This window comes from Bufo gargarizans, chromosome 1, assembly GCF_014858855.1.
Source record: "Bufo gargarizans isolate SCDJY-AF-19 chromosome 1, ASM1485885v1, whole genome shotgun sequence".
Lineage (NCBI taxonomy): Eukaryota > Metazoa > Chordata > Amphibia > Anura > Bufonidae > Bufo > Bufo gargarizans.
In genome coordinates, this window is record NC_058080.1 from 70,896,916 (window position 1) to 71,185,273 (window position 288,358).

A 288,358-nucleotide genomic window follows, 5' to 3' on the forward strand; every position below is an offset into this window, starting at 1 on the left:
ACTCAGCCAGAGCAATACGATCCGGATCATCATATATCTGACCCAGGGCTAAAAAGAATTCATCCACTGAACGGAGAGGCCGTGCCCCCACCGGCAGCGAAAAGGCCCAGGACTGAGCGTTATCCCTGAGCAGCGATATAATGATCCCCACCCTCTGTTCCTCATCACCAGAGGAATGGGGAAGAAGGCGAAAATGGAGTTTGCAAGCCTCTCTAAAACGCACAAAATTCTCACTACCCCCGGAGAACGTATCCGGGAGCGAGATCTTAGGCTCAGAACAAACTCCATGAACGCAAGCTGAACCGGTCACTTGAAGCTGAGAAAAAGTTTTACGGAGATCAGCTACCTCCAATGAAAGACCCTGGAAGCGTTCAGCCAAAAGTGAAACCGGATCCATGCTTGAGACGGTTTTGGCGGCTTATAATGTCACGGACGGTGTACAGGAAACAAGACAAAGCAACATGCATATATGACTCACTGGATCCAAAGCTAAGGAACCAAAAGGGAGACCCCTGCACAAGACCTGAGACTTTCCCTGGCTGCTCAGCCTATGCAAAGATCCCAGAGGTGGATGGTTGCATATCCACGTACCTCGACTATATAACCCCTGAACACCCTACAATAGTGAGGGGACATGACCACCGGCTCCCTACACCAGACACGGAGGGAGTCAGGGTCACCTGGGATCCAGCAAACAGAAAATAACAGATAAATGTTCAGCACTTAACTTTGTAGCAGACTGGAAAACAAGATCAGCATGCACACACACTCCAGGAAGTAGTATAAGCCGCCCAGTAATGCATTATGGGGAGGAATTTAAAGGGAAGCAATCAGTCCAACTACATGACAGCTGAGAGAGGCTAACGAGATGAGGAACTGAACATCACAACAAAGAAAACTCAAGGAGGAGGTTCTGAAAGGCTTCTGTCAGAGCTTCTCAGCTGTCTGGTTGTGACACCAAAAGTTTCAGTAACCAGAGCCCTCCCCCTAAAGGGTTAATCTCCTGCAGCACAAAGGGGTCCTCTTACCACATGTTGCTTTCATTTATACACTGAGCAGATGGCAGATCTCCCTTCCCTGCTCTGCGCTGCTTCAACCCTGCATTGTCCCAGTCAGCTGAGTGAGGGAGCGTCTGCCAAGCGCAGGGACAGGGAGAAGTGCACACAGCCCAGGCACTGTTATCAGCTGCTGGGAAGGACCTGGCTTTAATCATTTACTTACAGTCCCTGGCTGGCAGTAATGTGACTTTGCACACAGCCTGCTTCTGCGTCCTCCGTCCTTCAACACATAGATGGACCATGCCTAGCAACCTGATTTTAAGCACAGGTAAAAGTAGGCAGTACAGGAAACAAAACTGTGGAATTAAGGGGTAATTGAATACACAGTGAAAAGTTGAAATAGGGCCACCAAGGTGATATTAATCACCACAATCCAATACTGCAAAAAAAATATATACTACAGTTATACTTTAACTTTTACTGACTCATTAATAAAACAAATCTAATAAAGCCAACTCTTAAAGCGAACCTTTCACCTGCATTTCACTTAATAAACTATCAAAAGTATCTTATAGATCATCCTCATTGTGTTATCATACAGTCTTGTCCGCTTTTCTGCCATGTATATGCATGAAAAAATCGCCTTATAAAGTACTCTTCTCCAGCTCCACAAGTCACGATAGAAGTCAAGGGGGTAGCCCTTCCCTCACTCCAGGCTGTAACTCCCCTGCCCTAACCCCACCTCTATGCAGTCTAATTGACACCCGGCTCAGTCCCCGGGACCGCGCTTGTACAGGTGGCGCATGCGCCGTCAGCCTCAGTAGCAGCGCGATCCTGTCTATCGCTAATTCCGTTACAGGATCGCGCTTGAGTCCGCGCGATAGACGGGATCGTGCTGCTACTGAGGCCGACGGCGCATGCGCCACCTGTACAAGCGCGGTCCCGGGGACTGAGCCGGGTGTCAATTAGACTGCATAGAGGCGGGGTTAGGGCAGGGGAGTTACAGCCTGGAGTGAGGGAAGGGCTACCCCCTTGACTTCTATCTTGACTTGTGGAGCTGGAAAAGAGTACTTTATAAGGCGATTTTTTCATGCATATACATGGCAGAAAAGCGGGACAAGACTGTATGATAACACAATGAGGATGATCTATAAGGTACTTTTAATAGTTTATTAAGTGAAATGCAGGTGAAAGGTTCGCTTTAAATGTGAATTACTAAGTGAGCAAAACACATGTGGTTAAAACTAGCTGGTAACCAGAGGTGCTATAACAGCAACGGGGAGTGCACTTTCCCAATGCTGTCTCACTTTCTATAACAGAGTTGCTGTACACTATCACTCTGAGAGTCTGAAATCGCGCACACATACAATGGTGACCAGAACTTAAAACCTAACTCATGCCCCCCCAACATGTTTTGCCAGTTAATCTGGTTCCTTTAGGGGTAACGGGCAGAGATGAGTAAAGACGCCAGAACCAGTCTTATAAAGGCTGCTGCCTCATCATTGACAGCTGAATCAGCCTATGGGCACAAAGAGGACCAGTCAGTAAGTATGTGTCACTACAAGGTGGCCTGTAAACACATAGCATGTCCAAATCGACCCTGCTCATGTCTGACCTGATAGGTGATCCTGGATGACGCGCTGCGCGCTGTCTAGCAGCGCGAACACTTACACTGATCCAGTGCCACTTATGCCTATTACGGCTGGAACTGTCATGCCCCACTCTGACGATGTGCGGAGGTCAGCCAGGATAGCAGCACGAGTTTAGTGATTGCTTTGGAGCCGTGCTGGATCCGCCTCTCATCAGGTGCACTGGGTGGGGTCTTTAGTTTAAATAGCACACTGCCCAGTGTCCTGAGCGGATTATACTGTTCATTCTGGTTTAGGAAGCTTGGAGAGAAGGTTGGCTGTCAGTTCCTGCTCTCAGAGATAAGTGTCATTGCTAGTTCGGTTGTTTGTGTCTTCTTGTCCATCCAGGTTCTGTGCGAGCAGACTGCTCCTATCTCCCCACTTCACCATCTTAGGGAGTTCAAGGTTTTTGTTAGCCCAGGCTGGAGGACACTAGCACACCTACCTTCAAGGTCTGCTGTGGGCTGAGCAGTGCAGGGAAAGAGGTCAGGGATAAGCTAGGAGGTGACCCTTCCCCTGTCTCTCGTCCAGAGCCTGGTTGGTGTGTCATCTTTGGTACAAAGTGTACGTCCGTCGTGACAGGAACTTAGTGCATAGCACGACTGGCGGACTCACTTCACATGCGTCCAAACTTAGTCTTAAGCGCTCCGCTTCTCTCTAACTGCGGTTGCGCATGGACTTAGTGAAGCACACAGCTTCAACATCGCTGTGCGCCTGTGCAGGCACTTAGGAATAAATCACTCTGCTATAGTGAAACTGCTCCTGTGTGAACACGTTATCATATTCTTACTAAGACCAAGTGATTGAGATTACACTAGACCTTTATCTAGGAGGAGATTATAGTGTCTCACAGCGCCTGCACTGGCCCCCAAGGATGCTGCTACAAGGGAAATATATTATCAAAACCCAAACATCGCTATTAAAGAAAAGGAACAAATCAGAAAAGCTGGCTAGTATTATCATGGCCAACTCCTAGAGATCAAAAAAGCAACATTATACATGCAAGGCAAATTAAGGGCACTTTCACACTAGCATTTTTCTTTTCCGGCACAGAGTTCCGTCCTAGGGGCTCTATACCGGAAAAGAACTGATCAGTTTTATCCTAATGCATTCTGAATGGAGAGCATTCCGTTCAGGATGCATCAGGATGTCTTCAGTTCAGGGCTCTTTCACACCTGCGTTCTTTTCTTCCGGCATAGAGTTCCGTCGTCGGGGCTCTATGCCGGAAGAATCCTGATCAGTTTTATCCTAATGCATTCTGAATGGAGAGAAATCCGTTCAGGATGCATCAGGATGTCTTCAGTTCCGGAACGGAACGTTTTTTGGCCAGAGAAAATACTGCAGCATGCTGCGCTTTTTGCTCCGGCCAAAAATCCTGAAGACTTGCCGCAAGGCCGGATCCGGAATTAATGCCCATTGAAAGGCATTGATTCGGATCCGGCCTTCAGCTAAACGTTGTTTCGGCGCATTGCCGGATCCGACGTTTATCGTTTTCTGAATGGTTACCATGGCTGCCAAGACGCTAAAGTCCTGTCAGCCATGGTAAAGTGTAGTGGGGAGTGGGGGAGCAGCATACTTACCGTCCGTGCGGCTCCCGGGGCGCTCCAGAGTGACGTCAGGGCGCCCCACGCGCATGGATGACGTGATCGTATGGCATGTCATCCATGCGCATGGGGCGCTCTGACGTCACTCTGGAGCGCCCCGGGAGCTGCGCGGACTGTAAGTATACCGCTCCCCCGCTCCCCGCTCCTACTATGGCAACCAGGACTTTAATAGCGTCCTGGCTGCCATAGTAACACTGAAAGCATTTTGAAGACGGATCCGTCTTCAAATGCTTTCAGTACACTTGCGTTTTTCCGGATCTGGCGTGTAATTCGGACAACGCAAGTGTAAAAGAGGCCTAAGTCTTCTTGACTGATCAGGCAAAAGATAAAACAGCAGCATGCTACGGTTTTATCTCCGGCCAAAAAAACTGAAGACTTGCCTGAATGCCGGATCCGGCATTTTTTTTCCATAGGAATGTATTAGTGCTGGATCCGGCATGGATGCGCAGACTGGTAAAAATGTGAAAAAAAATTGAAATGGACAGACGAATCCGTTCCTACAATGCATTTTTTTAATTTATTATTATTTATTTTCGTTTTCAAAAAACAAAATCACACCTGCAATGCATTTTTTAAGACGGATCAGTATCCTGATGAGTCTTAAAATGCAATCAGTTTGCATGCGTTTTGCCGGATGCGGCAGGCAGTTCCGGCGACGGAACTGCCTGCCGGATTCCTCTGCCACAAGTGTGAAAGTAGCCTAATAAACAAACACACAGTGCAACAATGTAGCCTCTCTGAGAAGAAAAGGGACAGTGAGTGTACAAAAGTACACATAGGTGAATACATGAAGGTCACAAAAGATCACGTGATTGTTGCACTGTATTAACATACCAACTAGCAAAAGTTCAAAGTGACACCACCTAGCTTACATATAGCTCTGGTCTTACTAGTGCCTAAAATAATTTATGACAATAAATGTGAATCTGGAGTGAGACGTACGCATATAAGGCTACTGTTACAAAAGCGTCTTAAAGGCTCACAAAAGGTCAAAAAGAATCTTAATGTAGATACAGATTATCAGGGTGATATCTACAGGGTTTGTAAGTGGTAATAAAAAAAAAAGATGAAAAAGCAAAACCTTAATTGAGGCCTTTGGGGCTGAGGCTGTCAAGGCGGTAAATCCACATAGTTTCTTCTTGTCCAAATCCCTCCTACGTGCTCCAAGAGACTTTTTTGTTACGCCCCAAAATTGGAGACACCTTGGGTCTCCATTATGAAAGGACCCAACATGGCGTGAAATTGTCGTATCAGATTTGGTGTTTATACTGCTGATATGCTGGCAGATCCGCCTGCAAAATTCTTGGGATGTCTTTCCAACATATAGTTTGGAACAAGGGCATTGGGCAACATAAATAATGCCCATAGTTTGGCAGTTGATAAACTGCCTGATGTCGTACTTTTTTCCATCTACCGGATTGATAAAATCTTAGATTTTTTTATGATATAAGGGCAAAAACTGCACCTACCACATGGAAAACTGCCCACCACATTAGATCTAAGCCATGTACTCTTAGGGGGAGTGACTATAAAAACTGTGAACCAACGAGTCCTTTAGATTTTTACCTCTGCGGTAGGTAATGCTGGGTTTAGAGGTCAACACCTCCCTAAGATCATTGTCAGCTTGTAAAACGTGCCAATGTTTCTGTAAAATTAGAAAAATCCTGAGATTCTGTATGTCAAAAGTACCAATGCATCTGATTGTTGAGGGAGTTGTGATATTTTCTTTTTGTTTGTTTTGGAGAAGGTCACAGCGATTAGTTGTTTTGGCCCTATATAAAGTCCTTTTTGAGTACCCTCTTTGATGAAAACGATGGTATAGTGTGTTACATTCCTGGAGGAACACAGAATCATCAGAGCAGTTTCTACAGGCCCGTATATACTGTCCTATTGGTATTCCACTCCTAAGCGGCAGAGGAATTAGTGTTGATCACGAATATTCGAATTTTTATTGCAAATATAGGTACTTCGAAAATTTGCTAATATTTTGAATATAGTGATATATATTCGTAATTTCTAATATTCAAGATTTTTTTTTAATCGGTACACATGATCCCCTCCCTGCTTCTAGCTTGTGGGCTTATGAGAAGGCTGCAGTATCTTAGACTTTAGGACTAGTGTTGATTGCGAATTTTCGTACTGCAAATTTTCTTCGCAAACTTTTCAATTGCCGAGTAAAAACATAATTCCTCCCTGCTTCTTGCTTGTGGGCCAATGACTCATAATGCGGTAATTAAATGCTTTAGATGCCATGATCAAGTGACATCACGGCACCTAAATGCGCAAAAAAGTGTGTCCAATCAGGGCATAGGTAGTTGCGCTGAATACTGTAAGCCTTACTGAGTAGGCTAACAGTATTCAAACTGAAATTCTTATTTTGGCCACCAGAAAGCAGTCCAGGATAAGAAATGAGCAAAAGGGAGCAAAATAATACATTTAATAATAAATTCCTGATAAACAAAATTTTTTTAAAAAAAAGGCAATAAGTTCATATATGAGGCACATAATGATCACAATTTTTTTTTTAAATGTAAAAAAAAAAAATAGCAAAAAGTTTAAATCACCCCCCTTTCCATATAATTTTAAAATAAATACCTAAATAACAATAAATATAAACATCATGGGTATCAACACGACCAAAAATGGCCATACAATTAAAATAGAAAAAAAAATCCAATACAGCGAATGGCGTAACGGAAAAAAGGTTAAAAATGGCCAATTTGCCATTTTTCATTGCTTCTTTTACACAAAAAATGTAATAAAATGTGATAAAAAAAGTCACGCATACTCCAAAATGGTATTAATTAAAAGTACAGATTGTTCCGCAAAAAATTAGCCCCTAAACAGCTCAGTAGACATAAGTATAAAAAAGTTATGGGGGTCAGAATATGGTGATATAAAAAAATTAAAATAAACTCAAAGTTTAAATTTATTTCTACACTATTAAAGGGCTTCTGTCACCCCCAAAACACACTTTTTCGTCTCCTCAGCACTCCCTCAGTGCCCCTGCGCCGATGACGTCTTCTCTTTCGGTGATGTAATCGGCGCAGGCGCACTGATGGAGTGCTGAGGAGGCGAGCCTCCTTCTCTCAGAGAGCCTGCGCCGAATGAAGACAGGCGCGGGATTTGAAATGCTGACAGGGCCAGCCGGAGGAGGAGAGCATTCGCTGGCCCTGTCAATCAACAGGAGGAGGGGGCGGTTTTTTGCGGCGGCTACCAGCAAGTAGACGCCCTACATGCTGGTAGTGAAGTGATTTGCATTTTTTAAAAGATCAATTTTTAAGGAAACGAAGCCACAGACAAAGGTAAGAGCCCTATATAGGGAATAGTCGTTAAAGGATTTTAACAAGCCCCCCAAAAAATTGTGTTTTGGGGGTGACAGAAGCCCTTTAAGACATAAAGAACCTATACATATGGGGTATCGTTGTAATCGTACTGACCCAGAGAATGAAGAGCATGTGTCAGTTTTGCCGTAAACAAAAGGCCATGAGAACAAAACCCGTAAAACGGTGGAGGGATTGCGGTTTTTTTTTTCAATTCCACCCATAACATTTTATGCCATAATTAATGGTGGAATTAGAAAGAACAACTTGTCCCGCAAAAAATAAGCCCTCATACAGCTATGTGACCAGAAAAATAAAAAAGTTACGGCTCACGGAAAATAGGGAAGAAAAATGAAAACCTCCGGTAGCCAAAGGGTTAAGATGTTTTATTTAGCAAAGTCCAATCTAGCCTTCTTATTCATGAGGCTTATGAGTGGCTTGCACCGTGCAGTGAACCCTCTGTATTTACTTTCATGCAGTCTTCTCTTTATGGCAGATTTGGATATTGATACGCCTATATCCTGGAGAGTGTTGTTCACTTGGTTGGCTGTTGTGAAGGGGTTTCTCTTCACCTTGGTAATTATTCTGCGATCATCCATCACTGTTGTCTTCTGTGGGCGTCCAGGTCTTTTTGCATTGTTGAGGTCACCAGTGCTTTCTTTCTTTCTCGGGATGTACCAAACTGTAGATTTCGCCACTCCTAATAGTGTAGAAATTTCTCGGATGTGTTTTTTCTGTTTTCACAGATGAAGGATGGCTTGTTTCACCTGCACGGAGAGCTCCTTTGACCGCATGTTTACTTCTCAGCAAAATCTTCAAAATGCTAGCACCACACCTTAAATCAACTCCAGGCCTTTTATGTGCTTAATTGAGAATAAAATAATGAAGGAATTCCCCACACCTGTCCATGAAACAGCCTTTAAGTCAATTGTCCAATTACTTTTGGTCCCTTTAAAAACAGGGTGCCACATGTAAAGGAGCTGAAACTCCTAAAACCTTCATCGAATTTTTATGTGGATACCCTCAAATGAAATCTAAAAGTCTGGACTTTATGTTCATGTCCATTATATAACTATAACTTGAATATGTTTTAGTAAACAGGCAAAAAAAAACTAAATTTGTGTCAGTGTCCAAATATATATGGACCTAACTGTATGTGTATGGCGGTGTGCCAACTGTCCTCCAAAATGATACTATATTATTATATAGTAATTATATTATATATGTCGAATCGGGTCGAATTTCAACATTCACTATCCTTTGTTCTCAAGGGAGATAAGCAACCTAGAGAGGTGTCTGGTAGCAGTGTATTGACCTCTTCCTGTTGAGAACACATCCTTTAATGTCAGTAGGTAGGGACGGACATGGACAGTGAGCCCTAAATGGAACCCCGCTAGCTTTCCCTACTTACTTGGAAGCTCTAAGTAGCAATGGAAGCTCTAAGTAGCAAGTCCGCAACTGGTTGACATTCCTCACTCTGCAAGACAAAAAACACCAAGGGACGAAGACAAGACACAAAAACAGAGTCGTACAGAAATAAGTCAGAATCAGGAGGGCAACAAAGTACCAAATCCAGACATAGAGTAGTCAAAAAGCCAAGCAGAGATCCGAACCAGACGAGAAGCTCAGTACCAACACGCGAGACAGAGAGTGGTCAAAAAGGCAAGTCAAGGTCAGAACACAAATAATCCAAAAGACATGAATTAGGAACGCAGCTAGTGAGTCTGAGACGATCACTGGCAAAGGTGTATTGCCAGGAGGGGATTTAAATAGAGCACCGAGTCCCTGGATCAGAACCATGGACTCAGCTTTCAATAGGACAGTTTACAATCTTCACAGTAACTGCGCAGCTGGGCTGTGGGGTGGCCACGCCAAAGCCAGAGACAGCAGTGTTGGAGCCTGGGTGGGTAAGTTCATGACACATCCTCACTTGGACCGATTTCCAGTACATGGACCTCTTACTTTACTCTCCTGTTTTTGGTTTTTCAAAGAGTAATTTTTTTTTGGTGTTAGTCAGGGGATGCATATAAATTGCAGTGTAATTTATTAGATTATTTTGTAATTTTATTTTTTTATTACATTATTCCAAAAAATCCATTACTATTTTAGAACTTTATTTAAAATGTTAAATGTATTTGCATACTCCTACAACAGAGCAACTGTAGGACAAATTGACCATCAGAACTTGATCACGCAGAAATGGAAGAAGATAATCACAACGATGGAGCAGCAAGCTGGAGTGATCATCAAGGGGACATAGAGTACAAGCATCAATAAGGCTACCTTCACATCTGCGTTTTTACTGGATCCGTCATGGATCAGCAAAAATGCTTCCGTCAGGATAATACAACCGTCTGCATCCGTTCTTAACCTTATTAAGTGGCGTTAAAGAAAAGGAGTTTAAGACAAGGAGCAGTAAACTAAGGTTGGATATAATTTCCTTGTGTGTTGTTGGCTTAATTCTAGGTAGTCCTTCAACTACAGCAGACAGGGTCTAATTCTAAATCATATTTACTGTTTTACTTTTTTACTCTTGTAATCCCCATTTAGTATGTGTTGCACAATTGACAACGCAGTCCAGTGCACATCGTGCATGATGTATGCAGTCCTGGAACAGCCGTTCCAGGGTGTATATCTTTGTTCAAGATGTGAGCAAATTACCCGTCTGGAATCGCAAATCGAGTCTCTAAACGGGCAGGTTGCAACATTGAGAGGCATTGACAATTTGTAAAAGAGTTTACTTCTCACCGAGCAAGCACTCTTTGGGGTAGATGAGGGGGAGGGTGACAGAGAGGAGGCTGAGGAAAGTGAGGTAGCTAGCTGGGTAACAGATAGAAAGGGGGGTAGAGGGCCAGGGAGGCTAGCCCTGATCTGATACACCCCAACAAGCAGGAAAGGGCTGGCAAATCCAGTCAAGTGGCCCATTTTAGCCCCGCCCATTATTAAAAGCCCCTCCTACATATATTAGGCCACTCCCAACAAACACTGTACAGCTGACATTCTATAGTTGCGGCCTGTCTCTACACATCATACGGAGAGGGGAGGTCTGTCCTGGCTGCACTGCCTGCTTCACATTATACAATAGACAGCAGGCTACAGCCAGGAAGCTCCTCCGCTCTCCTCCCTCCCCAGATCCTGCTCAAGGCCCTTGGTTCCCCCTACCATCTGTCACCCGCCCATGGCCTGCTGCCCCCCTTTCGCCTACCTCACCCAGCTCTGAATCCTCCTTCTGCAAATGGCAGGAGGAGGAGCCGGAGCATCTCCTCTCCTACATAGCGCCCCATACCTCTTACATCCAGTGATGTCACCTTTGTTGTAGACGTTCTCTTTCTTTATCTTCTCCATTCAGCCCAGACCGCCATGATGATTTTTCTGCCATCTCCCGTCTCTGCAGAGATTGACAAACAGACATTAGTTTCCCACATTTCCATCATCTTCACATCTTCTGAACACCCTTTCCTGCCACCCCCAATACTGTGCCCGCTGTGCCCCCAATACTATACTGCAGAAACAGTCCCCCTGGAAATACTACTACCACACAGATAGTGCCCCCAATACTGTGCCCACTGTGCCTCCAATACTATACTGCAGAAACAGTACCCCTGGGAATACTACTACCACACAGATAGTGCCCCCTTAAACAATTATTGGCACACAGTGCTCTAAAAAATAACTGCGCCCAGACACTAATAGTATAAAGATAATGTCCCCCCAAAAAAATTGTGCTAAGATGATACTATGCCAGGGTGCCCCCAAAGTAACAGTGCTCCCCAAAATCCCACCCATAGAAATAATTCTCTGCCAGAGCACACTTAGTAGTAATAATGCCCCTATAGTTCCCTAGTAATCATGTTCCTCATCGCCCCCCAGTAGTAGTAAAGCTCCCCATAATACCCCCTAGTAGTACTAATTCTCCCTATAATATGACAGTACATGAAATACCCCTGCTTAGTGCCCGCAGTTGAGCTAATGTCCCCAATATGTATGCCAGTATAAAATACCCCTATATAGTGCCCCAGTAAATGCCCTCATAGTGCTCCTCTCCCCCTTCCCCATAGTGTCCCCCATAATATGCCAGTAAAAAAATGCCCCTTCTTAGTGCCCCCAGCAGATGCCCCTATAGTGCTCCCCTCCCCCACAATGTGCCAGTAAAAAATGCCCCTTCTTAGTGCCACCATATGCCCCAATAGTGCTCCACTCCCCCATAGTGCCCCCAAATAATGCCCCATAGTGCTGCTCTCCCCTATAGTGCCTCCCATAATGTGCCAGTAAAAAATGCCCCCTTAGTGCCACCAAATGCCATAGTGCCCCCCATAATGTGCCAATACAAAAGGCCCCTTTAGAGCCCCCACTTCCCCATAGTGCCCCCAAATAATGCCCCTATAGTAACACTAGATGCCCCATAGTGCCGCTCTCCCCTATAGTGCCCCCCATAATGTGCCAGGCGGCGCGTTGATAATGACGTCATTGCGCTGCCTGAGCCAGCCTCTGATAGGCTGCAGGCATTAGTGTCTACGGCCTACCAGAAGAACAGGGGAGGGACACGCCTCTCCCTCCCCTGACCCACAGCACATCTATCTGTATCGCTGTATCGCTGTCCTGAGGACGGCGATACAGATGAATATGGAGATGAGCGCTTCCACAATGGAAGCGCTCATCTCCTATTGCCTGCCGCCACTGCTGCCCGCCGCAATTACATCCAGGGCCGTGCCGCCTGTGGTGATCGGCGGTGCGGCCCTTTTTTTAGGGCAGCCTGGGGGGCAATTGCCTCCCTGCCCCCCGGCCCAGCCCGCCCCTGCCAACAAGTTGGCACGTTTGGCAGATGAGGGGGATGTCAGTCCAGGGACGGCACTGCTGCAGCTGGACACTTCCTCTGCCAGTCAGGGGAATGTCAGCTCCAGTCAGGCAGGGAACCAGGAGAGCAGGGCAGGCCAGACAGGTGCTGGTAGTGGGAGACTCCATTATTAGGGGAACAGATAGGGCAATCTGTCACAAAGACCGTGGTCGCCGAACAGTGTGCTGTCTTCCTGGCGCTAGAGTTCGACACATCGCGGATCGATGATTTCAGGGATTTAGGTCAAAAGCTTAAGGTAAGGACCTCAAAGGTAGTATTTTCCGAAATACTGCCTGTACCACGGGCCACACAAGAAAGGCAGCGGGAGATTAGGGAGATTAACAAGTGGCTCAAGAACTGGTGTAGGAAGGAGGGGTTTGGGTTCCTGGAGAACTGGTCCGACTTCTCTATCGGCTACAGGCTCTATCGTAGGGACGGGCTGCACCTCAATGGGGAAGGGGCAGCTGTGCTGGGGAGAAGATGACTAGAAGGTTGGAGGAGTGTTTAAACTAGGGACTGGGGGGGAGGATAATTATGTTATAGGATGAGAAGATAGTGCAGATAGAGACCGGGGGCAAGGTAGTGAGACTGGGGGAGGAATGGAAGGAGGGATTAGAACAGTTCAGAAGAAAAGGTGTAGGGTAAAAAATATACATAAACCTCTCAAATGTATGTATACTAATGCCAGAAGCCTGACTTATAAAACTGGTGAACTGGAATTAGTGATGTGTGAGGAGGACTATGACATAGTGGGAATAACTGAGACATGGCTGGACGATAGCTATGACTGGGCAGTTAATGTACAGGGTTACAGTCTGTTTAGAAAGGATCGTCAAAACCGGAGAGGGGGAGGGGTCTGCCATTATGTAAAGTCCTGTCTAAAGCCCACACTCCGTGAAGATATAAGTGAGGGACCTGAACATGTGGAGTCACTGTGGGTAGAGATACATGGAGCTAAAAACAATAATAAATTACCAATAGGAGTTTACTATAAACCACCTAATATACCAGAGTCCACAGAAAATCTACTACTAAACGAGATAGACGAGGCGGCAAATCATAATGAGGTGGTTATTATGGGGGACTTCAACTACCCAGATATAGACTGGGAAACTGAAACTTGTATATCTCATAAAGGAAACAGGTTCTTGGCAATAACCAAAGACCATTACCTCTCCCAACTGGTTCAGGACCCGACTAGAGGGACGGCCATACTGGACTTAGTATTAACCAATAGGCCTGACAGAACAACAGACGTGCAGGTTGGGGGACACCTGGGAAATAGTGACCACAAAGTAATAACCTTCCAATTATCCTTCAAAAGAGCGTTTCTACAGGGAGGGACAAAAATACCAAACTTCAATAATAGCTAAATTTAGCCAACTAAGAGAGGCCATAGGCCTAACTAACTGGGACAAAGTCCTCAAAAATAAGAATACAGCCACAAAATGGGATATCTTTAAAAGCATCCTAACATCTCATTGTGAGCGGTGTTCCCTCTAAGGTGCACGGCCACGCATCAATTATTGTGCCCGCGCTCACCACTTTATAATGTCCGCTCAGCGCCACCCGCAGTCATCATGATGATGACTTCTTCAGCAATACGTTCAGGGTGTGGCTCAGCGGGGCGCCGCCTCCACATATTTCTGCGCTACTGCTGCAGCTCCTCCTTCTTTTTCTGACCGGAAGAGGAGAGGAGGACTGAGCAGCACGAAGCAGCAGGGCAAGGTACTGTGGAGGTGGAGCTGTCTTTTAGCCTGAGGGAGGCTAAAGTGGTTACCCTGCTGTGTCAGGGACAGGGTATAAGACGCCGCCTGCAAAGTGAAGACATTAAAATCTCCCTGAGTGTTCCCATAGATCAGGCGGGGGCAGAGTGCAGGGTAATTACAGAGCTTCATCTTCCATTTAGTTGAACAGGACACTGCACAGCCCTACATCATTATTTAGGTAGGTAGTAAGGATCTCCCTTCATTGCATGGCAGTGTCCTCTTTTGGCAGTATAACGACCTGACCACACTGCAAAAAATTCTTCAGGACTGGTTTGAGGAACATGACAAAGACAAGGCGTTGGCCTCCAAATTCACCAAATCCTAATGAACCTGAACACCATCCTCTTCATTCCCGGATACTCGGTGACCACTTTGTTAAATCTTCTCCCCCAGTTCTCGGTTCCTATTTTAGCAGCAACCTGGGAGAAAGTCACATGGCCTGGAAACCTTGGAGTTTACCTAAATTGGGTGATTGTGACACTGGGGACTGCTCCACTCTCTACCTCTCCAGTGTGTGTGGTCAGATATAATGGGATAGACAGACGCCTGACTCACTATTATAGACATTACAATTCTGATAAGGTTATGGTAATGTGAGGATTCTCAGCACTGGTACATTACAACAGAGCATGCGCACACTCCCCCTCTATGATGCGCACAGAACTTGTGAGGCGGAACGTTTATCCCAGGGCTTGTCGCTCTGGCCGGAAGTATTAGGCAGATGCACAGATGATGACGTGTCGCTGTCAAGATGGCAGCTGACATCACTCTGTTATTCAGAGCCAGTGTGAAAACAGTAAAGACCAGAAATAAGGCGCTCGGGGTGTCTCTGCCGGAGACGGACGTGCTGAAGAGGAGCCGGGCCCGGGGAGAGTTCAGCGGAAAGACCCGGGATGTGGTGAGTGACGCGGCAGGGCACCACCTGTCACTCTCCAGCTGTTAGCGAACTACATATCCCAGGATGCTTTGCTTGCATTGGCTGAGAAGTATTCTTCAGGGGTCCGTAATGTATTGTCATCTCTTGTAGAACTGCAACTCCCAGCATGAGCTGTAAGGAGGACAGGGTGGGAGTTGTGGTGTCACAGCAGCTGGGAAGTCAGACATTACTGAGCATTAAGTTGTCAGGTCCCTGTCATAGTCTGATGGGCCTCAGGGGAGCTGTCATGGCGGCAGCCTGGTGGTCCTTGCCATGATTCCCTCCATGATTGCCTCTATAAGTGACAGGAATCCGGAAACTGAGAACATTATTTTACATGACGTAGTAACACGTGTGTGTGTATAGTGCTTGTATATACAGTATGGTGTGTTGATGACCCCACCTGTATAGTGAGAAACAATCTGGCCCCTGTATTGTACTGCCCGCTGAGGCCGATCTGTGTGCGCCATCTGAGGGTTACATGCAGTCCGTCACCAGGACAATGGCCTGTAGGCCGAGCTCAGCTGCATGTGATCTGTTACTGCATTCTGGAGAGAAACTACTTGTAATACATATGCTAATGAGCAGTTAAAGGGATTCTCCAGTGAGGGAGCACAAATTATAAAGAATCACACATTATTAATACTAGGAAACTGAACTATACCTGTTGCAGCCACATCTATTTGCACATTCTATTCCCTGTTTTGTCACCCGTAATGCCACAGAACGTCCAGGATGGGGCGGGACTTGCCACTTTCAATATCCTCTTCATTCCCTCCCCATCACTGCCATCCTCTCCCCCACACACTCCTCCCCATCACCGCTACCATCTCCTCCCCCACACACACCTCCTCCCCATCACCGCTACCATCTCCTCCAGCACACACACCTCCTCCCCATCACCGCTGCTGTCTCCTCTCCCCCACACACTCCTCCCCATCACCGCTGCTGTCTCCTCTCCCCCACACACTCCTCCCCATCACCGCTGCCATCTCCTCTCCCACACACACCTCCTCCCCATCACCGCTGCCATCTCCTCCCCCCCACACACACACACACACCTCCTCCCCATCACCGCTGCCATCTCCTCCCCCCCCCACACACACACACACCTCCTCCCCATCACCGCTGCCATCCTCTCCCCCACACACACACACCTCCTCCCCATCACCGCTGCCATCCTCTCCCCCACACACACACACCTCCTCCCCATCACCGCTGCCATCCTCTCCCCCACACACACACACCTCCTCCCCATCACCGCTGCCATCTCCTCCCCCCCACACACACACCTCCTCCCCATCACCGCTGCCATCTCCTCCCCCCCACACACACACACACACACACACCTCCTCCCCATCACCGCTGCCATCTCCACACACACACACACACACACACACACACACACACACACACACACACACACACACACACACACACACACACACACACACACACACACACACCTCCTCCTCCCCATCACCGCTGCCATCTCCACACACACACACACACACACACACACACACACACACACCTCCTCCCCATCACCGCTGCCATCTCCACACACACACACACACACACACCACCTCCTCCTCCTCCTCCCCATCACCGCTGCCATCTCCTCCCACACACACACACACACCTCCTCCCCATCACCGCTGCCATCTCCACACACACACACACACACACACACACACACACACACACACACACACACACACCTCCTCCTCCCCATCACCGCTGCCATCTCCTCCCACACACACACACACCTCCTCCCCATCACCGCTGCCATCTCCTCCCACACACACACACCTCCTCCCCATCACCGCTGCCATCTCCTCCCACACACACACACACACCTCCTCCCCATCACCGCTGCCATCATCCTCCCACACACACACACACACCTCCTCCCCATCACCGCTGTCATCTCCTCCCACACACACACACACACCTCCTCCCCATCACCGCTGCCATCTCCTCCCCCCCACACACACACACACACAACTCCTCCCCATCACCGCTGCCATCTCCACACACACACACACACACACCTCCTCCTCCCCATCACCGCTGCCATCTCCTCCCACACACACACACCTCCTCCCCATCACCGCTGCCATCTCCTCCCACACACACACACCTCCTCCCCATCACCGCTGCCATCTCCTCCCACACACACACACACCTCCTCCCCATCACCGCTGCCATCTCCTCCCCCACACACACCTCCTCCCCATCACCGCTGCCATCTCCTCCCACACACACACACACCTCCTCCCCATCACCGCTGCCATCTCCTCCCCCACACACACCTCCTCCCCATCACCGCTGCCATCTCCTCCCCCACACACACACCTCCTCCCCATCACCGCCGCCATCTCCTCCCCCACACACACACCTCCTCCCCATCACCCGCCGCCATCTCCTCCCCCACACACACACCTCCTCCCCATCACCTCCCCCACACACACACACACCTCCTCCCCATCACCGCCGCCATCTCCTCCCCCACACACACACCTCCTCCCCCACACACACACCTCCTCCCCATCACCGCCGCCATCTCCTCCCCCACACACACACCTCCTCCCCATCACCGCCGCCATCTCCTCCCCCACACACACACGTCCAGGATGGGGCGGGACTTGCCACTTTCAATATCCTCTTCATTCCCTCCCCATCACTGCCATCCTCTCCCCCACACACTCCTCCCCATCACCGCTACCATCTCCTCCCCCACACACTCCTCCCCATCACCGCTGCCATCTCCTCCCCCACACACACACACCTCCTCCCCCACACACACACCTCCTCCCCATCACCGCCGCCATCTCCTCCCCCACACACACACCTCCTCCCCATCACCGCCGCCATCTCCTCCCCCACACACACACGTCCAGGATGGGGCGGGACTTGCCACTTTCAATATCCTCTTCATTCCCTCCCCATCACTGCCATCCTCTCCCCCACACACTCCTCCCCATCACCGCTACCATCTCCTCCCCCACACACTCCTCCCCATCACCCGCTGCCATCTCCTCTCCCACACACACCTCCTCCCCATCACCGCTGCCATCCTCTCCCCCACACACACACACACCTCCTCCCCATCACCGCTGCCATCTCCTCCCCCCCACACACACACACCTCCTCCCCATCACCGCTGCCATCTCCTCCCCCACACACACACACACACACACACACACACACACACACCACACACACACACACACACACACACACACCTCCTTCCCATCACCGCTGCCATCTCCTCCCACACACACACACCTCCTCCCCATCACCGCTGCCATCTCCTCCCACACACACACACCTCCTCCCCATCACCGCTGCCATCTCCTCCCACACACACACACCTCCTCCCCATCACCGCTGCCATCTCCTCCCACACACACACACCTCCTCCCCATCACCGCTGCCATCTCTTCCCCCCCCACACCACACACACACACACACACACACACACACCCACACCCACACACCTCCTCCCCATCACCGCTGCCATCTCCTCACACACACACACACACACCTCCTCCCCATCACCGCTGCCATCTCCTCACACACACACACACACACCTCCTCCCCATCACCGCTGCCATCTCCTCACACACACACACACACCACACCTCCTCCCCATCACCGCTGCCATCTCCTCACACACACACACACACACACACACCTCCTCCCCCATTCACCGCTGCCATCTCCTCACACACACACACACCTCCTCCCCATCACCGCTGCCATCTCCTCACACACACACACACCTCCTCCCCATCACCGCTTCCATCCTCCCCCACACACACACACACCCCTCCTCCCCATCACCGCTGCCATCTCCTCCCACACACACACACACCTCCTCCCCATCACCGCTGCCATCCCTCCCCCACACACACCTCCTCCCCATCACCCGCTGCCATCTCCTCCCCCACACACACACCACCTCCCCATCACACGCTGCCATCTCCTCCTCCCACACACACACCTCCTCCCCATCACCCGCCGCCATCCTCCTCCCCCACACACACACCTCCTCCCCATCACCTCCCCCACACACACACCTCCTCCCCATCACCCGCCGCCATCTCCTCCCCCACACACCACACATCCTCCCCCACACACACACCTCCTCCCCATCACCGCCGCCATCTCCTCCCCCACACACACACCTCCTCCCCATCACCCGCCGCCATCTCCTCCCCCACACACCTCCTCCCCCACACACACACCTCCTCCCCATCACCGCCGCCACCTCCTCCCCCACACACACACCTCCTCCCCATCACCGCCGCCATCTCCTCCCCCACACACACACACCTCCTCCCCATCACCGCCGCCATCTCCTCCCCCACACACACACCTCCTCCCCATCACCGCCGCCATCTCCTCCCCCACACACCTCCTCCCCCACACACACACCTCCTCCCCATCACCGCCGCCACCCTCCTCCCCCACACACACACCTCCTCCCCATCACCGCTGCCATCTCCTCCCACACACACACACCTCCTCCCCATCACCGCTGCCATCTCCTCCCACACACACACACACCTCCTCCCCATCACCGCTGCCATCTCCTCCCCCACACACACCTCCTCCCCATCACCCGCTGCCATCTCCTCCCCCACACACACCTCCTCCCATCACCGCTGCCATCTCCTCCCCCAACACACCTCCTCCCCATCACCGCTGCCATCTCCTCCCCCACACACACCACTCTCCTCCCCATCACCGCCCGCCATCTCCTCCCCCACACACACACCTCCTCCCCATCACCTCCCCCACACACACACCTCCTCCCATCACCGCCGCCATCTCCTCCCCACACACACACCTCCTCCCCCACACACACACCTCCTCCCCATCACCGCCGCCATCTCCCTCCCCCACACACACACCTCCTCCCCATCACCGCCGCCATCTCCTCCCCCACACACCTCCTCCCCCACACACACACCTCCTCCCCATCACCGCCGCCACCTCCTCCCCCACACACACACCTCCTCCCCATCACCGCCGCCATCTCCTCCCCCACACACACACACCTCCTCCCCATCACCGCCGCCATCTCCTCCCCCACACACCACACACACACCTCCTCCCCATCACCGCCGCCATCTCCTCCCCCACACACACACACCTCCTCCCCATCACCGCCGCCATCTCCTCCCCCACACACACACCTCCTCCCCATCACCGCCGCCATCTCCTCCCCCACACACACACCTCCTCCCCATCACCGCCGCCATCTCCTCCCTCACACACACACACCTCCTCCCCATCACCGCCGCCATCTCCTCCCCCACACACACACACCTCCTCCCCATCACCGCCGCCATCTCCTCCCCCACACACACACACCTCCTCCCCATCACCTCCCCCACACACACACCTCCTCCCCATCACCGCCGCCATCTCCTCCCCCACACACACACCTCCTCCCCCACACACACACCTCCTCCCCATCACCGCCGCCATCTCCTCCCCCACACACACACCTCCTCCCCATCACCGCCGCCATCTCCTCCCCCACACACCTCCTCCCCCACACACACACCTCCTCCCCATCACCGCCGCCACCCTCCTCCCCCACACACACACTCCTCCCCCATCACCCGCCGCCATCTCCTCCCCCACACACACACACCTCCTCCCCATCACCGCCGCCATCTCCTCCCCCACACACACACACACCTCCTCCCCATCACCGCCGCCATCTCCTCCCCCACACACACACACCTCCTCCCCATCACCGCCCGCCATCTCCTCCCCCACACACACACACTCCTCCCCATCACCGCCGCCATCTCCTCCCCCACACACACACCTCCTCCCCATCACCGCCGCCATTCTCCTCCCTCACACACACACACCTCCTCCCCATCACCGCCACAATCTCCTCCCCCACACACACACACACCTCCTCCCCATCACCGCCACAATCTCCTCCCCCACACACACACACCTCCTCCCCATCACCGCCGCCATCTCCTCCCCCACACACACACCTCCTCCCCATCACCGCCGCCATCTCCTCCCCCCACACACACACCTCCTCCCCATCACCGCCGCCATCTCCTCCCCCACACACACACACCTCCTCCCCATCACCGCCGCCATCTCCTCCCCCACACACACACACACCTCCTCCCCATCACCGCCGCCATCTCCTCACACACACACACACACACACCTCCTCCCCATCACCGCCGCCATCTCCTCCCCCCCACACACACACACACACACACACACCTCCTCCCCATCACCGCCGCCATCTCCTCCCCCCCACACACACACACACACACACACACCTCCTCCCCATCACCGCCGCCATCTCCTCCCCCACACACACACACACACACACACCTCCTCCCCATCACCGCCGCCATCTCCTTCACACACACACACACACACACACACACACACACACACACACACACACACACACACACACACACACACACACACACACACACACACCTCCTCCCCATCACCGCCGCCATCTCCTCCCCCACACACACACCTCCTCCCCATCACCGCCGCCATCTCCTCCCCCACACACACACACACACCTCCTCCCCATCACCGCCGCCATCTCCTCCTCCCCCACACACACACACACCTCCTCCCCATCACCGCCGCCATCTCCTCCTCCCCCACACACACACACACCTCCTCCCCATCACCGCCGCCATCTCCTCCCACACACACACACACACACACACACACACACACACACACACACACACCTCCTCCCCATCACCGCCGCCATCTCCTCCCCCACACACACACACCTCCTCCCCATCACCGCCGCCATCTCCTCCCCCACACACACACACCTCCTCCCCATCACCGCCGCCATCTCCTCACACACACACACACACACCTCCTCCCCATCACCGCCGCCATCTCCTCCCCCACACACACACACACACACACACACACACACACCTCCTCCCCATCACCGCCGCCATCTCCTCCCCCACACACACACACACACACACACACACACCTCCTCCCCATCACCGCCGCCATCTCCTCCCCCACACACACACACACACACACACACCTCCTCCCCATCACCGCCGCCATCTCCTCCCCCACACACACACACACACACACACACACACACACACACACACACACACACACACACACCTCCTCCCCATCACCGCCGCCATCTCCTCCCCCACACACACACCTCCTCCCCATCACCGCCGCCATCTCCTCCCCCACACACACACACACCTCCTCCCCATCACCGCCGCCATCTCCTCCTCCCCCACACACACACACACCTCCTCCCCATCACCGCCGCCATCTCCTCCCCCACACACACACACACACACACCTCCTCCCCATCACCGCCGCCGTCTCCTCTCCCACACACACACCTCCTCATCACCGCCGCCGTCTCCTCCCCCACACATGCGAGAACAGCCCCTTGCAATGAGGTGCTGACACAATCTGGAAGGGGGGATGCTGGCTTCAAACCTCACAGTCATATAATGTGGGGCTTGTGTCGTCATTAGATAAGAAAAAGCAATGCAACTTCCCGTGTCACATGGCTGAGCGTGTTGCGGCACAAGCAGAGATCAGGAAGATACAATTACATGTGGAGGTCTCGGCACACCTAATGGTGCTGCTAAATTAAATTAATTTTTACTCCCTGGATAACCCCTTTAAGTGGACCAAGGGTGGGCCCAAACCACTCTGTGTACCCCTGCTTCCTCTGCCTTCCCCTCCCCTTCCTTCCTGATTAACAGGACCAGATTCCTCCATAGTCATCTTGCATCTTCCTGTCTGACTTTTCTGCACATGCGCCACACCGCGGGAGAGCTCTTCCCTGGAGTATGCGGCTCTTGTGCAGTGAAGCCTTGAAGCCAGGGGCTGTACATATAAAATTACTGGACATGTGCTGGACGTAGGAGCGAAGGGAGCCTGCTTGGGATCTCATGAGAACAGGGAGAGATGTTCCCTGGCCTAGATAGCGTCAATCAAGGTGGTGGTGGGGCGCCGAAAGCTTGACTTGGAGGAGGAAAACACCGGCCTTCTCCACATCCAACAGCTAATTTGCTTATGATTAGAGCGAGAATAAAAGTGGATTTTCTGAAGATTTACATGCTACTAAAAGGTCTCAAAAGTCACTTCTGGAGTTACTGTAGGCAGTTTCCATGACCTGAACCCCTGGTATTTTCCCTTTAAAAGGCATCTGTCAGCAGATTTGTACCTATGACCTGTTACATGTGCACTTGGAAGCTGAAGGCATCTGTGTTGGTCCCATATTCTCTATTTTGATTGACAGGACTAGGCAGCGAAAATGTCATAACGTCTGGTCCTGTCAAAGTGCAGAGGGATAAATTAAAGGGGATGTCCAGCTTTTACTAAGTCATGGACTTTCCTCGGGATAAGCTGATTGGCGGGAGTCCGACACCCCTCCATCCCACCCGTGCACCGTCATCTGCATAGTGCACAGAGCTTGTCATTGCAGCTCGGCTCCCACTGACTTCAATGGGAGCAGCGCTGTTGTAACGAGCTCCCACCACTCAGTAGTATAGGTAAGAGGTGTCTAATGGGTGGAAGTTCCAGCGCTGGGACCTGCACTGATCAGGAGAACCTGATTCCCGTGCCACCCATATGAATGCAGCGGAGGTCTAGTCCTAGTCTTTAGGACTAATGAAGACAGAGGGGTAAAGCGCTCTGTCAGACTTTCTCTCTCTGTGGTACAGTTGGTGAAGAGTTTGCTTTCAGTCTTCTCATGTGACCAGTCCTAATACCCGGCCTGTGGATAGACCCACGTGTCCAGCGTTATGTCCCATAATTAATGTCTAGTAGATACTTGATTTAAAAATGGGGTTGTGCTTGGCTTTCATGTGCCTGGTTCTGAGACATTTCTCCTTTTACGAGACATCCTCTCTCTCGTCACCCTCCTCACATGATCTATGGTTGCTGATTAGTTCCAGTAGTTTACCTGCTGTGCCCCCCTTCTTCAAGGTGTAGCTGGGGTCCACTTTCCTCAGTTCAGCCTCATAAAGAAGTTGCAGATTTGCCCTCCCTTAAAGGGGTTGTCCAATGATTTATGTAAAAAAAGGACAATCAGACATCATATAGCACATGGCAATCTTTCTAGCACATCTAGGACCAGTCCTGTACCTGACATGGATCCACAGATCTCTCCATTCATTGCTCCAATTGTTCTGCTAGTTTTCCTTCAGGTGCACACACTGATCTGGTTATAGCGGCCAGAAAGTGTACTGTGTATATTAGTAGGAGGAGGACATAAAACACTAATAATAAAATCACTGATAAAACTCAATCAGTTACCGTATAATATCACTAGTGGAGTTGGTAAATTACATCAAAACGTAAGTAAAAGATGTAAATTTGCGGGGCCCTCTCAATAAGGCCTCATACACACGGCCGTTGTTTCATTCCGTGTCCGTTGTTCCGTTTTTCGTGATTTTCTGCGGACCCATTGACTTTCAATGGGTCAGTTGAAAACTCGGCTTATGCACAGTTTGTCGTCCGTGATTCCAGTCCATCAAAAAAATATAACCGGTCCTATTTTTTTCACGGAAAACGGTTCACGGACCCATTCAAGTCAATGGGACCGTGAAAAACAGCGGAGGCACACAAGATTGTCATCCGCGTCCGTTTTTTCCTATCATTGGCATAGCAAACTTGACTTAGACTTTTTTTTACTTTCCTTCATGTCTGGTGATCCTCTAAAAATAAAGGAAGACACACGGAAACGGATCATGGAACAACGGAACCCCATTTTGCGGAACGGAACACGACCGTACGTTTTGCGGTCCGCCAAAAATACGGATGACTTTCCGTATGGCATTTTTTATTTTTTTTGCGGATCCATTGTAATAATGCCTATCCTTGTACGCAAACTAGAAAAAAATAGGACGTACACTATTTCTTTTTGCGGAGCAACGGAACGGACATACTGATGCGGAAATAAATGGGTCCGCATCCTATCCGCAAAAAAAACCGGAACAGACACGGAAACAAAATACGGTTGTGTGCATGAGGCCTTATGCTGACCTCACTGAGGCCATCATAAATTAGTGACAGAAATGCTGATGTCAGCGATGTGTCACTCAGGAGCTAAAAGTAAGTGGTTGCCGAAAACCAGCATCATAATCATTGCAGCACAGGCCTAGAAAAGAGTCAGATCTACCTGAGAAGAGTCCTGGTCATTATAATCTCCTGCCCATCTGCTGATGATTGGCAGTTCTCTCCTAGAGAGAAAGGGAGAAAACCAGGTAGAAGCCATCAGCAGCTGGTCGGGAGAGCAGGACTTCATGAATAACCAGGACTCTTCTCAGGTGGCCGGGACTCTTCTCCAGGCCCAGTCTGCAATGATTGTGATGTTGGTTCTCGGCAACCACTTACTTTTAACTTATAAATCACAGACCGCTGAAATCAACTCCCCTGTCTGTATTTTATACGGACATATGGGCAGCATAAAGTTGATGACAGGTTCCCCTTAGGCCTAGTTCACACGACCGTATGGCTTGTTTTTCACGTATCCGTTGTTCTGTTTTTGAGTTCCGTTGTGTTTCCGTTTTTCCGTTCCGTTTTTTCATTCCATTTTTCCGTATGCCATGTACAGTATACAGTAATTACATTGAAAAAATTGGGCTGGCCATAACATTTTCAATAGATGGTTCAGAAAAACGGAATGGAAACGGAAGACATACGGATGCATTTCCGTATGTGTTCAGTTTTTTTTGCGGACCCCTTGACTTGAATGGAGCCACGACCCATGATTTACGGCCAAATATAGGACAAGCTTTATCTTTCAACGGAACGGAAATACGGAAACGGAATGCATACGGAACACATTCAGTTTTTTTTGCGGAACCATTGAAATGAATGGTTCCGTATACAGAACACAAAAAACCGGCCCGTACACTCGCAAAAAGAATGTTTGTGTGAACTAGGCCTAAAAGGGGTTGTACAGTTTGTTTTAACTGATGATCTATCATCTGGATAGATCATCAGCATCTGATCGGCGGGGGTCCGACACCCGAGACCTCCGCCGATCAGCTGTTTGAGAAGGCAGCGGAGCTCCAGCAGCGCGCGGCCTTCTCACTGTTTACCGCTGGCCCAGTGATGTCACGACTAGTATCACTGGCCTGGGCGTGGCTAAGCTCCATTCACAGCAGTGTTTTTATGTCCGTCTGATGAAACTGATCCAAACGTATCCGTTCTGACACACAATATAAGTCAATGGGGATGGATCAGTTTTCACTGACACAATATGACACAATAGAAAATGGATCCGTCCTCCATTGACTTTTATTGGTGTTCAAGATGTATCCGTCTTGGCTATGTTATAGATAATACAAACTGATCCGTTCTGAACGGATGCAGACGGTTGTATTATCTGAACTGATCCGTCTGTGCAGATCAATGACGGATCCGCACCAAACGCGAGTGTGAAAGTAGCCTAAAATGAAGTTGTAGGCGCACCCGACTGAGCCCCTCTGTGTCACGGCAATGGTCATGGTCGTGACTCTTGAACCGCAAGCTGTTGCCTGCGGTTTGTATTTAGGTGTTCAACCACAGGTGAGGGCCGCTAGTGTGCTGCCTCACTTGTGGTTGCTGCGGGCAACAAGTTAGTTTGTATTGTTGCAGTAGAGCAGCCTGAGCTGTTGCTAGGCAGCTTGCTGCAATCTGCATGCGGTTGCACTTGGCAACTTGTGTGATAGGTGTGAACTTTCCATGTTTGGTGTGCACGGGGTTTATTTGTGTGTATTCCCCTTTAAATTGCTGTCTTCCCTTGTCTGGTATGTGAAGGGTTAATTCCCTTCCTAGGCTGTGAGCACTGGGTGTGTCCGCGTGGGTGTGGCCACTTTGGGCTATATAGCCTAGTTGGAGATCAATAGCTGAGGGGTGCTTCAGCCATGCTTTGCTGGAGACACCCTCCTGGTATTTCCATCTGCCAGTGGGGGCCACCCTTGTGGTCATAGGTTTATCTGTGAGGTTTATGTCTTGATGTTCAGTTGATGTTTTCCTTTTGTCTCTGTTTATTGCAACTACAGATGTCCTGGTTACCTGTGTGTTATGTGTGCGGTGTCCTCTAGTTGTTCTGTGGACATTAGTAGTGCATGCATGGGTTCCAGTCAGCGTGGCTGTGACAGGTACGTGTGGAACTAGTAGTTCGCCTGTAATATCTGTATGTTGTATGTGTTTCCCCATTCCTTGTAGCTTGGCCAGTGAGACCCCTGTTCCTCCGTGTCCAGAAGGAACAGGCCGTCTTACCTTGACTCCTAGTTCAGGGACCGGTCGGAGGGTGAGTTAGGGATCCCAGGTTCCTGAGCATGGGCCCTCCTACCTTCAAGGTCGGCCCATGCAGTTAGGAGGTGACCTGCTCCCTAATTCTCTCGTTCTGGCCGAGCAGGGGTTAACATCTTTTGGCATCGCACGGCTGAGGGTTTTCCCCATCCTTAGCCGTGACACTCTGGTTCTGATCAGCTCTGTTTTGGCGATCCAATCGAGCGGTGTACAGACTCGAAGGCTCATTAAAATACACTAAAAACGACACTGTTTCTCTGACGGCCTCGCCACTTTCCCCAAAAAGGGGGCGTGGAGAGGTCAGGGAGGTGGCGGGGCCACATTTATCATCTTCTTCGCCAGTTTTCTGGTGTAGAAGAACACTGAGATCTACACCAGCCAGGGACTAGACATTTCCCACATTGTTAAAGGGTTGTCCCTTCTGCTCCACTTACCTGCTCCCTGCCACTCTGTGGCTCCTGGGCGGTCTTTACTGCCTTACCCCTTCTGTCATCTTACACGTATATGGGGTCATGCCCCTGCAGCCGTTGGTTACATGCCCCCACGCATCACTGCGGAGGCCAGTCATTGACTGCAGTGATGCACAGGACTCTGTCCATCTGGAAGTTGACAGACTGGGACTGGAAGTCCAATGAAGACCTGGACGGGTCAGGTAGGTGTAGATATATTCACTGGTACCCCCATGTGGGGGAGGGGGAAATAAAAAAAAAAAAAAGGATCCTGGACATCCCATTTAAGGCCTCATGCACACAAACGTATTTTGTTTCCGTGTCCGTTCCGTTTTGTTTTTTTTGCGGATAGGATGCAGACTCATTCATTTCAATGGGTCCGCAAAAAATGCGGACAGCACACCGTGTGCTATCCGCATCCGTATGTCTCTTCCGTAACCCCGCAAAAAAAATATAACATGTCCTATTCTTGTCCGTTTTAGTCATTGTTACAATGGATCCGCCCAAAAAAAAAAAACGGATGTCATCATTTTTTTTTTTTTTTTTTTTTTTTTTTTTGCGGCCCACAAAACACATAGGGTCGTGTGCATGTAGCCTAAGATGGGGATTATTTGGCTTTGATGGCACCAGATTACATAAATACATAAATTCTTGGTGTCATCAGTTTTTCCTGCAGAGAACAAGACCTCACGTGCGCTAACGAAATGTAATCTCCTCCATCCTATGGCTCGTCACATTCCTCCGCCAGTGTTTTTGAATGTAAGTTCTGCGTTACAGAGGAATGAAGCAATTTAGTGCCATGTAAGCAAGCGTTCCCACTGACGCTGCCCACAGACGGTATCCAGTTCTGGAGTCCGTATTGCTCCGGGGAGCAGGGACTAGTCAGGACTAATTGTGTTACTTTACTGGTAGAGAAAATGCTTTTTGTCTCTGTTACCAAAGCATGAATGCAGATTTAATTGCCAGATGTTTAGTTCTGCCATTTGACGTGTGCAACATTAGATCGAGTCCAGGAGAGGAACCGTCAGTGACGTGCGAGGCAGGCGCAATCAATGGATGAGGTTTCCCGATCTAATGGCTTTAGCAGGCAGTTCTTCAGGATTCTGAGCGAATTTTCCAGATATTGTGTGCTGCTGAATGCACCAGAGATGTTGGTGTCCTAAAATGACCTTTGGTGGAAATAAGTTGCATGTGATTTAGAATAAGTCTGCGGAGGCTGATTCTATGACACCCAGGGTGCAAGGTTTGAGGATGAAAATCCCTCTCTTTTGCACTTGCCGTCGCATCGGGCAATAATTGGGAGTGAACTGTTGATTCCCAGTAGTTGAGCCACAGTAGAGCTGCATTTAGATGTCGTCCCCTCGGTGACTGCGATCATTCAAACTCATGCAGATTCCTATGTACGTAGGGTTATACGCTGCCCAGAAACTATTCTTTTATGTGCCGCATCAATGTGATCGCCTGATAAATGATGAGAGTTTGCTTGTTCATTGGGTGACTGGTGGCAGATTTACACAGGGCAATTATCGGGAATGAACATCTGTCCCCGATAATTGTCCCAATCCTCGACCCATGTAAAAGGTCCCGTATGTTGCTGGAACCTGACAAAAAGTACTGGTGTGTATGTTTCGCAGCACATTTTATAAATGTTTTAACCACTTTCAGTGACTTGCCCGACAGGAGATCATGCAGGACTTTCGTCTCCGCTCAAAAAATCATGTTCTGAGCGGACACCGAACGGACCCCATTATAGTCTATGGGGTCTTAAGGCTCCATTACGCTCAGTGAGGTCTCCGTTATCTGCAGAATCTGTCCTTTCCGTTCTCCTGCTCCTCAACGGAGCCGAAGAACGGAAAGGAGAAACGGTGATGTGAAAGGAGCCTTAGCTAAAAGGGAGTGTGACTTTCGAGGAAATGGGGCAGGTCTTAAATGAAGTGCTGTGCGCCAAAAAGTGTTCTCACATATTTTTTTAAGTATACGTAGACTAGACAGTCTGTAGGCGCACCACCAGCCACTGTCATAAATGTGGCACAATTTGAGATTGTCTTACTTTTAGGGCTCCTGCACACCACTTTATTTTTTTTATTTTTTTTGTCCACATCCGATCTGCATTTTTTGTCTGCAGAATCATTCACTTTAGTGGGGCCCCAAAAGATGCAGGCAGCATGCAGTGTGCTGTCCTCATCTGTCTGTCTGTTCCACGGCCCCGCCAAAAAATAGAACATGTCCTATTTTTGTCTGTTTTTATGGACAAGGATCAGATAGTTATAACGAGGACAGGCAAAATGCGGAAATGCACGGCCGGTATCAGTGTTTTGCGGGTCCGCAATTTGCATAAGCCCTTAGATAGTATTAGTAAATGTGAGTGTAGTCTTTTTTGGGTGTTTCTCAGACGGTTTGTATTTTTTTCAAGTATTTTTTATTTTTTTCCTCCAGAGTTTTTAGGCAAAAAACAAAACAAAGCACCAGCTCCAGATGCTGCATGGAAGTCTATGGGAATTATTAAACGCAGCACAAACTGGCTTTTTTCGTAGTGGTGGCTTTTGACACTCAAGTTTTTTTTTTATTTTTTTTGTCGGTGGAATATTTTTTGGGGAATCATAGCATGTTCTAGGAGTGGCGTGTTTTGTCCCATAGGCATCAATTTATTTTTTGGCTGTACTACAAAACGCTAAAACGCCATCTAGAAACGCAGCACAAGTCAGGTTTTTTAGGTGTATTTTTTTGTTTCAACAAAAAAATGCAACAAAACTGTGGAGGAGAATTTATCATCTCCTTATGTCAGCTTTCTGTGTTCGTGACTTTTTAAACACCACTATGACAAAAAAAATTGTTGCGTTTCTACGCTGCCTTTGCCACTTTCTGTGAAGGCGGCATAGCGATTCCGGGACTGGCGCATTTATCTTAGTTTATGCCAGTTTTCTGGCACCGATAAAGACTGAAATCTCCAACAGCTAAGATTACAGCCGGAGCGTGCGGACTGCCGGAGGCTGCGCCTAGTTCATGACAAAGCATGCGCCTCGCCATAAAGTTAAGGCATCCGCCGGCAGAGCAAGGGATATCAAGACCAGCGTAAAATGCCAGATTTTATTTGCAAGAGTTAATTTTCTACTATTGACCACAGTCCGCGTCCATGTTAGTGGGGTTTCAGCAGCTAGATTTTTAGCACTGTCGCATGGCAAGAATCCATTGCGATATTGGACAGAAGCCAGGATGTCAGACTAATCTTCATGGTGCCAAACCACAGCGGTATCTGCATCTATTGGCATCAGTGAGAAAACTCAGCGACATGGACTGCATAGATGACAAAGCCTAAATAAAGGTATTTGGCAAAAACCTTAGATTTCCGTTCTCTATCGTATTAAGTTTAGGCTCGCATGACAACGCCCTTTAAGAGCCAGGTAGAGCTCTCGGATGCCGTGAAAAAATATAGGAGGACAGCTTGGGTCAATGTAGGGTAAGACGGGTAAAATAATAAGGGATTTATATTCACTTTGGACAGTGATATGGACAGTGATATCTTTTAGATATCAGAATGCAGTCTGGATTATCCAAAACTGACACCCCCGAGAGGACCCGTTGTGAAGCGTGGCCTACTTCACTACCAGTACAATGGTGCACTTCATGCCAAGTACTACTGGCTTCCGACCTCCTAATTCTCTGGAATAAAGCGAGATTTGATGTGAAATAGTTTGACCAATTTTGACACGCTCTAAAAGATTTTTGGTACACGGTCTGACCCTAAAATCATTTTCATGGTGCATCAGATAATTCTGATATGCTTATACAGGTACATCCTTTGAGAGATGATAATGATACAATACCGTTCTTTGGGTTTCAAGAGCCAGCAGGCCTATCTCTTCTCCAGGAGTCCCGAGGTGCAAAATTACTGGAATACATCTGTTTCGTTCAAAACGTACAACCTGGATTTTTATCCTGTACAGTCGCGGTCAGCGGCTTTGGACCGTTTTCAGGATCTTGTAGAGGACATGAAAAAGTTAAAGGGGTATTCCCAACACAGACAATGGGGGCATATATTGCTACACTGAGAACAGAGCAGGAAGAGTGGTGGCTGGAGGATCCCGGGTTTTCTGGGGTCCGGCCACCGCCAAGCTCTCTCCCTATACAATTGAATAGGAGCGCACCACTCTGGGAGCTGTAGCCACGGAATTCACTTCAATTGAGCTGACTGAAATAGCCGAGCCAGTGCTCGCCTATTTTTCGATGACCCCATAGAAATGAATGGAGGGCGGCTGCTCATGTGCAGTGCTCCCTCCACCACCTTTCCCCGCTGCATGTAGGTGCAGGTCCCAGAGGTTAGGGGGGTGATATAAAATGTTTACATTTTTTTTAATTATTTATTTTTTAATTTTTTATTTTTTTTTTTTTTTTTTATTTTTTTTATTCTGTACCATTATTTTTCATATAGATCCATAATTGTACTAGAATTGCTTATTTCTTATGTTGTCCTGCCACCTGCTGGTCAAAATAGGAATTGCAGCTCCAGTACCCTGGGTCTCTTCAGAGAGACCCAGCGTATTGAAATCAATTACTAGCATCCTCATTGGCTGTTTTTTTAGCTTTTAGATTCTGTGATCACACTTGATCACGGCATCTAAAGGCTTTAATGAGCGCGATCTGCATTGTTGCTGCTCAGTCATTAGTTGCATGTCTCTGCTGTTGCTGTCTCTGCTGCTCTGCATGTTTACCCATCGCTCCAGCACCGTACATGTGCCATTTACATAGTACACAAGCGAGACGCTACATCCTAGGTGTAGAAAGGGTCATTGGCGCTATTAGGCGAGGGGCGATTACAAGAAAAAGCCTTTTGGATATTTCAGCTGGGCAGCGGTTTTCCTACCAGACTAAATAACAAATACGCCCTTATGTTACAATATCATTGATTTTATATGTGGATTTTTTTTTTTTATCTCCATGTTTTGCATTTTGCCCAGTAAATTCCCCACCAGGTTTCATGTGATACCTTGATATTGGATTGTTGAGTAATGGGGTATTTAGTAAGTGTGATATCCAGCAACTGTGTCACATACACAAACAAAATTTGTGATCCGAAACGCGTAATGTTTGTGTGCTGTGTTACACTTGGATTTAACTACCCAAATAAATAAAGGTGATCGCTTTTATTGGAAGCTGGATTTATTTCCTTACTTTCAAGTTTTAATAGATTGTTATGAAACCTAATGGGCTCGGTGGTGAGGCTTCGCCCTCTGCACAGATCTTCTTTCATCCACCAGCGGAGACATCATATGACTTTGAAAATTAAATGGGGTTATTCATATAATGATGTTATCTACAACTTAGAAAATTGTCTGGTTTTGCACTGATCTTTTTGACACACATGAAATGCGATTCAGAGGCCAGAGGCCAAGCTCTCCATTCATGGGCTCCTCGGCCATTCTTAATTCTTTGAACTAAGATATCTCCGAGACAATGATCTGACTGTTCGGCCAACAAATATTTTGCTTCATGTGTTTATTTTCCAGGAAATTCATACTACAGTCCTAACACAGGAGAGTTTCTGATCCTCTGCTGACCTTTCCCCCTGAATTGGTCCGTTTAGTGGCAGGGTGCTTAAGTGTTGCGTTAAAGGGGTTGGCCAATTTCTACAAGTATAACCCAGTAGATCCCAATCTATTTTTGGTGTGGCATACTTTTATCACGCCATAACTTACCCTCTGTGCAGCAGAAAGCCCTCAGGTTCCCATCTGTTGGCCTTCTAAACCTTTACATTGATCAGCTGCTGTATCTATAGGGTGCTAGTTGGTGGTGGTGACGTGATTCACCCACAGCGCTGCTTTCTTTGCTGACCCTGGTCAGTTCCTTTTCTGCACATGTGCTGAACAGTAAGTGAACATATTTAATGCTAGTACAGAAGAGGGTCCTAGGATCCCAGGGACAAAAGTGGTGACGTGAGCTAGGCACGTCACTGTTGCCATCATGTGGCCAAGGTTGCTGCAGATGTAGGTCACAAAAAATACATACAAGGTATATCGGGGAAATATTTTTAGAAATTGGCCAAGTACTTTAAGAGTCATTGTTTAATTGAGTGCAAAAATGAGGATATTCAGATGAGAGCCCCCAATATTTATTTTGTGATAGGAGATTGGAGACATATGGAATCAGTTTGATAGAATTTTTTTATTTTTTATATTTTTACAGTAGCAAGGCAAAAATATTTGCCGTAATTAAGAAAATGCAACCTAAAATGTTAGGCACCAGCACCAAATTTCTACACATCTAATTCTATATTAATGCTCTCGGAACTCCTCTGTCAGCTCCTGTGCCCAACATTTGTCTCCTCACTGCCTGCAGCTGCTCAGTAAAGCTTTCAGCCCTGAGTCTGTGCAGCTGAAGGGGTTAAGAATCCAGGGAGAGAGCAGACAGCAGCAGATGGCAGTGACGGGGGTGTGGCCAGTACAGTGACCTCTTGTGTACAGACTCATATATCTGATCTCTCAGGCTTGTGCACCAAACATCATGAGAGCAGCAGGAGAAGCTGACATCACAGGTCATGTGACCCTCAGTGAAATCTGAGAAAGCAGCAACTGGAGATAAAGTAAGTGAATTGTAAAGTCCTTACATTTGCCTAGTAATAAACATACAAAGAACAAAAAAAATAACTCAGACAACCCCTTTAAAGGGCGTCTTCAAAAGCGATTCTGTCACCATGAAAATGCAAAAATAGCTACGGGCAGCAGGAGGAGCTGAGCAAATTGATGTATTGCTTTGTGGGGAAAAATTTAGTAAAACTTGGAGTTTATTAATTTGTTTATTCATTCAGTATTATTCTGGGCTTTGAAGTCATGGAGGCAGTCCTATCAATGATGTCGCTGGCTGCTATTTAGGACAAGTCCCAAACTAGGGGACTACACTCGCTTGTCTGTGGGATTCAAATTGGTTAATAGGTTTTCCCCAGGTGCTAGAGGATACGATCGACCTAAAGAATCAAACAGCCAGACAGGTTTTCTGGTTAGACGATTCTCTGCCCATAGAGTCAATTTTATTAGATGTACATGGTGGATCTGTTCATTAATCACTTTCTTTCACAGTGATTGACAGCCTTCCCTCTATGAGATATCAATATCAGATCGGTGGGGGTCCGAACCCTTCATGTATTGAATGAACAGTTATTTTTCTGCTGCAGAAGAAAGGTAAAGTCGATGAAGACTTTACCCAGCAGGATGAGTTGTTTGCCAGATACATTATAAGTTGTCTCGGACTCCTCAGCTGATCGCCATGACCGCTTCCTTCTTCATTATTATTTGGAAGCCTCAGATGACACTAAATCTGACAGCAGATTTGTACCTATGACACCGGCTGACCTGTTACATGTGCGCTTGGCAGCTGAAGGCGTCTGTGTTGGTCCCACGTTCATATGTGTCTGCATTACTGAGAAAAAGGATATTTTATCATATGCAAAGAGGACAAAGTGCTCATCGAAGTGCTGTGCACTCGTCAAACTGCTGATTGGAGGGACTACCGGGAGTTGGACCTCCACCGATCTGCTATCGACAACCTGCCCTGAGGATAGATCATCAATATTGTACTCCCGGAAAACCCCTTTAAGACTGGATATTTCAAAGTTCCTCCTCCAGTCGTTGCATTGCTTGCGTTCCATTCAAACTTGGGATCTACAAGCCGTCGTCTGCCATGTCAAACCTCGACTATAGCGCAGATTAACTCCGCGTCTAAGTGGCCTAATGCTTTTGTGAATGTAACCGTCATGTAATGTACACGGTAACCAGGGGCCATTACAGGAGATCCAGTTTAAAAATTGCTTGGGAACAGAGCTAGCAATTTCGGACTTGGAATGTCCTGTACATAATTAAGTTGCGGTTGGGATTTTGGGGGGACTGACGCTGTGATTTTTTTTTTCTCTAAACATGCTAGAATAACATTTCTTTATACTTAACAGTTTCTTATAGAAAGCTGATCCTCTCACGAGGCATTGATTAAAGGTAGAACAACAAGTAAGAAAAAAAAAAAAAAAAAAGATTAAATTAAAACTTCGCTTAGAAGGCTGACAGCGTAGCCTTAATCTATAACACATGTGGCCGTGATCAGATAATCTACTTTTCCGAGACAACTTGCAAAGTTTTTTAAGTGACAGCTACAAATTTTTGATTACAGCTAATTTGAAAATGTCATTTAGCCAATCGTTCCTCCATCCTGTAAATTTCATCATGCCGTAATCCTGTATTGATGCAAGGCATCCAAGCTCCCGCCATCTTGGCTAATAGATTTTTATCTCTGGCTCTTCATCTAGCGATTGTGTTTTGAGGAATAATAGGGGTCATGCACGTTGAGGAAAGGACTGTTCTCTTGAACGTGTTGCTCGTATGTGAGAGAGCTTTCTTATAAGGGCAGCATTTCACTTGCACATTGCCAGTATTATGTACTGCCAACTTCCTGGTCCCATTTCAACATTTGGTGACCCGTTCGGCCAACCACTGTGTTGAGATGGGATCAGGGCGTAGACCAGGGATGGCCAACCTGCGGTTCTCCAGCTATTGTAAAACTACAATTCCCACCATTCCCTGCTGTAGGCAGTCTGAGCATGCTGGGAGTTGTAGTTTTGCAACAGCTGTAGAGACGCAGGTTGGGCCATCTGTGGCGTAGACACTAGTGGTGACCCAGGCAGCATTGGCACCAGATGATCGCTGAAGTATAGGTTCCTTTATTTTTTACCCACTGTGAGTGGTTTGCCACCAATGGTTTTCCTGCGACAAAACCCTGCTCCGCAGGTGCAGTTTCAGGAGCTCAGAGCTATAGGGATTATCCCAGGATATGCCATAAATGTCCGTATGGCTGGCTTCAAACCCACTCCAGTAGTTGCACTGTGGCTGAGGTTTACATGCCGTACTATGGCCTCAATTCCAGGACCTCATGTAGTTCTACTGAACCAATCTTAGACAGGTTGTTTGACCATAACTTGCGTTTTAAAGATTTCAAGTTCCATGGGATGAGTAGCTTCCTTGAACTCTTCAATGAAGATACTACAAAAGCACCAGTGAATTTAAGCAGTACTGCCCAGGCATATAAGGCTGATGTTACACACAATAATGCTGGACAATGGTCCGATAATTATGGTGGTTGAGTATGATGGTGCAAATGTTTAGCAATTTTTTTTTTCTAGGAGGAGAACAATTTTATTTTTATATTTATTGGTTTTACAATGGGAGTTCATTCTGATGATCTGAAGGTGCCTGTAGACCTTCAACAACTCTGTCTCCCAAATCCCCATAAATGCTCTGCAAGTGTGTATGTGTTTTCAAAGGGGAGAGAGCCTTGGGCAGAGTCCTCTAGTGGTGTCTTATGTTTCGGGAGAGTCTAAGGATTGGGTCTTGAAATTCAACTTGCCCAATTCTTCTCTACTTCCTCATACACATTAGGCCTCATGCACACGATCGTTGTTGTGTTCCGTTCCGAAAAATGTGCTTTTGTTGTTCCGTGATCCGTTTCCGTTTTTTTCTTCCGTGTGTCTTCCTTCATTTTTGGAGGATCTCCAGACATGAAGGAAAGTAAAAAAAAAAAAAATCTAAGTCAAGTTTGCCATGCAAATGATAGGAAAAAAACTGACGCGGATGACATACGGTTGTGCATCCGCACTTTTTGCGGACCCATTGACTTGAATGGGTCCGCAAACCGTTTTCCGTGAAAAAAAATAGGACAGGTTATATTTTTTTTTTTGACGGACTGGAACCACGGATCACGGACGCGGATGACAAACGGTGCGTTAGCCGAGTTTTCAACGGACCCATTGAAAGTAGAAAAACGGAACAACGGACACGGAATGAAACAACGGTTTTGTGCATGAGGCCTTATACTGTTGGACAGCCTTGCTGTATGGGGGTCTTTAGACTTTCCTGTTCACACCAAGTGAGGTAGGCACAAGGGGTGCAGAATAGATGGTGACTCAGTGGATACAATCCAAAACAGGGCTTGCACCCTGGTATATTACCCATGGATCCCCGCAGAGATGTGACTATACCTTGTTTCACATACATGCTGCTGGTGCATTATCATGATACTTGACATGACCTATGGATTAGTGAACCTATTTTACTCTTCCCCAGCCAGACCCACCCCAGGCCTAATACCCAATATGCCAAAAATATCTTCTTCCCTGTCAACATACACAACATTAGGGCCTGTACTACTATACGTAAACCTTTCCTAGGCTAGTTTCACACTAGCATTTACAAATCCAGCAGGTCGTTCCAGTTGGAAACAGCCTGCTGGATCCATAACTGCTGGACCCTGCCGGAATGCCAACCGGCTCCATTAACTGTAAAGGGGTCCAGTAGTGATCTGGCTGAAACCCATTCATGTCATGTTCATTTAGGTCCCTTTTGATACATATCTAGTGTCTCCGCATTTTAAAGGGGTTGTCATAGAATCCCATCTTATCACCTATGCATAGGAGAGTTGGGGGTCTGTCTCTCATTTGAATGGATTGGCAGTATGCATGCTTGACTGCCATTCCATTGAAGGTCTATGGGACTGTTGGATATGGCCGGGCTCTGAACTTTACTATCTTTGGAAGTCCCATGGAGTTTGAATGGAGTGACAGTATACATACTCGACCATTGCTCCATTCAAACTGGGAACACTGGATACCATTCTCTTGATAAGTAGGGGTCACACCAGTCCCTGCCTCACCAGTCAGTTGTCATTCTGAGACAACCCCGTAATAACCAGTCTCTCATTCAATATGCATAATAATGATCTATATCAGTATTCCCCAATTTGCCCCCCCCCCCCCCCTCCATGTGTCTCACTAGCTGTTGATACTATTGCAGATAGCATTGTGAGTACTTGGCATTAGGGTCAAAACCATAAAACTGTAATTCATCATTGGAGTAATTTAGTAGAGTACCCTACGGCCAGTGGCTTCGGGAGACGTGGCTCTTGGTCCTCGTTCTTGTGCCTTCCCTAAATGTTGCCAGCATCAGATACTGTTGTGTCCCTGGGTGGTTATAACAATATTAACATGACACCACTGTCAAAACCATATCACTTCACCATTGGCCTTGACTGACCTCTGTTAGGACAGGGAAGGTCACCGGTAGGCCTCCTGAGATTTCTTGTGTGCACGCCATTGCATCCTAAGGGCTCGTTCACACAAACATGTGAAGCCCGTGCTGTGGACCGCACATTGCGGTCCGCAATGCACGGGCACTGTCCGTGGGGCAGGCACATGGGGATCGCAGACCCATTCACTAGAATGGGTCCGCGATGTTTCCGTTCCGCAAAAAGATAGAGCAAGTTCTACCTTTTTGCGGTGCAGAAGCACGGAACGGAAAGAAAGCACTCCGTAGTGCTTCCATAGTGTTTCATTCCGTTCTTCCGCTCCGCACCGTTCCGCAACTCCCAGATTTGCAGACCCATTGAAATGAATGGGTCCGCATCCGTGATGCGGAATGGCCACGGAACGGTGCCTGTGTAAATGCGGTCCGCAATACGACAACGGGTATCACACGTTCGTGTGAATGAGCCCTTAGGCCTCTTTCACACTACCGTTTTTCCCCCCCGTTTACGGGTCGTTTTTTGTGTTCTGTATATGGAACCATTGATTTCAATTGTTCCGTCCAAAAAAACGGAATGTACTCCGTATGCATTCCGTTTTCGTATTTCCATTTTTCCGTTCTGTTGAAAGATAGAACATGTCCTATTATTGCATGCAAATCACGTTCCGTGGCTCTATTCAAGTCAATGGGTCCGCAAAAAAAACGGAACACATGCGAAAAAAGCATACGTATGTGTCTTCCGTATCAGTTCCGCAAAAACGGAATGATCTATTGAAAATGTTATGCCTAGCCCAATTTTTTCTATGTAATTACTGTATATGGCTTACGGAAAAACGGAACGGAAACTGAAACACAACGGAAACAAAAAATGGAACAACTGATCCGTGAAAAATGGATCGCAAAACACTGAAAAAGCCACACGGTCGTGTGAAAGAGGCCTAACCTTGGTGCATGAGCTGTGAAGCAGGGGTGTAGTTGCTCTAGCTTCAGCAGTAGACCCGGGCAAGTATACCCTGCGTGCGCCAAGAGTAAGACGTAACAGCGCAAGCACGAGATCTCGGGAGGCCGGCTGGTGGTGTTCTCTGTCCTTAAAGATGTCTAGTAAATAAAGTCTGGAGGGGGAGGATTTGGGCACAGCAAGCTTGACATCCGTTTTTATCATCTCCACCTCCTTGACTCCAATTGCTCATTTACATACAGAGCGAGCAGTGATTTTAAGTGGATTTTTGGTGACCTCCCAGTTACCAACTCTGTGTTAGTCAGTGAAGGCCAATAGTGGTTGATTATGCCGGTAACTTTAATATATTGGTTCATTTTTTAATTTAATGTACTGTTTAGAATGCGATAATGTAGTTCTAGAATGTGATAATTTTAATTTTTTTTCATGGAATTTGTAATTATTATTTTTTTGTTTGAAATTAGATTTTCTGTAATCAGATTTATTGTTCTTGTCTGGTACATAGAAGGTTGCGCTTATTGTCCCATGTGATTGTGACGCACATTAAAATGTTTTTCCTGTGACTCCGGTTATGTGTCTGGAAATCACTAGCGATGTAAACGCATCTGATTCCAGTAGTCCGAGGTTTAAAGAGTAACTGAACCTTTGTGTAACATTTTAATAAGATGTCCCTAATGCCCTAATAAAAGTTTTTCTAATATACTTTATTAATTCATTTTGTACATATATATTTTTTTATTATACTTTTACCTCCCTAAAGCACACCATTCGCTGTGCGCTTAAGGGTAAATGCACACGTTCAGGATTTATGTGCGATTTTTTTTTTTTTTTTTTTTTTTTTATAATTCTGTTACGGCGTTCACCGCATAGGAGATATTTTTTAATATTTTAATAGTTCAGACTTTTTCGGATGTGGTGATACCTAATGTTTTTTATATATTTTGCATGTAAAATTGGCTAGAACCCTTGTCCTATTTACCCTAATAGAGCTCTATCAGTGTGAATAGGACTTCACACTCTCCCCTCTGCCCAGGGCTTTGTACATACAGCAGCAGGGAGCTGTGTGTACATTAATGGGTTAATTACATTAATTGGTGGCTCAGAGGCCACAGCCCCTCCTCCCCCCCCCCCCCCAATCCTCAGTGCTATTTTCATTGGTGGTGAAGTGGCTGCCGCGTCACAGTGGGGAGCGAGGGACTGCCGCCTCCTCCACTATGCCGGCTGCCTGGCGTACTGCACTGTAACGTGCGCCCTACGTTTTAGAGGCAGTCGGCACTCTCAAGTGCGACTGCCCCATGGGGTCACTAAAATACAGCGATAATTAAGAAACTGCGATATCGCCATATTGTTGTTTCTTAATACCGCGGTATATCATTAATACCAGTATATCGCCCAACCCAGGTTGGGGTCCCAGCGGTAGGACCCCAACGGATTTAAAATGTGAAAAGACGATAGAGAAAGTGCTGTTTTTTTCCAATCTCTCCCGAAAGAGTTTATTTCGGTTATATAAAGTTATCCCTTCTTTCACAGGTTAGGGGATAACTTTATATAACACAAATACCCCTTTAACTCTTTCTGGGGGGAATGGGGAAAACAACACGTCCAACATCGTCTATTTAACGTTTTTACATTTTGTGCCATTCTGTTTGGGGCATACATAACTTGATAAATGTATTCTCTGGTTCAGTACGATTGCAGCAAGACCAAATATATAGAGTTTGTTAGTTTTAAGTGTTACGGTTTTGCAGAATAAAAATCCTTTTCTTTCGACATAGCTGTGTGAGGGATTGTCCATGTGTCTGTCTGAACCTTGAAGTGCATACTGCAGTAGAGACTTCTAGCTTTGCTGTGCCAGCGGGCGCCCTCTTCAAGTGTCGGCCGTTAATTGAAAACATGTGCACTTGAGCCGTGAACCCAAACCATTGAGTTGTCCTGACCTGTCCATCACTTTGCAAGGGCAATATCCAAGATGCGCTCCTGAAACCCACCGGTCATGTTTTGTTGGACGCAAGTGTTAAGAAGATCAGAAAGACTCTGGGTGGGTGGTATTCTGAAGGTTGTTTTTTTAATTTATTTTTTTATTTTATTTTATTTGTTCTTCTCCTTTTGAGGAGTCAATTTTGGTAATTGTCAATGTCATCGCTTGCCCTTTGTAGGGTGTTTACATCTGGTAGATCTTCTATCCCTTTTTGGGGCACTGAAATAATTTTGTTTTATGTTTTAAGTAGTCCCTTTAATGTCTTAAAGTGTATTTTGTTAGACATTATGGTAGGTATTTGGATTTGTTTTTACTCTCCTGAGCGTTTATCAGGTTCTTAACTCCCAGCTCTTCAGATACAAATCTGTATTTTCCAGATTATTTTTTAGACAGTACATATTGTCGTCGGCTTCAGACCCCCCAGCTCTGATGTTAGAAGGGTTATCTCATGAAGGGCTAATTGACATCATGGTGAAAGCGGTCACCCTTTAGGAACTCTCCCAGAGAGAGAGGCCGTGACTCTGTTTTTCTGAGGGTGTCAAGCCTCAGCATTAGAGCAAGGTGATAAAGGTGTTGGTCCCCTCTGCCCTTACAGGAAAGAGATGGGTTCTGCGGGGGGGCAGGTCATAGTGGAGGGCCCTGAGCAGAGGATTGTCTGCTATGATACCAGTATGTCCTAGTAGGGTTTATTGAGAGCAGTTGTCATCATAAGACGACCCCAGCTTTCTGGACTTTTTTTATTTTATTTATTTTTTACTTTTTATAGGAGCCTTATGTACCTGTTGAAAACATAATACTCACCCACTCCCCACCACTCCATTCTGGCCCTCTTCAGTGGTCCCCATCCTGTAAACTTCCAGATGGACAGGGTTACGTACGCCACTGCAGCCAACGACTGGCCTTTGTGGTGAGGTCACTCATTGGCTGCAGTGGTGCACATGACCCCCGTCCATCAGGGGTGTAGCTAAAGGATCATGGGCCCTGGTGGAAGAGTTCAGCTTGGGCCCCTTTCCTTCAGTGCTTTATGGCCAGGGGCAGGGAAGCACATTGCCTTCGTGCTGCCTGAGGCAAACATTGAAACGGCAGCACGCCCCTGTACAAATTCTTGACATTACCCTTTTCCCTCCAGCCAGAGGTGTAACTTGAACAGCATGCACTATCTATAATACTGGTGTCTTCTTATGTGGCACAAGGGTCTTTGGGCCCCCTCAGGCTCCTGGGCCCGGGAGTAGGGGAGTATGACATTTTTCAACAGGTACAACAGGCTCCTATTGAATGTTAAAAAAGTCAAGAAAGCTGGACAACCCCCTTCCCCCCCCCCCCCCCATTTTAGTAATGATGCAGTGACAAGCCATTGTAGAGTTTCCATGCAGTGCTCACGGTTTGTGTCTTTCCCCTTTTAAAGTCAGTGTATTGCAGATCTGTCATCTAGAAACTGATAGTCGCTCCCGTGAAATGGTAACCCCCTTTTTTTTGGGGGGGGGGGGGGAGATTTACAAGCTGTCTTATGGAAGCACAGTTTGTACTACGGTAGTATTAACTACGTTACCTAGGCTCTGCTTGCTTGTGCCTGGCACGGAACGAGTTAATTTGTCAGTAATTTGAGTCCCTTTATTGCAATTAGATTATTTTTCTTGGCCCCATGGAGCCTTTGAAATGCCAGGACTCCTCGTGTTATCTGGGAGCCGGTCGTGTTTTTGCTACTGAAATAATGGCATCCCGCTCGTATATTTTCCCCTGTTAATTCTCACAGGTCACAAGGCTCATTAAATCGATCTTTGCAGGGATTAAAGCGTTTTACATGGTCAAGAAACATATATGAAATCCCTGGAAACCCAAGCGCAGCTTATGGTTACTCAGCTGTGTGATTTTCAGTTTTCAGCAAATCTGCCTCCATAAAAAGTTCATTTTTTAGCTCTTTAGTAAAAAAATAAAACGGCCAATTAATGTGGTTTATAATCATTTGCTTATGAGCTTAAAAAGCCCCAAGAGGACGGCATTTAATAGCTGCCCCTCCCAGATGTGTGAAGGTCCCTTTACCCGAGCCGATTGTGGTTAAAGTATCGAGCAGTGTAAAAGCAATGAATGGTAGAGCGACAATCGGGAGATTTCTCGTTGGTTGGATCATTTGTTTGGGCACAAAAATAATCGTTGGATGTTAACGATTTCATACGTGTAACGGGGAATCGTTCACTGCACGCACGATTACAGACGATTCATTTGTCCACAACACAATGCAACGGTCTGCATTATAAACATCTAACAGCAATGCGCTGGTGGAATATGACATTTTGGGTTTAAAAAAAAAACAATCACTTGCCTCATCCACTTGCTGGCGCAGAGGCAGTCCGCTCCTCTCTTGATTGAAGAAGACCTGCCGCTCAGCATGATGACGTCACCACATGATCACGTTGGGAGTACGCAGTGATGTCATCACGCTCAGCGCAGGTCCTATTCAATCAAGAGAGGAGCGGACTACGTCTGCGCAAGCAAGTGGATGAGGTATATATTTTTTTTTTCTAAGGCAACTCCAGCCACTATTTTAGGAAAAATTATTTGAAGCGAGGAAATTCAGCTTCGATTAGAACCAAATTTTTCCTAAAATTCAGCCTGAATTTGGCTTTGGATGCTTATAATGATATGAACTGGGAAGGCAGCAGAAACTACCAATTCCTATGGAGCCTGGGTGACTCTGTGACTAAGGGCTTATGCACACGGCCCTAACTGATACACAGATACCAGCCAAGTGTCGCCATTTTATTTATTTTATTTTTTCTTTTGGTTATGGAAATATCCTATCTTTGTCAGCAAAAACAGACATCTATTTTTTTGTGGTGGCAGCGGAACAGATTTGCGGATGAATGATTGAGATGAATGGGTCTGCATCTGCATGAGGCCTAATAGCTCCATACATACTAGACAAGGGACCCTTCCTGACCCAACACAAGAGGAAGATTAAAGATTGGAAAAATAATTGACACACTTCATGAGGGTAGAACAAGACGACTATTTTGTGTGCAGGTTTCTCGTTTTATATTCTTTGTCCTTGTAGCGGCACATCTGACCAGGAACGTTTTTGTGACCCAACTTATTTACAGTAGTTGTGGCCTAAACCAATGCATGTGCCTCAAACTAGGTTTTACGGTGGGATGAGAACAGTGTGTTCAGTATTTCACAACCTCTTCCTTTTTTTTTTTTTCTTTTCTCCTCCGCGACATGGACTTTTCTGAACGTAACGTACATTGTTAATAACTATTTTTATATGTATTATTGAGCAGTGGTGGAGAAAATACCCCGGAGGAGCAAATTTTTAATTGTGTAGTTGCCGAGCAATTAGGAAACGGGTCAGATTGGTCACAGATTGTGTCATCAGAAAATGACCCATTGTTTAAATCATGTTTTTATCTTAAATATATCTTTTAGAATTTTTGTTGGTGTGTGTGTTGTTTTTTTTTTTATTTTTTATTTTTTACTTTTTCATGTCACTATATAAAATTTTCTTTTTTATATAATAGTGCAGTTTTCACACTGATCAGTAGGCCATGATTGCCTGTTCTGTACAGGTAACTTTTCAGTAGCCGTTATCATGATCGCCACAGGCAGAATTACAATGACGATTAACACCTCTATGTAGATTGCACAGGATCCACAGCTGATCCTCCTCCCTCCTGACCTCTGCACAGGTCACAGAGTAGGCCTAGAAAACTCTCCCATAGTCCGTGAGGTCAGCTCCTGCCCATTGTGTCTATGGCCCATGTGGCTTCTCTCAATAGACAGTAGGCCTTTCTTACAATATTTGAGGCCTTGTGACAAGTGTGAAAACTCCAGGGCCTTTTTATTTTATTTTTGGAATATAGATAGTGATGGAAAAATATACACAAACCCCATTAGTCAGGTAGCCTAAAGGCCCCTTTACACAGGCCAATAATCAGATACTAACGCCTGTTCTCCGTAAGGGGCCAATGTAAAGGTACCAGGGTCACCTGATGAATGAGCTCATTCATTAGGTGGAAGCATTGTGATGCGAACACCAAAATCATTCTTTCAGGGCAGCAGATTGTAAATGGCGATCTGCTTCCCGGAAACATGAGGGTGGGTGATGGCAGTAGCGAACATCCATCCCCGTACAGAGGAGATGAGTGCTGCATGTACATACAGGCAAGCAGGGCAGTTATCTGGATTGAACAATTCATTCCCAATAATTGCTTGCACAGTCAACCTGTGTAAAGGGCCCTTAAATCTGGATATATATATATATATATATATGTGTGTGTATATGTATTGGCTGAAGGCTTATTAGGCCAATAGCTCTCCAGAATCATCCTTTTACATGCACGATTGGCTTGAGCGAGAACAGAAGGATCAGGCATGTTGAAATCAAATAGCCCAATCTTTTACCTCCCCTGATATCTGCCGGTGGGGAGAATCAGGACCCTATATATATTTTTTTCATCCTGTGCTTCCTGATATATTAATTTGGATTGTGATGTAGTTGATCTGATCTGACTGAGAATGGCAGCTTGTAGAGGTAATCTGTATGGTTATAACCAGTGATGGCCAGTTTGCAGTGTTTCCCGACGAACACATGCGATCTGCCATCTTTATTCCCAAGTCCGGCGATGCAGAGGTAAGTCCTTACCTGTGCCTGCGCCGCGAGCCGCTCTGAAACACATGCAGTCACCGGGAACAGGCAATACCGGACTGGATTTTAATTGCCGGTCCGAGTTTTTGGCAGCACCTGGCTGTCCTTAAATAGGCATCTGGGCTCAGCAGCAGGATCTCTGTGTTGGAATCTGAGGCTTGGTGCCAGGTTGGAGGGATGAGACCCATGGGCCGAGGAACCAGGCCCCCTAAAGCCTACCGTGGACTGTTGGAGGCAGAACTGACATCAAGGTGACTTGTCTTATATGAACTTTCCAAATTGTGTGAAGTAACACCAAGACTGCAAAGTAACGCATTGTTTTGTGTGCATTTGCCTCAAGTGTGAATAAACACTGACGTTTTGCGTTAAGAACTTGTCTTTTGCCTCTGTACTGCGTCCACTTACCCTATCTACCAGAGCGAAACCCCACAATACATATATATATTAGGCCTGCACGATATATCGCCAAAGCATAGTATCGCTATAATCGACGATTGCAATACAGCGATTTGGCAGACCCAAAAATGCTGCGATTACCTATACAGGAGGGGCTGGGGGCGGCATCTGTATTGGGAATGACAGCGGGCAGGGTGGATTTGATCTAAATCAAAATGATTTAAATCGCTAGTCGGTAAGGCTTGATGTAAATGTATAGTTTTCTACATAAAGACTAATTCTTGCTGGTATAACTTATAATATCAAGTACATGAAGATTTTTAGAATAACAACTTTTCATATTAGGTTTATTCTGCATTCATAGGTTTGTAGAAGTTAGGATTAAGGTATTTTTCTCAACTCTGTTCATGTTATAACATTTTTTCTGTGAAGAAGAGGCTTGTGATCTCTGCTGAGTCAAATTCAGTTTTGAGAACTGCAAAAGTAAACCAAGCATCTGTGATGATATCTTGTGGGCAGAGCAACTGCCCAATAATCTTACAAAAACCTCTGGAAGAGCATGACATTGTGAGTGGAATTTATTTACCCCAAAAATTACACATATAGACACTTAGAAACATAGAATGTGTCGGCAGATAAGAACCATTTGGCCCATCTAGTCTGCCCAATATACTAAATACTATGGATAGCCCCTGGCCCTATCTTATATGAAGGATAGCCTTATGCCTATCCCATGCATGCTTAAACTCCTCCACTGTATTTGCAGCTACCACTTCTGCAGGAAGGCTATTCCATGCATCCACTACTCTCTCAGTAAAGTCATACTTTCTGATATTACTTTTAAACCTTTGCCCCTCTAATTTAAAACTATGTCCTCTTGTAGCAGTTTTTCTTCTTTTAAATATTCTCTCCTCTTTTACCTTGTTGATTCCCTTTATGTATTTAAAAGTTTCCATCATATCCCCTCTGTCTCGTCTTTCTTCCAAGCTATACATGTTAAGTTCCTTTAATCTTTCCTGGTAAGTTTTATCCTGCAATCCATGTACCAGTTTAGTAGCTCTTCTCTGAACTCTCTCCAAAGTATCAATATCCTTCTGGAGATATGGTCTCCAGTACTGCGCACAATACTCCAAGTGAGGTCTCACTAGTGCTCTGTAGAGCGGCATGAGCACCTCCCTCTTTCTACTAGTAATTCCTCTCCCTATACACCCAAGCATCCTGCTAGCATTTCCTGCTGCTCTGACATTGTCTGCCTACCTTTAAGTCTTCTGAAATAATGACCCCTAAATCCCTTTCCTCAGATACTGAGGTTAGGACTGTATCACTGATTTTATATTCTGCTCTTGGGTTTTTACGCCCCAGGTGCATTATCTTGCACTTATCAACATTAAATTTTAGTTGCCAGATTTTTGACCATTCCTCTAGTTTTCCTAAATCCTTTTCCATTTGGCGTTTCCCTCCAGGAACATCAACCCTGTTACAAATCTTTGTGTTATCAGCAAAAAGACACACCTTACCATCGAGGCCTTCTGCAATTTCACTGATAAAGATATTAAACAATATGGGTCCCAGAACAGATCCCTGAGGTACCCCACTGGTAACAAGACCTTGGTCTGAATATACTCCATTGACTACAACCCTCTGTTGTCTGTCCCTCAGCCACTGCCTAATCCATTCAACAATATGGGAGTCCACGTACAGCCTTATTTTACATAATTAAAAAACAAATCTTTATTTCATTATGGAATAACCTTTGGATGGTAATATATTTTCTGCAAAAAGCATTTTATATTAAAAAAATCCGATTTTTAAATCCAAAAAAGCCTTTTTAAATAAAAAAATCTGATTTTTATATATATATATATATATATATATATATATATATATATATATATATATATATATATATAATGAAGAAAATCCGCAGCACTCCTTGAGGTGTAGAAAAAATGTGTAGTTTTATTCACACATGTCGAATAAGACAACGTTTCGGTTCTCTCACAGAACCTTTTTCAAGTCAAGTGAACATAAAGTGCATGAGTGCTAGTATAAATACATCCTCACATTGTAATCAGTCATCAACCAATACAAAATCAGTGCACTCCCATATTTAGGGCATGTTACAATTCATTCCTTCTCTCTCTGTGCCTAGATAGAGATTAATCACAGTGCTTCTCCATTCATGATTCACATTTACTACATACAAGTGCCAAAATTAAAGTGCAAAGTGCAATATAAACCCTATTTCCTAAATTACCTTGCTGTGGTTACATACGAAGGAAGGTAATTTAGGAAATAGGGTTTATATTGCACTTTGCACTTTAATTTTGGCACTTGTATGTAGTAAATGTGAATCATGAATGGAGAAGCACTGTGATTAATCTCTATCTAGGCACAGAGAGAGAAGGAATGAATTGTAACATGCCCTAAATATGGGAGTGCACTGATTTTGTATTGGTTGATGACTGATTACAATGTGAGGATGTATTTATACTAGCACTCATGCACTTTATGTTCACTTGACTTGAAAAAGGTTCTGTGAGAGAACCGAAACGTTGTCTTATTCGACATGTGTGAATAAAACTACAAATTTTTTCTACACCTCAAGGAGTGCTGCGGATTTTCTTCATTGTTTTACGTCTCGAATCGAGGGACCACCGCCGGCACCACACAGCTACGGCTGAGTAAAACGACAGGAGTGCTGCCTGAAACTTCTTTTATGGATCTATATATATATATATATATATATATATATATATATATATATATATATATATATATATATATATATATATATATATATATATATATATATATATATATCATTTTTTTTATTTATTTTTATCCACCCTGACAGCGGGGACCGGTGCAGTCCCTGTATTCTAATGCACCGTCACCGCTCACTGTTGTATAATATTATCTAACAAGTAGGCATTGTTAAAATATAATAATCCTGTATAATCTAGCAGTATTACTTACAGCTAAGTTCCGTAGGAGGGAGGAGGCAGGCCGGGAGGGCGGGCAGCGCGTCACTCAATACGTCATGCATCGGCGCCGCCCACTTTGAGTGAAGCAGGCGGTGCGGGCACGTGACGTAGTGAGTGACGCGCCGCGTCCGCCCTCCTGGCCGGCCTCCTCCCCCCTCTCTTCTACGGAACTTAGCTGTAAGTATTACAGCTGGATTATACAGGATTATTATATTTTAACAATGCCTACATGTTAGATAGTATTACACAACACGGGCCGGTGCATTGGAATACAGGGACTGCACCGGTCCCCACTGTCATTCCTAATACAGATGCCGCCCCTTCACACTGCAGGGACACTATTATGGGGGGGATCTGTGGATGGCACATAGCATAAGATGCTATATATGTGTCATCCACAGATCATCCCCCCCCCCCCCCAATAGCAGCTTCATCCACAGATGCCCCCGTAACAGTGTGTCATCCACAGACCCCCCGTAACAGTGTGTCATCCACAGACCCCCCGTAACAGTGTGTCATCCACAGACCCCCCGTAACAGTGTGTCATCCACAGACCCCCCGTAACAGTGTGTCATCCACAGACCCCCCCGTAACAGTGTGTCATCCACAGACCCCCCCGTAACAGTGTGTCATCCACGCAGACCCCCCGTAACAGTGTGTCATCCACGCAGACCCCCCGTAACAGTGTGTCATCCACGCAGACCCCCCGTAACAGTGTGTCATCCACGCAGACCCCCCGTAACAGTGTGTCATCCACGCATACCCCCCCGTAACAGTGTGTCATCCACGCATCCCCCCCGTAACAGTGTGTCATCCACGCATCCCCCCCGTAACAGTGTGTCATCCACGCATCCCCCCCCGTAACAGTGTGTCATCCACGCATCCCCCCCCGTAACAGTGTGTCATCCACGCATCCCCCCCCCGTAACAGTGTGTCATCCACGCATCCCCCCCCGTAACTGTGTGTCATCCACGCATCCCCCCCCGTAACTGTGTGTCATCCACGCATCCCCCCCCGTAACTGTGTGTCATCCACGCATCCCCCCCCGTAACTGTGTGTCATCCACGCATCCCCCCCCGTAACTGTGTGTCATCCACGCATCCCCCCCGTAACTGTGTAAATAGACCTCTAGCACAATTCCCTTAAAATATTGCATCGCATATCGTTATCGCAATTTTTAGTGCCCTAATCGCAATTGCACAAAATTCCAATATCGTGCAGCCCTAATAGATACATATATACAGACGTGGACAAAATTGTTGGTACCCTTTGGTCAATGAAAGAAAAAGTCACAATGGTCACAGAAATAACTTTAATCTGACAAAAGTAATAATAAATTAAAATTCTATAAATGTTAACCAATGAAAGTCAGACATTGTTTTTCAACCATGCTTCAACAGAATTATGTAAAAAAATAAACTCATGAAACAGGCATGGACAAAAATGATGGTACCCCTAACTTAATATTTTGTTGCGCAACCTTTTGAGGCAATCACTGCAATCAAACGCTTCCTGTAACTGTCAATGAGACATCTGCACCTCTCAGCAGGTATTTTGGCCCACTCCTCATGAGCAAACTGCTCCAGTTGTGTCCGGTTTGAAGGGTGCCTTTTCCAGACTGCATGTTTCAGCTCCTTCCAAAGATGCTCAATAGGATTGAGGTCAGGGCTCATAGAAGGCCACTTTAGAATAGTCCAATTTTTTCCTCTTAGCCATTCTTGGGTGTTTTTAGCGGTGTGTTTTGGGTCATTGTCCTGTTGCAAGACCCATGACCTGCGACTGAGACCAAGCTTTCTGACACTGGCTAGTACATTTCTCTCTAGAATTCCTTGATAGTCTTGAGATTTCATTGTACCCTGCACAGATTCAAGACACCCTGTGCCAGACGCAGCAAAGCAGCCCCAGAACATAACAGAGCCTCCTCCATGTTTCACAGTAGGGACAGTGTTCTTTTCTTGATATGCTTCATTTTTTCGTCTGTGAACATACAGCTGATGTGCCTTGGCAAAAACTTCGATTTTTGTCTCATCTGTCCACAGGACATTCTCCCAGAAGCTTTGTGGCTTGTCAACATGTAGTTTGGCATATTCCAGTCTTGCTTTTTTATGATTCGTTTTCAACAATGGTGTCCTCCTTGGTCGTCTCCCATGTAGTCCACTTTGGCTCAAACAACGACGGATGGTGCGATCTGACACTGATGTTCCTTGAGCATGAAGTTCACCTTGAATCTCTTTAGAAGTCTTTCTAGGCTCTTTTGTTACCATTCGGATTATCCGTCTCTTAGATTTGTCATCAATTTTCCTCCTGCGGCCACGTCCAGGGAGGTTGGCTACAGTCCCATGGATCTTAAACTTATGAATAATATGTGCAACTGTACTCACAGGAACATCTAGTTGCTTGGAGATGGTCTTATAGCCTTTACCTTTAACATGCTTGTCTATAATTTTCTTTCTGATCTCTTGAGACAGCTCTTTCCTTTGCTTCCTCTGGTCCATGTCGAGTGTGGTACACACCATATCACCAAACAACACAGTGATTACCTGGAGCCATATATATAGGCCCAATGGCTGATTACAAGGTTGTAGACACCTGTGATGCTAATTAGTGGACACACCTTGAATTAACATGTCCCTTTGGTCACATTATGTTCTGTGTTTTCTAGGGGTACCATCATTTTTGTCCATGCCTGTTTCATGAGTTTATTTTTTTACATAATTCTGTTGAAGCATGGTTGAAAAACAATGTCTGACTTTCATTGGTTAACATTTATAGAATTTTAATTTATTATTACTTTTGTCAGATTAAAGTTATTTCTGTGACCATTGTGACTTTTTCTTTCATTGACCAAAGGGTACCAACAATTTTGTCCACGTCTGTATATATATATATGTGTGTATGTTGATCAGGATTCCTTTACTATGGAGGCAGCCATTTAGCAGAACCAATTATGAAACTTTTAGGCATTTTATGACTTTTTTTTTCCCATTCAAATAGTAGCATAATAGGACATTTGAGTCAAGGTAATGCTATACATTCAGAAGCTCCTGGTACTTTGTGGATGTTTTTGATGCAGTAGGTAACAGTACAGCTTCTCTTTGCTTACTACAGGGTTTGATTTCGAGGGTGTCATTATTTATGGCAGCGGTTCCTTTATAAACTGGATTATATCCATGGCTTTCATATGCATTTCTGCTTGTGATGTTCCCCACGGAGACTTGCCCTGGGGAATAACTGTAAACCCTTTTATTGGCTGAAAAAGTGGAAGTAGGATCTGACTTTACGACTTTTCATTAATTAGTGTGTACACCTTCAGGGGGGGTTGGAGGTTGTGTTTTTTTTTTTTTTTTACCCCCGTAACAGTGTGTCATCCACAGACTCCCCGTAACAGTGTGTCATCCACAGACTCCCCGTAACAGTGTGTCATCCACAGACCCCCCGTAACAGTGTGTCATCCACAGACCCCCCGTAACAGTGTGTCATCCACAGACCCCCCGTAACAGTGTGTCATCCACAGACCCCCCGTAACAGTGTGTCATCCACAGACCCCCCGTAACAGTGTGTCATCCACAGACCCCCCGTAACAGTGTGTCATCCACGCATCCCCCCCGTAACAGTGTGTCATCCACGCATCCCCCCCGTAACAGTGTGTCATCCACGCATCCCCCCCGTAACAGTGTGTCATCCACGCATCCCCCCCGTAACAGTGTGTCATCCACGCATCCCCCCCGTAACAGTGTGTCATCCACGCATCCCCCCCGTAACAGTGTGTCATCCACGCATCCCCCCCGTAACAGTGTGTCATCCACGCATCCCCCCCGTAACAGTGTGTCATCCACGCATCCCCCCCGTAACAGTGTGTCATCCACGCATCCCCCCCCGTAACAGTGTGTCATCCACGCATCCCCCCCCGTAACAGTGTGTCATCCATGCATCCCCCCCCGTAACAGTGTGTCATCCACGCATCCCCCCCCGTAACTGTGTGTCATCCACGCATCCCCCCCCGTAACTGTGTGTCATCCACGCATCCCCCCCCGTAACTGTGTGTCATCCACGCATCCCCCCCGTAACTGTGTGTCATCCACGCATCCCCCCCGTAACTGTGTGTCATCCACGCATCCCCCCCCGTAACTGTGTGTCATCCACGCATCCCCCCCGTAACTGTGTCATCCACGCATCCCCCCGTAACTGTGTGTCATCCACGCATCCCCCCCGTAACTGTGTGTCATCCACGCATCCCCCCCCGTAACTGTGTGTCATCCACGCATCCCCCCCCGTAACTGTGTGTCATCCACGCATCCCCCCCGTAACTGTGTGTCATCCACGCATCCCCCCCCGTAACTGTGTGTCATCCACGCATCCCCCCCCGTAACTGTGTGTCATCCACGCATCCCCCCCGTAACTGTGTGTCATCCACGCATCCCCCCCCGTAACTGTGTAAATAGACCTCTAGCACAATTCCCTTAAAATATTGCATCGCATATCGTTATCGCAATTTTTAGTGCCCTAATCGCAATTGCACAAAATTCCAATATCGTGCAGCCCTAATAGATACATATATATATATATATATATGTGTGTATGTTGATCAGGATTCCTTTACTATGGAGGCAGCCATTTAGCAGAACCAATTATGAAACTTTTAGGCATTTTATGACTTTTTTTTCCCCATTCAAATAGTAGCATAATAGGACATTTGAGTCAAGGTAATGCTATACATTCAGAAGCTCCTGGTACTTTGTGGATGTTTTTGATGCAGTAGGTAACAGTACAGCTTCTCTTTGCTTACTACAGGGTTTGATTTCGAGGGTGTCATTATTTATGGCAGCGGTTCCTTTATAAACTGGATTATATCCATGGCTTTCATATGCATTTCTGCTTGTGATGTTCCCCACGGAGACTTGCCCTGGGGAATAACTGTAAACCCTTCTATTGGCTGAAAAAGTGGAAGTAGGATCTGACTTTACGACTTTTCATTAATTAGTGTGTACACCTTCAGGGGGGGTTGGAGGTTGTGTTTTTTTTTTTTTTTTTTTTTTTTCTAAAGCCAGCATTGAGGCTTTTCTCTTCAAAGCCCTTTAATTTAATCTTCTTTCTCGTGTCATCTGCCTCCCCCTTTATTTAATTTGGCATAAAATGATTAAATTAGTCTGTAACGGCTTTGAGAAATCGTTGTGCATCTTATTTATGTAATCATAATATCAGTTTTATTGATTTACTGTTTTTATTGCATTAGTAAGCTGTGTACAATTATTTCATAACCTAAATTAAATTAAAAACAATCTTTTAAATGTATTAGATTTTTAATATTGTGCAAAGTTTTGGTAACGCTTCCCCCCCCCCCTCCCCTTTCAAGAAATTAGAATCAGAAATGATTGTAGATTGATGTTTGCATAGTACTGGCTTTTTTTTCTGTCCCCTTTAACTCCTTTAAAAAAAAAAATAAAAATCGAAATTATAATTTTGTCTTCATACTGTTAAATTCTATTTTGTGTACCATGTACAAAAAATGTAATTATGTGACTGAAATTTTGTGCCTTAGATTTTATTTTAGCTGTTTGGCGCTTATGTTTTTTTCTGTGCTTTTGATTTATGTTTTACCATTTTAATTCGATAAGTTTAACTAGCCATAAAAAATCCTTTTCATATATTATCTATATGTATGTTACATTTTAAATTTAAATTTTATTTATTTTATTGCACCCCTCACATTTTTGTAAAGCGAAAACAGGAACGTAGTGTACATAATTATAAAATGTGTTTGCACAGAACATTTTGGAAGTGGATAGTCGACTTCGCTCTCCGAGCACCTTATTCGCCCTCTGGTGGTAGCTTAAAAAGTTTTTTAGTTTTTTTTTTTTTAACATTTTTAAAAATATACCGGTAAATACTACAATAAATGTAGTATTTGCCGGTATATTTTTGTAATTTTTAATTTTCTTTTTCAAATTTATTTTATGCATTTAAGTCCTGTTTATATTGAAATAAAATGCTATATAAGTGTTTAATTCATAATTATGTCATGCAATAAATAGTATAGTTTTTTTTTTAAATCTTTTATATTTGAATGTATGCATTTGATTAAAATGTTAACAAAATTTCAGCAAAAGCATTTTTAAAGTGATATATTTTTCCCAAAACTATGCGAATATTTCATTAATTGAATTCTTTATTACTTTATCAACCTAGAACTTTTCAAAAATGTTAAATGAAAATTTGTAGTCCAACATTATTGTATTGTACAATATTTTATTTCCACTTTTAAACCCATTTTTGTGAATTTTTTTATTTTATTTTTAAATACGTTTGCAAACTAAGCGGACTTCGATGAGATGTAACAATTAACCTGCTTGCCCATATGTAATACCAGAAAATCTGCATGCGTATTACATTCAAAGACAGACTCTGATAGACCCAAATTGCTTAAAACATCGCTGTTTTTACAGAGATACCCCAGGGAGCTTGGGAAACCATTTAACAGATGAAAGTGCATTTTGAAAAGTCTGACCTTACATGCAATCATAAAATGAATCAAAACATTTCTCTGCCCCTCTCTCCCCCCCCCTTCTTGAAATGTACAGAGCCCATCTGTGTCTAATCCAGTAATTATAGACTGACTTCAATTACCTTTTCAAACTTGGAGCAGCCTGGAGACTCCTCCATGAACAAACACAGGGTTTTGTCTAGACCTCAATTGACCACAGTCTAAAGCTTGAATTTGTATCTAATTTTATTTATTTCTTTATTTATTTTTTTCTCAAGTTTGATCTCTGAGGTCTGCTTTTCTGCGCTAAGTTTTTTTTTTTTTTTTCTTCTCTACTTACCTTTTGGCATTGTAACGGTAATGGCTGTCTTCCCGTACATGCGGCCTAACAACTGTCCTTTAGAATTGGCACATTTTGGTTATTTTTTATTTTTATTTGCTATTTTTACTTTAACCACTCCAGTATTGTAAAGTGTGTGGTGTTTTTTTTTTTTTTTTTTTTTTTTTTTTTGTTTGTTTTTTCAGTAGCTTAGCTAGTCTGTGTCTTTTTTATTTTATTTTATTTGTGACATAAAAAAAAAATAAAAAAAAAATTCTCTTATGTATTTTAATAGGTTTTAGCATATCTGAGTGAGAAACATGCAGTGCATTTAATATTATATGTGAAACATGTCTATATGAGATCAGAATCCATTTATTTGGCCAAATAAGTTTGCACTTACAAGGAATTTGACTTGGCAACTGCTTGACAGACACATACAAAACAGTGCAAGGACAGACAGTATGTACGTTTTTAGGCTACTTTCACACTTGCGTTCAGAGCGGATCCGTCTGGTGTCTGCACAGACGGATCCGCTCCTATAATGCAGACGATGGGATCCGTTCAGAACGGATCCGTCTGCATTATAGTTTAGAAAAAATTCTAAGTGTGAAAGTTGCTCAGACGGATCCGTCCAGACTTTACATTGAAAGTCAATGGGGGATCTGTTTGAAAATTGAGCCATATTGTGTCAACTTCAAACGGATCTGTCCCCATTGACTTACATTGTAAGTCTGGACGGATCCGTTTGCCTCCGCACGGCCAGGCGGACATCCGAACGCTGCAAGCGGAGGACAAACGGTGCCAGACTGATGCATTCTGAGCGGATCCGCATCCACTCGGAATGCATTAGGGCAGGGCGGATGCGTTCGGGGCCGCTTGTGAGAGCCTTTAAACGGAACTCTCAAGTGGTGCCCCGAACGCTAGTGTGAAAGTAGCCTTAGTGACACTAAACAGGGAGTAGTGTTCGTTTTTTAGTTCTATGCTGTAATGCTTCCAAGTCATAGCAGCTTTAGCGTGGTTCTGCATTAAAGGGACACTGACAGCCCCAATTAGCATATTTAGGTATATATACGCGAGTACAGGTCTTATAAAGTCTATTAAAATGATCTAAGTATCCCCCCTGTCCACCTTATAAGTACCAAAATATAAAGTTATATAACCTGCTTGTCCGGTCACCAATCTGCCCAAGGGGCGGCGTTTCATCACAAAATGCGCCCAGCCAGCCGCTCCTAACTGCCGTTCTGAAGCCCCGCCCAGCTCATCAATATTCACTTAGCTGGGCGGCGGCTACAACTCTCCGGACTCAAGTGCTGCAGCCTCTGCTTTATGCGCATGCGCCGGGCACTTGAGTCGGGAGAGTTGTAGCCGCCGCCCAGCGAAGTGAATATTGATGAGCTGGGCGGGGCTTCAGAACGGCAGTTAGGAGCGGCTGGCTGGGCGCATTTTGTGATGAAACGCCGCCCCTTGGGCAGATTGGTGACCGGACAAGCAGGTTATATAACTTTATATTTTGGTACTTATAAGGTGGACAGGGGGGATACTTAGATCATTTTAATAGACTTTATAAGACCTGTACTCGCGTATATATACCTAAATATGCTAATTGGGTCTGTCAGTGTCCCTTTAAGCAAGTCAGCCGCCTGAGGGAAAAAGCTGTTCCTGCGCCTGGAAGTTTTAGTAGCCACTGAACGGTATCTCACTTCTGAAGGCATAGTCTGGAAGATGGTGTGAGCGGGGTGAGAGGGGTCTGAGGCAATCTTAGCCGCTCTCTTTCTACACCTGCCAGCGTGAAGATCCTGCAGGGAAGGTAAGCTACAGCCAATTATCCTTCCCGCTGTTCGGATGATGCGCTGCAGTCTCACCTTTTCTATTACTGAGCAGGAGCCGAACCATTCAGTCATAGAGGAAGTCATGATGGATTCGGTGTAGAACTGCACCATTCATTTTTGTGGCAGGCCAAACCTTTTCAGCTGCCGTAGGTGGTACATCCTCTGTTGCGCTTTCTTGATGATGGAGATAGATGATCAGTGAAGAAATATTTAAATATCGTCCAGTCACAAATTATAAAAAATAAAATATGTGAAACATGTATATACTGTATGAGATGATCAGTCATCCAGTCAAAAATAAAAAATAAAGTCAACCATCCCTTGGTATATACCTTTTTACATTTACAGTGGGAGGAATTTATTATCTGGTTTGGGTCAGAATTCTGTCAGTAAATTTTTGGAACAATTTTGTGCAACTTTTCTTTCTATTAGCATTTTGAAAAGTAGCGATATAAGTAGGCGGGTTAACCAGGAGAAGGCGCAGCCAGCGGGTTTCTGACTTTTCAAGTAAGGCTACTTTCACACTAGCGTTCGGGTTTCCGTTCGTGAGCTCCGTTTGAAGGAGCTCACGAGCGGACCCGAACGCAGCCGTCCAGCCCTGATGCAGTCTGAATGGAGGCGGATCCGCTCAGACTGCATCAGTCTGGCGGCGTTCAGCCTCCGCTCCGCTCGCCTCCGCACGGACAGGCGGACAGCTGAACGCTGCTTGCAGCGTTCGGGTGTCCGCCTGGCCGTTCGGAGGCGTGCGGATCCGTCCAGACTTTCAATGTAAGTCAATGGGGACGGATCCGTTTGAAGATGCCACAATGTGGCTCAATCTTCAAGCGGATCCGTCCCCCATTGACTTTACATTGAAAGTCTGGACGGATCCGTCCCAGGCTATTTTCACACTTAGCTTTTTTTTGCTAATATAATGCAGACGGATCCGTTCTGAACGGAGCCTCCGTCTGCATTATTATGAGCGGATCCGTTCAGAACGGATCCGCCCGAACGCTAGTGTGAAAGTAGCCTAAGTTAATGCCGGATCCGGAAGTGTTCCGGAATTTTGGACGAAGATAAAACTGTAGCATGCTGCGGTATTATCTCCACCCTGAACAGTCAAAAAGACAAAACTGAAGACATCCTTATGCATCCTGATCGGATTGCTCTCCATTCAGAATGCATGGGGATATACCTGATAAGTTCTTTTCCGGTATAGAATGCCCCTAGGATGGAACTCTATGCTGGAAAAGTGTGAAAGTACCCTTGCTCACCCTTTGTGCGTCCTGTTAGGCTACATGCACATGACGTTGAACAAAAAAAGCCCATTAAAAAACTGCAAAACGTTCCATTGTTTTAAGGTCCTATTCACGCGACCTTATGTATTTTGCGGTCCATGAAACAGACATATTGATGGACACAGCACACGATGTACCGTGCGCATTCTTTTGTTGCCCCCATTGAGATGACTATGTCCACAAAGATGCAGATCGGATGCGGACCAAAAATACAGTTGTGTGAAAAGGGTCATTTTTATTTATTTTTCCCCCCCTGATGTCTTTCTGAGAAATGGCATTAAAAACGATCCCGTTAAATTTTGTGGGAGCTGTCTGTCCTTGAAAACGGATAAAATAGGACATGTCCTATTTATTTTTTTTTACATTCATTATTCACTGGTTGTAAAAAAAAACAAAAAAAAACGGAATAACCTCATAGACTACCATTGTTCCTAAAATGGACGTATAATGGCCGTTAAAAAATAAAATAAAAAATGCTGAATATTTTCTACATTGTTGCATCAAGTGCGTGTTATCTTCTTGACAGTATTATGTCAGTACATGAGTCAGTCGTATGTTAAAGGGGTTGTTTTGACTCGTGAAAAATAAGGCCAGAGTAAAGGAAGGTAATGGCATAACAGAAGAATCAGTAGTCGCCTATTGGACCCCCTCCCCCCCCCCCCCAGCAGCTTCCAGTGGTGCCGCTCCTCCGCCTCTCTCTAGTCTTTGTTTGGCCGCAGTGGTCTCTTTTGCAGCTGGTAATCAGTGGCCTCAGCGGTATACAACTCTTGACTGCTGAGGCCACACTACATGGATGTCAGTTGGCAGGTCCTCTAATAAACCCCTCATACATTGTTAATAAGATTTGTTGTAAACGACCACAGGCCAAACTAACACGAAAGATAAGGATTTTATATATTTTAATGTTTTCCAATCTGGTGTCCTCTTGGTATCCAGCAATGACGCTGTTTTGTATATATTGACCCTCAATTATGGCCAGCACAGCAGGGAGGGACTGGGAGCTTCAACTGGCCCTGGAAAAAAACTAGAAGTGGCCCCAATGTTGTTGATGGGTCTGAATTGACAGAATTTGGGGTTACACAAGTAGATGGGGCCATTACAAGTTGGCAGGGTCAACAGTACCATAGTGCAGCCCAAGATATTATTCCAAAGAACCAAATACTACAGTGCAGAACAAAATACCTCCCCAGAAGCTGTCTTTCTGCGGTGGCCATCAATAGCTGCCACGTTCCGTCCTCCTCGTCCAATTATCTCTAAGATATGGAGCAGGGGGCTTAGGAGGTGAGATGTGGGCCACAGCACCAAGCCAGTCCTACCTTTAGCATGGACTTCTTCTAATAATAGTGACTCCAGTAGTATGTAGCCAGCCAACAGCAGTGAGGAGGGCTCGGGTGTCCCGGTGGGCATCGACCCACTGGGAATATTCCCTCTAGGGTATATGGCCTGTCCTCCACTGAAGCACAGGATCAGCTGTGACCAAGTGAAAGGTAATGGGCGATCTTTACTGGCACCAGGCCACAGGCTTCGGGCGTAAGTAGACACCCATGAATTTTTAGTTTCTGGCTGGAGTGACAATTTGACATGTGGTAAACAACTTGTGTTGTAGGTTATTATAGAAGAGTACTCACACAATATTATACAGTCAGGGACTGCCATCTGAATAAAAATCTACAATAAAAATAAAAAAAAAGATTCCAAAGTTTCCATTGTATTCCCCACAAAATAAATATATGATTTGACCCAATAGACCCCATTTTTAAGCTGGCCATACAGATTATATAAAGGTTTGCTAAATTGGCTAATCATCACCTGTGGGGCATCCCAACTCTCTCCAGATGGATAAGGATTGGACAGTTGGATTTCAGGAGCCATCTTGCAGTAGCTTTCTTCCCTCTCCCAGTACAAGACACATGTATGGCTTGGCCAAGCTTGGGGTCGCTGTCGGGCATCAGACAACGGAGTGTCACTGGCATGTGGGAGTGAAAACAGAGGTCAACTCTTATGAAAGGAACGTTACCATTTTATAGACATAGCGGCAGCTCGGTGGTAGCACTGTCCTCTTGCACCACTCGGGCCCTAAAAAATACTGGTGGGCAAAAGTATGTTTTGAACTCTGTAATAAAAGAAATAAAATAAGCTCTTGTGTCAGGTCTTTTATTCTAGAAATAATCCAGTATTTACTGCAACTTCTACCTCCCAACCCTCCGTAGTATAAAGTGTATATTGTCAGAAGTTAGTAATCTCTGTAAATTAGGCAAAAAGTTCCCGTGTATCGCATGGGAGGATTGTTTTCCTCCACAGCTAATGTTCTAGAGAACGGCAGTAAATGTGAAAATATTGCCTATTATGTCTGGACAATTGAATTCCATTATGATGTCTTCAAAAGTCTCCAGTTACATATTATCCTTAAACCCAAATTATCTGAATCCCAGCTCTCATCAAAGAGGAAAATTAAACCGATTGGGCATGTAATGACTGCACTGACGTTTGTGTAATAAAGCTAAATAAAGATCCTCCTGGCTATGATTTTATTTTATTTTTTGTCAATTTGATCAGTTTTAAATGAAAGCTCTTCATGCTAAAGACCTTTTAATTAAAAAGATTCATGAAAAGTGTTCCCTTCCTGGTCTTTTTATACCACGTTGGCCATTAATAAAGCTGCTCGTTTAGGGTCCTTGTTTTTAATTCCAAAAAGTTTTGTTATTGGGGCTTTTTTTTTTTTCCTTAGAAAGAAAAGTAATTAGGAATATAATTATTTTTTTAGAAGTCCATCCTTTTTGTTAGAGAAAGTGCTTTGAAAGCGCTTGTAATAGACATTAATTCTCTTTTATTTGGCTGTTAATCTTCATACTGTTATTGTATGAGATGAAGTGAGTCGTGACTGCGCATTAACGTGGAAACATTGCTTTCCTGCTGGTAGTTCACTTTACATTTTATTGATATTGCCCGAGGGCCTGGCTTAGTTCAGTAAGTAGGATGGGAATACTCATTTGGCTTTGCTTGAATAGAATAGAACTTTAGAGGACCTATGAAGTAAATTAGACATATGTGCAGGTTGTGTAAAAATTTTATATATATATTATTTTTTTTGGCCTTATGGTTTTTCACTACTTGCCTTTTTTTTTTTTTCTTTTCATTTTCCCTTTCACATAGCCATATGAGGGCTTGTTTTTTGCAGGATTAGGCCTCTTTCACACTACCGTATGGCTATTTCAGTGTTTTGCGGTCCGTTTTTTCACGGATCCGTTCCGTTTTCTTTTTTTTTTTTTTTGTTTCCGTTGTGTTTCCATTTTGTTTTTCCGTATGGCGTATACAGTATACAGTAATTACATAGAAAAACTTGGGATGGGCATAACATTTTCAATAGATGGTTCCGCAAAAACGGAACAGATACGGATGCATTTCCGTATGTGTTCAGGTTTTTTTGCGGACCCATTGACTTGAATGGAGCCAAGCACCGTGATTTGCGGACAAGAATAGAACATGTTCTATCTTTTCACGGTACGGAAATATTGAAACGGAATGCACACTGAGACACTTCAGTTTTTTTTTTTTTTGCTGAACCATTGAAATGATTGGTTCAGTATATGTACCGCATACTGAACTAAAAAAAACGTCCAGTATACTGAACGCAAAATACTGTTGTGTGCATGAGCCCTTAGTTGTACTTTCTAATGACACCATTTTATATTACATACAATGTAGTGAGAAGCTGGTAAAAATTCTAAATGTACAATTACTTGGCTTGGCCCTTGGGGATCTCGGACAACACTTTGGTCGGGGGCTCGGTGGAGCTGATGTTGTGTTTTATCCTAATGAGAAAGATTTCATAATAATGATTTGGAGAAGGGGCAGAGGGATAGCAGAGCAGGGAGAGGCTGGTGCTGCTACTAGGGGGTCATACCATGGGGGAGTAATAAAGCCCACCATAATGCCCCCCCCCCCCCCCCGTAGAAATAATTCTCCTTATAATGTGACAGTGCAAAAAATACCCCCTTGTAATGCCCCCAGTTGAGCTAATGTCCCCATAGTGCCTCCATAATGTCCCAGTATAAAATACCCCTATATAGTGCCCCAGTAGATGCCCGGCCATCATATGCCAGTATCAAGTGCCTCTCTCCTTCCCACCCCTTAAGTGCCAGTATCATAGTGCCAAACCCCCCCATGTGCCAGTATCAAGCCTCTTCCTGTGTCCCGCCCTATATATGGAGTCAGTGCTTGTGTATTATCATTTAGCCTGTATTTTAGAAAAGTTTCTGCTGGGATTCGAACACACAACCTTCTGTATCTGAGGCAAAGCCCTTACCCACACAGCCACAAGAGCTGCATTGCCACTGACAAAAATATGAGACTTTTACTGTTATAGCTGGCTAAGTGTACATCTATACACATGACAGCTGCCCTAACACACCCAGCACTGCTATATCTCTGTATGACAGCTGTCCCAGCACACTCAGCTCTGCTATAGCTCTATATATGATAGCTGCCCCAGCACACCCAGCTATGCTACATCTAATACACATGACAGCTGCCCCAGCACACCCAACTCTGTTACATCTATATACATGACAGCTGCCTCTGCACACTCAGCTCTGCTATATCTATATATCTCTAAGTATTGCTATACAGTAGATAAATATATATAGATATAGCAGAGCTGAGTGTGCTGGGGCAGCTGTCATGTGTATAGATGTAGCAGAGCTGGGTGTGCTTGGGCAGCTGTCATGTGTATAGATGTAGCAGAGCTGGGTTTGCTGGGGCAGCTGTCATATATAGAGATATAGTAGAGCTGAGTGTGCTGGTGCAGCTGTAATGTGTATTCGATGTAGCAGAGCTGGGTGTGCTGGGGCAGCTATCATATATAGAGATATAGCAGGGCTGAGTGTGCTGGGACAGCTGTCATATAAAGATATAGCAGTGCTGGGTGTATTGGGGCAGCTGTCATGTGTATAGATGTACACTTAGCCAGCTATAACAGAAGTCTCATATTTTTTCAGTCAGTGGCAATGCAGCTCTTATGGCTGTGTGGGTAAGTGCTTTGCCTTTGATACAGAAGGTCGTGGGTTTGAATCCCAGACACATCTCTCCCTCTGCTGAGGACGATGTGTCGAATCCCAGACACATCTCTCCCTCTGCTGAGGATGCCTGGGATTCGTAAATGCCGGCCGGCCCTGCTGGTGTCACCCCGTGTTGCATCCGTGTTTTTCATGGACCCATAGACTATAAAAGGCGTGATGGACGGATAAATAGAGCATGCTTCTGTGCTGAAAACACTGACCCACGGACAGTGCTAAAACACTGATCTGTGAATACACACATTGAAATGAATGGGGACATGTGCTGTCCGTGGAGAACACGTATAGCACGCGCCCATGGAACACCGAGGTGTGAATGAGGCTTTACATTGCAGTTAATTATCATTGACGGCCTCATCCATGCATGTGTATGAGCGTCAGGATAGCCAAATGAGCATTTGACCAACAGTTATTTAATTTGTTTATATGAAGCCGTGTTCACATTGTGTTACCCAAGGGGGTTATACATTTTAATACCTGGAAAGGGTACTTCAATGGGTCAAACAGACGTCAAAGGATTTATTGGATTCATTTAGGGGTAGACTTCACTGTTTGGCAAAAAAAGCTGGAAACAAACGGAAAGCAGGTTAATTGGGGTCTAAAGATGGTGAATCCTTGAACTGCGTTTGACCCATTAAAGTGAACTTAAAGGGGTTCTGCAGTTTGTTTAAACTGATGATCTATCATCTGGATAGGTCATCAGCATCTCATCAGCGAGGGTCCGACACCCAGGAACCCCGCCAATCAGCTGTTTGAGAAGGCAGCGGCGCTCCAGGAGCACCGCTGCCTTCTCACTGTTTACTGCTGGCCAAGTGACATCACAACTAGTATCACTGGCCTGCGTGCGGCTAAGCTCTGTTCACTTGAATGGAGCTTAGCCGCGCCCAGGCCAGTGATACTAGTCGTGACGTCACTGGGCCTGCGGTAAACAGTAAGAAGGCCGCGGCGCTGCTGGAGCACCGCTGCCATCTCAAACAGCTGATCGGCGGGGGTCCCGGGTGTCGGACCTCCGCCGATCAGATGCTGATGATCTATCCAGAGGATAGATCATCAGTTAAAACAAACTGCAGAACCCCTTTAACCATCATGGTGTACCCTTGACTAATGATTTTAGGTAGACCAATGTATACCCCTGACAAAAATCTCAGAATCTCTATTCATTAACATTAGCAGCGGATTCCGGTACATAAAATCCGGGTCATATATAGATTGCAAATACGCTCGTGTGAAAGTGGCCATAAGGAAGAACCCGGAAAGAGAGAAAATCAGAGGATTCCAAGACTTTGATATTGATGGCCTATGCTTCAGCTAAGGCTACTTTCACACTCGCGTTTGGTACAGATTCATCATGGATCTGCATAGACGGATCCGTTCAGATAATACAACCGTCTGCATCCGTTCAGAACGGATCCGTTTGTATTATCTTTAACATAGCCAAGATGGATCCGTCTTGAACACCATTGAAAGTTAATGGAGGACGGATCAGTTTTCTATTGTGCCAGATTGTGTCATAGACACAATGGATCCGTCCTCATTGACTTACATTGTGTGTCAGGACGGATCCGTTTGGCTCAGTTTCGTCAGACGGACACCAAAACGCTACAGGCAGAGTTTTGGTGTCCGCCTCCAAAGTGGAATGGAGACGAACTGAGGCATTCTGAGCGGATCCTTTTCCATTCAGACTGCATTAGAATGCAAACTGATCTGTTTTGGACCTCTTGTGAGAGTCCTGAACGGATCTCACAAACGGAAATCCAAAACGCCAGTGTGAAAGTAACCTAAGCTGTCAGTTTCAGATTAGCTGGGGGTCAGACACCCTGCAGATCTGCTGTTACCTTGGAGTTCTGGGGCTGGAAGTTGATGCCTATAGTTTCCGGTCTAACTTCCAGCACCGGCATAAGGTAATAGCTGATCTGTGCCGGTCCGATGTGTCGGACCCCAACGGGACGGGACTGATCCCTTTATGCTGGATGGATATATATATATATATATATATATATATATATATATATATATATTACTTAGCTGCTTTTTTCTTGCCATAATACAAATTCTAACAGTCTATTCAGTAGGACTATCAGCTGTGTATCCACCTGACTTCTCCTCAACACAACTGATGGTCCCAACCCCATTTATAAGGCAAGAAATCCCACTTATTAAACCTGACAGGGCACACCTGTGAAGTGAAAACCATTTCAGGTGACTACCTCTTGAAGCTCAACAAGAGAATGCCAAGAGTGTGCAAAGCAGTAATCAAAGCAAAAGGTGGCTACTTTGAAGAACCTAGAATATGACATATTTTCAGTTGTTTCACACTTGTTTATGTATATAATTCCACATGTGTTAATTCATAGTTTTGATGCCTTCAGTGTGAATCTACAATTTTCATAGTCATGAAAATAAAGACAACTCTTTGAATGAGAAGGTGTGTCCAAACTTTTGGTCTGTACTGTGTATGTATGTATGTGTGTGTGTGTGTGTGTGTGTATATATATATATATATATATATATATATTTGTTGACGGTTTCTGCATATTTGCATCCTTTGTATACTCTTGGCTTGAAGACTTCGGATTTTCTCATCCTATTGGCTTTTCATGTCTTTGAATTGTTTATCAAATACTAAATATTGGAATAGATTTCAGTTTCCATTTTTTTTACGGCTCCGTCACCCTGCTAGCTAGCTCACATTCCTTTACTCAGAGCAGATTGGGGAAAAAATGACACCATTTCCTGCCCTTTCTCTTTGAATTTCCAATTTCTTTTATCTCCTTCATCTGAGAAATTAAAGCCAACATGACAAGTGTAGTCAGAGGCTGGGTGACATAGTAAAGCAGTTGTGGTGGCGGGTCCTGAGAGGTGTGGTGATATTGACATTAAAATTACTGCGCTGTCACTCCGTTCTCTATGAGCCTGTACGTCTACGTCCCAGGATTTCGAGGAAAGTGTCTTCGCACTTCATCAGGAGCACTTTGCCTAGAAGAAATATTTTGTCAGCTGAGAATAATGGCTGTACACTCCTCAGCATTATGATCAGTTTGTGGATTATATGGTTTATTTATTTTTTATTGGGTTTTTATTACAATTTTATTAGAAAGAAATATAACGTTCTGATTATAGTTCAGGGATCAGCAACCTTCGGCACTCCAGCTGTTGTGAAGCGACAACTCCCAGCATGCTCCTTTCACATCTGTGGGAGTTCAGAGTGCAGCCAAGCAAGTGTGCATGATGGGAAATGTAGTTTCACAACACCTGGAGTGCCATAGGTTGCTGACCCCTGTTATAGGTGCACATAAGAAAAACTTCTATATTGTATATTCCATGATAGTTGACATGGGGGATGCTGAATAGGAAATTTAAAAGGCGTTTGCCACCTGGATCCGTTTTTTTTTTTTTTTTTCTTGAGAAAAGGTCGGGCCCAAGCCACTCTGTGCACCCTTTCTCCTCCTGCTTGCTCTGCCAGTTCTCCCTCCATGATGGGTTAGGTGAGAAGCCTGATTCTGGAGGTGGAGGGGCAGGCAGAGGAAGCAGGAGGAGTATGACTGGGGCCCGCCCTCAGTGCACTTAGCTGCTCATTTACATATGGATTAAAAGTGCTTTTTCTTCCGAAGGAAGCAACAGTTCACTAAAGATACCTTTTACATTTATCTGAGCTAGCTCTACAAGGCATTGCGGCTGGTAAAAAAAAATATAGAGAGACGCAGGGCTCCGTGTAATGGAAACCTGTTGCTAGAACCTGCAAGCGTGCTGCTACATAAGGAGAATGTTACAGAATTGTATTGGCAATCTGTGTGTTACCAAACTATTAAAGCACCAGTGATTTCTGCTCTTCTGCCCCATCATAGGCCAGACGGTCGAGCGAGTTCAATGCGAGACGCTAGCAGCGTGCATCAGTGTGAGTTCCCGTTCTGAACTGTGCTCCTCTGACAGGATCCCACAGCTTTATAATGATTTATAATACTACGTTACCCCGAGAGACCTGTAATCTATTGACTTGCACTGACAGCATTTTGTCAGTGTAAATCTATAGATTCCAGGTCTCGCAGAGACACACAGCATTATAAATCATTGTAATGCCGTGCAATCCTATCAGAGGAGCACAGTTCAGAACGGGAACTCAAACTGACACACTCTGCTAGTTTCTCGCATTGAACTCATTCGTCTGTGTCTGGCCATGGTAGAATTTGGGGGGTTACTATCTCTCATTGGGGAGAGAGTGCCTTAGTTGACGTGAGGAGATTTATAGGCCATAAATGCTCCTCTGGAATTCTGGGAAGAAAGAGATGCAAACGAGCTCTTAACAAGCTCTGCCTCTAATTCCACCAGATGTCAGTGTTCGACCCTTTAACAGGACTCTGATATTAAATAAGCCAGCACCTCATCTGCAGACAGCTGTTTTGGGGGTGATTGCCCCTCATCAGTGCAGAGCAGAGAGTACTGGCTTAACTGGGTGAGAGATCAGGATTTGGGGTGTACTATCTCTCCTTGGGCAGAGAGCGCCTTAATCTGCATGAGGAGACTTATAGGCCATACATGCTCCTCTGGAATCCACCCTGAAATAGTTGTCTGCAGATGAGGTGCTGGCTTATTTAATATCTGAGTCATGTCTCAAGGCTTATTTAAAGGGTCGAACATTAACTTATAGGAGGGACAGAGCTTAAGAGTTCATTTACATCCCTTTCGTCCCAGAATTCCAGAGGAGCATGTACTACCACTGCTGGTTTGCAGGGAGTTTGTAACCATGGAACTGAGCAGTGTGTAATGTGATGGAAAAATGAATCCAGCCAGCAAAGGAGGCAATATGGACAATCGCAATACATTAGTAAGTGCCTTGTATTAACTTTCTCTATAGGATAAATGCCATTTGCTGCAATTGACACAGCCCCTTTTAAATCCTTCTCCATGTACCAACACTATATGTAATGTCTTGTCTAAAATCCTTTGTCTGATTCTGACATGTACTGTCATATATACACTCACCTAAAGAATTATTAGGACCACCATACTAATACGGTGTTGGACCCCCTTTTGCCTTCAGAACTGCCTTAATTCTATGTGGCATTGATTCAACAAGGTGCTGATAGCATTCTTTAGAAATGTTGGCCCATATTGATAGGATAGCATCTTGCAGTTGATGGAGATTTGAGGGATGTACATCCAGGGCACGAAGCTCCCGTTCCACCACATCCCAAAGATGCTCTATTGGGTTGAGATCTGATGACTGTGGGGGCCATTTTAGTACAGCGAACTCATTGTCATGTTCAAGAAACCAATTTGAAATGATTCGAGCTTTGTGACATGGTGCATTATCCTGCTGGAAGTAGCCATCAGAGGATGGGTACATGGTGGTCATGAAGGGATGGACATGGTCAGAAACAATGCTCAGGTAGCCCGTGGCATTTAAACGATGGCCAATTGGCACTAAGGGGCCTAAAGTGTGCCCGGAAAACATCCCCCACACCATTACACCACCACCACCACCAGCCTGCACAGTGGTAACAAGGCATGATGGATACATGTAACTTTGTAGTCCTCCTTGTCACCTTCTTTGTGAACATCCATCGTAGTCTTGCATCAATATTATTTTTTTTTTTCTATTGGCTTAAGTTGAGTATTTTTTTACAATTATAGAAAATGATTTTAAAGATTACAACAAGCAGATCTTTTGTCGTTCAGATATTCTGGGAGGAAGTTCATAATTTCAGCCATGTAATAGACTTGAATTAAATTACAAAAGGTTTTAGAATGTATACAATGGTTAAATGCATTAAAAATAAAAGCTTAGGAGTTTTTTTTTGCCTTTTGCATTTTTATATTTATTTAAAAAAAACATTCTTTATGCAGCACAATTTTTATTTTTTGTAATTCATTGTTGATAGGGTTCCAGGGCTGATATTGATCACCAATCTTTAGAATAGATCATCAATATCAGATTGGTGGGGTCCAACTCCTGTAAACCCTGCCGATTAGCTGACAGTAGGATCTGCAGAATCGGGACATTTATCAGAGGTCAGGGTTTATCGCCACTCCGGGGCTGACTGGGAACTTAAAGTGGCCTTAGAAAAAATACTAAAAATGGCCCCGTTTTGTAGTCGGGTCCAAATTGATAGAATGCAGGCCAGCAAGACCATATTGTGGCACATTATACCTCCCCAAAAGAGCCAAATACCACAGTCCATCACTAAATACTGCCCCAGCAGCTCAAAATACCTCCCCAAAAACTTCCACTAGCCAGCCGTGAAGAGGGCTCAGGCGTCCCCCTGGGCATCGGCCCACCAGGAAATTTCCCTGTAAGGTCTATGGCCAGTCCTCCCCTGTCGCCAGTGTTTAAAATCTTCTGCACTGCCAGGCCTGGTGGCTCCTCTGCAGCAAAGACCAGATTCTTGTATAGGGGCTAAAGGGTGAAAAGTAGGACCCTTCGTGATGGCCCAAAGATAAATCGGTTAGTTGGTACAGTCGGTCCACACCCACTGCCTGTGACATTGCCTTTATGGTATTTTTGAATGTTGTGCAGTCACCCTGGCAGGTTATTGTGGCCATCATGGTAGTCACCCTGGCAGGTTATTATCAAAGGAGGAGATGACCATTATATCATCCAGTGTTCTTTACATTAGTGGTTCCATACCGGTTTCCCATTAGTATTTGTGTAATGACGGCAAGCCTTCTGTATGCCAAATTCCAAATACCCTGGTTACGCTGAGCAATCAAAGCGGAGATTAGGCATCCACCCTGTGCATATTATCTTTCTCCTTCTCCACTCCCAATGATATAATTCACTTTTCTATGTAATGTAAGATAAGTGATAGGAATCAGCCGGTATGTACTTCATTAGCTGCAGTGTGGATTGAATATTGTGTGTTGCTCTCTTGTTTCAGGCACCAATTAAGGAGGAAACATGCCTCCCCCATGGAATTCCAAATTCAGATTTTCTTGGCAAGATGGATGTGACGTATTAGGGTGTAGTACTTGTGAAGAGATCCTTCCCTTTCCATCCATTTCATAGATAAGATGTCTTATGCTTTCTGATCACAGAATGAATCGCTCTCTTCATAGTTTAGGACGGTTTCTAAGAAGACCTCTTTCTTCGCAAACTTTTGAAGACTTGTTCTTAGCAGGGATCAGCAACCTCCAGCACTCCAGCTGCTGTGAAACTACAACTCCCAGCATGCAAACATGCTCGGCTGTTCTTCTAACTCCCTCAGAAGTGAAGGAGGCAAACTTGGAATTGTAGATTCTTAACAGCTGGTGTGCTGTCCGCATCCGTTGCTCCGTTCCGTGGTCCGCCCAAAAAATATAACCTGTCCTATTCTTGTCCGATTTGCGGAAAAAAATAAACAGTAATGGCTGTCTGCGACGTTCCGCAAATTCAGAAACGCACATGGACGCCATCCGTGTTTTGCAGATCGCAAAAAACACAACGGTCGTGTGCATGAGGCTTTTCTCTCTGTTCATACATCCCAGACACACAAGCAGAGCTGTAGGAACCATCAAGGGGAGGTGTTGGCACCATTTTTAGTTGATGCCCAGTATAATTTTAGATGGCCATACATATAAGGATTCATGCACACGATTTTTATTTATTTTTTCAGTCTGGAAAATCTGGGTGAGGTTCGTGTTGCATCCATTTATTTTATTTTTTTTCTGAGGACCCATTCACTTAAATGGGTCCATAGACCAAATTTTGCCAAGAATTGGGCATGTTCTGTTCTTTGCAGACATAACGTTGCAGAAAGCACACGTGTGATCCAGCCTTAAGCTGGATTTACACAGGCCGACTGAGCGGCCGATTGTTGGGAAGGAAGCTTTGGACCAACATGAACATGGGACCAACACAGATGCCTTCAGCTGCCAAGTACACATGTAACAGGTCGGACAGTTTGATAGGTACAAAACTACTGACAGATGCTCTTTAAATGGGTTGTCCAAAACTAGAAAAAAGTAGTATTTTTTTCCCCAAAACCGTGCCACGGGCAGTGTCTTGTATCACAGCTCATACTCCGAGTAAATGGAGCTAATCTACCATACCAGACCAAGTCCATGGGCAGACATGGCACTGTTTGGGGAGGAAACAAGCCCTTTTATTCTAGTCCCGAACGACCTCTTTATGACAGATTTATTTACACAGGCACAGATATTTTTTCCATGAATAGCTACGTTTGCTTCATCTGTGAACATAGGTGTTATTTCAGTAAGTATTTCGACATGGTTAATTTTTTGGAAAACTTGCTTTGGAGTAAACATTAGGCGGTTGCTGTTTTCGGTTCCCATATATTGTGTGGTGGCTTGATTGACATATCACATTCAATATAATGGCTTGTAAATTGCTCAGGGCTAATTAGTCTGGAATAGGTCCTGTATGCCATCAACGGTAGAAGAATCGTCAGTGGACGGGATCAACGACTTGTTGAGAAACAGAAAGGAGAAATTGACGGCTGGTACTTAGGAAGCGTTTGGTCTGTGTCACTGACATGGCTGACGTGTAACCCTCATGAGAACCATGTCCAGGGGGCACGCTATAACTACCAGAAGTGTCACCTATCCTGGCAGTTACATGAAATCTCAGTAAATCTTACTGCTCGTTCTTCATTGTTGTTTTAAACATGTCATAGGAATAATTTGTAGAGCTGGTAACTGGGCATGAAAGTTGATGGGCGTTTTTTATTTTTTTTTACATGACATTTGTGCACATTTTAGCTTTTTTTTTTTTTTGCATTTTTAAGCCACTGTGTAACTTAATCAAGAAAATTGGCTTTAATTGCCAGTTGGAAGTGCTGTTTTTTGGGAGTTTATTATGGATGACCTATTCTTTAGGAGAGGTCATCAACTTCAAATCATAGTGGGACCTGCTCCTAGCACTCCTACTGACCAGTTTTTAATGTAGATGCCCAATCTCCTGCTGTTGATCCCAGAACCTCAACTTACGGCTTGTGTTTTGGCACAGGAGAGCATTTCCAATGTTGGTACCTGACCAGTGCTTTGTGTGAAGGGGCCTGGCTCACTTTTTCATTTCAGTAGCTAAGCCAGAGCCCTTCCCAGCCTATGCATCGGCCATGAAAGAGAAGGAGGCTAGCTTAGCTATTCAAGTGAGTGAGTCGGCCAGCTCCCTTCACACATAGCATAGGTCACGTGCCAACACTGGAAAAACTACCCTGTTTCGAGACCAAGCTGAAAGTGGAGGACCTGGGGCCGGGCCAGACAGCGGCGAATCCGAGCATCTTTTTTATATACTTTTCAATTTCAAGCTTTATTTGGACAACCTCTTTAAGATTGCTATAGTTTGGCCAACTCTGATCTAAGTCAGTGAGATCTGGTCAACATTGTAAACTGTATGGTGGACCTCTCAAGAGTCCCGTGACAGCAGTATGATTTCACCAGTTCTGATCCCCTGTCCCAACTTTTTTCCCCTTTTCCCATTGAAATACTCATGCATGCGTGTTTATAGGAAGGTTGTGGGAGATGGTTGTCAACCAAACCAGCTATCTCTTGAATAACCAGATTTAGGGTTCATGCACGCGACCTTATGTATTTTGTGGTCCACAAAATACGGATTTGCAAAAAAATAAAATAAAATCGATGACATCTGCGTTGGATCCCTTTTTGATCCATTAAAACTATGCCTGTCCTTGTCCGCAAAATGGACAAGAATAGGATGTTCTATTTTTTGGCGGAACGGAATGCACATGGAGTAATTTCATTTTTATTTATTTTTGCCGACCCATTGAAATGAATGGTTCCACATACGCACCTGTAAAAAAAAAAATGGAAAAACAATATATGTTCGTGTTCATGAGCCCTTAGACGTAGTTCCCACTTCAGTGATTTGGACAAAGATCTCCATTAGTGATTGTGAGCTAAAATCAGATGTGGGTCAAAAACGCAGAAGAGGAGAAAATCTTTCCAAAAGGGGTCATGCAAACGACTGTGTGTATATTGCGGTCCGCTAAACGTGGATCCTCAAAAAATACGGATGACGTCCGTGTTGCATCCTTTTTTTTGCAGACCCATTGTAACAATTGACCCGAATAGGACATGTTCTATCTTTCTTGCGGGACTGTGGAACAGACATGGTTCGCTCTCTGCATCTTTTGCAGCCCTATTGAAATGAATGGGTCCACATCTGATCCGCTTTGTTTGCGGATCAGATGCGGAAGAAAAATATGGCTGTGTGAATGGCGCCTTATACCTATCTCTGTGTAGGCTTTACTGCTGGTTTTGGCTCGCAACCACTGATGGAAATCACTGAGCAAATCTCTGAAGTAGGCCTTAGCTTCTCCTTCCCTATAGGTATGTGATCTCATAACATACAAGAATAGGTTCATAATCGATTGGCTAGTGAGAAACGAGACGTGATCTTCCCGATACTGCTGACGGGCTACAGATAATCTGTTGAAAAATGAATGGGATGTGGATTATTTGGACGCAGATAGAGGTAATTATTATTATCTGCAGTGCATGGTTCTATAAATTAGTCATGGTACCGGTGAAAGCTACTGTCTGACCATCAGACCACCATTTATGTTCTTGAGCTTATATTCATAATTCACAATAGTGCATTTTGCACGCAGACTTATTTTTTTTCTTTCTCATGATAAAGAAGATGCGGTCTGTTGGGACTTCTCCCCTCTCTTCAGTCATAGCATTGCCTCCTAATAGGTTTTGGCTCGGCTCTGCTCTCCTTGAGATCTTTACGATGTGCAACAATGCATGTTATCTCGGGTCCCATTCATGTCTTGTTTTTTTTCCCCTCTCTGGTATTTTAGTGACACAAAACAGAAACTGAACAAGGTAGCAGTTTTGATGATGAGATTACGGCTAGCCCGGCTGGCTGTCTCCTGACTCTAAACTACACCTCTCTCCGCACATGGCCACCCTTATCCCATTGTTTAGATGTTGCTCAACCTGGTGAGTTTTAGGTTACGGGATCAATTGCTCTGTGCAGCCCTGGTCTAAAAACCAAACTTTTGTCTGGGAAATGTGAGCCCAGCGCTTGTGCCCCCAGAGACAAATCATTTGGAAATGAGACAGTTGTCATTGTGATACAGTGGATTTTCTTTTGTGAATTAACAGAGAGAGTACAGTCTAATTGACCAAGAAAACACAACGCAATTACCACCCTTCTTTTTTTCTTCTTCTCCTTCTTCTTTAATCGGAGTCTCTTGTATAACCGCTGGATTTCAAGTACAGCTTAAGCGAAGAAAACCTGATTTATTTTTGTCTTATTTTATTAACTATAACTTTTTAACGATAGTATGTGAATTATTAACCCCCTGGGTGCTGGATGAAAAGAAATCTTCACCTTTAGGCAAGGGCTCCACGACTATTTTACTGGTTGCAGCTGAGATATGTCACAGTGTCCTATCGCCCATACAATCGCAGGGAAAACTGGGCCTTAAAGGGGTTGTACAATCTTAGACATTGGGGGCATATCATTAGGATATGCCCCCCAGTGTCTGATAGGTGCGGGTCCCACCTCTGAAATCTGCACCTAGACTTAGAAAGGAGCTGGCCACCTGGATCTGCTCTGCTTGGCCATAGACTTCTATTATGACGGGTCAAAACGAAATGCCTCTTAAAGGCTTCCGTTTTGCATTCAATCTGCAAATTCCATAATATTTCGTTATAACGGAATTCCTAACCTACCCGAACACCGAATCCGGAAAAATTTGGCTTTGCTCACCCCTAGCGGCAATGCAGCGATTGTCAAGGATGTCTCCATGCAACGCGCAACATACTGCGACTTTTACTTTATCAACTGTAAGTTATTTGCGACTAGCGACTTGCATGCAACTTTTCTGTGACTTCCGTTTTCTGTGACTTCTGTGTTTTTACAGCAAAATCACACTTGTAAATTAGTCGCACGACAGTAGGTCGCAGACAAGTCACACACGTGGCTTATTTTGCGCCACTTTCCTGAGTCTTGCTTTTGCGCAGCATATGTTGCCATGTAGTCCCAGCCTTAAACTGGTTTTCAAACCAGCACCTGGATCTGAAGCAGAATGGACACGACCCCTGAGCTGAGGCAGAAAATACGCTCCCGTTGAGCTGCCAGCTTAATATCATAGAAACATAGAATGTGTCGGCAGATAAGAACCATTTGGCCCATCTAGTCTGCCCAATATATCTGAATCCTATGAATAGTCCCTGGCCCTACCTTATATGAAGGATAGCCTTATGCCTATCCCATGCATGCTTAAACTCCTTCACTGTATTTGCAGCTACCACTTCTGCAGGAAGGCTATTCCATGCATCCACTACTCTCTCAGTAAAGTAATACTTCCGTATATTACTTTTAAACCTTTGCCCCTCTAATTTAAAATTGTGTCTTCTTGTAGCAGTTTTTCTTCTTTTAAATATGCTCTCCTCCTTTACCGAGTTGATTCCCTTTATGTATTTAAAAGTTTCTATCATATCCCCTCTGTCTCGTCTTTTTTCCAAGCTATACATATTAAGGTCCTTTAACCTTTCCTGGTAAGTTTTATCCTGCAATCCATGTACTAGTTTAGTAGCTCTTCTCTGAACTCTCTCTAGAGCACGGGTGTCAAACACAAGGCCCGCGGGCCGAATCCGGCCCGCCAGGCCTCGTCAGGTGTCCCGCGTAGCCGCCGCCGGCCCCCAAACTTCACCTTTTATTATCACTTCCTGCAGGCGGCCCCTGCAGGAAGTGATAATAAATCGCATAATGAGCGGCAGGGCTTTTTTTCTGGCGGAACGCACCGGAACGGCGTTCCGCCACCTTTTGACATCGCAGCCTGCCATGCTCCAGCATCGCAGGCTGCGATGTATCAGCGGGGAGGGACTGGGAGGAGGAGCTGGGGGCCGGTGCGTTCACTGTGCTCCGGCCCCCAGCTCCAGTAGTTATAAAATGTGTACAATTAATAAGGATTCTATTCATGAGGCCCCCTCTGCAGTAGAACATTCAATATAGCCACATCCTACTCACAGGGCTGTTATCTTAATGCTGGCCGGCCGGGCAGACGAGCGGCAGCGTCACGACTGACGTCATGTGCCCGGCCTACTTTCTGAATGAAGGAGGCGGCGCAGGCATGTGACATCAGTCGTGACGCTGCCGCTCGTCTGCCCGGCCGGCCAGCATTAAGATAACAGCCCTGTGAGTAGGATGTGGCTATATTGAATGTTCTACTGCAGAGGGGGCCTCATGAATAGAATCCTTATTAATTGTACACATTTTATAACTAGTCTGTACTGGAGCGGCAATGGGGGGGGGGTCTGTGGATGGCACTGTTATGAGGTGGGGGGGTCTGTGGATGGCACTGTTATGGGGTGGGGGGTCTGTGGATGGCACTGTTATGGGGTGGGGGGGGTCTGTGGATGGCACTGTTATGGGGTGGGGGGGTCTGTGGATGGCACTGTTATGGGGTGGGGGGGGTCTGTGGATGGCACTGTTATGGGGTGGGGGGGTCTGTGGATGGCACTGTTATGGGGTGGGGGGGTCTGTGGATGGCACTGTTATGGGGTGGGGGGGTCTGTGGATGGCACTGTTTTGGGGTGGGGGGGTCTGTGGATGGCACTGTTATGGGGTGGGGGGGGTCTGTGGATGGCACTGTTATGGGGTGGGGGGGGGGCTGTGGATGGCACTGTTATAGGATGGGGGGGTCTGTGGATGGCACTGTTATAGGATGGGGGATCTGTGGATGGCACTGTTATAGGATGGGGGATCTGTGGATGCCATCCCCAGATCCCCCATTAACAGTGCCATCCCCATCTGGGGGGTTTCTTTGCTGGGCTGGACTTTTATAGCCCCCCCAAATTTTACTTGCATCCCTGTTCTCTAAAGGGGCGGTTTTAGGGGGCGGTCCTAGGGGTGGGCAGATCCCCCATAAGTGTCACCCACAGATCCCCCATAAGTGTCACCCACAGATCCCCCCATAAGTCTGATACAACCGGCCCTTTGAGGATGACCAAACTGCTGATGCGGCCCCCGATGAATTTGAGTTTGACACCCCTGCTCTAGAGTATCTATATCCTTCTGGAGATATGGCCTCCAGTACTGCGCACAATACTCCAAATGAGGTCTCACCAGTGTTCTGTACAGCGGCATAAGCACTTCACTCTTTCTACTGCTTATACCTCTCCCTATACATCCAAGCATTCTGCTGGCATTTCGTGCTGCTCTATTACATTGTCTTCCCACCTTTAAGTCTTCTGAAATAATTACTCCTAAATCCCTTTCCTCAGATACTGAGGTCAGGACTGTGTCAAATATTCTATATTCTGCCCTTGGGTTTTTACGCCCCAGGTGCATTATCTTGCACTTATCCACATTAAATTTCAGTTGCCAGAGTTCTGACCATTCTTCTAGTTTTCCTAAATCCTTTTCCATTTGGCGTTTCCCTCCAGGAACATCAACCCTGTTACATATCTTTGTGTCATCAGCAAAAAGACGAACCTTACCATCGAGGCCTTTTGCAATATCACTTATGAAGATATTAAACAAAATTTGGTCCCAGTACAGATCCCTGTGGAATCCCACTGGTAACATGACCTTGTTTTGAATGTTCTCCATTGACTACAACCCTCTGTTGTCTGTCACTCAGCCACTGCCTAATCCACTCAACAATATGGGAGTCCATGCTCAATGACTGCAGTTTATTGATAAGTCTTCTGTGTGGGACAGTGTCAAAAGCCTTACTAAAATCTAGATATGCGATGTCTACTGCACCTCCATCGTCTATTATTTTAGTCACCCAGTCAAAAAAATCTATAAGATTTGTTTGACATGATCTCCCTGAAGTAAACCCATGTTGTTTTTCATCTTGCAATCCATGGGATTTTAGATGTTCCACAATCGTATCCTTTAATAGGGTTTCCATTAATTTGCCTACTATTGATGTCAGACTCACTGGTCTATAGTTGCTCGATTCCTCCCTACTACCTTTCTTGTGAATGGGCACGACATTTGCCAATTTCCAATCTTCCGGGACGACTCCTGTTACTAATGATTGGTTAAATAAATCTGTTAACGGTTTTGCCAGCTCACCACTAAGCTCTTTTAATAATTTTGGGTGTATCTCATCAGGCCCCTGTGACTTATTTGTCTTCACTTTAGACAGCAAACTTATAACATCTTCCTCTGTAAAGACACATGCATCAAACAGATATATTAGTCATCCTTTCTAGTCCTTCTCCTTCTTTTTCTTTTGTAAAAACTGAACAGAAGTATTCATTAAGGCAGTCCGCTAGCCCTTTATTCTCTTCTACATACCTCCCGTCCTTTGTTTTTAATTTAGTTATTCCTTGTTTTAATTTCCTTTTTTCATTTATATATCTGAAGAATGCCTTATCGCCTTTTTTCATAGACTGAGCTAGTTTTTCTTCTGCCTGCGCTTTAGAAGTTCTTATAACTTGCTTGGCCTCTTTCTGCCTAATCTTGTAGATTTCCTTATCTTTATTGCTCTGGTTTTTTTTATAATTACAAAATGCTAGCTTTTTATTTTTAATGATTTGGGCCACTTCTGCTGAGTACCACAGTGGTCTCTTCCTTTTTTTGCTTTTATTGACAAGTCTAATGCAATTTTCTGTTGCCTTCAATAATGCACCTTTTAAGTAGTCCCATTTCTCCTGGACTCCATGTAATCCGTTCCAGTCTGATAAGGACTCATTTATGACTAATTTCATTTTTGAAAAGTCTGTTTTTCTAAAATCTAAAACTTTTGTTTTTGTGTGGTGGGACTCTTTCACAGTTCTTATATTAAACCACACTGACTGGTGATCACTAGATCCCAAGGTTTCGCCTACAATGACATCATATACCGAATCCCCATTTGTGAATACCAAATCCAAAATGGCCTCCCTCCGGGTTGGCTCCTCAACCATTTGTTGTAGGGATAACCCCAGTAGGGAATTTAGAATATCTGTACTCCTGGTAGAACTTGCTATTTTGGTTTTCCAGTTTATATCTGGAAGATTGAAATCTCCCATGATGATAACTTCTCCTTTCATTGTCATTTTAGCTATTTCTTCAACTAGTAGATCATCTAGTTCTTTAACTTGACCAGGTGGTCTATATATCACACCTACACGAGTTACTGCATGATTAGCAAACTGCAACGTAACCCAAACTATGAATGGGGAGATCTCTGGACCCATGTGAGGTACGGGGCTGGTTCTAGCTTTCTTAGAACGGGATTGTCATGTACTTGAGCCCCCCAAATAAATGGTGCACTATTTACGCACTACTGCTCTGTTCAACTGTATGGGGCTGCCTACGTGAAGCAGGGCACAGTGTGACCATCGTTTCATTCACTTGGGAGATCCAGGGATCCCGTTACTTTATTGTACACACAGTGTACGGCGCTGCTGATTATATCGGGGTTATATAACCAACAGAAAATCTAATTATATGACTAGGTTGACAATCTCTACTATATGTTGGGTATTCATGGCTGCCATACAGCATACTGGAGAGGCGGCCGATTGAGTGAAAACCCTCTGAGCCAGCGCCTCTACGTAACTCCACCAGCTATAGGGGATATTAAGACAGGTGTCTAAAATGCCAATATAAATAAATGATTGGCACGTGACATTTTTTTTTATCCCATAATGCAATACAGAAGAGAAGTGCCGGGAGAGAAGGTGGTCACCTGTTGGAGGCACAACACTCCGCTGGACGCAGGGCGGACTGGTAAACTAAAGTGGCCTTGTTTTGTAGTCGGGTCCAAATTGATGGAAGGCAGGGCCAGCAATACCATATTGTTACACATTACACCACCAACAGAGCCAAATACCACAGTCCATCACAAAATACTGCCCCAAAAACTTCCACTGGCCTGCCGTAAGGAGGGCCCAGATGGCCCCCTGGGCATCGGCCCACCGAGAAATTTCCCTGTAAGGTATATGGCCAATCTGCCCCTGTCTAGCTGTATCAGTAAGAGCCGTTCACTAGATCATGGTCAGAGAGCAGACCGGGCATAAAATCCAGGGGAACAATACAAATATAGAGCTCCTCGTCTCTGTAGGACGGAGGAACGGAGAGCTTCTATGTAAGCTACGGATTCTTTATTGGCAAGAGTAACGCGTTTCTGGGCCGGACAGGTCCCTTCATCAGATTTAGACCATCATTTCAGATGACAGTTTACCATTAGTGCTAATGATCCAGCAATGCATCCGCTCTAAGTCTTCCCTTGCATGGTTCCTGGCCACAGAGCCGTGCAGGTAAGTGCAGTGGCCCCATTTAATTTAATTGTGCTGCATTTCCCTGCACAGTGGGTGCCTGCAAGCGCCTCTGTGAAGGGCAGGAGAAGAAACCCATGTTGTGGCCGATTATTCTTGGGCTCGTTAAGGAATCCCAGAGATTGGACCCTCACCAATCATAAAGTGATTGCATAGCCTAGCAGTACGCCATGTGTTGATTAGATCCTGGCTGATCGTGTTGCTCGGCTCAGTCCTCTGCTAATGCATTATATTTTTGTGCTGGAAACGCGCGCCATGTTAGAGGACGGTTCTCATGCGTATGGCATTTCCAGATCTTCCTCCTTGTAATAAATGGTTTTCGGGTCACATGCTCCTAGTTAAAGCTGCAGGGGGTGTCAGGACTTAGCTCTGTTATTAGACTTTACTCATGCTACAAATCAGACATCTTGAATAAATAATAATGGTGAAAAATGCCGGCAATAAAAAGTCAGATCTTTCTCCATCGTCTAAATGTCCACTTTAATTTCTAGTGAAAGATGAAAGGGACTTCTCCAGGATTGGATCTGGCCTGACTTTAAAGGTGCCCGCTGGGAACATTTGCTGCTTTCATGATCTTTTATATTTCAGTGTGTTCTTGAGCATCATGTTGTGGTTTTCATTAATATGCAAATTGCGGCCCACAGATTATTTGGTTGCAATTTCAGTATTTTATTGGTGCGATATTATACAAAGAATCGTGATCCAGTTACATAAGTCCATTTAGATGACCGAACCAAATGGACCTTCTTCAGCGGTCTTATTATCTGTAGTATGTGGTAGACAAGGTCTGGGCTGGATCCCAGTTGTGGTTTTCATTCTGAGGAATACGTTTTATGGGTAATTCAGCATTATGTGAGGCGAGGGTATAGGGGGGGGGGGGGGTCCGGGCACCTCCTGTGCTTCCATTGCTTCATGTATCTATCAGTGTATTTTACAGGCCCCTATCCTATATGTCGTATCCAATCTAGATATAAGAGCCAACCCCCCCACCACCACCAACCCCCCATATATGTAACGTTGTCCAGGAGGCTGTTTTCCTGGGAAGCGGGGGTAGCACACTGACCCATTCATTTCTATGGGGCTACGCACACATCCATGTAGCTATTCCACAGATCATAGAACTTGTCCTACCCTAGTATTCTGGTCCATGTTTTGGATGAGAAGAGATGAGGGACTGTCCCCACTGCCGAAGAGGCTCCCTCTGCCGCCCTGATTGACCAGGCTGGACATCTCGCCTGGCCCTGCCAATCTTGTGCCTGTACTGCTGACCTAACTAGCTAGCAGTGCAAGCGTCGAGGCTCTGATACTGCTTATGAAGCAATGACTGTTCATGTGCCACTACCCGGGAGTGTAGCAGAGCATGCAGTCGCCGCTCCGGTAGCGGAAGCAAAGCCTCTGATTTTACACCAGCAGTGGCACAGGCGCGAGATTGTCAGGGCCAGGCAAGATGTTTGGTCCTGTCAGTCAGGTGGCAGAGGGAGCCTCTTCAGCAGTGGGGACAGTCCCTTGAAGGTGAAGAAATGTTGTTGATGAGACGAATCCTTTTGTGAGAATCGATTTTTTTTCCGTCACTTGCCATTTCTGTGGGAAAGTTGTCCAGGTGAAGGCCAAAGGGGTGACCCTATCAGCCATAGCAAGAGAAGTTGGTTGTTCCAAGTCTGAGATTTCTAGAATATTGCATCTTTACAACATCACAAACATATTCAAGTCCCCCAAGAAGGCTGGTCGCCCTCGAAAGACAAATGCAAGAGAGGACAGGATAATGCAGAGAATCTCCATGGGTAATCATTTCAACACTGCAGCTGGACTTGCTCGCCAGTTCAGCACTGAACAGGGTAAGGATCTGTCTCGTCATACAGGGTCTCCACGTTTCAGAGAATTTGGACTGAAAGCCCACTCTGCAGTGACCAAACCTCTTATTGGCAAAAAGAGTCAAAAGGCTGGACTCGCCTTCACCGAGGAGCCTGATCTAAACCCAATAGAAAAGCTCTGGAAAATCCTTGGTGACAAAGTTATGGTCAAGAAACCCACAACAGTCACAGAACTGTTGGTGACTGGAAGAAGAGTGGAGCAAAATCCCACCAGAGCCGTGTGAGAGACGAGTGATGTCCTGTGGCCGCAGATGTGCGGAAGTCATTCCAAAGCAAGGGCCTGTGCACTTCTACTGATTGGTGGCTGGTGTAGCCTGCAGGAGATGGAGTTAGAACCTTTCTCTGTGCTACAGTCATTGCTGTTCTCTAATTATCATCATCAGGTTTTTTGAAAAATAAAGGTTTTTATGTTGATATACACCGTTATATGCTATGGCATGGTGTACCCCTTACAAAAATCCTTCAAATGATGATCAATGTAGATTACATTATTTCTGAAAAAATCAAGTGTTGATAAATTGTTCTCTAATTTTGATCACCAGTGTGTGTGCGTGTGTATATATGTGTGTGTGTATATATATATATATATATATATGTGTGTGTGTGTGTATATATATGTGTGTATATATGTGTGCGTGTGTGTGTGTGTGTGTATATATGTGTGTATATATGTGTGCGTGCGTGTGTGTGTGTGTATATATATATATGTGTGCGTGTGTGTGTGTGTGTGTATATATGTGTGTGTGTGTGTGTATGTGTGTATATTATATAACACCAGTACATTTAGCTTTTTGTTTGCTTTAAAAAAAAAAAGATAAAAGCAAAAGTATAATTTTATAATAATTTATATAATACACATTTTTGTAATACACAATGTCACAAAACCACTGGTACTCCTATTGAAAGCAGCTCAGGATGGTGGTGGTGATGCTCCTGCCATATCCTGCTGGAAACATCTATTTTCTGTATAGTAGATCGTATATAGCTGAATATTGCCCTGCATTGAAGAGTGGTACTTCCAGCTGGCATTTAAATAGTCTTGCCTTCCGCGAACAGATGATACTCCCATTAAGAGCAGCTTAAAGGGGTTTTCTCGGTTATAATGAATTTTAGGCAAGTGCCCACAGCCTTCCCCCTGAAACAGAAAATTCCCACTAACCTGCGTCCCACCGCTCTGGTTCTCCACGCTGTCTCCCGTCTCCACGCTGTTTAGATCCGGTGGTGCATGGGCATACATCCACCGCTCCAGCCAATGACTGGCTTCAGCAGTGACACGCTGCTTGTGGCCACATCACCACTGAAGTCATTGGCTGGAGCGGTGCACATGACCATGCCCATCGGAAGAATACTGTGCAGGAACCGGAAGATGGAAACATCGGAGCCGGTGTAGAGCACCAGAGTGGCGGGGCGCAGGTAAGTAGCTCCTTGCTCCCTTGCACAGTGTTGGCTCTGGCTGATGGTTTCTTTCCGTTTCCTAAAGGGTACAACGCATGTATCTAATGCCCTCCTGCTGACAGGTGGTACTCCCAGCACACTTTGTTTGAATCGTGTTTTCTTCTGACAGATGGTACTGCCATTCCTTTTTTGCAGTGCAGAGGCATGGACAGACGTACACTCCGTAGTACTTCCACGGGCTTCTGATCTGTGCCTCTGTTCCGTTGTGGACATGATATGGTGCGCACACGGCCGGTGCCTGTATATTGCGGACCTGCTGTTTGCAGGCCACAATATGGGCACGGGCACACTAAAGCTATTCATCCGATTACCCCCATTGACCTGCATCGTGGTAGAGGGGAGTAAGTCGCTGACAAACACCTCTGACAGCGGCATGTCTCTATGAGAAATTCAACATGTCCGACCCTTCATTCCCCCAGCATCTGCCGCACACTGCCCGCTGTTATGCTGCCCAGTGGTAATTGCCAGTTTCAGTCAAGTTTGCTCTGATGTTTATGGCCCCCTTTAAGAGAAAATTTGATGATTACCGGACAAATTTATCCAAACTATTGCAAGAGTAACATGGACCAGTCTTCAAAAAAATAAGAGCTTTGAGTCAATCCTCTGTACTAGTTGTGAAAAACCCTTTCCGCTGTGTCTTTCCACTTTTGTGTTGGACTATATGGCCGCAGTCGCACACTGCTAGTCTTATGTGTCATGCTCTGCTGCCATCTTGTGGTCAGATTTCATGTTCTCAATTTATCCTGTGCAAAGCAGTAATCAAAGCAAAAGGTGGCTACTTTGAAGAACCTAGGATATTATATATTTTCAGTTGTTTCACACTTTTTTGTTATGTATATAATTCCAAATGTGTTAATTCATAGTTTTGATGCCTTCAGTGTGAATCTACAATTTTCATAGTCATGAAAATAAAGAAAACTCTTTTGAATGAGGAGGTGTGTCCAAACTTTTGGTCTGTACTGTATATAATTTATATAGGGGGAGATATATATAATTTTTTATTTTAATTTTTTTTATTTTTTTTCGCTTAAAGAGGACCTTTCACTACTCTACAAACGAAAAACTAACTATACCTGTGGGCAGAGCGGCGCCCAGGGGTCCCTCTGCACTTACTAGTAAGTCTGGGCGCTGCTCCGTTCGCCCGGTATAGGCTCCGGTGTCTGCGCTCCCTCTGACTGATTTCTTGTAGGAGGCGTGTCCCTTGCTGCACTGCTGGCCAATCGCAGCGCACAGCTCATAGCCAGGCTATGAGCTGTGCGCTGCGATTGGCCAGCAGTGCAGCAAGGGACACGCCTCCTACAAGAAATCAGTCAGAGGGAGCGCAGACACCGGAGCCTATACCGGGCGAACGGAGCCGCGCCCAGACTTACCAGTAAGTGCAGGGGGACCCCTGTGCGCCGCTCTGCCCACAGGTATAGTTAGTTTTTCGTTTGTAGAGTAGTGAAAGGTCCTCTTTAAGAAAGGCTCCTGTATAGAGCCGAAACGTCGCGCATGTCCCACTGGGGTAAATAAAGACTTTTTTACTTTCTGGAGTGCTGCCCTTTTTTATATATATATATTTATTTTTAATGATTGGGCAGGTAGGGGTTAATTCACAGCCCGCAGGCTCACAGTGTTACAGCCAGCAGGGGGCACTCTCACATAAAGCAGAGCGCTCCCCTGCCAGCTTGCTCACTTTACTCTGCAGTGGATGGTTGTAGCACCCTGCTACAATGATGCCATGCAGAGAGACTGCTTGTACTGGTCTCGGGGATACTTACTGTGCCCGCAGCTGTCTATTGACAGTGCGTTCATAGTGACTTGGGGTGCCATGTCGACGCCTTTATACATTGGGTTGCAGTTCAGAGCCCACCACCACCACGACGTATGAAGTCATGCAGCGGTAGGGAAAAGGTTAAAGGGAATCCATGAGGAGTTTTCACTGTGCCCAACTCCTGACCGCACCAGCTGGGAAGAGCAGGGCAAACTTACCTTTTGTGGAGTTTTTATTATTAGTAGTGAGAATATAAACTTTTAGGTTAAGTTCACACTTTGCAGTTTCCTTTACGAATTGCTGTGTGGATTCCGGACCGCAAATCCTCAGCAACGTACTGTGCAGTACAAGTCTATGGGATTTTACACACCCCATCTACTTGTTGCGGATTGGACTGCCAGATCTTCAGGATGACCACAAGGGCCTATTCACACGACCGTATTGTTGGTCTGCGTACGATCCACATTTTTTGTGGGTCACACAAGGACGCATTCATTTCTGTGCGGCAGCAAAGATCCAGACAGTAGACAGTTGTCGTCCGTATGCTGTCCACATCCGCGTGGCCAAGCCGCAAATTGACTGTTCTGTGGTCAAGAATAGGCATTTTTTTCATTGGGGCCTGTGAACAGTGCGGGAAACGCACAGCCCATCCATGTTTTGCAGACCCCTAAACGGATGCGGTTGTGTGACTGCCCTCTTATCTTGTGGATTGTTAGTGGATTAATCACAGATTTCTTCCATTACACTCAGTAGTTAAAATCCAAAAGTAAATCTGTGTGTGTGTGTTACTTATCTGCTACAAATCTGCAGCGTGTGGCGTTACAGTGTGTCGGCCTGCAGTCCGGACGGGGGAGCTCACATAGCACTGTGTAGACTGGATTCGGCCACTCCACTGTATCTCTGTAACTCCCATAGAAGTCAGTGGAGACAGCGGCGTACTTACACAGCCTCTTCCCCAGTGATTCCCTGCAGTGATGGAGAGACCCCCTTTAAGGATAGGTGCGGGTCCTAAACACAGAATGAAGTTATAAAAGTATGGCTGCCTGCAGCCAGCACTAGGGCGAGATTGCAGAGGGGACCTGCACTTCCCTCCAGAGGTAATGGGGGACGACGGCAGCCACCCGTCCCCAGTACAGCACTGTGTGACCTCGAGGTTCTGTCCTTTGTCTCATATTTTTGGTTTCTCTTTTCTATGTAGATCAACAACATTGGGAAGCTGAAGGATTTCCTGCTGGAGCACAGGAAGGATTACATTAACGCCTGCAGGTGAGCGCCACCATGCTTAGAGACGAAACGCGTGAGCGTCTGTGTGTGCATGTGTGTACCGGCTTATATATGTATACAGGGGCGTCTGTGTGTGCATGTGTGTACCGGCTTATATATGTATACAGGAGTGTCTGTGTGTGCATGTGTGTACCGGCTTATATATGTATACAGGAGTGTCTGTGTGTGCATGTGTGTACCTGAGTGTGTTTGTGTGTGTGTATATATATATATATATATGTGTATATGTATATATGTATGTATGTATACAGGAGCGTCTGTGTGTGCATGTGTGTACCTGAGTATATATATGTATACAGGAGCGTCTGTATGTGCATGTGTGTACCGGATTATATATGTATACAGGAGTGTCTGTGTGTACCTGCTTATATATGTATACAGGAGTGTCTATGTGTGTACCGGCTTATATATGTATACAGGAGTGTCTATGTGTGTACCAGATTATATATGTATACAGGAGTGTCTATGTGTGTACCGGATAATATATGTATACAGGAGCGTCTGTGTGTGCATGTGTGTACCGGATTATATATGTATACAGTTGCAAGAAAAAGTATGTGAACCCTTTGGAATGATATGGATTTCTGCACAAATTGGTCATAAAATGTGATCTGATCTTCATCTAAGTCACAGCAATAGACAATCACAGTCTGCTTAACCTAATAACACACAAAGAATTACATGTTACCATGTTTTTATTGAACACACCATGTACACATTCACAGTGCAGGTGGAAAAAGTATGTGAACCCTTGGATTTAACCACTTCAGCCCCGCTAGCTGAAACCCCCTTAATGACCAGGCCACTTTTTACACTTCTGCACTACACTACTTTCAGGTGGGTGTTCATTTCCTGCTGGAGCACAGGAAGGATTACATTAACGCCTGCAGGTGAGCGCCACCATGCTTAGAGACGAAACGCGTGAGCGTCTGTGTGTGCATGTGTGTACCGGCTTATATATGTATACAGGGGCGTCTGTGTGTGCATGTGTGTACCGGCTTATATATGTATACAGGAGTGTCTGTGTGTGCATGTGTGTACCTGAGTGTGTGTGTGTGTGTGTGTGTGTGTGTGTGTGTGTGTGTGTGTATGTATATATATATATATATATATATATATATATATATATGTGTATATGTATATATGTATGTATGTATACAGGAGCGTCTGTGTGTGCATGTGTGTACCTGAGTGTGTGTGTGTATATATATATATATATATATGTATATGTATATATGTATGTATGTATACAGGAGCGTCTGTGTGTGCATGTGTGTACCTGAGTATATATATGTATACAGGAGCGTCTGTATGTGCATGTGTGTACCGGATTATATATGTATACAGGAGTGTCTGTGTGTACCTGCTTATATATGTATACAGGAGTGTCTATGTGTGTACCGGCTTATATATGTATACAGGAGTGTCTATGTGTGTACCGGATTATATATGTATACAGGAGTGTCTATGTGTGTACCGGATAATATATGTATACAGGAGCGTCTGTGTGTGCATGTGTGTACCGGATTATATATGTATACAGTTGCAAGAAAAAGTATGTGAACCCTTTGGAATGATATGGATTTCTGCACAAATTGGTCATAAAATGTGATCTGATCTTCATCTAAGTCACAACAATAGACAATCACGGTCTGCTTAACCTAATAACACACACAGAATTAAATGTTACCATGTTTTTATTGAACACACAATGTAAACATTCACAGTGCAGGTGGAAAAAGTATGTGAACCCTTGGATTTAACCACTTCAGCCCCGCTAGCTGAAACCCCCTTAATGACCAGGCCACTTTTTACACTTCTGCACTACACTACTTTCACCGTTTATCGCTCGGTCATGCAACTTACCACCCAAATGAATTTTACCTCCTTTTCTTCTCACTAATAGAGCTTTCATTTGGTGGTATTTCATTGCTGCTGACATTTTAACTTTTTTTGTTATTAATCAAAATTTAACGATTTTTTTGCAAAAAAAACGACATCCATATATAAATTTTTCGCTAAATTTATTGTTCTACATGTCTTTGATAAAAAAAAAAATGGTTTGGGTAAAAGTTATAGCGTTTACAAACTATGGTACAAAAATGTGAATTTCCGCTTTTTAAAGCAGCTCTGACTTTCTGAGCACCTGTCATGTTTCCTGAGGTTCTACAATGCCCAGACAGTACAAACACCCCACAAATGACCCCATTTCGGAAAGTAGACACCCAAAGGTATTCGCTGATGGGCATAGTGAGTTCATAGAACTTTTTATTTTTTGTCACAAGTTAGCGGAAAATGATGTGGTTTTTTTTTTTGTTACAAAGTCTCATATTCCACTAACTTGTGACAAAAAATAAAAACTTCCATGAACTCACTATGACCATCAGCGAATACCTTGGGGTGTCTTCTTTCCAAAATGGGGTCATTTGTGGGGTAGTTATACTGCCCTGGCATTTTAGGGGCCCAGATGCGTGAGAAGAAGTTTGAAATCAAAATCTGTAAAAAATGACATTTCCCATTTTTTTATTTTTATACAAAGTTGGCATTTGACCAAGATATTTCTCTCACCCAGCATGGGTATATGTAAAATGACACCCCAAAACACATTCCCCAACTTCTCCTGAGTACAGCGATACCAGATGTGTGACACTTTTTTGCAGCCAAGGTGGGCAAAGGGGCCCACATTCCAAAGAGCACCTTTCGGATTTCACAGGCCATTTTTTTTACACATTTTGATTGCAAACTACTTCACACGCATTTGGGCCCCTAAAATGCCAGGGCAGTATAACTACCCCACAAGTGACCCCATTTTGGAAAGAAGACACCCCAAGGTATTCCGTGAGGGGCATGGCGAGTTCCTAGAATTTTTTATTTTTTGTCACAAGTTAGTGGAATATGAGACTTTGTAAGAAAAAAAAAATCAAAAAAAAATCATCATTTTCAGCTAACTTGTGACAAAAAAAAAAAAATTATAGGAACTCGCCATGCCCCTCACGGAATACCTTGGGGTGTCTTCTTTCCAAAATGGGGTCACTTGTGGGGTAGTTATACTGCCCTGGCATTCTAGGGGCCCTAATGTGTGGTAAGTAGTTTGAAATCATGTGTGACACTTTTTTGCAGCCTAGATGCGCAAAGCGGCCCAAATTCCTTTTAGGAGGGCATTTTTAGACATTTGGATCCCAGACTTCTTCTCACGCTTTAGGGCCCCTAAAAAGCCAGGGCAGTATAAATACCCCACATGTGACCCCATTTTGGAAAGAAGACACCCCAAGGTATTCAATGAGGGGCCTGGCGAGTTCATAGAAATTATATATTTTTTGGCATAAGTTAGCGGAAATTGTTTTTTTTTCCCGCTAACTTGGGACAAAAATGTCAATCTTTCATGGACTCAATATGCCCCTCACAGAATACCTTGGGGTGTCTTCTTTCCGAAATGGGGTCACATGTGGGGTATTTATACTGCCCTGGCATTTTAGGGGCTCTAAAGCGTGAGAAGAAGTCTGGAATATAAATGTAAAAAAAAAATTACGCATTTGGATTCCGTGAGGGGTATGGTGAGTTCATGTGAGATTTTATTTTTTGACACAAGTTAGTGGAAAATGAGACTTTGTAAGAAAAAAAATAAAAATTATAATTTCCGCTAACTTGGGCCAAAAAAATGCCTGAATGGAGCCTTACGGGGGGGGGGGGTGATCACGGTTTCTATATGGGGTGATCACCCCCCTGTCATTGATCACCCCCCTGTAAGGCTCCATTCATACGTCCGTATGCGTTTTGCGGATCCAATCCATGTATCCGTGGATCCGTAAAAATCATACGGACGTCTGAATGGAGCCTGAGAGGGGGGTGATCAGGGAGTCTATATGGGTGATCACCCCCCTGTCATTGATCACCCCCCTGTAAGGCTCCATTCAGACATCGTATGTGTTTTGCGGATCCGATCCATGTATCCGTGGAGCCGTAAAAATCATACGGACGTCTGAATGGAGCCTTACAGGGGGGTGATCAATGACAGGGGGGTGATCAGGGAGTCTATATGGGGTGATCATGGGGGTTCATAAGGGGTTAGTAAGTGACGGGGTGGGGGGGGGGTGTAGTGTAGTGTAGTGGTGTTTGGTGGTACTTTACTGAGCTACCTGTGTCCTCTGGTGGTCGATCCAAGCAAAAGGGACCACCAGAGGACCAGGTAGCAGGTATATTAGACGCTGTTATCAAAACAGCGTCTAATATACCTGTTAGGGGTTAAAAAAATCGCATATCCAGCCTGCCAGCGAACGATCGCCGCTGGCAGGCTGGAGATCCACTCGCTTACCTTCCGATCCTGTGAACGCGCGCCTCTCGCGAGATGACGCACGGATGCGTCCAGGAGGAATGAATCGACCGCCTCCCGGACGCATCCGTGCGTTCAGCGGTCGGGAGGCGGTTAACAACTGGTTGAACCTCCTTTGGCAGCAATAACTTAAACCAAACGTTTCCTGTAGTTGCAGATCAGACGTGCACATCGGTCAGGAGTAATTCTTGACCATTCCTCTTTACAGAACTGTTTCAGTTCAGCAATATTCTTGGGATGTCTGGTGGGAATCGCTTTCTTGAGGTCATGCCACAGCATATCAATCGGGTTGAGGTCAGGACTCTGACTGGGCCACTCCAGAAGGCGTATTTTCTTCTGTTTAAGCCATTCTGTTGTTGATTTACTTCTATGCTTTGGGTCGTTGTCCTGTTGCAACACCCATCTTCTGTTGAGCTTCAGCTGGTGGACAGATGGCCTTAAGTTCTCCTGCAAAATGTCTTGATAAACTTGGGAATTCATTGTTCCTTCGATGATAGCAATCCGTCCAGGCCCTGACGCAGCAAAGCAGCCCCAAACCATGATGCCCCCACCACCATACTTCACAGTTGGGATGAGGTTTTGATGTTGGTGTGCTGTGCCTCTTTTTCTCCGCACATAGTGTTGTGTGTTTCTTCCAAACAACTCAACTTTGGTTTCATCTGTCCACAGAATATTTTGCCAGTACTGCTGTGGAACATCCAGCTGCTCTTGTGCAAACTGTAAACGTGCAGCAATGTTTTTTTTGGACAGCAGTGGCTTCCTCTGTGGTATCCTCCCATGAAATCCATTCTTGTTTAGTGTTTTAGGTATCGTAGATTCTCTAACAGGGATGTTAGCATATGCCAGAGACATTTGTAAGTCTTTAGCTGACACTCTAGGATTCTTCTTCACCTCATTGAGCAGTCTGCGCTGTGCTCTTGCAGTCATCTTTACAGGACGGCCACTCCTAGGGAGAGTAGCAGCAGTGCTGAACTTTCTCCATTTATAGACAATTTGTCTTACCATGGACTGATGAACAGCAAGGCTTTTGAAGATACCTTTATAACCCTATCCAGCTTTATGCAAGTCAACAATTGTTAATCGTAGGTCTTCTGAGAGCTCTTTTGTGCGAGGCATCATTCACATCAGGCAATGCTTCTTGTGAAAAGCAAACCCAGAACTGGTGTGTGTTTTTTATGGGTCAGGGCAGCTGTAACCAACACCTCCAATCTCATCTCATTGATTGGACTCCAGTTGGCTGACACCTCACTCCAATTAGCTCTTGGAGATGTCATTAGTCCAGGGGTTCACATACTTTTTCCACCTGCACTGTGAATGTTTACATGGTGTGTTCAATAAAAACATGGTAACATTTAATTATTTGTGTGTTATTAGTTTAAGCAGACTGTGATTGTCTATTGTTGTGACTTAGATGAAGATCAGATCACATTTTATGACCAATTTGTGCAGAAATCCATATCATTCCAAAGGGTTCACATACTTTTTCTTGCAACTGTATGTATACAGGAGCGTCTGTGTGTGCATGTGTGTACCGGATAATATATGTATTCTGGAGCGTCTGTGTGTGTGTGTATCCGAGTATATGTGTATACAAGATCGTATGTGTGTGCGTGTGTGTAACTGCATATATATGTTCTTTGGGGCCACAAAAAAAAAAAACATGTTCTGTTCTTGTCCATTTTGCAGACAAGAACAGGTATTTCTATTATGGCCTTTCGTTCTGCAAATTGCGGGAACGCAGACGGGCAGCATCCGTGTTTTTGCGGATCAGAAATTTGCGGACTGCAAAACACGGCGCGGTCGTGCGCATGAGCCTTTAGATGAAACTGACGTAACTGACCTGAACAGAGCCGAGCTGACTCTGTTGGCTACAGAGGAGTCCGTTCAGTTTCCATTCAGAATACTGTGTTTTGACTGGATGTACAGAATCTGTGACGGGCGCCACAATCGGGAGCCTCCAACGCAGGTGCGAACTCCTGCTACCATGAGGCATTGAGGCCATTGTGTTGTCATGGAAAAATGCATGGATTCATCTGTTATGAACGTCACCCAATATCCTTCAAGGGGCTTTCCAGGACTTGGATATTGATGGCCCACCCTCAGGATAGGTCATCAGATGGGTGCGGGTCAGACACCCTGCTCCCCCACCAATTAGCTGTTTCTAGAAGCTGCCGGCGCCAGTCACCTTTGGCGACGATAACTACAACCCTCAACATGCAAACATGCTCAGCTGTTCTTCTCTCTTAGAAGTCAATAGAGCATTCTGAGAGTTGTGGTGAACAGCTGGAATGCCGCAGGTTGCTGATCCCTTACCCGAGCGGTGATCGAAGCAGGAAGCGGAAGGCTCCATCCTCTGTGTAGTGGCCGTACTAGGGTACTGCAGCACATCTGCCATGCCCCATGCCATGGTGCCAGGAAGAAGACCGTGTATAGAGGCTTCCGGCCCCAGCTGATTGGTGTGGGGTACCAGGTGTCTGAGCCCCAATCTTCTAATATTGATGACCTATCCTTAGGATAAGCCATGAATATCCACATACCGGAAAACCCCTTTACTATCTCTCCTTATATGAATTAGGATTCTCCCATTATTATTCATTCACCGGAGAATGTCGGATATCCCAGCAGTATTCTGGGAAGGTAGCTGACAACCGGCGCAGAAGCCGTAACGATGTCCTAGAAATAGATGCACCTAAATACAAGTATAACAGGATGATTTTTGTTCTTGATTTAAGGCAGAATTTCATATTTATGACATTTGGGTTTGTGGGCTTAGTTCCAGTTACTTTAACGTAAAGAGCAGTTTAAGAGTTAGCCTCATTTCCCATACATTCACTGTCCAGCAGATGGCGCTGTGGTACTGCGTGTTGTAATCATTAGGCGCCTCCTTCCCCCCTGTTCTGTTACTCCTCAGTGTTCAGCCATGGACCTCTCTTGCTAGACTAAATATTTATCATTGTATTACCTCTGTTTAGGGGGTATTTGGTGTAATTCTGGAGCTGGGGAGATTTTATTACATTTATATTAGTAGTTTATTATATATGTGCTTCTTATACGGCAAATATAATAAAGGTTGGAGAATACTTCTGCGGGTTATTACACATTTATACTTTTCAGAGGGAGGGGGTGCCGAGGATTAGGGTTCAAAACCCCTTTTACAATTGGCAGATTTTCACACAGCTTGTCCATAGCCTGGCGGGTTTTGCTGCAGATTTTAGTTGTGAACCCAAACAGGCAAATATGTGGCAAATACCCAAAGTGGTCAAATACGCATTCAACAGAATGGGTGATAAGTCGTAAATCAACGGGGACCTCTAGTATGAGTAGTCTTTACTAGAGACTTGATGAAGTGGGGGTTAAACCTGCCTTACATTATATGTACATCAATGTGTGAGACTAGTCGGCCATTGAATGTCTGTCCCTGGACGGCAGATGGATTGATGAACCTCTGCTAGCGGCCTATCCCCCTCTGCCTATTCAGAACACATGTACGCTCCGCTCAGCCAAGCATGCAAGTATATTGGCCAATTGGGATAAATAACCGTCAACCAAATGAGTGTATAGCACGCCTTACATTGGACTACTCACTACCACGGTTCCCACTGGAGTTTGTGGAACCACTGCATCTCTATTATCCAGTGAACATCAGTGCCAAGGAACATATCCAGTACCGTGGGCCCTCCCTTCCAGCGACGCTGTGGCCCCACACCTGAAGACTGCGTAAACACCTGTATTTTTATAGTAATGAATAGAATATGATGTTAGAATATGATAGTGTGCACCCAGTGTTAAAGGGGTCGTGTCTCTTCAGTAAATGGCATTTATCATGTAGAGAAAGTTAATACAAGGCACTTACTAATGTATTGTGATTGTCCATATTGCTTCCTTTGCTGGCTGGATTCATTTTTCCATCACATTATACACTGCTTGTTTCCATGGTTATGACCACCCTGCAATACAGTAGTGGTGGTCGTGCTTGCACACTTTAGAAAAAAGTGCCAGAGTTTCTGGTGGCCGAGACGTCGGGAGCGCACATAGGTTGGTGCTGTTTCCTATAGTGTACAAGCGCAGCCACCACTGCTGGATTACAGGGTGGTCGTAACCATGGAAACGAGCAGTGTATAATGTGATGGAAAAATTAATCCAGACAGCAAAGAAAGCAATATGGACACTCGCAATACATTAGTAAGTGCCTTGTATTAACTTTCTCTACACGGTAAATGCCATTTGCTGAAGTGAGACAACCCCTTTAAGGATGTTGCATCAGTGGATGACTCTATTTAACTCTTACCAACTCTCCTGGAAATCTGGGAGGCTCCTGGAAATAAGATAGACCTCCCAGAAGAGTTATCGAATCCCCTGTGAGCTGCCAAAATATCCTGGGTGGGAGCATTTCACGACCTTCCTTCTTCCCTGGATGCTGCGTCATCAGACTCTGCTTGCATGCTAGGATGCGCGCCCTGTGGGTGGCGCTCTACATATGTTCTAGCCCCAATGGAAGGACCTGCACAGCCAGGTAGTTCTGATCTGACAACTGGCTAAACCAGACATGTCAGGAGAGGGGACAGGTCCTGAACTAAAAGGGTGTGGGGTTTCACATCCTTAATTTTCATGGGGTCTGAACAGGGCTTATGGTCTGAACAATAGGGTAAGGAGGGGCCTTTCAAACGGGGGTGACTCGTAGAAAGGGGCTCCATATGTCCAAACGTTTACTGCGTGTACTGCGGAAACAATGCCCCCTGCAGCCCATCTCCAGAAGTTGTCCGCTCTGCACTCCGGAGGAGAGTCCTCTCCTCCGCTGCATTCAATTTAACAGGCGACTGCTGGTAAATGAGTCGTACAGATAAGCGGCAGTCTGGTTCATCGTCCTGTATCGGCGGATCCCTCCAGATGCATTTCACCGTTCTGATGATATAGGCTGGTTTAATTTGGCGGGCAGAAAACAAGTGCGCGCCATTCACCTGTGCCCTCTGTGATGGGCAGGAGAGCTAGTTCAGAAGCGGCGTCATTGTGTGGGGGTATTGTAGCCCGCAGAGCTCCTAATCATGGGTTAATGTCACACACTTATCATTTCTTTGCTCTGAAGAAGCATTATAACCCGGGGAACATGGTATTAGGGTACTTTCACACTTGCGTTGTGAAGATCCGTTCCGTCGCCGGAACTGCCTGCCGTATCTGGAAATCCGTGTGCAAACGGATAGCATTTGTAGACGGATCCGGATGTGGATCCGTCTAACAAATGCATTGAAACACCGGATCCGTCTCTCTGGTGTCATCCGGAAAACAGATCCGTTAATTATTTATTTTTTACATTTTTAAAGGTATGCGCAGACCGGAAAACCGGATCCTTTTTGCCGGAACACTTGCATTAATGCATTTAAATGGCAAATAAATGCTGAATCCGGCATTCTGGCAAGTGTTCCGGAATTTTGGATGCTGCATGCTGCAGTATTTTCTCCGGCCAAATACCGTAAAAGGGACTGAACTGAAGACATCCTGATGCATCCTGAACGGATTGCTCTCCATTCAGAATGCATGGGGATAAAACTGATCCGTTATTTTCCGGTATTGAGCCCCTAGGACAGAACTCTATGCCGGAAAAGAATAAAAGAATAACACTAGTGTAAAAGTAGCCTTAGACAATCTGTACCTGCGCTAAATGATCGACTATCAAGAACATTATGGCCTGAAACAGAATTCTTCAGCTTTTATACAAATAACTGGTTACATGTGGAAAAGAGCTGCTTTAATGGGTTTTCTACAGAGCCGTCCCTCCTACCTCCTGATTTCCCATAGCTTTATGCCATTGTGTTTTCGTTTTTAGTTTTTTTTTTTAGTTTTTTTATGACCATTTTAACAAAAAAACTCTTTTAGACATTAATGTATATGTGCTTATACATTATACCCCTTATCCATAGAAGCCCTTGAACCCCTTGTTTGGGCCCTAAAGGCATTTTACCATTGACTTGTATCAGCTGCCACAGGATAGGTGATGAGGGTATGATTGCTGGGGGTCTGACTACTCCCACCAGTGCTAAGAACAGCGGCCCTCCTGTGTGGATGGAGTGGTAATGCGCATGTGTTACCATCGCTCCATTCAATCTCTATGGATCTGCTGCGGATAGCTCAATGCTATACTCATCAGTCCCCTAGAAATGAATGGAGCTGTGGTCATGCACACCACTTCACTCACACAGTGATGGGTCAGGGGCCCAGCACTCGGACCCCCAACTGTCATGTATTTATCACCTGTGGATAGGTGATAAATGTTGTTGGCGGATCAACCCCTTTAAATATGGGAGCACATCTTAGCAGACAATATAGAAAAACATATTACTGTATTTAGGAACCTAGTCTGTTACTAGCAAAAGAAAAAAAGATTGGATGACGGAATATAAATGCTGCTAGATGAAGGAGCCCTTTAAGCTCAGCTGTAAACAGACTGGTTTGACTTTGAGCTAGATTTAAGGGCGTTATTCTAAGTTTTTGCCCTTTAAACCCTGTACAGGGATCTGGTCTTCACTTCTGGGGAGCTACCAGGCCTCTAACTCTTGGAATATATATTTGGCAGCTGACCCACGGGGGTCAGAGACTCGTATCAGTAAACAGGCTGAGGTCACGTGTGAATCTGTGGGACTAGTCGGGCAGGCAGCAAGGGGTCAACACAGCAAATGGGCCAAGGTCAGGTCAAGTAGCGGAGGGTCCGAGTTGGTATACAGGTAGATGTCAGTACACAGGCAGACAAACAGAACAGCATACCTTAAATTGGTACTAGTACACTAGAAAACCTAAAGCTCCCCTAGAGGCTTAAGTAACCTGAAGTGTCCAGCCATTGGCTGATGTAAACTAGGGCGCATACGTTCTGGCCCATTAAGAACCATGGAGCACACGGCCTAAGGGGAGGCTACGGCCTGCAGCGGGACAAGCAGCTTTAGATCCTGGCGGTTGGGCCTGCTGCTAGCAGAGGAGGACACGCAGGCCCGGACCGTCGGCGAAGCAATAGACGGAGCAGAGTAAGTGACAAGGTGCCTGTGACCATCCACGGAAGCGGGAGAGCGTTGGGCACTTGCTGCTAGTAATAACTACATACAGTATTGTATGGTCTCTAATGCTCGACTATTTGCTTTTTTAGTCATGTGTCAAAATATTCCCGTATGACTGACGGCGAGCGCGACCAGATCGATCAGGACGCACAGACCTTCATGAGAGCATGCTCTGAAGCCATTCAGCATCTCCGGACAGAAGGTGAGCTGGTATATGTAGTGTATCTATGCGTTTATAAAGCTATCTAGCTTAAGGGCACGCAGTCTGTATATCCCCCACATATTCATGCATCCGCGTTCCAAGTGCTGTTTTTCTGCGCAGGTTGCTGTGTAGAAAAACCGTAGCGTAATGCGGTACAAGCAGAAATCTCATATACACTTTGCATATTTTTTCCAGCCAGAATTGACCTGCCATGCTGATTTGTAAATCCTGCGGATTTGAATTGCGTATTTCAATGCAAAGTGTGAGATCTGGGGCAAATCCGCAAGTAACACATACAGATATTGGTGTGGATTTGGTGTAAAAAAGCTGAGAAATCGACACGAAAATCCATGTGGAAAATCTGTTTTGTAAACCTACCCCTGTGTGCATCAGCTGCCCCTTCTGATAACAAGGCCCCCAAGGCTTTAGAAAAGGGAGGTCTTCTCAAGAAGTGGTCTTTTCGGGAGGTTCCACTTAGGGCTGAAACGATTATTCGAATAACTCGATTAAATCGAGTCAAAAAATTCATCGATGCAGTTTCCCTGCATCGAGTAATCGTTTACATCACGTGATCACGGAGCGGGAGTGAAATTAAGCGTCTCACTCACCGCTTCCGTGTCCTCCGGAGGTCAGAGAGGCAGGACTGAGCCGGCCGGCACAGCGGAGGGAGGAGGAGGAGGGAGTCCCTCCCCCCCCCCCCCCCCCACTGTGCGCGGCTGCCGCTGAAGACCAATGAGGACAGAGTAGGAGGAGGAGGGGAGGGACTGTGGCCACTGCGCCACCAATGAATGTGCCGGCCATATCCCACAGGGTCCCCCCATCATTGGTGGCAGTGTCAGTTCCGATCGGAGCCCCAGCAGTGTAATGCTGGGGCTCCGATCGGTTACCATGGCAGCCAGGACGCTACTGAAGCCCTGGCTGCCATGGTATGTTAGTGAGCAGAGAGCAGCGCATTATACTCACGTGCGCTGTGGCCGCCGGTCGCTCCTTCTTCTGTCTGTGCGGCGGATTGCTAATGCTTACAGCATTAGCAATGCGCCGCACAGACCTATGAGAAGGAGCGACCGGCGGCCACAGCGCACGTGAGTATAATGCGCTGCTCTCTGCTCACTAACATACCATGGCAGCCAGGACTTCAGTAGCATGACTCCTGGCTGCCATGGTAACCGATCGGAGCCCCAGCATTACACTGCTGGGGCTCCGATCGGAACTGACACTGCCACCAATGATAGGGGGGAGGAGGGGGACCCTGTGGCCACTGCCACCAATGATTAATACTGGGGAGGGGGGGGGGGTTTGCGTTACCAGAGGGGGCAGTTCAGAGGCTGGGGGCAGGCAGATCAGAGGCTGGGGGGGGAGGCAGATCAGAGGCTGGGGGGGAGGCAGATCAGAGGCTGGGGGGGAGGCAGATCAGAGGCTGGGGGGAGGCAGATGGAAAGAGAGTGGTTAATAGAGGCTGCAGGCACCACCTTGGCATGTATAAAGTTATTGGTTTAGAGAGGGGTTAATGAAGGCACCTCCAAGGTGCTTTCATTAACCTCTTCAAACCAATAACTTTATACATGCCTAATGCCAAGGTGCTTCCATTAACCCCTCCAAACCCAATGGGCATGTATAAAGTTATTGGTTTGGAGGGGTTAATGGAAGCACCTTGGCATTAGGCATGTATAAAGTTATTAACCCCTTCAAACCAATAACTTTATACATACCTAATTATGTACGTTATTTTAAGTAGCTTTTTCTTATTAGATTACTCGATGAATCGAGAAATATAATCGATAGAATACTCGATTTACAAAAATATTTGTTTACTGCAGCCCTAGTTCCACTGTATATTTTGTTGAGGAAGGAAGCAAACTTCATTTGGCCTTGATTGTCTAGAACTGTGAACCTTTTTGCCTTTGATGTAAAGGAGAGAAGTTGTTGCTTTTCTTTTAATCTAAAATAGTTAAACGGGTAGTCTCATCTATATGCCCCCATTGTCTTAGAGGTGCTGGACCCCCACCTTTATCGAGAGTGGTGGTGGGCGCATTGCACACGCGCAGCTTCCCTCTATTCTTTTCTATGGGGCTGCCAAAATTAGCCGAGCGCTGACTGAACTATTTTCGTCTGGCCCATAGAAATTAATGGGAGCGGTGGCCGGTCATGCGTGGTGCGCTCCCATGCACTTCTATGGGAGGAGCGCTTGGTGGTGGCCGGCCACCACTTTGTGGGGCTCCGTTCTGGATATAGGTGTGCGACCTACACCTATAAGACAATGGGGGCACATCCTAGCGATATACCCCTATTGTATGGGGTGAGACAACCCCTTTATTAGCCAGCATCAGCACCCATCTGGAAACTCCGTGATATTACTGTGAGCTTCAGAGGACTGGCGGAAGCCGCATGAGTACGCTACTACTGACCGGGGTGCCGCGTCACACTGGATCTTGTACTGTCCACTATTATACACATGGTGTGCAGTGAATACTCCATTTTGTACTCTGGTTGGGAGAGCACTAGTCACTGCTGCGCCCCACGTTTTGTAGTCTCGATGTGTGTGGACTCCGTTTAGCGGTGCTTTAATGGTTTGTATGTACCTTTTCTTTTTATGTAAGTTAGTGCTCATTTTGACGACCGTATCCCTTTTTTGCGGTCCGCAAAACACAGATACCTGCTGTGTGCGTTCTGCATTTTACAGAACGGCTCGGCCCTATTTTAGAAATGCTTATTCTTATCAGCAATTGCGGACAAGAATAGGACATGTTCTGTCTTTTTTGCAGGGCCACGGAAGCACGGATGCGGATGCAGCACCGTTGAAATGAATGGGTCTACATCCATTTCGCAAAATTGCGGAACGGATGCAGTCGTCTGAGTTTTGTGCCACCTTGCATTATAGATCACACAGTGTGAATGTGGAGATTGTGTGCAGCGCCCTTCAAGTACGATCCCTACTTCCATGTTTAGCGTTCCTTATCATAGGCATGGGTGACCTCTATTTGATACGGTCACAGAAATAACCAGTCCTCCGCATATGCTTAACTTTTCTATATCCTCCTATTTCTTTTCCACCTCTGTGAATTTGATGAAAACAATTTTACACAGAGCCGCACGAGGGCATCCGGGCACCCCCGGGTCATACGAAGCGGTTTTGGACGTGTTTTGTGAATGGTCTTCCATAACAATAAGCAGTTTGATCAAAGCAATGCAGTCACCAGTCACACCGCCATCCTCTGTCTTATCTGCATTTCTGCCATGTAGTAATGAGAAAATACTGATACGCCCGATGTCTTCCTCAGTCAAGCACATTTATTGTTCTTTTGACGTTTTCAGTTTCCTTTTAATAGGTTTGGTGGATATTATGGAGGAAAGTTTTACTATACAGTGAAATGAAGGCAGAGAAGGTACAATACCTGCAGTCATACTGCAGTGTGTGTGCTGCATACTAATGTGGATGGGGAGTACAGGCAGAAGGGTTAGGCAGCAGTACGTTGTCCGGCAAAATGCCGCTATTCATGCCCGAACCCTGGTGGACCCAGTTATGGTGAAGGGGATCCATAGGGCCCAGGGGTGTTCGGCTTCTTCCTCTGCAGTAACACCGTACCGGAATACCTGCCGCAGATGTGGACGAAGCCTTATGTCTTAAGCCTCGTTCACACGACGACGTGTGCTGTATGTGTTCTCCACGGACCGCACACGCCCGCATTCATTTTAATGTGTGTATTCAGACATCAGTGTTTTAGCACGTTCCGTGGGTTGGTGTGTTTTCAGCACGGATGCATGCTCTATTTTGCCCGTGTTCACGTATCCATCACGTCCATTATAGTCTATGGGTCTGTGACAAACACGTGTTGCATCCGTGTTTCACGGATCATTAAGAAGAGATGCTTTGAAAATTATTTTTCAGCTGTTCAGTGTCAGTGAAAGACGAACAGCAAAAAACGGAGACCCGGATCCTTCACGGATGCATCACTGACCACCTGCTCACGGATTTGAGCACGGACACGGACGTGTGAATGAGGCTTTAGTTTATCCAGTTTCGGATATCTGATCAGTAAATCTGTGTTTTTCATCTGTTTTTTTTCTGCAGCATGTAAGGAGACCATTTCCACTCAAGTTAAGGAGCACAGACTGGCCGTCCTGGACTTCATCGAAGACTATTTAAAAAGTAGGTTTTATTACAGGGGATCAGTCACCACACATCTGTATTTCACGGATCGATAATCAGGCGATTATCAGGAACGAACCAAATGTTCCCGATAACTGCCTCAACGTCTGTGGAGGTGAGGGCTGCATTTACATACAGAAATCACCTCTGCTGTATGGGAACAAGCAATGACCACGACGATCGCTTGTCCTCCTAGAGAATCATAGCTCCTGGGCGGCAGATCCCTGTTTAGATAGACCGTGCCTGCTTTAGATGTAAAAAAGTTGCAAACCCACTCTTTTAGCCGGAGGCTAGAAGTTCGGCCTCTGCAAATTTACTAACCTCTGAAACGGCATAAATATTGACATAAACTACTCCACTTAGGAAATAGAGTAGTTTTAGGGTCCATTCAGACGTCCGTAGTGCATTGCGGATCCGCAATACACCCGGCTGGCACCCCCATAGAACTGCCTATTTGGACAAGAATAGGACATGTTTTATTTTTTTCCAGAGCCGCGGACCGGAAGATCGGGGACGTGCTCCGGAGATGCGGAGAGCACATAGTGTGCTCTCTGCATCTATTCTGTCCCCATAGAGAATAAATGGGTCCGCGCCCATTCCGCAATTTGCGGAACGGATGCAGAACCATTATATAGACATGTGAATTGAGCCTTACTTAACAGTCACATGAGGGGACACCTAATTTATGACGAGACGCACTCCTTGTCATAAATAAGGTGAAATATATAACAGCGCGGATGAGAAACAAAGAATGTTTTTTGGTAAATGACCCCAAATGATTTTTGGTGATGCGATCAGTTGATGAAGAAGCTCATTTATCAGGTGATCGCTGGCATCTTTACACATGCTACTTATCAGGAACAAGCATTTCTACAATAATCGGCCTGAGGAACCAGTAGCTCTATGTGAGTGGGTTTGATAGTTTTACATATAGAGTTGGGGGTTTAGTGGGTGCTTAAAAAGGGTCTTAGTATTTAGGCTTATGTTCATTTGTTGGTTCTTCCTAACCTTTAGGTTATAGTGAAGTTGTGCTGTTTTCTGTTTCTGTGGCAGGAGTGTGTAAACTGTACTCCGAGCAACGAGCCATCCGAGTGAAACGTATGGTCGACAAGAAAAGATTGTGAGTATTAATGAAGTAGATGCTTATACTGATCGGCAGCAGGTGAAGAACATTGATTATCTCCTGACAATGGAATCTAGGATGGGGTGGGGTATATTAGACTGTCAGAAAAATAGTCAGTTGTAAGGATCTGAGAGACATCCACATGGACCAAACTGGAATGGTAGGACAACTGGATTAGAGCATCTCAAACAGCAGGTCTTGTGGGATATTTCCGTTATGGAATGATGAGTATCTACGAAAATGCTCCAGGGAAGGACAACCGGTGAACCGCTGACAGTATCATGGAAGTCTAAAGACTCTATTACATGGAGCAAATATCGTACAGATTCTTGCGAAAATGAATGAGAATCATGTGATGTAATAAATAATCAAAGATGAGCGACAAATCGCTTGTTCCTCGTCCATCGTGATCTTTCCATTGTTCCTCGTTAATAGATCCGTTCGTATAATATGAAGTCCTCTACTTGCTAACAATCTCATACATGCCTTGATCTGTCCTCCATCTTTACAAGGAACCGCAAGTACGAACGATTATGTTTATAATAAGCAAAATTCGCGTTGTTAACGAGTTGCTTCATCTTTGATCGTTTATCGTGATCTGTATGACATCTGCTGGTGTAATAGTACATTAAAGGGGTATTGCCATCTCAAACAATGGGGGCATATGGCTAGAATATGCTCCCATTGTCTGATAGGAGCGGGTCCCACCTCTGGGACCGGCACGTACTATGAGAATGGAGCGGGTAAATGAACGGAGGGTGCACTGCGCATGTGCAGCCACCCTCCATTCATTTCTATGGGGCTGACGAAAATTCTGTCTTCCCCATAAAAATGAATGGTAGTAGGGGTCGAGCGCGTGCCGTGCGCTCCTATTCACTTCTATGGGAGCAGCACTTGGTGGTGGATAGACCCCCGGGAAATCCGGGGTCCTCCAGCCATGGCTCTCCCCGCTCCTTTCTCCCATTTCCCCTCATTGTATCTGATGAGAATACCCCTTTAAGGCTAACTGATGTGGATGGGGATGAAGGCTAGTCTGGCTGCTTCAGTTCCGCAGAAGAACTAGTGGAGCACAGATTTCTGAAAAAGATACTGCAGGTTACGATTTAAAGGTTTTGCAGGTTGTGTATGTGTTCCCAGTATTTAGTGGTCCAAGAAAGTGCATCCTGTGACAGGTTCCTGGGTGCCCAAGGCTCATTAAGGTGTGGGGGTGTTGACCATATCTGGTCAGATCCCACAAAAGAGCTCCTGTAGGGTATGATAGAAGGGTCTCAAACCGCATGGCGCCACAGTTTGATGTGTGTGGGGCTGTGTGGTTGTCACATTGCTCATGCTGACCCCTGTCATGTAAAGCAACGCTTCCATCAGAAAGGGTCATTTTTGAAGAATGGTGTGAGGAACAGAACAGGATTTAAAGCTTATGTCTTGGTGCCAGACACCACAGGACACCTTGAAGAACCATGACTCAAAGGTTCAGAGCTGACAAATTATTATGCAGCTGGTTTTACTGTAGTCCTGACTGGTCTCCCACCCAGTGTGCATGTATGCATTCTCCAGTGTGTCCATACTTCCCATCGAGTTGCATGGAAGATGCTCGCCTACCGCTTTATACAACACATTGACTTTCCTTCAAATCCACTCCTGACCCCCTCAGCAAATACTCTGTAGTCCAGGAGATATTCGTCCTTCTCTTGGATGCTTCTGGCTATTGTGAAAGTCTTTTGGGTTCTCTAGTAATGTCTCAGATGGAATGAAATAAAAACCTATTATCCTTCCCCACTACAGTGCGCTTACCAGACCATGACTGCCTGAAATAAAACATAAAAGATTTTTTTTTCCTGATAAATTAACTATATTCAACATCAAAAAGCTCCTCTCGGCAGAAGGTTGACGTCCTATTGGGTATAAGTGAAGGCGAATTGGGATAATTAGAAAGGCTTTTATCGCGGTAATAGACTTTCTTTGTGCTGGTGCGTCTCAGGCAGTGTGTCCCTTTTCAATTAAACCTATAATGTTCCGTACATGCGATTGGAGCGTCGGTGGGAAAGTCAATTATTTCCCATGCTAGATAAATGCACTAATGTCATTCTGTCATTGCCGGGCACCGCGCTGCCCACCTGCCCGGTGAATGTGCGTAATGTTCATACCCTTTACACCTGTAATAACCTTAGCAGATATTATCACTGGGTAGCTCATTGTTCTTTATTGTTAGTGCTCTTACTTTATGAATCTAATTTTAAGTGACAGTTCCTGCACATTTGGGCTGTCTCTGGCCAAAAATGTAAGCCTCACCCAAAGGTGGGTGGTCCCATGAGTGCTTATGTAAGCCTGCCCATAACTGTTCTGTTTGTGACCATAGAGAAGGCAGGGACGGGAAATGAACATAGCGCTGTGTATACGGATCAGGTAGTGACGATGCCCATTCCTGCTCTGGTCCAGGCTGAGCCACCTGTGTCCGCTCTCTGAACAATCTTGTACACCCTCTCTGGGGGTTGTATTCCCCCTGTAACTGCAACCAATATGTCAGCCCCGGTTACAGGAGAAATCGGCAATAAATAAAAAAGCAAGATACCCATGTTTATCGAATAACACTGGATGGTTGATAGATTTGCCGCAAAGTGCACTCACTGTGCAGAAGTCGTCTGTGACCTCTATTCAATGATTTCAGTGACGACATGACCACATGTTTTGTCTTTTATTCTAGATCCCGGTTAGAACCAGAACAAGTCCACAAGATGAAGACCTCTTCTTTGGCAGAGACTATCACACTCACAGATCTTGAGGCCAAGGAAGAAGCAAAGTCTCCTGGTGAAGAAACTACTGGTGAGAACCTTACTGTGCCGCTGAGAGAATCTGGGAGTATAATGTATTTATTGTTGCCTATTCGGTAATGACTAATTCCATGATCTGTCTCTATACTGGTCTGAACCCTGACTTCTCAAGAGCTTCAAAGCCTTGCTTCAACCAGCCAGTGGGTTCATTGCTGAAATTCTGCCTGCAGCCACCACTAGGGGGAGCCTACTGAAGACAGATTTATACAGCTCCCATTCAGGTCAATATTAAAGGGGTTTTCTGGGACCTAGCAGGTACTGCAAAGCCACCTTAAGTACACAGAACACACCTGTAGGAGAAAGGTTGTAATATCTTTACCTTTGCGAGGTTTCGTGAATCTGCCTCCCTGGAATCTGGTCGTGTGATGCTCCAGCTTCTACTCATGTCACGTCCTTTACCAGCTTTCTGGTTTGGGCTATGGATATCGTTTCTGCTCGGGGGGGGGGGGGGGGTCTGTAACTATTCCTTTACCTGGTGCATGTGCAGAAGAGAGAGAATCTTTAATTCATTTATTTATTTTTATTTTAAAAAATTATATATAATTTTGTTGCAGTAATAAAGCATTTTGTAAGTGGGGGGAAAAATGTTTTTCTTTTTTTTTTCAATTTAAATTGACCACTTTTTTTGCATCCCACAAGGGGACTGGTCCATACAGTCACATGATCACATACATAAATTGCAGTGTATTATGCCTGTCAGTGTAAAACTGACATGCAGCTTATTGGACCAATCTGGGGGGCTCCATTAGGCATCCAACTGCCATGAAAACCCGTTAGTACACAGTGAATGCACTGCAGAAATGCTAATGGGGTTAACTGAGGAACCCCCCTCCCTCTTAAAACTTACGTGCCATGGTCGCTATTGACCGCAGCATCTGAGGGGGTTAAACAGCCATGATTGGTCTTCTCTTTGATCCCGATCTTTGCAGCAGAGTGTCAGATTTAATATACAGCTGACACCTGTGCAATACAGGTAAAGAGATTGATTCCATCTGCATAGCACCAGTGCCATAACGGGAAGAATAGGGCGCCACATGTGCGGTATCGGTTATTTAATAGTGGTTAAAAAAACACAAATTTGTTTACCAAATGGTGTTGTGAAGAGTCAAAATCCTGACCAGTAAGCGGTTGTCCTAGGCTGAAGCCGTGGTCCTCTGTGCTGCTCTGGAGCAAACAGGCTTAGTATTTAACTGGGAATAGAATTCAGGATCATGGAAGGCGCTGCCAGAATGAAGATGAGAGGTACATCAGGAGCGATGTTGATGATGAAGAATAATCTTTATTTACAGGTAGTCTACGCGTTTCGAGAGCTGGATTCCCCTCTTCGTTAGGCCTATATACATTGAAAAGGATCACAACACATTTAAAATAGAAAAATTTTGGCTCGCAGGCGTGTTTAGGGGTTGATTGACATTTCCCTCCCGAGGTTTCGTAGCGCTAGCGCATGCCTGATTCTAAAAATTAAAAAAAGAAATGTATTCTATTCACCTATATATCCCTCCATGGTTCTTTGGTGGGATGGTTATTACATAGAGAGCGAGGACGGGCTCTCCCTTTCTCTGTCCGCTTCAGTAGAATGCCGACATCGATGTGCGGACTCAACTTGTGAAAACTTCTAAGTTTGGTTGTGGGAATGCACAGATATATGTTGTGGTTTCCTATTCTTTATTAGACCATGAGGATGAATTGGTCACATTGGGAAGGGGGCATGATGTTTAGTGGAGCAGAGTTTGCTATGTGTCTCCTCAATAAGGGTCTATTCACACGTCCGTATGTGTTTTGCGGATCCGCAAAACACTGACACCGACATTGTGCGATCCGCATTTTGCGGACCGCACATCGCCAGCACTCTCATACAAAATGCCTTTTCTTGTCCGCAATTGTGGACAAGAATAGGACATGTTCTATTTTTTTGCGGATCCGACAGTGCGGATCCGCAAATGCAGATGCGGACAGCACATTCTGGCACCATTAATAATGAATGGGTCCGCACCTGTTCCGCAAAATTGCGGAACGGATGCGGACCCATTTTGCGGACGTGTGAATGGACCTAATAGCAAGTGTGCCGGTGGGGATGCTTCCTTCACAATAGTACCCGGAGCGTCGGCTCCTGGGCTCAGCCTATATTGTGAAGTATTGTATCCACTGCAACAATAATGACTCGAACTGGGCACTGGATACAGTGATGTCGCAGTTAGCAGCCGTGTTAAGCTTTTTGGAATGTTCAACGTGTACAGCATTATATATATATATATATATATATATATATATATATATATATATATATATATATACATATATATATATATATATATGTGACTGGCAATCTTGGCTCATATACAGTAGTAGTGTGCTTCAATAATTTATTAAAATAGTAATAAAAATGATAAAACCAAAATAAAGATAAAAATATATGTATATAAAAAGGTTACTAGTAATGGGATTCTCTGTTATTCCTCTTCAGGAAATAGTTACCATGGGTGGAAAATAATAATAATAATAATTTAGATGAAATTGTGTCCAAGTGTGTACATATAAAGAGGAAATATTACTGCAGGTAGGGTTCTTCTATCATTACACACACACCCGTGGTGACTTTGGGTTGTTAATACCACATAAGTAAATGATGGATGCACGTATATGCATGGTTTCTCCTAGCGATGTGTACTCGTGTTCATATACGTCAGGGATGGCCAACCTGAGGCTCTCCAGCTGTTGCAAAACTACAACTCCCAGCATGCCCAGACTACCTACAGCTATCAGCCTACAGCAGGGCATGGTGGGAATTGTAGTTTTGCAACAGCTGGAGAGCCGCAGGTTGGCCATCCCTGATATACGTGGTCATCCCAATCCGCATAGGTCCCTGCTTGTTTGGATGTATCAGTTCCAGATAGATTTATAGATTATATTATCATTTCATTTATAGATTTCTATTATTTAGTTTATTTCGTTCAGGCCATAGGCAGTGAGTGTGTTTAACTGATGGATCCAATAGATCTCGAGTTTTTAAAGGATTTGGAATCTATTATACGGATTGGGTGGTATAAAATCTATCGGGGTCATGCTGATCCTTTTCCGGGGTATTAGCACAGTGCCTAGATAAACTACGTTTGACATATTGGTTTTGTATGTTTTGTCGACGCTGGTTTAAACGGCAATGTAACGCTTGAGTTGCGCGTCCTACATATTGTAAACCACAGCGGCACTTAATCCTAATAAATGACGTATGAAGATCGGCACCTTAGATGGTGTCTGATATTGAAAGAGACTTTGTATTTGAGGAAAAGGATGTTGTGCTGTGTGTAATGGTTGTGCAGCAGAGACCACGGGAGATGTTAGTTGTTTGGGCGTGTCCCTTCTGATGATAATTCGGTTTACTTGGTGCCAATAGGTTTCTAATGGTGGGGGCACGTCTATATGTGATTTTGGGTTTACTTGGAAGGTGCTTTAGATATGCATCTTGTAATAGAAGGTAGGATCTGCAGGATGGCAGAGTTTGATGTGATGAAGTGGAGGTTCTTCACAGTGGTTTGTTCTTTTGGACTAGGTTTTAAGCACTGTTAACTGTAGGCTCTTTTCGTATGCATCTCATGTTATTAGGGTATTGTTTTTCTTTGAACCTTTTTTTTCTAGTATCTTTTGCCTGTGCAACGAAATGGGTCTGATTGGTGCAATGACGTCTGATACGTTTGTATTGACTATCGGGTATGTTTTTGTGTGTGTTGGATGTAGCTGTTTTGTGTCGACAGTTTTGAAGAAGGTTTTTGTAATGAGCCTATTGTTCTGATTGGTAATGACCATGTCTAGGAATTCTATCATCTCTTTACTGAATTTGGGGGTAAAGGTGATGCCCCAATCGGTGAGATGGAGGCTACTACAAAACTCAAGGGCAGATTTTTTTGTCTCCATTCCAGATAATAAACAGGTCCTCTATGTATCTTCTGAAGTGGACAATCTTATTTTTGTATGTCTGGTGATCCCAGATGTGTATCTCCTCGAATTCGCCCATAAATATATTTGCGAAAGATGGCGCCACTCGTGTCCCCATAGCAGTCCCAGTGCATTGATGATAAATATTGTTATTATATATAAAGTAATTGTTCTCTAGAAGACCTTCCAATAGGAATTCTATCTCAGATGGTTTGAGGGACAAGCCACACCATACGATATATAAGGATCCTTGCGCCTCCCGAGGTGCAGTATACAGGACTCAGTCGCCCGCATCTTTCTTGCAAGTGATATGAATTACAGCTCTCGCAGGGGCTGCAGAAGAAGCGTCAGAGCCTGATTGCTGGCCCTGTAGTCATCAGGGCAGACGTGTCAGAAGAAATGGCGCGTCCCCCATAATTACCATGGCTACATATTGCACACAGATTTTTTCAATGGCTTTTCTCATCGGGAGGGGCACTCTTCTGGTCGTCTGTTGGCGTTTAGGAGCCATCTGGCCACTTTGACATGCTCATGTGCACTGCGTTCTTCCCTTAGATACTGTTGCTAGGGAAGGCAGCCTCAATTTTTCGAGATGACAGTAGCAGAGCAATCAGACGATGATTTTGACATCAGTGTTTCATTTATGGGGAAATTGTAGCAGAGCCGAGCTTGTCATTTGTAATAATTCTTTCCATTATGGCTTGTGTTCTGCAGTACTTTCCTCGTGGGCTTGTCACGTTGCAAAATAAGGATCCAGATAGTTGACCACTTCACCTCTGCTACATCTGTGTAGACAGATGCTGAAAGGAATTGGCAAATGGGGGAGAATATTATATAATGTACAAAATATAACGTATGGTTTTGTGTTCACAATGTTGCAGACAGGACAGCGGCTGACGCACACAGCGCGCCTGGTGTTTGGGACGACGGTCGGGGTGAAGATGAATTATCCCCAGAGGAGATTCAGATGGTGAGATATTTTCAAGTTTATCCTCTGACGACTAAATATAAGACAATTGTGGAGTAATGCGAGTTCACAGTGGAGCAGTATGGTGGCTCTGTTCTAGGTTCATATCTCTCCAGTGGCATCACAATGTTCTCCCTGTGTCTGCGTGATGGGTTACTGGAAATACCGTATCTGGCAGGGCCTGCCTGGGCCCGTTAACTATAAGGGGATCTGTTGATTTTCCCTGTCCCTGCACTATATTAAATATAAACCAAAATGACAGTTATACATTACACGGTGACCCCCGCCCTCCAACCATCTTTGATGTCCATATACATGTAGCCATCTTGGATTTTTTATTTACCATTGATGCCGGGTCTCCTTATATTTAAAATAAAAATAAAAAAATAAAAATAAAGCTCCTTTAGGGTAGGGGTACACTGAGAAATTACAACCATGGATTTGTGCGAGACAAATCCGCAGCATTTTACAGGAAGAATTGACACAGCACAGTACTTTTATTAAATAATCTAAGAAAATCGCAGACAGATTCAGAAGTTAAAGGGCTCGTTCGAGTTCTGAAAAATAAATTTATAGCACTGTAAATCTGATGGTGAGCAATATGAAACTAAGCTAAGCAAGTTTTCGGCAAAAAAAATCTATTTCCTCATTTCCGTGGTTCTCTTCTGGCCCTTTGTTACCTGCAATAACAACAATCTCTACCCCTCCCCCTGGTCTGCAAAGGGAGTGAATACAAGTGCTGCCCTGAGTGACATGTCTGCCTGCTGGGAGACTCAGCAGCGGGTGGTATTTGTATGACTACAAGTCCCAGCTGTACAATGACACTGCTGATACACACACAGGATCTCCTTCTACCTGTTCTTGTGCAATGTTCTACAGAACTCCTCTCTCTCAGCTCCTGTGCCCAGCATTTGTCTCCTCACTTCCTGCAGCTACTCAGTAAAGCCTTCAGCCCTGAGTCTGTGCAGCTAAAGGGGTTAATGTTTTTCCTCAAGAATCCAGGGAGAGAGCAATAAGCAGCCGCCGGCGGTGCAGGGGAGTTTGGCCAGCCCAGTGACATCTTGTGTACAGACACGTATCTCTCAGGCTTGTGCACCAAACATCATCAGAGCAGGGAGAGAAGCTGACATCACAGGTCATGTGACCCTCAGTGACATCTGGGAAAGCAGCAACTGGAGATAAAGTAAGTGAATTGTAAAGTCCTTTCATTTGCCTAGTTAGAAACATACAAAGAACAAAAAAAATACTCAGACAACCCCTTTAAAGGTCCACATGTGCAACTAAAACATGTTTTTTAAATTGGGTCCTCTTTCTGTTAGCCGTTTTTACATAGGGGGTCGGGCTGCGGTGTGGGCTAGAGATAGTGGTCTTCTTTTTATATCTTTTTTCGTATTTTATTAATTTTATCTTACACATTGCACCGCTCCCCTTTTTGAGCGCATTTAACATTGCATTATTTCTTTATTTTTATTGCGGATTTCTCTTGTAAGGGCCCTTTCTCACTGCAGAATTTGAAGTCGGAATTTTGTTGCGAATACTGAGCCAAAGTATCGTCAGCGACCGCTTGGTGTCTGCTTCTCTGTTTTCAATGGGAGACAGAGCTCCAGTCCGCAGGCCAGCGGTTTAAAGCCGTGACTGCACCAAGTCCAGTGGGGGTCTGCTCGCGGTTTAGCTTCAATCAATGGATCCAAGCCACAAGTGGGTACACTGCACTCAAAGTGAACAACCATGGCAGAAAACACATAAATCCACTGTGTGAATTTTATGAATTTTAGCCCCACTTGCAGGAGGAATACAGCCTCTGGAGGGACACAAAAGAGCTGATCTGGGTCTGCTAAGACTCAGCAGCTCCTGCTGTTACTTGGCAATCACATGATCATTGGTACCGGGAAGAGGAAACCTCTTGGTAACTTTCTGATCTGTATACAGAGCGCTCAATAAGTAACCCCTGGCCACGGACCCCTGGCTAACCATTCCTGCAGCTGCACAATCTCAGTGCCTCTGCAAGGGCGTTCAGAAAAATCCTTGCGGAGTTAAAGGGAAGCTGTCACCAGTTTTGTGCTGCTAGGTTGTAACGGCTCCAGCGCATGCTGATGAGTCCTGAATTTCTTGAGCTTCTAGCTTTCTCTACCCCCTGAGTTATCTGGCGGTCTGCAAGTGGTTAGGCTACTCTGGGAAAAATGTAAGGTGCACTGTGATTGGCTGCTACAGGCAACAAGGCCATTTTTTTCTTTTAGCCAATTTTAGTAAATGTCTATCCCTGTAGCCAAATAAATCCGTGTCTATCACCAAATGCATCTATGGATGCACGTATACACACGTTTCTGCTACTATACAAGCCAGGGAGGATGTGGATATTGCTGCATTTGGTGATTTGAATCCCCACAATGTGTCCATGACAACAGAAAAGAAATGTCATCAGCCTGTCAGTAGTACAGCCTCAGGCTTTTGGGCCTGTTGCTTTAACTATTGTATTGCATCATAAATATGTGATATTGTAAAACCATTTTACTCATTAAGAAAGTAAAAATTGGAGCGGGACATTTAATCCCCACCCTTAAACCACCTGGGAACATCAATCTAATGCCCACTTTGGACTGGGGTTTGTTTAAAGGGGTTTTTCTTTGGATAGGCCATCAGTATCTGATAGGTGGGGGTCTGACACCTGGAACTCCAGCCGATCAGCTGTTTGAGAAAGCAACAGCGCACCTGTAAGCACCCCTGCCTTCTCACACCTTTGCTTATGCCAGTGACTTCACGTTCCTCAGTCACATGACCTATGTGCAAATCAGTCCCATTCAAGTGAATAGGGCTAAGCTGCGATAGCAAGCATTGCCATTATACAATGTATGGCGCTGTGCTTGTTAAGCGGCAAAAAGGAAGCAGCGCTCACTAGAGAGCCAGTGCCTTCTCAAACAGCTGATCAGCGGCAGGGCCGCCTCAGGCGGTGCGGCCCTGGTGACAAGTGGGGGGCGGCAGGGCAGGGAGAGATGAGCGCTTCCATTGTGGAAGCGCTCATCTCTATATTCATCTGTATCGCCGTCCTCAGGACAGCGATACAGATGGATGAGCTGTGAGGCAGGGGAGAGGCGTATCCCTTCCTCTGACAGGCCGCAGGCTTAGTATCTGCAGCCTATCCGAGGCCAGTGCAGGCTGCGCGATGACGTCGCGCCACCTGAGCCGTACAGCACGGGACACGGACCGGAAGAGGCCTGCATCGCATTGCTGCAAACCTCATGAACGTAAGTATAAGGCCTCTTGCACACAACCGTATGTATTTTGCGGTCCGCAAAAAATACGGATGACATCTGTGTGCATTCCGTATATTGCGGAACAGAACAGATGGCCCTTCATAGAACAGTACTATCCTTGTCCATAATGCAGACAATAATAGGACATGTTTTATATTTTTGCGGAACTGAAGTGCGGACATACGGAAACGGAATGCACACTGGGTAACGTCCGTTCTTTTTTGCGGACCCATTGAAGTTAATGGTTCCGCGTACGGTCTGGGGGGCACTATGGGGGCATCTAGGGGGACTACTTACAGGCACATTATTGGGTGGCACTATGTGGACACAAAAGTGGTGTTTTATATGGGGGGGGCAATATGGGGGCATCTAAAGGCACTCCTTAGTGGCACATTATTGGGGGGGACAAAAGGGGTATTTTATATGGTGGCCACTATGAGAAAGGGGGGAGAGGAACATTATGGGGGCATCTAGAGACACTTCTTATTGGCACATTATTGGGCGGGGGGCATCTACTGAGGGCACAAAGAAGGGGCATTTTATATGGGGGATCTCTATAGGGGCATTTTATACTGGGACAAATTATGGGGGGGTAATATGGGACAAGAGGAGCACTATGAGGGCATCTACTGGAGCACTATATAAGGGGCATTTTATACTGGTACATTATGGCGGCAATACGGGGAAGGGGGAAGAGGAGCACTATGGTGAATTTACTTGGGGACAATATATAGTGGTATTTTATACTGGCACACATTATAGGGGCACTATGGGGACATTAGCTCAACTGGGGGCATTAAAAGGGGGTATTTTCTGCACTGGCCACATAAGGGGGCATTTTTTGTACTGGTGCTTATTTTAAGGGGGCATTTTTCTACTGTCACATTATAAGGAGAATAATTACTACTGGGGGGCATTTTGGTGGGCTTTATTACTACTATGTGGGGAACATAATTACTAGTATTGGCACTATGTGAGCATTATTACTTCTGGGGCACAGTGGACACATGTTGGGGGCACTGTAAGGGCAGTATTTCTACCAAGTGTGCTCTGGCAGAGAATTATTAGTTGGGACTTTTGGGAGCAGTATTACCATGGGGGCACCCTGGGTTTATCGGTTTCTGCAGTATAGTATTGGGGAGCACAATAGCACCATATTGGGGGTGGTAGGATGATTTGTCCAGAAGATGGGAGGATGATGGAAAAGTAGTAAAAGTAAACTAAGATGTTTTTTGTCAAACTGCAGAGACGAGAGATGGCTGAAAGAAATCATCATGGCGGTCTGTACTGAATGGAGAAGATGAGGAAAGAGAACATCTACATGAGAGGAGACGTCGCTGGATGTAAGGCTACTTTCACACTAGCGTTCGGCTGTCCGCTCATGAGCTCCGTTTGAAGGGGCTCACGAGCGGACCCGAACGCAGCCGTCCAGCCCTGATGCAGTCTGAATGGAGCTGATCCGCTCAGACTGCATCAGTCTGGCGGCGTTCAGCCTCCGCTCCGCTCGCCTCCGCACGGACAGGCGGACAGCTGAACGCTGCTTGCAGCGTTCGGGTGTCCGCCTGGCCGTGCGGAGGCGTGCGGATCCGTCCAGACTTACAATGTAAGTCAATGGGAACGGATCCGCTTGAAGATGTCACCATATGGCTCAATCTTCAAGCGGATCCGTCCCCCATTGACTTTACATTGAAAGTCTGAACGGATCCGCGCAGGCTACTTGCGCACTTGCGAATTTTTTTAAAGTTATTAATGCAGACGGATCCGTACTGAACGGAGCCTCCGTCTGCATTAATATGATCGGATCCGTTCAGAACGGATCCGATCAAGCGCAAGTGTGAAAGTAGCCTAAGAGGTATGGGGCGCTGTATTACCCTGTATGTTCTGTAGTGATATACGTAATGTTAGGAGGGAAGGGGTTAGGTTGAGAATTTGGTATGGGGGGAGGGTTGGCGCTGTTTCAGTTTTTGCCTCAGGCAGCAGAAGGACTAGGTTCACCCCTGATCGGCAGGGGTCCCAGATGTCAGACTGCCACTGATCAGATACTGGTGACCTTTCCAGAGGATAAGTCATGAGTTAAAAAGTGTCAGAAAACCCATTTGAGCCCCTCCCATGGCCTGATTTGCAGGACTGTCCCAGTAAAATCTCGACTGTTGGCAAGTATGTAAAGGGTCTTTTCTTAATTATTTTCTGGCAGGTCTCCTGTATGACAATGATAAGACTCCCCCACCCTCGCTTAAGACTACTTTTTATCTTTATAGTCGCACAAATCCTTTATATGCTTTTTCCCTTTTGAATTGTGAAAAGAACAAACAAAGCATTTTTGCAAAAACCCGTCACTCACAGCACGAAGCGTCGAAGACCAATTAATTGTCCTTTGTAATCCGCGAGGCTGGCTCTCAGACAGTGCATCTCACGAGATGTCTATCTCAAGTTTTAGTATGGAAAAAAAAAGTTGGAATTTTAATCTGCGTTTGCCACTCCTTGAATGGCGTTTACGGCTGTTCCTAGGCTATATATCCAAGAGACGGCAGGTGTAGATCTGCTTCATCTAACCAATGAATACAAATTTCTCTAAATCTTCTTTTTATAAACAGGGGAACAGTTACAATATCACAATCATGTTTCTATTCTTACACAGGACTGTTTTGGGCCTAGAACATTATTTAGTTCCTTGATATACACCTGCCAGAGTATTGATGACTTTTGTGAAGCATTGCCTTCCTAAACCAAAGCATTTACTAACTGACCACATCTCCGAAATAGGGGGGCACTGCAGCAAGTGAAGCTATGGGCATAATTCATATCTGCCCCTGAGGCCAGCTAGAACCGCATGCATACTTCCTAATTCAGAGCCATTCATTTCAGCTGTCATGGAGTCAGGGGCGTAGCTATAGGGCAGGGATGGCCAACCTGAGGCTCTCCAGCTGTTGAAAAACTACAAATCTCAGCATGCCCAGACTACTTACAGCTATCAGCCTACAGCAGGGCCTGGTGGGAGTTGTAGTTTTACAACAGCTGGAGAGCCACAGCTTGGCCATGTCTACTATAGGGGGTGCAGAGGTAGCAGTCGCTACCGGGCCCAGGAGCTTGAGGGGGCCCAAAGACCCTTGTGCTGCATAAGCCACAAATCACTGAGGGAAGGGGGGCCCCAGCTGAACCCTTGCACCAGGGCCTATGAGCCTTAAGCTACGCCCCTGCATGGAGTGGTTTCCACCTACATGGTCCTCATCAGCTCGAGATAGGACAGTTATAGTTGTTTGAATTAATGCTTGGGAAGCAACCAGCTAAAAGGGCCATTGCTACCTATGCATCCAGAATGGATGATGTATGCCTTAAATATAGCTGAAATATAGCCTAAATTAATTGTCACTGCATCATATGGAAATCTTATCTGATAAAGACCAACGAGGATAACAGGTCTTTGCAAGATGGAGGAACTGCATCTGTCCTATACTCTATATTAGGGCACTATGATGATAGATTATAAAGTGCTGCTTGGTTGTTCACTTTCCACGTGGTTTGTCACTAGGACATTTTAGGGTGCATTGCCTTTATGGGATGTGCCTCCTGGTAGATGAAGGAAGGGGTGATGCTTCTCATCACCCTACAACCCCAGCTTCCACTTCTGCATCCTGGCTGCATTCAGGGTTCGATCAGTCACTCTAAGGGCTCATGCACATGACCATATGCCCTCCAAGACATACGGTCCGTGAACGGGCCATATGTCCCGGAGCGGCATACATGGTGCACACGGGATCACATGTAAATGCACCCTTAGGGCTCATGCACAAAACCGTATGCCCTCCGAGACATACGGGCCATATGTCCCGTAGCGGCATACATTGTGCGCATGTGAGCGCACAGCATCATGGGTTACTATGATACTGTGCGCATCGGCTACCCGTTGAGTTATTGTCCTGCACTCATAAGATCTTATGAGTGCAGGACAATAGTCCCGCGGGCGGCCCAATGCGCACAATATCATAGTAACCTATGATGCTGTGCGCTCACATGCGCACAATGTATGCCGCTACGGGACATATGGCCCGTTCATGGACCATATGTCTCGGAGGGTATACGGTTGTGTGCATGAGCCCTAAGGGTGCATTTACATGTGCTCAGCAAGCAATTATCGTGAAGGAAGCGTTCAGTCTTTCAATAAAGAGTATTTTTTTTTTTGTGTTGGTGCTTGATTAATAGTAAAACTAGGATATTTATTATAGCTCTTCTAGGCTATGGGTACCTTTGCATTTATTTTATTGTTCCTTTGCTTCCTAAATGCTTTTTTCGTCTGCCCCGTAGAAAATGAATGGAGGGCGGCTGTGCATGCGCAGTGCGCCCTCCACCACTTTCAGGGCTCCAGCGGTGGGATCCACACCTTTCAGATAATGGGTGCATATCCTAGCGATATGCCACCATTATCTGAGATAAGACAACCCGTTTAAACTTAGTGCGTGTCACAGAGGTAGACAGAGAAATAAGGAGAAGAACAAACAGCAGGTGGCGCTATACAGATGCATACATACAGGTACATGCAATTACAAAAGTATTCAGATCCAGGTGCTGATTTGAAAGTGTAGAATATTTTGTGCCAGAACCTCTTTAAAGGGGTTTTCCAAGTGTTTTTTGTTGATGACCTATCCTTTTGATAGGTTATAAGTATCTAATCGGTAAGTTCCAACACCCAGGACCCCCACCGATCAGCTGTTTGAGAGAGCAGGTGTAGTAGAAGGCCGGGTGTCAGACCCCCAGGGGCAGACTGGAAACTTAAAAAAATATGAAAAGTAGCCCAGTTTTGTAGTTGGGTCCAAATTGATGGAAGGCAGGGCCAGCAATACCATATTGTGGCACATTATACCACCCCAACAGAGCCAAATCACAAAATACTGCCAGCAGCACAAAATACATCCCCAAAAACTACCACTGGCCATCGGTCCTGTAAGGTCTATGGCTAATCCTCCCCTGCAGTACCCAAATGATCAGATTCTGGTGACCTATCCCAAGGATAGGTCATCAGTAAAAAAAACACTTGGAAAACCCCTTTAAGGAGTTTGTACACAGCAGATGGGTGTGGAGAAGGGGACAGGATCCAGGGAGGGTGGCTCACAAAGGTTGCAGATGGGGAGGAAAGCATACACAAGGCAGACTGTGGGGGAAGACAGCAGCATCCTGGACACACAGATCAATCACAAATTACTGGGAGGGACACCATCACATGAGAAACATTTATGAAACCGGTTGCAAACTGAGGTCTTAAAATGAATGAATGAAGATTGCAGCCTGTAACATTGCACTAACATATATGAAAATCTTTTATTTATTTTTTATTTTTTACATCCAATATTTTTGGAGGACATTTTGAGGCACATTGTTCCCTAATATTTCCAATAACTTTAGAATCCACTCCTAGCTTTAGCTGAAAAAACTGCAGGAAAATCTGTCTCAAAACCTAAAAAAACGTAATGTGTACCTACCTTTAGAATATACTGTGTACTTTCTGCTCATGCCTCCACTACATGGAACCCCATCCAGAAAGGAGTTTTTTTCTTTTTTTTCTTTCCCTCTTGATTTTTGCTTACAATATGTCCCGTATAACAGTCATATCTAAAGCAGCATGCAAAATTCTTCGCTTTTCTGCTGTATAGCCATGTATAATAACTGCCTTTCCACTACAGATGACTGGCTGCATTGTACGGCAGCTGCTAAAAGACTAATGGACCTCTATCTCCAGGCTGCCATGAAATGTTCTAGTTCTGTAGGCTGAGGTCAAACAGCCTCGGTTATTGGCACCAACATATTAGCATTGTGCAGATTGATTCCTAGCAGAATTCTGAATGCAGCTGTGGAGTATAAATTTGGCCAAAGCAAAAGGATAATAGTGGGCCAAAGCATCCTTGTGCCAGCGAGCACAAATGATCACATAATGGTCATACTCAAGCCGAACATGGTATTGATGGGAGCAAAAAAATGACCGACCAGACACGGACGTGGTAAAATGCAGCCTGTCCAGTTTTATCCTTTTAACCAGAATTTTGGTGAATTCCACTTCTGCTCATCCACTAGCACAGATGCCTTGGGCAGACATAAAGCCTTTGCACAGAATAACATTTATTAATGTTTCATATACTGATTATCTTCCCGCGTCTCAGTCTGGCTTGTGAAAACAGCATAGAAAGGCTATTCAGATTCTTCCTGGCGTAGCTGAGGGTTTTTTCTTCACAATACTGGGGGATGCTACACAATTATTAATGAAATGTTAAGCCAGTGAATTGTCCTCAGTGACTGTCTGGTTCTTTGTCCTCTGCAGTTGCCTTCAAGGTCAAAACATGGAAATGGATTTGTGTCTCGCTGTATCATAGAACGGTGTTTGCAGAGCAGCTTGACAATTAGCAGAAGTCGGTTCGATGAAAAACTAAAATGAATGCAAAGCGTAATTATGGATGAGCGGCTGTCATTTCAACTTCTGTTTTTAAATGTCTAGTGGCAGTGATGTTAATATCTTTAGTAATATACTTTATCAGGGAATTTTGTGTAATTTTATAAAAAAAAAAAAAAACTGCCTCTAAAGGGTCCCCTTAGCAACCCTCTCAGTATTGCTAAAGAGAACCTTGACTGTAAGATGCAGAGGCTGCTCAGCCTGCCTCTGGCCTCCCTGCCCCAGCTCCTGGCTCTCCAACCTATTTTACAGCCCTGCTCCTCTCCAACTTCCCACCCTAACTAGTTATACGCTGGGGGGATAGAAGAGGGAGTACGGCCGTCAGAGATCAGGACTGACAGTAAAGCGCTGCATACATGACCAGTTACCGTCAGCGCTAATTGTTGCAGCCCTGCTCCTTTCTATTTTCCCAGCGCATCCCTGGTTAGTTCATGAGTGCTAGGAAGACAGAAAGGGGCGAGGCTGCCAGCAAATCAAATGGGCAGGGATTCTTAGAACAGGCAGAGACTTTGTAAAATAGGTTACATACACTTAGGGAGGCAGCGGCTGGGGCAGGCAGAGCAGATGCAGGCTAAGAAGCCTCTGTAACTGATAGCTATTCATCTTCAAGGTTCAGTAGACTCTGAAGACTGGTTCTCCTTAGCAGTGCTCAGTTAGAGGGTTGCCAAGGTGAGACTTTACATACAGCTTTCTAATAAAAATGAACATATTTCCTCCAATTTTATTTGCTGAAGCCCTAAACTTGCAAGGAACCTCCACCATGATTCACTGTTGCCTGCAGAAGCTCCTTATTGTACCGCTCTCCAGCCCTCCTATGAACCTTGAGGCCGTCAATGGCAGACAATAGTGTTCAGTCATGAAAGCAGGTTCTGCCTTGGTACTAATAATGGCCAGATGAGAGTTTACAGGAGGGCTGGAGAGCGCTTACTGCCGTCATGCATAGTGTGGCGACACACAGAACCAGCACCAGGTGTAAAGGTTTGGGGCGCTGTTAGCTACCATGGCCGTTCCAGTCTGGTATTTGTGGAGGGAACACTGACCAGTCTTTGGTTTGTCCAGAACATTGTGGAACCACTCAGGAGCTGTGGTGCTCCAACAAGATAATATTGCCCACACTACACAACATGCTCTTCAGGGTATCCAGCAGCTCCTCTGGCCCGCTCAATCACCAGATCTCTCCCCCATCTAGAATGTATAGGATTGGATGGGGCGACAGATCTCCCATGCACAGCAGCCAACGACCACTTTGACTGAACTGTGGGTCCAAGTTGAAAGAGCTTGGAACGGCATATTACAGGAGGATATCCAGCATCTGTATGACCATTAGGGCTATTTCACATGAGTGAGTCTATTGTGGGAATCACAACGTGATCCTCTGTTCTGGACTTGCAGAAGCGCAGGGCATTATCATGATTTATAATGCCGTGTGCCTCTGCTTGACCTTATTTCTACAGGATCATACTGACAGCTTTATGTCACTACAATTCTGTAGAAGTAAGGTCATTAATCCTCCTGCAAGTCCAGAACGGAGGATCATGCTCGCACAATGAGTGTGATTCCCACAATGCACTCCCCCGTGTGAAACAGCCGTTACCATACCAGAGTAGCCACCTGTTTCACAGCAAGGGGAGATGCCACCCATTATTAACCCCTTTGCGTATCTGGAGGTAACTGTACGTCCAGATCATAAGTAATTTATTGCATTTGGACCTACAGTCACGTCCAAACTGCTTACCAGGGCTGTGACATTATAAAGTGTCACAGCCCCTGAGTCTCCGCTCTCCCAGAGAGCAGACACACCGGAAAAGCCGGCAAGGGACCAATCGCAGTGGTCCCTTGCCGCCAAGCGCCCCAATTGGTTAGTCTCTGCAGACTAACCAATCGGAATGCTTTAGTGTGAAAATGACGGTATTGAGCTGTGATCTCCACGCTGGAGATCACAGCCTGAAATCAGTCATGACTGCCACTGTGCCCCCAGGGTCCATTATTATACTGCCCCCAATATGCCCTCCATATGCCCCCAAACATGGCCAATGTCGCCCAGATGCCTCCTCTGTCCACTGCTGGCTCTGATGGCAGCGGCTCAGGAATGGAGCCACTGCTATCAGCAGAGAGTGTCAGCTTTAATTTACAGCTGACACTCTGCTGCTACACCCGAAATCAGTGCTGGCACCGATCTCGACCGTTTAACTCCATAGATGCCGCGGTCAGTAGCCGCCCGCGGCAATCATGGAGTTAAAATGGAAGGGAGCTCCCTCTCTCTTCTATTGGGCCACCGCTGCTGCAATGGCAGCGGCCCGATGGTTGCCATGACAACCGGACGGCCTTACAAAGGAGTCCGGGCTGCCATGTACCAGCCTTAGGGCTCATGCACACGACCATATGTATTTTGTGGTCTGCAAAAAACGGATCCACAAGAAATACGGATGACATCTGTGTGCATTTTGCAGAACGGAACAGCTGGCCCATAATAGAACAGTACTATCCTTGTCCGTAATACGGACACTAATAGGACATGTTCTATTTTATTTGTGGAATGTGCATGGAGTAACCTCTGTTTTTATTGCGGACCCGTTGAAATTAATGGTTCCGCATACGGTCCGCCAAAAAAATGGAACGGACACGGAAAGAAAATATGTGTGCATGAGCCCTTAGTGTTAGTGATGCACTGTATAGCCATTAGGCCCACTGGATCTTCAAATGGCTTTTTTTTTCTTTATCAAAAGTGTAAAAAATAAATAAAAATTGAAATGGTCTTTTCTTATATACGTTGTCATTAAAAAATGAAAAAACAAAACAAAAAACTACACATAATTGGTATCGCCGCGTCCATAATTATCTGATCTATAAAAGTATCGTGTTACTAATCCCATGTGGAGAACGCCGTAAAAAACAATGACAGAATTGCTGTTTTTGTCACCTCACCTCCACAAAAAAGTTATAAAAAGTGATCAAAAAGACGTATGTACCCTAAATGATACCAATAAAAACTACAGCCTGCCCCGCAAAAAACAAGCCCCACACAGCTACATTGGTGAAAAAATAAAAGTTATGGCGATGCAAAATATAATTTATTTTTAACACAAAAGGGATTTTATGCTGAAAAAGTAGTAAAGCATAAAAAAACTATATAAATTTGGTATCGCCATAACCGAATCAACCCACAGAATGAAATTATCTTATATTTACCGCAAGAGGAACCCTATAAAAAACAGACACAATTGTCATTTTTACCCAAATCACCTCCACAAAAAATGTTATAAAAAGTGATCAAAAAGATGTTTGTACCCCAAAATGATGCCAATAAAAACTACAGGCAGTCCCTCAAAGAACAAGCCCCCACACAGCCACATTGGTGAAAAAAATAAAACATTTTATTGCCCCTAAAACCAATATTAGCAAATTACATTACCAAATCTTGATGCCGCTCCTTCCCTTCTGCACCCTGCCGTGTCCCCAAACAGCGGTTTATGACCACATATATGGTGTTGCCAAATTCAGGAAAAAATGCATTACAAATTGTGGGGTGCATTTTCTCCTGTTACCCCTTGTGAAAATAAAAAAAATGGGGCTAAGGCAACATTATATGGGAAATAAAAGTTATTTTTTATTATTTTCTCAGCCATGTGTTTCTAAATTCTATGAAACGCTTGTTGGGTCAAAGCATTCACTTCACCCCTAGATTTTTTCCTTGAGGGGTTTCGTTTCCAAAATGGGGTCCCTTTTTGGGGTTTTCTTTCTGGGGTACCTCAGGGGCTCTACAAATGTGACATGACACCTGAAAACCATTGCATTGGATTGGATTGGTTTCCACCAAAGGTGTTTATGATGTGGGCATTATAGGCCTGCGCATGCACCATGGTATCCAGATTTGGGGCAGGTGCAGGTTTTCCCCTTTTACTGCACTTTACAACACTTGAGTGCACATGTGCAATACTCCAGTGAGGAGAAAGGGCAGTGAGGGCACCACAGAGCCTGCAAAGAATAAGGCTTCAGGAATCCGACCAAAGATAGAGAAGTACCGTAAATCGAGAAGCAGTTAGTGGGGGGGGGGGGGCTAGCTAATACTGCATCTGATTATCATACAGAGCCAGACGGGTTTCTCCACTATGCAGAGAAGCTATGCACCTAGAATTAGGTAAGGCGCCAATGTACTACAATTGTGGACACCAAGGGGGTGAGTATGGTTTGGTGGCTTAAATGCTGATGAAAGGTTCCCTTTAAAGGGGTTGTTCAGCCTGTTTATATTGATGACCTATCATCAGGATAGTTCATCAATATCTGATGAGGCATGGCTCCTTGCTTCCTCTTCATTACACTGCCTGTCCTCTCCTTTGCAGTGGCGGCACAGTGTAACTACAAGTACTCGCCCATTCAAGTGAAAGGAGCGAGTAGTTGTAATTACACTGCCCTTCCAAGAAGAGGAAGTGGTGCTTGCATGGAGCACCTCCTCTTCAAACAGCTGATCGGCAGGGGTCTGCTCAGATATTGATGACCCATCCTGAGTATAGGTCATGAATATATACTGCACTACTCCTTTAAGACCTGCGTCACATGCACTATTTTTCAGTGTTTTTAAAAGAAACCGCTTTGAGTTTTCAACATTTTTTTTTCTTTGTTGCCTTTTTATTTTGGAACATTTTAAAACATTTTCTTTCTAGCATTTTTATTTATTTTTTTCTTAAAAGCTACAGTATACCCAAGAGCATGCAATGCCTCAGACACAAAGCTGTGTATATAGATGTTTCCATAATTTGCTGTACACTGTAAACTTAAATGTAAAAATCAGGGGTTTGAGCAGCTCTCACCTGCCAAGGATTCCACTAATATAGCGCGGACCAGCTCCCTCACCCGAAGCAGGAGAAATGTAGATATGGAGAAAAAAAAGGATTGGTTGGTCCAGCTTGTATTCGTGTTAATCCAAAGCTTTATTCAAAATTCAGTAAAATCCAGGTACAGGAATGCAGGTCTACATGTTTCAGGCTCAATAAAATCCTAGCCCTTAGGCCTCATGCACACGACCGTTTTTTTTCACGGTCCGCAAAAACGGGGTCCGTGGGTCCGTGATCCGTGACCGTTTTTTCGTCCGTGGGTCTTCCTTGATTTTTGGAGGATCCACGGACATGAAAAAAAAAGTCGTTTTGGTGTCCGCCTGGCCGTGCGGAGCCAAACGGATCCGTCCTGAATTACAATGCAAGTCAATGGGGACGGATCCGTTTGATGTTGACACAATATGGTGCCATTTCAAACGGATCCGTCCCCATTGACTTTCAATGTAAAGTCTGGAGTTCTTTTATACCATCGGATTGGAGTTTTCTCCAATCCGATGGTATATTTTAACTTGAAGCGTCCCCATCACCATGGGAACGCCTCTATGTTAGAATATACTGTCGGATATGAGCTACTTCGTGAACCTCAGATCCGACAGTATATTCTAATACAGAGGCGTTCCCATGGTGATGGGGACGCTTCAGGTTAGAATACACTACAAACTTTGTACAAGACTGCCCCCTGCTGCCTGGCAGCACCCGATCTCTTACAGGGGGATATGATAGCACAATTAACCCCTTCAGGTGCGGCACCTAAAGGGGTTAATTGTACTATCATATTCCCCTGTAAGAGATCAGGGCTGCCAGGCAGCAGGGGGCAGCCCCCCCCCCCCTCCCCAGTTTGAATATCGTTGGTGGCACAGTGTCCGCCCCCCATCGGGCCCCCCCCTCCCTCCCTCTATTGTAATAAATCGTTGGTGGCACAGTGTGCCCCCACCATCGCCCCCCCCTCCCTCCCTCTATTGTATTAAATTGTTGGTGGCACAGTGTGCCAACCACCATCGGCCCCCCTCCCTCCCTCTATTGTATTAAATCGTTGGTGGCACAGTGTGCCAACCACCATCGCCCCCCCCTCCCTCTATAGCAGTAACATTGGTGGCAGTGTGCGGTCTCCCATTCCCCCCCCCCCCCCCATCATTGGTGGCAGCGGAGTACAACAGTAGAAGACTCATAGTTACCTGCTTGCTGCTGCGATGTCTGTGTCCGGCCGGGAGCTCCTCCTACTGGTAAGTGAAAGGTCTGTGCGGCGCATTGCTAAAGAACTGTCACTTACCAGTAGGAGGAGCTCCAGGCCGTTAACAGACATCGCAGCAGCAAGCAGGTAAGTATGAATCTTCTACTGTTGTACTATTGCTAAGTAACCATGGCAACCAGGGCTGCAGTAGCTTCCTGGTTGCCATGGTTACCGATCGGAGCCCCAGCTATTAAACTGGGACTCCGATCGGAACTCCGCTGCCACCAATGATGGGGGGGGGGGGGGAATGGGAGACCGCACACTGCCACCAATGTTACTGCTATAGAGGGAGGGGGGGGCGATGGTGGTTGGCACACTGTGCCACCAACGATTTAATACAATAGAGGGAGGGAGGGGGGCCGATGGTGGTTGGCACACTGTGCCACCAACGATTTAATACAATAGAGGGAGGGAGGGGGGGCGATGGTGGGGGCACACTGTGCCACCAACGATATTCAAACTGGGGAGGGGGGGGGGTCTGCCCCCTGCTGCCTGGCAGCCCTGATCTCTTACAGGGGAATATGATAGTACAATTAACCCCTTTAGGTGCCGCAGTGTACTGCAGTGTACTGGAAAATGTCATGAGTAAGGCCTAGGATTTTATTGAGCCTGAAACATGTAGACCTGCATTCCTGTACCTGGATTTTACTGAATTTTGAATAAAGCTTTGGATTAACACGAATACAAGCTGGACCAAGCAATCCTTTTTTTCTCCACTGTAAACTTAAAGCAATATTTTTTTTAACCCAAAAAAAGTTAAAAACAGCAAAATTAAAGCATAAAAAAGCACAAAAAAATGCTGTGTGATTCCAGCCTCAAGTGTTTTTGACAGGACAGCAGGTTAATTAGATCCTACAAATATGACAAGAGTGGGTCCAGGCGCTGAGCACCTCACCCCAACGTTAACGAGAACAAGGCGCCTCAGGCCCACACTCTGCCGTCTGCAGAAATGATGGTCTCTCATGAACAGCCAGGTGTGAACGATGTCAGGTTGGTTTAAAATTCTGTCCAACCATTTCTGAAACGTGATGTTAGGAGTATCCAGACTATACTACAAGAATACATCGCATCCTGACACTCCACAATAGAAGTTGTCTACTTTTCAGACCGTACTTGCTTAGCCTGGGAGACTTCTAGAATAAGGGGGCATCCAGCAGAGCAAGAAATCGCCCACAAAGGCTGCTGCCAGCTGCCACTGGGGAGGGGGGAGGCGAGGGGGAGCTTTTGCATATATTTTTACATTACTCTAAGAGGGGGGACTTAAAATAAGGTTTAAAGCTGAACATGCACTTTACGGTAGGTCCGTCAGCTTAATATGCTGGCCTAGGTAACGTCAACATATTACGACAACATGTCTGTACTAATAGTAGCCAAACCGGCACAAAAAACATAGTCCCGTTAGGTTATTAGCGGACACGCAGTTTGAGTTTGGTGTATTCATGAGCTGCGTGCTCCCCACGGCCCCTCTCTGCGGTGACTGTACATATACATAGCAGCCTGTCAATCACCAGGCCGCCTCCGGCTTGAATACACCCAACTCATATACTGTGTGTCCGGTGTACTCTTTCAGTACTCCTAGTAGCCATATGGCACCACAGTTGTTGTGCTGTTTCGACAACCAGTAACTGTAATATGCAGCCCTTGCAAAGCACAGCATATTCAGCCAACAGATTTGCTTTAAAAACTGCATCATTTGGTCCAGTTTTAAAGGGCATCTGTCAGCAGTTTTGTACCTATGACACTGGCTGACATGTTGCATGTGCGCTTGGCCGCTGAAGGCATCTGTGTTGGTCCCATGTTCATATGTCCCCGCATTGCTGAGAAAAAAAAATTATGCTTCACTATATGCAAATGAGCCTCTAGGAGCAATGGGGGCGTTGCCGTTACACCTAGAGGTTCTGCTCTCTCTGCAATGGTCCCCCCCCCTGCACTTTGATTGACAGGGCCAGGTGTGATGACTTTTTCACTGCCTGGTCCTGTCAATCAAAGTGGAGAGGGCGCAGCAGTTGCAAAGAGAGCAGAGCCTCTAGGAGTAACGTTACTCCTAGAGGCTCATTTGCATAAATAAAAACTTGGACATATATGAAAATGGGACCAACGCAGATGCCTTCAGCCAGTTTCAGAGATAGAAATCTGCTGAGAGATGCCCTTTAAATCTAGGACCTAAGAGACAGCCTGCTATCCAATCTTCTGGATTATCAGGCGATCGTAGCAAAGTTTATTAATATAAAGTATTAACTAATATAAAGTATAAACTAATTTTTCTTAGTATAAAAGCTTTGCTAAGAAAGCTCAAATTAGACTATTAAAAGAACGGTCTGCCCTATGGCGTGCAAGATGAAAGGGTACAATGCTCTGTGAGTCCCAGTAAAGCACCTGTTATCTTTGCTGTGACTCCTTTACTTTTCGCGCAGTTGCTTGTTAGATCTGCTCCACGCTTGTATGCATAAATCAGGAGGCCGGTGCATTAAATCTAGCAAAGTTAAGAATCCAGACCTTGTGCATGACGCGGGTGTTGCTAGAACAATGATTTGTCACGCCTGGTTGGAGCAGGGAGTGGATATGTAAAGATTATATGTTTTAGCGAAGGCCGATACATCTTCCTCATGTACTCCCAGTAATCCTTCCAGATGAGGGATCTGCTCTTTTTTGATATCCCTTTTATTCCCGTAGACAAATCTTACCGGCTAAATTGATTTTTAAAGATAAATGCCGGCTGCTGTCAGCGGCGATGATTGCTTTTCTACCACCCAAACTTTAACCAAGTGTGCCGCTGCCTGAATGACTACCGTGCAGCCGAAAAATGTGCTGGATGTCCCTGCTATTAAAGCGCGGGCAGCGGGAAATGCTGTCGGAGTGATATCTTATTGGAAATGCTTGAGATAGCATAATAAGAAATGAGCAGCGCTACAAATGTTGAGTAAATAAAATGAAGGCGGATCGGCGCCCCAATTTCAGGATCACTCCGAGAATCTATTTATTAAAGCGGAGTACATCCTAATTCATATAAATAACCTAAAAGAATCCGCGGAAAAACTAAAGCTAAAAATCAATAAAAGTCGATAAAGAACAACAATAAAAAGTCCACAAGTATAAATAGAAACGGCAATAATGAGATAAATTCCGGAAAGTCCATCAAATTTACACAGTATCCAAGGTGTATTCTGCGCAGCATAAATCCATATTCAAATGGGTATATAATATGTCTTTTCACACTTGCGGCAGAGGATTCCGGCAGGCAGTTCCATTGCCGGCAATCCGGACGCAAACGGATGCATTTGTGAGACTGATCCAGATGTGGATCCGTCCATACCGGATCCGTCTCTCCAGTGTCATCTGGAAAAACGGATCCGGTATAAATTTTTTTTTTTGCATTTTTAAAGGTCTGCCCAGACCGGATCTGGCACTTATACACTTTAATGTAAATTAATGCCGGATCCAGCATTCTGGCAAGTGATCGGTATTTTTGGCCAGAGAGAAAACTGCAGCATGCTGCGGTATTTTCTCTGTCCAAAAAACGTAAGAGGGACTGAACTGAAGACATCCTGAACAGATTATTTAATCTCCAGTAATTGTGCACTGAGGATACATGGATTGTAGTATATCCTCCATTAGTCAGATGTTGGCTGTATAACCGTAATGTTCATCAGGAATATGAAGATCACTTAGCATGCATTGGGGATCATTCCCATGTGTTGCCGCATGTTGGTTTACATAACATGTCCATTCAGATGTTAGTGATCAGTAACAAACTTAGCAGTTGTGCTGGAGTTAGCTGTATTGGTTGTATTGGTTGCCTCCTCTCTATCAAAGCGCGGATTCGTTAGTTCGACATTCCTACTTGCGGTTCTGTGTTCAAGGGGTCGGACTCTTAGTGCCTGCCGTGGCATCCCACGTGTTCATCGGCACTGCGAGCTTACCTCCGAATCTCCCCTCCCGCCTGTAGGTCTGTCTGTGTAAACGCCGTCCGTGCGCTTGGAGGAGGCGGCTTGTATACTTAGAAGAGGCGCAGTCGGTGTGTAGGCGTGGTTCATAAAAGCCGGCCGTCCGCCTTTCCACTTGAATGGATACAATCCTGGAGCGCTCCTTTTAGAAAGAGTTATGAATGGAGGTCCATCTTGAAATATCCATACATAGGGGGCATATTAAACACCAAAACGCGTTTCGGAACATTTACACTGTTCCTTCCTCAGTGGTCAAACCCCCCATGTACTCGGTCCCAGCCTTAAATACTCTGTGGATTCCTGTGTTGCTAGAATCCTAGTGAAACCTGGGATGGATTCATTTTAGGAAAATGTGTTCTAAGTAAAAGTTTTCCTCAAATTTTAGCAAACATATCATGCCTCTCACTCCCGCATCAAAACTTTTATATACATATATAGTCTATACAAAAATTCACCGTAGTGGAATGATCAGCCCTTTGTGTATACTGTGAAATCCCAAAAACAGACCGTAAAATCCACCCCAATCGTGCAGCAAAGAGGAATACTTTATTGAAGCGATAAAAACTTGCAATACAGGACAGTCTCGTCTACGTGTTTCAGACCTTACGTTTTTTGGTCCTTACTCATGACAAAAAGGTGAGATCCCGTATGACATACCGATTGCGGTTTCCTATCCATTTTAATGTAAAAGTAGATCATTCATCCCACAATAGTGGAATTAAAGACCCACTTTTACATGTATGATGCCTCCCTGTGTGTACATATGCAAATATAATGGTTCCTAAGTCATCAACGGGTGCAATCCAACGCCTTGGTAAGTAAATACTCTCTAAAGAGTGATGCGGTTTTCATGCGGTTCTTGTGCGATTTTTCTGTCAACATGCGGTTAGGAGTTACATTTATATTGCTTTGTCGAAATATATTCATATTTATCTTGTACTTGTGGTTTCTCATCTAGATGCCATTTAAATCTAAATTTCCATTCAAATCAAAATTCCTAGGTGGATCAATGGGTGGAGGCCCTCCGTCAAGGGGGAACAGAGTCCCCCAAATAAATACAGGACTCGGCCCTCCATCAGCGGGGGGCATCCACCTGTTTACAAGAAGCCAAAAAGTTCTAACTCTGCATTTAAACCTCCAGGAGTGAATTGAATTAAAAAATACGCCTTGATTCTATTCTTGACATTCTACTCACATGACCCCCCCCCCCCCCAGTGTCTTTCTACTGTTTCTAAAGCGGCATATGTTATTCCAGTTGGATAATGAATGTTTTTCATACCCATTCTTAATGTTCGCTATGTGTGCAGAGATTCTCTTTTTGAGCGTCCGTTTTGTTCTGCCTATGTACCGTCTATTACATGGGCATTGAGTTACAAATGTTCTTCATTAAAAAAATGTTATGTCTCCATGGTAACAGACTACAAAAGCAGCATGTGTAGTCCGACCCTGCAATCAAACAGCTTTCCATCCAAACGAATGGCCGGAGGAAGTAAAGGGTAGGTAAAAGGATTATGATTGCATGATCAGACTACACAGGGTCTGTTTGTTGTCTGTTACCATGGAGACACACAGGAGTTGTAGATGCAAGTCTAGGAGATTTGTAATGGAATTTTGCATTGCTTCCTTTTTTATCTTAGATGCATTGATAATGAAGGTGTTCATAGCTCCAGCACTCCTTTAGCACTATTTCTAAAATCTGCATATTGTGGATTTGTAAGCCCCATTGGCAAGTTCACGCTGTGATTTTAGGAAATTTCTCAGCAATGCCAAAAAAAGTCAGGATACATCACTGAGCACTACTAACCTCTGTGAGAAACTGTAATATGGGTCGTAATAACAGTACAGGGTTAGAAATGCATGCATGAAAATGTGAGAACATAATGGCGCTGCCCATCTCATTGGATCAGAAAGACCAGTTCGGCTACTTTCACATCTGCGTTTTACTTTTCTGGTGTTGAGATCCAGCAGAGGATCTCAATACCGGAGAAAAAACGTTTGTCCCCACCATTCTTTGTCAATGGGGACAAAAATGAACTGAACAGAACGGAGTGCACCAGAATGCATTCCGTTCCGTTTGGTTGCGTTCCCATCGCGGAGAGCAAACTGCTGCAAGCTGCGGTTTTCTGTCCGGCGTGGGATGCGGAGCCAAACAGATGACCCACAATGCAAGTCAATGGGGACGGATCTGTCTGTTTTCTCGGACACAATAGAAAACGGAATAGGCACCCATTGACTTCCAGTGGAGTTCATGACGGATACATCATTGCTATTTTAGAAATAATACAACCGGATCCGTTCATAACGGATGCAGTCGGTTGTATTGTCAGAAACGGAAGCGTTTTTTCTGATCCCTGCTGTTATATCAAATTAGAGGTTCTTGGCGGGAATAACGCGTTTCTGGGCCTTACTGGTCCTTTCATCAGATTCAAACCAATGCGTTATTCCTGTCAATGAAGAACTTGTGATTTCATATAACTGACTCCAGTCCTTCTGATCCACCGAGACGGGCAGTGCCACTATTCTCTTAGATTTTCCTGGTCTCTGATCATGACCGTGTGAGCAGCAGCTGTGGTGGTTTTACCGATACGCTTAGTGGGGTGTTCTGCCTTCCAGCCCAACTATTTCAGGTGAGCACCCATCTACTTGCAAAGGGTGAAGGCTTTGGCAGTCCTGCCTGTGTGCACTTCTCTTTTCCAGCTTAATGCATGCATAGCGGACATCTCCGGTTATGTAATGGCTCGCCATTTATAATTTGCGAATGTTAATAGACATTTCTGTTTTCTTACAGTTTGAACAGGAGAACCAAAGACTTGTCAGCGAGATGAACAGTCTGTGCGATGAAGTAAGGTAAACTTGTCCCATGATCTTCTCTTTGTAGCTAGTAATAATAATCTAATATAGCGCCAACCTATTCTGCAGAGCTGTACAATCAGAGGGTTCATGTACAAACTACATCCTACACTACATAGCAACAAACAGCCCTGCTCACAAGAGCTTACAATCCATGAAGAGATAGGAGTGACACAAAAGGTAAAACCACTTATATTCAGGTAATACATTATTACATAGAAAAGAGGATTAAATATATTGTATGCTAAAATATTGGCCAAAGCCGGAGGCTGCAGTGGTCATGGGCACCTTGGGGGTCATTTACAAAGACCGTCCTTTTACGCTGGTCTTTGTTTCCTCCCTGCACTGGCGGTGAAAGAGCCCAATTTTTGATCATCAAAAGGCTCACTGCCGGCAGTCTGCGCACTTGGATTAAAAGCGACCCCTGACTGGAGTAGTTTTCACTCCGCTTTTCTGCCTGGAACAGAAAAAAATTGCAAATATGCTGGTCCCAATCCTCCTTACTCCCCTCTCCATAGACTTGCATTGACATGTGCAATATGATCCTCCTGCAGAGATGATCCATCCTGGACGGGATAAAATACATTTTTAAAGGTGAAAAGTAATAAGCAGTCGAGGGGGCTAATAACGGGAGAACTAGACTTCTCACTGATAAGACATGTTACAAAGTTTCTTTTGGTCGCTTGTACTATTGATTTATGCAGAGTTGTGTGAAAATTTAGCAACTATTTAAGTGTATTAGACACTTTTTATGACTCGCCCGACAAAGGAACGTGGCCTAGCAGAAAGGGGGAGTGACTTTTATATGCAACATCGTGCATAAAAAAATGGTGTACACAGTTTCCTTCTTTTTTTTTTTTTTTTAAAGACAATATCAAATGTGAAAGAAAAACTGAAATTTGACCTTAAACAGCTCTTCTAGCAGGTATCTGTACTTGTATGCGGGACTTGAAGGGTTAGCATGCAGTCAGTGTTCCAGATGCTGCCAGCATCCAGAAGAATTAAGTGCAGGTATTTTTAAACAAAGCGGGTCTCCATGGCAACCCCACAACAAGGGACGAGTTGTCACCGTCACTGTCCTCTTTACCAAGTGGTCTGGCTGTATTCTTTCTTGCAAAATGTTAGTCAGCAGACCGCCCTGAGGAGACCATTGCCATAGAAATGGCAGTTCATCTGAAGCCTGTGAACCCATAATAGCGTGCCGCCCGTGTAATTACGTCTGCAGAACTGCATCTCAGGACTGTGTGCTGTCATCCTGTAAGAATGATGTCTCTGCCATTTAAAGTGGATTTCCATCTCGGATGTCACCATTGTACAGAGGATCCGACATGTCTGGTTCTGTAAATGCTTTTATTCCCTATAAAACAACGATTCCGGAGCATCTTTTCTTATAGATCGCATTCTGCTGTTCCTCGGTTATTCCATCTGGAAGAGTGTGTCCAAATTGACAACTGATGGCTACCATTCCCTTACATCATCAGCACTGATTCGGCCGTTTAGGGACATTGGGGCACATTTATTAAGACCAGTGTTTTAGACGCCGGTCTTAATAAACCCCTAAGCTGGTGATGGTTCCGCCAAAGTGATAAAGAAGCGCCGGCCTCGTCATAACTTCGGCGGATCGTCCGCCAGTTCTAAATGTAAGACCGCTTCCTTACTGTCTTACATTTAGACCTTTTTCCCTCTGTTTCAGACATAGAAAATGGTAAATGAGACGGGCCTTCCGCGCCACGCCCGTTTTTTTAATACCTGGCGTGAGCTGGGAGAAGTCGCAGATTGCGACGCAGTAGTTAATCTACGCCTGAAATATGCCTAATTTAGGCATGTGTCAGCATTATAACTTACCCCCCTTTTCTGTTGAAACGGAGTATGGTAATGCCCAGTTGTTAATTTATTCATACGTTTCCAGGAAGAATAATAGAGTAGCAGCATTATATAATATATATATATAGATATACACTCGCCTAAAGAATTATTAGGAGCACCTGTTCTATTTCTCATTAATGCGAATATCTAGTCAACCAATCACATGGCAGTTGCTTCAATGCATGTAGGGTTGTGGTCCTGGTCAAGACAATCTCCTGAACTCCAAACTGAATGTCAGAATGGGAAAGAAAGGTGATTTGAGCAATTTTGAGCGTGGCATGGTTGTTGGTGCCAGACGGGCCGGTCTGAGTATTTCACAATCTGCTCAGTTACTGGGATTTTCACGCACAACCATTTCTAGGGTTTACAAAGAATGGTGTGAAAAGGGAAAACCATCCAGTATGCGGCAGTCCTGTGGGCGAAAATGCCTTGTTGATGCTAGAGGTCAGAGGAGAACGGGCCGACTGATTCAAGCTGATAGAAGAGCAACGTTGGCTGAAATAACCACTCGTTACAACCGAGGTATGCAGCAAAGCATTTGGGAAGCCACAACACGCACAACCTTGAGGCGGATGGGCTACAACAGCAGAAGACCCCACCGGGTACCACTCATCTCCACTACAAATAGGAAAAAGAGGCTACAATTTGCACGAGCTCACCAAAATTGGACTGTTGAAGACTGGAAAAATGTTGCCTGGTCTGATGAGTCTCGATTTCTGTTGAGACATTCAAATGGTAGAGTCCGAATTTGGCGTAAACAGAATGAGAACATGTATCCATCATGCCTTGTTACCACTGTGCAGGCTGGTGGTGGTGGTGTAATGGGGTGGGGGATGTTTTCTGGGCACACTTTAGGCCCCTTAGTGCCAATTGGCCATCGTTTAAATGCCACGGGCTACCTGAGCATTGTTTCTGACCATGTCCATCCCTTCATGACCACCATGTACCCATCCTCTGATGGCTACTTCCAGCAGGATAATGCACCATGTCACAAAGCTTGAATCATTTCAAATTGGTTTCTTGAACATGACAATAAGTTCACTGTACTAAAATGGCCCCCACAGTCACCAGATCTCAACCCAATAGAGAATCTTTGGGATGTGGTGGAACGGGAGCTTCGTGCCTTGGATGTGCATCCCTCAAATCTCCATCAACTGCAAGATGCTATCCTATCAATATGGGCCAACATTTCTAAAGAATGCTATCCACACCTTGTTGAATCAATGCCACATAGAATTAAGGCAGTTCTGAAGGCAAAAGGGGGTCCAACACCGTATTAGTATGGTGGTCCTAATAATTCTTTAGGTGAGTGTATATATATATATATCTAATATTTTTTTGGGGGGTTCAAGGCGAATCCAAGGATTTACTAAAGCAGATGTTTCCTGAGAGCGGACAGGCCCTCTTTAACATCTGTATGTCCCCATTACCTGCTACTATCAGAAGCAAACTGACGCCTCCTGATAGATTTTTATGGATTTATTTTTACTTTAGTTTTAGCTTTTCTACCCTGCGGCTCCGCTCATCAATCTGACTAACATATGAGTGCCAGATTCTGCATGCATTAATAAGCAGGACTGCGTGGGCTCTTAAAGGGGCAGTAGTATTTCTCAGAGGCCTTTAGTTCTTTAGCTTGTGCAATCTGATCTTTGCAAGCGCTTCTCGATATGTGGGGGAGCAGGGGCAAGCCATGTATGAAGTGGCCTTGACCTTCATTCAAGGTGGCATCAAGTTAGCAGGACATAGCTTCCTAAATCCCATATAAATGATCCCCTTGCTTTCTCTTCTACCCTGCCGATGCCTTTATCTCAGAGAGGACCGGATACAACAATATTCACAGGCAGCAAACAGAGTTATTGAAGACAGCATGGACCGAGTAGTTCGTAAACTTGCAGAGCTTTTTATTATATTTAGATTGAAGCTTTAATTGCAGTAAATCTCTAGGGCAAAGTGACAGGCGGTAGAATTTGACCGCCGTGAATCTCACTGCAAATGTCCGTTATAGGCGTAGAAAAGCGAAACTAACAGAAGTGCTGGCCTGAGAACTGTGCCTGGCAGACCTCATCGACAGTGCTGGGGTACCATTGGGTTCACGCCAAGTGTCCTCTGCATTTTCCCAGACAAAACAGCACAGCATGTTGCGCTATTTTATCACCCCTTCTGGCAGAATCTGCAAAGGAGAACCCGATGCAGATGTAAACGCAGCCTTACGTGATTTTGTGGATCAGTGAAATCGGAGGGTGGAATCCATGGCGTGCTTCTGCTTCCAGGCACTTTTTTTCTTTTTCCCTTCTACAGGTAGATGGTGATTTTCAGACCCCATTCATATGTATTCCGCTGCGTTTTGCAGAATTCACGCCAAAAGTCACATCAGAACGTGGTTTTAGGCAGAATACTGCGGTCACCAGGTGCTCTGATGCTGTATATTGCATGGGGTAGTGCAGTACTCGAGACCTGGGGGTATCTGCAAACTTTTATTCTGTATTGTTATGTTTAGGCTGTGTATTCCAGCAGAGGAGGAATGGTTGGCAGGAACAGGGTTAACCACCCTGTCCCCCCCCCTCTTGGTAGGAGTGGCCTGGCCCTACTTCCGGCCAAAAGTAGTTATTTGAGCCCAGACAAAGTGGAGAGAGGAAGCACATGCGAGAGCTCCTTCTCTTGAGACCCTTACCCCAGGGAAATTGCCGGAATCAAGGCCACTGATTCCAAGAAGCTTTAGTGTGCCTAGACGGCAGATTAATCAGCGAAATCACAGCTTTACAGACACTGCTGCAGTTGAGGGACTACGGCTCAGACACCCATTACCTAGACCTCTTCCAGGCCAGTCAGACAGAAAGCCTGTATCTCACAGTGGACACCTATATCTATAAGCGCCTGCCAGTGCCATTTAATTGCCAGCCACCATACCTCCTCATCTGGTGGCAGAAACTGCACTTTGTACCTATTACTGCTGGATGTGCCGCAAGTTATATTTTACACCAAGGAAAAACAGACATTATACTTTCTTCTGGCCTGGTTCTTCAAATCACCTTCCCACCGCACCGATCTCCACTCCCATACCCTGCACCGGGCGACTTCTGAGGGGCTCTCTGCAGTAGCAATACGGAACATTACTAGTGTCCATTACTGTTATGGTAGTATGTAAAAAGCAGATGTCTACTAGCCAGTAGCAGTATGGCGGTTATACACATTTATGCTTCTAAGGTGCAGACTGCTTCTGTAAAGCAGCCATCCTGTATATATTATGGTAGGTCTTTGCTGATAACTGATGTACGGTTTTCTAATGCACCTAGTAGCTGCTTGTATATAAAGCAGAGCTCCAGCATTGAGGCCATTGTCGTCGTACTTGTTGGTGCACCGTACCCAGCTGGAAATTCATTTTACAGAAACTGGAGTATTGGAAGGTAAAATGTACTTTAGAGATGTATGTGCTGTCTGCCCCCTCATATACTGATATTTATGGTTCATGTGCCCATCACCTTTTAGTGGTTTATCCTTGGATTCACACGTTGATTAAAATTCGGAACAAGCTTTTATGAAATCCATTCTTTTCCCTTCATCCATGACAGCACCAGAGAGAGAGAGAGAAGGATCCACCCCCACAGCTGGACAGAAAGCCTTAGAGAAATTAAAGGGGACACCCACTGTCTCCTTCAGTGGTTTCCTGTCCTCCGCACAGAGTAGCCTGGAGCATGCAGCTTCTGGGGTTGTGAAGCAGGGAACACCCTAATAATTGAATGAAGCCAAGATCTGTATCAATTACTTAAGTCTAGTAGGCCTCTGGTGCTTAGTCCTCCATTGTGAGAATCATTACCTTGGGCTTCCTCTGCTTTACTTTTCGTTGTCACTTGGGGTCTACTGGATCTTTCCTCAGAAGTAAGAACTTAAAAGCAGTTGTTCCTCCCTAGGGGTTTTATCTCCCTTTCTATCCTCTTTTTGGTGCTGGAAAAATTATATTTACACTTACAAATAATTAGATTTTCCGGAACCCATGACCGCACCCTGCTTATTTTTTCCTTCATGCTTGTAGATGATTATGGGAATTCTCTCTCTTTGCCTTCACTTGATGGCGGTAAAATAAGTTAATAAAAGATTAAAAAATAACATTTTAAGTGCATATGTCCAGCTCCTACTGATCTACTTTGGAATCCAATAAAGTAGGAAGTGGGTGTTCCCTTTTATGTTCTTTAAGACTTCCTGTCCAGCTGTAGAGGCTAATCCCTGTCTCTCAGGTGCAGTCATGGATTCTGGAAAATCTAATTATGAGTAAATGGAATTATCAGTTTCCTTCACTAAAATACAATATGTTTTGCCTATAGCACATGCTGTTCGGCAATAGTTTCCCAAGTAAATAGAAAGTGAAATTAAAAATCGTGAAAATCGTCTCCATTATCCACTACTAGGGCATTTTGAGGACCCCTCTCTATGAAGAACATCTGGAGGATCCAGTACATCTGGTTATTACTTGGACGATTCATACTTTCCTATAGGGTTAGGAAAAGCGAGGACTCGCCCGCCACTTCTATCAGGGATATAAGGACCTGTTTAGAACCTGTCCTGTATTATTGTTATGAATGAGCATTGTGTAAGCCTTAATTTCCCCACTGATTACAGCTGATTGTCAGGGGCCCATCACTTATTATCTATAGACCCTTCTAACAAGTATGGATTGCCAGAAGCAGAGAACTTCTTTCATCACTGTATGCAGATTGTTTTTCCTCTTCTTAGAACTGTTTTGCAGACTGGTTCCTGGTAGTGGCGGCTGGATTGCACCCTCTTTGCATTGTGCATGCGCTGGTGACATGTACAGTGTGTGCGACGCTGCAAAATTATTGGCGAGGAAGGGCTGACTGGCAGCGCCTGTTTCTCCACTCCCTACAATGGTTCTGGTTCCTCATGGATTGTAAATGTTAGTCTAGTGCCACCTATAGGCAGAATCGGCAATGGCCCAGTGCCTCATCCCAAAATTGGGCCCCCCTGCTGAGCTGCCCAGACAGAAGTGGAAGAGAGCTGGTGGCCGCACCTGAGAAGAGCACAGCAAGGAGCGCTGGTCCCTGGTCTCCCGCCCACTGTAGTGAGGAGCTGGGGGCTGCATCCATAGCAGGGGCTCCACAGCAGCCAGGCAGACCTTGGCCCCTTCCCCTCTCTCACCGGAGGTCCTGCACTGTGAAGTAATGGCCTCCTCTGCTCCTGTGGTTTACTGGTGGGTTCAGAATGTCACCCCGCTTGTTGGCAGACATAACCTAATAGGTACAGGAGGAGAGGCAGCCCGCAGAGAATATACAGGACCCCCTCCCCCGCACACACACACACACACACACACACACACAGTAGCTATTTTTTATTTATTTTTACTATTTGCTGCCTGGAACACAATTGTCTAAATATAATGTAATCTATCTCATATCTATTATCTATCTATTTATTATCTATCTCTATCTAAAAAGTGGATCCTTTATTCCCCGACCCCCCCCCCCCCCCCCCCAGCTCCCTCCTGTTGGCCGCCTATAGACTGCTCAGCTCCAGTGTGTATCATTTGCATTCCTTATTACTGAGCCATTGCATTTTTTTTTAATCGAATCTTGGTATAAATCTGGCTTTTGCACACAAACCGGCCGTTCCGTGCATTAGGGACTGCAATTTGCTGTCCCCAATGCACAGGCACCATCCATGCGGTTGCCGCAGACGGAAACAGACCCGTTCAACTTGAAATGGTCCGTGATCCGCCCGCACCGCAAAAAAATAGAACATTTTTTTTGTGGTGCGGAGGCACGAAGAGGAACCCCACGGCAGCACTCCATAGTTGTTCCATGGGGTTCTGTGCCTCTGTTCTGCACCGCACCTCCTGGATTGCGGAACCATTCAAGTGAATGGGTCCACATCCGTGATATGGTGAGCACGCGGTCGGTGCCCATATATTGCAGACGCGCGACGGCCGTCTGCACGAGCCCTTAGGCTGAGTTCACACTTCAGTTATTGCCATCGATTATTGTGAGCCAAAACCAGGTGCTGGTCAAAAACCCAGAACAGGAGGAAACCTTTGCCTTATACCTAATCTCTGAGTCGCCTCCACTACTGGTTTGGGCTCACAATAACTGATATATGATTATATTTTCATCCGCACAATGCTCCGTTTTGTGTAGGATGCCTTTGTGGTGCATGTGGACCGCGCCGACATCCTCCACCGTATGCATTTTTTTTTGCTGGGGATAGTGGTTTGCTGCGGTCCACATGCGGTGGGGCTGCTCCCCCAATTAAAAACACGCTACAGTGTTAGGGGTTGAGCAGCTCCCCCAGATTTGCCACTATATTTCTGTGGGAGTGTCCTCTCTGCTGCAGCGCATGGGGGAGTGTCCTCTCTGCTACAGCGCATGGGGGAGTGTCCTCTCTGCTACAGTGCATGGGGGAGTGTCCTCTCTGCTGCAGCGCAAGGGGGAGTGTCCTCTCTGCTGCAGCGCAAGGGGGGAGTGTCCTCTCTGCTGCAGCGCAAGGGGGGAGTGTCCTCTCTGCTGCAGCGCCGGGGGCGTGTCCTCTCTGCTGCAGCGCCAGGGGGCGTGTCCTCTCTGCTGCAGCGCCAGGGGGCGTGTCCTCTCTGCTGCAGCACAAGGGGGCGTGTCCTCTCTGCTGCAGCACAAGGGGGGAGTGTCCTCTCTGCTGCGGCACAAGGGGGGAGTGTCCTCTCTGCTGCGGCACAAGGGGAGTGTCCTCTCTGCTGCGGCTCAAGGGGAGTGTCCTCTCTGCTGCGGCACAAGGGGGGAGTGTCCTCTCTGCTGCGGCACAAGGGGGCAGTGTCCTCTCTGCTGCGGCACAAGGGGGCAGTGTCCTCTCTGCTGCGGCACAAGGGGGCAGTGTCCTCTCTGCTGCGGCACAAGGGGGCAGTGTCCTCTCTGCTGAAGCGCTCTCCCTATCACAGCTCAGGAGGCAGTTGAAGGATGAACTCGGTGCAGGATTATACCATTTTTTTATATTATTTTTTTTTATAGATAGTGACACTTAAAAATAAGAAAAACTCCAAAATATTGATTTAAACAATAGGTCGTTTTCTTTAATAGAGACTGAATGACTGGAGAAGACTCCCGTTCACATTCGGTTTGTTAGGGCAATGTGCAGACAGGTTCATACACTGTCCTGTGCCCATCCATGTGGTGCTTCCCATTCCGGAGTATGAATCAGATGCCTTCTGTGTCATTTCCAGAAAACAAACTCCTTCACCCGATTAACAGGATTCAATTGATATCGTCTGCCGAACGAGGGCAATTTAATGAAAACACAGCTGAACAGGAGCATTAGCTTCATATGACTGAAGGGCTATTAATAGGGATGGTGTGGGTGGTCTCTCTGCTGCATGGAGTGCGGAACATTGAAAATGTAGTCAGAACGTTCTGCCACCGATATTGATTGTTCTCCAACCTTCCTCTGGTACTGCAGGCCCGGTTCATTTCATAAAAAGAGACAGGATGACCTTTTATTAATTTCCTATTCTTCATGGCTATAATCCTAAGCGAAAAGGAACAAATAAGTGCGAGTGCGCCTTCCTTCCTAAATCTGCAGTTGCAGTGATGTGGCTTCCACTGGGATTTATTATAGGGAGTCGGTCATGTCATTTCACCAATGTAACTAACAGCATTGCAAACACATGGCAAACGTACCTCTGTGTACTAAGGGGGTCATTTATGACCACATATACGCCACTTTTGGCCCGTATATCTGGCGCAGATTCTGTTGCACGGCATGGTACGGCAGAATCTGCGACTTCTTCCGCGCTCACGCCAGGTCTAAAAAAGTGTCATGCCGTGGGCGGGGAAGAGGACGGGCTGGCAGGCTTGTTTCATTCATCACTTTAAGCCTGGTCTTGTTTGAAAGCTGGGATTCCAAGCTTTCAAACTGTACCAGACTCCCAAATCACAGCCTTATATCCGGTACGTCGGAAGATATAGCCGTTAGAAATGAAGTCGGGAGTGAAAGCAGTGAAACCTGTTTGAGCTGCATTCACTGCCATTACCATATCTAACAGCCGGCGCAATGAATAGAATGCTTTTGATTCTGGTATTGGTATAGCTGCTACCAATCCCAGGATATGAGCAGCTCTCTTCTGAAGAGCTCGTTCAGACCGCCGCTGTTCGCAAAATTGTGGATCAGTTATTTTTGTGGACAGTTCAGCATGTCCGCAAAAAAAGGATTTCATTCTGCATTTTTGGGGACCCATAGACTTCAATGGGGCCATGTCCTGATTTTCACTGGCAAGTTTAGGACATGTTTTGTTTGTTTTATGGAGCCATAGAACAGAAGAAACCCGCTGGATCCCAGTACAGTGAATGGGGATACTGCAGTGCGTGGTGGGATCTGGCTATGCCGGGGAGTTCACAGCATAGACGTGAATGCAGTAGGACGGGCAGGGCTCCGCTACCGTCTCAGCTCTTTACCACCTGCCCGGGAGCAGCTAGAAAGGTGTCATTGGTGAAGGATTTCCTAGAATATTTGATGCACGTCTACTTCACTTTTACAGGGTTTTTTGTAGTTCGATTTGGCAGTAAATGAAGAAATCGCTCTTTACCACCATACGTTGCATTCATTCCGTGTGTTGTAATACGGAGGTTCTGCGGACCTGCCCTCTTTTATCGTAGCACCCGTTTTTCTTGCAGAGCTTGCAGTCTAATTGTCTTACCGTATTGCACACATTTATGAGCAATATTACGGGAATCCAGATTTCTGGACTGTGGGATGGAGCCATCTTGTCTCTAGGACATGTCAAAAAATTCTGAATGGTATTGGTCTAAAGGGACTAACAACGGTCCCTATGCACTATCCTCCGGCAGACTGCAGCTCTGCTCCATTCAGTACATGTGTATTGCGCTGCCCTGTACAAATGGGCGGCAGGAGAAAATGGCGAAGGCCGTCATCCAGACTACCACTGATCAGAAAGTGATGGCTCATCATGGTGATCCTGCCCTAGTTGTCGTGACTTTGTTCTTTTAGCGTTTGTCACGCCCGTTTTTATAGACGTGCCTCCTTCTTCCGCTCTTCTATCGCTGGCTCTTCTTAGGTTTCACATTGGATGCATTGCTGGGCCTATGTCAGGTATGGTGTCATCAGAGAAATCCCGTTTCATAGTAATACCTGATTAAACAGAGAAATGTACTCTTGTATTTGAGTTGTTCTTTTCCCCTTTTATACTCTATATACTTTTTTTTCTACAGGCAAATAGAAGGCAAAGTGGTTGAAATATCCCGACTTCAAGAAATATTCACGGAGAAGGTTCTTCAGCAGGTAAAATAAGGAACTGACTGCGCACCAGGAAAGCTCTCTTCAGGGACTTTCAGTAGTAGCCCACCGCCTAACCTGTGCTAGGGACCCTTTCAGTATCCTGTTCTTGCCTTGGCCTAGAGCCCTCCTAGTTATGTGATTAGGGAACCCATGCTCACACAGCGGCAGACAGCAGCAAGATGACTGATTATGGGGGTCTCCTCAGTGACTTCGAGAGGATGCTGACTGGCCTGCCTCTATGTCAAGAAGTCCTCTCGGCCACCTGATGCACCTGTAATGATAAAGCGGGTAGTTTTAATCTGCCCAATTTTTATATGGATGCATATGCTGGTTGAGATGCTGTAGGCTGCCTGTCTGTATGTAGAGCAGTCGTATGTCCCTTGTGCAGGTGATGGGGGACTAGGGGCCCACTGGAGGATTCACCTGCTCCTCTGTGGGCCAGTCCGAGCCTGTTGATCAGATATTGATGACTTATGCTGAGGATATAAAAGTCTTAGGATCAATTAACGGGGTATTACCATCTTGGTCATTGGGGTCATATTGCTACAGTGTGCCCCCAATTTCTTATAGGTGCAGGTCCCAACTCTGGGACCGGCACGTATCCTTAGAACGGTTCCCACAAAGTGACCGCGCATGCGCAAGCACCCTCTATTCAATTCCTAAGGGGCGCGGTGCGCTTCTAATTAATTTCCATGGGACTTCTGAAAATAGCCAAGCGCACCGCTCGGCTATTTTTGGCACTCCCATAGAAATTAATGGAGGGTGGTCCAAGCATGCGCAGTGCAATGTCCTTCACTTTGCGGGCTCCGTTCTAAGGCGGTGGGACCCGCACCTATCAGAGATCCTATCAGTATACCCCCAATGTCCAAGATGCAACAACCCCATTAAGGGTCCATTCACACGTCCGTTGTTTCTTTCCTGATCTGTTCCGTTTTTTGCGGAACAGATCAGGACCAGTTCTGGACCCATTCATTGTCAATGGGTCCTGGAAAAAATCGGACAACACAATGTCCGATTAAATATAAAACTTGTCCTATTCTTTTCCACATAAAATCGGATCCTGGTACAATACAAAGTCAATGGTTCCGCAAAAAACGGATGACATTCGTATGTCATTACGTATGTCATCCGTTTTATGCGGAATCCGTTCCTGGAAATTAAATCCTGCCCACAGAAAATCACTTATTCACTTTTTTTTAAAAAAATTTTCCAAAGAAATCCAAATAACTTTATTTGCTTTGTGAAATTTATACATGTTTCTGTTTTTTGCGGATGACATACGGAAACATTTTCAGGAACAACGGATCCGCAAAAAACGGACCGGAATTCGGGATATAGAAAAATACTGACGTGTTAATGTAGCCGAAGTCAGATTTTCTGGATAATTGGACAACCATAGAAAAGTGGCTTATATTGCTGAAAACACGTGTCGGACTATCAGACTGCCTGGATTGTTGGATGCCATTATAAAGGGTTTTTACAGTATAGAATAACATGACCGTCCACCGCTCTAGAGAATGTCTGATGGCTAGGGGTTCCCTGCCTGACACCTACAACCTGCAGGTGTCAGGCAACATGTCCACGGCCACCTGTACGTCTCCTGTCTTCAGCTCGAGGGCACACAATTAATTTTCTCTCTTACAACCATACATTTAGGAACCTCCTAACACTGTGTCATACCCCAGTATTGTCTGATGAGTAAATGGTTAATACAGGATGCAGCTAAAATTGGACATCTGGCCTTTTACTGTTCTGCTAATTGCTGCATCAAGCCGTTTCCGCTCTCGGCTGGAGGTACCTAGTTATGTGCCTTTTAATGCTAGAAGAGCGTCTTATCTGTGCTAGTACTAAATGAATCCCTCATTGCTAGTAAGTATGGCACAAACAGATTGAGCATGTAAAGTAATGTTCAGCACTGCAGCTAATGAAGGAGCTGCATTATCTCCGCGTGACGGGCTTTTCCACTCGCATCTTTCATGCCTTCAGGATGTCTTCCTGCCCCTTCTGCAAACTGTGTGTGCCCGGTTAATGAAGAGTATCCCCCCCAAAAAGAAATATTAGAAAATAAATCCTCGAGTCCTTGTCTGTGCCCCGATGGTACTGTGTGTTTCCGATACAGATGGCACAGTACAGTCATTGCATAATAGCTCCATTTTCTGCTGGACCTGTAATACACTTGTGAGCCACCAGAGGGCGCACACATGCATCTTCCATTGGGCACAGAAGCTTCAGGTTACACCTCTAACCATCTGGGATTAGAAAAACATGACTACCTACTTCTAGAAACAGCCCCCATCTGTCAGTGGGTTGTGCCTGGTGCTGTATGTCAATTCCACTGAATGGGGTTGGCCAGTTTACAGTGGTATTTCTCAAAATGCCATAAACAGTAATATATATGCTTCATACAATCATCCATACATGACTTTCTAGTGTCCCCCCAGCTGCCCGGAATTGGCAGAGTAAATATTGCGACTGGGCACCCTCCGCATCCATGGGCTGCAAGATGGTGACAGTTGTGCGACTTGGTCACATTACAGTACCTCAACCTTGGACGGTTTCTGATGACCAGTACCGATGCACAGGCATTGAACGCCAAGTGCAGATACAGGGGATTCTGCTTCCTGTATCTGCGTATGCGCCGAACATGTCCACTTGTCCGTCAATGCCTATGCAGATGTACTGGTAGCCTGGAACATCCTAAGGATGCTGTACTGAGAACAAGTTACATGGCTGCCACCATCATGCAGTTCATGGTTGTGGAGGATGCCAAAAGAAAATTTACACCACCAATACCAGGGAAGCGGGGGCCTTTACTACGATATCTGAGAGACAGTACAAAGTCATGTATGCTTGTTTATTGCCTATTAACCAACACCATTGTTAATTGTGACCTGTCACCACAAAATACAGTGCAAACTGTAGGCAACAAGTTATAGAGAAGGACGAGCTAAGCAGATTGATGTATATTTTGTGGGAAAAGATTCAGTATCTTATTTAATTTATGCATTTATATCTCTGCTATTTTTGACTTAATTGTTCATAGGAGCAGCGTTGTCAGTGTTAGATGGCATTCTGTGTGTATGTGTATACATAGATAGCTGTCAGTCACTGTTAGCTGTACACAGGGAGGTGTTATCAGTGATTGATAGGATTCTCTGTGTAAGTGTGTATACATAGATAGCTGTCAGTCACTGTTAGCTGTACACAGGGAGGTGTTATCAGTGATTGATAGGATTCTCTGTGTAAGTGTGTATACATAGATAGCTGTCAGTCACTGTTAGCTGTACACAGGGAGGTATTATCAGTGATTGATAGCATTCTCTGTGTAAGGGTGTATACATAGATAGCTGTCAGTCACTGTTAGCTGTACACAGTGGAGGTGTTATCAGTGATTGATAGCATTCTCTGTGTAAGGGTGTATACATAGATAGCTGTCAGTCACTGGTAGCTGTACACGGGGGAGGTGATATCAGTGATTGATAGCATTCTCTGTGTAAGTGTGTATACATAGATAGCTGTAAGTCACTGATGGCTGTACACAGGAGAGATGTTATCAGTGATTGATAGTATTCTCTGTGTAAGGGTGTATACATAGATAGCTGTCAGTCACTGATAGCTGTACACAGGGAGGTATTATCAGTGATTGATAGCATTCTCTGTGTAAGGGTGTATACATAGATAGCTGTCAGTCACTGGTAGCTGTACACGGGGGAGGTGATATCAGTGATTGATAGCATTATCTGTGTAAGTGTGTATACAGAGATAGCTGTCAGTCAGTGATAGTTGTACACAGTGAGGTGTGATCAGTGATTGATTGCATTCTCTTAGTAAGTGTATATACAGAGATAGCTGTCAGTCACTGGTAGCTGTACACAGGGGTGGTGTTATCAGTGAGTGATAACATTCTCTGTGTAAGTGTGTATACAGAGATAACTGTACATGAGGAATGTGTTTTCAGTGAGTGATGGCATTCTCTGTGTGAGTGTGTATACATAGAAAGCTGTCAGTCACTGGTAGTTGTAAACAGGGGAGGTGTTATCAGTGAGTTATAACATTCTCTGTGTAAGTGTGTATACATAGATAGCTGTCATTTACTGATAGTTGTCCACATTGAGGTGTGATCAGTGATTGATCACATTCTCTTAGTAAGTGTATATACAGAGATAGCTGTCAGTCACTGGTAGCTGTACACAGGGGAGGTGTTATCACTGATTGATAGCATTCTCTTTGTAAGTGTGTATAAAGAGATAGCTGTACATGGGGAGGTATTAACAGTGGTTGATAGCATTCTATTAGTAAGTGTATATACATAGATAGCTGTCAGTCACTGATGGCTGTACACAGGGGAGGTGGTATCAGTAATTGATAGTAGTGTGTTTACAGAGATAGCTGTACATGGGGAGGTGTTATCAGTGATTGATAGCATTCTCTGTGTAAATGTGTATACAGAGATATCTGTCAGTCACCAATAACTATAACTAACTATAAAAATAGATTCAATAAAACGTGTTATTTATTAATTTGACTCTTTTCCCATATACCTATATATCAATATGCTCTGCTTCTTCTGCTCTATAACATAATCCCCGCTGATTGCATTGCATTTTGTGGTGACAGGCCGGCTTTGACTGTTCAACCTCTATAATGGGTCTGAGCTGCAATACCACAGACAACCAGGTGGGGCATTGTTATGGAAGAAAGCAGCCATGTTTTTATAGTCCTGGTCTACTGGTTATTTTAACCAGACCTTTTTGAATGAGGTCTTGAACCTAAGTTTATTTTTAGAAAAATCAGATTTTTACCCATAGCTTGAGCTGGTGATTAGCGTGATGTGACTGCTGCCAAACTGCTCTATCCTCTCTTATCAACATGGGTCGATCCAACTTTGAGCTAAATAGATGTCAAGTCTAGCAATATACCTACTGTAATCACAGTCTTTTCTATAGGATTGTCAGGCAGCAGCTCCATAGCAAGAGGAAAGAGGCCTGTCAGTACTTACACCAAATCTTCCCCCAAGCTTTTACTATAGTTGTAGAACATATGTAAGGCCCTGTTCACAACAACTTAGAGCCTTCGGTCAAAGGTATACATTGGGAGTAAGACCTGACATATACTTTCAAGGATAGGCTCTGACATTTGACATATACCATGTGCTATACATTTTTTTGGGATGAAAAAAGATATACTGATGCATATCAGCCCAGAGGAGGCTAGATTGGCCTCCATGAGATGATTGGTGCCTGGGGATACATTTGGGAGATTAATGTGATGTAAGAAATTAGCAAGAAACATAAAAAATAATTAGGTTGAGGTGTAATGTTCACGTCACACGTGTTCCTTGTGGAAAGGGATTACGTTTCTTTTCCTTTGTGAGGTCATTATAGCAATAATAATGAAGTAATACCATGGGAGTCCCATGGGTTAATGTTCTCTTCCCTTCTTCTCATCTGGCAGGAAACAGAGATTGACAATATCCATCAGCTAGTGGTGGGCGCCACAGAAGATATCAAAGAAGGAAACGAAGACATCCGAGAGGTAATATTCTTGGCCAAAGCCATCAGAGCTGTAATCTCGTTTCTGCGTCTGGAGTGGCAGGGGAGGGGAGGATGATACGTGGTGTATGGTTCTTGTGTGTTTGCTGTCTCCCACTTGTTGTACAGCAGCTCCACATGTAATGCACCATAATCCTCTATTCACACACTTCACAGTACGCCTCATTCTTGGAAATGCATTGTGTAGAAGCAAGCGGTGTGTGAGCACGGAAGGCACGCGTTTCCTGGAACATACAATTATGCTGCACTGGCCCGAGCAGTATACAGGAACATGGCCATTATAAGCAATAACCTTGGTGGCACTCAGCAGTATCTCAGTGTTTCCTTTGTGAACGTTGCGTTTTCCTACAAGAATATACCGGCAATACATCCACCACACACACAATGGGGGTCATGTGCTAACCTTCTACCTCCGTTTTTTGCATAGAATATTGAAATTGCTGTTTTGAAACAATATTCAAGTTATAGTTATATAATGGACATAAAGTCCAGACTTTTAGCTTTCATGTGAGGGTATCCACATTTAAATTGGATGAAGGGTTTAGGAGTTTCAGCTCCTTTACATGTGGCACCCTGTTTTTAAAGGGACCAAAAGTAATAGGACAATTGACTCAAAGGCTGTTTCATGGACAGGTGTGGGGAATTCCTTCATTATTTTATTCTCAATTAAGCACATAAAAGGCCTGGAGTTGATTTGAGGTGTTTTGCTTGCATTTTGAAGATTTTGCTGAGAAGTAAACATGCGGTCAAAGGAGCTCTCCGTGCAGGTGAAACAAGCCATCCTTCATCTGCGAAAACAGAAAAAACCCATCCGAGAAATTGCTACACTATTAGGAGCGAGGAAATCTACAGTTTGGTTCATCCTGAGAAAGAAAGCACTGGTGACCTCAACAATGCAAAAAGACCTGGACGCCCACAGAAGACAACAGTGATGGATGATCACAGAATAATTACCATGGTGAAGAGAAACCCCTTCACAACAGCCGACCAACACTCTCTCCAGGATATAGGCGTATCACTATCCAAATCTACAATAAAGAGAAGACTGCATGTAAGTATATACAGAGGGATCACTGGACAATGCAAGCCACTCATCAACCTCAAGGATAAGAAGGCGAGATTGGACTTTGCTAAAAAAAACATCTTAAAAACCAGCACACTTCTGAAAGAACATTCTTTGGACAGATGAAACAAAGATCAACCTCTACCAGAATGATGGAAAGAAAAAAAAGCCTGGTGATGGCATGGTACAGCTCATGATCCAAAGCATACCACATCATCTGTAAAACACAGCGGAGGCAGTGTGATGCTTGGGCATGCATGGCTGCCGGTGGCCCCGGGGCCCTAGTGTTTATTGATGATGTGACACAGGACAGAAGCAGCCAAATGGATTCTGGGGTTTTCAGAGACATACTGTGTGGCCAAATGCAACCAAACTGATTGGTCATTGTTTCATAACACAGATGGACAATGACCCAAAACATAAAGCCACTGCAACCAAGGAGTTTATTAAAGCAAAGAAGTGGAATATTCTTCAAAGTCAGTCACCGGATCTGAACCCAATAGAGCATTTCACTTGTTAAAGGCTAAACTTCAGCCACAAACAAACAGCAACTGAAAAGCACTGCAGCAAAGGCCTGGCCGAGCATTAAAGAGGAGGAAACACAGCGTCTGGTGATGTCTATGAGCTCAAGACTTCAGGCAGTCATTGCCAACAAAGGGTGTTCAACCAAGTATTAGAAATTAACATTTTATTTACAATTATTTAATTTGTCCAATTACTTTTGAGCCCCTGAAATGAAGGGATTGAGTTAAAAAAATGCTTCAGTTCCTCACATTTTTATGCAATCGTTTTGTTCACCCCACTGAATTAAAGCTGAAAGTCTGAACTTCACCTGCATCTGAATTGTTTCGTACAAAATCCATTGTGGTAATGTACAGAACAAAGATTAGAAAAATGTTGTCTCTGTCCAAATATATATGGACCTAACTGTATATAACCCCAGTTCCAAAAATTATGGGACATAGTGTAAAAATTTATAAAAAAAAAACAGAATGCAATGATTTGCAAATCTCATAGACCCAAAAAGTGAAACATTTACCTTTTTCATAAAAAAAAACTAAAGGAGTTGTGCAGGGGTTTTATTTTGATGACCTATCCTTAGGATAGGTTATCAATATCTGATCGCCGAGGATTCGACACCCGGCACCCCCACCAATCAGCTGTTTGAAGAGGAGCCAACACTCCATGCGATCGCGACTTCCTCTTCATTACACTGCAAGTCTCCCTTGCAGCGGCGGCGTGGTGTAATTTAAGTGAAAGGAGCAAGTACTTGTAAGTACACTCGATTTCGAGATGACAACCAGGGTAATGAAGAGGAAGCAACGCTTGCACGGAGCGCCCCCTTCTCCTTCAAGCAAGTGATCAGTGGGGGTGCCAGAACCCTGCTGATCTGACTATCCTAAGGATAGGTCATCAATATAAAACCCCTGCACAACCCCTCAAACTCATTTAGAACTTGATGCAGCAACGCATCTCAAAAAGAGGAGCAACAAAAGGCTAAAAAAAAAAGTGGCACTAAAAAAAAAAACAGCTGGAGGAGCAATTTCACATAGCTAGACGAAGTGCAGTGTAATGAACTGCACTGTCTCCCCTTCAGACAGCTGATCGGCAGGGGTGCCAGGTGTCGGATGCCCGTAGATAAGATATTGATAACCTATTCTGAAGATAGGTCATCAATATAAATCACTGCACGACCCATTTAACACTGTATTGTGCAAAGAAGAAGCTGTATGTCAACATGATCCAGAAATGCTGGGCCAAACGTCTTCTCTGGGCCAAACCTCTATTAAAGTAAAAATAGAAAACTGATGAAAAAAAACTGATGAAAAAATAGAAAACGGTTTGGTATCATGGTGTATACCACACTGAACATGGATGAAAGAAGGCTAAGGAGAGAATTGTCTCAGGAGATTAGAAATATAATTATGACAAACCACTTAAAAGTAAAGGCTATAAGACCATGTATGTATATGGGATTAGCAAATCGATTCTAACCAAATAGATTTGGCTTGTTAGCAAATGTTCTTCACTTTTGAGGGGTTGTCTCCACAGGTGAAGAAGCTCCCTCCTGCCTGTTTATTGACAAGGTGGGACATCTCGCCCGGCCTTGACAGTCTGACATCTGCACAGCTGCTCCGAGTAGCAGCGCAGACACACAGGCCAAAACTATCAATCTGATATCTTTTAATCCCAATCTTCACCTTCTTTGCTCTTGTCTGGTCTTCTCCACACACAGTTGTCTCCAGAATGTCTCACTTTCATACCCCATAATCTGGAACTTGGTACCCCAGCACATCAGATTGTTCCCACCTTTGAAACCTAAAAACTCCTCTCTTGAGGAAAGAATACAACCTACAATAACCCTGCCGGCACTACACTACCATCTGAACAGCTTCTATCTTCACCTACTGTCTCCTCTCCCTGTGTACCAGGCTATTATTCATTTAGTTCATGCTTATTTGTATTACTTTTTGGTTTCATGTTGTGTACTTAAATTGTACCTGCACTGTAAAAGAAAATATGTCAGTGATGTATCAAAGGTTTTGATCATTTGGAGGTCAGAGTCCTGAGACCCCCACTGATTGCTAGAATGAGGAGAGAGAATTCCTGGCACTCCTCCCACTGCAGGAGACAAACTCGAGACATACACTTTCTATTAAACCCGTCTTCAGCAGCGAGGAGAGAGAGCGTTGTGTGAGCGCTACCCTCTCCTCGTTCTACTGATCAGTGGGGGTCTCAGCACTCGGACTCCACAATCAAAATCTTTGATATGTCGCTATGTCCTATGAAAAAGTTTAGTTTTTGTTTTTTAAGTACAGGCACTTTTAAAAAAAATGGTAATTTCTATCTCTCATCTATCTAGCAGTTTCTAATTACTTCCAGACTGTTTACAATTTAAATAATCAAACTATTGGACAAATCCATAGTTTTTGTGGGACATCTTCTCTGTTGGAATTTGCAAGCAAATTTCTGACATGGCATAAACACTAATACCCTAAAAGTCTAAGGCCTCTTTCAGACGGGCGTTGTGGGAAAAGGTGCGGGTGCGTTGCGGGAACATGCACGGTTTTTCCGCCCGAGTGGAAAACATTGTAATGCGTTTTGCACCCTCGTGAGAAAAATCGGCATGTTTGGTACCCAAACCCGAACTTCTTCACAGAAGTTCGGACTTAGGATCGGTGTTCTGTTGATTGTATTATTTTCCCATTATAGCATGGTTATAAGGGAAAATAATAGCATTCTAAATACAGAATGCATAGTAAAATAGCGCTGGAGGGGTTAAAAAATAAATAAAAAACCTAAGGGTATGTTCCCACATTGCGTATATACTGCAATTTTTTCAGCGCTGAAAATCCCCACCATACATTGACCTGTTGTGCAGATTTCCAGCTTTGCAATGCATAGGCTAAAATCTGCGGATAATCTGTCCAATGTGGTCATACCATAAGAGTGAAGAGACAGCATGTGCAGTACTGCACCCTGCCTTGGAGATTATACTGGTGGACATAAGGTTTAGGGCTTGTTCACACGGCCGTTCTGTGCATTGGGGACTGCAATTTAGGGTCTCCAATGCACCAGCAACATCCGTGCGGCGGCTGGGACGGATCGAGACCCATTCAACTTGGGCACTGCCAGAAACACCACGGAGGCACTCTGTAGTGTTTCCATGGGGTTCCAATCCGTGCTTCCGTTCCGCATCTCCGTGATTGCGGACCCATTCAAGTGAATGGGTCCGCATCCATGATGTGGAGTGTACACGGGCCGACGCCCGTGTATTGCGCACCCGCCGCAATATGGCCATGGGCATGCAACGGCCGTGGGAACAAGCCCTTAGGGTTACATCGCCCAGCCGTACACACTCCCTAGTAACATTCAGTGAAACATTTGTTGCCAGCAGACTTTCCTTGCGAAAATATCCCCGTTGGTCATTAGAACAACCAAGAGGTGTGTGCTTAAGAAATCTCGGGCCAATTTGGTTTTTCCTAAAGCAAATTTATTACAAAATAAAGGTACATGTGGGAGAAGAAATGAGTCCGTTCTGATTTTCGTTACTAATTATAGTTCGGAATACTCACGCATACGCCAAATAGTAAGGAAACACTTGTCTGTTCTTAGCTATGATGAGCAGTGGACGGACATTGCTCGCTCCGGGGTGAGATGCATTGCCCGCCGTGCGCCCACTCTTGCACCAAAAATCAGTCCTAGTATCTTTTCTGATGGTAATCGCTGTCAGCCCACATGGTTGAGACACAACGGCAGTTATAAATGTGGACATTGGACCTGCACATGTTGCAGGTTTTTACAAATGGGATGTTGCTTTTTTTTCTCTTGTGAACCAACAATCTTATGAATAAAACAATATTGTAGAACCTGCTCCTTGTGTCATCACCGATATGTCGGATGTACCACGAATAGCTTGAAGGTCAGAATCCGCAAACATCTTTCTGACATTCCGCATGTTAAAACCAGCAATGTTTCTGCGGTGAGTTTACACTAGGCGGCTGTCCATGGAGGAGACACTTTGGGTTTTCAGGTCCAGGGTCTGGAAAGGGTTAAACCCCCCCCACCCCTCTCCTTCTATTATTACCAGCCAGGTGAGCGCGCCGCCTTTTTGATTCAGCGGAACATATACCGGTACATTGAGCAGTGATGTGTAACCTCTCCCCAATGAAGACCTTCTTCCTCCACCATTTGCTCCCTCCTTGTATATCAGTCTGTCTACATATACTGTAATGGCAGTTTAGTTATTAATGATGGTTTTCAAGTTCTCCCTAAGGTCATACTGACAATTCTTAGTATAATTTCCTGGATAGCTGACATATTTCCCCCCGCAGAAGCTTAAATTAGGTTAAAAGTAGCACTGAAATAAATCTGCTGCAATTAATTCACAGGATTTAAAAAAAAAAAATTCCTAAAAGCATCTGCAGATTTTCTAAAAGAGCAGTGAACGGAGGAGACAAGTTTGATGGATGCGTAGACTGTAGAGATGACAGCTGTCTGCAGCCATCAGGGCTGTGGATATACAGCGGCATGCTTCCAATCTCCAGTCACCGCCATTAGCTGTGCCCTTCATTGCCTGCTCAGGAGAGATCTCGCTTGCCTGTGTGATGTCTGGACAAATCGGAAGCACCTCGGCCATTATGATTGAAGCTATGCCGCCATAGGCATGGGATCAGTGCTATCAGTCCTGACTCCTTCATCAACGTGTGCATTGGTCTTAACACTGTCTGACTCTTATGCATTTGAGCAGGGAGGCGATAAACTGGGGAAAAAGGAGAGACTCATCCTAGGGACAGGACTCATCTCAGGTTAATTTGCATATGGATCAAATCTTTTCTTTTTTTGATACACAATAAAAGCACACAGAGCTATGGGGACTGGGTATTGAGGATGTGCTAGCGGCCATCTAGCAGCCCATGTCCTCAGCTCTATGCAAAAAATCCCGGTGACAGGTTCCCTTTAAAGGGAGTCTGTCATCTACTTTGAGCATTTTAGACCACTCATATCACCAATATAAAATTGATACCTTTATTGTGTCTGTACCACATCCAGAAGCAGAAAAAAAACAAAAAAACATACAGATACTTTTTTTTTTTTTTTTTCCACCTTCTGGACGTGTCACAGACACAATAAAGGTATTGTTTTTATATTGGGCAACTGTGCCATGCCATGATATGAGCGTTCTAAAAACACAAAGTAGGTGACAGACTACCTTTTTTTAATTTATTATTATAATAGAGCTCAGAAAAGCCATTTAAATATTGTTCTGTGGTAACTATAGGAGTTTAGGTTGGGGCCTAGTATAGGTTGGACGCCTAAGCTACATGTACCTGAACGCATAAACATTAAAAAGCACCATGAAATAATACTGAAATGTTGCATTGGTTGAATAAAGGATCTTCATCTTATTTGCTATATTTGGATTAACATTAAAGTCAAATATACTTGTGAATATCGAATGTTTAGAGCAATTGATGTTGTTATTTGCATAATTACGTGAAAAAGTCTGTGACTAAAAGCTTCCAGACATTGATTTCTATTCTTGAAAGGATTATTGCAGAAATAAAAATGTCAGTGTTCTTAGATCCTCATGTACAGAAAATGTGTGAAACTTTCTCCCTGAAGCTCAGCTGTTTTTTGCTGCAGGAAGTTCTTCTTGTTGTCTGCCATATTTTATATATGCTTCTACTATACACTGCGCTAGAGCAGAACAAGGGCAGACTCCGCCTACCATAACTTAGTGACTGAAATCTCTGCCTACTATAACTTAGTGACTGAAATCTCTGCCTACTATAACTTAGTGGCCGGAGATACCGGAGGGCATAGCGGGAGAACGGAGCCGCGCCCAGGGATAATAGTAAGTGCAGTGAGATCCCCGGGCGCCGCTCTCCATGTCTGTATTCTTAGTTCACAGTGTCATAATCTGTGAAAGGTCCTCTTTAAATCGGTGCTCATGCTGCTGTAATCACAGGACTTTATTAACTATCAAGTTCCCTCCACAGACACACAGACAGTTTGTTATTCCTTATAAAGATATGTGTTATTTTATCTGCATCTCTATCTACCACTAAAGCTGAGATCAGCAGGGAGGAAGTAAAGGGCTCCAGAAATTTAAGCCACCTCCTACTTTGCACTAAATTGAAATGGAGTGTGCTGCCAGTGAGGTTAATAACAGAGCACTCTGTTTTAATTCCTGTTATTCGAGTAGATCACTTTTTTTTATAGGTCTGCTGTTTATTATCTTCATCCATATGTCATCTTTACTTTCTTGTGTTTGATTGCAGGCCATCAAGAATAATGCAGGCTTCAGGGTCTGGATCCTCTTCTTCCTAGTGATGTGCTCATTTTCTTTACTGTTTCTGGACTGGTATGATAGTTAATAATTGAATGGAACCTTCCAGCCATAACGTAATAATTGCACAATGTTAAATATCTGAGAAAATGCCACTTCTCCGTCGTATGTCTCCCTCCTGAACATTCGCTTGGATATGATAATAAATGTCACTTGTGATAATGAGGTCGCGGAGGTGTCTACAATTAACTGGAAGATATTGAGCTGTTTGTATTACCTGCAGAAAGGCCAGACATGTCGACGCTGTTTGCACAATGGCTGGTAATTGTAATGTCAAATGAAGCCGAGTCGTTTTTTTCTTCTTCTTTTTTTTCTCTTTTATGGATCCAGCAGATATAATTTTTCATCTGACAATGGCTCTGCTCTTTGGGGACTATAAAACTATGATACTATGTGCAACATCTGTACTTTTAATAGTTAAATAACTTTTAAATAAGTTCTTTAAAGAGAGGACTGTGAAGCAGTGGAGGACATGAGCAGGGCTGATGCTTCTGGCGGATCCCTGAGGATATTGAATCTCTCTTCTTTACAGCTGAGGCTTTAAAGCCATCACTCAAAATACATACCAAATCTTCAGTCCTTCTAATTAGCCGGCTTGTATTGTGCCCCGGTACGCTAATGCAACAGGACTAAACACCCTAGAAAGGTAGCCTCATACCATTAATGGTGGAATTAGCTGATGATCTAATTTGTATGGAGACTAATAATACCACTATGCTTGCCTTTCTTTGGCGCCAATGACCACGTTGATCACGCACAATGGAAAATTTCCAGCTGAAAGACATCAGTTCCACACATTAAAGGGATAGCAATTCCACACATTAAAGGGAATCTGTCACCAGTTGCATGCTGCCCTATCTAAGGGCATAAATATTCAGGTCAAGATGTATAAAAATATAATTTTTACTTCCACTTATCATAGATTAACTTAAAGGGGTATTCCAATCACATACAATGGGGATGTATCGCTAGGATATGCCCCCATTGTCTGATAGGTGCGGGTCCCACCTCAGGGACCTGCACCTACAAGAAGAACGAAGAAGGGAGAGATGTAGCTGAAGCAGGTTGTCCATCCACCACCAAGCGCTGCTCCCCACTGTTCCTATAGAATTGAATGGGAGCACACTGCGCATGGGGGACCCCTGCTCCCATTCTTTTCTGAGGCAGATGAAAATGGCCAAGCCAGCGCTCCGCTATTTTCGGCAGCCCCATTGAAATTAATGGAGGGCGGCTGCGCATGCGCAGTGCGCCCTCCATTCATTTCCCTGCTCCGTTCTCATTGTAGGTGCAGGTTCCAGAGGTGGAACCCGCACCTATCAGGCAATGGGGGCATATCCTAGTGGTATGCCCCCATTGTATGTGATGGCAAAACCCCTTTAACTATAACTATACAAAACATAACTATAAAGTCTGTATGCTTCAGTACACTCACCTCGAAAAGGACAAACACTACCGGAACCTGGTGACAAGAACTGGGACCTTAAAGGAAACCTGACATTTTGATTTTCAGCATTTTACACCTTTGTAAAAAGAAAAAAAAAATCATCTGACTGATTTTCTGTAACTCCCCCTGTGCACATGGGAGCGTGCACTGTCTCCCTCTTCCACCGCGGCCCCCCCCCCCCCCCCCCCAGTCAGGAGCGCTGTATCAGAAGCTGCCAGGTCCGACACACATGAAGCCCCACCCCTCACGGACATCTCTCTCACCAGGAGCAGCTCCAGAGTCTGGACTAAACACTACATTGTGGTTACAGGACCTGTGGTGATGTCACAGTCATGTGATCAGCTATGGAAGGTGTGTATAATGCAGGGCTATGTCAGTGTAACCAGTCTATTGTACAGTTTTCTGTGTGTAATGTGCACACAGTAGTTCTGTCTGTGTAATGGACATGTAGCAGAGCTGTGTCTGCAATGTGTATATAGTAAACTATCTGTGTAATGAATATGTGGTAAAGCTGTGTATGTAATATGTATATAGTAGTGTATGGCAGCGTCGAGTGGGCGCAGTGTATGGCAGCAGCGGTCTTATGTTTAGTGTATGATGTTGGATAAATGTAAAATTGTCTACATTTATTTCTGCATCGGAGACTAGCAATGGTTTCCCTGCAGAAATTTCAGCCTCATAACGTTATGTGGGCCTATGCATTATATATGTGAATGATCGCAAAATTTGTACTCCTCCACGGCTAAAAATACTCCTCAAAATTAAGAGGAGTATTTTTACTCTTCTGGAAGAAATGTAGAGCGACCTCTGCTGTCAGCTGTAACAGAAAACGTGAAAAAGGAGAAAAAAGAGAACGAGGTTATCCAAATTCTTTCAAGGGATCAACTAAATGACCCCGAAGAAGTGGAGAGAGGCGCCAACAGGACTGTGACTACGTTACATAAAAGTAGGTGAAGGATGTAAAACAACAGTCGAGTTTTTGTGCCTGCAATAACATTACAGTTCAGTGGAACGCGCATGTGGTCCTAGGCGTTCCACGGGCGTCACATCCGGCTCCGCCCCCAGCTACCGGACTAAACAAGTAACTTAGAAGATCTGTTTATATTACCTAAACTTCCATCTGTGAACAACATTTATTGATACTGCCTAGGATTATTTTGGATTATTGTAAATCATTTTATATATCTAATGGCTTTTAACTATGTATACCTGTGTATGATGTCATTTCCGGGGCCCCGCCCACAAAGGTTTGGCGCCTTTTTACCTGCCCACTTGTGTTTATATATATCTGTTGATTTTACATACCTTTTTCTATCACCTCCTGATAAAGGGGGTATTATATGGACCCCCAAAACATGTTGAGCCGTACATTTATTCCATAATAAAGAGAGATTTCATGAAGTTAAGGATCTGGCTGCTATTTTCCATCTCCATTGCAGACCTGGCCTACTTACCTGGATCTCTACCATTCTACGAACGATCCCGGCTCGTGGGGGGGGGGGACTTACCCCAGGTGTCTTGAGCTTATCCTGGAGGTGACCCCCCTTGTGAAGTGAGTGGAAAGTTCTTCTACTTTTCATTTGGTATATAATTGCCTGTTTTAATAACATATATTAATTTCACTTTTATCCTTATTGGGCACATCCACACACTGGTGTCCAGTTCATTTCTGGTCACAGTGATTGATTGGGTTACCACTACCATCAACAATTTATTATATTTTATTCTTCTCCTTATTTCCTTGTTTGTAAGGTTATTTATTTATTAACCACTACATAATATATTTAGCCTTCACAACATCTGGCATTAGATTTGAAGTTTGGCGCTCTTCTTCTCCTTCTCGCTTATTGGTGTTGTTTCGTCCAACAGGCTTGGACATAATCACTTTACTGCTAATTGATTTTTCTTGTATTCACGTCAGTTGTAACATACAGTGGACAGTCTGCTTTAAACTGCAGACGTAGCCCCTTCCATGCCATGGTCCTTAGGGACCGCTGTATGGAAGGGGCTAACCATCGGGCCGTTGCTCTTCTGTGGCAGCGGCCTGATGCCGTCCCTCTCCCCTTCCCCCTTCAGGATGGCCGGCGCTGCAACAAGCTCTCCCCCCCCCCCCCCCTTCCTTCAGGATCACCGGCGATGCAACAAGCCCCCCCTTGCCCCTCCCCAAGTCAAGGTTTGCAGAGCGGCAGCGGGGCAGAGTATAAGCTGTAACATACAGCTGACACTCTGCTTCAAAAGGGCCAACATCTGTGCTGGCACCGATGTCGGCCGTTTAACTCCTTCCATGCCGCAGTCCTTAGGATCACATAATTTTACTGCACGGTGAACACCATAAAAAGAAAAAAACTATGATGAAATTGCAATTTTGCCCACCTCACTTCCCACAAAATGGTATAAAAAGTGATCGAAAGAGTCATATGTACCCCAAAATAGTACCAATCAAACCATCATCTTATCCTACCCAAGACAATCGCCCAAAAAATAAAAAAGTTATGGCTTTCAGAAAATGACACTTAAACATGTTTTTTTTTTTGGTTTAAAAAATGCGCTTATTGTGTAAAACCAAAATATTTTTTTTTTTAAAACAGACATATTAGGTATCGCCATGTCCGTAACAACCTGCTCTAAAAAAATATCACATGAGATAACCTGTCTGGTGCACGCCATAAAAAAAATAAAAATTCAATAAAAACCGTGCCAAAAAGCTATTTTTTTTTCATCACCATACAACACAAAAAGTGTAATACCAAGCAATGAAAAAGTCATATGTGCCCCAAAATGGTACAAATCAAACCGTCATCTCATCCTGCAAAAAATGAGCCCCTACAAAAAAAATCACATGGTCCTTCACCGTGATGATGGACCATGTGATTGGAGCATGTGATCTGACGTCACCACAGGTCCTTTAGCCGGTAGTTCATCATTAAAGAAGTAAAGAAGAGACCGGGAACTACGCGATCAGAAGGAGAAGGTGAGTTAATTTTTTTTATTTTTTTTTTAACCCTCAATTGATCACCTACTAAGCATTCTGTATTCAGAATGCTATTATTTTCCCTTATAACCATGTTATAAGGGAAAATAATAACATCTACACAACACCGAACCCAAACCTGAACTTCTGTGAAGAAGTTCGGGTCTGGGTACCACAGTCGGTTTTTTATCACACGCATGCAAAACGCATTGCACCCGCGCGATAAAAACTGAACATCGGAACGCAATCGCAGTCAAAACTGACTGCAATTGCGTACCTAATCGCGCGGGTTTGCTGCAATACACCGGGACGCATCCGGACCTAATCCGGACACGCCCGTGTGAACCCAGCCTAAGGGTCCATTCACACTTGCTCATAATGGATCCGCATCCGTTCCGCAATTTTGTGGAAGGAGTGCAGACCCATTTATTTTTAATGGGGCCGCAAAAAATGCGCTTCCACACTTCCGTTAAGCGGCCCTGCAAAAAAAATAGAGCATGTCCTATTCTTGTCCTCAGCCACGGACAAGAATAGGCATTTCTATCATAGTGCCGGCCATCTGCGGTCCACAAAATGCCTTACGCACATGGCCGGTGTCCGTGTTTTGCGGATATGCAATTTGCGGACCGCAAAACAGTTGCGGACGTGTGAATGGACCCTTATGGTCCGTGGTAGCGGAATCCATAGCGGAATTTTTAGATAACCTGAACCTTGTACGCCGAACTTGAAACACAATTTCACTGAACACTAGTCACAACGTTTTAGCTCATGGCTTGAAAAAAAGGCTCTGTGAATAAGCTGAAAACATTGCGACCAAAGGGGTGAATAAAGTGTTTGAGAGTGCGGACATTTTTTATATATCATTTATTAAACTGGTGTAAAGTAGAACTGGCTTAGTTGCCCATAGCAGCCAATCAGATTCCACCTTTGATTTTTCACTGCTTGATTGGAAAATTAAAGGTGGAATCTAATTGGTTGCTATGGGCAACTAAGCCAGTTCTACTTTACACCAGTTTAGATAAATCTCCCCCAGTGTGTACTTCTATGTGTACATAGCATTGTGTCGTCACACTGTACTAATCTGTGTGGGAAAAGTGACGGCTCACTGTGCGGACTGCACACAATACTGTATTCAGAAGAGAGTGCAGGTGGTGAGAGCGTCAGTAATGAGATCTATATCCTGCTTATAACGCCTGGTTCTGACTGTAGATCGCCGCACTAACGTTACCAACAGAAATATCCATTGTGTCTACAGATTGGAAAGTGAGAAATAGATCTGCTGATTACAGGTTGTAGCATACTGTAAGACTCAACATGTTGTGGATTGGAATGAAATCTTACAAGTTCCAGCAGCCTATATGTAGGTGGCTGCTAGCTGTGCTGTGTAACAGGATGTGGGGGTGGGGCAGCAGAGCTGTGCTATGTAACAGAATATGGGGGCGTGGCATCAGAGCTGTGCTATGTAACAGGATGTGGGGGCGGGGCAGCAGAGCTGTGTAACATGATGTGGGGGCAGGGCAGCAGAGCTGTGCTGTGTAACAGAATGTGGGGGCGGGGCAGCAGAGCTGTGCTATGTAACAGGATGTGGGGGCGGGGCAGCAGAGCTGTGCTATGTAACAGGATGTGGGGGCGGGGCAGCAGAGCTGTGCTATGTAACAGGATGTGGGGGCGGGGCAGCAGAGCTGTGCTATGTAACAGGATGTGGGGGCGGGGCAGCAGAGCTGTGCTATGTAACAGGATGTGGGGGCGGGGCAGCAAAGCTGTGCTATGTAACAGAATGTGGGGGCGGGGCAGCAGAGCTGTGCTGTGTAACAGAATGTGGGGGCGTGGCATCAGAGCTGTTCTGTGTAATAGAATGTGGGGGCGGGCCGCAGAGCTGTGCTGTGTGACAGGATGTGGAGGCGGGGCAGCAGAGCTATGCTATGTAACAGGATGTGGGGGCGGGGCAGCAGAGCTGTGCTATGTAACAGGATGTGGGGGCGGGGCAGCAGAGCTGTGCTGGTGCATGTGAAATCCACAGGAACGCCCACAGATTCTCACAGGAGATGACAGCAGTGAGCAAAACTCATAGAACCAACTATAGGCCAGTAAGCCTGACATCAATAGTGGGGAAATTAATGGAAACCATACTTAAAGGGGTTGGACACTTTCTGCTTCTTGTTGACCAATGTGTTTGTGAGAGGATTATACGGCACTTAAAGGGGTTCTGCACTTTCATTTAACTGATGATCTATCCAAATGGTTCTTATCTGCCGACACATTCTATGTTTCTAAGAGTATTTCTAAGGGCATGTGAAGCAAAGCTGATACCAGTAAGCAAACAAGTGATATTTTATTATGTGCTGCATTACGGTAAGATATAGGCTTATTGATTTTTAGTGCACAAAGGTGTCCATAGCCTTTAAATATGGCCATTACCTTCTTCTTTCTGTCATGTAGTTCCCATGGTGGTCCTTATTCTGCTTTTGTGTTGCGTGGCTGATGTGAAAAATCACTTCATTCAGTGATCCTGCCATATGCAAATTCATGCATACTTTGAAGTCAGGGAGACAGGATCTTCAGTGCTGCAAGTCAAGCTTGCCTGGTCCTCTTCCTACTCTCTTTCCCTTGATGGACTTTTTATACTTGTGGCAACGTCATCTTCTAGTTTCTGCTGCTTTTTTTGCAAAGGAACACACTGTCTTCTCCATGGCTCCTGCGCGGTGAGGCTGGGTGTACATCGCATGTGCAGAGAAGCCAGTAGCCATGGTGGAGACAGTGTGCACCTTCTCGAGAAAGCGGCTAGAATGAGAAGTTGACGTGGACACAAAACTAAAACGTCCATCAAGAGGAAGAGGGAGCAGCAAGCTTGATTGCAGCACTGAAGATCCCGCTTCCTTGACTTCAAAGTGTATATTTGCTTATGGCAGGATCGTTAAATGAAGTGATTTTTCACATCAGCCATGCAACACAAAAGCAGAATAAGGGCCACCATGGGTACTACATGACAGAAAGAATAAGGTAATGGCCACACGTAGAGGTTATCCGACTTGCGCCGTGCTCCTGGTCCAATTATATGCGGCGGTTACTTCCGGAATCAAATATCGTACGTCGGACATGTGATCCTAGCCTAGGGTTAGAAGCCACAGCACATGCATGACCATGAATCTCTTGCCACCGCTGCGGTGATAGATTCATTCTCATGCATACGCTGTGGGTTCTAACCAGGCTAGGATCACATGCCCAATGTATGGTATGTGATCCCAGAAGTGGCCGCTGCATATAATTGGACCGGGAGTGCAGCGCAAGACAGATAACCCCTTTAGGGGTCCATTCACACGTCCACATCTGTTCCGCAATATCGGGAACGGTTGCGGACCCATTAATTCTCTATGGGGCCGGAAGAGATGCGGAGAGCACACTATCTGCTCTCCGCATCTGCATTTCCTGAGCGCGGCCCCAAACTTCCGGGCTTAGACCCTGAACTTCCGGGCCGCAGCTCCGCCAAAAAAATAGAACGTGTCCTATTCTTGTCCGCAATTGCGGACAAGAATGGGCAGTTCTATAAGGGCTGTCGGCTGGGTGTATTGCGGATCCACAATACACCACGGACGTGTGAATGGACCCTTAATGTTGAAAAAAAATCAGGATGTCAGGTTCCCTTTAAAAGGGTTTTCAGAGATCCTCTGTGCTCCTGTGAGCGCCACTGCCTTCTCACAGCTCACCGAGCACAGTGCCGTACATTGTATACCGCCTGTGCTTGTTATCGCAGCTCAGTCCCATTCAAGTGAGCTGCTTCTAGGAAACTAAGTGAATGATGAACATAAATTCACTGACATAGGAAAAGCAGAGAGAAGGCTGCGGACAGCTGATCGACAGGGGTCCTGGGTGTTGGACGCCCCACAGATCAGATACTGATGACCTATTCTGAGGATAGGTCATTAGTTAATGGGGTTTCCCGAGATAATTTTTTTTTTTTTTTTAACAGGCAAGACTAATGAAGTGCCTGACAATTGTGCCTAATTGAAAAACCTGTGTGACTTAGAGAAGCTGTGTTGGCAGCAATCTTGGTGGTCACCCAGCTTTCTCTGAAGCAGATATAACTGTGGAGCAGCAGAATATTGTAAAGCTCTTGTCCCACATAGATGTTTATTACAGGGTGAATGTCTGATCTCAACTGTATAGACATTAAATGTAGCATCAGGCACGTAGCCACAGATCCATTCAAACCTCTCCTCACTGTGGTCGTACAGTAAGGAGGAATGGAGCTTCTGAGTGGTCCTTTAGGGTCCCAGTGGTGGTGCCCACAGCGATCACTTACCCACCTATCTTTTGGAGAGGAGGAGTGACGAGGATCATCTAATACCAGTACAGTCTTTGTTCTAGGAAGGTGAGACCCGTGCAGCCTAATAGACTGCTAACTGTATAATTCAGTTAAATACAAGCTGTTCTTTATGCAGACTCTATTTTTACAACCATTCTGCAATAAAATGTATTGATATAAAACATTAGTCCGTATGTGGTTATTCACAAATAGATGGTTGATAACGTTACCTGGACATCCAGAATCCATACCTTCTGACAATCTCACACGAGGGACCTGTGCAGCAAAACGGAGTCACCTTTTTGATAAGATTGTTATGATGGGAGACTGCTCCTTTGGAGCCCATACACTGTAGTATCACACTCTTATAATGGATTTAGCGCTATCATGTGGATTCAGCGCTCCTTCCTGATCTCCTGCAGAGTGAGGAGATGTTACTTCATGCTCTCATCATATCCTTCCTAGTCTGCAAACCTCCCCGTCTCGCTTCCCCTGTAACACTCTTGCACCCTAATCGATTCTCTACTCTATTACTCGGTTATCCATCTCATTCTTCTACCACCTCTCTGCCAGTCCCTTCACTTGCTCCCCACTGCTCAGGAAATACATTTCAAAATACTGACTGTGCCACAAGGCCGTCCATGACCTGTTCCTTCCTTATTCTACTGATATATCCCCATATGTAATTTTGAGTCCTCACAAGACCACCTTCTCTTGTCTGCTCCTCAAGTCATTATCTTCCAAGATTGTAGCCATCCTCCTGAACTTGCTTTCCTCAACACATTACTTATCTCTACCATCATATAAGCAACCTGAAAACCGCCTCTTGATAACCGCCTGCACCCAGCCATAGCCCCATCTCTGTTGCACTAATGTCTAAGCAGCTTTCACCATCATCTACTGTCTCTCTCATTCCTCGGGGGCAGGACCATCTCTCTTTCAGTACCAGCCCACCGCTCAGTAAGTGTATTGTTTGCTTGTTTTTACCATTTGTTCATGCTATGTATTTGCCCTATAGGGATAAGAATGTGAACAATTTTCATGATTGATAGTTAGATCATACATTAACCTCATTTACTTCGATTAAAGAAGAGGACAGTTGTATTTTTTCACATTTTATTTAATAATAAAGAATGGAACAATCAAAGTGTTCACCGGCAAAAGAGAAAAATCAAACATTCAGTCAGCATGAGAGTAAAATCATGGCAAACATTTAGTCTCTAAAGTACTATTTGTCATCAGCAGACAAGTTGGAGACTAGTAAGGGAGGGAGTGAAGGGCTATCTGTGAATGGTGTAGTGTGCGGTGCCAGTGACGTGTAACTGTGTGAGACGTGAGCGTTATGTGCTACCTAAAATGTCTATGTATGCAGAAAGACGTCAGCCTTATGGATGTTTTTGCATGAATTTGACATATACCATTTGACCTAAGATGGATCCCAGCTTAGTCCATTATGAACATCATTCTTAGAAAATGTTGGTTTGCATTCCTTGAGTAAGATTGGGCTTTTTTTTTTTTAGCTTAATTTAACTTTAGTTTGCACAGTGTCTTCTCTTTGATTTCTTTCCGAATACCGTTGCATAACCCATAGGTTTCCAGTTACCATTGTATGATCCATATGCTTCCAGTTACCATTTATATAACTCGAAGGCTTCCAGAAACCATTGTACAACCCACAAGCTTCCAGTTACTGTACCACTGTATGATCTATAGGCTTCCAATTACCATTGTATGACCAACAAGCTTTCATTTACTGTACCACTGTATGATCTATAGGCTTCCAATTACCATTGTATGACCCACAAGCTTTCAGTTACTGTACCACTGTATGATCTATAGGCTTCCAATTACCATTGTATGACCCACAAGCTTTCAGTTACTGTACCACTGTATGATCTATAGGCTTCCAATTACCATTGTATGACCCACAAGCTTTCAGTTACTGTACCACTGTATGATCTATAGGCTTCCAATTACCATTGTACAACCCACAAGCTTCCAGTTACTGTACCACTGTATGATCTATAGGCTTCCAATTACCATTGTATGACCAACAAGCTTTCAGTTACTGTACCACTGTATGATCTATAGGCTTCCAATTACCATTGTATGACCCACAAGCTTTCAGTTACTGTACCACTGTATGATCTATAGGCTTCCAATTACCATTGTATGACCCACAAGCTTTCAGTTACTGTTCCACTGTATGATCTATAGGCTTCCAATTACCATTGTACAACCCACAAGCTTTCAGTTACTGTACCACTGTATGATCTATAGGCTTCCAATTACCATTGTAGGACCCACAAGCTTCCAGTTACTGTACCACTGTATGATCTTTAGCGGGGATGCTCAACCTGCGGCCCTCCAGCTGTTGCAAAACTACAAATCCCAGCATGCCTGGACAGACTACAGCTATTAGGGCATGCTCGGAGTTGTGAAACAGCTGGAGGTCCGCAGGTTGAGCATCACTGATATATAGGCTTCTAATTACCATTGTATGATCCACAAGATTCCAGTTACCATTGTTTCACACATTCACCACTGTATGACCCATACACCTACAAATACCACTGTATGACCTACAGGCCTCCAATTACCATTGTGTGACACAATTGCCGTGGTATAACCTTTGGCCGCCAATCACTATTGTATCACCCATAGGCCTTCAGTCAACATAATGAGTCATAGTCCCCCAATCACCATTGTAAAGACCTGTTTCTCCAATAGTCATTGTATGACCCAGTTACCATTGTATAACCCATAGACCTGCAATCATCATTATATGTCCTATAGAACCCAAACACTACTATAGACCTCCAATCATTATTATATGTCCTATAGAACCCAAACACCACCATATAACCCATAGACCTCCAATCATCATCATTATATGTCCTATAGAACCCAAACACCACCATATAACCCATAGACCTCCAATCATCATTATATGTCCTATAGAACCCAAACACCACCATATAACCCATAGGCCTCCAATCACTACTGTATGATCTACAAAACTCTAATCACCATTGTAAGACCTCTAGGCCTCCAGTCACCATTCTATGACCCACAGTTACAAACTTTACACACAAGATGAATGCAGGATTTTTGTTGGCTGAAGCAATATGTATGAAATTATAGTCTACCAGTTCACTAAAAGCAAACGAGGTCATAGAGGCACAGAAATGTATTGGCATAGGTTATTTTAACAGTTCTCTACATATTTACATAGACAGACTACTTCCCATCAAAATGACAGATCAGATTCCCATTAAAACAGTAGCCAGGTTAGACCTTGTGCACCTTAAAATTTATATCCAGGCATATTTTTAAGAAAAAGTGGGCACAGATGACAGCTGTGAGATGCGGGCGCTATCAGAATGCACTCGGATTATTTTTTATTAGAGCCAACTGTGTTTTTGTCCTGTAGCAAAATTCCCCATCAGCCCCATTAGTTAGTGCTACCATCACGTCTGTAATCTTAACATGCTTTAAAGCTTAGGAATGGGTAACTTCTGAGGGAAAAACCTACACATACCATGACTCAAAATGATGTACTCAAGTGTGTGGAGAAGAATAGGAGGCCTTGTCCATGGTGGCAAATTAGCTGTCAATTTGTGACCAACTTGATTGCAGTGACGTCATATTATATTACTGCAAATATTTAGTAGCACATCCCCCTTCCACACCCAACTGGTGTGATATGTGGCATGTAATATACTGTAGTGTGAAACGTGCGTGTGTGTGCTACAGTGGTTTTATATTTCCATATATACTTATGATTAACATATCCTTTTAGTGTTACACATAGTGTCCATAACTGGGTGTAAATGTGCAGAGTAGTTCACTAAGGAAAATTCAAGCAGAATTCCTGACAGCGGTCTAGGTTAAGATAACGATTCCTCATATGGAAACAGATACATATAGTATATGTTCTATTTGTGCGATTTCTCGACACTCAAAGCTGACATTCAACAAATGTTCAAGAACATAGTAGGTGAAACTTTGCACATTGCTCTGAATCTGATTATTTTGACGGCCATTTTTTCCATTAATTGTATTTTGTAACTATATAATGCCAATTTCTCCAAGATTAGAAATAAATACCAGCTTTTTTTATTTATCCTCCTGGAAACAGGAGTGGCACCATTTATGGCAAAAAGTCAATCTAATTTCCAAATCCAGACAAACCCAACTTTATTTTTTGTAATGTTTTATAAATGATGTGGTCAATGATGTGCATCCTGCTAGTTTTCTCTAGGATAAAGTATAGTTAGATTGGTCAGAGTATTAGTTTTTTGTATTCCAAATCCTTAGGGATAGTTAATACAATTCTTGCTGTCTGCACTCACCACCAAGGGGAGCTTAGAAACCTGTTACATTTTGTATTGTATAGTATGCAATACGCTCCCAAGCTCCCCCTAGTGGACACTACAGCCAGTAGAACTTTAGCATTACGATGCAGTTTATTCAGGCAGTGTGAAGCTCTGAACTTGGTTTAGATATATTAAGAAATTTATCTGCAGAGAGTTGGATCTAAACACAAAATTTTTAAAGGTAAACGTTCATTTTAAGACTGTTTTCAAGTACTACAGTAAATTTGCTCCAACTTTTTACATTTTTATTTTCCAGAGGATAAGAAAGCTGTCTCGATGTATAGAATGTTTTTTTTTTTTTTTTTTTTTTTTACTCTGACCCCCTCCACTCCCCCCTAAAAAGGAAGGATTCTTTCTATTTATTACATTCACAAAAGCCCAAGTTTCTAGACTGCACCAATGCAAGGAAGTAACAAGCACTTGGTTTCAGGCCTTTTAACCACACATGAAGTCGCCACTTTTAGTGATCAGTGAAATCATAAACCAGCAACACAGCGTTTTATCATCTAGAATTACAACCACCACTGACATAAGAAATTTCCTGCTACTTCACGGAACTCAAGTATAAAAACATCCAAAAATATCTAGAGATTTACATTCCAAATATGCATTTGTGTATTCTTATTGCAAATGCAGAACATTATTTGTCCTCGTGTATGAAAGATTAGATTGCAGGTTTAGACTAGTTCAGTCATAGCCTCTCATCATGGCATGTATCTGTTATTTGATAAAGTGGAAAGAAATGTTAAAAAAAAGTAGTTTTTTTTTTTTCAATGTCAAAATGTCAATAGTTTTTCAGATATTGCTCCAGAAAAAAAAGAGTTTTTAATGACAGAGCTTTAAACTGACCTACAGGCAAAAATGATAAGGAGGATTATTATTATTTTTTAGGTTAAGTCTTAATGAAATGTAAAAGAAATTGATTTATATTCCAAAAATGAAAATATGATGCAGAAAAATATCCATTGGTTGTGTTTCCAAAAATGTTCGGAAATGGAAGCAAAGAGAGGCTCCACTTTTTAACAAACCAACCAGATAGCCTTGACAAAGATACAAGTATCTAACCAACCTAGAACTCAACACAATTGGTATGATTTTATATAGTCCATCTTGACCTAGACACAGTAAATATTGGTCAGATCTAGTCAACCTAGACACAATAGGTATGGTTAAATCTGGTCAACCTAAACCTCAACACAATTAGTATGATCTTAAGGAACTTGAGCTAGACACAATAGGTATGGTCATATCCATTCAATCTAGACACAATAAAGGTGGATTCACAGGAATGAACATTCCCGTGAATGCTGGTTCCCAACAATCTGCCTGTCTGAAGGTGCAGCATATCACCCAATAAACGAGTGAAATGCTCATTCATCGGGTGATCCTGTCATTCGTGCAGGCATTTAAATGATCTTTTGTGGGCAGCAGATCATGCTGGCTAAACAGCGATCTGCTGCCCAGAGACAGTGCACCTGTATGTGGATGAGAGATCGCAATAGCAACCACTCGTACTCTTTCTGTTAAAGTGATCACTGCATATAAAGGCAGCGCTTCACCTTTACTGAGTGAGCAGCCGACTGTTGGGAAGGAACGTCTCCTTCCCGCAATCGGTTTCTCGTCGGCACTTGTGAATCCACCTTAATTATGCTCATGTTTAGTTGATCTAGACCTTGCCACAATTTCTACGATCTTCTGAATCTTGACCTAGACACAATAGGTATGGTCATATCTATTTAACCTAGACACAATAGGTGTAGTGCTATCTAGTCAGCCCAGACCTAGACACAATAGGTGTGGTCATGTCTAGTTAACCTAGGCCTTGAGACAACTGTGTTGGTCTTATTGTTTCAGCTTTGAGTAAAGGGTGTATTAGACACCCCGATCACGCAGACGATTGTCGGGAGGGAAGTGTTCCCTCCCGGTAATCGCCTGCTCACTTGCTGAGGAGACCGATGTTATTACAGGCAGTAATCTCCTCAGCAACATAGGGAGGAGAGATCATGATGCCATCGCTCGTCCAAATGCTATAGAGTGGTTTCCCAGCGGTGGATCGTAATTAGACAGCACAATCTACCGCTGGCATGCTTAAAGATCTGGATTGCCAGATGAACGAGTGTTTGCTCGTTCATCGTGCAATCAGCGGCAGTATTACACTGCAAGATGATCACTAACGAGGGTTCATGTGAACGCTTGTTAGCGATCATCGGGCAGAAAATCTGCCTGTCTAATACACCCTTTAGACTCATTTCATATAACTTTACCTAGTTAACCTTAACCTAAACACAATTGGTATATTCTAACTTTGTCAACTTTGACCTAGACACAATTGGGATGGCCTTAGCCAGTCAACCTTAACCTGACCTTAATTGGTTTTGTCTTATTTAGGCAACCTAGACTCTACTGAGTTGTTTTTATCAAGTCAACCATAACTTGAACACAATTGTGATGGTCTTACAAAGTCAACCTTGACCTAGACAGAATTGGGATGGACTTTTCAGTAACCATACATAGTCATTCTTCAACTAAATCTGTAAAAAAAAAAAAAAAAAATCTTTACATTCTATCCTACTAACTGATACTTTATATAAGGCTACGTTCACAGTAACATTCTCAAATCCAGCAGGCTGCTTCGCCAGAGGCCGACATTTATGACAGCTGGCGTTTATGCCGGAACAGGCTGCCAAATTTCTTAACGCTAATTTGAACCTAGAGAAGGACACCTTGGTCCCAACCAAATCATTCACATGAATTTAAACAACCATAAAAATGAAAAAAAAAAATCAGTAAGCTTCCCTGCTGTGAAGTTACTCATTTAACTATGTCTGATTTGCTGTTGATGTGTATCCATTTATGATCTGTACAGTTATGTATGCACAGCAATACCAGTATACAGAAGCGTGCTTTGCTTAAACATAAATACAAGTAATTTCTAAATGAATTATAACCACTTTTTTGCCGTAGAGGCAGCGCAGTTAATTTGATTTTTTTTTTTTTAAAGTTTCTTTCGAGTTCTCTCGACATTGAGAAACAATTTATGGAATTTATGGGCACAGCTAAGCTGACTTCTGGGAGGCTTCTGTCTCTTGCTCGGACAGCTTCTCTTCTGACAGGACAGTCATCCATGGCGATACTGAGCGTGTGATGGTTTGTTTGGCCAGGTTGTAGTGGTTTATGACTGTGTAGAACTTCCCTTGAGCACTGGTGTCCTGTTCAGTGTAGTAGTTGTCAAGAGCCGCAGGGATGCATCGATTGTTCTGCAAATAGAAAAAGAAAAGAATCAGTGGTCTTCAAGAATCACTGTACTTTTGCACTATTTTTTATTTATTTAATTTAATAGAGAATGGTTTGAATAGCAAATTTGTAGATCATTTCATTTTAAACAAATATGCCTGGATCTACCTGAAAAAAGGGTGTTAAGTCATGGCCACTATGGGTCTCACTTCCACCTAATTTGCAGTCCACTGCCTGTTGTCACTAGTAACAGAAGACAGCAGAGAGGACGTGGGGGCGTGTTAGAGCTAGCTGAGATCCTGAGCCTGATAAAATACCTGCTTCTGAATTCACAGGAGCCTCCTGCCTTTTTGTAAATGTGACCTCTCCCTCAATATCTTTTCTGTGAGCTCTGGAGCTGAAAACATAGTGGGAAGTAAAGGAAAGGACGTCAGTTGTACAGTACTGGCAGATTCCACAGAAGGAAGATGTCTCCTGCTTTTGAGAGAGATACATCTAGCTGTACAGCCAAAACAAAATAATATGGCTACAAAAGACATTTACCTCTTTAGGACACATGACGTACTGGTACGTCATGTGTTGTTCCGATCACTGCCGCCCGGCCGGCGGTGATCAGAACAAGGTGCCTGCTCAAATCGTTGAGCAGGCACCTCGACTAAATGCGCGCCCATGTCCCCCCCCCATGTCGGCGATCGCAGCAAACCGCAGGTCAATTCAGACCTGCGGTTTGATACGCTTTCTGCAGTTTCTGATCGCCGCGGTCCCTGACAGCGGGGATCAGAAACTTTAATATGCCTAAAATATAGATTTTTCACCCCCCCCTGCACCCCTGAATGATTTTATGGCGGCGGGAGGTGCAGGGGGGAGGCGGTGCGGGAGGCGCCCGCCTCCTCTTGAATAATCATTGGTGGCCAGTGGTTATACCAGAGTGTCAGCACATTGTTAACACTCTGGTATAAACGGCTGACATCTGTGATGCGATGTCAGCCGTTTAACCCTTTCCATACCACGGTCCGTACGGAAGAGCAGAGGTTAACAGTCGGGAGCTCCCTCCCTCTCCCATCGAGGGGCTGCTGTGCCTTTGCAGCCCCCAGACAGGATGGTGTCACAGAGGGAGGGAGCCCCCCTCCTTACCCTTCCCCGTCTACGCAGTTGTGGCCACAACTGAGCAGACGGGGAAGGTTCCCATGGCAACAGGACGCCTTCTCAGGCATCCTGCTGTCCATGGTGCTGAACAGATCTGTGCTAAAGGCATAGATCTGTTCAGACAAAGTGTAAGTAAAATACAGTGCAGTACACTATATAGTGTACTGTACTGTATTATACAGACATCAGACCCACTGGATCTTCAAGAACCAAGTGGGTCTGGGTCAAAAAAATTAAAAAAGTGAACAAAAAACACTTATCACTGATTAAAAATGAAAAAAAATAAATTCCCTACACATGTTTGATATTACCGCGTCCGTAACGACCTGATCTATAAAACGATCATGTTACTTTACCCGAACTGTGAACGCCATAAAAATAAAAAACTGATGAAATAGAAATTTTGCCCACCTTACTTCCCAAAAAAGGTAATAAAAGTGATCAAAAAAGTCGCATGTACGCCAAAATAGTACCAATCAAACCGTCATCTCATCCCGCAAAAATCATACCCTACCCAAGATAATCGCCCAAAAACTGAAAAAACTATGGCTCTTAGACTATGGAAACACTAAAACATGATTTTTTTTTTTATCTCAAAAATGAAATCATTGTGTAAAACTTACATAAATAAAAAAAAAGTATACATATTAGGTATCGCCACGTCCTTATCGACCGGCTCTATAAAAATATCACATGACCTAACCCCTCAGGTCATCACCGTAAAAAATAAAAGCGGTGTAAAAAAAATACTTTTTGTCATCTTACGTCAGAAAAAGTGTAATAGCAAGCGATCAAAAAGTCATATGCACCCCAAAATAGTGCCAATCAAACAGTCATCTCATCCCACAAAAAATGAGACCCTATTTAAGATAATCGCCCAAAAACTGAAAAAAATATGGCTCTTAGACTATGGAGACACTAAAACATTTTTTTTGTTTCAAAAATGAAATCATTGTGTAAAACTTACATAAATAAAAAAAATGTATACATATTGGGTATCGCCGCGTCCATGACAACCTGCTCTTTAAAATTACCACATGATCTAACCTGTCAGATAAATATTGTAAATAACAAAAAAAAAGGTGCCAAAAAGGCTATTTCTTGTTACCTTGCCGCACAAAAAGTGTAATATAGAGCAACCAAAAATCATGTACCCTAAACTAGTACCAACAAAACTGCCACTCTATCCCGTAGTTTTTAAAATGGGGTCACTTTTTTGGAGTTTCTACTCTAGGGGTGCATCAGGGGGGCTTCAAATGGGACATGGTGTCAAAAAAAACAGTCCAGCAAAATCTGCCTTCCAAAAACCGTATGGCATTCCTTTCCTTCTGCGCCCTGCCGTGTGCCCGTACAGCAGTTTACGACCACATATGGGGTGTTTCTGTAGACTACAGAATCAGGGCCATAAATATTGAGTTTTGTTTGGCTGTTAACCCTTGCTTTTTAACTGGAAAAAAAAATATTAAAATGGAAAATCTGCTAAAAAAAAGTAAAATTTTGAAATTTTTCCATTAAATCTTGTGTGCAACACCTAAAGGGTTAACAAAGTTTGTAAAAATCAGTTTTTAATACCTTGAGTGTAGTTTAATACCTTGGGTGTAGTTTCTTAGATGGGGTCACTTTTATGGAGTTTCTACTCTAGTGGTGCATCAGGGGGACTTCAAATGGGACACGGTGTCAAAAAACCAGTCCAGCAAAATCTGGCTTCCAAAAACCATACGGCACACCTTTCACTCTACGCCCTACTGTGTGCCCGTACAGTAGTTTACGGCCACATATGGGGTGTTTCTGCAAACTATGGAATCGGGGCAATAAATATAGCATTTTGTTTGGCTGTTAACCCTTGCTTTGTTACAGGAAAAAAATGGATTAAAATGGAAAATTTGCCCAAAAAAATCTAAATTCAGAAATTTTATTACCATTTGCCATTAACTCTTGTGGAACACCTAAAGGGTTAACGACGTTTGTAAAATCAGTTTTGAATACCATAAGGAGTGTAGTTTCTAGAATGGGGTCATTTTTGGGTGGTTTCTATTGTGAGCCTTACAAAGTGACTTCAGACCTGAACTGGTCCCTAAAAAGTGGGTTTTTGAAAATTTCTGAAAAATGTCAAGATTTGCTTCTAAACTTCTAAGCCTTGTAACATCCCCCAAAAATAAAATATCATTCCCAAATTGATCCAAACATGAAGTAGACATATGGGGAATGTAAAGTAATAACTATTTTTGTAGGTACTACTATGTATTATAGAAGTAGAGAAATTGAAACTTTTTGCATTTTTTAAAAAATTTTTGGTAAATTTTGTATTTTTTTATAAATAAAAAAGATTTTTTTTTTAACTTCATTTTACCAGTGTCATGAAGTGCAATATGTGATGAAAAAACAATCTCAGAATGGCCTGGATAAGGCAAAGCGTTTTAAAGTTATCACCACTTAAAGTGACACTGGTCAGATTTGCAAAAAATGGCCAAGTCCTTAAGGTGAAATAAGGCTGTGTCCCTAAGGGGTTTAGAAACCAATTCCTTCACAGTTATAAATATACAAAGAAGCACAGCCATTATGCAATTTTTTTTTTTTTTATAACTCTGGTACCTTTTTTTTTAAGTCTACAAAGGTCTTGTTCAACACCTCTCCTTACCTTTTCTATTTGCCTACATAAACCTATAATAAAAAAAATCTGAAATCTTTTAGGTGGAGGGAAGAAAAAAAAAAATAAACTAAAATAATATGGTTGCATAAGTGTGCACACCCTCTTATAACTGGGGATGTAGCTGTGTTCAGAATTAAGCCATCACATTCAGAATCCTGTTAAATAGGAGCCAGCATACACCTGCCATCATTTAAAGTGCCTCTGATTAACCCCAAATAAAGTTTAGCTGCTCTAGTTGGTCTTTCCTGAAATTTTCTTAGTCGCATCCCACAGCAAAAGCCATGGTCCACAGAGAGCTTCCAGAGCATCACAGGGATCTCATTGTTAAAAGGTATCAGTCAGGAGAAGGGTACAACAGAATTTCCAAGACATTAGATATACCATGGAACACAGTGAAGACAGTCATCATCAAGTGGAGAAAATATGGCACAACAGTGACATCACCAAGAACTGGACATCCCTCTAAAATTGATGAAAAGACGAGGAGAAAACTGGTCTGGGAAGCTACCAAGGGGCCTACAGCAAAATTAAAGGAGCTGCAGGAATATCTGGCAAGTACTGACTGCGTGGTGCATGTGACAACAAGCTCCCGTATTCTTCATATGTCTGGGCTATAGGGTAGAGTGGCAAGATGAAAGCCTTTTTTTTTTTTTTTTTTTTTTTTTTTAATGAAGAAAAACATCCAAGCCAAAAACAAAAACACACCTGAAGTCTCCCAAAAGCATGTGGGAGAAGGTGTTATGGTCTTCCAAAAGATATGTTTGGCGCAAAAACTACACTGCCCATCACCAAAAGAACACCATACCCACAGTGAAGCATGGTGGGGGCAGCATCATGCCAAGGGACGGTTTTTCTTCATCTGGAACTGGGGCCTTAGTTAAGCTAGAGGGAATTATGAACAGTTCCAAATACCAGTCAATATTGGCACAAAACCTTCAGGCTTCTGCTAGAAAGCTGAACATGAAGAGGAACTTCATCTTTCAGCATGACAACGACCCAAAGCATACATCCAGATCAACAAAGGAATGGCTTCACCAGAAGAAGATTAAAGTTTTGTAATGGCCCAGCCAAAGCCCAGACCTGAATCTGATTGACAATCTGTGGGGTGATCTGAAGAGGGCCGTGCCCAGGAGATGCCCTCGCAATCTGACAGATTTGGAGTGTTTTTGCAAAGAAGAGTGGGCAAAGCTTGCCAAGTCAAAATGTGCCATGCTGATAGACTCATACCCAAAAATACTGAGTGCTGTAATAAAATCAAAAGGTGCTTCAACAAAGTATTAGTTTAAGGGTGTGCACACTTATGCAACCGCATTATTTTATTTTTATATGTTTTCTTCAGTTTGTTTTTCAATTGAGTGGCACAGTTTATAGGGCACATTAACGGTGGAAAAAGTTCTGAAATGATTTATCTTTGTCTCATTTTTTTTACAGCACAGAAACCTGACATTTTAACAGGGGTGTGTAGACTTTTTATATCCACTGTAAATATATTAAGACCTTATTCACACAGTCAGTGTTTTTCACTTAGTGTTCGTTATCCAGGAGCAGGACCAATACACAGAACTGCTCCAAATCTTTAAATTATACTTTATCTTGGTGGAGGGTGATGCAAAACACTGATGTCTGAATTAGGCCAAAGGGGCCACAGATGACGTGGAAAAGAACAAAAAGGGTGAATACATTTTTGTTTCCTCTTGTTTCTAGAAAATGAGTGCGGCCAGCTGCTGTTTCTTTCTTTTCTTCATTATTGAATACAAATCTCCTACTTATATTGCTGTCATCTGTGACTGTTTTTGTTTCCTTTATTGAATTGAAATTTGTATTTGTTTCTTGCTTTTTGACTGAACCAGTAATTAATGAGGCAAAAATCTCAGCAGATTCATTGTTTCTGTAGGTTTATAAAGAAGGCCTAGCTGTGATGGCTAACCTCCGGCACTCCAGATGTGGTAAAACTACAACTCCCAAAATGCACACTTGCTTGGCTGTTCTCAAAACCCCACAGAAATTAATGGAGCATGCTTGGGGTTGTAGTTTCACCACAGCTCGAGTGCCGGAGGTTAGTCATCACTGGCCTAGGCCAACAGGCATTTGTTCCTGTGGTTTTTAACATTATATCGGTTCTGGTATCACCTTTCATAGCAAAAACTAATTGGTCAGGTACAGATACTACTTGGAAGGATGCGTTATCTCAAAACCATGCTAAACTGTCTTATCTACCACTAAGCGGAACCTGCTGCGTACAGTTTGTACATTTAATGCAATACTAATGCAGTATGCAGTAAGCTCCCCCTAGTGGTGGCTGCAGGCAGGCAGGATTTTGGCTGTTTATTATGTCTATACAGGGGATTTGGATCTCTGTAATGAAAAAATAGATCTCTAGCCAAATTAATTTGCACAAAATGTTGGACCTGAAAATGAAGTAATATTACATAATGGACATTTAAATCTACTTTCAAAAATAGGAAGAATTAAAACAAATTTCCTGTTTTACTAATTTGTGTAATGATAAAAATATATAAAAGATGATGTTGTTGTGGCTAAAATAGGGGGTATCAGACGCTCCACACATGGTTAACCTTGTACTATAAAAGTAAGTTTAATTAGAACAGAATGTACTGAGGCGCACTTAAAATATCTGAACTAATTAGTTTCCTACATGGAGCGGCCGCGGTCTAATGCTTTGCTGTCTGCTCAGGAGGTTTGTTGTAGTCTGATATGGAGGCAGTGGACTAGCTGCTGCGTAATCCCTGGGCTGCAGCTATGGAAGAGTAATCATGAGTGATCACTACTTACTTCATGCTGTGTGCAGGCTGGCATGTATAGGGCAATGTGTCGCCAGAGATAGTTAGCAAGTTGCAGTCACCGGCTAATTATTTATTTGTGTTTTAGGGTGCCAGGATGTCTTATGCATATTACACAAGTGTCATGTCATAGAATGAGCTGGTATCGCATTCAGATGTAAAAATGAACAGACACCAGTATAGATATATAAGTATAATAGAAGAATAACTCATTTATCAATAATAGTTGTACCAAAAGTAAGAAGAAGTAATCACACATCTAATCCATGATGGGGCGAGTCATCTTCTTTAGAAGAGGCAATTGTTTGGCCCCATAATGCCTTGGTATTGCACCACCTACCCCAAAATATATTGCTTTATCACAGTGTACATCAACTGCTATAAGCATCTGAGGGTCAGTATGCTGAAAGACGTGCAAGACTATGAATGAATGATGAGGCACTTTCTCTATATTCAGTCTGCACAGTGCTTATGATACCATGTGCAATGCACATGGTAAGCGACCAGTTTCATCGATTAGTTGTCCATTATGAGAACTGACAACTCGGACAACTTCACTGTTGGTCAAGTGTTCCTAATAAGACCAACATCTGTATCCAGAAAGCATGCAAGTCTAAGTATGCAGGCAATGGAAATGAATATGAGTTTTGTTGTGACCTCATATTCTGAAGGATGAATGTTAGGCTCCAAAATAGGCTTGAATCCCACTGGGGGTGTAGGAAAACCCCCCAAAAATCCTACCTCCTCCTTGTGGCATACAATCCTATACCGAGCTGTACTATTGCCCTCTCAATAAGGCCTCATGCACACGACCGTATGTATTTTGCGGTCCGCAAAAAATACAGATGACATCCGTGTGGATTATGTATTTTGCAGAACGGAAAAGCTGGCCCCCTAAGGCCTCTTGCACACGAACGTTTTTTTTTTACGTTACGTTTTTTTTTTTTCATTTCAATGGATCCGCAAAAAAAAAAAAACTGACTGTACTCCGTATGCCTTCCATTTCTGTATTTTCGTTCCGTTCAAAGATAGAACATGTCCTATTGTCCGCATAACGGAAAAGGATAGTACTATTCTATCAGGGCCAGCTGTTCCGTTCCGCAAAAAACGGAATGCACACGGATGTCATCCGTATTTTTTGCGGAACCGTTTTTTGCGGACCGCAAAATACTGAAAAAGCCATACGGTTGTGTGCAAGAGGCATTATACAACAGTCCTATCCTTGTCCGTAATGCGGACAATAATAGGACATGTTCTATTTTTTTGTGCAACAGAAACGGAATGCAGGTAAAGTACCTTCTGTTTTTTTTTGGGGGGGACCTTTTTAAAATGAATAGTTTCGTATACGGTCCGCAAAAAAGAACGGAAACAGAATGAAAATAAGTTTGTGTGCATGAGGCCTAAGGCTTTAAATCAGGGGCGTAGCTATAGGGGGTGCAGAGGTAGCAGTTGCTACCGAGCCCAGGAGCCTAAGAAACACCGGTATTATAGAAAGTGTTTGCAGGTCAAGTTACACATCTGTCTGGAGGAAAGGGGTTAGGTCAAGAATTTGGCATGGGGGGAGGGGGGTCCAAGCTGAACTCTTGCACCAGGGCCCATGAGCCTCTAGCTACACCCCTGCTTTAAATGCAAAGGTTTGGTCCATAAAGTACTCTTCCTCCAGTACATCCTTATGTCAAACTGAGAATTACATTTCCTGCTGCAACAGCCAAGATGAGAAGGCTTTTCGCACCGCCTGCATTGCTTTCTGATGCTAACCGTGCACATACCACATCCTATGGCGGCAGCTCCCTGGGTTCCAACAGCTCGGACCCGCCAGCGTCTCTCTCTTTCTACTCAATGGGTCTGGCCACTGGAATAGCTCTGTGTGACCTGCTCTTTGACGGCATTCCTTGCCTTCATGCAGGCTGTAGAGCGCTCCCTCCGCCTCCTGAAGGACCAGCGCACACACCCTAATCTGCGCCAGCCAATGCCTGTCACCTTGGGATACTTAAAGGGCATCTGCCAGCAGATTTGTACCTGTGAAACTGGCTGACCTGTTGCATGTGCGATTGGCAGCTGAAGGCGGATTGTGTGGCCATTTTCCACGATTTGTGCGACTGTGTGAACATAGCCTTAGAAGAAACTTTGTGCAGGTCCCTCGATTTTCTGCTCACCTGCTGCAAAGACTTAGGAGAAGACTATGGTTGGTAAAGAGAAAATCAATCAAGAGAATTGGTGCAGCACAAGAGGAAACCAAGTGACCCTACAATATGAGAGGTTATAGTTTACTAAACCAGTCAGACTTGTATATCCCCCGCGGCTGGCCCCAGCCCGTTTACTGGAATATCTGTGATTTTCCGATCAGCTGGTCCAGTTAGGTGACAACCACTTCAGTATTTCTGAACGTCTGGTTTAATCTCTTTGTCCCGGAGGCTGATAAGCCGTAGTGTAATATTTTTTTGGCATGTCCTATAAAAGCAATTGCTATCAGTTACTTCTAGTGTCCTCGATAACAAGCCGCACACATATGCTTCATTACCTCGAGAAATGTGATTAATCGGGCCGCACACTGTGAGGACGGCTCTGCTGACGCTGATTGATTGAGGTGGTAAGAAGCATTTAAAGTTGGAAATATCAGATGCTGCCAGGCAACCCAGCCAGTCATACGGCACGGCAGTCACTTCATCAATTATACTGTACGCCCGCCGCCCTTACCCCCAATTCTACATTCTACATTCCACAGATATGAGACCCCCCTCCTGCAGCCAGTCTAATGTACTGCTGCCTAACCGACCAATGTATACCATATATTCTAATCATGCCACTCACATGGCAGTTGCTTCAATGCATGTAGGGTTGTGGTCCTGGTCAAGACAATCTCCTAAACTCCAAACTGGATGTCAGAATGGGAAAGAAAGGTGGGCTACAACAGCAGAAGACCCCACCGGGTACCACTCATCTCCACTACAAATAGGAAAAAGAGGCGACAATTTGCACGAGCTCACCAAAATTAGACTGTTGAAGACTAGAAAAATGTTGCCTGGTCTGATGAGTCTCGATTTCTGTTGAGACATTCAAATGGTAGAGTCCGAATTTGGCGTAAGCAGAATGAGAACATGTATCCATCATGCCTTGTTACCACTGTGCAGGCTGATGTGGTGGTATAATGGTGTGGGGGATGTTTTCTGAGCACACTTTAGGCCCCTTAGTGCCAATTGGCCATCGTTTAAATGCCACTGGCTACCTGAGCATTGTTTCTGACCATGTCCATCCCTTCATGACCACCATGTACCCATCCTCTGATGGCTTCTTCCAGCAGGATAATGCACCATGTCACAAAGCTCGAATCATTTCAAATTGGTTTCTTGAACATGACAATGAGTTCACTGTACTAAAATGGCCCCACAGTCACCAGATCTCAACCCAATAGAGCATCTTTGGGATGTGGTGGAACGGGAGCTTCGTGCCCTGGATGTGCATCCCTCAAATCTCCATCAACTGCAAGATGCTATCCTATCAATATGGGCCAACATTTCCAAAGAATGCTATCAGCACCTTGTTGAATCAATGCCACGTAGAATTAAGGCAGTTCTGAAGGCAAAAGGGGGTCCAACACCGTATTAGTATGGTGGTCCTAATAATTCTTTAGGTGAGTGTATGTGGGGTTGTCTAGACAATGCAGGGCCCTTATGTTATGAGTAATACTTTTAGAGCTATCTATATTTGCTTTAATGTCCTATACAAATTTTAAAAAGACCGTCTAAAAAAAAAAATGGGCCCCTGACGGAGCTATTTTCACTTTTCGCTCCCTACCTTCCCTGAGCCATAATTTTTTTTATTTTCCATTTACATAGCCGTATGAGGGCTTGGTTTTTGCAGAACAAATTGTACTTTCTAATGGCACCGATTTAATATTGCATAGGATGTAGTGGGAAGCTGAACGTTCACTATGTGGTAAAACGAACTTGTGTTCTTCTTTCTCCAGGACAGTATGATTACAGCGATATTACATATGAATAGTTTTTCTTGCATTTTAATACTGAAAAAAATAAAAACTTTTGAAACTTGAAAACTTTCTTTTCATCGCCATATTCTAACTCCCATAACTTTTTTTTTTATATGTCTACGAAGCTGTGTGAAGTTTCATGTTTTGTGGGACAATCCATAGTTTTTATTTAATACCATTTTGGGGCTTGTAGGACTTTTTTATCATTTTTATTAAATGTTTTTGGGAGGTAAACTGCTGGGGGGAAAAAAATGGCAAATCAATATTTATTTTCTGTTACGCCATTAGTACGGGCGTTTTCACACACGGTGTTGCCCATGATGGTAATTTTTTATTGTTTATTTATTTAGATTTTGGGGAAAGGAAGGGTGATTTGGATTGTTATATTTTTTATTTTTGTATATATATTTTTTAAAACTTTTTTTTTAAGGATTTTTGTTTTTTTTTAGGTCCCCAAGTGGACCCCAACATGCAATCATCAGATTGCAATTTATATAGAGTAATAGAATTTTCTCCCTTATCCTGAAATTACTATATTACAACTCAGTGCTGCCACCTGCTGGCCTGAATTGTAATATACAAGTAATGAGCCTAGAAGCCTAGTACAGGCTCTGGGTCATTACTTACTTACAAGGAACGCCTCCCCCTGATCTCTGCCCGTTTTGAAGCGCACACATCCGGGCTTTAGGCTTCACATTTGAGGGATCTGAGGGGTTAAGGGTCTGTCATCAGCATTACTGCCGATCGCAGACATTAGCCACTGGTGTCAGCTGTGTGATACAGCAGTCACCCAGTTGCTTTGGTGCTCGCTCTGCTCTGGAGAGGATGCCATCTTTAAAGACCCAACATCTGCTGTACATATAAGCCAGATTTTAGGTGTTTAAGGGGGTTGCTCAGGATTAGTGAAACAGCACCACATCTGTCTATAGGTCGTATGTGATATTGCTTTCTCTTCTATATATTGTTGGATACTGAGAAAAGGCACAGGAACCCCGTATAACTGTTTTTTTATCCACTATATGTGAGGAACATTTTTACAAAATGTATGCCATCGCTCCAGGTTCATCTGAACTCTGAAACAGTGAAGTAGATAGGGTACTTTCAAACTTGCGTTGTGAAGATCCGGCAGGCAGTTCCATCGCCGGATCGTGTGCAAACGGATAGCATTTGTAGACAGATCCGGATGCGGATCCGTCTGACAAATGCATTGAAACACCGGATCCGTCTCTCCGGTGTCATCCGGGAAAACGCATCCGGTATTTATTTATCCGGGTGACATATGTTGGACCCCAGCTGTTCTGATATTAATGACATATCCTGAGGATAAAACCCCTGCACAACCCAATTAAGACTATATGTGCACCCTTTAGGCAGTGTTTGGATGTCGTGTATCATAATATATTGAGAAATTGCCTTGATCGTCAGTGTTAATCTTATATATTGAATATAATCACGTAAAAATTATTCGCTGATTTCCAGAAAAGCTGAGTAAGGCCTAGCCGATTTCTCACATGTATTGGGAATCGGTATGATTCTGCAGTTGCCATTGCATGGGATATGAAGCCCTCTGTATACAGTTAGTAATTGTGGATTACATCATATGGGGACATGAGTGGCCTCTCATGGGAAGAATTCATTAGTTGGATATTTCCTGATCCTATTATTCTACCCTGAGATCCTTCGCAGTTGCGGACCTCTCTGAAGATTTATACTGCACAGGATTACCAATGTCCAGGAAATTAGATTACAGAGACTTCTCTTTAGGGGTGTAACAGCTGCATCCGGGACCAAAAGACCACCGGTCACACTATAGGGTTGAGTGAATCGGGTTCAGATTGCTGTACCCGAACCTGATTCTTTTAAAAACTATGTTAAGAATATGGGCTCCGTCCTACTGTAAAATGTATGGCCTCTGCTGAGGTCTTTCCAAAGTTTCGGCAAATATCGCGAGACTAAGGCCTCATGCACACGACCGTTGTTGTGTTCCGTTCCGTAAAATGGGGTTCCGTGATTAGTTTCCGTTTTTGTTTCCGTGTGTCTTCCTTTATTTTTGGAGGACCCCCAGACATAAAGGAAAGTAAAAAAAAGTCTAAGACAGGTTTGCCATGCAAATGATAGGAAAAAAACGGACGCGGACGACAATCTTGTGTGCCTCCGCTTTTTTTAGCGGTCCCATTGACTTGAATGGGTCCACGAACCGTTTTTCTGCCTTAGGCCTCATGCACACGACCGTTTTATTCAGTGTCCGTTGTGCCGTTTTTTGTGATTTTCTGCGGACCCATTGACTTTCAATGGGTCCGTTGAAAACGCGGCTAATGCACCGTCTGCCATCCACGTCTGTGATCCGTGGTTCCAGTCCCTCAAAAAAATATAACCTGTCCTATTATTTTCGTGGAAAACGGTACACGGACCCATTCAAGTCAATGGGACCGCAAAAAAACGCGGAGGCACACAAGATTGTCGTCTGCATCCGCGTCTGTTTTTTCTCCTATCATTTGCATGGCAAACCTGTCTTAGACTTTTTTTACTTTCCGTGTGTCTTCCTTTATTTTTGGAGGACCACCAGACACAAAGTAAACGGAACCCCATTTTGCGGAACGGAACACAACAACGGTCGTGTGCATGAGGCCTTACTTTGTCTCGCCTCTATTACTTGTCAGTTTTGTTTATTCACATGAATGACCGTATCAAAATACAAAGCCGAACCTGCCATGATTGTATGCTTATTAGGCCACATGCACACAACCATACTTTTCATCTGTGTGCTATCCATAATTGTTGCAGATAGCCCACTGACCCATTCATCTCTATGGGGCCACATCTACATTCATATTTTTATGGGTCCGTGTGGCTGTTCCACAAATTATAGAACATGTTTTACTCTGGCCCTCGTGCAGACCGGAATAGTTATTTCTATTGATGGGAGTGAAGAAAAATGCAGAGTGCACAGGAAGGTATCTGTATTTTGCGGATCCGTGTTTTGCGGACTGGAGTACAGATATGGCCATGTGCATGAGGCCTAAGGGTGTTGGATAAGTACAGCCTAAGGGCTCATGCACACGACCGTTGTAGTTTTGCGGTCCGTTTTTAAGGGTTCCGTTGTTCTGTAGCCGAGGTTTTTTTTTTTCTGTTTTGTGGCCGCATCCATTCCATTATGCCACAAAACATATCCGTATGTGATCCATTTTTTGCGGATCGCAAATGGAAACATGAAGTTTGTTATTATTACTGTAATTTACCGTAATGTTTGCAAACGGTAAACACATGGGCAAAGTGGGCATAGATTTGTAGACAATAATAAGACATGCGCTACTTTTTTGCAGAACGTCCAAGCGGGCATATGGAAATGGCATGCAAACTGAGTCATTTCCGTTATTGGTTCCGCATACGGTCTGCAAAAAATACAGAATGGACACGAAAAGAAAATATGTTCATGTGCATGAGCCCTAATAGTCAGCCTGTCAGTGTTAAAGTGATCAGCTATTACGCATTGGTATACAAGGTATAGCTATGCATTATGAAAGCAATCAAAAACTAATAAATGTTAACAAAGTGTATAAAAAAAACTAAACAAAAAAAAGCACATGTTTTATGGTTTAGCTGTGTAATAAAGATAGAACGACATATAAAGAGGTTGTGCAACTTTTATTCAGACCCCACAGAGTGGCCTGACCCGTGGTTGTGATCATACTTATCTGGTCGCTGCCGCTGGGTTCCGACTCCAATGCTCCACAGTTGGCTGCAGCAATCTCGTGTCCCCCTTCAACAGGATTTTTATGCGAGCACACCCGGGAACTGCAGAGTCGGTGGTGGAACGATGGCGCCAGAACCCAGCGGCAGGGACCAGATAAGTATGATCACTAACCGCGGGTCAGGCCACTCTGTGAAGTTTGAAAAAGGTTGTGCAACCCCTTTAAACCGCCCATTTTACACGTAAAAAAAAAGCACAAAATAACGTAACTGCTTTCTTTCCCCATTTCTCTTCCTCCCCAAAAATAAATGCATGTTAATCAATAAGTCTCATGTACCTTAAGTGGTGTAAATGAAATCTACATCTTGTCTCAAAAATAAACTAAACCTCATACGGCTATGGAAAAATACAAGTTATGGCTCTAAGAATGCGGTGACACAAATACAAAAAAAAATAAAAATTCCTGTGGCCACTAATGCTAAAGTAGTCCTGGTACTTCAAAGGGTTTTCCAGTCAGTAGATATTGATAACCTAGCCTCAGGATAAGGTCCTAAATATCAGATTGGAATGGGCTCTTTCACACTTGCGTTCTTGTCTTCCGGCATAGAGTTCCGTCGTCGGGGCTCTATGCCGGAAGAATCCTGATCAGTTTTATCCTAATGCATTCTGAATGGAGTGAAATCCGTTCAGGATGCATCAGGATGTCTTCAGTTCCGGAACGGAACGTTTTTTGGCCAGAGAAAATACTGCAGCATGCTGCGCTTTTTGCTCCGGCCAAAAATCCTGAACACTTGCCGCAAGGCCGGATCCGGAATTAAGGCCCATTGAAAGGCATTGATCCGGATCCGGCCTTAAGCTAAACGTCGTTTCGGCGCATTGCCGGATCCGACGTTTAGCTTATTCTGAATGGTTACCGTGGCTGCCGGGACGCTAAAGTCCTGGCAGCCATGGTAAAGTGTAGTGGGGAGCGGGGGAGCAGTATACTTACCATCCGTGCGGCTCCCGGGGCGCTCCAGAGTGACGTCAGGGCGCCCCACGTGCATGGATGACGTGATCACATGGCACGTCATCCATGCGCATGGGGCGCTCTGATGTGACTCTGGAACGCCCCGGGAGCCGCACGGACTGTAAGTATACCGCTCCCCCTATGGCAACCAGGACTTTAATAGCGTCCTGGCTGCCATAGTAACACTGAAAGCATTTTGAAGACGGATCCGTCTTCAAATGCTTTCAGTACACTTGCGTTTTTCCGGATCCGGCGTGTAATTCCGGCAAGTGGAGTACACGACGGATCTGGACAACGCAAGTGTGAAAGAGGCCTTAGTCCTTCATTTGACACCTCCAACCGCCGACACACAAAACAAGCAGTGGAAGGAGCCTGAAGAAGAAGGCGCTGTCCACGGTTTAGTGGCCATGCTGGGGTACTGCTGCTCAGCTCCCTGTCACCTGCACCCATCCTGAGCATAGGTTATAAATAATCTATAGACTGGAAAACCCCTTTAAGGTGTTACGTTACGCCTCTATATGACTAGAAGATGTGTGTTGCCTACAACGAGCATTGCAATATGAATATTGGGAATTGTGAGGTGCTATTGTTCTTCTACGTCATCCTTCATGTATCTGCTCTACAGAAGGAATCCCCCCACATCCAGGACTATAGCTACTAATAAATAGATCTGTGTTTGGATGATGCAATGGCTTCCTGTGATCTCTGCGCTTTCATCATCTCTCTGCAGCTCTGATCCTCCGTCCTGTCGCTCAGAACCGCAAACCTAAGTCTGCTGGAGCTGCACATCGAAACTCTTGGGACCTAATTACTGAAGAGGCAACAATTGTCAGCCCGTGAGCAGAATATTTTACCAGCCGAATTCTTCAGATTTCTGCAGTCAAATATATTCCACTTTACAGGGTTTTTTTTTTTTTTTTTGTCTACATGAGACGTGCTAAATATTTTTTGGCAAAAACAAGAGACGTTGTCGCAGTTAATCAGCTGCTGACTTGTGGATGGACACCATGCTTGTGATGAAATGTCTGCCTTATTCTAATCGCATACGTTTTCTTCACTCATTGAACACTGATAGGATTATCATGAGCGCTGAGGGCAGTGTGACGGGGCCGCGCTGTCTGCAATGCCACACTGCAGATTAAACTGAGTGGCACACGCGTTGCATCCTGATGCAACATCTGCAGTGCTCGCTCTCATGTAACATAATCAGGGACAACAGCTGCGCTCTACTCAACAGAGGTCTCTAGATTTCATGCTTTAAAGGGGTTCTCTGGGTTTTACCAATTATTAAGCCTCAATGTTCTTTTACTAAAGTCTGCGTAGGTTTTGAAGGAGCTGAAGGACACAAGATAACAAATAACAGACCAATTGCTCTATGGACTTATTAGGGGGGGCTCAGTGGTTAGCACTGGCGCCTAGTGTTTGCGGTACTAAGCGTAGCCGCTTTACAATGGACGGCGCTGTGCTCGGTGAGGACGGAGAAGTTCACAGCACTCATTAGAGTGCCGGTGCCTTCTCAAATAGGTGATTCTCGGGGGTCCCAGGGGTTAGACTGCCACCGATCATATACTGATGACCTATCAACAGGGTAGGCAGAGATGGCGTCATAACCCGGCAAACCTGGGCAAGTGCCAGGGCCCAATGCTCCTGGGGGGCCCACTGAGCTGCTATGAGCACTTCTATCAATACAGATGGAAGCTCTCATTGCTGTCATTTCACTTGCACTGGAGCAGAAGTGTGAACACAGGTTGTCGGTGAGTCTGCACTGTGACTGTCCCTTCTCTGTGGGACAGGGGGGGGGGGCTCTTCGATCTGCTGCTGGATGCTGCTTCATTCTATTTAGTTGTTTTACTGTTTCATTAAGCAGTTTGCCTCCATGACACCTGTCCCCCCCCCCCCCTCTTATATCTCATCCTCATGGGGCCCCTGCTGTCTCCTTTCCTCCCTCATGTATCCAGAGCTCCTGTTCCACCCTCCTATCTCCTATTGCTGCCCTGCACAGACCTCCTGCCACTACTTCTTGTATGAATCCCCCTCAGAGCCCCTTCCACCCCTCCTGTCCATCCAGGGCCCTGGTCACCTGTCTCACTCCTCTGCCTCTCATAGTGGCATCTGAACCGCCTTCACCAAAAGGACCTTCTAATGTCACAGGGTCATGTGACTGCGCCCCTCACTCCGTACTGTGCCCCTTTATACCCTGTATTGTGCCCTCTTACCACACCCTGTACAGTGCCCATAGTCATTCCCTGTACTGTGTCCTCTTATACCCTTTTATCTGGTCACTGTATGGTGGTTTTATCATTGTATGGAGGTGTTATCACTATATGGCAGTGGTATCCAATAACTGCATGGCCATAACTGTATCCCATTCCATGCCCATGCCACTTTTTTTAGACCTGGCATGAGCGGGAAAATATGCAGATTGCAGTGCTAAGGACCTCTGCACCACAATCTGTGTCAGAAATACGCCTAATATAGATGTATTTCTATATAATAAATGACCCCCTAATTGTATTATTATTCGGGGGTAGGGCTAATATCTATATTATATAGACTTTAGTGTATTATACTGTGCCCTGTATTTCCCAATAGATAAATGATCCTTGGGAAACACAGTCCTCATTCCTGACCACCAGGACCAGTTAGCGCTCTGTCAGTACATGGCGGCCTCCCGTCTCCGCCACGCTGCTCCGCTGTGTACTGGGGCTTATGCTGACACTAAGGCTGGGTTTATATCCCATTTGTGCCATCCATTTAATGCATACCAAAAATGTATACGTTAACAACTGATGCCATACAGTGGCGTCCGTTCACCATACAGTTCCATTGTAAACAAACATATACGTTAACGTATGCATTTTTTACTTGACTCTGCAGGATACAAAAGCGTGGAGTGCTGCACATTTGTATACATCAAACCGATAGGAAAAATGTGATGTGCTTACTAAAATTACAAAAATTTTCTATGGGGCCCAGTCAGTTCTAGCTACATCACTGCACATCTCCTTCTCTCCTCCAGGCCTGGCCCAGCGGTGATGTCATGACGTGTGTCTCACTGCTGCAGCGGGCCGGAGGAGAGAAGGAGCGCAGAGAGCTGCGGTTAGTGAATGAGATGACCGCTGGCTCCCCTGCGCCCCAGAAATGATAGGTATCTGAGGGGGCCACTGGGGGTCATTACACTGTGAGGGCCCCTTACACAATATAAGTGGCCCACATTTAGTATAATGATCCCCATTGACCCTCCATTTAGTATAATGACCACCAGAGCCCCCATTCATTATAATGACCCCCAGTGCCCCTTCCATACAGTATAACCCCCAATGTGGGGGCGACTGGGGATCATTTTTCTCAATGGAGGGCCACTGTGGGGTCATTATACTGTGAGGGCCGTTTACATAGTATAATGACCCCCAGTGCTCCCCATTTAGTATAATGATCCTCAATGACCCTCCATTCAGTATAATGACCCCCAGAGCCCCCATTCAATATAATGACCCCCCAGTGACCACCATACAGTATAATGACCCCCAGTGCCCCCTCCATACAGTATTCCCCCAGTGTGGGGGCTACTGGGGGTCATTATTTTGAATGGGGGGCGACTGGGGGTTATTATTCTGAATGGAGGGCCTCTGTGGGGTCATTATACTGTGTGAAGGGCCACTAGTGGTCATTATACTGTACAGGGCCCACTGGGGGGGTCATTTCACCGTGTGGGAGCCACAGGGGGACATGTAAATGTAAAAAAATGCCTCAAGGGGGCCCACTGGGATTTATCGCTCAAGGGCCCACATGAACCTGGAGCTGGTCCTGAGGGTAGGTCATGAATATTAAAATCATAGAAAACCCTTTTAATTGACTTCCAAGTAAATTGTGTAAGGGATGGTGGACCTAGATAATGAGCCCATTGGGGACTGATGTGAAAGGTGAAAATCTATGGAATAATAAATAAGCAGCCATTCCCATACTAGATATCAATGGTCTAGAGCTGTGATGACCAACCTGTGGCTCTCCAGCTATTGTAAAACTACAACTCTCAAGATGTACACTTGCTTAGCTGTTCTCAGAACTACATGGAAATGAATGGAGCATGCTGGGAATTGTAGTTTCACCACAGCTGGAGTGCCGGAGTTTAGCCATCACTAGAATCTAGTGCCATGGAAATCAACAGAATAAGGTCTTATGCTCACAACCATGATCGCATAGGAAACACAGTCCGTGCATTGGCCGCATGTTCTGGGCTGAAGGTGGCATCACTATTGCTGTTGTTGCACCCAAGCTCCGCTCCTTTCTGTGGCCTTCCTCTCTGGCTGCTTTGATTATCAAGGCTAGGCAGTGGGAAAGCAGCAAGGAAAGGGCTGGCCACAGAAAGGAGCAGAGCTTGGGTGCAAAAAGAGCAATGGCGACGCCCTTATTGCACCAAAGGCCAATATTGCATATTAAGAAAAAGTTTTATGCCTCGGATCAACCACAGCTATGTGTCTGTGTAAACTATTGGATAGGGAGGTATCTGGTGACCGATTCCCTTAAAATAAAAAAAATAGCTTCCAGAGGAGCTGACAAATCCCAAGAGCCAGCTGGCCGAAGTGCCTAGAATTTATAGAGATGTGTTACTAACATTTTCGGTTGTCGTCGCTCCTGGAGAAATCTAATTGGCTTAACATTTTGATAATAAATTGACCATTCATGGGATGGAGTTAAGGATTCAAAGAAAATTGTATTGTTATCTATGCCATCAATCTGAGACAATCTCATGGTGAACATAAATGGTTATCTTCTCAATACCTATGTCCTGGTGAAAACATAAGGACCTGTATCATCCTGCACTGTAGAGAGCAATTAAGCAGTATTACAACTGATCATCTGGTTCTTCAAGAAGACAAACAGAACAATTTGATGTGAGAGGTCGACGGGCAGTGATCTTATTTCCATCATTACATAGTGTCTTGCTATGAACATCAGAATCACGGTGACAACTTTTCTATGTCTGTCCAACCTTTTGTTCTGGGAAATTTTGATTTGATACAAAACGGTCTAATGGGCGGTCCCTCTCTGAAGAGGTCCATGAGGTGGAGCTTGATGGTCATTTCAGAGCCGGCTTTGACCATTCAGGTTCCCTGTTGTTCAGCAGTGAGTTGAGGTCATATAACAGACCACTCGGCTGTCAGCATGAAGAAGAGGCTAGTCTTTTATGTGTTAGGGCAGGACAGGGGTGGATCCCCAAATTTACATTCATAGGCGTCTATCTCCACCTCTCTAATATTCTGTATCGTCCAAATACATCTAAAGTGAAAAATAAAGCAGCCTTGATTAAAACATTCCTACCATTTTGTGTATACAACTATGCATCTCCATAACGACGGGTTAATTACAACCTGAAACACATAAGCATGGTTTGCTTGTATGTGTCCTTCTGATCGGTTTCTAGGGACAACGAAGTCTGGTTGCACCATTCTGTGTCTCCATGGTTACAGACTACGAACAAATCCTGTAGTCAAATTCCTGTTCACCTGTCCCCTACTTCTCCATGGCATACATTCAGTAGGTTAGGAAGAAGAAGTAGGGGACAGATGGAAGGAGTATGCCTGAAGAATCAGCCTAAGGTCTTGTTCACATCTAGTTATTTCCTCCTTGTTATAGGGGCAGAACAATGAAAATAACAGAAGTGCCAGATCCAGCATATCTATAGACAGAAAACAAGGTGGCACTCATCATCATAGTGAAAGTATCTTTTCTTATTTCATCCACAAATAACAGGCTGGATGACCAGGCAGGGGCAGACAAATGCACACGCCACACAGGCAGCAACAGGTGGCGACGCTTCCTCCCTGACATTGATGGTGAGTGCCACCTTGTTTTCTGTCTATGGATATAACGTGTCTACCTTGGGGATTGAGCACCGCCAGTAGTGTGTGAGGAGGCCCGATACTGAGGAGCATCATCCTATCATGATATATTTAAAGGAGAGCGGGCAGTGCCTTCCTATCTGTTTCCTTTTTGGACTCTTTGCCAGATCCAGCATATCACTGAACTGATGGTCCCCACTGACTACAATGGTGTATTTCAGTTTCCATTCAGGAGCCTGCTCCTTTAGCTTGCAGGATTTTTTTGTCCAATGTTTTTGACAGAATCTGCAATGAAGGCCCCAAAGTGAGCCTCTGACACAGATGTAATCTGCCTACATGCGGACACGCAGGTCCGTAACAGAGATTATATTTTTTAATAAATACTATTTGCAAAGCTTATTTTTTCATTTTAGATACATTTGGGAACTTGAACAAAAAAATTAATTGTGAAAACTGGACCTTCCACAGACAAAATTCAGGAAACCCCAAGTACGAAAAATAACCATCACATAAATGTACATCACATAAATACACATGGTATAAAATATATACATTACATCTTTCTATAACTACAGTATCTCTACAAATACCTGTGATGTCACCCTGCGATGACAAGTGCTCTGATAAGCAGCCATATGACACAACTGAAGATTGACATTTCATAGGAGACTTCTTATGACTATATATTCTTTTAACTGGATCCATCAATGTGATATACTAAATGAGAGTCAATTCCAGTATGCGACCAGTATACAAAGATCCATAAGTGACTGTGACTTTAGTTCGATGAAATCATTTCCCTCATCCCATGTAGACAAGAAGAATACAGTCAGCACTTGGGTGCATCAAAAATGGAGACCATTCTGAGGAGCTAGGCACCAAGTCCTAAAGCTGGCCATACACACTAGATAGGAGCTGCTTGATGTTTGAACAGCAGTTGAACAATCATCTGATAAACATGTCACAGACACAGCCATACACATTTTAGTTTACATTGGACATTACAGTTGTTAAGACTGCCCATACATGTTCAATGAAACCAGTTGATGGACTAATGATTTTTCTGGGAACGCTCCTTCAGAGAAAGATCTTAAAGGGGTTCTTCAGATATATAAATGAAAAAAGGAAATTAAAACAAGGAATAACTAAATTAAAAATAAAGGACGGAAGGTATGTAGAAGAGAATAAAGGGCTAGCCGACTGCCTTAATGAATACTTCTGTTCAGTTTTTACAAAAGAAAAAGGAGAAGGACCTCCACTAGAAAGGATGACTATTAAATCGTTTGATGCATGTGTCTTTACAGAGGAAGATGTTCTAAGTTTGCTGTCTAAAGTGAAGACAAATAAGTCACAGGGGCCTGATGAGATACACCCAAAATTATTAAAAGAGCTTAGTGGTGAGCTGGCAAAACCGTTAACAGATTTATTTAACCAATCATTAGTAACAGGAGTCGTCCCGGAAGATTGGAAATTGGCAAATGTCGTGCCCATTCACAAGAAAGGTAGTAGGGAGGAATCGAGCAACTATAGACCAGTGAGTCTGACATCAATAGTAGGCAAATTAATGGAAACCCTATTAAAGGATAGGATTGTGGAACATCTAAAATCCCATGGATTGCAAGATGAAAAACAGCATGGGTTTACTTCAGGGAGATCATGTCAAACAAATCTTATAGATTTTTTTGACTGGGTGACTAAAATAATAGACGGTGGAGGTGCAGTAGACATCGCATATCTAGATTTTAGTAAGGCTTTTGACACTGTCCCACATAGAAGACTTATCAATAAACTGCAGTCATTGAGCATGGACTCCCATATTGTTGAGTGGATTAGGCAGTGGCTGAGTGACAGACAACAGAGGGTTGTAGTCAATGGAGAACATTCAAAACAAGGTCATGTTACCAGTGGGATTCCACAGGGATCTGTACTGGGACCAATTTTGTTTAATATCTTCATAAGTGACATTGCAAAAGGCCTCGATGGTAAGGTTTGTCTTTTTGCTGATGACACAAAGATATGTAACAGGGTTGATGTTCCTGGAGGGAAACGCCAAATGGAAAAGGACTTAGGAAAACTAGAAGAATGGTCAGAACTCTGGCAACTGAAATTTAATGTGGATAAGTGCAAATTAATGCACCTGGGGCGTAAAAACCCAAGGGCAGAATATAGAATATTCGACACAGTCCTGACCTCAGTATCTGAGGAAAGGGATTTAGGAGTAATTATTTCAGAAGACTTAAAGGTGGGAAGACAATGTAATAAAGCAGCACGAAATGCCAGCAGAATGCTTGGGTGTATAGGGAGAGGTATAAGCAGTAGAAAGAGTGAAGTGCTTATGCCGCTGTACAGAACACTGGTGAGACCTCACTTGGAGTATTGTGCGCAGTACTGGAGGTCATATCTCCAGAAGGATATAGATACTCTAGAGAGAGTTCAGAGAAGAGCTACTAAACTAGTACATGGATTGCAGGATAAAACTTACCAGGAAAGGTTAAAAGACCTTAACATGTATAGCTTGGAAGAAAGAAGAGACAGAGGGGATATGATAGAAACTTTTAAATACATAAAGGGAATCAACTCGGTAAAGGAGGAGAGCATATTTAAAAGAAGAAAAACTACCACAAGAGGACACAGTTTTAAATTAGAGGGGCAAAGGTTTAAAAGTAATATAAGGAAGTATTACTTTACTGAGAGGGTAGTGGATGCATGGAATAGCCTTCCTGCAGAAGTGGTAGCTGCAAATACAGTGAAGGAGTTTAAGCATGCATGGGATAGGCATAAGGCCATCCTTCATATAAGATAGGGCCGGGGCTATTCATAGGATTCAGATATATTGGGCAGACTAGATGGGCCAAATGGTTCTTATCTGCCGACACATTCTATGTTTCTATGTTATACAAGTTTGAATAACCCTGCTCTAGGATGCCCGGCCCCACAACGACCGTTTTCTTCCAGGATCACTCCACGGTCGTGGCTGCATCTCCCCTGCCGACAGAAATCAACATACATCGACCGGGGAGTTGTTGGCTGCACCCAATAACATGCTGTGACAGTGACCAGCCCTTGCATCACCATCGTGGCCTTCTATTGGCTGCACCCCCGATGATGAATGTTGATTTCTGCCGGCAGGCGAGATGCAGCCACCGCTGTGGAGTGATCGTGGAGGAAACCAGTATCAGGGACCAGGTAAGTATGTACACAGTCGCGGGGCCAGGCATTCTATAGGGGGGGGGGGTTCAAACTTGGATAACCCCTTTAAGTTCATTAACAATCCATGTTTGAACAAAGTATTTTTCATCCGACTATTAGACGAAAGTTTCAAACACAGCCAACTTCCTTTGGGATGAAGATGTTCTGCTAATGGTCAACTAAAACGATGGTTTACCAGATGAATGATCGCTGAAATGTTCAGTTTTGATCTACTTTAATGTGTTTGGCTGATTCTCACTCAAGGGCAATGGAATGCAGAAAGGGGTGAATTATGTGAAGGAGAGGGATAAGGCCCTTTTAGATTCACAAGCCAATTTTCAGGAGCAAGAGTTCATACATAGGAATGCCTGTTCTGGATCACCCACTCCTTTGTTGGCTGGTTTGCATCTTTCATTAGCAGCAGCATGTCTGTGTATAAGCAGGAATATGCCACTGATAATCTATAGAAGTGAGGGAGGAATGACTGTGGTAGCGATCATTCCTCCCCCATCCACTTTGCGTTAGCCTGTGTAATAGGTCGATGCAAACGAGCGCTGATGGACATGATCTTCATGCCCGAACACTGGGCAGTCTAATAGAACCCTTAGTCCGCATCCATACAGCAGATACTACAATAAGAGACACACATTTTCGGGGCTCCGCATTGTTACCGTCTTCAGCTGGTCAGTGGGGCTGCTGTATTAAACATATGTATTTAATTCAGGTCTATTGACCTTGGATAACAGGTTTAGTCCATCTTTCACGCTGCCAGGACTAAGCAGTTCTGTATTAATGTATTTACAGCCAGTTCACTGCATAGCTAAAATGAAATCTGACCCAACTTACCTCCAGAAAAAAGAAAAGGTGCCCGCTGAGAAAACTGCATTACGCATGTGGAGCAAATTCTTTTGCCCTTTTTCCGGATCAACCAAGGATTATACATTTTTGACTTGACTGATGGATTTTTTTCCCCCTATATTTTTTCATATGTTCAATAATTTCTATTGTTTTACTTGAATTAGTTAATAGTATCCTATAAGTTCCCCAATCACATCACTGGGACCTCGATGATGAGCAATATATATATATATATATATACAGGTGCAAAGTTCATTTAATTTAGATAATGCAACTTAAAAGGTGAAGCTAACATATGAGATAAACTCATTACAGGCAAAGCGAGATATTTCAAGCCTTTTTGTTATAATTTAGATGATTATGGCTTACAGCTTATGAAACCCCAAAGTCACAATCTCAGGTCCCCTTTGTTCAGGGGGTATGGATTAATTAGCTGACTACAGTCTGACACTTTGAGCCTAGAATATTGAACCTTTTCACAAAATTCTAATTTTACGCTGCGTTACTGAAATAAATTAACTTTTGCACGATATTCTAATTTTTCGAGTTTCAACTGTGTATATATATATATATATAAAACAATTGAATTCACTCGACACCCATGACCTTTGGCGGTTCTTACATGGCTTTAGGTTTCCTCGAGCAGCTTCGGCATCCTCGTCTATGTTCTGCCCGCACCCTGCTGTTTCTTAAATGTCATGTTTTTCCATTTCCCTCAATGGGAAAATATTTCCATTTGATTTAATTACTAGAATGAAGGCAGATCTCTTTATTAGCAGCCAGTCCGGCACATCGTGATATCGTTTTCATATCCAGGTGTAATTTAGACATCGCTTTGAGCTAACTTCTAGAACACACTGCGCTATTTTCCATGTAATAAAATGAGCACTTGAGGTTTCCTTTCTTCCCGACCGAGTGACTCAGAATACAATCCCGCCTGGGGTAGTCATGTTAGTCTTGCCGCAGAACACAAAGTACTTTTGAAACTTGAAGAATACACTTTCAGACAAAGCTTTACAGGTCAACAACTACCGAGCTACATCAATGTTTTCTAATGTTAAGTGCACGCAGCCCGGGATGCGGAGCCAAGAAAGTGTAATTACTGAGTGCATTAAAAGACGCGGGAGATCGATAGAACTTCAGTGAGAAAGCTCCTCACCCACTAACCCCATCACAGCTTAGGATACTGCCAACCATTTCAAAGATGAGACTGACACAATAATGACATTGGCGGCCCCTCGATGCCTGTCACAGGTGAAGCTCTGCATTCTGCCGACCTCTATGACTTCATCTGCTCATTCTCTTCCCAGAAAATCATGGTTGCTTTCTTCCAAAAACAGCGCCACAGCTGTCCACAGGTTGTATGTAGTACTGCAGCTCATTCATCTAGAGCTGAGCTGCAGTACCAGACACAACCCATGGAGCCGTTTCTAGAAGAAAGCAGCCATGTTTTTCTAATCCTTGACAAGTTTTCCAGTTGTAGGTACATAAAATAAAATACATTTTATTACTATTTATAAGATCTCTGCTTGTGGTCACAGAATGGAAATATTCTTGTTTTTATAGCTGATCATTCCTCCTCACACAGTCACACATGCCTACTCTTCCAAAATGTCTACGGAAACCAGGGAAGACTTCCCTGACGAGTGGGCTTGGTTCATTGGTGGCTCAGTTATGGCAGCAGGGACTGGCAATCCTGCTGCCGCCCTACTGCCTGCACAGTAGATATACATGCATGCATGTTTGTGCATGCTACTGTGTAGACAGCCAGGTCAAATGCCAGTCCCTGCTACCATCACTATATTAGTCATGGTGTCACGGCCATCCTAGGTAAAGGAACGGGCACTTTTGCTGATATTTAAGCAGGCCACTTGGGCTATCACCGGTTTGAAAGCACTGCGGCTGGCACAGATGTGTGCTCAAGGGCATTTGGCTGGGTGCCTAACCTATATTTTGAGGGATGGGGCATATGACTTCCAGTGATTCCCCAAATGACCAACACACATTGAACTATTCAAAAGTGGAATAAATAAAAGTGAAGGAAATTGTATATCTTCCAGCATCTGGCTATGAGTAGCACTGCATATGAGTGTTCTATATGATGTCGCCGTGTGCTCCTTTGTCTCGTTCTCACAACCGAAAACGTCCGCCAGAAGTACAATCGGGAAATCCCTGGTGTAGTGTGCGTCGATGTGTGCGCAATTCCTCCAAAATAACATCACAGAGACGTTCTCAAGTAGGTTCCAATAATGTGCCTCACTCCCAGCGGCTAGGCGTGGTTTATTTATACCAGAAGATAGGAGGCGGTCTTACAATCATGACCAATGAGGAGACAGGTTATGGTATGAAGTGATTGGCTGGAAGGCGGTCTTACAATCATGACCAATGAGGAGACAGGTTATGGTATGAAGTGATTGGCTGGAAGGCGGTCTTACAATCATGACCAATGAGGAGACAGGTTATGGTATGAAGTGATTGGCTGGAAGGCGGTCTTACAATCATGACCAATGAGGAGACAGGTTATGGTATGAAGTGATTGGCTGGAAGGCGGTCTTACAATCATGACCAATGAGGAGACAGGTTATGGTATGAAGTGATTGGCTGGAAGGCGGTCTTACAATCATGACCAATGAGGAGAAAGGTTATGGTATGAAGTGATTGGCTGGCAAAGATGTAAATGATCGCGCAAACTTATGTTCGCGCGTTCACACACATATTCGCGCCCTTTCCGTTGCCGCGCTTATCCTCGTGGATGAAGAAACCCCCGCTCGACGGTCCCCATCCCTCCCTCCTCAGCCGGCGCCATGACACTGGTATCCTGCAGTAATACCAGGCCGGGCACAAATCAGCTACAGGTCGGGACGACCGGACCATCGTGCAAAAGTCTCTGCGCAGATGCGAACGCGAATAAATCTGCGCATCTCCATAGGATAGATGGCGACCATACGGCGAACAATAATTTTTCCACAACATATATATTTCATTTTCAGTGCAATGCAAATTGTAAGAAGCTACAGTTTATACATTCTGAAAATACAAAACTGAAATTCAAAGTGTATGACTGCACTTACAGGAACATCTTTACCTCCCCGATCATATTATAGGGGTTGTCTGCCTTGAACTATGCTTTTTGGTTAGAAGGGTTCATCAATGAAAAGCTAATCACATAATGTACCATCAATCGGCTATAATCTGTGCTGGAACCAAGTAGCAAGTGTTTAATTTCCCTGCAGTGCCACCACAGGAGAAATGAAGCATTACAGCTTTCCAATTTATGGACTGCCCATGTAATTCATGGATGTTCTGGCTCCTCCAGAGGGAAAGACACTTATTTTCAGAGTGGGGGACTGTCATAAGTATTTACAGTTACAAAATACGATATTTGAACATGGCTTTATGAGTTATTATTAACATTGAGATATATCTATGCTGAAAGAAAGCATCCTGTAGACAGAATACTCCATAAAGTACTTACCACAGAAGACCTCAACTTCAAGCCTCTGGTATGATAAATTCTACTGTGACCACCACAGTAGTCCCCTTCATGTTGTAAAAAGTATGGCATCTTACATATTAAACATATTGGATGTTATCATAGGAGTCATGTTGGTGGAACAGAAACCTCGTGGAGTCAGCTTTGTAAGCATACCCAATTCTTGCTGATTGACAACCCCTTTGCCTCTGACAGCATTGCTATTGACTCTGAATCCTCAGCGAGGGGAATGTCGATCAGCGAGGAGTAAGGGCTGTTTCACACGAGCGAGTCCATTGTGGGAATCACATGCACGGAATTATCATGATTTATAAATCATTATAATGCTGTGCGCTCCTGCATGCTGTTCCATCAATGGACTCACTTGTGTGAAAAAGCCCTAAGTATGCTTACAGAACTAACTCTGTAAGGTTTCTGCACTGCCCACATGACTCCAGGCATCTCATGTGTGGTGTGTTTACAGAGGTGACTCCATGACTCTGTAAGGTTTCTGCACCACCCACATTACTCCATCCATCACGTGTGGTGTGTTTACAGAGGTGACTCTATGATTCTGTAAGGTTCTGCACCGCCCACATGACTCCATCCATCACATGTGTGGTGTGTTTACAGAGGTGACTCCATGACTGTAAGGTTTCTGCACCGCCCACATGACTCCATCCATCACATGTGTGGTGGGTTTACAGAGGTGACTCCATGACTGTAAGGTTTCTGCACCACCCACATGACTCCAGGTATCACATGTGTGGTGTGTTTACAGAGGTGACTCCATGACTGTAAGGTTTCTGCACCGCCCACATGACTCCATCCATCACATGTGTGGTGGGTTTACAGAGGTGACTCCATGACTGTAAGGTTTCTGCACCGCCCACATGACTCCATCCATCACATGTGTGGTGTGCTTACAGAGCTGACTCCATGACTGTTAGGTTTCTGCACCACCCACATGACTCCAGGTATCACATGTGTGGTGTGTTTACAGAGGTGACTCCATGACTGTTAGGTTTCTGCACCACCCACATGACTCCAGGTATCACATGTGTGGTGTGCTTACAGAGCTGACTCCATGACTCTGTAAAGTTTCTGCACCACCCACATGACTCCATCCATCACATGTGTGGTGTGTTTACAGAGGTGACTCCATGACTGTTAGGTTTCTGCACCGCCCACATGACTCCATCCATCACGTGTGGTGTGCTTACAGTGGTGACTCCATGACTCTGTAAGGTTTCTGAACCGCCCACATTACTCCAGGCATCACATGTGTGGTGTGTTTACAGAGGTGACTCTATGATTCTATAAGATTTCTGCACTGCCCACATGACTCCATCCATCACATGTGTGGTGTTCTTACAGAGCTAACTCTATGACTCCAGGTATCACATGTGTGGTGTGCTTACAGAGCTAACTCTATGACTCCATCCATCACATGTGTGGTGTTCTTACAGAGCTGACTCCATGACTCTGTAAGGTTTCTGAACCGCCCACATTACTCCGGGCATCACATGTGTGGTGTGTTTACAGAGGTGACTCCATAACTCCAAGTATCACATGTGTGGTGTGTTTACAGAGCTGACTCCTTGACTCCAGGCATCACATGTGTGGTGTGTTTACAGAGGTGACTTCATGACTCTATAAAGTTTCTTCACCGCCCACATGACTCCAGGTATCGCATGTCCATACATCAAACTTATTTTATGAACAAATGGAAATCAAAGGAAGGTAACGGAGCATGGTAGCAATGCTGTTAAACCATTCAATGATCCCATCTAGTCTGTTTAATACGCAAAAACCTGATGACAAGTTCCCTTTAAGAGTGCAATTATCCCTGGAATACACCAACCACAAATGTCAATAATATGCCATCTCCCTTCACTGATGGCTGATGCTTCAAGGTTACATCACACTTCAGTCCCTGGTGCTACAGGCCAACATTATTATCAATGAGCCCTTTAAAAGATTTATCTGTCACTGCAGGCTAATATTCCGGCTGATAGACTGGATAACAATGAAAAGGTCACTACTGAAAGCTTGTATTAAATATACAGGATCTGACTCATAATCCGCTCTCCTACATTCACCTTCACGTTTATTATAAGGAGGGGGCTTAGAAATGTATTACTCTCTCGAGGGCTGCCAATGCTAGATAGCGTCCTTCACCCACAGTTTAACAACCCTTTACCGACACTGCAAATTATTTTATGTCTTTGTTGTATCAAAAATGAAGAACTCAAGAATGTGTAGGAAAATAAAAATCTTAGATTGAGTTTCCGGTATTCGTCGGAGGTATGGATGGGTTCAATGGACGTCCCTCACTTTATAGCCACACAGTGGTATACTGTACATCACTCATTGGCTCCCATCCCATGTTTAGAGGATGCATCTGTATGGTATAACCTAGCAGACTGCACTATTGCATACGACAAAAATAAAAGGAAAACTGCCCAACGAAGTCTAAAAGGACAATCTTTTGGCCTCTGTTTGGTGAACGTGGTTTCTAAAATGGTCTTTTAGAAATCCAGAAAAAAAAGAAGCAACCTTTCATAGAGGGAGAAGCTGTTGCCAGAGCAAATGTTTGGCAAACAGCTATCTGAAGTGTATGGTCAACCTTAGATGGCATTGGTTGGTGATGTCTGTAGAGCAGGTTAGTTTCTGATCAGTTGGTGATGTCTCGCAGTGAGGTCATAAGCTCTGTGCATTAGGCTACCTAGATTGTCATTGGTTGGTGATATCCTAGTTTAGAACAGTTAAGTCACACAGCGTATTTAGCAGGTAGATTTCTGATTAGCTAGTGAGGTCACAGAGGGAGCAGATATAAAGGAAATCACAGCATGGTCATCAGTGTCTATAACACTGTAAGTACACATGGTTTTAAATTCAGTTGAAAGACCAGGAAAGACCGTTGTAAATTTAAAGACGCACTCCCACAATTTTTTTATTTATTTTCTGGCCCATTAGAGAGGTACATGATGTAAATTGTAGTGATAATCTTACTGGTGACTGTATTTGTAAGTTATAACCTCCCTTCTGGTCCTTAGCTGTGTCATGTGACCCACTCTGACTCTCCAGCTGACCCAGCATCTTATGTGTGGACAGGAAGTCAGCTTCTCTTTTCATTCCTATAGGAGCCTCGATGTGACTCTCATAGGACTGAACAGAGAAATTCACTTCCTGTCCACACATAAGATGCTGGGTCAGTTGGAGAGTCAGAGTGTCGGTCACATAAAACTGCTGACAACCAGAAGGGAGGGGATAACTCACAAGTAAGAAGATTACCTTACAATTTACATCATGTACCTCTCTAAGTGGCCAGAGAAAAAAATTATGGTAGTGCTTCTTTATAATAATGTCAACGGAGGCTATTAAAACTTGAAGGATCACAGTAAAGCCATATATTTTGTGATGTTACTACCCAATACAATGACAGGACAGATAACCACACAGCGTATGGCCACTTATCAAACACTTCTAGAGGTCACACATTTACTACGTGTTAGGAAATCTTCTTTTAAGTATTTGATCCTAAAATTTTGTCATGGAACGGGAGAAGGTCACCAACATAGGGTATATCAGGGATCAAGAGATATCTCACTGATACATATTTCATTAAGATATCTTATTTTGCATGGCCAGTATGGCAGTCTGTGATTGGATAAGGTTGTGTAGCAGGATGGTCAGATTGAATGCTGATGTCACAATGTAGCAGGTTTGTCTGCACTTGGATAATGATGTCATAGGGAAAGCAGAGTGATAGCAGGCTACTCTGTCATTTGATACTGATGTCTAAGGCCTCTTTCACACTTGCGTTGTCCGGATCCGGCGTGTACTCCACTTGCTGGAATTACACGCCGGATCCGGAAAAACGCAAGTGTACTGAAAGCATTTGAAGACGGATCCGTCTTCAAAATGCTTTCAGTGTTACTATGGCAACCAGGACGCTATTAAAGTCCTGGTTGCCATAGTAGGAGCGGGGAGCGGTATACTTACAGTCCGCGCGGCTCCCGGGGCGCTCCAGAGTGACGTCAGAGCGCCCCATGCGCATGGATGACGTGCCATGCGATCACGTGATCCATGCGCTTGGGGCGCCCTGACATCACTCTGGAGCGCCCCGGGAGCCGCACGGATGGTAAGTATGCTGCTCCCCGCTCCCCGCTACACTTTACCATGGCTGCCAGGACTTTAGCGTCCCGGCAGCCATGGTAACCATTGAGAAAAAGCTAAACGTCGCATCCGGCAATGCGCCGAAACGACGTTTAGCTTAAGGCCGGATCCGGATCAATGCCTTTCAATGGGCATTCATTCCGGATCCGGCCTTGCGGCAAGTCTTCAGGATTTTTGGCCGGAGCAAAAAGCGCAGCATGCTGCGGTATTTTCTCCAGCCAAAAAACGTTCCGTTCCGGAACTGAAGACATCCTGATGCATCCTGAACGGATTTCACTCCATTCAGAATGCATTAGGATAAAACTGATCAGGATTCTTCCGGCATAGAGCCCCGACGACGGAACTCTATGCCGGAAGAAAAGAACGCAAGTGTGAAAGAGCCCTAAGAGAGAGCTTAGTATTGTATCACATTCCGAGTGGATGGTCATCATATGCTTGGATGGGGTGTCAAAGAAAGAGCAAAATTTAACCACATGGTCTATACAGTAATATCGTCCTATATCAGCTTTAGCCAACCCTGAGAAGAAATTTGACACTGTGGTGCCAGGGCCAAATAGACACTTTGTGGGTTTGGCTGTAGAGATGATAAATCTTCCTGAAATGCATAACAATCATTGGGAATGGTCCTTGCCACCAAACTAACAAGATCTCCTTTATATTATGGGGACCAGTATCACAAAAAAAAGGTTTGTTGTTACACAAAGGTCTGGACCGCTTTGGTCGGTGGTAATATAATTTAGGAATCACTATCCTCCACAATAAATACCACAGAGTATTGTATATTGCAGTGATGGACACAAACAGCAGGGGGGGCACTGTTATCCCAGAACACTATATGGGCCCCTGTCCTCTAAGCACTTGTCATAAAGCCCCTCTTTAATGTGTCTTTCACAAATACCTCATAGATGAGGCAATATCTTCAAAATATTGCATTTCACAATAATAATGAACTAGGAAACTCCGTAGCTGAAGTCCCTACAGGGCTCCTGTCCACAGGTTTCGTATATGTCCACCCACTGGGTACTTGTCCATTTTCCTTAGCCAGAAGCCTATATTGCCTAATGATAACGTCCACTTAGATAAAATGCGAGTAATCCTGATGAGACAGAAAACTTCTAGAACATTTGTCTAAGGCCCCATTTACACAACCGTATTTTCTGTCCGCATCTGATCTGCACTTTTTTGGAGATTGGATGCGAACCCATTCATTTCATTGGGGCTGCAAAGGAGGTGGACAGCACACGGTATCTGTTCCGCAGCTACTCCGTGTATCTGTTCTGCAGCTACGCAAAAAAATAGAACATCTCCTATTCTTGTCTGTTTTTGCATATAAGAATAGGCATTTGTAACATAGTGCAGGACCTGCGGAAGAGGAAAATGTGGGATACACACAGCTATCATCCATGTTTTGCAGATCTGTGATTTGCAGACCACAAAATTCTTACAGTTCTGTACAAGAGGTAGGCGGTAGTTATGATTCCACTTCTCTTAGATTTTTTTGCCCTTGTTCTGCACAGAAGTTCTGCTTGTTGTTAAAAGGCGTTTTTTATCTTACCTTGAGCACGAATCCCTCAGGACAAGCATGATCATACTTGTACACCTTGTAGACAACTAGGAATACAACGCACGCCAGAAAGGCCAATGCAAAGAGGACAAGGACAGTGACCTGTGAATAAAAAGAAAAAAAAAACAAGGCAGATTTGTTATTTGGGTTAATTATCTACACCTTTTAACACTTGTTAACACTGCAGAACCTGTGGAGACCACATCCCTATGCAGATCCCACCACCCATTAAAATACAGATAGGACCATCCTCTTTCCAGGGGCCACATAGCCTCTATTGAACCAAATGTGGGTCCATATAAAAGTGGCTTCATAGATTGAGCCGGTCTGTTTAAACCTCTCAACATCTAGACCATCAAAAAGATGCCATCATGATTTTCAACCAAAATGTTCTACCCTGTGCTTCAGCTTTTAGGAACTGATGCCGCTGCCTTGATTCGTCTTTGAACTTGGGCAGCAGGCAGCGTTCCTTAAGCATCTTCAAATATGGGAAGGAAAAACATAAATATGCAGACTGGCACATTTTCAGGCAGCACAGTGCCTCCATGACAGAATTTTGAGAAGAAGCCCATAACAAGATTGGCCTGCAGCAATGCCCACATAATAATTCCGCCCTGCAACAAGAGATTAGAGAAGTCAACAGAAGCACAGTCTTTGGGCACTCCAACACAGCTAGGCATACACATCAAAGGGGTTCTCTGGGAATGAAGAAAATGAAAAATACTTAAAAAATGTCTTTAGTATAAATATACTCCCAAACACCTTTCATTAGTTATAATGGCTTGTTATGTCTACAGTATGTGTCACAAACCAGTGGGTGTGAACCCACTGTGCCACGTGTCCTACCTCCTCTAAGGGTGTTGTCTAAGTGAACCCCTCGATCTTCACAGTACCCCTGATGGTGAGTATAGACTTTCCCGAGGGGAACACCAGGTTGCTACCTCTTGAGGAAGATAGACACAAGAGGCAGCTGGTCCTGGTGAACCAGGAGGTACCTGAGAAGGGTACCAGAGGTACAGGCGTTGGCAACAGGCTGAGTCTTTACCAGGAGCAACAGTGCAGGGCCGAATGATGAGGCGGAGGCGAAGTCAGACAAGCAATAGGTCAGGGCAGCTGGGACAGGTACAGGCCATTCAGTGTTGGCAACAGGAGAGTCAAGCAAGGCAAACAGGCAGGGATGAAACAGGTAACAGAGTCCAGGAACACAAGTAGGAGTAAGGAACACAAGTGGATATCAGGAACTATAGCAGGACACAAGGACCTTGACACTGAGGCATCTGGGAAGGGGGCTGAGCCACTTATATATGTGCAGGAGAGCTAGGATTGGTTGGTGAGGTCACATGATCCAACCCATAAAACACAGGAAGTGACACGTGCCAGCCCTTAAGGAAATGCTGCAGGAAACAAGCAGCAAGCATGCTGTGGCCAGGGTTAAAAGGAAACACTGGCAGCAGATCACCGCTGAACGTGGCGCCCGGTACCACGGCAGTAGGCAGGGGAACAGCGGCGCACAGCAGCCACTGTTACACTATGGAGCAATCATCAGGAGCAATAAAATGGCCGCTGTCCTATTAGTACACACAAAACCTGTCCGAATCACTCAGCAGGACAAGATATTTCACAACAATGAGGTAAAGATCTGCCTCATCCTCCTCAGCTCTTGTCAGGAATTATGATCCTGAATACAGCTGATAAGATCTTCAGCTGAATCTGTGTAGGAATGGAGTTCATAAGGAGACATGAAGTACAGAGAGGACGGACAGGACAGACTGTGGTAATGTGGGGCTGTAGTAATGGAGACTACATACAAGTGGTTCCAGTCCGTAAAAAAAAATATAACCTGTCCTAAACATGTCCGCGGAAAACGGTTCGCGGATCCATTCAAGTCAATGGGACTGCTAAAAAACGCAGAGGCACACAAGTATGTCGTCCGCATGCATTTTATTCCTATCATTTGCATGGCAAACCTGTCTTAGACTTTTTTTTTACCTTCCTTTATTGTCTGGTGGTCCTCCAAAAATAAAGGAAGACACACGGAAACAAAAACAAAATTTACGCAGACCAGATGTATGCCAAAAGTGAGGTCCATAGAAGTCCATGGACACATCAGTATTATAGGCCATTTCCTGGGACATTTTCTCTATACACATCATGTGAATGATGCCTTATAATGCCATCTTTGTTCCAGTCCGCACAGTGAACACATTTGTTCTCCTGGCTATTATCATTTCTCATTTCGCCTGTAAACAGCGGGAGACATTACATATTGCCATTAATAGGAAGAGCTGATTATAATTATGTAAACTTGTGCTGCCCATAAAATGAATGTATTTACGACGAGTAATTACCCTGCTCTATTTCTGCTTTCCTATTAACATTTATTATTGTATAATGGGATGTGTGAAGATGCATATGAATATTAAATACATATAATTGGGTGATCAATGGATGTGGAAGGGTGCTTTTCCTCTCCTCCTGAATATATAAAGCTTCTGTGAGGATTGAGGAGAAGGTTACATCCTATATGTGATAAAGAATGAGATGTAATGATACGAATGCAGACCATGCCATATAGTAAAGAGAATACATTAGCATTTCTATATACTGACATATATTATCCACATTAATGCAGTCACTATGCCACCCTGCTATTGCTACTGGTTTATTAAAGGGGTTGTCCGGGTTCAGAGCTGAACCCGGACATACCCATATTTTCACCCAGGCAGCCCCCCTGATGTTAGCATCGGAGCGTCTCATGCTCCGATGCGCTCCCTTGCCCTGCGCTAGATTGCACAGGGCACAGGCTCTTTTGTTTACAATAACACACTGCCGGGCAGAGGCTTCTACCCGGCAGTGTGTTCGGTGACGTCACCGACTCAGATGGGCGTGCTTTAGCGCTGCCCTAGCCGTTTTACTGCCTAGGGCAGCGCTAAAGCCTGCCTATCAGTGCTGGTGACGTCACCGGGGTTCCTGGCAGCCCCATGGAGAGCCCAGGTCATCACCGGAACTCCTGAAAATGCCTTTGCCCTGCGCGAATTAGCGCAGGGCAAAGGAGAGCATCGTAGCATGAACTGCTCTGATGCTCATGTCAGGGGGGGATACCTGGGTGAAAATGGAAGTGTAACATCCTGGAGTTATGTTACCAAACTCTTCTTCCCTGCTACCACATGTTAAGTGTAATCATATTGTCATTATATGTATTTTCTAGGCCTGTTTTATATATTATGCTGTCATTTCCATGTACACCAGCAGGTGACAGCAATGTGTTCAGCAGGACCATAGCCAGTTTAGTATTGCTAGACTGGAATAGTTCATTCCAGTTTTATCCCCCTCCTCTGTGAGCAGAAGTGGGCTGGTCCCATGTCCTGTCTCATGGGGAGGAGAAGGAAGTTCTAGTTTAGTGTACCAGCTACCCCCGCTTGGGGTAGGCTGTGTTAGTAGGAGCTCCCAGAAACAGGGATCCGCAGACAGGATTTTGCCTCGGCTGAGGCCAAAGATCGCTCTTCCCAGTCTGAGCCCTGCAGCCTCGACTGTGGACAAGAAAAGCAGCCACTTCCAGCCTCCAGGAAGAAGCATTCCCTGTGAGTCAAGCTGTGAGTACATATCCAGAGTCCAGGAGAAGCCCAAATTCCTCAGCTAGTCAGGCCCATACCAATCAGAAGACAAACAGACCAGACGATAAATACCTGCCAGATTCTCCAGGCACATAGTATAGAAGCAGAAGAGATATTGATGCCTGCCATACATTGCCTATACCTGCTGGGACCTAAAGACTTATGCTGTAACTTGTATGGATTACTGCTGCTATTAAGTAAAGACAAGTTGGATTATATTACCAGTCTGGATCTCATTCCTTACTACCAAAGTTCATCAGTTACTCCTATTAACAACACTCAATTTATAGCAAATAAGCCAGGATCCAGGAGTCCAGCCGTACCAAGGTAGGAGACACCGTTGACATTACACAGAGACATTATCCCCCTCTGGCATTCCTCACCTGGTATGTGAGTTATAACATCTTAAAGTACCTGTGCAAGCTGCAATTGGCATTACGAACAACTCATAAACATATATATCCTGACCCACTCATTGGCCATCAAACCAGTGTCCTTCTCATTGCAGAAGTATGTCCACTGTCCAGGTTCAGCTCTGAACCCGGACAACCCCTTTAAGGATGGAGCAGATGTCATGGTGGGTACAGCATTGGCATACACACAGGCTGTGTACTTATATTTCCTGGTGCTTCATAGTGAAAATGTTCTTTAAAGGAGTTTTTTCAGCAGTACAATACTGAAGACCTATCCTCAGTGCTAAGGCCTCCTGGCAGCATACCAAGCACATGGGCTGTATAGTGGCTATGCTTGGTATTGCAGCCTAGGCCCATTCACTTAAATTAGGACTGATCTGCACGTAGGCCATGTGACTGATGAATATGATGTCACTGGCCTAAGAAGAGGCCTTAGCGCTGGAGCACTACAACCTCTTAAAGCAGCTGATCGACCGGGGTGCAGGGAGTCAGATCCCCACAGACAAACATGTCAGGAGAGGTGATAGCTCCTCTTTAAAGTCTTTGTAGACCTTTGGGGGGACAATTATAATATTATTGCATTGTACTCATTTTGAGCTAAAATTCTTTTTTTATTATTGGTATTTATAAAAAATATTGAACCCTTTTCTCTGTACAGCTTTGAGATTCTCTAGTAGCATGCTGTTCACTGTTTTCACTCTGTTCCTTCAGGCATTTACTCCATATTGATGAGGACAGTGGCAAGATTTCTTGATTTACCAGAAACTGGACTCTTTGGTGTTTCTGGGGACAAGACCAGTCTGTTACAACACTGCCCAGAGTAGAGCACTATTCTAGATCTAGAAGGACCTGAAGTCCTGGTGATTTTTGAAACCATGGGAGAAACGGGAAGAGTCATAATATGAGAAAAAAAACATGAACAGACTGTATGAGTACTTTGGACCAAAGAAAACCATTCCATATGAAATATATAACTTTAGACAGGTAATCCAAGAAGTGGAGGGGACCACTCACAGTTATGCGACCAGGACAAAATATTTCACAAAATCTTGTGATTTTTGTGCTGTAACCGAAGAAATAATCAGAGATCAGGTTATTGAGACACACCTCTCCGCACCTCTGAAGGAAGCTACAGAGGGAACCTACTCTGACACCAGTCTGCAGGAGAATGCAAGAACCATTATATTGCCTTAGATACATGCTTTGCATATTCTACATCAGTTAAAGGGGTTTTACAGGTGTTTAATATTGATGACCCATCTTTAGGATAAGTCATCAATATCCGATCGGCGCAGGTCCAACACCCTGGCCGATCAGATTTTTGAAGAGGCTTCTGTCTCCTCACCAAGCACTTCGCCGTACATTGTATAGTAGCTGTTCTTGGTATTGTAGTACAGGTTCATTCACTTGAAAGGGACTGAGATGCACATAGGCCTTGTGACTAATGAATGTGACATCACTGGTCTAGGGAGAAGCTGCAGCATTCACCAGACCGCCGCTTCCTCCTCGAACAGGTGATCGACAGGGGGTCCGGGTTTCGGACCCCCACTGTTCAAATATTGATGACCTATCCTGAGGATGGGTCATCAAAATTTTACTCCTGGAATTCCCCTGATGGCCGAGGGTCTTCCTAGGCCAGTGACATCACATTCATCACATGGCCTAGGAAGAATTCTCTTTAAACAGCTTATCGGTGGAGGTGTTAGAGGTCGGACCCTCACTGATCATATGTTGATGACCTTTCCCGAGGATGGGTCATCGATATTAAACACCTTTAATGCAATCTCCAAACCTACTTATTGTCAGAGGCACACTTTTTCCAAAGAGATGTACCTCTGCAAACTGCAGTGAACATGGGGAACGTGGATCAGCACTGCACAGTGGAAGAGAATAAAATGTGCTGTGTTTGTGATGGGACATTTTGCGGTTGTAAGCAAACTTAATAAAATCAAAGGGAAAAACAATGTAACTGCACAAAATGAGAATGCAAAGGTAAGTCTTATGGCTGCCAATACAGAGAGAGACTCCACCAGATTGTGATGTTGTATCCTCACTGCTCACTGGAGTCCAGGACATTGAAGTCCTGATTGATTTGGAAGCTATTTGCTGTGCTATGGACTTACCTCATAGTTCTTTGACCACTCTAAATTATTAAAGTTTATTCAGATTTTTTTGCCTTACTTTTAAAAAAATTATTTCAATGCATTACTGCCTGCGCATAAGATATACAGGCAGCTGTTAGGGCATACCTTAGATCACCATCACTGGGGCTGACCATCAGGTAGTAAACATAGCCCTCCTCCGCAGATTTTGCATTTGTAGGGTTTACCGCTAATCTCCGCCCTCATCCTACAGCTAAGCTCCACCCTTGTTGGCCCGCTAAGCCCGATGATCAGGTTAGCAGTGCAGCCTGGGCACTTCTGCTTCTGCTCTACAGCTGAGAAGGGCCCCCTCCCCACTGGGTATGTCTAACCCTTTAGTAATTTTTTTGCAGCCCACTGCTTGTGGCCAGTAGGAGGGCCTCTGATCTCTGGGCGCCCAAGCATTGGCTTGGTTTGTGTGGTGGTAAAGTCTGTCACTGAACTTTCCTACCTTGTAATTCCATGGCTGCTATATATTTTAGCATCACAGAGGTTAGATGATTGGGATCAGAGGTTGACCATAAGGGTGGTGGCTGTCAATGGCCAAAAAGATCCCCCTTCATGCACAGTTAATCACGTGGGCATAACTATTCTGTCCATGCAATCACAACACTGTAGACTTATGGTTGGTGGCAATGCGTCATTCGAAAATTATCTTTTGTTAAATCAAGTTTCTACATTAAATGTAATTTTTTTTTTTTACTTTTGAAAATAGTAAGAAAATTAGGAAATATGCTGTTCTGTAGGGATCCTTTACAGTCAGCTCATTATCATCATAGACATTGAATAAAAAAACTCTATAGGTTACACAAGATTACACCATTTATAGTAGGTGATGGTCACAGCTCACCTCCCTCTACCTGTAGAGCATGCCCACAACATATCCTGTAGACATACAGTAAATAGGTCATTTTCAGACTGAGGTTTCTGATGCTCAGGTGGCTCCTGGAAAGCAAATCCCTAAACTGCTGGGCAGAGAAGCAGTTTATGCAAATTGCTGCTGCCCCTTAATCGCATACGGGAGATTGCTGTGTGGACATGTTTCATTGTCTGTTTAGAAGATGTCTATCCAGGATAGGAGGACGGACAGATGGACAGACTGACCAACTTCTATACCACTACAGCCAAACAGAAGATCTGAAATACAGAGGTCATCCTTTATCCTCCTACAAATGCCTGCCGGCGCTCAGCAGATGGCAGCTGCCTTGCTTCTGGCTCACTGATCTCTTCAGCCGAGACATTTTTGTAGTCTGATCAACTCAAAGGTGCGAATTTGGCAGGAGACACCCTGTTCTGCCTCACGCCTCACTAATATCAATAGTTTACAAGCCACATTCCACCTCATTGTGAGACATAATCATTTCTGGCTGCTGCTTACTGCACTGCAAATACCATGTAAAAAAAAGAGATGTGAGTGTGTTTTTCATTGTGCTTTTGTTCTACTATGGTGCGTATCGCAATTTTAGAAAGACGCATCAGTTCTGTTGTAGTATCAGTGTAGTATCTATCTTTTGTGGTAATTTTAAGAGTTGCAAAAACTATGTCACTATGGCCTAGCAACACTCGGACGTTACCTAGATATTAGCAGGGTTTCAGCTCCCAAATCAAAAAAAGGCATTTATAGCAGGAGACCTTAAAGTAGTAAACAGGAAGGCGGATCTGTCAACAGCAATATGTTTACAGTTTCCAGAAAGGCACAAGATATTTTTTTCTATACGTAGACTAAGGCCTCCTGCACACGAACGCCACGTGGCCGTGCTGCGGCCCGCAAAATTCGGGGCGCAATGCACGAACACCGACCGTGGGGCAGCCGCAGCGGATCGCGGACCCATTCACTTTAATAGGTCCGCCATCCGGCCGTTCCGCAAAAAGATAGGACATGTTCTATCTTTTTGCAGAAGGGAAGTACGGGACGAAACCCAAGGGAAGCACCCCGCAGTGCCCCCGTAGGTTTCCGTTCCTTGCTTCCGTTCCGCACCATTCCGCATCACCGGATTTGCGGACCCATTGAACCGAATAGGTCCTCATCCGTGATGCGGAAAGCACATGGAACGGCGCCCGTGTATTGCGGATCCGCAAATGCGGTCCACAATACGGCAACGGGACACCTACAGTCGTGTGCAGGAGGCCTAAAGATGAAAAACACTGAAAAAGGGGGTGACCGGATTAAAGATGTTAGAGAATATATCTTGCCCTGCCTTATACAGTACAGCTGGAGGGCAATGGTATTCATGAAAGCAAAGTTTAGGTCACAAATGACAAGGGACGGGAGGAAACTATATTAAGAGCCACATGGGAACTGGGCAAAATGCCTGGTTGTATGGGTGTTTGATGTATGGATTATCTTGCACTAAGACCTCATGCACACAGCCGTATGTGTAGTGCGATCTGCAAAACATGGATACCGGCCATGTGCATGCTGCCATTTTCTTTTTCTCTTCTACTGAAATTTCCTATACTTGTCCGCAAAACGGACAATAGGACATGTTCTATATTTTTTTGTGGAACAACAGCACATACGGATGTAGCGAGTGTCTGCATTTTTTAAAGCCTCATTGAAATGAATGGTTTCACATTCAATTCACCAAAAATGTGGATCAGATGCGGAACAAAAATACGGTTGTGTGCATGAGCCTAATGGATATGTGAGGTGATTGCTACATTGATCCTACTGGCAGATCCATAAACAGCTGTGGATTTCTGCCACTGATGACCTGTTCTTAGCCAATTTCATCTACTGAAAGGGGGGGTCAGAAATCATCAGAAAAATGGGCGATTGTTTACATTAAAGGGGTTGTGTCACTTCAGCAAATGGCATTTATCATGTAGAGAAAGTTAACACAAGGCACTTACTAATGTACCGTAACCGTGGAAACGAGCAGTGTATAATCTTATGGAAAAATGAATCCAACCAGCCAAGTCAATATGGACAATCACGTTACATTAGTAAGTGCCTCGTATTAACTTTCTCTACGTAACAAATGCTATTTGCTGAAGTGACACGACCCCTTTAGGGTGGGTTTTTGTTAAACAAGATTTGTTGGTGATGTTTTTGCACTGGCCACTAAGCCTAATAATGTTGATGCTTCCTGTTATCACTTTACAGCAGTCATCCCATTATATATATACACAGACACACACACACACAGGATCCACAGTTCAAAATAAGTGATGTCACAGCTCATCTCCTCCCCCTCCCTGCACAATTACCTCTACATAGGTCCCAGCGCATGACTAGAAAACTCTTCCTGTCCATTATGCCTATCACCCATGAGGCTACTGTAAAACATATCTCTATATGCTGCCAATAGCAGTTCAGGCAAAATGGCTGCCCTAATAATCACGTACGGAAAGTAAAATAAAGTACAAAACTACAATCAGAAAATAAAAACATATTAGACAATAGATTTGCAGTACTGTCTGGTTTTAGTTAGTAAAGAATATAGGTGATACATTCCCTTTAAAAATGCTTGACACAAGTGTCTGCCGCACATGCACCTCCTAACAATGTCTGCCATAGATATTGTAAGTCATAAACAGACCTATTAACTCTGCTTGGAACCCCCCCCCCCCCCCCTTCTCATAACTCTGTTTTACAAAGGCTCCTCTTGTAACATATCTGGCCTCACACAAACATGCCCCCATAATAGTGTCTGTTACAGGTTCCCTCATAATGTGCTCTATAACACATGCCTGTCATAATATTGTACATCACAGATGCCCACATAAAGGTGTCGGCTACACATCTTCCTCTTAACAATGACCTCCCCAGATGCCTCTCATAACAGTACGGAAGGTCACCCCCAAAACAGACAATGCTATGGCTCCAAAATAACTGGGCACATGATGCACTTTCAGGACCTGCTCCAGTTGTATGTGAGCCAGGGCCAGGACAAGCTCTGTAGGTAGCCACGAGGTGGTATCAGAACACCCCCATGACACCCTGAAGTTCAACAGGTTCATAAATTCATAAACAGAGCTGCTCCCCGCAATGGCGCACTAGGCTACTGCCTACTCTGCCCACCCCTTGTCCTGCTTCTGATATAACCTCTTGGGGGACAGTCATAGTGAGCCTCCTGTTCACTTCACCACCGGCTTAAAGGGGTTATCCCATGATTAATCTAGAACAGGCATGGCCAACCTGCGGCTCACCAGCTGTTTTAAAACTACAACTCCCACCATGCCCTGCTGTAGGCTGATAGCTGTAGACTGCCCGGGCATGATGGGAGTTGTAGTTTTGCAGCAGCTGGAGAGCCTCAGGTTGGCCATCCCTGATCTAGAAAATGAAAATCAGAAGCGATATAGTCCATGACAAACAAAGCTAGAACCAGCCCTGTACCTCACACTGGTTCAGGGATCTCCCCATTCATTGCTCCAATTGATCTCCTGGGTTTGATCTGATGCAGGCATTTGCAGTTAATGGACAGAACTGAGCATGTGCGTCCACCTCAGTGGGGTGGACAAAGAAATTTGAAAAAGATCAAACAGTGGCATTACACAGATAGATTTTATTGAATAACTCAGTGGCTATGCTAAATTTAAGTGCTGGTTTGAAAACTGTAGGACATTTTTCATGGGACAACCCCTTTAACAAGCATGGAACATGTGTAACCAGATCACCGTAGGTCCCCCAACCCCAACAGGCACTTTACCTAGTGCCAAATCCGGCCCTGAGCGCTCTAATTTACTAAGTAGAGTGCTAACTAAATTACTAAATTAATATATGGTCTCCAACTTCCGATTTCCATTCCTGTAGCTACATATACTGTAGATCCCCCATACACATCCTAATGTATCTATCCTATGTATGTCTATAGTCGCTCCAACCCCCTCGGCATCATCTCCCTAGTACGAAATCGTAACTCAGACAATATTAGGCATGAAGAAAGCTGCCCTTGTCCTGTGGTTCTAGGCGCATTTCAGACGCACACGATAAGGACGGGTTTGGCACAGGCCAATACGCTAACAATACAGGTATGTAGTTAATGTCGAGCGCACCATTTAATTACACTAAATATTTGCCTTTGTAACGAAACATCCTTCAGGTCTCTTGAAATCAACAACAGCAGCAAGCATGATGATTCTCAATTAACGAGGACCCAGGAGGTAGCGCCAGACGACACCCCTTTTAATTACCATATTTATGAAGCGTCATCTATTATTCATGCCCTCCTCAGCAGGGAGAAGGGATTATGACAATGGATACGGCAACAGCAGTGGACTGACTGCAGTTAAAGGCTTATTAGAGAATTATGACCTCTATGGAGTTCTGAGTAGAGATGGACGACTCTACACAATGGTTTGCACCATATACCAGGCGAAAGAACACAATGGGAGGATCAGTTCACTTTAGGTTGCTTGTAGGTTTTTAACTTACAGAGAAGAAGCTCTGCTCCTCCTAACTTTACAGTATTAGGTTTTGGAATTATGGTAAGTCGGGATAGTGACAGTCCATATGCATAGAGTGTTGTTTTTTTTTGGGCAAGTAAACCCCAGGCTTATGGGGGAGTTGTTCATCACTAGGGGGTCCTTTCAGCAATTCCCTGTCTGATGGGCCCAGGCACTCACAAAGGTTGGTAGGGTTGACTGAAGGCTGGGAGCCAGTAGAGTTGCGTGGAACCCACAGGTTTCTTTAGGTGGCCTCAGCTATGGAGACAGGCTAGAGCCAGGGCAAGTATGTCCTAGATGAGCGTGTGGAATGCCACAATGAGCTAAATCACCCAAAAATATAGTAAAAACGTGGCACAACATTTTTTACATGTGTCAAAATGTTGTGTATTTATGTGTGACATTGTAGACGAGGGGGATTGTTAAAGAGCCGTGAACTCTCTTGATTTAGAGTTATGAGTAGAGATTGGCGAGTCGACCCTATCTGCCAGATTCCATGGTTTACCCAATCTACGAGCATTTAGATGAAGATCTTGGACACAAAACTAAAAGTGACCCTACAGTCCAAACCTAAAATGACACATGTATAATCAACTGTTAAACATCAACATACCTGGTGTCCTCCATTGGTCCCATGCTGCCTCCTTTGGATTCTCATGAGGATGGCTACCACTGTCTCAGACGTCCCCACGTAGGAAAGTAAGTCTTCGACACACTTCCCCTGCAGTGCCCTTGGATGGGCCAGTGAAAATGTCTATGATGAATGTGCTCTGTCCATCCGAGGGCAGTGGACAGGATGGGGAAGGGGGGGGTACCAGTATCTTATTATTTTTCTTACAATGCTCTGCATGGAGAAGTCTGAAATATTGGAGGCCACTTTGAAAAGAATCCAACAGGGGGACCAGAATGGAGGAATAGAGGGCACCAGGTATGTTGATTATATGTTTCATGTATAGTCAAATTTTACATTTTAGACCCGTATCTCTGCCTCAGTAATGGAAAGCCTATCTACAATTAGAGCATCAATTCACTTCAATGACTCCTAATGGTCGACTGTGATATCATCTACAAATAGTTGAAACCCTTGCAAATAATTTCATCCATCTCTAGACATGAGCATGAAAGGATTGAGCAACCGGCTGATCTTGTCAGCTCCTGAGATATTACATCTTACAGTACCCCGTGTGTGATGCTGAGGTTACCTAGCAGCCATCATGGCAACGCAGGATGCCGAATAATCCCAAAGAGACAACAACGTGCAAACCTTCAAACTAAGAACATCATTAGGGCCAAACAGTGATGTGACGAATCCCAGCAGATATGGGTAAATTGTTATATTTCTCTTTATTTTTATTCTCATCATTTAAAGGTAACCTATGACATTGAACATGAGGTTTGATCTACAAGCAGCATGTTACAGAGCAGGAGGAGCGGAGCAGATTGATGTATATATTTGTGTCGAAAGATTCAGTAAAACTTGTATTTCATTCATTTAAAACCCTGCTTGTTCTATGCTTAGGAGTCCAGTGGGTGGTTCTGTGCATACAGAGTTTCAGTCACTGATGGGACCACTTACCGGACTTCTAAACCTAGAATTTGCAGGGATTTTATATTGATAAAAGGATATGCCACCAATGTCAGATAGGTGAAGGTCCCACCTTTAGAACCTGCACCTATCTCTATAATGGGCCCCCCAAAGTGAATGATGGCCACCCTTCAATCACTTCTACGGGAGTGCCGAAAATAGCCGAGCGCTGGCTCAGTTATTACTGGAATTCGCACAGAGGTTAATGGAGAGGTGGCCGCTCTTGCACGATACGCTCTCCATTCACTTTTATGGGAGTTCGCAAAATATCTGAGCATGCCTGCTTGGCTTTCTTCAGACCTCTCATAGAAGTGGATGTAGAGCAAGCCATGCATGCACAGTGCCCAGTTTTAGAGATAGGTGGGGGTCCCAGAGGTCTAAAGCTACAGAGTCTAAGCAAACTCTGGATGATCTACAGAAAGGAAGAAAGAGAAAAAAGAGATGAGAAGGTTCAGAAATCTGCCTGGCTGAGTATTGGAGTCAGTAAGGTATCCTGCTACCTAAGCTATTCAGACCTTACAGCAGTGAGGCGAATACTGTTAAGACACCCTTCACACTTGGGCATGACTTGGCCGGTCGTATCTGTAAAACCTGTACGCCTCAGTTGCAAATTACAGTCACAACTGCAAAAGTGAGATTGCCCAGCCATAAATTCTGCAGGAGGAGACTTGAGAAAGAGAGGAAAGAGTACGATAATTTCCATCCTTGCTCAAATACATACAAAACCTGGGGAGATTCACACTATATACGGTGGGAACTGTGTTTTTGCTATTGTTGGATGTACTACAACTCACATTTTGCACTTTAGTAAAGAGATGCTTATTCTGCTACATCTGGCCTGGTAACTGTCTGCTGCACCATATGCTGGCCATTGCACTCTACATGCCCTGCCTTGCACCTATCCAAATACTCAACATAAATGATTGACTGGTGCAGCCAGAGCCACTACCACTCCAGTCTTCCACTCAGGCTCCTCCTGGGCTCACTGCATATGTATGTAACACAGCATAGTGATCATGGGTGAAGGGATTTTTCCTGTATCACATTACATGTCAAGAATCCTGCTGAAGAATGGCGCAGTCAGCCCGACCTGCTGATAACAGGGAACAATAGATTGTCCTCTGCTGCACATAAAACACGGAGCAGGGAGGCTCTAGATGTGGTGGACCTGTAAAGGAGAAATCTCTACAGCTAGTCATTACCCAGCTGACATAGGAAGAAACGGGCCTTAGGCCTCCTGCATACGACCATATTTTTTTTACGTTTCCGTTCCGTTTTTTTGCGTTACTTTTGCGGTTAATATGCGGAACCATTCACTTCAATGGGTCTGCAAAAACAACGGAAGGTACTCCGTAAGCTTTCCGTATCTCCGTTCAAAGATAGAACATGCCCTATTTGCCCGCAAATCACATTCTGTGGCTCCATTCAAGTCAATGGTTCTGCAAAAAAACGGAATGCATACGGAATGCATCCGTATGTCTTCCGTATCCATTCTGTTTTTGCGGAACCATATATTAAAAATTTTATGCCCAGCCCAATTTTTTTATGTACTTACTGTTTAAACATCATTGTATGCTTCCGTTTCCGTTTGAGGATCACAAATGGAAACCAAATGGAAAAAACTAACGGCAAAACAGAACGGAAACAGTACTGAAACAAAAAACTGAAAAACGGATCCTGGAGAACTGGAGCGACTTCTCTATCGGCTACAGGCTCTATCGTAGGGACGGGCTGCACCTCAATGGGGAAGGGGCAGCTGTGCTGGGGAGAAAGATGGCTAGAAGGTTGGAGGAGTGTTTAAACTAGGGACTGGGGGCGAGGGTAATTATGTTATAGGATGGGAATATAGTGCAGATAGAGACCGGGGACAAGGTAGTGAGACTGGGGGAGGAATGGAAGGAGGGACTAGAACAGTTCAGAAGGAAAGGTGTAGGGTAAAACATATACATAAACCTCTTATATGTATGTATACTAATGCCAGAAGCCTGACTAATAAAACTGGGGAGCTGGAGTTGGTGATGTGTGAGGAGGACTATGACATAGTGGGAATAACTGAGACATGGCTGGATGATAGCTATGACTGGGCGGTTAATGTACAGGGTTACAGCCTGTTTAGGATCGTCAAAACCGGAGAGGGGTCGGGGTCTGCCTTTATGTAGAGTCCAGTCTAAAGCCCACAGTCCGAGAAGATATAAGTGAGGGACATGAACATGTGCAGTCACTGTGGGTAGAGATACATGAAGCTCAAAACAACGATAAATTACTAATAGGAGTTTACTATAAACCACCTAATATACCAGAGTCCACAGAAAATCTACTAAACGAGATAGGCGAGGCGGCAAATCATAATGAGGTGGTTATTATGGGGACTTCAACTACCCAGATATAGACTGGGAAACTGAAACTTGTATATCTCATAAAGGAAACAGGTTCTTGGCAATAACCAAAGACCATTACCTCTCCCAACTGGCTCAGGACCCGACTAGAGGGACGGCCATACTGGACTTAGTATTAACCAATAGACCCGACAGAACAACAGACGTGCAGGTTGGGGGACACCTGAGAAATAGTGACCATAAAGTAATAACCTTCCAATTATCCTTCAAAAGAGCATTTATACAGGGAGGAACAAAAATACCAAACTTCAAAATAGCTAAATTTAGCCAACTAAGAGAGGCCATAGGCCTAACTAACTGGGACAAAGTCCTGAAAAATAATAATACAGCCACAAAATGGGATATTTTTAAAAGCATCCTAAAATGTAAAAGTGTGAGAGGTACATACAGTACCTTATGGGAATAAAAGGTTAAGGAACAAGAAAAAAAACAATGTGGATAAATAGAACAGTAAAGAAAGCAATAAATGAAAAAAAGAAAGCATTTAAATCACTAAAACAGGAGGGTAATGAGGAAGCACTGAGAGATAGAATATGAATATGTAAAAAACAAATAAAAGCAGCCAAACTAGAGAGCAAGAGATCAATTGCCAAAGTGAGCAAAACTAACCCTAAAATGTTTTTCAATTATATAAATGGTAAAAAGTATAAATCTGAAGGTGTCGGCCCTCTACAGAGTAATGAGGGGGGAGTTGCAGAGAGCGATGAGGAGAAAGCAAAGCTATTAAATATTTTTTTCTCCACTGTATTCACTGAGGAAAATAAACTGTCAGATGAAATGCAGAATGTAAAAGTTAATTCCCTATGAACCCCTTAAGGACCCAAAAAATTATTTTTATTTATAAACAAACTCAAAATTTACCAAAAATTTTGAAAAATTAGCAAATTTCCAAATTTCTATTTCTCTACTTTTATAATAGATAGTAATACCTCCAAAAATAGTTATTACTTTACATTCCCATATGTCTACTTCATGTTTGGATCATTTTGTGAATGCCATTTTAATTTCAAAAAAATTCTAAAACCCACTTTTTCAGGACCAGTTCTGAAGTCACTTTGTGAGGCTTACATAATAGAAACCACCCAAAAATTACCCCATTTTAGAAACTACACCCCTAAAGGTATTCAAAACTGATTTTACAAACTTTGTTAACCCTTTAGGTGTTCCACAAGAATTAATAGAAAATAGAGATAACATTTCAAAATTTCACATTTTTGGCAGATTTTCTATTTGAATAAATTTTTTACAATTACAAAGCAACGGTTAACAGCCAAACAAAACTCAATACTTATGTCCCTGATTCTGTAGTTTACAGAAACACCCCATATGTGGTCGTAATCTGCGGTACAGGCACACGGTAGGGCGCAGAAGGAAAGGAACGCCATACGGTTTTTGGAAGGCAGATTTTGCTGGACTATTTTTTTTGACACCATGTCCCATTTGAAGCCCCCCTGATGCACCCCTAGAGTAGAAACTCCAAAAAAGTTACCCCATTTTGGAAACTACGGGATAAGGTGGCAGTTTTATTGGTACTATTTTAGGGTACATATGATTTTTGGTTGCTCTATATTACACTTTTTGTGAGGCAAGGTAACAAAAAATAGCTGTTTTGGCACCGTTTTTATTTTTTGTTATTTACAACATTTATCTGACAGGTTAGATTATTTGGTATTTTTATAGAGCAGGTTGTTGCGGACGCGACAATACCAAATATGACTACTTTTTGGGTTTGTTTCAGTTGAAAAAAAAAGATTTTTTTGTGTCTCCACATTCTGAAAGCCGTAGTTTTATTTATTTTTGGGGTTGGGGCGACTGTCTTGTGTAGGGGCTAATTTTTTTCGGGATGAGATGACGGTTTGATTGGCACTATTTTGTGGTGCGTATGACTTTTTGATCGCTTGCTATTTAAGTAATTGATGTAAGGTGACAAAAAATGCCTTTTTTTACACCATTTTTTTTTTTACGGTGTTCACCTGAGGGGTTAGGTCACGGGATATTTTTATAGAGCAGGTTCTTACGGACGCGGCGATACCTTATATGTCAACTTTTATTTTAATTTACTCCGTTTCAATTTGCGGATCACAATTGGAAACCAAATGGAAAAAACGGAACGGAAACACTACTGAAACAAAAAACTGAAAAACGGATCCTGGAGAACTGGGCCAACTTCTCTATCGGCTACAGGCTCTATTGTAGGGACGGGCTGCACCTCAATGGGGAAGGCGCAGCTGTTTTGAGGAGAAGAATAGGCATTTATATTGCCGGCGCCCGTTCCGTTCCGCAAATTGCGGAAGGCAACACGGACGGCTTATGTTTTTTGTAGATCCGCGGTTTGCGGACCGAAAAAAACGGCACGGCCTTGTGCATGAGGCCTAACACTGACATGGAAAAGGACCTTGGAATTTTAGTGAACAGCAAACTAAGCTGTAAAAACCAGTGTCAGGCAGCTGCTGCCAAGGCCAATAAGATAATGGGTTGCATAAAAAAAAAAGACGACTGAGGGGAGATCTAATTACTATGTATAAATATATCAGGGGTCAGTACAGAGATCTATCCCATCATCTATTTATCCCCAGGACTGTGACTGTGACGAGGAGACATCCTCTGCGTCTGGAGGAAAGAAGGTTTGTACAAACATAGAAGAGGATTCTTTACGGTAAGAGCAGTGAGACTATGGAACTCTCTGCCTGAGGAGGTGGTGATGGTGAGTACAATAAAGGAATTCAAGAGGGGCCTGGACGTATTTCTGGAGCTTAATAATATTACAGGCTATAGCTACTAGAGAGGGGTCGTTGATCCAGGGAGTTATTCTGGATCAATGCCTGATTAGAGTTGGGAAGGAATTTTTTCCCCTTAAGGGGGGAAAATTGGCTTCTACCTCAGTTTTTTTTTTACCTTCCTCAACTTGCAGGATAACAGGCCAAACTGGATGGACAAATGTCTTTTTTCGGCCTTATGTACTATGTTACTATGTTTAAAACGGACCGCAAAACCATACGGCCGTGTGCATTATGTGTGATTTCTTTTCCTCCTCTGTAAATCAATAGCAAGAAACCTTTGTGCAGTGAATTGTGCGATTCTGACAAAATCGAATGACAGATGTCTGGAGGCCTCGGATCAAAAGTGTCATTTCCCTGGAAAAGTCTATTACCTAATGCTACAAACAGTCTTAGTCACGGGGCTGACCTGGATATAGTGACGGAGGATGGAGGTAACTGCTCCAAGGAGGCGGCTAGAACTGGACAGTGCATATACAGTATATATATTATACACCAAATCTGTTTATTTTTTAGGGTGTTGAATACTTTTGCAATGCATTGTATACATTTTCTACAGGATTAATGTTCTTTTAGAACCTATGCACGTGACCATCTTTTCGGTCCACATCGGATGTGGACTAGAGATGAGCGCATTTCATATTTTGAAATTCGTTTGCGATTCGTTTACTGGTAAAAGGTGAATTGCGTTAAGGATTCTGTTACCACGGACCATAACGCAATTCTATGATAGAATGCCTTTAGAGCCACTCCGTTGTTCATTCCGTCATAATAGAAGTCTATGGCCTGCATAACGGATATGTTCTGTTTCCGTTATGCATAGGAGTCCTCTCCTGATCCTGGGACGGAAATGGAAATGGGATGGATCCGTTATACAGGCCATAGACTTCTATTATGACGGAATGAATAACGGAAGGCCTCTAAAGGCATTCCGTCATAGAATTGCGTTATGGTCCGTGGTAACGGAATCCACAACGCAATTCACCTTTTACCAGTAAACGAATCGCAAATGAATTTCATAACCCGAAATTCGCTCATCTCTAATGTGGACCCATTTATTTCAATGGATCTGCAAAGGAAGTGGACAGCACACCGTGAGCTATCCGCATCCATACGGTTGTTCCTCGGCCACAAGGACATTTCTACAGGAGTTTTAAGCAAAATGGCGGCAGTCTTTTGCAGAGCCGTGATTTGCGGACTACAAAACGGATATGGTGGTGTGCATGGGGCCTTATGCTCATTTTCAAAGGATCATTAATCAAAACTGTCTTTTGGCCAATAACTATTGAATGTCTACAGCCAACCTAAAGGGGGCCTCTCCCAGCACATCTGTTTAAGCAAAGGCTTGTATTAGAAACAATTCTGGAGCATCTTTTCTTAAAATGTTATGCCTCGATGTTCCTTAATTATTCTTCTTGGAATTGCATAAATAAACTGACAATAAGGCTTGGTTCACATCTCCGTTTTTCATTGACATGTAGGTCAGTAAAAAAAAAAAAGACAGGGACATGCACTTTTTTGATCCGTGATGCAGACCAAGCACGCCCATAGAAGTCCATAGGTCCGTAAAAATCACTGGCACAACACGGATGTCATCCGTGTTGTGTCCGTGTTGCGTCTGTTTTTCACTGAAGACTAATAGGAGATTCTTTGGAAATTAATTTTCAGCTGAGCAACTTCCGTGAATTACGGATGACACATGGATTGTAAAAACAGACACACGGATTCTTCACGAACATCTTCACAGATGAAACACGTACGCTTTTTTCACGGATGTGACACTGACACGGAAATGTGGGCGAGGCCATAGTTGTTACATTTTTCCTTGTGCAAAGGGTGTGTGTCCCTATCAGCAATGACTGGACAATGTCAGGCTATGCCAGGACAAGCCCCTCGACAAGGGGAATGGTAACGACCAGTTGTCAGTTTATTTGTACTTTTCCAGGAGGAACAACACAAAAGAAAAGATGTTCCAGAATTGTTATATTGGATTACTTATACTAACGATTTACGCTTACTGTGCCTTCCTTATCCTAAAAAAGGAGGCGTCCTGCCCAATGCCCATTTCGGCCTCCAGGTTATAAGTCGATGAATGCTGACATGTGTCCTTACAAGGGATGGCCTCATAAAAACAAAACCTGTCCATATGCCCTGGTAGGTCATATGAACATCATAGAAAGAGGGGGGGGGGGTCCTTTGTTTCAGACTACCTTCCATGACCCAAAACGGAAAGACAGTCTCTAAAACAACACCTGAACTTGGGTTGACTTGAGCATCTATGTCGGGATGCACAACCTTTTCTGGTTGGGGGCCACCTTGTCATCCTGAACCATTTCCAAGGGCCGAAAATAAAGCTTAAAGGGGTATTACCAACTGAAATACTATGTTTATGGCATATTGAACATACAGTATATATCAGAAATGTTTAGTTACACTTCCAGGATTCCCATCTAATGGAAGAATACATGAGATACATGTGATCAGCCACAAGACCTAGACATACATTTCTGTTACCAGAGGGTTGGGGGCCACACACAATGGTATCAAGGGCCGCATGTGACCCCCGGGCTACAGGTTGTGCCATATAACACAACAATTAGCTGCGATACCTGCAGAATAAGGCCCCTTTCACACGGGCGAGTATTCCGCGCGGATGCGATGCGTGAGTTGAACGCATTGCACCCGCACTAAATCCCGACCCATTAATTTCTATGGGGCTGTTCACATGAGCGGTGATTTTCACGCATCACTTATGCGTTGCGTGAAAATTGCAGCATGCTCTATTTTGTGCGTTTTTCACGTAACGCAGGCCCATAGAAATGAATGGGGTTGCGTGAAAATCGCAAGCATCCGCAAGCAAGTGCGGATGCGGTGCGATTTTCACGCACGGTTGCTAGGAGACGATCGGGATGGAGACCCGATCATTATTATTTTCCCTTATAACATGGTTATAAGGGAAAATAATAGCATTCTGAATACAGAATGCATAGTAAAATGGCACTGGAGGGGTAAAAAAAAAAAAAAAATTTTTTTAACTCACCTTAATCCACTTGATCGCGTAGCCGGCATCTCTCCTGTCCCTTTCTTTGCTGATTGCAGTCAAAGGACCTGTGGTGACGTCACTCCGGTCATCACATGGTCCATCATGTGATGGATCATGTGATGACTGGAGTGACGTCACCTCAGGTCCTGTTCCTCCACGCAGCTAAGATAAAGACAGAAGGAGATGCCGGCTTCGCGATCAAGTGGACTAAGGTGAGTTAAATAATTTTTTCTTTATTTTTTTAACCCCTCCAGCGCTATTTTACTATGCATTCTGTATTCAGAATGCTATTATTTTCCCTTAACCATGTTATAAGGAAAAATAATACAATCTACAGAACACCGATCCCAAGCCCGAACTTCTGTGAAGAAGTTCGGGTTTGGGTACCAAACATGCACGATTTTTCTCACACGAGTGCAAACACATTACAATGTTTTGCACTCGCGCGGAAAAATCGCGCATGTTCCCGCAACGCACCCGCACATTTTCCCGCAACGCCTGTCGAAAGAGGCCTTATGAATGCCGCTCTGGGTTATAATACAAGCTGTAGCAAAAAATGGTAATGTTATGCATGAACAAGTTTACACAATTTTTATGTATTCATTATAAACGGGTTGTCTTTTCTGGAGCACTAACATGCTCATTGCAGGTTTTCGAGCCAGAGACCTCCATAGGACCTAATAGGACAGTTCATGGTGGGGCCAACTTTGTAATAAAAAAATTGCCAGCATATATTCAAGATATCACACTTAAATAACCGCGTCCAACCAATCAGAAACTCTACGACCCGCATGTCCCATCCTCCAAGGATGGTCATACACATTGCTTACCTTGAATCTTTCCGACACTCCTTCACTGATACTGATTGTGAATTCAGCAATTTTTGGGGTACGAAATTTCCCTTTCTTGTGATCACGTTCATATTCGGTCTTTGTTTTCACCACAACCTTGAAGGAAAAAAAGGTAATTTAATAAATGATCTACACATACATCACCCTTACATAATACAGCTTTGAGCAGTTGAAAGTCTGGGTTGTTACATGAGGTATAGAACATAGGATGTCATGGTAAAGAAGGTTTCATCAACCTGCAAAACTGATGGACTTTAAAGAGGATTTCAACCTAAAATAAGTACTTGAGTTGCCCTCTGCTGTCAGACTGTTAATCCTGAGCTGCATTATTTGATGAGAACAAAATAACAGTGCCCCCACAGGCGAAAAAAGGTATAGACCTCCATATCTGCAAGCATCAAAACTCAGTGCCGATTTAGCATGCATATTTTTCCACAGGTGAGGATTTGCTACCATTGCATAGAAAACAAGAACATTTCCATTCATAAACATCAGGCTGATGTTTTGAGCTGGACAACCATTGGTTAAAGGGGCCTTCTGTAGGAGGTTTACATCTGTAGTACCTCATTGTTATCTACTATGTATTTTGTTGTATGCTTCCGGCTATTTGTACCAGGAAGAAGCTACTGTATTTATTTAAAGTTCTGCTTTGTTACGTTTAACTCTGGCCTCATTCCTCAGTATTATATTTCTACTGCACCCATCCCCAGGGAGCAAATCTGAGGGAGTACACCGTGACACAATGCTTAAAGGGGTTGTCCAGGTTCAGAGATGAACCCGGACATATCCCCTTCTTCACCCCCCCAAGCCCCAACCCCCCTGTTCTGATGCTCTGCGCTGTATCGCGCAGGGCAGGGGCTTTTTGTTTACTTTGGTACACGGCTAGGTGGAGGCTTCCGCTTACGTCGCCAGCACTGATGGGTGGGCTTTAGCGCTGTCCTAGCTGTTTTACAGGCTAAAGCCCGCCCATTAGTCAACGGATCTCCGAAAAATGCCTTTCGCGCAGGGCAAAAGAGGGCATCGGAGCATGAAATATCGGGAGGGAACAGAGGCGTGAAGATAGGGATATGTCCAGATGCAGCTCTGAACCCGGACAACCCCTTATATCAGGGTCACTACCACACCTATCCTCCACACCGGCTCTTCAGGGGGTCGCCGCACATTGATTAGAGCAGGCCCACCAAACAGGTGCACGCCACTGTTTCTACAGGCGCAGCGCTACACATAGAGCTGTGGCTATGTCTGGTACTGCAGCTCAGTCCCATTCACTGCTATCTCTCCACGGATGCCGCTATATCTCAACTATAAGGACATTTAAAACCAGTTCAATGTAAAACCGGGTTCTTTCATGTATCGATTCCATGTTATCGGCCGGTACAGAGGCAGAAATTCAAGCAATCATATTAAAGTAAAGCCCATCGATCCCAACCTAACATTTCTTCATTTTCCAGTAGGCGGCAAACCCTCCTTCATACATAACCTTTCATTTCAGCGCGACCAGAGATGCAGGTCACGTAGATAGGAATGATCAGAGCCGCACTTCTGCCTCCTTCTCCATCGTCTGCCATCTATCACATCTTAATTTGTTAAAAAAAAAAAAAAAAGGAATATCATATGGAGCGGCAAAATTATCATGTAATTGATTTCTAGCTTGGCAGGAGGGTGATATGAATACATAATCCCTGACAAAACAATACTGCACGCCCCTCGCTATAAGGGGATTAATGCCACCAAGTGTGGTCTTACCATAGGGGAAGTCAATCATCCCTGTAAATCCACACCGTATCTATTTCTGGGGCTGAATAGAATCCCTTTTTATCTTCCTAACGTTAATGTGGAGGTATTAAGGCAATCGCTTAAATACCACTTCCATGTCAGCTGACCGAGCGTGCTCCAGTGAGTGGTGTGGTCAGTTGAGGAACCTTTATTGGTGTGACTGCGGCATCTGCACCCACATTAATCGCATACTGATGATATAAAATATTTATATTTTGCCACCCGAGACTCCCCGGTCTTATCCCTGTGGCTCCTGACTCTTCATCCTAGGACAAGCAAGTCTCTAGGATTTAGGGCTCATGCACACGAGCGTATTTTCTTTCTGTGTCCGTTTTTTTTCCGCGGACCGCACGCGGAACCATTCATTTCAATAGGTCCGCAAAAAAAACGGAAGTTACTCCGTGTGCATTCCATTTCTGTTTGTCTGTTCCATAAAAAAAATAGAAAATGTCCTATTATTATCCGCATTACAGACAAGGATAGTACTGTTCTATTAGGGGCCAGCTGTTCTGTTCCGCAATATTCGGAATGCACACAGACGTCATCCGTATTTTTTGCGAACCGCAAAATCCATACCGTCATGTGCATGAGCCCTTAGTGAGAGAGAGCTGGATTCCTGGCTCCAGCCCAGAACATCGCACATCTGCTCTGATACTGGAGATCAATTATAGATCGTTTCTACCAGATGGAATTCTCCGGTGCTGATCTCTGATTGTGGAGATTGGCGCAGGGAGAGATAACGACATTTGAGCGACTGCTTAAACGTATGATCCTATCAATACTGTAGAGAGCGGTAATGGTACTATAGGGGTAGTCTGCTTGACTCATTTGTACGGGTACTATGTGGGTGGTCATATTTGGCAGCACAATGGTCAGAGGCTTAGCTACTGGGAGGTAGTGAGCGGCCCCCTCCCACTTGTATGTAGGGGTCCACCAGGGGTGCACTGGCGTAGGCGAGCAACGTTCCTAATGCAGTCAATATAGTTGAAGCCCATAGTAGAGTAGGGAGCCATAGGTTCCTTGCCCTACCAAGCGCCATCTTGTAGGCCACATACGATGCATCCCGGTGCTGGAGGCACAATGAAGTCACCGCATTCCGCTGCCTGCTCAGGATGCCAGCTGTGCAAAGATGATTTATTGCGCTCATCGGGGGATGAAGGTAAGATGAGTATTTTCATTTTATTTTTGGTGGCAACTGTGTGTGCGCATGTGGAGCATTATTAATTAAGGGGGTACAAGAGGAATTATTACTTTTTAGAGGTCACTCAATGGAAACTATTACTTTAAAAGGGGTATACAGGGCACATTATTAATATTTAAAGGCTAAAAGGGGGCACTTTTACTTTCTAGGGCATTGAAAGGGAGCATTGTTAGTTATTAAAGGGCACACGGGACATTATTACTTTCTAGGGGGTATGGTACATAAGGGTCATTATTATTGTCTAGAGGGCATTAATACTACTTAAGGGGCACAGTGGTAGGCATCATTACTGTGTGGACACTGAGATCACTGTTACTTTGTGAGGTGCAAAAGATAGATTTTTCACTTTGTTGTGCACTATAACCACCTGGGGCACAATATGGGTCACTATGTATGTGGCACTATGAAGTAAAAGACTGGCACTCGCAGTAAGGTATGATCTTCAATCTTTCTTTATTTCGCCATGTAGAGGACTAAAAAAAAAAAAAAGCGTTTCAACTCACATACTGAGTCTTTGTCAAGTACTTGACAAAGACTTAGTATGTGAGTCGAAACGCATCGTTTTTTTAGTCCTCTACATGGTGAAATAAAGAAAGATTGAAGATCATACCTTACTGCGAGTGCCAGTCCTTTACTTCATATTGATTTATGGGACGCTGACCCTGGACGCGAGTACCGCGAGGCTGATAGCATCAGAGTGCCGGCTGTATCTGTTTCTATATGTATGTGGCACTGTCATTTCTGGGGGCACTATTGTTTTTAGGGGTGTTGTTTTTGGGGGCATTATGTGATCCCTCAGGTTACAGTAATGGGGCAAATGGGGCAGAATTGGGGGCATCTACAGAACAGGGAATTTGTGTAAGGTAAGGAAAGGTAGGTAGTATGCTGAAAAAGTGAGGAGACAAAGATGTATTTGTTTCAAATTCTGCAGACACAAGTCATAGCTGTAAGAAGTCATCATCATGGTGGACTGGGCCAGTTGGAAAAGTTGGGAAAAGTGAATAATTTCAATCAGAGATGTCAGATGTAAGGGTACTTTCACACTAGTGTTGTTAGAATGCCTGCCAGATCTGGCAAGCCGTATACAAACGGAAAGCTCTTTTAGACGGATCCAGTGAAATACCCGATCCGTCTCATCCGGTATCATCCGGAATACCGGATCCGGTATTAAATTTATTTTTCAAAAATCGAAAGATTCCGTTCCTCCTATGTCCTGGCGCATGCGCAGACCGGAAAGCAGGATCCGTCGATGTGGCAATTTCCGGAACACTTGGTACCGGATCCGGCATTAATACATCTCTAATGCAAGTGCGGTATTGTTCGGGGTTTTTGGCTGGAAAAAAAAACGCCAAGTCCATATAGTGCTTTATTTTGTCACTTCAGCAAAACACCTGCCCATCTAGGCAGTAGCTAATACAGAGGTCTTCTCCCTGACTCACCTCTAAAGCACAGTTTAAACACAGAATTAGATCTGGCTTTCCTCAGCCAAACGGTCCAGCAGCCTCCAGGCTGTGACCACACCAGTACCTTTGGGGATTATGGTCCAGAAGTCCTCCCGACTGTGACAGTGCGACCCTCTTTCAGCAGGAGTCGCTGGGCCCCCCAAACGTTAGGCTTTCACACAGCCTTGTGGCCCCTCAGCACCCATTGCTGAGACCACACAGAGCCTCTGCAGGCTTCCTTCCAAGTCCTCTCTCTCACAGTCATACACAGAGGGTTGTTTTATCCCTCCATGATTATCTTAGCATGCCTCGCCTGCAATCTCCTCAGCTAAAGGCAATACATGTACTGGAAAGGTGTGGACTGGAAGATCCCACTACCAAACCTATCCACTAGTCCAAATAAAATCCAGCCCAGATAAAATCTAGACAAAACTGTCTCAGAAAACTACACTTTGCTGAAACCACTGCAGCTTTCTGGATTTTAGTTATGTCACCTAGCTGAGGTATCTGGGTGGGATATACACACCTTCCAGCACTGTACACATTACCACAGGGGGTAATACTGGTCTTTATATACAGTATTTTATTTAGTAACTGTATAGTGCTAAAGCCCTAGCTACAACTCTGACAACGGTACGGGCAGTTCTGTGTTAGTAAGCTTGGCGTAAACTACTGTACAGTGTTAGGCTTCACTGTGTACATACCGTGTGACCTTAGATTCCGCTTAAAGGGCTTCTGTCACCCCACTAAACTCATTTTTTTTTGGGGGGTACTTATAATCCCTATCCTGCCATATTGCCATACATTATGTTATTAATAATTTTCGTTCAGTAGATTTAGCAAAAAACGTACTTTTAAGATATGCTAATTACCTGTCTACCAGCAAGTAGGGCGTCTACTTGCTGGTAGCAGCCGCAGAAAACCGCCCCCCTCCTTCTGTTGATTGACAGGGCCAGCCGCGATCTCCTCCTCCGGCCGGCCCTGTCAGCATTTCAAAAATAGCGCGCCTGTGTTGATTCGGCGCAGGCGCTCTGAGATAAGGAGGCTCGCCTCCTCAGCACTCCCTCAGTGCGCCTGCGCCGATGACGTCACCGAAAGAGAAGACGTCATCGGCGCAGGCACAGAAAAATTGATACTGTTCTACATATTTGATATTGGCCATGCGGATATAAATTCTGAATTGTGTATACATTTCCTAAATGCTGCAAAGATCCTTATACCAAGAAACTGGTTGCAAGAAGACCCACCGACAGTCAAAGAATGGTTTCTGGAAATCTGGAAAATACAGGACTTTGAAAGACTTAGATGGACTGTTGCGCAAAACTTGCAAAAATATAAGGATATATGGAGCGCTTGGTTGGAATATTTGACTCCAGAGAAAGTTTCCCAATTACTGTCAAGTTGATAGGATAAAATGTATAAACAAAAATTTGTTTAAAGTGTTATCATTCATAATAATAGTTCACAAATGAATATTTTGACTGGTACCCCCTTTTACCCTTTCCTCCTCCCTCTCTCCCCCCTTTTAATTTTCCACTCTTCCCCTTCCTCCCCAGTTAATTATATTATTATGTTTCGGTTTTGCCTATGAATATCAATACAATTTGATTTGATAGGAGTGAATTAACTCCAAATGTTTGTAAAGCAATATTTACTTTTATAAAAATAAAAATTTACAGAGAGAGAGAGAAAGAACTAGAGGGTCCAGAATCTGTATGGCCAAGCCAGTCAGTAAGGTAGTCGCTGTTTGAGGCTGATAGAGACCTTACTGCAGTGAGATGCACATTGCTGATACACCCTTCACACTTGGGCACAGTCCTGGCCAGCGGTATCTTAATCCTGTACACCTCAGCTTGGAATTATGGATAAGATTTCCAAGAAGCGTATTGCCAGCCTTAGATTCTGCAGAGAGAGACTTTAGAAGGATAGAGGGAAGGAGTACTACAACCCCCATCATATATGGGAAGACTTGCACTGTAAATTGTTTGGAACTGTATTTGATACTGTTGGATGTACTACAACTCTCATTATGCATTTTTATTAAAGAGAGACTTGTCTATTCTCTACAACTGGCCTAGTTACTGACTCCAGGCAGGATCAGGGAAGAAAGGTGCACCCGTCTTTTGCTGCCCGGCCCTAGGGATCATCGGTGTGAGCAGGGGCGTAGCTATAGGGGGTGCAGAGGTAGCAGTCGCTACCGGGCCCAGGAGCCTGAGGGGGCCCAAAGACACTGTTACACCTGGTCCTACGCGTTGTGAAACGCTCAACAGGCGAAAACTCATGTTTCCTATGGGCATGGTTCTCACCTGTGAGTTTTACAGCGCGTACGACGCGCTGTAAAACGCCCTACGCCCAAAGAAGTACAGGAGCTTCTTTGGGGCGTATTGTCACGCGTTCACGCCCATAGACTTCATTGGACGCGTGTTTCCTATTTCTAAAAACGCGCTGTAATACGCCCCGAAAACGTCTGACAAAAATGCGCGTAAACCGCGCGTATCAAATACTCTCAAGTGTGAACCAGGCCTTACTCTGGCTGGAGGGAAGGGGTTAGGTCGAGAATTTGGCATGGGGGGAGGTGCTGTTTCAATTTTTGCCTCAGCCAGCAGGAAGCCTATATACCCCCCTGGCCACAAAGCACTGAGGGAAGGGGGGCCCAAGGTGAACTTTCGCACCAGGGCCCAAGAGCCTTTAGCTACGCCCCTGGGTGTGAGGATTGCTACTACCACTCCTCTGGGTCTTGCGGCAGCATAATCAATATGTATTTTATGTATCATCATCTATGTGTAGTTTGCACATAGCATCATCTATATGTATTTTATATGTAGCATTATCTGTATGTAGTTTGTATGTGGAATCATCTATATCTAGTTTGTATTTTTTTTTATCTGTATGTAGTTTGTATGTATTATCATTTGTATGTAGCATAATCTATATGTAATTTGTGTGTATTATCATCTATAGGTAGTTTGTATGTATTATCATCACATATGTGTAGTTTGTATGTGGAATAATCTATATGTAGTTTGTATGTATTATCATCTGTATGTAGTTTGTATGTATCATCTATCCATAACACAAGTGCTATGTTGGAGAGCACATAACTAGTGTAATTTCGGAGCAGTGTCACCGAGGTGCGGCCCGGAGATGGTCCTTGTATACAGTCATTTCTCAGATGACAGAACTAAAGCGTACTCGGTGGCCGGTATTGATTTGTAATCGAGGTCCAAGGAGCGGGACACAGTCCAGAGGACCCGGCCAAGCGACTGATACTGTTCATTTCACTCAATTAGCTTGGCAACCAAAGGATCATTAATTACACTGCACAGACCATTTACTGCAGGACGGGTCCACACACCGGCCATTATTTCCCCAGATCCGTATTATTACCAATGTGAGCATGAATCCATGTACAGTAATTACTCTCTGATGGGATGTCTTTTTAGAAAAGGGCACCGATTTCTTTTAGGGTAGGAGCCTAATTATACAACACAAAAGGCCTGGTAACAATAGGTCTGCATTCACACAGTGCCATTCAGGTGCAGTAGTGAGGCCTGGTGTCCACGTGTACTGCAGACTGACGCAGAGGCTGGTATTCTGGGACAACCATGTAAACCTCATTTATCAAAACTGTCTTTGTTGCCCATAGCAACCAATCACAGCTCAGTTTTTATGTCTTAAACTGCTCTGGTAAAATGAAAGCAGCGCTCTGATTGGCTGTTAGGAGGCAAGGACAGTTTTCTTTTAATTTTAAATTAACAGTTTTCAGTTTCTAGAAGACAGAAAGCATTTATATGTGACTTCAAAGGCGAAAAACATGACACCACGGTGACAAGCAACAGCCTTTAGTGCATGCTGTGGTTATTATAGGGTATTCACTTCCATTTGCCCGGATCTGCCATAAATGTGTAAAATAAGGGGCCCCAGGGTCGGACTGGCCCACCAGAGTACCAGATGATCCTCTGGTGGGCCCAAACTCTGACGGTAAGGCGCTCAAGCACATGACTGTTGCCAGGCCGTGCCAGTATTGCGGCCTGCAAACAGCGGGTCCACAATACGCAGGTAATGACCGTGTGCGCGTGAATGGGTCCACAATCCGGAAGGTCTGGCGCGGAACGGAGACACAGAACCCCACGGAAGTACTAGAGTGCTTCCATAGGGTTTATGTCTGTGCCTCCGCACTGCAAAAATGTAGTGCATGCGGTGCGGATGGACCACGGACCCATTTAATTTGAATGCGCCTGGATTCGTCTGCGGAATCCGCACAGATATTGGCCGTGCATTTGGAACTGCAAATTGCGGTACACAATGCATAGAATGGCCGATCAACGGCCAGGTGCATGAGCCCTAATAGACCCCTTATAAAACAGGGCCCTTACAGTGCAATATACACAGAGAGAAGGCCCTTAGAATCATTTCCTCTGGTGGGCCCAGGAGACTTCAGTCCGACGCTTGTGGCCCAGCCTCTGAACCTTCAGATCTTGGGGGATAACAAGAGTTTAGGACTTCCGTATGCCAGTTCATGGAGGCAGCATGCTACATTGACTTCAATGCCACGGAGCATTCTCCCAGATATGTGACTCTCATCTATTACATAATTATACATATTCCAAGGGTTGGCGAGAGAAGTACAAATGTACCTTCCATGGAGCATTTCTCATCAGGAGTAGTGTGAATATGAAGTTTTATTCTGCAAGATTCTGTCCTTGCAAGTGCCCAGGAGGCAGGGCTTCACTGTGAAGTGCTCTCTGCATTGAGCTGTTTTACAGGCCCTCCCCTGTGCATGACAACTGTATTAGTCTCCTGTTTGGCTGCTATAGCATTAACTCACAGCAATGAAGCTCCACCTACTGGGCACTTGCAGGAGCAGAATCTGGCTGAATAAAAGTTCTTATTCTAAAAACTCCTGATGAGAATAGATCTACTGCTCTTCCTGACTTCTAGCTAGTGCTGTTAGCAGTTCAGCTTGGACAAAACTGCTGACAGACTTACTGGCCATGTTGCCGATAGCAAGCAATCAGAGGACTGCTTTTTTTTTTTTATCCATTTAGTGCACACCCCAATGGTACCCCTTATGACTTCCTACCCAATGCATACCCCTGTGGATAAACAATGGGGTGGGCTCGTGAGTGCCGTGGCCGTACTCCCACCAATCACACAATATCCTGAGGATATTTCCCCTTTAACTTATGATTGAATAGAGAATATATTTTTATATTCTCTATTTTATATTAATTGATATAAATTAATATTAATTCATATTTTATATTCATTTTATATTTTATTTTACTATGTTTTTATTCACACTTCCATATTATTGCACTGAGCTGGAAACATATAATGCCAAAGACAGGATTTAAACCTTAAAGGTAAAACATTTCCTCTGATTGAAGAAATGCACGTAAAGTGTTATTCTGGATATGATCAGGAATATATGTAATAGGTGCACTCAGCTATTCCTATGTCCCATAGACATGAATTTAAAGAAAGATTTGCATAAGCGGCCGACATTCCTCGTTTTGGTTTTGCAAAAGCTGTTTTTTAAATAATAATATCTAATAGATAAATCATAAAGTAAATTATAAAAAAATCTATGTAAATAAGTTCACCTGTACAATTCTACATTTTCCTGTGCAATCCCATCATTTTCTGCAGTGCAACTCTCTACTGCCTGGCCAGTATTTAAAGGGGTTGTCATCTTTAAACCCCCTTTGAAAGTTAAATCGGACCAGTGGATAACCACAGGTCCGGTCTCAGAAACAGCTCTGATTCTGGGGAAGAGAAAAGAGGAGAGGTGGCATTACATCTGGACGCACCAGATGAACCAGAGTGAAATTTGTAGCTATAGTGAGTGACGAGACAGCAATCATACCCGGAGCCTGGTGCCTAAAGGCGGGCCAAACAAGACCAACGGTATTATTAATGGTACTTGTTGCAGATTTTGCACTGGACCCCAGGAGCTTCACGTTATGACTGCAGGGGCCTATCATTTTTGGATTTAAAGGGAACTGGTCACCCAGACGGCCCTATTGAGCTAATTACATGTTTACACCTCTGCGTCAAGCGCTCACTGCACATGTCTGATTCCCGGCCATCGGTGACGTGCCCTGCGCAAGACTTGGCTCCGCCATGGACACACCCCAGACCATATTGATGACGCCAGCTACATTTTATAAGTTGTTTTTCAACACTAATACAATGATTAGGAACTTCAGGATAACCAGCTTAGGAACCATGGCAGCAGGACCAGTGTGAACGTTAATTAGCTCAATAGGGCCATTCTGGTGACAAGTTCCATTTAATGGAGAGCTATTGTAAAGCTCAGGCCTACACATCTGGGTGACTTGTACATTTTTTGTAAACACAGTAGAACTCTATAAAGGGCATATAGATGTCATGGCAGGGGGCGTCCCCTACTAGGGACCATATTCTATGAACCAGAACAGAGCCTCACACAGATTGGGGCATGTATTAACACACTGGTGTTTCTTAAGACAGTCTTAGAGTGGTTTTGTGGGAGTAGGATATTGATGACCCATCGTCAGGATAGGCCATCAATATCTGGTCATGGGGATCCAACATCTGGTACCGCCACCGATCAGGTGTTTGAAGAGGCTGTGGCGCTCCAGTGAGCGCTGCGGCCTGTACACAGCTTATCAAGCACAGCGCCACACAATATATAGTGGCTGTGCTTGGTATTGCAGCCCAGGCCCATTCACTTGAATGGGACTGAGATGCACGTAGGCCTTGTGACTGACATCACCGGCCTAGGGAGAAGCTGCAGCACTCACCAGACCGCCGCTGCCTCCTCATGCATCTGATCGGAAGGGGGTCTGGGTGTCGGACCCCCACAAATCATCAGAATTTTACCCCTGAAAATTCCCTTTAATAATAAACCCCACACAACAGAAATATTAAGCAGCAGGGAGCTGGCGTAGATTTAAGGTGTTATGTGCACCAGTTTTTGGTGCACACATTGGTAAATGTGTCGGGTCGCGGTGAGAGTGGTGGAGAAGGGGGAAAAGTCACAAATTGCCTTCGGACACTCATCTGATTGAGCCCTATGTAACCCTTTGTTTCCTCCTGCACCTGCAGTAACTTTAAGGTTTGCTGACCAGCAGCGATCATCTGATCCGCGAGCAGACTACTATTTCCAAAGCGCCAGTCTTCATGAGACAACCCCTTTAAAAATAACCAATAGGTGGCAACCAATAAGAGTCTACAGCCATGGCGGTAGATTACAGCAGGTAGCTTTTGGATACACCATGCTATAAATGAACAGACGTCATCATCATCATCTATAGAGCAGCATTTCCTTACAGCAATGGCTTACTGTATTCAACAGATGTAGCAGAACTCAGTTGGTCAATGCAGCAAAGCTGAGTCTGGCCTTATCGTGATAAATCTGCGGTTTTACATAGGACTGCTAGTCATCCTGCATTACGTAAGATCAGCTCTGTCACATCTGTAGCTGGACTGTGCCTTTAAATAGATGATCACTGGGTGACATCATCGGGTTTATAAATAAGGAGCTGGCTGTCCAGTACTGCATTCCCGCTGCAATATCCCGGTGATTGTATATTATTTATATTATTATTATTATGGTGCAGTGGAGATCCATATGGCATACGCCAGGACTGAAATTACAGGCAGAATTAAAGGGACACTCAGCCTAAAGCAGCTAATAAATATACAGTATTATAACACGAGGTGCTAAGATCAGTCACACATATGTATGTAATGACTGCTGAAGGAAGTAGTAATCATGGGGGGCAGGGCTAAAAAACCACTGAAGAACTTTACATTCAGCATGGCTGATAACAGAGAACAATAGATTATATTCACCTATAGGAAAACCTTCAATACCAAACGAGCAGAAGGAATATACAGGACTGTATACAACAAATACATAAATACTTCGGTTCAGGGTCCAAAAAAACTATTAAATTTTTTGGGAAAACACAAAAATTCAGTATAGAACTGATATAATAGGATTATAAATGTGTAAAATATAATAAATTATAATAATATAATAAAATAATAATTAGATAGCCTATTAAGAAAAAAATATATAACATATGTTTTCCCACAATTCAGTGCGCTGCAGCCCACCCTGATCTGGGTGAGATATAGAGGAGCATCCATACATGAATAGAATGCCAGGACTACAGTGAACAATGACACACTAGTAGACAGTAAAGAGAAGGGGGATGCAAGCTTGCATACCAGTGCAAATTTCTGTCATTTTAGGTCTGTGGAAAGCTGGGTATTAACCCTATAGACACAGGCATTCAGGAAGGCGGATGATTTGTAAGGGTCATACATTTACCGTTTGTTATAAAATATGGGAGGAGGCTGAAAAAACAAAGCTCTAATATCTATGATCTAGTAAACCTGCCGGGTGCCCATTGTCTACCAGACCATGCATAATAAGAAGGGATGAGCTGCGCCTACTGGTGCCCACCTTTGTGTGATGTGCCCCCTCTGTACGTACCTTGTCTGGGGGTGGGAACTGCAGCTGATTGACATCCAGGGGGGTCATCAATGGGATGGTGTCAAATCCATCTTCACAGATGGGAGGCTTTGACCCCTTCTCGCTAAAATTATTGCCCAGCTTCACCATTCTGTTGAACTATTTGGCGCCCCTGCAAAAAGCAAATCAAAGCATCAAAGTGTCGGCAAAGGCAACGCCACCTTCTAATGCCACCAGGGATGGGTACCATGAGTGGCAGTAATCAGGGGCCCCCAGATGCCGAACAAAAGCAGTAACTCCAAAGAAGAAGGGAGGGAGGGGGGGGGGGGCGGCTTACACATATTCTAGGAGGATAAAGCTACCTCTTCTTGGCTGCTGCGCAAGAAGCAATCCCTCCCCGACCATCACCACCATCAGCAAATAATGCAGATTGCTGCTGATTAATAATGCAAAGCCTTTTTATCATCAGATTGCTAATGATGGCCTCCAAGACATGTCCTATTAATTCCATGGATGAAAAGATTCTTTACTCACCAAAGGAGGATGAGATGCGATACCTGCTGCTGGTCACCTTCTTCTTCTGTAGGGTGGGCACTAGCTTGGGGAAGTGGGGAGGGGGGGCTCCTCTAGGTAGCTCTATGCCAATGGAGGGACAATGTGTGGACGGCTGCGGATGGGAGCTGGAGCTGGGCGCTGCTGGGCTTGACACTTACTGATAGCTAGATTTGCATGGACCCATGGGTTTGCAGCTTAGAGGCTGCTGCTGAATCCAACACAAAGAAGCCCCCTGGAGGCCACCAACAACTCCTCCTCCCATCCTCCTCCCGTCCCTCCCTTGTAACTGGTGCAAACCATCATCCCATCCCCACCACAAGCACCTTCTACCTAGGTTGTGCCTGACCTTTTTTTTTTTTTTTTTTCTAACACGGTGTGTTTGTGGAGAAATCAATCGCAGTTAACCCTTTCAGGGCTGCTGTGCTTGAGGCGAATGGCTGCGTAGCTGCGTGAGGAGGCGGTGAAATCAATAGGTCACTGTGAGGTGTAGGGTAAATGGAGGTACTGGGCCACATTTTTGTGTTGTAGGATGAAAGCTGGCCGTAGACGTAATTAGTATTTTTATTTCTAAACAATAAATAATCAAAAGGATACATTTATTCAGCAAATTATTTTTGTGCATTTCATCACATACTGTGACTCATATTGAATTATTATTCGCTTATATGTATAACGTATTAATTAGTTGCTTATTATATATTGAATTATTCGCTTATATATATCGAACCTATTAGTTAGTTGCTTATTATATTTAGAATTATTTGCTTACATATCGAATGTATTAATTAGTCGCTTATTATACATTGAATTATTTGCTTACATATCAAATGTATTAATTAGTCGCTTATTACACAGCAGTGTAGCCTCCATATGTCTCTTTGTAAAAATGGAGCCACATACTGATACAGCTTGGGCCCATAGCAGGTGACAGCCAGTTCTTTCAAAGACCCCTGTTCTTGTGACCTGTGAAGACCCTCTGGTCAAACCCCCAGCAGATAGAAGATAAGTGTTTCTCCTGGGAAAACTGCGTTAGAGTCTATTCACACGTGGTGGACAGGCTGACGAACATCCATATTACAGTAACGGCAAAATGAATAAGAATTTAGCAAATCTCTTCCACACAAAGCAAAAAAACTGTAACATAAATTGATTGCGGTGTGGATCTTGCTGCAGATTTCCACTGTGGATTTCACCCTTTGCAACGGATAGGCTGAAATCCACTGTAAAGCCTCATGCACACGACTGTTGTTGTGTTCCGTTCCGCAAAATGGGGTTCCGTTGTTCCGTGATCCGTTTCCGTTTTTGTTTCCTTGTGTCATCCTTTATTTTTGGAGGATCACCATGAAGGAAAGTAAAAAAAAATCTAAGACAGGTTTGCCATGCAAATGATAGGAAAAAAACGGACGCGGATGACAATCTTGTGTGCCTCCGTGTTTTTTAGCGGTCCCATTGACTTGAATGGGTCCGCAAACCGTTTTCCACAAAAATAATAGGACAGGTGATATTATTTTGACGGACTGGAACCACGGATCACGGGCGCGGACGACAAACGGTGCATTAGCCGAGTTTTCAACGGACCCATTGAAATTCAATGGGTCCGCAGAAAATCACGAAAAATGGCACAACGGACACGGAATAAAGCAACGGTCGTGTGCATGAGGCCTAAATCGACAGCAAGATCCGTTGTAAACACATGTAACACATGAAGATTTTGCTGCAAATTTGTTGTGTTCCCACAGCAAAATTTGAGATGGAAATTCCACCATGGACCGTTGAGTTGGAGTTTCTATAGTTTTGATGAGAAAAATATAGCTGCATGGGTTGAGTCACATTATTATGACCACCAGCTAATACCCAGAGTAACCACTGTGTGCAGCACGGACAGCATCTAGATGGGACGAGAGTGACTCTAAGGTCCTGGTAGGTTGTCACAGGTATCCAGAGAAATTATGATTGCAGTGCATCCCTCAGCTGCTGGAGGGTGCGTGGAGGATGATCCATAGAGCAAACACAATGACCGAGATGGTCCCACAGATGCTCAATTGGGTTCAAGTCTGGGGATTAGGGGGCCAGGGTAGTACTTGGAAGTCTTGGACATGCTGTTCCTAGCTTTTTGACATGTTTAATTGTCCTGCTGGAAGACCCCATCCGCCCCAGGGAATACAATCAGCATGTATGGGTGTACAAGATCTGCAAGGATGGATTCATACCCAAATATGTTGAGAGTGCCTTCTACATGGATGACTGGGCTTAGAAAATGCCACAAAAACATTCCTAGACCATAACGCTGCCACCACCGGCTTCTGTTGCAGGGTGTTTGTTCTCTGATGTTTCTTACCTGACACGCCAACATCCCTCCATTTGACAAAGCAGAAAACTTGACTCATCGGAGAAGACAACCCTTTGCCAATCAGTGGAGATCCAATTCTGATACTGCCCCATACGTAGTAGGGTTGTTTTAGACACAGGTCTGGTAGCCCCCTGGTTTATTATAATGGTGAGCTGATCCATTGTAGCGTGTCGGTCCACCCTTGCACACCTTCATAGCCGACGTTCACCTCTCACATCAGTTGCATGTGGTGCTCCATAGTTCCCATGTTGCTTATTCGCAGTGGTGCCATTTGTCCACTCACAATACACTTATACCACAGCAGAACGAGAACAGTTCACCAACTTCATGGTATTAGAAATACTGGCACCCTTGGAATCTGAATCTGTGATGGAGGTTCAGGACATATCCCAAAATACAACAAACCAAGAGAAAGGCATGACCAATAGTGTCTACAATACCACAATGACATATCATCTATGATACTAGCGGCTAGCATGGAAAGTGTCCACTGCACTAGAGACACGATACATCACTTATATTACAAGATGTCACATCCATATAAACCCCAGAAATACAAACACAATAGTTGTATAAATACCAGTAATAGCATTGCATCCGTATTCCATATACACAAGGAATCTAAGCAGAGCTAAAGTACACAATGGAAAAAAGAGTCTATGCATATCCATAGTGGGATGAAGAGGGATAGAAGGGGGTCAAATATCCACGCTAAGGTGTGTTTCGGCAAGAGAGCCTTCATCTGGAAAAATAAAAACATACTGCCTCTATATATTAAAAATTGCATTCATGCTGCATAACCCCATTAATTATTCTGGGACACCCTTATAAATATTTTCATGCTCTGGAAGACATGGGTGACTCCATGCAATGTGGCGCTAGTGTAGGACTGTGGGGCTGCAGTTGTATTTCTGGGGCATGGTTTTGAAAGATTAGGGGCACAAGCTCAACGGCATATGTCCCACCCAAAAAAAAATTTTTGGGGAAAAAAGTATAACTATAAAACAACTTTTCCACAATACAATAAATGAATAATTGGTAACCAAATAACACCTCCACACTGTGACACATATCTAAACTACCACCACTGACCAAATAGCAGATGACAACTGTACACCACACCATACCATGGGGTTAACTTGACCTTTACCATCAGAGTCTGGTTATAAAACATAACTTACTAGCTCATTTAAAAAGATACAAAATAACCTACTGAGTAATCTCAGGGCACCAAAATCCCCCAAAAACCTCACCAGGGACACATCTCAACCGACATACAAGTATGAACAACCAAGCAACCGTGGTAAATGATATAAGGGTACAGCTTTTGCAGCCATTTCAGTCTGATAATTCTAAGGGTAGATAATGGGGCGCAAAGTTATTAGGTCTCCTTATACTCCACCTAACCTCCCATAGCAGAGCACTCGTTGTGACAGCAGCCCACAAAGCTGTCCCTTTTGCCCCTATTATACCCTATATCCAAAATTTTACTTCACCCACAAATGAACAAACACGGTCCTGCCACACTAATTATTACCTACAGTATATGCCTCAGTACATACTCCAGATGGTAATAGTGCCCTACTTGGTGCTCCCATAAGTGCCCTACACAGTAATGGCCCCCACACTTCAGTACTGTTCCTTACACTCTAATAATTCCCCCTTTAGCCTCACACAATACCTCCCATAATCTCCCACATAGCAATAGTACTTCATTTTAGCCACTCAGTAATTATGCACCAGATAGTAATGGTGCCCCCTTACATTAATGATGCTTCCTCAGTACCTCTCTCAGTAATGGTGTCCACTCAGTTCCAGCTATTAGTAATAGTGTACCCTTGCCATCCTATGCCACTCTCTTTAATGGTGTCCCCTCAGTTTCCACTCTCAGTAATGGTGTCACTTCAGTACCCCTCTCTGTAATGGTGTCCCCTCAGTTATGGTGCTCCCACAGTAATGGTGTCACTTCAGTATCCCTCTCTGTAATGGTGTCCCCTCAGTTATGGTGCTCCCACAGTAATGGTGTCACTTCAGTACCCCTCTCAGTAATGGTGTCCCTCAGTTCCCAGCTCTCAGTAATGGTGTCCCCTCAGTTATGGTGCTCCCACAGTAATGGTGTCACTTCAGTGCCCCTCTCAGTAATGGTGTCCTTCAGTACCCCTCTCAGTAATGGTGTCCCCTCAGTTATGGTGCTCCCACAGTAATGGTGTCACTTCAGTATCCCTCTCTGTAATGGTGTCCCCTCAGTTATGGTGCTCCCACAGTAATGGTGTCACTTCAGTACCCCTCTCAGTAATGGTGTCCCTCAGTTCCCAGCTCTCAGTAATGGTGTCCCCTCAGTTATGGTGCTCCCACAGTAATGGTGTCACTTCAGTGCCCCTCTCAGTAATGGTGTACTTCAGTACCCCTCTCAGTAATGGTGTCCCCTCAGTTATGGTGCTCCCACAGTAATGGTGTCACTTCAGTGCCCCTCACAGTAATGGTGTCCTCTCAGTTTCCTCTCTTAATAACAGTGCCCCTCTCAGTATTGGTGTCCTCTTATTCCCCCATTTAGTAATGGTGTCCCATCAGTTCTTCATCTTAGTTATAGCACCCCTTTCAGTAATGATATCCCCTCAGTGCCCTCTCTCAGTAATGGTGCCCCCTACATTCCCCACACAGCAATAGTACCACAATAAAAAAAAAGCACTGCTCACCTTCCCATGACCATCAGTCTCTTCAGGTCTGTAGCCTGTGAAATGCTGGGATGGGATCCCTGCATGGGTCAATCAGATGTAATGACCCCATCATGCCAGCTAATGTAGAAGTCCTGTCCCAGGGTCTCATAAGCTGCAGAACTGAAGTGGCCATTGAGGAAGAAAGGCAAAGCATGGAGCTGGCAGCTCTGGACTCCATCATGGTATTCACCTGTATCTGTCTCCTGAGGACACAGATGCAGTTGAACATCCGGGGCACTTGGCCAAGAATGCCTGATGCTGGTGACACCCCTGATAAGGGATTGATTTGGGGATATTCTCCATTAGCCTTAGTTTTTAGTCGCATATAAACCTGTCGCACACCTACTTGCCCAGCTTACCACCCCCACTTTCCCATTCACTTTTCAAAAGTGGTCAGTCTCTAATTTTTGCACAAAAATGTCATGTACCAAAATTTGTGACTCTTTTTTATTTTACACTAGAAGAGCGGCAATATAGGGTTTCATACATTCCCCCATAGTCTGGAGATCAGAATGAAAGGTTTCTGTAGACGAGTATTTTAGAAATGACACCGAGATGACAGCACTAATGTTAGTGACAGCGTTCTGCCACTATCCTCCACAATGCAGAAGTCACATGGGGGACTACTGTTGTAGCTGCAATGCACAGCAACAAATCCCATAAGTACCAACAAACTGATCCTATGTGAACAGGCTACATGTCGTGCAATGCTGTGCAATGGCTGTGGGAGCTAATAGGAAAGTATTGTGTCATGCCTCCAGCGCAACGCAGCTCTCATACATGGACCAGTGTGCTGCTGCAACAATAAAAGGTCACATACTAAAGACACAACATTGTACTGCCACACAACTGCACAATATAATCGCAAAAGTGTATACTTCTATACCATACCATAGGCATCGACATACAGTCGTGGCCAAAAGTTTTGAGAATTACATAAATATTGGAAATTGGAAAAGTTGCTGCTTAAGTTTTTATAATAGCAATTTGCATATACTCCAGAATGTTATGAAGAGTGATCAGATGAATTGCATAGTCCTTCTTTGCCATGAAAATTAACTTAATCCCAAAAAAACCTTTCCACTGCATTTCATTGCTGTCATTAAAGGACCTGCTGAGCTTATTTCAGTAATCGTCTTGTTAACTCAGGTGAGAATGTTGACGAGCACAAGGCTGGAGATCATTATGTCAGGCTGATTGGGTTAAAATGGCAGACTTGACCTGTTAAAAGGAGGGTGATGCTTGAAATCATTGTTCTTCCATTGTTAACCATGGTGACCTGCAAAGAAATGCGTGCAGCCATCATTGCGTTGCATAAAAATAGCTTCACAGGCAAGGATATTGTGGCTACTAAGATTGCACCTCAATCAACAATTTTAGGGGTGCACCGAAATTCCGGCGGCCGAAAATGAGCCTAATCCATTTCGGCCGATATTTGTACATATCGGCAGAAAATAGCGTGGAGGGACTGGGAGGAGGAGCTGGGGGCCGGTGCGTTCACTGTGCTCCGGCCCCCAGCTCCAGTAGTTATAAAATGTGTACAATTAATAAGGATTCTATTCATGAGGCCCCCTCTGCAGTAGAACATTCAATATAGCCACATCCTACTCACAGGGCTGTTATCTTAATGCTGGCCGGCCGGGCAGACGAGCGGCAGCGTCACGACTGACGTCATGTGCCCGGCCTACTTTCTGAATGAAGGAGGCGGCGCAGGCATGTGACGTCAGTCGTGACGCTGCCGCTCGTCTGCCCGGCCGGCCAGCATTAAGATAACAGCCCTGTGAGTAGGATGTGGCTATATTGAATGTTCTACTGCAGAGGGGGCCTCATGAATAGAATCCTTATTAATTGTACACATTTTATAACTACTGGAGCTGGGGGCCGGAGAACAGTGAACGCACCGGCCCCGAGCTCCTTCTCCCAGTCCCTCCCCGCTATTTTCTATTAATTGTACACATTTTATAACTAGTCTGTACTGGAGCGGCAATGGGGGGGGGGGTCTGTGGATGGCACTGTTATGGGGTGGGTGGGGGTCTGTGGATGGCACTGTTATGAGGTGGGGGGGTCTGTGGATGGCACTGTTATGGGGTGGGTGGGGGTCTGTGGATGGCACTGCTATGGGGTGGGTGGGGGTCTGTGGATGGCACTGTTATGGGGTGGGTGGGTAAAATGATTTATTAAATTCATGAAAAAGAATTATTAATAAAATCATTAAAAAAAAAGTATTTTAAAAGTATTTGGGCAAAAAGGCAGTTTCGGTTTCGGTTTCGGTCAAGGGGCATCCTGAATTTTCGGTTTCAGTTTCGGACCAGAATTTTCATTTCGGTGCACCCCTAAACAATTTATAGGATCATCAAGAACTTCAAGGAAAGAGGTTAAATTCTTGTTAAGAAGGCTTCAGGGTGTCCAAGAAAGTCCAGCAAGCGCGAGGATCGTCTCCTAAAGAGGATTCAGCTGCGGGATCGGAGTGCCACCAGTGCAGAGCTTGCTCAGGAATGGCAGCAGGCAGGTGTGAGCGCATCTGCACGCACAGTGAGGCGAAGACTTTTGGAAGATGGCCTGGTGTCAAGAAGGGCAGCAAAGAAGCTACTTCTCTCCAAAAAAAACATCAGGGACAGATTGATCTTCTGCAGAAAATATGGTGAATGGACTGCTGAGGACTGGGGCAAAGTCATATTCTCCGATGAAGCCTCTTTCCGATTGTTTAGGGCATCAGGAAAAAGGCTTGTCCGGAGAAGAAAAGGTGAGCGCTACTATCAGTCCTGTGTCATGCCAACAGTAAAGCATCCTGAGACCATTCATGCGTGGGGTTGCTTCTCATCCAAGGGAGTGGGCTCACTCACAATTTTGCCCCAAAACACAGCCATGAATAAAGAATGGTACCAAAACACCCTCCAACAGCAACTTCTTCCAACAATCCAACAACAGTTTGGTGAAGAACAATGCATTTTCCAGCACGATGGAGCACCGTGCCATAAGGCAAAAGTGATAACTTAGGGCTCTTTCACACCTGCGTTCTTGTCTTCCGGCATAGAGTTCCGTCGTCGGGGCTCTATGCCGGAAGAATCCTGATCAGTTTTATCCTAATGCATTCTGAATGGAGTGAAATCCGTTCAGGATGCATCAGGATGTCTTCAGTTCCGGACCGGAACGTTTTTTGGCCGGAGAAAATACCGCAGCATGCTGCGCTTTTTGCTCCGGCCAAAAATCCTGAAGACTTGCCGCAAGGCCGGATCCGGAATTAATGCCCATTGAAAGGCATTAATCTGGATCCGGCCTTAAGCTAAACGTTGTTTCGGCGCATTGCCGGATCCGATGTTTAGCTTTTTCTGAATGGTTATCATGGCTGCCGGGACGCTAAAGTCCTGGCAGCCATGGTAAAGTGTAGTGGGGAGTGGGGGAGCAGCATACTTACCGTCCGTGCGGCTCCCGGGGCGCTCCAGAGTGACATCAGGGCGCCCCACGCGCATGGATGACGTGATCGCATGGCACGTCATCCATGCGCATGGGGCGCTCTGACGTCACTCTGGAGCGCCCCGGGAGCCGCACGGACTATAAGTATACTGCTCCCCCGCTCCCCACTACTACTATGGCAACCAGGACTTTAATAGCGTCCTGGCTGCCATAGTAAAACTGAACGCATTTTGAAGACGGTTCCGTCTTCAAATGCTTTCAGTTCACTTGCGTTTTTCCGGATCCGGCGTGTAATTCCGGCAAATGGAGTACACGCCGGATCCGGACAACGCAAGTGTGAAAGAGGCCTAAGTGGCTCGGGGACCAAAACGTTGACATTTTGGGTCCATGGCCTGGAAACTCCCCAGATCTTAATCCCATTGAGAACTTGTGGTCAATCCTCAAGAGGCGGGTGGACAAACAAAAACCCACTAATTCTGACAAACTCCAAGAAGTGATTATGAAAGAATGGGTTGCTATCAGTCAGGAATTGGCCCAGAAGTTGATTGAGAGCATGCCCAGTCGAATTGCAGAGGTCCTGGAAAAGAAGGGCCAACACTGCAAATACTGACTCTTTGCATAAATGTCATGTAATTGTCGATAAAAGCCTTTGAAACGTATGAAGTGCGTGTAATTATATTTCACTACATCACAGAAACAACGGAAACAAAGATCTAGAAGCAGTTTAGCCGCAAACTTTGTGAAAACTAATATTTGTGTCATTCTCAAAACTTTTGGCCACGACTGTATGTACCTGTACTAATAACTATGGGGGGATTTATTAGGGTCAGTGTGCTAAAACTGTTGCATAGAAAAGTCACAATTTTTATGCAAAGGACCTTTGGCATTATACACTACTCTTGACATTTTTTGAAAAGTGGTGAGGCATAGCAGAGCTGTGGTCACTAGGGCCCAACAGATTTACTATTAATTATGCCAGAAAATGGTATACATTATGGCTCAGATCTGCACCAGCTCATGATTAGAATGAGGAGAATGGAGCAGAGTTACTAATCCTGTCTAATGTTTAGACACCTTAAAGGGGTTTTTATGGGACTTTTATACTGATGACCTATTCTCAGGATAGGTCATCAATATCTGATCAGTGAGGCTCTGACTATTGGCAGCCCTGCCAATCAACTGTTGTTAGCGGCCGCAGCGGCGTGCTAAGTGGGGAGGCGGTCCGCCCCGTTTGCCGACTCTCAGGGGGCTGCCAGAGTCCAGAAGCAATGACTCTGGCAGTCCCAGAGATGTAAGCGCTCATTGCTGGACTGCCGGGAGCTGCGGTCCTGTCACTCATCGCTCAGCTCCCCGAGCTCCCATCCCTCCTTCAGGCCGGCAGTGCAGAGATTGGTGAACCAGGAAGACTTCTCCCCGCTCCACCATTCAACCTGTAGACACAGAGTGTGCTACTGGCCTGTGTGGGTGGAGCCTGCAGCGTGAAAATCTGCATAAACTCCACCCACACAGTGCTGCAGAGCAATCTGTGCCTGCAGGGGAGAGAGGTATGTGAGCTTCAGGAACGGTACAAGGTGAGTAGTTACTGTTTTTGTTTTTTTAACAGAGGGGGCACCGAGGGCATTACTATTACTACTATAAAGGGGACACAGAGGGTATTATTACTACAAAGGGCGCACAATGGGCATTACTACTGTGGAGGGAGCACAATGGGCATTACTACTATTAAGGGAGCACAATGGGCATTACTATTATGAAGGGGGCACAATGGGCATTATTACTATGAAGGGGCACAGAGGGCATTACTACTATGAAGGGGCACAGATGGCATTGCTACTGTGAAGGGGGCACAGAGAGTATTACTCCTGTGAAGTGGGTGGGCATAACTGTTATGGGACACTGAGTGGGCATTATTACTGTGATGGGGACACAAAGAAGACATTACACCTGTAAAGAGGGCACAGATAGGGCATTAATACTGTGAAAGGGGCACAGAGAGGGCATAACTACTGTGAGGGAGGCACAAAGAGGGCAATACAACTGTGAAGGGGACACATATATGGCATAACTACTGTGAAGGGGGAACAATGAAGAGATAAGTACTTTAAGGGGGCACAATGGGGCATAACCACTGTGAAAGTTGTACAGTGAGGGAATAACTACCTTGAAGGGGCACAATATGGGCATAACTACCATGAGGGGGCACATATCTGGACAAAACTACTGTGAAGGTTGTACAATAAGGGCAATACTACTGTGAGGGGGTACAATTTTTTAAAGTATTGGCGGGGGGGGGGGGGGGGGGGCCCGGGAAAGGACCTGCCCTATGTGCCAAACACCCTAGACACGCCACTGAGTGGCCGCAGTCCTCAGATGGGTACTGCACCCTCTTCATAGTATACCAAGCACAGCACCGTACATTATAAAGAGGCTGTGCTTGGTATTGCAGCTTAATTTATCTCTATTGAAAAACAAGACAAAATTCAGGAGCAGCCATAATTTTTATCTTTCACTCAAGGCAAAATTCTTCCACTATATGGGACAACCTCTCACAAAGGAAGCCTGCAGAATATCTGGGCACTGCAGAACCCCAGGATGTCATATCATGAGAGTTTCATACACAGACCATGCCTTTCCCAGTTAAAGCCACGTCCCATCTTGCAGTACCAGTTCGGGCAAGAGAAAAGGGGGCAGAGTAAGTACTGCTGTCTGAGCGTGGAGCCACAGACAAGGAGGACCCCCAAGAGCCCTTCAGGCCTTGCGCTGGATGGAGGACAGGGAGCCAAGAAAACCGGACGTATGGCCTCTCTACTAACAATTATTTTAGACTGGAACGGTCATTTCTGTGGCCATTTCTACATTACATTTCTATTCACTGTGAATAGGCATCGTTGTGATGTGGACACATGAAGATATTATGGTTTCTTTTAACATTCCAGTCCAGAGGTGCGCTTACCACCCATGGTAGATTTTATAGCATTTATTCCTGATATTACGTCTGTAGACAGTTGATGTTAGAACCAATATTCCCATATTTATGTGCATTACTTGCTGCCTCTATCTGAGCAGGTTCAGATATTTACACTGCAGGTATAGTGTAGGACAGCTCAATGGTATTTTACAATTTCACGGCAGAGCTGTCGTAGGGAGTATATGTGAATATAATGAGAGATTCATCTTGTTTGCTGCGCAGAACTACAGTGAAGTGGGAAGTGTGGCGTTAATTACATTTCAGCTCTGCCCAGGTGCTTCTAGATATGTTGCAAACTGAGATGAAGAAAAAATAGGCAGCACTCACCAGTGGTTCACTTGCTTCTTTATTTCAAGATACACATACCAGTGGCTTCTAGATATGTGCCGAGAACACCGAAGAAGGCTGCGTGGCGAAACCCAGTGTCGGATGAGAAGTTTGTTATGCAGCACAATGTTGCTTTTTGCATACTTTTAATTCATTTTATTTTGTGAGTATATACGGTAATTAAAACAGCTTGGTCGATTTATCTTTTGGGTGGTATTGCACTACGTGTACACTGTATTTTAATATGGAGTATGTAGGTCACTCTAAATGGAACAGTCTAAGGGCTCATTCACAGAACCGCAAGGGCTCCATTTCCAGTGCTGTGAACCCCAAAACAAGTCATATCTTTTGCGGTGCGGAAGCACGGACCAGAAAGCCCACAGAAACGCTTCCGAGTGTTTCCGATCCATGCCTCAACTCTGAAAAAGATAGGATATGCCCCATCTTTGTCTGTATCCTGCGGATCACGGACCCATTCAAGTCGATAATTTGCGGTCTGCAATACGGGCACGGAGCCATTACAGTCGTGTCAATAGGCCCTGAGGCTGAGGGGTCTGGAGAACTAAAGGGTCCAAGACTCATAAGTGACAACATATTTTTTTCCTGCCAATGGTGTAATGTTGGGTAAAATCTGTAGAGGATTTTGTGGAGTGCCTAAATACATCTCATATGGACATACCCTTTTTTCTGGTTGAGGCCTTGTATATATAATGTAAGTGTAATGTATGTTATGTTTATTTGTATTATTTTTCACAAAGTAGGTATTCTGTGGCATCAGTATGTCCTGTCACGATAGCTGGCAGTGAGGATGACTGTTTTCCCAAATGTCTGCTAAGAGAATGGGTGCCAACGTGAGTGTAGGCCAAAGAAGAGCCAATGCTAATAGGAGTTGATAAAAGTGAGTAGCTTAGACCCAATGGGCTGTATGCAGATGAGTCCTCAGAGGAGCCTAGAAGACCTGATATTGGCCTATGTGGTTGTTAGTTCAGGGCTGGTCCATCAAAGGTGCATTGGTGATCCGGGGGCTGAGTGTCTTGAGTACTGTGGGTTGGAGGCCATAGTCACTTGTTCATCACAAAAGAGGTGGTGGGCTGGAGGCCGGAGTGTGTGACAATAGACCTGTGGAGACACTGCATAGTGTGTCACCTGGAATGCACTTCAGAAACTAATAAGGCAAGAGGTGTCATCGTAATATCTTCTAGCAAGGCTTGGAGAATCCCACTGGAGGCACATGGACCAAGATAACTGTTTTAGAGAAAAGGACTGGGAAATGCTAACTGCGTGAAGAAACAGTTTGCAGGGATAACCCTTGCTATGTCACAGAAGAAGCATGGGAAAAAAGTAATGTCTGTTTTGGGAGGGGTCAGCTATGGGGAGTGATCTCGGGATGAGGGAGATGTAGGCTTAAAGAGATCCAAGGCGGGTATGCTGGTGTGAGATTCAATCCTGTGTGACATCAGAAGGTTGGATGCCCTGATGCCTCTGGTGTGGCCTGGGTGGTTTGATCCTGTGGTAGACTAAACAGAAGTTGTTGGAGAGGTTGAATAAGGTAGGGCTTTCTGGAATAGGGCCAGGTATAGTACTGACCCTCTTCAAGGTAAAGTACTAAAAGTACTGTGTACAGGTAAAACCGTACTGAGGCCAATGGTGACCTGTTCAAGTAATATTCTTGAACATTCTAGTCAGCAACCAACAAGTGTACTAGCACCACCTAGGGTGCACTGCAACCACTAAGCTTCTGTCCCTTGCATGAGAAACTGTAACCATCAAATATTTTGATGGCACTCTAGTGTAAAGAAAGAAGAGTATCTTTTGTGTAACCAGCAGAACATTGATGGACGCTCTTAACGTATGTACACTTTCTTTTTTGACTGGATCTGAAATTTGTAAGTAACAGTACATGTCAGCCACCGATGTGTACCCAAAAGTGTCTCTGCCACATGTGCCTCTTAATAGCCCCAGTCAAATGGTTACCTTAAACATTACTCCATCTAAGGAATTTATGCTACTGGATATACCACAAATTCCAGATAGCTGCAGGTTGCCCCTTTGGCACCCTATGTCACAGCCAATGACATCTACATGTACTCCACTGAAGTCTATAGGAGTTACATAAAGAGAGTGGGTAGTCTTTGAACACACACCTAGTGTATCAGACATTTAAAGGTGTTGTCTTATGAAGACAACCCCTACTCATATGTCCTATTGGGGCATATGGACACCATAGTGGTACCCCCCTCAAGCCTGCTTAGGACCCCGTCTATTAGCCTGAACGGAGAGCCACTCTCTATGAGTATCTGCCATTGTGGTAGACTTGAGCTGCCCATGTATTAAATCATCTGAATGTAATACTGCATATTCCCTGCAGTGGCCACAGCAGCAGAAACATTAGGATGGTCATGGCTCATTTGACTGCCCCAGGGGCAACAATTGCTGTAAAAACATGCCCACAAGGTATGTCATAAATGACAATGATGTGCATCTCCTTTTAAGCATTTCTTGAGACACCTGCACAAAACCTGTAAGGTGTGATGATCCTTCAGTAATGTATATGTATACTATACATTACTGTATATACCCTACAAAAAAGGACACAGATGGAAGAAAGTAACATACAACTGCTGGATCAGACTACACAAGGTTTCTTCGTAGTCTGTAACCACGGAGACTGTATCTGTATTGGAGCTGTATACACAAAAGTGTCCTTTTTTATCTTAGATAAATTGGAGCAATGAAAAGGTTGCAAAATATACATAAAGATGGACATGAATTTGTGTGCTGCATCATCTGCCACTATTTAAAGATACAATTACTAACTCTGAGAAATTGCACCGTGATACTTCTTCAGGTACATTTAGATGGTTTCTAAGGATCTTAACAATTTAATATAATTGATATAATTTTTTTACTCTCTTTTTCAATAGCTCAGGTTCCCAAATAGATAAGGAAAAGACATTGGAGGGGATATTAATTTATTAAAGAGGACCTTTTATTGATTTTTTTTTAGTTTAATTAAATACCTTTTTTGCCAGCTGATGCTGCCACCCTGCCTGGTATTTTTTTTATATCGCTCCTACGCCCCGCTGTTCCCTCCTGCTGTTTTCCTGCCCAGTATGTTAATACTGAGCATCGGTACATGGAGGAGGAGACTCCAGGGTTTCTTAATGGGCGTCTCCTTTTCCCTGGCTGTGCCGTGATCCAATCATAGTGGAAAGCGTTACAGCCAGGGAGAAGGAGAAGCCCATTGAGAAACCCTAGAGTCTCCTCCTCCCTGTACCGATGCTCAGTATTAACATACTGGGCAGGAAAACAGCAGGAGTGAACAGCGGGGGCGTACAAGCGATATAAAAAACGGCAGGGTGGCAGCATCAGCGGGGGTACCCGGCAAAGAAAGGTATTTAATTAAACTAAGAAAAATCTATGAAAGGTCCTCTTTAAGCTTTGTTTGATACACTATATTTTCTCATTGTAGAGGTGTTCATGTGGGTGCTGATTAAGAACACGCACCTGTTTTCATAACTCCTGTAGACTGTAATGGAGAGGTACCTACCTACAAAAACAGGAGACCAGGCTCTAAGGCCCCCATCGACAGTATATTCTGTCCGCAGTGCTAAAAATCAGCAGAGATCCCTAAAAAATCACCAATTTTCCCCTTTTCCTTGACATTTTAGGACAATCCCCCAACCCATTGTTTGCAATCAATGTGTTCCTTTATAGAGGGGAGCCCGTCACAGGTTCTCGTCACTCAAGGGGATGCGACCAACCAGGACTGATTCTCCTCTCTCCAAGGACCTCGTGGTAGCTGCATGGACAGCTATATGGTTACAACTTCAGGACCCGTGTCTGCACCAGACATATTGAGGGCCCACAGTGACCTGGGTAAGCCAAAGATGTCATCTCTCTGTGGCCCTGAGATACTTACAGATCTTACAACATGTGCCCACGCCTTAGGAGGTGCACATCTCTTACAAAGCGTCTGCATTGAAAGAAAACTGTGCATCCATGACCGTCTTTAATGCTAAACAGGACATATGGTGTGAACATGCCTCTTTCTGGCAACAATTTTTCATAGAAACCCTATAATTACCGATCTGTAGCAGCTCAGCCGGCTGTGGCACTGCTGAGACATGGGAGGAGGTGGCATAAATACTCCCAGCACACCAGGTGTTAAATCCACATAACACCAGCAGTGCGCAGCATTGGGAACCTGTCTGAGCTACAGTACTTGTGCATTCAGCTGGCATTGTGCAGACATCAAATGGATTTGAATGCACCCTCCCCCCATCATCCACTCACCAACATACCATATTGATGGCAGCAGAAAGCAACACAATATGGGATAAGTAGACGAGCTGCGTACCAATCGCTTGCTGGAAATGTAATGATGCAGGAGGCTAGAGGGAAGTTAAATAACATATTCGAGTCGGGTTTAAAAAGGTTATTTCTGTGGTTTTCAACTGGTATAAAATTATATATAACATATAGATACTACATCAACCAGGTGAAATCATATGGGCAGCATCCACACCATCCCCTCAGTTTTGGCTTTGTAGTCACATTTCTTCGAGATTGCAATCCTATGCAGACCAATGGGGTGATAATAAAAGCTGTAACTGCATGCACATATATTTTTATTTTATTTTATGCACTTATATAGCTCTACTATATTCTGCAGCACTTTCCAGACATTAGCATCACACTGTCCCCAATCGGTCTTTGGAGTGTGGGAGGAAACCAGAGTACCCGGAGGAAACCCACGCAAACACAGGGAGAACATACAAACTCCATGCAGATGGTGACCATGGTCAGATTTGAACCTAGGAGCCAGTTCTAACCACAGAGCCTGAGACAGTGCTCACAAACTTGAGGTGACCACACTGTGGCCATGGCTAATAAAAAACGCATACCATCATTTTAATACCCTTGGTGGTCTAGGATAGAGAAACAGTTAACCTGAAATTCCCTAATGGACTAAGACAGTCAACGGGGTTCATCAATACCCCTAAGAATTAAGGACTAAGGCCAACTGTCCAGTTTGTCATCACCTAAGTTTGGGATACCAGGCAGACAATAGATCTACTGGAATCAGCATTGAGTAGAGAGTGTTCCTTATGCCAGTCACTATCTCTCATAAGGCTGCCTAGAACAGTGCCCCCATATGAGTGACAGACATAAGGACTCCATAGCAATGACAGCAATTGAGTACAGTCTTAAGAGTGATAGTTTCCCAACACATGTCATAGCTTTGTAAAATGTAGGTCGCTCAGCTTACAGGTTCTTTGGATCTTCATTTCGTGTCCGATTCGTTAAATTTTCAAAAATTTCGATTTGTGTCAGAATTGATTCTATAAGAATCAAATATGCTCCAATCAGCCTGAAAATTGGTATTTTACACTCTAAGGTCTCCTCTTGACCTCCATTTAAGCAAATAACATCAGAGTGAGACTAACATATATAGGTCCCAGTTCTAACCACTGAGACCACAATGTGACCCTGGCCAATAAACAACACTTACCATCTTTTTAAAATCCTTGGGGGTCTAGGATAGTGAAACAGTTAACTGGAAATTCCCTGACAGTGAAGGGAGTACTGTTATTTTCCATGGTGGTCTAGGGCACTGAAGGGGGTTCATCAGTACCCCTAAGAATTGAGAACCAAGGGCAACTGTCCAGTTTGTGATCACCTAGGTTTGGGATTCCAGGCAGACAATAGATCTACTGGAATCAGCATTGAGCAGAGGGTGATCCTTATGCCAGTCGCAATCTCTCATATGGCTCTCTAGAACAAGACAGCTATTGGGTACAGTCATAACAGTGATACTTTCCCAGCACATGTCGTAGCTTTGTAAAGTGTAGGTCTTTGGATCTTCATTTTGTGTCCGACTGACTTGAATTTTCAAAAATCTCAATTTGTGTCAGAATCGATTCTATAAGAATCAAATATGCTCCAATCACCTGAAAATTGGTATTTCATACTCTAAGGTGTTCTATGTAGTGATGAGCGGACCCGTGGAAGTTCGGGTTCGCTAGGTTCGGCAAAACTTTGGGTCAAGTTCAGGTCCCGAACTTTGACCTGAACTTAAACCCAAACCCTATTGAAGTCAATGGGGACACAAAGTCAAAGGTGTCCCTTTTGCATTTCATCTTATTATGTTATTTTCCAATATAAACAAATTACGGAAAAAAATGTATAAAACATCCTGCACGATATGATAATGAATGTTGCGGATGTACATGGCTACGTTTATACAGTCACAGAAAATAATGCACTATAATAATAGATGCAAGCAGAACATATGGACTAAGCCCTCACTATATTGATAAAATCTGAGACACTTGATACATTTTGATCAAAGCACATTTAAGCCCACCTACCAAGCGACAAGGTGGTCTCAGTTCAGGCGGGTCCTAGTTACCTCCATGTGCAACAGCAACCGGTGGGAGAAGGAGCACACACAACTATATGTACCACCTTAATCAAGGTCGCCTATTAGATAGGTGGGGCAAAAGTGCACATAAATACTACTCCCAAGATAGGAGCGCATTCACAAATGAAGGTGCCACTCCTTCAAGACAAGCGCTGCTGCACATGGAGGTAACTAGGATCAACACACTATATGTGCGGGGTCTGCGCTCCTGAACATAAATGCATAACGGCATAGGCAGGTTTAGCGTAGGACCTGCCTGAACTGAGACCACCTTGACGCTTGGTAGGTGGGCTTAGATGTGTTTTGATCAAAATGTATTGACCAAATGTCTCAGGTTTTATCAATAGAGTGAGGGCTTAGTCCATATGTTATGCTTGCATCTATTATTATAGTGCATTATTTTCTGTGACTGTATTTCCCAATACAACCATGTTATAACGGAAAATAGTATAGTAACAGAAAGTACTTTATAAATCGCCCGAACCCCAGTGAAAAAGTCTGGGTTCTGGTCCGGGTACCTGAACTTGCAAAGTTTGATACAAGCCCGAACTTTGCATTTCGGGTTTGCTCATCCCTAGTTCTAAGACTCAAATTTATTTATTTTTTAGATTTTTTCGTTATCTCGTTTTTACTTTTGTCTTTACAAATGTTTTCTCTTTCTCTCCTCTCGTCTTTCTTTTAAGCAAATAACGAGAGTAATAGTGATCAGCTGTGTGGCTACTCTCTACCAGGCCAACCAGCTTTAACATGAATTTCCATGGAGAAGGACGTCCAGGAGGTGGATAATCGCCTAAAGTGGGAATCAGACCAACACAAACATGGAGGTGTCAATAGAATCTGGCCTTGTTGCTGTGGTGCTGCCTTGCTGCAAAAAACATTGACCCAGTGTGCCATGAAAGACATGTACTGCCCAAAACAGCTGCTCCAGGTGTCCACAGTGGCGTGCACTTCGCCACATAGCAAAAATTGCAAGGAGTTGCCTACGTTCTCCACCACGTGAGAGTACATGGCAGGGATGGCGTTTTAAGCAGTTGTCACACTTGTCCACAGAATTACTCCACCTGCATCTCTAGTGTTCCCATGGGCTGATGCACCGACCAGACCGTTGGCGTATCTTCAGGCCCTACTACTTCCTCTCTGGGACACAGTGCTCTTCTGGCAATTTGGTGGGTAGGGAGCCTCCCTCTACTCTAACTCTAACCCTTGTTGCCGGTCACCCCTGCAGCCTTTGCCTGCAGTTGTCTCATTTGCAGGGCCATCTTCGCTCACTGTATCTATGTTATCGTGGTAACACCCATGAAAAGGGAGACTTCCTCTTCCCCACTCATACCCTGTGGGCCATCACTTTAGCCTGTACTGCACAAGCTGACTAAGCTAGCGATTGTCGGGAGGGAAGCATTCCCTTCCGGAAATCGCCTGCTAGCTAAAGGAGGAGACCGCTGCTATTACATACAGAGATCTACTCCGCAGCATGGGGAGGAGCGATCACTATGCTATCGCTGTAGGCCGGTGGCAGATCGTAATTAGACAGCACAATCTGCTGCCGGCAAATGCTGAAAGATCTGGATTGCACAATTGCAGTGTCCCAGGGGGGTCAGTAGTGTATGCTGGGCTTTGTAGTGCAGATTACCCACTAACCTGGGATCCACTGTCGTCTTCAAAGCGGGGCAAATACTGGAACAGGCAGGTGATTAAAAGTTCGTGACGCCAGTGTCAATTAAACGGTGACACGCCGTGTATGATATTGTAGAAGAATGAAGCAAGCACAGGATAGCCAACAAAAACTGGAACTTTACTGAATATCAGTTATAATCATACATGGACGCAGTTGGAAGCGTCGTTCCATGAAAGACAGTTGGTTTTACAGATGAATACAGGTGGTTCTTAGAAGTACAGAATGGCCGGTCTTAGCAATGTTCTTTACAGAGTGTTGATTACAGGAGATGCAGTACAGGCGGCTTGCACACTATTCCTGACTGGTCCTGAACATGTGACTTATTCTCCAAGGTCTAATGCCCTATAGCTGGCGTACCCTTGAAGCTGTCTTTATATAGTACCTCCTCTGTTATCTTGAGTACCTCTTGCTTTATCTGATCGGCCTCTGTGGTATTCTGTGTCCTGGCTGGTGCTTATGATGTTTCTGCTACAATGGATGACGACTCAGGAGGGGAACCTTTTCCTTGGATCCGGAACCCGGTTACAGGGCTTACTACCCTCTCCTAGTCGGCAGGCTTCAGGCCTGCGCTCCTCTCACAGGCCCATAGCCTTGACTTTACTCAGACACAGGATCATCTCTGACTCCTTTTCCCACTGTCTGACTGCTTACTACTTCCTGACTGGGCCTTATATAAACTAGGGCTCCCTAGCTCCCTCTAGTGACTAAGAGCTGGAATAACACCCTAGCCGGCCTGCACATGCACGTTTCACAGTAACAGGAAAATACATAGCAGTACATTGACAAGATGTTCTATACCAACCTCCCCTTAAATACAGGGGGAACGACAGTACCCAAGTGACCCTTCGGTAGTGACGGGGTATTACTCTCCCGTACACTACATACCCCGCTGCTTTAAGCTGAGTACGACCTCGTACTCCATCAGGGCCCACCCAACTGGAATCATGACCTGAAATAGAGAAAGACACATGCATGCATACATATATGTCATTTATACTCTTATCAGACCCAATTGGCAAAGGTGAAGTGCGGTGACAAGGGGCGTCGTTCTCTTCTTCTAAGGATAATGAGTGGAACGGGGGCGCTGACCTGGCACAGCGTGATGTTTCAAGAACCAGGATAGTCCATGACAATAAATAAGTCCATAGTCATATCAACATCTCAGAGGCTTGCACATAGGAAGTCCATCTCTGGGCACATAGACGTGAATAAAAACCGGTTATTAAATACTGTCAGCAGCACATATATAAAATGACAATACAGGACTCTGACAATACCAGGGCCATGTTATCCTGGCAAGTCCTGCTTACCCTTTAAAACAGTGCTGACATAAAAATGTCTTTTCAACCTGAAATGGGGGTAAAAAGGGGTAAAATGGTGCAAACTAAAGGCACAACCGGGATATTAGCAGCAAAACGGATGTCCCAAACATAACAAGGGCAGCTGGAAGCAGTGGTATACAGTGGCACCATTATTCAGTTAGAATGCCACCGGCCGTGTGTAACTGGCAGCAAGCTTGACCAGCTCTGCCAACCGGAGGGACAAAACGGCCATTAGGGAGACAGACATGAAAAAAACTACTCACAGGCGAGTGTCATATTCTTCCTCTGATGACGAGTCGATGAACGGCACTTGTAGCAACTGTTCAGGCCTAGCCGGCCACATCTGGAAACCATCTCCCCTGACAATCTTTAGAGGGGGGGGCTTGTCCTTCATGGCCTCCATTTCAGCATCCGTCCTAGGAAACGGGAACCACCGTTCACCTCCTGCGCACCCGAGGTCCGCCACCCAATACACTCTCTTGCGTAGGGCCTCTGGGTCAGCCTTGGTGCAGGTCATCGGGGCTACCGGAGGTCCGGTGACAGTGGTTGCTGGGGTTCCGGTGGCAGCCGCTGCTTGACGTCGGGCCTCTGCACATTCTTCCGCCCGCTGGCAGCTGTCCAGCCGCTCCTTCTCCTCTTCTCGCCTCACCGCATCAGGAGGGGGATATCGTTCCTCCAACCCCTGTAGAACGATGGGCTCCCAGAAGACATCGGGGCTCAGATACACTTGGCTATGCAGGTGGGTGGTTCGGGCTGCTTCAACTTTCACTTCCTTTGCCTCACTTGGGTCTATCTCCTCCTGCTTTAGGTCCCAGGTCTCAGCCGGCGCCTTCGGGCGAGTGATTGCGGTAGCGTAGGGGCCCCGTAAGCTTTCGGCGGGGGTATACTCCACTATTTCTCCCATGGTCAAATTATGGAGATGCTCCGGGAGGTAGTGCCGCTTCACCGACCGCCGGTTCACATAAAAGTCCCGGCCAGTTCCCAGCTCCTGGATGAACCCGTATCCTTTTTCTTTGTCAAAGGACACCACGATCCCGCGGCGCCTTTCTAGCTGGGGCTTACCCGGAAAGGAGTCCCCTTGGATGGACTTGGCCATTTCCTCGAACCGCTTTTTCCGGCTGGTGTTCTTCTTAGCCACCGCGGCTCTCAATTCGGCCATGATAGTCGGCCATTCCGCGTGCCGGCGACGGATCGGTGGGGACTCAGGACGGATTATACTCAAGTCCATGGCCTGGCCCCAGGGGGTGGCCGTCCAGGCTAGAGGGTCCCATGGCCCCAACTCGGGAAAGTCCGGTGGAGTGGCGCCCCACTCACACGTGGTCTCGACTTCCAGCTCCGCAGCACACGCCATCTCTCTTCTCACTGGGTGCAGAGTCGACACTGACTCCTCCCACTCACTGGGCCGGTCTACCTCCATCTGAGGCCCGCCTCCCAGGCGTAACTCACCAAGGAACTCAGCCACGTCATCACTCCTCAAGGTAGGTGGCGCTCCAGGGCAATCTCCTCCTCCTTCTTGTGGGATGTTGGCGCCAAATATTCGCGCCTCTGCACATCCTGATGGCGCAGTAAAAAGCCTCATGGCGCCGGCGGACATTTTAGATGTCCTGATGCTGCAATTCACTGACAGCAAGCAGGATGATGAAAAGTCCAATAAAGCACAGTCCACAAATGCGATTTTCTCTCTGGGGGTAGCGCAACACAGTCCAGCGCTTCCAATTCCTCCCAGGCACAATTTTAATCCACAGATTTGGGAATAAAGATTACAGTCTTTGTAATAGGGTGGTGGAATAGTTAAAGCACACAGTTCACACTTCTCTGCACTTCAGAAGTATGCGTATCCTGTTCGTGACGCCAAAAAGAGCGATGCAGTGTCCCAGGGGGGTCAGTAGTGTATGCTGGGCTTTGTAGTGCAGATTACCCACTAACCTGGGATCCACTGTCGTCTTCAAAGCGGGGCAAATACTGGAACAGGCAGGTGATTAAAAGTTCGTGACGCCAGTGTCAATTAAACGGTGACACGCCGTGTATGATATTGTAGAAGAATGAAGCAAGCACAGGATAGCCAACAAAAACTGGAACTTTACTGAATATCAGTTATCCCTAGCTCCCTCTAGTGACTAAGAGCTGGAATAACACCCTAGCCGGCCTGCACATGCACGTTTCACAGTAACAGGAAAATACATAGCAGTACATTGACAAGATGTTCTATACCAACCTCCCCTTAAATACAGGGGGAACGACAGTACCCAAGTGACCCTTCAGTAGTGACGGGGTATTACTCTCCCGTACACTACACAATGAAAGAGTGTTTTTTCGTTCATCGGGCAATCAACAACAGTATTGCACTGTAAGATGATCGCTAATGACCATTCATAGGAACTGTTGTTAGCGATCATCTGCCAAAAATCTGTAGGTGTAATACAGACTGAAGCAATGCCAAGAGTTAGGTCAGAAACAGATACTTTGTTTGCTTGGACGAATGAAGTCTCCATATTGTCAAGTGGGTCATGATAGCCCACTGTAGCGCTTATTCTATAAATGGGATATATCATCACTAGACATGGTGGGATGATGGACAATGTGGACCACAATGCATGTATTTTAGACTTGTTAGGTTCAGTCTGGAGGATTTATTTCACTAGGCGTCCTGGCAGAGGATTGGTGAGGTTATAATTTGTGAATATGGACTGTTTCTGACCCCAGTACTGAATAAATGCTGTCATTGCAAAGAATTGATGTCTTTTAGATTAATTGGAGGCTCGTAAAATAACTTTTATTGATCTCACGTTTGGTTTGGGATCTAAAAATGGCAGTTTCTGAGAAATGATCCAACGAACAATGAAATGACCAAATCATCAATTTCTGTTCCACGATAGCTGGTCACATAATAGATACGACTGGAGACATATGGTGTGATATTTTGCACCATTCACAAACGTGTTGTCTGATTTCACAGTCATAGGGGCAGATTTATAAAGCTGCCTAAAGGGGCCCATACACCTTCAAGAGCGGTCGGGCAAGTGATCGTCCGTATGCACCGTCAATGGGGAGAATATACAAAAACAGCTGAGTGATCGGCTGCTATAAGCAACGAAGACACTTCAGTCTCACAAATCCCTCCATAGTTTTTTCTGTTGTAGGTTACAGCGGGATGGATTTCCGCAACAGAATTTCCACGACGAATCTGCGCGCGTGTGACATGTAGCTTTGTCATGGATTTTGCTGCAGATTTGCAGTGTAATGGGTGAAATCTGCCTTGCAAATCTGTGGATTTAAAACCTGCACCACGGGTCAACTTTTTTCTACAGCGTGTGGATGAGATTTTGTAAAATCGTCCATTTGCTGGGACTGTAATATGCTGTAAACATTTATTTATTTTGCTCACTTATATAGCGCTACTATACTCCACAGCACTTTACAGACATCAGCATCCAACTGTCCCCATAGGGTCTCACAATCTAAGGGTACTTTCACACTCGCGTTTGGTGCGGATCCATCATAGATCTGCACAGACGGATCCGTTCAGATAATACAACCGTCTGCATCCATTCAGAACGGATCCATTTGTGTTATCTTTAACATAGCCAAAACGGATCCATCTTGAACACCTTTAAAAGTCAATAGAGGATGGATCCGTTTTCTATTGTGGCATAAAAAACGGATCCGTCCCCATTGACTTACATTGTGTGTCAGAACGGATCCGTTTGGCTCAGTTTCGTCAGACGGACACCTGCAAGCAGCGTTTTGGTGTCTACCTCCAAAGCGGAACGGAGACGGAACGGAGGCAAACTGATGCATCTGAGCGGATCCTTTTCCATTCAGAATGCATTAGGGCAAGACTGATCCGATTTGGACCGCTGAGCCCTGAACGAATCTCACAAACAGAAAGCCAAAACGCCAGTGTAAAAGTAGCCTACGGTCCCTATCAGTATGTCTTTGGAGTGTGGGAGGAAACAGGAGAACCCGGAGGAAACCCACACAAACACGGGGAGAACATACAAACTCCATGCAGATGTTGTCCTTGGTCAACATATCCTTAAAGGGTTTTTTCGAGAGTAAAAAGCAATTTCCCCTGGGCTGCGCATGCATAACTTATACTTACCTCGTCCACCCTCTGTTGTTGCCATTCAGATGGTATGTGATGTGTAACATACCGTATCCAATTTATAACACCAGTGTTTACTTATGTGGCAGAGTGGCCTTTTCAGGTGTGGACTGGGAACTTAAAGTCGCCTTGGGGAAAAAAATAAAAGTGGCCTCCATGTTGTAGGCAGGTCTAAACTGACAGAAGGAGGAGCAACAAAAGTAGGCGGAGTCAGCAATACCACAGTGCAGCACAAAATACTGCCCCAGAAGAACCAAATACCACAGTGCAGCACAAAATATCACCCCAAAAGCTACCCTTAAAATTCCTAAGCCTGTGGCTTGAGATGCCAGTGTTAATTACCGTTGAGCTCATCAGATCATTGTGTACCAAGCAGCAGCAGTGAGGAGGGCTTGGGTAGCCTGCTGGGCATCAGCCCACCAAGAAATCCTCCTGTAGGGTCTATGGCTAGTTCTCCCCTGGGCCTTTGACACCAACCTCTACATCCTGTGTAGCTACCCCCTGGCTGTGTCTGATATTATATCTCAGCTTCACTCATTTGAGAGAGATAGCGGCACTGTTTCTGGCAAAAAAAAAAAATACAGGCATTATTTTTTCCAGTCTTTCCTGGTACCTAAACCACCTGTATGTCTAAGAACAGTGAATGGAAAATAAGGTACAGCTCACATCTCCGTTGAATGTTCTGAATCAGGCATTGCCAGATTCTCTAGATCACTGCTGCCTCCCCACTGACTGTAATGTGGTGCGACGGTGATCTGGACGGCCTGACAAATAACTCAGCATGCAGCATGTGTCCGGCTGACAGCCTGCATTTATGACGGACATGTAAACGCTGCCTTACTAGCACATGTTAAAGGGAACCTGTCATCAACTTTATGCTGCCCATGCTAACAGCAGTATAAAGTAGAGACAGGTGAGTTGATTTCAGCGGTCTGTCATTTATAAGTTAATAGTAAGTGGTTGCTGAGAACCAACATCACAATCATTGCAGACTGGGCCTGGAAAAGAGTCACGGCCACCTGAGAAGAGTCCTGATTATTCATGAAGTCCTGCTCTCCTGCCCACCTGCTGATGGCTGACAGTCTTCTACCTGGTTTTCTCCCTTTCTCTCTAGGAGAGAACTGCCAATCATCAGCAGATGGCGGGAGAGCAGGAGATTATAATAAGCAGGACTCTTCTCAGGTAGATCTGATTCTTCTCAAGGCCCAGGCTGCAATGATTATGATGCTGGTTCTCAGCAACCACTTACTTTTAGCTCCTGAGTGACATACTGCTGACATCAGCATTTCTGTCACTATAACATGCTGTCCTCAGTGAGGTCAGGAGAAAGTTGATGACAGGTTCCCTTTAAGGCTGAGTTCACACTTCAGTTATTTGGTCAGTTATTTCTATCAGTTGTCAGCCAAAACCAGTAGTGAAGCCTACTCAGAGATAAGGTATAATGGAAAGATCACAACCTGTGCTGTGGTTGTCACCTGCGCCTAGTTTTGGCTCATAATCACTGATAGAAATAACTGAAATGTGAATTCAGCCTAAGGCCTCATAAACACGACCGTTGTTGTGTTCCGTTCCGCAAAATGGGGTTCCGTTGCTCCGTGATCCGTTTTTGTTTCCGTGTGTCTTCCTTTATTTTTGGAGGATCACCAGACATGAAGGAAAGTAAAAAAAAGTCTAAGTCAAGTTTGCCATGCAAATGATAGGAAAAAAACGGACGCGGATGACAATCTTGTGTGCCTCCGTGTTTTTTCACGGTCCCATTGACTTGAATGGGTCCACCAACCGTTTTCCGTGAAAAAAATAGAACAGGTTATATTTTTTGGACGGACTGGAACCACGGATCACGGATGACAAACAGGGCATTAGCCGAGTTTTCAACTGACCCATCGAAAGTCAATGGGTCCGCAGAAAATCACGAAAAACTGAACAATGGACACGGAATGAAACAACGGTCGTGTGCATGAGGCCTAAGGTGGTGGTTTTGCATTGTGCTTCAATTATACCTTTGTATACAAGCTCTTTCTTATAGAAGCATTTGTCAATACTTTGGAATGACAAAAAAAATTGATTTAAATAAGTCATTCCCTTTAGATCCCCCCCCCCCCCCTTCCTGACCACTACTGTATATAGTTCCATCCCTCAGCTGCCAACCAAGATGGACAGTAAGATATTAACTCACTCGATGAACCAAGTCAAGTAATGCGATCAGTAAATGGCCACACAAACAAATTGGCCGCCTGGAAGCTATTACTGATCTGATGTGACTGATGGTTATTGATCCATCAGTGCCATCAGTGGTGATGGATGAGTCACAGTTGTTGTTTTTATGATCAAAAACACCAAATCTGCAAGCAAGTGGCAATACGATATTCCATTTCTTGCCCGGGACATGGGTGTATTACTGATACAGATAAAATATGCACATTTTGTGTTACTGACCATGCATATTATCCTGTACGGTAGAGAAAAGGAGAGCACACTTGAAGAATAGGATATGCACACCGTGTAGACCCCCGACCCCCATGTACTTAAAATAATTCAGGTTAGTCATTTTAACTGATGTCATGTATGGGGTGAGAGGAAACATTGACAAACACCTTATTTTTGGGAACTCATACTGGTCGAGTGTGGCTTTAATCAACTGGCAAAACGCAACTCATCTATAAAGTTTGTGCACATATTCATCTACAGTCGTGGCCAAAAGTTTTGTGAATGACACAAATATTAGTTTTCACAAAGTTTGCTGCTAAACTGCTTTTAGATCTTTGTTTCAGTTGTTTCTGTGATGTAGTGAAATATAATTACACGCACTTCATACGTTTCAAAGGCTTTTATCGACAATTACATGACATTTATGCAAAGAGTCAGTATTTGCAGTGTTGGCCCTTCTTTTTCAGGACCTCTGCAATTCGACTGGGCATGCTCTCAATCAACTTCTGGGCCAATTCCTGACTGATAGCAACCCATTCTTTCCTAATCACTTCTTGGAGTTTGTCAGAATTAGTGGGTTTTTGTTTGTCCACCGCCTCTTGAGGATTGACCACAAGTTCTCAATGGGATTAAGATCTGGGGAGTTTCCAGGCCATGGACCCAAAATGTCAATGTTTTGGTCCCCCGAGCCACTTAGTTATCACTTTTGCCTTATGGCACGGTGCTCCATCGTGCTGGAAAATGCATTGTTCTTCACCAAACTGTTGTTGGATTGTTGGAAGAAGTTGCTGTTGGAGGGTGTTTTGGTGCCATTCTTTATTCATGGCTGTGTTTTGGGGCAAAATTGTGAGTGAGCCCACTCCCTTGGATGAGAAGCAACCCCACACATGAATGGTCTCAGGATGCTTTATTGTTGGCATGACACAGGACTGATGGTAGCGCTGACCTTTTCTTCTCCGGACAAGCCTTTTTCCAGATGCCCCAAACAATCGGAAAGAGGCTTCATCGGAAAATATGACTTTGCCCCAGTCCTCAGCAGTCCATTCACCATATTTTCTGCAGAAGATCAATCTGTCCCTGATGGTTTTTTTTGGAGAGAAGTAGCTTCTTTGCTGCCCTTCTTGACACCAGGCCATCTTCCAAAAGTCTTTGCCTCACTGTGCGTGCAGATGCGCTCACACACCTGCCTGCTGCCATTCCTGAGCAAGCTCTGCACTGGTGGCACTCCGATCCCGCAGCTGAATCCTCTTTAGGAGACGATCCTGGCACTTGCTGGACTTTCTTGGACGCCCTGAAGCATTCTTAACAAGAATTGAACCTCTTTCCTTGAAGTTCTTGATGATCCTATAAATTGTTGATTGAGGTGCAATCTTAGTAGCCACAATATCCTTGCCTGTGAAGCCATTTTTATGCAACGCAATGATGGCTGCACGCGTTTCTTTGCAGGTCACCATGGTTAACAATGGAAGAACAATGATTTCAAGCATCACCCGCTATTATAAAAACTTAAGCAGCAACTTTTCCAATTTCCAATATTTATGTAATTCTCAAAACTTTTGGCTACAACTGTATACTAATTAATAGTCCCATGTTTATGTCCGTTGTCCATTCACGTCCTATATTTCTTAGAACGAAACACCAGGAAACAGGTAAAATAATGGGTAAATTTACTACCCCCCAGAAAACTGCAGCTTCTATCTGACTCAAGATGGCACCATAAGCCTCCATGCTGATTATTAGCAGATAGAACCTAGATCAGTAATGGCTAACCTCCGGCATTCAAGCTGTGGTGAAACTACAACTCCCAGCATGTTCCATTCACTTCTGTGGAGTTCTGAGAACAGCTAAGCAAGTGGCCAACTTGGGAGTTGTAGTTTTATCACAGCTGGAGTGCCGGAGGTTAGCCATCACAGACCCTAGATCATCATCATCAAAGGGAAAGAACAATGGGAAGAACAGCTTCTTATCTAACTGTGTGTGGACATGACTTGGCGCAACCACGGCCAAAATTGTCAAACCCGAAACTTCTTTTATTCATACCTCTATAAAACAAAGCGTTTAGGAGTGTAGACACTCCTTTTTTACAACTGTAAGATGAAGACAGCACGTTGGAGCCAGCAGGTGCCAGATCATGTGCTGACAAACTTCATCATCTAAGACATCTAGACAAAGAAGGTAACAACCAATCTGAAGTCTAAGGTGCTCCCCAACCATAAGCTTTGGGGGCCATCCAGCTTCCAGAGAGCTGTGTGCCACGAATCAGGAACCCTTCAACTCAAGATCCATGTCCCACTCCCTCTCATTGAAAAAAAAACAGAAAAAGTTTTACTGTTTTTGCTTTGAGACTTTTAAGAATGGAGTGGTCTTTTGGAGTGCCATGCCTATTGAGGATTGTCTGGAAATATTTCAGAATGATAGCGCTCCATAGTCCTTAAAGAAGTTCTCCAGGAATTATTTAAAATGGCTTCCAGCAACCTGTCCTAGAATGTGAGCAGAACTAGCTGCCACCACTTGCAGAGCTACACTCTGGCACTGGCATACACTGCACATTGGTGAGCGTTTCTGTCAGGCTGCTCATCCATGATGGCATATCATAGGATCACATCATTATCACCTATTGTACAGCAGTTTTATCAAGCCCTGTCTCCGCTACACCCCTAGGGTAGCTCTGCAACCCGTCCTACTCACATTTGATGACCGATTGCTTGCGGACATTTTATATAATTCCTGGAGAGCCCCTAAAGAAAGAAGTCATCTCATGATGTCAACCCCTTTTGTAAAGACAGCCACCCCTAAGATCAGCTGATTGAGCCAAGATAAATTTAATTCGGCCATACGGGGTAAGTGTAGTATTATATGCTTTTTAGTAAAATGAATGGACAGCATGGGTTGTCCCATTACAAACCATTATCCCCTAGCCATACTATAGGGGATGTGTTGATGGGGCTCCAAATGCTGGGGCCCCACCAATTATGAGAATGGAGTCCGTGTTCCCTCATTTGAACAGAGCAAGCATGTGTGCTACCGATCCATTCAACTCTATGGGACTGCCCTAGATAGCCTTGTACAAGGGCTTGGCTATCTCCAGTAGTCCTGTAGAGTTGAATGGAGCAAATACGGGGATACGAGTTTGTAATGGGACATCGGGTTGTCTTGAGCCAAGGCCTTTAACTCTTTTCCCATCTTACATCTGCCTACTCTCTGTTCGTTAACTTTTCTTGACCCAGTCCAACATTGTTCCTCATAATATAAACCTCCACTTTATATATATATATATATATATATATATATGGTCAAGGTCAACTTTACAGACAGTGAATCCCTGGATAACCAGGCTTGACATTTTTGGTCAGGTTCTATCATAATTTTTGCGGTAGTGAGGGAGCAGTAGTTGTAGATAGAGCTGAGCCTCTAGGTGTAATAGTAACGCCCCCGTTGCTCCTCGAGGCTCATTTGGATATATTAAAACATCATTTTTCTCAGCAGTGCGGACACATATGAACGTGGAACCAACACAGATGTCTTCAGCTGCCAAATGCACATGTAACAGGTCATCCAGTGTCATAGGTATAGATCTGCTGTCCTTTATCTGTGCTTCTGAGTTTCCCATCCTGATTATTATGCATGGTTTAGAAATCATACAACTTATGGTTGAGCGGGATCTTCTCCATTTACACATTTTAAGATTAAAAAAAGCTAAAATAAAAAAATCCAACAATGCAAATCATATAAATCCTAGTCTGGATGTGTATGCAGTGAGAGTCAGTGACTTGCGTGTCCTTCCCCAGAGACTTGTGTGTGTTTTGGTCCCCATGACAAAATTCCTTTGTGATTAAGAGCTGAGGACAATTAGAAAATCTCCATTTCACGTAGGACAAATCTCTACACCATTAGCTACTGCAAGAGTCTTACATTCCAGATTCCGTTTTATCTATAGACGTCTGAATAAACGGAGAAAAAGAAGCACATAGAGAGCTCCCGATTCTGCGGTGAGAATCGAAATTGTAGCATTCTTCACCTTTGACACCTGCAGTAGCGGAGCGGACGAGTGTTAACGATATATTTCATCAGCCTTTCAAAATGAGAATACACAGCAGAGGCTGATCTCCTCGGTGATCTGTGCCAAACACGAAAACAACCAATACCACTGTCTACAGACTTGCGTGGTTTCCATATCTGCTGCACTTTAACTTGTCTTTAAAAATGTCATTCTGGTCCAGCTGAACAGTTTGGAGCAATGATGTAAACCTCACTTCAAAAACATATTTTCTTCTAGTTTTAGATCTGTTCACATAACATTATCCCCTATTTTTGGCATGCAAGATGGAAAAAGTTCCCTGCATCTAGCCAAACATATCCATAGGGTCCATTCACAGTATCCTTTCTGTGCTCCTCAGGCCTGGTCTATGTTGGTACAACTTTCTTAAAAAAAAAATATATATATATCTATAGTCGACTACCTTTTTCCTTGCAGAGGGATGCATTAAAAGATATAAACAATACATATGCAAAAAGGTTTACCACTTTTTTTTGGCATGAGAGTTTATGGGAAACATATGCTTATTCGAGGTAAATACATCAGGCCAGGAATGCCCAACCTACGTCCTTTCGGCTGTTGCAAAAGTACAACTTCCATCATGCCTGGACAGCCTACAGATATCCGGGCATGCTGGGAGTTGTAGTTTTGCAACAACTGGAGAGGGCCGCAGGTTGGGCACCCCTGTATTAGGCGATTCCTCTGACATATACATACCTTGTTTGAACAGAGCCATCTGTGTAGTCACATTGTCATTAAAGTAAGACTTTTATTTGTCATTTGAGTTAGGGCTCATGCACACAATGCATTTTCTTTCCATGTCCGTTCCGTTTTTTTGGGGATTGTATGTGGAACCATTCATTGCAACAGGGGCCAGCTGTTCCGTTTTGCAAAATACGCAATGCACGCGGATATCACCCATATTTCTGGCGGATCCATTTTTTTTGCGGACCACACAATACATACGGTGGTGTGCATGAGCCCTTAGACTTTTTATTTGTCGTTTGAGTCCCAAAATTTTTAAAGGCTATGGACACCTTTGGGGCAATTTTATTTTTATGATGGCTTGTTACTCATTTAGGGCTAAAAATCATTTTCTTCCGTTGGTCTTTATTAAAAATTTTCAGCCAAACATCAGTCTGTTTGCAGTGCATTACCTCTCAGTCTCATCAGCTGACAGCTCATGTGAAGCCTTATCTCTAATCTCCTGACCTCATAAACACTAATTTAAGCCATATTCTTATTAGTTTGATAAGAGTTTTGCCATAATAGTTTATTAGGTCAGGAGATCAGAGATAAGGCTTCACATGAACCATCAGCTGATGGGACTGAGAAGTGATATTCTGCAAACACACTGATTTTTAACCTCCATGTCTCAAAAATGGCTGAACATTTTAACTAAAGACCAACGGAAATTTTTTATATTTTTAGCCCAAATTGAGTAAAATGCAATCATAAAAAAATTGCTGCAATGGTGCCCATAGCCTTTAGACTCTTCTTTTATAACTTACATATCTGGAGGACTTTCTTCCCTTTCTGTGGGTGGTCAGCAGCTCATCAAGCACCTGCATCTTCTGGAATGCATTGCAGTTAACTCTTATGTTATGTAATGCCCCCACAATTTCCTTCTCCGCTACCTAGAGAGAAATATAACTATACTGTATATTTCTATAAATCTGAAGTAGGGATGAATGAATTAAAGGTGTCTTCACTTGTATACTTGATTTATGGAAAGCTTGCTGAAAGTACTGTATCTATTTACACTAAACTGGGAAGTGGTGTGCAAGGAGGAACTCTACCCTTCAGGCACTGAAAAGCCAATGATAGACAATGAGAGACATCTGCAGACTTGTTCTATCTGTGCAGTGAAAACATCATCACGCCCAGCCATGTCAATGAAAATGAAGAGGGTGTGGCTTTTGCAGAAAGAACAGAGTCTCTAGGTGTAATGGTAACGCCCCCGTTGCTCCTAGACGCTCATTTGCATATATTAAAACATTATTTTTCTCAGCAATATGAACATGGAACCAACACAGATGCCTTCAGCTGCCAAGTGCACATGTAACAGGTCAGCCAGTGTCATAGGTACAAAACTGCTGACAGATGCCCTTTAATATGATAATAAGGCTTTTCCAACTAGCTTCCTCCTGTATAGATGATGTAAGTATGTAGATTTCTTTCACTGTGAACCAAGATCTGTAATAGTGGAATTGAAGGAGGCAAATATGGGAAAGGTCAAGTCTACCTCCCGTCACATTGCCAGGTTTGGCCATCCAGTATAGAAGGAACTGGGAGCACATTTATCAAAGGGGTTGTCCGGGTTCAGAGCTGAACCCGGACATACCCACATTTTCACCCAGGCAGCCCTCCTGATGTTAGCATTGGAGCATCTCATGTAAAAACAAACAAAAAAGCCCTTGCCCTGCGCAATCCAAAATGCTCATATCACAGGGCCAGCCTGGGTGAAAATATGGGTATGCCTGGGTTCAGCTCTGAACCCGGACAACCCCTTTAAGACCGGCGTTTTAGATGCCGAGCTTAATAAAGCCCTAAGCTGGCATGGATCCGCCGAAGTTATGAAGAGGTGCTGGCCTCTACATAACTTCGTCTTACATTTAGACAGTTTTTTTTACAGTCGTAGAAAATGGTAAATTAAACGGGCATGCCGGCCCCTCCCCTTCCACAATTTTAGACCTGGCGTGAGCAGGGCGAAGTCGCAGAAATACGCAGAATATAGGTGTATTTCAGTATAATAAAGGACCCCCATAGTCTTTCTTTCTCCAACTCCCTTGTTTCCAAATAATGCAGTCCTACACCGGCTCTGACCACTCAGTAACCAATTACCGTTGGGCCTCTTTTCTCCATATGCCCCATAGCAGCGGCACAGTCTGCCTCTATGACGTGCACACCGATAGATGGATCTGTCAATAGACAGCGCGGAGCTACCAGACACTGGAGTGAATTACAGGCAGATACTCCACACCAATAATGGACAACCAAGTGGAAAAACAAAGCACTCCTGCCAGCTGAAGGAACGCCTGGCATGTGATTTTCTGCTAATTGCCTTGGCTCGTATCGCGCAGCTAATCCTGCTCCCAGCGACTCGGTCAGCTCAGCTAATCAGCTAAGTCATCTTCCTTTGGGTCACAGCTTCGCTGCACTAATAGGTCTGTCCCCAGGAGAAGTGTGTGCACCCTCTGCCGAGCTGGGAAGCATGTGGCGACTTATGCAATGCCCCTTCTCTGTGACATTAAGAGAATTCATGGAGGGAATAGTGGTATTAAAACTGACTGCCGAGCTGCGTGTTCCTCTGTCAATGTATATCACCAACCAGATGTCAAAAATCCAAAATGGGAAGTAGAGCACGTCATCTGGTAGTGAGGCAGAGGAAGGAGGAAACCATAGCGGTCCCTTTTCCTGGCTATAATGACTTTTATAGTTTTTAGTTTTTTTTTTTACCTTCTTCTGGATCCACTAGGGTTAATTAGGGGTACATAAGTACAGCCATATTGTGGACCCAGCTTAAAGAAGAATGGTCGGATCGGTAAAGGAAAGATTACTTACCTGCTTGCCGGCTCTCTGCTCCTTCTCCTCCAGGTCTGTGATGGTCCGCTAGGTTCCCTCAATGTCAACATCCCGTTGCACAGCCAATCACTGACGAGATCCCCTTATGTCATGACAAATGGTTGGCAATGTCAAACTGGATGTTGACATCGAGGGAGCCCAGCGGACCATCACGGGCCTGGAGGTAAAGGAGCAGGGAACTGGTCAATAACCCTTTAAAATAGCATCAGCATTTGGTGCTTCTGGCTACAAGACACTCTGGGGGTCATTTATTAAACAGAAATACGCCTAGGGCTACTTTCACACTAGCGTTTTAGTTTTTCGGTATTGAGATCTGTCATAGGGTCTCAATACCGGAAACAAAAAAACGCTTCAGTTTTGTCTCCATTCATTGTCAATGGGGACAAAACTGAACTGAACGGAACGGAGTGCTCCAAAATGGTTTCCGTTCCGTTTAGTTGAGTTCCCATACCGTAGAGCAAATCGCAACATGTTGTAGTTTGCTTTCCGTCCTGGGATGTGGAGTAAAACGGATCTGGCATGACCCCCAATGCAAGTCAATGGGGACAGATCCGTTTTCTCTGACACAATAGAAAACTGATCTGTCCTCCATTGACTTTCAGTGGAGTTCATGATGGATCCGTTGACAATGTTACAGATAATACAACCGGATCCATTCATAACGGATGCAGACGGTTGTATTATCAGTAACGGAAGCGTTTTTGCTGAACCCTGCCGGATCCAGTAAAAACCCTGCCGGATCCAGTAAAAACCCTGCCGGATCCAGTAAATTAGGCGCATTTCTGGAGCAAAGGTCTGCTCCCACCAGGTCTAAAGAAGTGGTGTGTGGGCAGGGGCGGGGCGGCAGGCCCATCTTATTCATCATTTTCTACGCCAGTTTTAGGCAAAGAAAATGGTCTAAGTGTAAGACAGCTAGGAAGCTATCTTACGTTTAGAAGTGGCGGTGGAACCTCTACATAACTGCGGCGGATCTACCGCCGTCTAAAATGACTGGTCTTAATAAATGTGCCCCTTTATTCTAACTACATCAACTATTGATTGGCTTACTTTGCGCCAAAATTTTGGACAATCTTGTTGCATGTTGTTGCACCAGAATCACACGTGATATTGCAAATCTGATTGTTGCAATTGATTTTTGAGAAAATTCGGGTCGTTTTTGATATGCTACATGACCCCCTTCCCATTGAAAAAATTTGCCCTTGATCCAATATGGCAGCTTTCAAGTTGGCGCCCATGTTCTGGACATAGCCTAAAAGATAGGACCCCTCACCCATTACTTGCTGGTGTATTCAGATATTTCACTTTCCCTTCTGTTTCGTTATAAACGGGTGTCCTACGACTTTTGACTCACCCTGTAGTTTAACAACAGCCGGAGTGCTGGAGGTTGCTGACCGCCCGTTAAAGCATTCATGGATGTGATAGAAGCTGGGAGACTACTGGGAAGGGAGTGCTCTGGATGATGAGAGTCCTACACACAGGAGAGCGCAGCGAGACAAAGCTTTCCACTTTCAGCACTGAACTTATCAATCATTTGTTCTTCCTTTAGGTACATGTAGAACAAAACCACAAAACCTCAGTATCTAAATTGCTAGTAAATGAGGCAATGATATATGCGTAATTCCTGCCGGCGCCTGATGGGAATGTGTAATGAACCTCCATGTCAGACGGCTGCAGGAGAAAGCTGCGGGTAGCTTATTTTATTGAGAACACCTGGTTGCATTAATGAACTAATACGTTATCTAAAATGTCTGCAGTAATTACAGTGGAGGCATTTATATATACGCCGAATCCCTCGTCCCTCCACAATGCCGGATGCTTCATTAACCACGCTGGTCCTACGCGTCTGAAATCACTGAAACGGGTGGTACGAGATTAGAAAAACATGGCTGCCTTCTTTCAGAAACAGCGTCACAAGTCTTTAGGGCATATGTACACAATGCGTATTAGGCGTACTTTTTTGGGCACAGATTTTCATGTGGAAAATGCAGCTGAATACAGCACCAGCAAAGTTAATGAGATTATCCAAATCTCACGTACACAGCGTGTGGAAATGTAGAAAATTTGGAAATCTGCATCATGTCAATTGGTTGTGCGGATTTTACCCGTTTGAGGCAAATCCACATCAAAATCTCGAACAAATTCAGCAAGTGATAGACGCAGATTTTGAGCGGAAACACATCGAAAACCACTAATTTCACATGAGCGGTACGGATTTTGTCAGGATCTGTTCAGGGAAAAATTTATGCTTTGGCACACAAGTGGAATAAGATTTGTCAGCATCCCATTTTTTTCCGTGTGGATGCAATCAGTTTTTGATTCGTGTAAAGAAAAACGGAAGAATAATCTGCAAACATCAGTGAAAAACGCATTACATTTTTACACCAGTTTTTGGTGTAAAAATAGTCACAAGACCCCTTTCTGCAACATTTTAAATGCCCATACAACAGTATTTTGTCACATTTTTACACTGTCCTCACTTGGGAGTGGCAGGGGCCAGGACCTTGGATCCGCCACATTTACAATCATTATGCCTGAAAATAGGTGTAAAACTGGAGTAAAAACTTCTCCAGTCAGGAGTAGTTTTTACTCCAGGTGCATGCAGGGGCGCACCTAGCCTTTCTGCTGCCTGAGGCGAAAACTGAAACGGCGCTCCCCCTCACTTCCCAATGCCAATTTATTAACCTAACCCCTTCCCTTCAGCCCATGGCCTTTCGAATTGCCCCTCTTGCCCCTACCTGGTGATGCCTGAGGCTATCGTCTCATTTGGCCTTATTGGTTGTGCACCCCTGGGTGCATGGACTGGCGGAGGTGTGCCTATTTTATGACTAGCCGCACACATCATCATTAATTAAGCCAATCCACCGGGGGAAAACAAAGACTGGTGTCAAAAGCCGGTCTATATAAACGACCCCCAGTGTGTCCTACCACTAGTGTAGCATTTTTCCTCTATAGAAGGTGTTCACTGCAAAAAATGCACCAAAATGATACGCAACTGACAATACTAGCCGATTCCTCAGGCCGATGTTAAAAGCTGAGAACTTTGCCAAGATCTTCCAGTAAGGAACATAACGGAGCCCCTCATGCACCACGTCACGGTGTCTCAGCACGCATGGGGTCCTACCACTCACCTGCCGTGGTGTGTGACCAGGGTCTGATCAGTGCTAGAAATAAACTCACAGCCAGATTCTCACATGCCTCCATGCGGAGGAATTTCTCACCCGGTTATAGACACACTACAGTGTCTGGTTTTGGATTATTTTCACCCGTTTAGGCCACTTTTTTCTGTGAGTTTTTGTCCTTATGTGTATGGAATGTGCCACTTTTTTTGTTGGTAACATTCTTTTGCACCTGGTAGCTTCTGTGTCACATGGTCTGCTGTGGGTGCAGGTCACAGCTTTATTTTACCTCACAATGCATTGGTGATACCACTATGGAGGCATGTGAGAGTCTGGCTGTGAGTTGATTTCTAGCACTGTTAAGACCCTGTTCACACACCACGGGCAGTTGAGTGGTAGGACCCCAATGCGTGCTGAGACACCGTGATGTGGTGCAAGAGGGGCTCCGATATGTTCCTGACTGGAAGATATTGGCAAAGTTCTCAGCTTTTAACATCAGCCTCAGGAATTGGCTAGTATTGTCAGTTGCGTATCATTTTGGTGCATTTTTTGCATTGATTTTTGTATGTATATTTTTTTATCTGCACAATGTATCATTTTGTGTAAGATGTCCTTGTGGTACATGCGGTCCGCCCCGGCATCCTCCATTGTACAAATTTTTTGCTGGGGATTGCCGTTGTCTGCAGACCGCATGCAGAGGAATTGCTCACCCGGTTATAGACACGCTACAGTGTCTGGGTTTGGAGCATTTTCACCCGTTTAGGCCACTTTTTTCGGTGAGTTTTTTGTCTCTATAGAAGGTGTTGCCAAAATGTCTGGTAAGTGACAAAAGCTGGATTTATAAAAAGAAGCAAGGAAGCCAAGAAACATGAACAAAACACCAGAAAAAAAACCAAAAATAACTTGTGTGCCCTTCGTTTTTATATTCCCCGTAGATCTTTGACTAACATCTGGAGCGGGCATTTTTACCACGAGAAAAGCTGCACAAATTTAAAGAAACAACAACACAAAATCTCAGAAAAACACCTGAGAAGAAAACCTACAGTCAGGTCCATAAATATTGGGACATCGACATTTTTGGCTCTATACACCACCACAATGGATTTGAAATGAAACAAACAAGATGTGCTTTACCTGCAGACTGTCAGCTTTAATTTGAGGGTATTTACATCCAAATCAGGTGAACGGTGTAGGAATTACAACAGTTTGCATATGTGCCTCCCACTTGTTAAGGAACCAAAAGTAATGGGACAGAATAATAATCATAAATCAAACTTTCACTTTTTAATACTTGGTTGCAAATCCTTTGCAGTCAATTACAGCCTGAAGTCTGGAACGCATAGACATCACCAGACACTTGGTTTCATCCCTGGTGATGCTCTGCCAGGCCTCTACTGCAACTGTCTTCAGTTCCTGCTTGTTCCTGGGGCATTTTCCCTTTAGTTTTGTCTTCAGCAAGTGAAATGCATGCTCAATCGGATTCAGGTCAGGTGATTGATTTGGCCATTGCATAACATTCCACTTCTTTCCCTTAAAAAACTCTTTGGTTGCTTTTGCAGTATGCTTTGGGTCATTGTCCATCTGCACTGGGAAGCGCCGTCCAATGAGTTCTGAAGCATTTGGCTGAATATGAGCAGATAATATTGCCCGAAACACTTCAGAATTCATCCTGCTGCTTTTGTCAGCAGTCACATCATCAATAAATACAAGAGAACCAGTTCCATTGGCAGCCATGACACTACCACCACCATGCTTCACTGATGAGGTGGTATGCTTAGGATCATGAGCAGTTCCTTTCCTTCTCCATACTCTTCTCTTCCCATCACTCTGGTACAAGTTGATCTTGGTCTCATCTGTCCATAGGATGTTGTTCCAGAACTGTGAAGGCTTTTTTAGATGTCGTTTGGCAAACTCTAATCTGGCCTTCCTGTTTTTAAGGCTCACCAATGGTTTACATCTTGTGGTGAACCCTCTGTATTCACTCTAGTGAAGTCTTCTCTTGATTGTTGACTTTGACACACATACACCTACCTCCTGGAGAGTGTTCTTGATCTGGCCATCTGTTGTAAAGGGTGTTTTCTTCACCAGGGAAAGAATTCTTCGGTCATCCACCACAGTTGTTTTCCGCGGTCTTCCAGGTCTTTTGGTGTTGCTGAGCTCATCGATGCGTTCCTTCTTTTTAAGAATGTTCCAAACAGTTGTTTTTGCCACGTCTAATGTTTTTGCTATCTCTCTGATGAGTTTGTTTTGTTTCTTCAGCCTAATGATGGCTTGCTTCACTGATAGTGACAGCTCTTTGGATCTCATCTTGAGAGTTGACAGCAACAGATTCCAAATGCAAATAGCACACTTGAAATGAACTCTGGACATTTTATCTGTTCATTGTAATTGGGATAATGAGGGAATAACACACACCTGGCCATGGAGCAGCTGAGAAGCCAATTGTCCCATTACTTTTGGTTCCTTAACAAGTGGGAGGCACATATGCAAACTGTTGTAATTCCTACACCGTTCGCCTGATTTGGATAAAAATACCCTCAAATTAAAGCTGACAGTCTGCAGTTAAAGCATGTCTTGTTCGTTTCATTTCAAATTCATTGTGGTGGTGTATAGAGCCAAAAATGTTAGAATTGTGTCGATGTCCCAATATTTATGGACCTGGCTGTACGTTCTATAGAGGGGAGAGGTCCTCCTGAGTATGCTGAATCAGGCCCACTTTTCCGTTTTTTTAATGCTGCCAAACACCACATGGATGGGTACAGGTTCTGTTCAGGTCAAGCGCAAAAATTACATGATTTTCCTATTTCTTGACGTAAAGTCATGATTTTATCTCAAGACACAGAGGCTCCTATTGCATAATCTCTCTTTATTGACAACCACAGCAGCAAAGAAAAAACATCCTGAGATTAACATAACACAATGGCAACAGGCCCTCCCCCTTAGAGACCCTATATAGTGTCTATGTAATAGGTAATCCTCCTCTTTCTTGGGGGATGCCACACATAACTCTGTTTCAACACGGAAACTCCAACCGAACTGAAGGAACTCAGAGAATAACACAGGAACTGGACGAAACTGCCGGGAGGTTTTCCAGATCTAGTAGAGATCGGCTATTCATCCTCTGAAAACAGAAAATACATGCAGAGGATGTTATACTCCCACTGGGGTCAATGACTGCCGAGGCAACAAATAATAATATACATATCACAACTAGTAGAAATTGATCACAGAAGTCCAAAAGGGGGCGATCAGGATCAGTTCGGCTTGTTGATGGCGAACTTGGTTCAAGACCTGAGGGATCATAGAGAACGGAGGGAACGCATATAGCAGTGGACCAGTCTTGCAGAAAAGCGTCTACCTCTTCTGCGTCCGGGCGCCAACTGTAAAACCGGGGAAGCTGC

General features: G+C 44.6%; 2 protein-coding genes across 3 annotated transcripts; one reads left to right on the forward strand and one right to left on the reverse strand.

The window, feature by feature from the left end:
- The first annotated feature begins 14,866 nt into the window (after positions 1-14,866).
- On the forward strand, positions 14,867-161,646 carry STX18 (syntaxin 18). The gene is made up of 11 exons (XM_044283088.1): positions 14,867-15,054; positions 88,321-88,388; positions 99,866-99,978; positions 104,048-104,125; positions 105,179-105,245; positions 107,950-108,068; positions 112,888-112,976; positions 135,456-135,514; positions 146,581-146,650; positions 152,102-152,182; positions 160,048-161,646. The coding sequence occupies exons 1-11, from the start codon at positions 14,908-14,910 to the stop codon at positions 160,141-160,143; spliced, it is 987 nt and encodes a 328-aa protein (XP_044139023.1). The 5' UTR covers positions 14,867-14,907; the 3' UTR covers positions 160,144-161,646.
- An 8,348-nt stretch (positions 161,647-169,994) lies between these two features.
- Positions 169,995-246,777, reverse strand: NSG1 (neuronal vesicle trafficking associated 1). 2 transcript variants are annotated; one of them, XR_006390231.1, is made up of 6 exons: positions 246,468-246,777; positions 245,955-246,105; positions 233,024-233,140; positions 210,828-210,938; positions 171,768-176,469; positions 169,995-171,707 (listed from the first exon to the last, which is right to left on the reverse strand). XR_006390231.1 is itself a non-coding variant. In XM_044296311.1 (5 exons), the coding sequence occupies exons 2-5, from the start codon at positions 246,081-246,083 to the stop codon at positions 176,269-176,271; spliced, it is 558 nt and encodes a 185-aa protein (XP_044152246.1). In that variant the 5' UTR covers positions 246,084-246,105; positions 246,468-246,777; the 3' UTR covers positions 169,995-176,268. The 2 variants fall into 2 exon arrangements, 1 of the variants encoding a protein (XP_044152246.1); XM_044296311.1 differs by having other exon boundaries at positions 169,995-176,469.
- Between the last annotated feature and the right edge of the window lie 41,581 nt (positions 246,778-288,358).

Coding starts and splice junctions, on each gene's coding strand:
- STX18 (XM_044283088.1), top strand. CDS start 14,908: ATGGCAGCTGACATCACTCTGTTATTCAGAGCCAGTGTGAAAACAGTA. Junction 15,055..88,320: donor GCGGAAAGACCCGGGATGTG/GTGAGTGACGCG, acceptor TTTTCTATGTAG/ATCAACAACATTGGGAAGCT. Junction 88,389..99,865: donor GATTACATTAACGCCTGCAG/GTGAGCGCCACC, acceptor TTGCTTTTTTAG/TCATGTGTCAAAATATTCCC.
- NSG1 (XM_044296311.1), bottom strand. CDS start 246,083: ATGGTGAAGCTGGGCAATAATTTTAGCGAGAAGGGGTCAAAGCCTCCC. Junction 233,141..245,954: donor AGTTCCCACCCCCAGACAAG/GTACGTACAGAG, acceptor TTTTCCTTCAAG/GTTGTGGTGAAAACAAAGAC. Junction 210,939..233,023: donor GAGTGTCGGAAAGATTCAAG/GTAAGCAATGTG, acceptor TTTTATTCACAG/GTCACTGTCCTTGTCCTCTT.